Below are 281,077 nucleotides of genomic sequence, written 5' to 3' on the forward strand. Positions count from 1 at the left end.
TTACTAATTGTTATGTCATTGGCCCTTTGATGCCTTAGCCTGTCTCTCTGGTTTTGACCTGTTTTCAGATTTTGTTTATTCACTAGATGCTCCCTTGGCTTTTGATTGTCTTGCTGTGATTTGGACCTCTGCTGGTATTGCAACTCTGAGTTCAGACTGCCCTTGTAGAAATGAAGAACACAACCCTCATGATAGTCAGTGTACCCAAGGTGCCACGAGATTCCAGGCCTTGTGGGCGTCATGGTTCCAACTGTAATTTGCCGTGAGATTCTGGGTTTTCCAGTGAAGCATCCAAGTTAGAGGTATTAAGAGGCTAGGTTTTTGATTAAAGGTCTCTGCATGTTACCAGGGCTTTAGTAAAGCAACCAATTTTATGAGACATAACAAATATTTGAATAGTCAGGTCGTGTTTTGGTGAACAGGCAGATATCAGTTTTGTTTGTTCAGATGCGTCCGCGTTCTCAGTGTCCACTGGGTAAAATTCATTGTGAGCCATAAATGATATTTAAATTGTCAGGTGGTGTTTTGCTGAACAGTCAGCTATCAGTTTTGTTTGTCCAGAAGCGGCTAGGCTGTCGATATATCCACTGGATTACATTTATTGTATGAACCACAACTAATATTTGAATAGTTAAGGGTGCTGTGGTGAACAGTCAGGTATCAGTTCTGTTTTTCCAGATGTGGCCACAGCATCTCCGTGTCCACTAGATATTGTCTATATTTTATTAAGGGGCAACAACTTAATGTCTTAAGTTGTTTATGTCGCAGGTGAGGAGATGAGCCCAGCTGGTGTCCACTGTAAATTGTTTGTATTTTATTAAGGGCAACAACTTAATGTTTTAAGATGTTTATAATGCAAGTGAGGCTGTGAGCCCAGCTGGTGTCCATCGCATATTGCAAGTATATATATATAGATATACACACAAGTATATATATATACACACACACACACATACATTGTGTGTGTGTCTGTGCGTGCGTGTGTGTGTCTGTGTGTGTGTGAGTAGTGGTTAATTGAGCTTGACAGCTATTATTATTATTATTATTATTATTATTATACTATATATTATTATGTTGCCACCATGAAATAGCAATTAGCACATCCAGCGCACTAGACCCATCTGTAGTGGTACTAATTTGCTAAAACTCCCTACAGCTAGCCCCTAGGTCAAACGTTAAAGCCTCCCTTCTCAGTTGAAGCTTACCAAGTCAAGCTTACCAACTAAACGATATGCATAACTAACTGCAGGTAACAACCACAGCAGTATTTAGTCAGGTGCTTCCACTGAGAAAGACCTCTTGGACTGACATAGAGAAGCATCAGCTCATTTAACTCAAGATCTGAAACTGGGCTCCAACATTGTGACATAGCATCACCAATGTCAAATTGTCATGATCAGTTCCTCCCAGGTTCCACGTTTTCCCTGTCGAGTGTTGTTTTTGGTTCCGTTCCATGGTTTCGTTTTCTCCTCCCCTCGTTTGATTTTACACACCTGTCCCTCGTTTCTAGTATGAAGTTCATATATTTAAACCCTGTCTGGATCCCAGTGTTTTGAATGTTAGGCTTGATGGTTGAATGTGTTAATTGAATGGTTGTGTGTTTATTTCGCATGGTTGTGTTGCTTTGTACACCATGTTTCCTAACCTTTGTGTTTCCTAGTCCTGAGTTTTCCCTAGCCTTAGTTATAGCCTGCTTCCCCATTTGCCTTTGTGTCTGTTTATTTTGTTTTCTCATGTATCCCTGTGCTCTCCGTGTTGGCTCTTTGACCCTGGACTGCCTTAACAACTGTGATTCTAGATTTGCCCCTATTAAATCTCGCTCTTCTCTGCACACGCCTCTGCCTCTTTACCGCTCAGCGTTACACTTTACAACCATATTAAACCCACAAGAGTTTTGTCAGGGACTCCAGTACCTGGGCTAGGTCACAAACAGGTTTAGACAATCCAACACACAGTTGTGAATTGCCAGCAGCCAAATAACATGGTTATACCCAATAGACTTGTACTCCAAATTGAGGTCATGCAAAAGAGTGCTATTCTAATTTTTTGGTGGAGGAGAAGTAATCACTTTATTGAACTGCTGAGTTGAGACTGAATTAATAATCATTAACAAATTAATTAAAATAAATTATTTTTTCATGTTAATCAGGGTGGTGCCCCAATCTATCTTATGATTCATGATTGACAATTTCCAAAATTGTTAAAATTACTACAACCGATCTCGGCCGATGTGGTTGCTCCCACCCCCTGACCCCTTCTATTTCTTTAGCTCCTGCCACCTACTTAACTACCCAACCACTTTTCTGACACCCAGGTTCCTTCCACTCCCAGAACAATCAGAAGGCTCTAGGCAGCTGTTGGTGGGACATTCCTACACCAGATGGGTTTTAGACACACTTACCTTCATCAGACTAGGACCTCTATGACCATAGGAATAGATTTATATTGCTTACTTGTTATTATTACTTTTTTTGTTGCTTATTTTGTACTTGTTCTATTGAGGATGAGCTCCCCCTTTGAGTTTTGTTCTTCTCAAGGTTTCTTCTTCATGCTATTAGGAATATTTTCCTTGTCACTGTCACCTCCTTGGGGGCTTGGACTTGGACATCTGTAAAGCTTTGTGACAATAGCTGTTGTAAAAAGTGCTATGCAAATAAATTTGACGTTGACTCTGTTTGTGGTCTTGGGTGGATCCTGACCCAGCAGAACCTGCCTCTTGCCTCTGCGTGCTACACACTTCCAAGAATATGAAGTGAATCATCTCTATGTGCCCTTATAAGGCATGCAAGCAGAAGAGAAGGGCCAGGGGGAACTCTGGCTGCCTCTGAATTAGTGGCCACTGAAGGCTGCATTACGGAAGACTGCATAATCAGCCTTCAAGAACGCCAGGACAAGCTCTGGGCCATCTCTGAGAGGCAGTCGTGTGTGTGTGTTTGTGTGTGTTTTGCGCAAGCTCCACCATGCCTACACATGCTCATTGCAAGAATAATTGCCCCAGCCCTGAGCAGCCCTGAACTGTTGTCTCCATACACATGGGCATAAAAAAAGGCCTGAACTCGGGTATCCCTGTGAGCGATGCCAGCTGCCTATCCAGAATCTGCTTCCGGCATGATATGCACACTACCCCTCCCCGTCCCTGACTCACTGTGATGTCCCTGGTCTAGCAGACATTCCCACACCTGAGAAAAAGGTATCTGTGGCCTGACACCCGCTATATGTATTCAGCCCAGCCAACAGGGGGTAGCAGGATAGATTGTGTGCTTAGCCAGGCATTGGCTGTCATATGTTGGCCTCCCACTATTAATTAGAAAATCGATATTTGCAATATATAAAAGTTAACGTTAATGATCCAGTACTCATCAATCATCAATACTCATCAATTTTAGGTTCCATCAACAATCACCATTTTTGCAAAACACTAGTTCACGGTGCTTCAGTGAGGCTAGACAGGAAGTTGTGTGAAATCGTTTTATGAGTGGGACAATCATAATATAAAAGCCACCAGACCAAAGATCGTCTGTTTATTCTGTTGAATGAAGACATAATGGTTACTCTGGAAAATAATCACAGGTAAGTTGTAACGTGCGGTGGCCCGAGTGCCACAGGGCGAGGGGCAGGACGCACAGACTCTCTTCGACATGGACGAACATTTAATTGAGACAAAGATGACGGCACTCACATGTGTTACAAACAATGAACGCAACACGGTTACCACTGAGCAAACACGATTACATCAATGGCAAGAAAAACATTTAACGTTCACACATTATGCCAACAATAACCGACAACACTGCACACAACGACAAGAGTTTAAATACACAAAACTAACACAATATAGGTGTGTGCAGGTGTGGCTATGAACATAACCCTCCTACTGCACGTGGCTGGCCAAACCACGTGCCTCACGGGAGGCGAGCGTTCCGTGACATAAGTACATTTCCTTGGGTCTATGATTCATTTAATTAATATTTCAACCTTATCCAAATCTTCATTATTTCTGACAGAGTAAAATAAAATAAAAATAGGTAAGCTAAACAAACATTTAAAAATGGTTATTAACAACTGCCAGTAAACCAACTTGGATTCAACACTACAAGCTTACATCAGTTTCTCTGTTTGTTGAAGGTTTTCTCTTTTCTCAGTCAACAGCTAAACTCAAAATCTTAGCAGACCAATAGTCAAACAATTAATAAAGATCATTTAAACATGTGTCTAACATGTCAAAACATCTATAACAACAGACTTAAATCCCTGTTTTAAATCATGCCAGAGGACAGCTCACAACCTTTATCAAGACACTATAGTCCTATAGACCTGTATCAAGACATTATAGTCCAATAGACCTGTAGCATTTTAATACACAATAGCCCATCTGTGTTAGCCACCTTTTAATTCTTTAACAGCGATCAGCTTCTGACCACAGGACTTGACTGCAGGACATTCATCAGTCATGGACTCCACCATGGTAACAGAGATGTGTATAAAGTCCCCAGCTCCTGCCAGACCCATCTCCATACCAGAGTTACTGCTGTCACTCAAATAATATTACAGATGTCCTATAGTCAGAAAGTGACCACTGAAGAATGGCATAAATGACTGACAATGCATGACCTCAGATGGGTTTTAGTCTGTAACTGTCCAGTATAAAATGTGCCTATAAGACCACCTGTAATGTGGCCAGTGACTGCAGGTACACAGTAAAAAGTTCTAATACAATGGATAGTGAGTATAATCATCTACAAATGTTCCCTTTTTATATCAGCATTATTTGGTGTTGGTTTAATACCCCCTATTCAGCTGCAAAACTCATTAGCAAACCCTTTATGAGTTTGATCAGGTGTGTTGCAGAAGGAAACGCCCTAACCTGCAATGGTGTGCCTCCCCAAGGGACTTAATCTGAATTAACAGGACCTCAGGGTACAAATTAGCTCTTTAAAAGAGACAGTTAAGAGTCAGATCATTTGCTGTTATGGTACAGTTGCTATGTATAGTAAAGCATGTTGTCATTAATATGGAGAGGATGTACAGTACATGAGCGTTAAAGGAAGCAAGGGTCTGCAGAAATGGTGATGAACAGCTATCTCCATACTGCATAATGAGCTCCTTCATTTTCTGAAGGAAATCATTCAAATTCATCATCAAGGGCCCTATGGCTTTGTCTTGTTATGGTAATAACTTAACAAGGTTGCTGAGCAAGGACCATGCAGCGACCCCTGTGACCGCCATTCTGTTGTTACAGTTAGGTAAAAGTGTCACCTCCAGCCACACCAGGAGGTTATGTTGCTTACTGGTAAGCAAATACTTTATGAATAGCCTATGTAATTTTAAAACATGTATATTTATTGTAGATTAAGAGGCTTCTGTCATTCCTGAACAGATGGTCAAATTTGGGTTTGCTGATGCCTATATATCATTTTTAAAATGTCTGTGAAATTTGATCAGATTTGACACTGCTTTGCATATATGTCGCCTACAGTTTGTGTTAGCACTGGTTTTAGGATTGTCAAAGGGTAAATCTGCCTTCAACTCAGCTGAAAGAGAAACAACCGACCAGCTCCTCTTAGCTGTTAAAGTCTATTTGTTCTGTCTCACTCCAGCTGATTTCAAAGTCAAACCCAAAGTGTCTCCGTACAGAGCATTCCCTATGGACACAAGCAGGGGCTGACCCCAAGCAGAACCTCCGTCATTCCCGATATGCGCACATGACACAAGCACAGCACCCTGAAATGTCAGTGTCTGTGCCACTCGTCTGCCCTGCATTCTATGTTAATCTTAATGATTTGGTGGGTAATTTATCTTTGGGAGTTTAATTGACCTTAGGGGGTGAAGAGGGGTGCTGCATGCATCCCAGGACAAATCAACGGCAAGTTTAATATGCACTGGGATGCTCAATGGCCCAGTGGCTGAGAACCCTCACAGGACTCTGCTTACCATAGTCCCTACCTGACTGGGGTCTGCCTCACTGGGGTCTGCCTCACTGGGCTTGTCTCATTAGCCTCTCAGACAAGGCCTGTTGTTCTCTTGCTTCCAATGTGTTTGACTTCCACTTGCTTTGGGGGTTATCAGAAGAGAGTCTGAACACAGCTTCGCTCTCTGCTGGTGCTGACATTACCTACAACCTCCCACCACCCCCCTCCCCATTCCCCCCACTCCCACACCCCTTTTGTTTCAGGTTTAATTACACATCAGGCGAACAGAACCTCGTCAGCTCTCTGTTTTGTTGCCGCACTCAGAAACACCATTGTGATTGTGAAGCCCTTCCCCGATTAGCTCCTGAGGCAAGTCGCTAGGCACTGTAATTCTTTACCATTTCTGGGCTGTCTGGGAGCAACAATAACAGTGCTGTGGTGCCTGTTACAACTTCAGGTTTCCGCTCTTTTGTGCTTAGAACTGATGTAGTGATTCCATCCCTCCCCCGCTGACTTTTTCCACTAAGAGCACACCTCAAACATGACAGCTGCCCGAAAAGGGCAAGTCTGTGGATTCAGAGACCCATGTATCATCTTACGCATCCAGGCTCACGAAACTAGGTCAGTGAACAGGACTCCCGAGACGAGAACCACTGGGTGGAGTCCAGAATGCTGTGGGCAAGGTCCTCCAGTCCGAAAATGTCTTTGAGAGCAGTTAGGTCAAGAGATCAGTCATAATAATTTCAGGGGACGCAGAGATTGCGTGTAGGGATGGAAAATTAATGCATAGACAAGGAACAGGAAAGAATGCAAGAAAAAGAAACCATGGACAGATTGCTATTCTAATATAGTTCCATCTCACTCACTCTATATTTCTGCCTCTCTTCTTGCTCTCTGTTAGCACATTGTGCAGAAATAGTGAACCCACAGAGCAGGTTAATAGCATTCAGCAGCAGGTCAATCAAACTGGACTATATCTTTTAACAGAGATTTTATATGGGTTTTTTTTTTCTATCACAAAAGAATGTGGAGAAGATGGTTTAATCATTTCCATCATTTCATGAAAGCAATGCGCTAAAAGCCAACTTCCAATACTAGCACTGTTGCGTGGCATGTCTCACCTGAGAGATATGCATGTGCCCGTGTCTCCATGCCTTTGAGGACTGCAACAGCATCATGTGATCCATCCTCTCTTCGGACTGCTTGTCAAATTAATGAATCATCAGACAACAGGTATCAGGGGTTGTGGCAGCCCCCTGAGTGCCTCTGTTCTCCCTGTTCTGCCCACCTTCCTTCCACCAATATTCTCCCCACCCCATCTGTCAATCAAGCCATCTGGCTCAGACGAGACATCCTGGATAGGAGTGATGACTGGATGAATGTAGGCCTGAATGCTGCATCATGGACATATGTGGTGTTGCAGGGCTGCACAGCTTGTAGTGATATAGTGAAATGCATGTTAGGTTGTGGTGCATGGTGTGGCTTCAGTATAGGTAATTGTTAAGGTATGAGAGATACTGAACCTTGAAAAACAGACCAAAAATGTGAAAAGCTTATGGAGAAGGTCATGGGGTTTTTTTTTCTGTCAGGATGCTAGTGTGTCCAGGGTACCTCTACCACATCCCCTTCTTCTCTTCTCCCCTTCCATAATGCCTGTGGAGAAATGTGAAAAGCATGTCATCACTGACTAACATTTCCAAATATAGCTGAGCTCACACTAGGTGCAGATGCTTTGGGAGTGAGAGACACAGACTGGCAGACAGAGAGACAGAGACAGAGAGACTGAGGCTCAGACTGAGACTGGGACTCTGCTGTAATCTCCCAGCAAACACGAGATTTGGAGTGAAAAGTTCCAGCACGCTGCCTGTGTGTGACCGTCGCTCATTGCGCGGTGACGTCACAGGCTCTCCGTCCATATGGCACCATCCAATAGCTGTGGACACATCTGTAATCATGGTCGCATGACTGTGCGCAAAGTGTAGCAAGATTATTAATAGGCTCGCAATGTATCAGAAATGGTATGACAGAGCTGTGAGTCTGGATATGTGAAGCATGGCTCCTCTGATGTCTCTGTGTATGACTAGTCTGGTCCCATTAGAGCGTTATGTTCTATGTGGTGCAGTCATTTCCAATAGAAATACATATGCGTTAGAAGCACATTTCCAGTGTGTTTTCACTGCTATATATTTTAGTTACTGGATTTTCCCCGCCTGTGTGTTTTTGGTTATGAAACTACCCATGTTATTCTGTCTCATGAGGTCTCAAACGAATGCTACTCATTGTTTGCACAATAACTTCTACAAAATCCTAATAAATTCACAAACCCCCGATTGCACAAATAAATGCAGTATTTGCGCAGTTTCACACATTTACACGAGCCACTGTTTGGACATGTTTGTAATCACAAAAATCAACAACTCCAATTGTTCATTTGAACTGTTGAGAGCCTCTTTAATTTGGTCAGTGCTGGATTTTACTATTTGTAGTATCGGCGTTTTGGTGGATGTCTTTAGAAGAGGCGTGAATTGAATGTTATATGATTAATTTACTGAACGTGGATGCAGGTTGATGCACAGCAGTGTGTGTGTGTGTGTGTGTGTGTGTGTGTGTGTGTGTGTGTGTGAGAGACAGAGTGTGAGAGAAAGAGGGTGAGAGAGACAGAGAGAGAGAGATTGTGTGTGTGTGTGTGTGTGGGTGTGTGAGGGAGAGACAGAGAGAGTGTGTGTGTGTGTGTGTGTGTGTGTGTGTGTGTGTGAGACAGAGTGTGAGAGAAAGAGGGTGAGAGAGACAGAGAGAGAGAGATTGTGTGTGTGTGTGTGTGAGGCAGAGACAGAGAGAGAGAGTGTGTGTGTGTGTGTGTGTGTGTGTGTGTGTGTGTGTGAGGAAGAGACAGAGAGAGAGATTGTGTGTGTGTGTGTGTGTGTGTGTGAGACAAAGTGTGAGAGAAAGAGGGTGAGAGAGACAGAGAGAGAGAGATTGTGTGTGTGTGTGTGTGTGTGTGTGTGTGGGTGTGTGAGGGAGAGACAGAGAGAGAGTGTGTGTGTGTGTGTGTGTGAGACAGAGTGTGAGAGAGACAGAGAGAGAGAGATTGTGTGTGTGTGTGTGTGTGTGTGTGTGTGTGTGTGTGTGTATCAGCCTGATGTTGCAGGACAAATATGGCACCGCTTTTACATTCCATGCCACCAGAACTGCTTACTCCGCGATCTCGCTACAGAGCGGCCCTTGAAAACATGAGCGCGGTAAACGCTCCATTCCTGTTCGTCTTCTCCGGCAATAAACTGTCCCTTTAAAAACGCCGATATAGTGCTTCCTGGTGTAGTGATGAGAGGAAAAAGTGTGATGTTTGGTTATGCTACCTTGCCTGTAGCATTAGAGGTCTGCCTGACAACGGTCTGTATAATGAGTCAGAACAGTAGGGAGAAATACAGTAACCTGTCGTAAGGTGAGAAAGTAAACGTAGAGGCCGATGTTGTGATGCAATTTTTATTAATGGGGCAGATGCCCTGTTCGGTAAATCTAGCCGCAGATGTGTAGATCATCAGAGCCCGACCATTATCATAAATAGCAGCTTTTAAAGTTGGCTTGAATTTACAGCACGAAACGTCTTCCCCCCGAATCGTCTTCGATTTTAATTATCGTGTCCAAAAGTGGTTTACAAGTAGCATTTGGTTTCATGGATGTCTTCGGCGAAAAAGATGTGCAACCCTCTTCCTTTCACTTCCTCATTCTCCTTGCCCTCCTCTCCTTTCTCCTTCTCTCGTCTGGTACGAGCAGCATCAGCCCTGTTAACCCTCTGCTCTGGAGACCCCCCATCACCCCCGGAAGATGATCGACCCCATCCTCGCCCAAGGCCCCGATCTCGCACTAGCTGTGTCCTCATGCCTCATGCCTCTGTCTGAGCACAGTCCACACACACACTCTTGTGCTGCAACACACACACACACAGTCACTCTCCGGTTAGCGTCAGGCCTTGAAATAGATGCGGAGGGGGCATGTCATGGGCCACTGCCTCCCTTTCTCTGTGTTCACTGGTGGACCCGTCGCGGGCACGGGCGGTGACATTTCTTGGATGATTGCGATCAATATGGGCATCCACTGAAAACAAGCCTCCATTGAGTCTCTTAACACCCCATGCCAGTGAGAGAAAATCAAATGGATGAGAAGGTGGGGTTGGGAGGGAGGGGGGGGGGGTTTGGGGAGGGGTATGACGCTGGTTCTTTAATGGATTCAGAATGAGACAAGCCCCACTGGGCCCAGTCCAGTGGAGGAAGTGCATGTGTCAGACAATGATGCATGACTGATAACAAGACACACGGCTTGGCAATTTAAAGGCTGTAAGATCCCCAGTGCACATAGACAGCATGGAACATGCTGGAATATACCAAGGATGTCATCACCGCGCCACTGTTTGCCTGTCACTATAATACCTAAAGGGGAGCCTCATCCTCTGACACCTGACTGAGTCTTTGTTGAGGTGGCAGACATGTTGTGTTTTTAGACAGTATGCAGTAAGTTCTAGAATTATAAATACCTGTTGCCACTGCTGCATGTATGGTATTGAATGCTGTGATTGAAGCAACATCTCACTCTGTTTGCATCAACAGGATATTTCTTCATACATTAGGATAAGGTTTCGCTAGAGCAGGCACTACATGAGGCAGAACACCAGACTGAAACAGAGGCAAGCTCCTGAGGTGTGGCTGTTTGAGGTTTTGCCCTGTGGTCCGGAGATTGCATGTTTAAATACATCATTTATACAGAAGTGAGAAGGTAGTTTTCTCCTGTCTATGTTTTCTTAAACTAAAATAAAAAAATGAAAGAAAGATAGAAAATTGAACTATTTGTAACATCTAAGAGAGACCTAGATATAATTTTTACCTAGATACAATTTCTGATTATGTACAACCTAATGCAAATTTAAAGAGTACAGTTCAGGTAGACCCATAAACTCTACAATGCATCTCACAGTATTAAAGAGTTAAATTAAATTTCTTTAACTTTGACCTCTCATGGTAATGGATACAAAGTGATTTGGTTAGATGAAATAAGCAATATGAAAACTGCAGGAAAATGATTATTGCTCAGGTATAGTCGGGGAAAAAGGACTCAACTTTTAATGAAAGACAAAACTGAAATAATTTGCACTGTTAATGAAAATTACTGTGTAATTATACCGTAAAATAATCTGTAAAACCTTTTTTTTTTTATGGAATTTTTATGGAATGATTTAGAATGTAGAATATCTTAGAGACCCCCCACCCCCCACCTTTTCCCACACACCCCAGGAAAATGTAAGGTGCTCCATGGCACAGAGCAATCACTGTTTGCAATGAATGGTGTTCTGGTGCGTTCTCTTAAATGTGTCCATGTCGCCCAGCCCTCTGTATGGCGGCCAGTGGTGTGGGGGATTGTGCATGCTTCTGGGGTTTAGCCTCTCACTGCTCATGTGGTACAGGCCAAACGGCAGAGCAGGCTAGGCAAGGAGCAGGAGGAGAAAGAGGAAGAAGATGGAGGGAGGGGGAGCGGGAGGGTAGAGGAGGGAGGGGGAGAGGGGGATTCTCTGTGCGCCCCTTTTCCACGTCATCGCCACCTCCTGTGTCTGTTTTCCCCCACCTTCCCCCCCCCCTCTCTCTCATCCTAACACCATCTCTGTGTCACTCAGTATCTCCAGGTGTCTCTATATCTCTCCCACTTTCAGTCTCTCTTCTTTGTATCTGTTTTGCTATCTGTCTCTCTCTCTTTCTGTCTCTCTCCTTCTCTCACTGTGTGTGTCTCGTTGCCTGTCTGTTTCACTCACACGCCTCATTCTTCATGTCCTCCATATTAATTCATTTGTTTAGAGGTGCATCCTTCCAGCTATCTCTTGATTATTTGTGTGTGTGTGTGTGTGTGTGTGTGTATGTGTGAGCAGGATTGAAGTAGTACTGGAACTAGTAAGGCAACCTTAGAATCAACAGCGGAATGCATTGCCTGTTTGCCCAGTGTTAATCACTCCTTTAGCATGCATGTGGGGCATATCTCGGGCTGATCTTACACACAGCAAGAAAGGCAGCGAAGGATGGAGAGAGAGAGACAAAGAGAGAGAGCAAGGGAGAGAGGTGAGTACACAGACTGAAGACAAGGCTGAAGGAGGTGTGGGTAGTATTTGATGGCTACTTCAAATTTAGTGGGTTTTTCTCTTACTCTCCCTTTTTAAATTCTTAAATACAAGCTGTGTGTGCTTTGAAAGTCAGTGCTCTCAGAATTTTAAAATACCTCTTGCTCTATTGTTCTCTCTCTCTCATTGCCTCTCATCCCCCCCCCCCCCCCTTCTTCCCCGGGAGTACCAAATACAAGCTGCAAGCAGTCACGCAGCTGTTTCCATGGCAATATCTATCTGTGAGAGGGATTCGTTAACCCTTTCTTTGAGGTTTTCCTTTCAAACAGCCCACACGGTCTTGCATGCAACCAAAACAAAGCATGACTCCTACTATTTACAGCTAGTGGTCCAGTCTTCAGAAAACACAGGGCCTTACAGGCTCTAACGTGTGCACACATAAATACATGTGTGTGTGTGTGAGGGTGTCAGACTCAAAGGATTTCTTTTGTTGGCTCTGCATTAATGTCAACTGGTGTGGGTTAACCGTGGCTTAATGGTATTCCAGTGTAAGAAGAGGGTGGGGGACAAAGAAACATACAGATAGATAGGGAGAATCACAGCCCAAAAGAGGCTTACACTGGCCCAAATGCGTGGGAGAGCAATCAGATGCCATTAAAGTTGCTTTTAATTCAGCTTGATCAGCCCATTTACAAGCAAACCTTAGTAGGGTGGTATTGTGTTAGGGCCCTATCACGTGAGAACAAGCGAGAAGCAGACAACGTCCAAAAACAAATGGAGGGAAAAAGAGTTTACCAGCAACATTCCCAAGACTATTTCCTCGCTCCTCGCTGAAATTAACTGAATGCTCTGTGAGCCTATGGCAGTTTAGGAAATGGAAAGGCAGACTGTGGAACGGATAAAAATAGATAACTATGTTCATAAGCACACACATGTGCATATGTTTACACCCGCCCACACAGGGATACGTGCCCCTGCCGTCAAGAATACGGCATGCAAGCTGAGACATGAGGCGTGTGATCTGTTTGCACCTTTTATGATCTCTTAAACACAGAGATTTCTTCATAATTGTACAAAGAGACATTGTGGGACCATTGTGGGATATTTGTGGCTTGTTTGCGGAATAACTCATTTATGAGCGTGTGGGTCTGTGTGTGTGTGTGTGTGTTTGTGTGTGTGTGTGTGTGTGTGTGTGTGTGTGTGTGTGTGTGTGTGTGTGTGTGTGTATCTGTGTGTCTGTGTATATGTGTGAATGAGCTATGCAGGTATAAAGGCATGTACTTAGCAAGATAATTAAACCACACAAACCACATCTTACTGGGAACAAAATGGTTCGATAATGTTATTATGTAAATTAACCTGCTTGGTGCTCTGTACAAGCACCTAATTGACCGTGTGTGGTAGATTAATGGACATCATGTGTACCTTACCACAGGTTAACAAACACAGAGTGGGGAGCACACCCTTCTCTTGTCTCTTGTCATGTACTTATTGTTCTTACATCATAATGTCGCATGTCTGGTAAGTGATATTGTAATACCACTATATATGAGAAGTTCCATCGCATTTTGGAGGCATTCAGAGCTGACACAGCTGTATTTTGTAGCCCAGGGTCTCGTGGGTTCACCCCGCTGAAGCGCTCGGCACTCAGCTATAATCCATGACGAGTCCGACTGAGCTCTCTCTTCACCAAGGTGAAAGGAGGCGTGGGGTGGCGGGGCCAACGCATCAGCATGCGCAGGTGGTATCCCTGGAGATATGGCAGCTATTGATCGCCTCACTGATAATTGCGTCCGGGTGTGAAATTCAGTCCAGTGCCGCTACAGTGTGTCAGTTATGGTGACGTGAGTGAGAGAGACAGAGCATGCAGTAACTGGACAGGCAGGCGTTACGAGAAGGCACTAATCAGAAGGCAGGCGGTTGTTATATGATTTCCCAGCTCCACATTCACTGAGAGGATTGTTCTGCTTGTAGAGCCCTTGGAACTCTGACATTAAATTGGTTTATCACTTTTTTCATAGAGTAGTTAAGGTGAGTAAGTCATAACTTTTATTGTTATTTATTTGGCTATTACCTTTATTTATTCATACAACATTTTAATTCTTATTTCAAAATCTTAAAAAATAAGTGCTTTATTTGGGAAACATAAAACAAGGTTTATGATTAAAGTAAGATAACATATTACTACAAATTATGAAATATAGATTAAATTAATACTCACAAATGTAGTATAGGCCTGGAATAATCAACTTTGGTTTGAATCTTACTTTAAAAACATCTATAGCTTGCTTAATTCTCTGGAACAGTATACCAGGAATTTAGAAACCATGGGGAAAACGACTTCGCTCATATGACATCACGCAGTTGTAGGGATTAACAATAGGACTTGGCTAAGGGGAGTAGTTGGTATGAGCTCAAATATCTAAAAAAAAAAAAAAAAAAAGTTTTTAAAAAAAATGTTTATGTTATAATTAGATGTGTACAATATACAATGACTATAACAATGACAGTAAGATCTCATTAAACAGGCTAGCAGATGATACTCCAGTCCTGTAAAAATTCCCGACCCAGAAACTCTGTCCTGCACAGTCACATGTTGCCCAGCAAATTTCTGTTTCATGTTTGCATTTTCTAATAACTGAGTCTTGTGTGCCTTGTAACAGCTATGCCAGGGCCGAAAAAAAAAAAACTTCACACACAACCATGTCTACAGGACTGCCGTTGAGACTAGCTGGCTGGAGATCCATCAGCGTGCACTTGAATATCCACATTATCCCTAGCTGTCACAGTCTCACATCTATCTACCCAAGCAGGAAAGGTGAAGAACAGTGCACTGTCAGAAAGTGCTTCATAAGCAGGCCTGTCCCTTGAGCCTCCCGTGCCTGTGAAGATCAGTGACAGCGCTGGGAATATCTGTCCCACCACTAAAGCCGCCCGTGTGAAGTTCGCAGGGGCACCAGTGGTTACACAGCCAGGGCCTCGAGCGTGACGGCCGGCGCGGTTTTGCCGGCGGGCGGGCAGTGCAGCGCAGCTGTATCCCATTGGGCCCCCGCAAGAGGGACCTGATGACTGAGAGCTGGGCCGAGAGCCGTCGGCGGGACAACGGTGGAGTGAAAGCCCTGGGGCTTTCATCGGTTATACAACCAGTGATTTCCACATCTCATGAGCCTCTCCCACATCACTGGAGCTCAGCAGAAGGCCTGGGAAAGCTGCATGGAAATTGTGGGGGGTTTTTGCCTCATTTTTTTGCCTCATGTCCCTCCAGAGGCACATTCCATGAGGAAGGTGAAAAAACATTCTTCTGGCTTCTGCAGCACTGCAAATATCAAACATGCTGTTCAATTAGAGTAAGATAACACTACTGTGATACCACTGAAGTGACACTAAAGTCAGTGCTATTTTTTATTGTATACCCAAGCACAGTAGACTGATTATCAAAAGATGAATTTGAGCTAAAGCATGTGTCATGACCCTTTGTATATTGTCAAGACCTACTGTCTTCTTACTCTTCTTTTTACATCCAGATTCTCCATTTTGAATAGCCACCAACCTTATAAAGATAGGACAAAAATAAAGAAGCCAAATTTAATTATAACTTATTTTAAGTTAAAAATAAGATAAAAGTTAATACTTGGATCTAAGTACATTTGGTCATCAACAATTTTGATGGGGTGATATCATCTTACCAGGTCCATAATACACAGCCAATCATGAAATCCAGAGCAAAAGGTTTAATACTAACAGGCTGCCATAGGCAAGCAGAGAAAACACAGAGATGAGAAAACACAGCGATAAGAAAGACAGAACACGGATTCTAATATGGGTAAACTGCCTGTTTATATGGTTATGTGTAAGCCAAAAAGGATAATGACACTCAGAGCCTCACACAAAAGACTTTGCAGAGTGCATCCACAAATGGAGATACAGCATATATGGCACCTGAAATGAGCTCATCATGGGGGATGGGTGCAGATGCTATCATAGTGCAGAGCCAGGGGAGGTGTTGGACGCATGGTCAGGGGCGGAGACAAAGACAGCCAATCAGAATGCAGAAAGCCTGGTATAGAGGCTGGTGCTAAGAAAATTACCCTTTCATTGAGAAGGCTTTGCTAGGGTCATTAGCTGTTTGGTTTGTGTTTCTAACTTAAATCTCCTTTTCATCCAGAAACCGATTTGCGTTATATTTCGCCCCCTTCAAGACTTTGGCATTTGTGTTTTGCTCTGTCTATGTACTTAAAAGGCAAATTGAGAACCATTTAACAGGAGGATCTAGTAGAAGAATAATGAATGCACAATATAGCTTCAGTCTATACAAGTCCCGCACACACAGTGCTGTGTTTCTCGTGTGCTTCCGGTCACTCGCCCTGCCTGATGAATAGTGCTGAAATGTGTTTCAAAAGGTCCTCAGTCATTCATCTGGTGATATTTTAAATCTTTGTCACCCATGAACAGTGGGAATAAAAAGGGCAAGCAAGCATCTCCAATAGTGGAAATGACCTAGTAACTCCCATGTCTTTTGCAATGTGTGTGTGTGTGTGTGTGTGTGTGTGTGTGTGTGTGTGTGTGTGTGTGTGTGTGTGTGTGCGCGTGTGTGCGTTGTTGTTGTTGTTGTTTACTTGTACTTGTACAGGAGCTAAGCATACCTACACCTCTAGGGCTTCTCACATCCTCCTCTCAGGACCCTATTAGTACAGGGAGGCTGTGGTTAGGTGACTGTGGGCCAGTGAATTGCAGTGTGCCTGAATGGTCATCTGGTATACTGTGTAACTGAGGGTCTGCTGGGACAGGGCTGAAGGGAAATGTCTGGCACTGTCTCTGTCTATCAGCGAGTCCAGGGAGGGGACCAGTTCAGTCTCCCTGGACTCCCTGCCTATCTCATCCACACCTAGTGCTTGCATCAGTTGATTTGACTAGGCAGGAGTTGGGCTCTTGAAGAGTGGAGCACATCTCTGCAATCATATTTAGCTAGATGATAATGTGCAATCAGTCCAAAGCAAAAAAAGGAAGTATTTTTAATTTGAACATTGAACCATATGCTGTGTGAAACAATACTGCATTATTGCCACAAGTGAAGAGCCAGCATTCCTAAAATCATAAACACCGCTCTTTCTCAGCATGGCATGGTTTCATAATGGCAAGAAATGTGTATCCAAGATGGTTCAAGACACATCACATTCCTACAGATAAAGCAATACATCAAGCCAGAAAACCCAAAGGGAGAGGAGGGAGAGAACCCCTAATTACCATTCATTAGCCTTCCAAAATGAGTGACATATCTAATTAGAGATTTTGCTGGCAACAAATAAGAAAATGGAGTTTAGCACTTTCAAAGCACAAGCTTGGTGTTTGTTTGTTTGTTTATTTTTTTTATACAGGTCAGCATTGGAAAATTGCTGTGGTTACTGTGAGACTCAAATTCCCCTTCTCAGTTGTTTTTCAGGACATTTAGATCGAAACGAGAAGCTCCTTCTCTCTCCTGTTCAATGATGTGGATATTGCAACAGAAAAGCTAAATAACTTATGCTGCTGATGATGAAATGGAGTGTACTATAATATATGATGATCTGATAATTTCTGAGAGCTTATAAGGTGTTAGTAATATAAAATAAAAAATAAAAAAGGTGTTATAAAATAAGCCAGCACAAAAAAAACTTGTTTCTCACCCATTAACCTTCCAAAAACTAAAATAAATGGTTTGAGCAAAAAAGCACTGTAATCTTTATTCGTTTTTCCAGTATGCCTCACTACTATAGCTGTCATGGTAATTCATTAGTGTCTAATAGTAGCTGGACAGCCTAGAGGTCTCAGTAAAGAACTTTCATTTAATAAGAAGACCATAAAGATGCCTCTTATTGTCACTGTGAGGTCACAGCAAATGTCAGGGATAAGACCAATAGTGAGCAGTGTTTCACAGGCCCCTGCCTACATTCCTTCCTCTCATGCACATGAAAGATAAGTCCACCCATATATATTATAAGTTCTCTTATTAAAAAGGCATTATAGCTTACTTCCCCCCTTAAAACCTTTTCCACTGCATCCCATAAAAGTTGGTACTAAAACCAATTCAGCACCACATATTTTCCAAACTGGCTTTACCTGGCAGCTATGGTGGTATGCAGGCAATTTAATATCCGCAAATACAATTATATGAATTACAAAACTGCCTCCATGTGAAACATTTACTGTGACATTCAGGAATTAAATTAACTAATAATGGCTGATAATTCTTCACATATCATAGGGTGAGAATCACAGGTCATATGTAAGTTGGTTATCCAACATTACAGGGAATACGGGTCATGGGTTAGCTGGTTAGCCAACATCATGGATCTACTGATAGTTGGGCATGTCTACTTTTGTATCTTTGTACTAGCTGTGAATGATTTTAGATGTATAGGATTATAATAGCCTTTAGCTATTAACAAATAAGTTTATTGTCATGACCACTTATCAAATAATGATTTCTTCAAAGAAATTAGCCTTTATCTCAAACTATATTTAAGAGAAGTCTTTAAAAATCATGACACTGGAGAAATGTTTTAGATCAAATATAGTTTTCATCCATGGCTAATTGCCTTCATAGGTAACTCAGTGCTAAATTGACATATGATTGCTATGGAAACAATTCCACATACATTCCAACATCTTTTCATCACAGTATAAACACAGCCTTTAAAGTGAGAGTGCTAACAATGACAATTGGCTATTCATCATAATCAGCATGCATATTATACTACACTTATAACCCAATCAGCCATAACTCTAAAGCCATCTGCCTAATATTGTGTATGTCCCAATCTTGCCACCAAAACAGCTCTGACCCATCAGGGCATGGACTCCACAAGACCTCTGAATGTGTCCTGTGGTATATGGCACCAAGACATTAGCAGCAGTTCATCTGTAAGTCCTTTAATTTGTGAGGTAGGGTTTGCATGAATCAGGCTTATTTTGCCAACACATCCCACAAATACTCAGATTGAGATCTGGGGAATTTAGAGGCCAGGTTAACACATTGAACTCTTTGTCATGTTCCTCCAACCATTCCTGAGAAATTTTTGCAGTGTTTCTGCTAAAAGAGGCCACTGCCATTAGGGAATTCCATTGCCATTTAAAGGAAATACTTGGTCTGCAACAATGTTTAGGTAGGTGGTACGTGTCAAAGTAACATCCACATGAATGCCAGGACCCAATATTTCCCAGCAGAACACTGCCCAGGGCACCACACTGCCTCTGCTGGCTTGCTATCTTCCCATAGTGTATCCTGGTGACATCTCTTCCCCAGCTAAGCAACACACATACACCCAGCTGTTCAAATGTAAAAGAAAGCATGATACATCAGATCAGGCCACCTTCTTCCATTGCTTCAGGGGTCCAGTTCTGAGGCTCACATTGTATGCACTTTTGGCAGTGGACAGGGTCATCATGCACAGTTTGATCAGTCTGCAGCTACACATCCACATATGCAGCAAACTGTGATACACTGTGTGTTCTGACACCTTAACTTTTTCAGCAGTTTGTGCTACAGTAGCACTTCTGTGGGATCAGCTCAGATGGGCTAGCCTTTGCTCCCCACATGCATCAATGTGTCTTGGGAGCCACTTGTCAGTTTTGGTAGGTACTAAACACTGCATACTGGGAATACTCCACAAGACCTGCTGTTCTGGAAATGATCTGACCAAGTCATCTAGCCATCCCAATTTGTCTCTTGTCAAAATCGCTCAGGTCCTTACACTTGCCCATTTTTCCTGCTTCTAACACATCAACCTCTAGAAATGACTGTTCACTTGCTGCCTAATATATACCACGTTCTTGACAGGTGCTACTGTAATGACATAATCAATGTTATTCACTTCACCTGTCAGTGGTTGGAATGTTGTGGGTGATTGGTGTACATATGCATGTAACATTATGCTCCTGGTGGGCTGAATGGGTTATGGTGTATTAAGGTCAGAGTGTGCAACTGATTAAGCCTTTAACAAGGTATTGACACTACTGACAACTCTTTGTCATTTGATGCAGACAGCTTGTTTTAATTTCTCTTCTATATTCTTAGTTCATGTTCTCTGCGATGCAGAGAAATCCCAGAGCATTTGTTAGACTTGCCATACATTTATGCCAAGAAACCCAACCTTGGTGTAAGATGTGTTGTGGGAAAGAAAAGGATTCAGTGTGCCAGTTCATCAAGAGAACCTGAGCAGGCTCTTATAGGAGCATCAAGGCAGGCTTTGTGATTAAAACTATACTACCAATGTATGCTTGCTTTTTGTAATGTACAGAACATGACATTGTTGTGTACATGGAATGGCCTTGAGTATCACAGTGTTGTATTCATTATTTTGGATTCTGATCTGCAGGAATCAAAGCAACTAAAGGCTGTTGCATATGTGAGTTTGTGCTATGAGTTTGCTGCTGTCCATGGTCCTGATCAGACATTTGAGTTAAAGTGCCCTGCAAGGTACTGACCACACCTCCAGACTCAGGATTGGGAATAGTGCTCTCCATAGTGCTGAACAAGGAGCTGTGTTTATATTTAGTCAATAGCATGTACTTTCGGTTTATTCAAATAAACACCTCTAAAGTTTTCGCATCACTAATAATAATGATTATTCAATCAAATGTTTTCAGAATTCATGTGCCTTGAAACAAAACTACCAACAGCTTCTCATTTGTACAGTGACTATGATCAAAGTGGCTCACCACTTTATCTAAGTCCAGCAATACTTCACGTCGCATGCTGTGCAGTAAACATATGATGTAGTCAGTGAATGTGGCCATGCTGATATGACTCGTTATGCCTCATTAAACTAATCTTGTAAAGTGCCACTGAACCACTGTAGATAGCACCGATGGCCATCCGTCTCTGTCCCTTGTATCAACATCGCTCATATCCCCTACAGGGACATGTCCAGTGAGCAGGGCGAGAGAGAGCATTGCATTATCCCATTAAAGCAGCTGTGCATTTTTTTTTTTGGTGGGGGGGGGGGCACCATGCATGCAGACATCACCGTTTGCCCTCCTGTACTGCCTTAGCTTCTTTAAATGTGCCATTGCGCGCAGCCCTCCACACACCACTGCTCTGCATCACTGCTCTCAGGGTTGCTTAGCAACTACGCAGCACACAGATCCCTGCAGAAGCCCTCATCTTCTGTGAAAAAAGAGGGGAAAAAAGAAAATTAAAAAAACACTACTTGTCTGTTTGTAGCATGTGCCTGTGGATTTGCAGCTTTTTATTAAATGAATTTCAAAAGCTCAGCACCAAATCTTTCCCATCATAGTCTGGGTGTGTTCTCACCACCTTTAAGTGTAATAGTGTAACTGAGAAACATACTTGTATGTGCTATGAATGCTAAATTCAGAGTGCTTCATATTGACCTTTTTCATATATAGATTCATATATATATATATATATATATATATATATATATATATATATATATATATATATATATATAATCTGTGTGTAAGTGTTTCTCTGTGGCGTGTGTGTGTGTGTGTGTGTGTGTGTGTGTGTGTGTGTGTGTGTGTGTGTGTGTTGAAGTATGTAGCAAAGTGATAGAAATGCATGAAAATGCACCGGAATACACTCAGCGCATTTTAATGGGTTGCAGAGTGAATCGACTAGTACAGACATCATTCCCCGAGCGATACAACGCATGGAAAGACTGCCTTTCCTCTTTGGTTCGCTTTCGCTTTTATTTTTCTAATAAACGTTTACATTTTACTCAGCGCACTGTCAACGACAATGTCGTTGTTTCTTTATTCCAAACCTAAGCATGTAAGCTTGAGTTTTATTTTTCAGTCTTGATTTCCTTTTTACTCTTCATTTCAGTTCCTGGAGGCGTTATTTCAATTGAAGTGTGTCATCATTTGGGCACTGTTTCTTTCTGAACGCGAACGGAACATGCTAGGGTATTCAGTAGACAGATAAGGCACTGAGGACGGCATCGCTTGGGTTTTCCAGTAGGGTAGAATCTTGGACATTACACCGATTTTATTGTGATACATTGCACGCTTTTTGTAAAGGTTGCTTAAAGCTCTGTTTTTTGTTTTTTTTTTTTTTTACTTCATAAAAGGGGGTACCGGTACCATAGACTACACGCTCTGACGTCTGCATGAGATATTCTCCTCTGCATTTTTTAATGTGCATTTTTTTCACCAGAGGCTTTGCGTTCGGCGAAGGAAATCTCGACGATCAACAGCAATTACATGGGGATGCAGACTTCATTTTTTCTTTTTTACCCCCACCGCACCCCATAAGCCCCTATCGTTTACAGCTGAGGGTAAAAAAATCCTTAAAACAACATACTGTGGAACAATCCCCCTATGTAAAGTCATCACTGGAGCTATGGCTCGTCCGCAGCTTTGGACTGGGAATTTGCTACAGCAAGTGTAAAAAGAAGACGTCGCATTTGTTTCATTTTCTTTACTCTTTTAATCTTTTTTGTTCTTCTTAATTTTTCTTCATGGTTTGGCTCGGGAAGACTTTTCGGCACTTTTGAAAAGTCCGTCCGAATTTGAGCAAGATGTCTGATCTTCTGGTGTTGGTTGAGGGGGTCTGTGACCTGCACGGATTTCCATAGCCAAGGAAAACAGCTGGGACCAATTACGTGCTTTTAAAACCCACTTCTCTGTTTTCTTTTTCTTTTTTCTGCCGGGCCATCACACACATGTGTGTATCGGTGGTTTGATTTAAGTAATTGATTTGGCCCGTTTTCCCCCATTCCCGTTCCTTCTGTTGGATTTTTTAATTATCGTTTTGGACCACACGCGGTTGGATTACTGAAAGAGTATAAACGGATTTGTGGAAATGTTGGGTCCTCAAGAAGAAAAATTATGTGGAATTGTTTCTGCTCTGACGGTATTGTCGTCTATCTGCTTTGTACAATGGTAAGAAAATGATTAGTAAGTCATCTTTGAACACGCAGGCTATAGGAAACCTGTCCTGGATTAAACACACCAAGATACTTACTGGTCAGGTCCAAACAGGCAGACATCACTGATGATTCACTGACGGGCTGTGGTGTATTGAACGTTTGTCTATCCAATGGCATACCTTTTTTGGAATAAACACTTGAGGTGTGTGTGTGTGTGTGTGTGTGTGTGTGTGTGTGTGTGTGCGTGCGCGCGTGCCTGCGCGCGCGCATGCATCCGTACAGCCGTTTGTATGTGTGAGAGCTATGAAACATGCGTGCGGCCATTGTGAGACGCATACATTAGTGATATACCATATCTTTTTAGCATTTATCTATACGTTCACGTCTGGTTGGTCTAGAGACGTGACAGTGAGTCTTCCCCATACTGTGTAGACGTGCACTTGGGACCCTTGGATAAATGCAATAGGTACTTTCTGTAATTTCTGTAAAAAGAGTAATGAAAAATACAGGTTCAGTATTTAAGTCAGTCAAACGGTGGAAACATAGGCCTGTTTTGATCAATGCTTTTATCTCAGTCCACCCCCTACCACCATGTCGTGTTATTACAGATTCATCATTGCTCGGTCAATGAAAACGACGACGCCTATCAATAAACGCGCCTATTTCCCCCAAAAAATGTAGGTGCGTTTTTACATTATCAGTTGTGCACAGCAAAGGATTTTTAACCTCATTTGTTAATACGCAGTCTTTGGTCCCTTTCAGTAGGATACCGTGTAGCCTATGTGGGACACCTGTAACCGCGAAGAGAGCATCGATAGCCAATCATACCGTGATTTGGTGACGATCTTCAACCCTTTTGCTTATTTTATATGACGTTTTGCGGAACTGTAACAATGCATATGCCGAGAAGTGGGCCATGGGTTTGTCAATTTAATCAAACGCTACTTGTCATTGGAAAATCTCAGGATATTGAAACGTAGGTGGCTCAAAACCCAGAGTCTTCCATTTTGACATTTCGATATTTCGATTTCATTCCACCACGCACGCACGCCCAGATAAGAGAAAGCTGATGTTAATCCTATCAAACTCGATTTTGAGCTTCATACGCATGAACATGAGCACGATTACTATAGATAAAAGAAAACAAACGATCACTTTTGCTAGACATATGATCAAATGGTTTGCTAGACATATGATCAAACTGCGCTTATCGTAAAATTAACGTTTAGAATAAAGTCTTGCTGTATAAATTACATAATATACTAAATAGGGATTGTAATGTTGTTTGAATCATTATTGGATTGCACAGTAAATAGAAAAGGGCATATTCCATTCTTAAGTAATATCGCCCATATTACTGTAAATATCCAAAGAACAGCATGAGCTCTGTGTGTTTATGAAATATTACTCTTTTAAGGCTCTTTCTTTCTTTCTTTCTTTCTTTCTTTCTTTCTTTCTTTCTTTCTTTTTTCTCTCTCTCTCTCCTAAAGAAGAAAAAGAAAAAAAAGATGTCATTATTTATGTTCAAGCAAGCCTGGTCACTCATTCAATAAGTATATGTGTTATTATTATTCTATAAGGTCTTATGCTTCTTCTTTTTTTTTAAATAACTGAGTGACCTTAACTGTCTGTCCTATAGCACCTCGACTGGAACTGGAATATCTGTGGCCAAGTCGACAGTGGACAAACTGCTGAAGGGGTATGACATCCGTCTCCGTCCGGATTTTGGAGGTACGTTCACCCCTTTGTCACTTGGAGCCTTTCTGCTGTCTGAAGCAACCGCAATGAGTTAGCATGCCATCTATATACACAGACTCTACCACAACCTCTTCAGATTTTACAGTGTAATCTGTGAAACTTATTTCCAAACTGGCTCACGTTTCAGTCAGGTGCTGTAAGGACTGCAGTAACAGAAGGCCAGTACTGCTAGCAGGAGCGATATGAAGATTAGAGTGGAGCAGGGATCAGGACAGTCAGGGTTCCTTTAAACGGAATGTACTCAGGAAAGCTCACAGCCATCACAGACTATGTCCAAGGACAACAAACTCTCAGCGCTCGGTTGCTCTTCCCTCACCTTTCTAAAGATAAACAGGAGCTACCAGTTGAATTCTTGATTACATTAACCTGACACTCATTGCCTTTGCCTTCAGAAAGGGCAGAATCAGTGGAAGGACTTGTAAAGGCTGAGTGTGGCGTTTCAGCTACCCATGCACCATGGCTGTATGCAGGTTCGCAATTTTAAAAGGCCCCTAAGGTGCTTCGACACCCGCAAAAATACAGAATAACTTTGCCTTGTCTGCAGAAATGCGCTGTTTGAAGGACGCAGTGTCCAACCATTCATCACAGGAGTCGGCTTTGCCCCCTGATATTGCAAAGAGGCTGTAAATTTGCTACCAGAGGTGTTTTTTCGATTTAGCCATTCCGCTCACCCTCAGCAAATTAGCCTGTGTTTCACCAAAGAAGCAAATCTATGCTGTGAAGTGCACAGGATGCAGCAGTATTAAACTCACTGGAGGTCTGACCAGGCTGACTACTGACACTCAATCGACAGTCTATCTATCTATCTATCTATCTATCTATCTATCTATCTATCTATCTATCTATCTATCTATCTATCTATCTATCTATCTATCTATCTATCTATCTATCTATCTATCTATCTATCTATCTATCTATCATAAACCATCCATTTATTATTTATTCTTAATTATATAAAGTTGAGCATCTGTCTTTAGATTATGCCAGTGTCTTCCACTCTTTGTATCATCCCCTTTTAGCATATGGCCACTCTGCTATATAATAGTACCAGTTTTACTTGTAAGTATTTGTTAAATTGTTTTTTCTCTAGCTAATTACACTGATGTGAAGGGGGCTGTGTAGAATGGTGCAATGAATGCTTTGCAGTTACCACACTCATTCCAGGCCTGTGGCATGTGTTAGGGGCCCAGTGGCGAGACCTTTCCCACTGTAGTGCATCCTGGTCTGGGTTCGGGTTGGTGTTGCATGATAGGAGACAGCAGCTCACAGGCTGACCTGAACACATAGGAGGAGGGGCAAGGGACCTGCATCTTGACAATTCCACCATCAGTCAGAGCTAAAGCTCTCCTTAAACACAGCCAACCACTGTCAGCTTCTGGGATGATGCATTTTAAATGGACTCTGCCAAGCCAGCCATAAAGATGCAGAGAGCAAGAGAAGGAGTGAAATCAGCAACTGAGAAAGGGATGGGTTAGGCAGACATGGAGCCAAGCAGCCATGAAAACATTAGAGTCCTCTGTTAGGTTTCGGGGAGATACATGTTCCAGCTAAAGTGTGTGTGTGTGTGTGTGTGTGTGTGTGTCTCTGTGTTTGTCTGTGCCTGTGTGAAAGAAGCAGCCTGTGCATGTACTCATGCCTAACATCAAGCCATCCTATTAGCATGAAGGCCAAGGCAAGCCTGTTTTCTCTTACACACGCACACACTCACACACACACACACACATACACACACACACACACACACACACACACACACACACACACACACACACACACACACACACACACACACACTTGTTTGCATATACACTCATACCATCTGCTTTGGAGTGATCTTTTTACCAATGCTGAATTTGACAGGACTCCTTATCACTATCAGACCTCAGCCCCATGTACTGCACACAAGCTCTCAAATATACAGATTGGTTTACAGCAGTGGGATTGCCTTTTCCACTTGCATGGCTGTGCTGAGCTAACTTCTGACCAAACAGGTGCCTTGTTTTGGAGCCCAGAGCTTCCATTTTCTAAGGTGACATTTCTGGCCTTTTCTTTCATTCAGCAGGACAAGTGACCTTGCACCATTTCCCACTGCTTTCCTCGCAGTAGGTCAGCGCCAGTACCTGGACAATCACACTGTAACCTCCCATGGCGGGTTGGTTTGGCAGGGTCGGTTTGATGGTGCTCTGGCAGTTTCCGTGCCTTTTGTTTTTTCCTTGGCAGCCAATGTGGGGCCCGAGCCCGTTCCTTCCTCTTTGCACTCGTCTCCATCGGCAAGGCGCACATGCTGCACCTTGCGGTGCTATGAAAAAAGTGTACAGCTTATCAAAAAAGAGTGAAGCAGTGAAAAGATGAGATGGATTATCAGGTACAACAATTACTGTCCATGAGAAACAAGCTGCTCTAACTTTCTTAGCCTTTGTGCGTTTGTAGGTGTGTGCCTGGAAGTTAGAATACTGGCGGGAGTTAGAGAGAGAAGGAGAGATGGGGGGACAGAGAGAGAGACAGAGAGGGAGAGAGAGAGGGAGAGAGAGTAAGACCTGCCTGAACAGAGCCACAATCCACTGGGGACCTTTGTGCGATTGCAGCGTGCTGAAGATGACACAGAGACGAAAAGCTTACATGGGATGTATTACGATGTATGACGATGGCCCACATCAACACTTCTCATTCCCATCATAATCACTACACCTGCTGATGACATTTTGAGACTTAGAAAGCCTCATTTGAAGACCCTTAGTACTGCATCTCCATAGGAAGCTCTATGCATGTTGTTCGACTGCACAACTAAAACAGACGAAATGTCCATGAGTAGAGTACTAAATTCTCAACTGCTAGTCCTGTGGTGATTTTCTGACAGTCCCTGACAGAAATGGATTTCTTGGTCTGTATATATGAACATATTTATGCTTGGTTGTAAAACATTATGCTGTGGATTCATATCTCAGCACAATTTAAATGCAGCAGTGTACCGATTTATTTGTTTTTCTGGATCATTCCAAGTATTTTAGAAGGATATCATAGTCACAACTTTGGGTGAATGTAAATGTATTAGTGTATTGAGTGGTATTTAAGGAGATTTTAACATGAAAATATTTTCCGTGCCTGTATGATGCATAGTGCATAATTTCTACCAATTCTGGACTTTAAATCACACGTGTATGTTTTCTGAAGGACTAAACCAAATTAACCAAACTGCAGGATTCTGGGATATGTATTGATGGCTCAAATACTTGGGTTGTTAAATTACAGTTTGAATATCCATTCAGTAGGATGGCATTATTTTAGATTTAAAACCACTTATTATTTCCATACCACTGCAGTTTATATGAAGCAAAACTTTGTTTTTTTTGTGCCTAGGCTACAGAAAACAAATGTAGCCACTGATTCTTGATCAGCGCACATTAACTTTGCTTTCATTAAGATGGTTTTGATCTAATCATACCCAAAAGGTTTATGACTTCTAAGGAAGAAAACCGCTATGCTCTTCCCTACCGCATAACTGAAAGTCGAACGTTACCCCCCCCCCCCCCCAAAAAAACCAAAAAACTAAAAATGGCTTTTACCTAACAACGAGGAACCACCATGCCATTTCAGTCCATGTAAATGAAATGGGAGACACGCGAGAGGAAGACACTGAATTAATTACCCCCGCGAGGGCCTTATTTATGACCTCAATAATCGGGTCGGCCTCCGAGGACCTTGATTTTTTACGAGATTGCGGTTTCTCATTTCGAGTCGTCCTTTCCGGAGAGAGACAACTCCGTATGCAGGAGACCTGCCTGAGCGAGCGCGCGTTGGTCATTTATGTTCGGCCCATAAAAAACACGTTGAAACTTTAATTAACGGAATGGAACGGAAAAGCGGTTGCCTGGATACGCAACATGACACACCCGAGGCCATGAATCATCAGGGTTCCTTGAGGCAAGATGTGATTTTTTAATATGGCTTTTGTCTTTTTTCTTGTTTCTTTTTGTTACTGTGTTTGTTTTTATTGTGGTTTGTTTGGGGGTGAGAAAGATGTGTGATTTTTAGCTGTCAGTAATGTGTCATGCTGCAGTTTGTTTTAATTGCTGCATTGTGAGGACATATCATCTCACTGCCACTGCAGGGAGTTTACAGTACTGTGAGCATGTGGTCAGCACTGTGGCCATACACCAGCACACACACATACACACACCCAAACACATGCATACATGCACACATTCGTACACACACACACACACACCACACACACACACACACACACACACACACATACATTAACAAACTCATGCACTCACACTAAATATGATCTAGTCACATGAAATTTCACATGCATATTTGTGTGGAGGGTGCAATGTGTTTAGGTCTTAAAGTCATAATGATAAAAAAAAAGCTTTTCTTTTAATAATAAAAAATATATATTTTAAAAACTAACAGATGTTTCATTTGCTGAGTTAAGTTTAGGGCTAGGTTTACAGTAAGGTTTAGGGTTAGGTTTCGGTATATGAATAGAATTATTTAGCTACAGTAATATGCAAGTTAATGAACATACCCCACAAACACTGTGCAATCCAATGTGTGTGTGTGTGTGTGACTAAATTTCTACTTTTCTTATATGTTGACTCAGACTTGGATTGAGTCAGAATACTGGAGGTAGAATCATACATATCTTACCTCATCTGTAAACTGATTGTGCTTCTAGTGTGAAGGTTTGAATTCACTGGATTCAGAAGATACTATTTTTGTTTCCGAGTGAAAGCCATGACCATAGACTGTGTGTGTGTGTGTGTGTGTGTGTGTGTGTGTGTGTGTATTCATGTTCAAATTTGTGTGTTAAGCTCAGGACTCACATCTCTAATGTTTTATTTACCTCGAGTGCATTGCCCTTTATAGAAAAAATGGAACTTTTCTGTCTCTATATCACTCAGCGCCTACAAATATTTGATGTGCTGGGTTGCAGCTTTAAGCAATGTGATTGTTCCTTTCTGAATTTCTAATGAATTTCACACACAAACACACACACCACCCTACAGGCCTTGTCCATATCCAGACCTGAGAATGTCCCTCAGCTGTCGCTTGCCCTGATCAGTCACTTAAAATGCTAGTTTGCCCCTATCCCACAGAACTCCTTCAGCTTTAAGGTCCTGCTCAGTGTGAACAATGTCACCACCTCAAATGGCGATATAAGAACCTTTCATGTACAGATGGTGCTAAACACAGTGATCCTCCAGTCAGCATGAATATGTGTGAAAACACATACACACACACACACACACACACACACACACAAACACACACAACAAAACTCCACAAAAAATCCACAGCACATCCAAAAGACCCGTAAACTATCCAGACCAGGAACTGCATTCAAGTTGCTCGCTGCAGACCACTTCCTGGACCATGATGCTCTCGTTGCCCGGAGAGCAAGGGTGCTGGCTTGGCTACAGAAGTCACTGGGTGATAGTGCTGCGGTGCTGAAACTGAGGGGGAAAACACGTCCAGAGATTCCGGTGAAATGAAACCGCGAACTGAACATTGTCTAATTGTATTATCTTCAAGGAGCTGGCCATTCCAGCCCTGTTGTAAGTGGCCTCCATGGACTGCAGGAAAATCTCACAAAAAGAACTGGCCTGTAAATTGTGTCAGTAAAGTATTTCCACTTTCGCTCCCCTCCCCATTTTCTGTGTTATCTGCATCTCATTCAACTTTAGTGTATTTGGCAGTACTTTAAATGCTTTGTTAAATGACCAGTGAACAAATGAAACGGGGAAGAGATTTCAGACTGGACCTCAGTTATGTAATAGGCATGCAATAAAATCATGCTGACATGCTTATAAAATGTTTATATATATATATATATGGGCCTTGGACCGATTTGTGCTCTCTGTACTTGGTCTTCACAAGGACTAGAGGACTTCTTTTTTAATCAAAATCACATTACCACCTATTAAATTGAAAACTGCAAAATTGATTTTAGTATAGATTGCGAGGTCAACATTTTGTCAACAGCTGTTAGCTGATGAAACAGGTTTATCCTGTTTAATCTCTAACTGTTTTTTCTCTTCTATTCCATGAGGGCCTCTAGAGGTATCTGAAGGATGGTAGAATTAAACTTGGACAGCCCATGTCTGAGAGGTCATTTACATTGTTGGGAGATAGAGGGGTAGGAATCGGGGGTTGGGGTATGGGAGCATCGGGGAGGGGGTAGGAGTGGGGTTTGGGGTATGGGAGTGGAGAGGGGGTAGGAGTGGGGGTTGGGGTATGGGATTTGGAGGGGGGAAGGGGGGACGACAATATATTCCCCCTTCAGCTGGCAGGTCGCTGAAGAACAGAAGCCTGGAATGGCCAATGGACCAGCCGTCTTGTTAACCGCATGATTTAGTAGCGCCCGCCTGCTTGTGCATGAGTGTGTGTACATGTGAGTGTTTTTTATGTGTGTGAAAGACTGTGTTGTTGATCCATAAAAGAAAACCCCCTAAAGGCAGATGTTTCATCTTCATGCTGTATGCTGTGCATTATATGTTACTGGCATGGTCAAAGAAGCTGGACCAAGTGCTGATTTGACAGGATATGTGCGCCTGAGTGGTGTTCATTGCCAGATCGTGTCACTAGTGTAGCTTGTGCATTTAATTTTGCTCCGCAGAGCCTCACTAGCTCTGCAGACACTAGGAATTGCATCTTGTCCTGTTAGCTGGACGACGGAAGTGCTGCCATTATTAACCGCCTTATTACTGGCTTCTAGAAGCAGTAATACTCTATCTGCTCAAAACAAATGGAAGGGTCAAGGGGTAGCTGGAGTGGTTAGTAGGGGGATAGGGGCAGCGGCAGAGGGGTTTTCCTCAGGCTTCTCTTGGCTCTGCAACGGGAACAAGGATGTGTGTATGGGGGGTGAAAGTGTGCACCCCATCATCAATTTCTGCAGGTGAGTGGGAGCGGTGAGTCACTGGCGAGAAACGGAGCTCCCCAACCCCAGCAAGGGGGCGGGGGTATATAATGATGTCACATGACAAGTTCCAAACAATGTGGGAGAGAGTGAGAGTGGAAGAGAGAGAGGCCACTATGGTAACATAAAACCCCACAAGTCCCTTGCACAGTTCCCTCCTTCTTTGACACCCCAGCCCAGGGACAACACTTTAAATCTAGCTGTCATCACAGCTGGAAACTGGCTTTTTATTGCCTTGCCTTGCAGCCGTTAACCACGCAGCCGCACGTCCATGGGGCTGTGAACACAAGCCTTCCTCAACCCTCTGACTCGCCATGTGGACTGGCTGTATGTGCCAGGGATCTAGTACTGTTAGCCAAAAACATGCACCTATCTGGCCACTAAAATGGGGTGTCCTGGAGGCGAATTCTGATGGGCCTGACATGCAAGCCCATTGCATTTGTTGCTTGCCCTGTGTGAGTGTTTGTAGTCCTATATTACCTGCAACCCACTTTATTTAAACTTTTTTTGGCCACTTTGCAGTGTCTATCCCTTGTGAGTCTGTGTGCCTACATGTATGTGTCTGGAGTCCAGGCATACAGGCCTGCGTGTGTTTTTAGATTTGTCTCTGCCACAGGCCTGCATTTGGTGAAGTGCACCGGGAGTCTCACGTGTGACGTGTATGGCCTGTGATCAGTTAGCAGATGCTCTATGAATGCTGTGTGGAGAGCAAGCTTACGGGATTCTGGATAAGTACAGATGGAATGCAGGGGGGAGGAGGACAGAGAGCTGGAGGGGACGAGAGAGAGGACAGAGACACGAGGAGTGTGAAAGAAATGGAGAGAGGAAGAAAGAAATTGAAAGAGTGTGGGGGGAACAGAGAGGAGCAAAAGAGAAACAGAGAGAGAGAGAGAGAGAGATGGAGTCAGCCTCTGTGATGTGTTCCCCATTACATCATGTTGCTGCAGTCAGTTCACTCCCACCTGAGGTTTAGGTTGTCATGGACACCAGTGCCTTCTCTGAACACCTTCGCCACAGGCTTGGGTGGCTAGCGCGCCATCTTACACACCCGGCCCTCGCGACTCAGGCCCCGCCGGGTCAGGGTGGAGGTGGAATGGCTTGCTATGCTGGGTCTTGTCATGGAGCCTGTCAGGTGGATAGCAGCTGTGCGATTACCTGTCTGTATGCGTTGCTTCGAGTCTTAGCAATGGCTTATTGCAGCTCATGTGAAAAGCGTGTTTGTAGGAAGGCAGGCTATTAGGAAGTGTTTTCTGCAGAGCGTGATACCTTCTGAAACCTTTTTGCTTAATGCAGCAGTGATTCCTGGTTCTGAGCCACCAGCCCGAGACACTGCCTGCCTGTTTTTGTGTTATTTTTTTAATCTAATACGCCCGATTCAACTTGTTAGCTAACTGTCAAGCTCTTTATTTCAACAGGGAGAATTAATACAGGGAAAATGTAAAACTAGGCAAAGCAACAGGATCTGGGATCCCTGCACATTTTAGCCATTGTTTAAGTAACATCACATGTGCAATGGAATATAGCAATAAAACAGACTTATGAACAGGTATGGGAAAGTGATCTATAGCCACAATATAGGCAAAAATTGACTCCAAATAAGATGGGGCAAACACAGTGCGTTGTTGACTGGCCTAGCTCCTGCAGTACATGTTCAGGAAAGGCCCCCCCCAGCCCACTCCCACTAACACCCCCCACCCCCCGACTGGAACTCCCAGCTGCTGATTCCTTCCCTCCCAGGCCACGCAAACGCTCCCCATTAATAACAAACATGTCTGGGCCACCTGCGGGCCTTCTAAATGAAGCTGATGCTTGCCGGTGGGTGGAAGGTGGACCTGCGGTGTGCTCTGCCACCTACAGGGCATAAAGCGCACACGCAGGATGAATGGGGCAAGTGGCGCAAGATAGATCTGTGTCCCCACAGGGGGGAGAAATCCCTCTGATTTACGGCTGGTGGGAAAAGCCCAAGGAGGGTGGAGACGGCCAGCCTTTCCTTAAGGAAGTGGTGTGTGTGTGTGTGTGTGTGTGTGTGTGTGTGCATGTGTGCACATGTGCGAGCAACACATGCCAGCCCAGTTAGCACACTCAAAAATAGGAGAAATCAGGCTGCATCTTTCACACACAAAAGGCACCTATCAGCCCCCTTGTGGAGTCAGAGCACAGCTGGAGAAGGGGAGGGGGGTGCACAGGGGGCACTGATGCTGAATGAAGCCAAAAAACAGGCCCCATAGGGCCTGGACATGCATGTGGGTGAGGTGCCTCCCCGCTAGGAGTGAGACCGCCCTTCCATTTTGCTGCTCTTCAGACGCCCCTTCTCCCCGCGGCGCAGTACCTTGGCGCGCCTGGGGGGTGATTGATGGCCCAACGTGTCCTTGGGAGCCAACAGGGACTAGCCAAGGGCGGGATGGGGACACGCCATCGTCTCAGATAAACAAATATGGGCAGAAGCTTCGTTTATGGCAGCGCCTGAGATTGATGCAGCCTGCCACCACTGCCAGGAGGCATGTTTAAAAGCCCATCTCATTAGTGCACCTCAGAAGGCTGCAAGGGCCCCAAGCACCCAAACGAGGAGCTCTTCGGGGAGAGGAAGGCTTCGTCTTTGAGCTGGACTCCACCTGCTCCAAGGAGCGGCTTCCCTTGGTGCCAAATTATGACTCCAAATGCCGACCTGGACGTATGGGAAATGGCTAAAATGGTCTCAGATCAGTGGAAAAGGTGCTGTGAGTCTCTCCTACTGTACTCACACACACAAACACATGCACAAATACACACAGACACACACACACACACACACACACACTCTCCATCATTCTGCTGTGTCCTATGACTGGTGACACTGGAATAATGATCTGCCTTCATTCTCAAAATATCAGAAGTCTGAGATGGTCCCTTCATTCGCTCCAGAAATGCTAATAACTATATCTTTCACTGGCCCAAAGTTGATGCATTATTCGGCTGCAGTGCTAAGGAAATTCTCTTGACCATTCTCTGTATTGATTGCCAAAAGGATGATAATGACTACATAACAAAAGGCATAGAGAATTTCAATTTAGAATCTGCTATGGAGTCCTGTAAGATATACCGCTCTCAGTAAATGCCCACTAGAAAGGTCAACTCTACGGAGTTAAAATAACAAGCTTTTGGTCAGTGGTTTTCATTCATGTTATAAAAGGAGCCACACATATCATTCAATAAAAAACTGGTAATTGTGCTTGACAGACAGATTGGAGTTGATATCACTAGCTCAGATGTTTGCAAGGTGAATATTTAAGTCTACACATGCATGCTTTATTTTGATAAAATCAGCTGGCCAGGACTAAACAAATTCAGAAAGCAAGCACAGATTATACAAGTTACGGTGAGCAAGAAAACAATTTAGAACTAATTATAGATTTAAAAGTTCTGATGGCACATGGCTTAAATGTAATTTTTGATGCTTTAATACATCAAAATTGTAGGGAGGTTTTTAGATCAAAATAAAGTTTAGGAACAACAACAACAATAATAAAGGAGGTTTTTGAATGGCGATGTGCTGATCATCAGTCTGCTTCATGAGGATAGACAGTGCTCCTGTTAGTGTGGGTGTTCCCATTGACCATTAAAGCATAATGAATAGGCTGTTAGCTCTGACTCATCGCTTCCAGCACCACATTTATAAATGTCAACAATGTGTTAATAACCACAAATGTCAGGTAGAGGAACGTATGCATATTCCTGTGTCAGCCAAGGCCCTTGTCATGAATGTGGCGCGGTTTTAAAGGCACCATGCTTACAGCACAGGCCCCGTAGACACCACATTCCCCCAAGCATACAGTCTCTAATTGTTTGTCAGCGAAAGCAAGGCATCTTGTACAGTGGCCTTATAGAGATCTTCCTTGGTGGAGAGTAAAAAAAACTAACCAAAAACAACAATAAAAAAACGGATAAAATAAATGGACCTATAAGACATAGTGCCAGCATTTGGCCATTGAAGAAGGATTGCAAAAGAGGGAGGCCAATTTGAACACAACATATGAAAAGTACTGCGTCTCCCTTTGCAATGTTAAAGTGACAATGCTGCCCTGTTGCCATGGAACCCCTCTGTTGCTAAGCAATGAGTTGATGATTAGAATTTTGAATCCGGAGGAAGAGTGGGGTTTTCTTTTGCCACTGTGCTTCGTCCACACTTGCCGCTGCTGGGTTTGCTCAGCATGACGGCTTTGATGGCATGCTGGCACAGCCTAACCCTAATCTTCATGGAATTAGCCTAGTCCAGCATACACAGATTATTAAAAGCTATTTATGATGTCAGCAGTATAGCACTGTCTGTGCCAGTATGGATTATGAAGCACGTCAGCATCACCTTGATATCTGATTATCAAAAATAAATGTGGTTAAGCATGATGTTGGTCATGGCTCAGGTTCTGAAGATGACTGATGTTCAGAATAGCTTTTGAGAAATTCAGATATTTTGAGTCCATATGAGGCTTAGCAGTGCTGCTTGAATGCCAGAAGAGGGTGCTCTGTGGCATTTCTGACATCCTCCAAACACAAGGGGCAGAAGTGTGCATTTGTTTAGTGTGGAGTCAGGCATCCTTGTATTGTGCTCCCTGACGCCATGATAGCTCATCAACCCTCTAAACTAATTGGGATAATAAATCCTTGGCAATCCTCCTTTAGGCTAGGGGGCCTGCAGCCATACATCATACAGATGGATGCTAGGCGATCTCCGTGCTAACACTCCTCCCCCTCCCCACAACCAGTAGGCACTCAGATTTCCTCCCAAGGCAAAAAAAAAAAAAGGGTCTGACAAAACCATGAGGTATTACTGTCATCATTACCTGCAGGAAAGAAACATCAGTTCCACAGTGAGGCCATGTTTAGGGAGGAGAACGCTAACCTGCGTTGCCCCACGGCTCCGGTTGACATATGCCCTCACCACTACTTACGCTCTTCCTCCAGCATCTCCTCTTCTTTGTACAGTGACCCCTTCCACCTGTTGCCCCAGCCGCATTCCCACCTGCATTTGCTTGGGCTCTGACACTCGGGCTTGGCTCCCAGTGATTTTCCCGCTGTTTAGGAAAATGGGGGGGCTGGTAGTCTGAACAGCATCAGCACCTCCAGAGATGCCACCTGCCTTACATTTGTCATTTAAATATGTACACAGATGATAGAGCCATCTGGCTGCGAAGGGAGAGAGATATGGGGAAAACGTGCAGGGACGCACAGGGCTCAGAGCAGCACACGGGGACCACGAAGTACTGAGCAAATAGATGCAAAATGTCAGAGTATGCAAAAGGAGAAAAGGCACGGAGAATAATCTGGACATTTGGGGCTCGGTGCATCACAATTTGTCTTAGTCAACTAGCAGAGAACTACTGCGAGTCAGGGAGGAACACGCCAGTGCAAGTTTGCAAGTCGACCGCATTGCCAGTAGATCATTTAGAAGTTTCTACTTGGATTGATTGGGTGGAAGCAAATTTTTGGTTCATTATTTAGATTGTGTTTTGTTTGGCTTGGTCTTGGTTGTTTGGATTTCGTTTTGTTTTTTAGTTTTGGTAGTGCTACAGGGCTCTTGGGTCATACCACAGCAGGAAAGATACCTGATAAGTGTTTTGCTGCCTTGATATATTCTTTGCACATTAAAATAACAGCCTTTGCCCAGTTGTTGTTCCTGCTGTAAAGTCATTATTATTCTTTTGGAGTTTCCTGTTTACTCTAACATTATATTCACAGAGGCCATATTTTCTTAGTCAGAAACAAGAATAATTTAGACCATGTTAATGGCCACAGTTTGGTTGTTTTGCTGAACTAGCATGTTTTGTGTTGCTAGGTTTCAAACATGTAAAGTCGTGCTGTGTCGCAGCATGCTCTGAAAGGCTGAGACAACAGCAGCTTCTGGCGCTGCAGTTTTCAGTGCACCCTTAAAAGCTGATGTAGCGTTAGGGAGGTTTACAGGGAGGAGCCATGCCAGATATAAGACCACTATTTGTCTTTTTGTGTTTCGCTGTCTTACAAGCGTGCATCGTTAGCGAAAAGGAATGCAATGTTATTGATTTGTTAGCATGAAATGGTCATCTCATCCTTGGGGATGCCCTGGCAATATAACCATGCAAATGGCTGGTTACCCTTGAGGCAGCTCTGTTATCACTAAGTCTTACCTTTGTGTGCTAGTACTGTTGTTGAGTGCATTAGCTAGAATCAAAGAGATGGATAGAGGCAGTTCTACTTGCGATTAAGCCCAGTGGTTCCCCCTCATGTCTGGGTTTAGATCAAAACCCCCTCAGAAAATCAGAAGTGCTGGGCAGGGCCTCCTGTACCGTAACGTCTCCCCTGGTGGTGAGGAATGGTCAGGATCCGAAGAAGAGAATGGATGACAATCAAAGATCAATCATCAAGAGATCTTTTTGCAGCATGAAGCTGAACAAGTCGGGACCCTGTCTTCGTTAGTCTGGAAAGGATATGACTATTACACTCCACAGCCTCATACAGCTGTCGGTCTTTCACTTGAAACCGTACCCTAGTACAGCTGTCTGTCATTCACCTGAATCCATACCATAATACAGCTGTTTGTCATTCGAGTAAATAAGAATTCAAGTTACCTAGTTACCAAGGCAAGTGCAATATAACAAACAATATGTGAATATAGGAAATTAAGTTTGCTTGGAAGTATTCTTGTCTTTTTATTATTATTATATTATAAGAAATGTCCTGTTTTGAAAATCTGATATGGAAATTCTTGGTCAAGTGCAAATTTATCAATATAAGTACACAAAACTGACTAAATGTAGCCAATTACTACCCACCTCAGTTTGAGTGTGGGTAAATGTACAGACATAAGCTCAAACAGGCTTTTAGACTAAAAGGCTTCGATGGGAGGAAGTGGTTTTATTTTAAAAGGCAAGATGAGAATCTCCCCCACTGTCTCATGGAAACCTGGCTCGGAATATACGGAAGGCGAGACGGCGAGAAAGCTCTGGGCCCTCCCTGTTTACAACAAGCTGGCCAATGTACTCCGACATCTCCTGGGAACATTGTTTTACTGGTTGCCTTCACTAGAGCACTAGAGTAGGAAAGTGGCCCTACTGTTTTTTAAAATTCATTATTTCATGCCACTTTCTATTCTCCAACACCCACACAACACCCCACCACCCCTCTCGTTCCCACCCATAACCCCTCTCCCCCCTCCCCCAGTCGCCTTCACTTTCTCTCTTGTTTTTAGGTCTGGGAATGAAAGAGGTGTGAGGCAGTTAATGTGACGTATAACAGGTTAAGGAGGATGCGGGGACGAGGCACGTGAAACAGAACATACGTTTTAATCATAAGCACAACTCAACACACATAAACACACTGCATGGGTCAAACACCGACAACCTTGACGATACAACACGAGACTTATATACACTCATGACAATTACACACAACAAGGATCAGGTGCACAACGCAAGAGCGCGTGGCAATACGGACACACACAGACACGCACGCACAGACGCGCACACGCACACGTTTGAGGGGAGAGGGGCCGTACCGTGACAGAGCCCCCCCCCCCCAAGGGCACGACTCCCGGCGCGCCAGCCTACCAGGCTGCAGCCCCGAGACTAACGTCAAAAGGCGACGTCGGAGGACCAGACAACCCGCCACGGGCCAGTGCGAGCAGGGTAGCGGGGGGAAGGACAGGGACCAAGACAATGACAGACACAGGGACGTACACACTAACAGGCATGGGCACAGACATAAAGGGGAACAAAGTGACCGGTACATTTATCGTAATCGGGACAGACACGGTAACAGGGACAGACACATGAACAACACCACACATATTCAATACCACACATATTCCGGGGAAGGGGGAAGGAACTCCAGCCAGTTTCCAGTCATTGGCTGGGTCAAAGACTGACCAGCCTGGCGGAAAGTGTCCCTCGCCAGCCTAGGTAGCGGCGACTGTCCCTGTTCAGGTACTGGTGCCACTGCCTTTTTGCCTGTACATGGCTTCGGCATAGGCGCATACCCTCTAGAGCTCCTCGCCTCAGGCGGGGGAGTGTCCATATTTGACAACAGTGCCTCCCTCCTAGCCGCCCGTGTTAGCCAGCTCACACCTGGGCAGCGCCTTGGGCTCCTTGCTCTCTGAGCTTTTGGCGTCGCCGTGGGATGGAAGATCCCTATGAGGGTACTCTTCTACCTCCATAGGAGCTTCCTCCTCACAATCGGAACCCCTTTCCGACTGCAGGCAGATGTCGCTGCACTCCTCTGTCTCTCCATACTCTGTATTTCCCATATGATCGTCCAGGTAGGGATCGTAGGACCCAGCAGAGTCCATCTCCGAGTACCGGTCCTCCTGGTCCGGCTGCTCTCCGCAGGACTCTGCACCGTCCGATCCCGGACCATACACAGGGCCTCCCCAAAATCGATCAGCTGGTTCCTCCCCTCCGGTAGCTCCATGAAGCGAAGCCAGGATGAGGGAAGGTCTGACCGCTGGAACGTAGGGGTCCACAGTGTCTGACTCCGAGGACTGGTTATACCAGTCCTGGTCGTCCGCCGGGGTTCCATATGACTCCCCTGCTTCCGCATCTGGAGTCAGGAGGGTGCCCAAGAACACGGGAGACTTCGCTGCGCTTGCTGTGGAAGGGCGTTGACTTCCTTTCCTCCCCTTCTTCCTTATGCCTTTCTCAGGCATCCTCGGTCGGTTGGTGTTTCTGTGACGTATAACAGGTTAAGTAGGATGCGGGGACGAGGCACATGAAAAAGAACATACGTTTTAATCATAAGCACAACTCAACACACATAAACACACCACATGGGTCAAACACCGACAACCTTGACGATACGACACGAGACTTATATACACTCATGACAATTACACACAACAAGGATCAGGTGCACAACACAAGAGGGCGTGGCAATACGGATACACACAGACACGCATGCACAGACACGCACACGCACACGTTTGAGGGGAGAGGGGCCGTACCATGACAGTTAAGAGTTGGGAGGCTGCCATGGTAATGTCAACAGTGATTCCGGTGGGGGGTGGCGAATAGAGAGTATGTCATTTCTGAAAAGGGTAAGGAGAGAGGTAGCATGCACTCTGAGTCAAGTTTTTGATTTGTTAATATTTCCAAATTGGTGACAAGACAAGAAACATGGTATTAGTGATGCGAAGGGAGGAAAGGTGATGTGTGGAAGAAATGGCACAGGTTTGGAAATCACACCTCTATGTGGGCCTTGAATCGAAACATGAAGAAAAAACATGAAAATATGAAAAACATGGAAAAAAAAAATCACATTACGATGAGGAGTGAAGGCCAGTGCAGTAGGTTCAGTGTACTGAGATATAGCAACTTACTTCTTTCCCAGGGAAGGAAGGGTACTGGTTGTCAAACTATGCAAAATATTTATTTATTTTGTCTTAGGCACAAAAGTTAAGCTTCTCTCCAATGGGAGAGATGTTTTATTCAGAATCCATATGTTTTCTCATAAAAATATTCCCCTGTTTCACAGGGGTAAACCATGCCTTAAGTTATTAATGCAACAAACAAAATATTGTTGCTGGCTTCAGAAGCCATTACAGAAGCCCTTGAGAAAATGACCTGTCATGTGAATCTTAGCAAAAGTATGATTGAAACACACCTGACTACTTTAGTTTGACCAAGGTAGATGAAACCATGAAGGTCATATAAAATGCATGATAGACCTTGTGAGGTGTGTACTCAAGACTCATAACTGATTTTCAATCAGACAGTTCATTACCTCAATTTTAAGCAGTGAAACTATAATACGACAAGCTACAGCTCCCAATTACAGCTCTAAGATCATTTCAATTTACAGCCTATTCCCCTTTCTAACCCTAAATAACCATAAACCTGCCTACCTTTGAAACATAATTCACTATGGACACTAACTACCCAATACACCCAATATAATCTGGACTTTATCCCCTGAGTTTGCACAGTAGAAATGAGAGGGCCTGGATGAACCGTCTCCATACCATAGAAATGTTCTAACTGAAATAGTTCTGTGCCTCATTGCAATAAACAATGTAGAAGTCAGATATTGCTGGCTAAAACCCCATTATGCCATAGAAAGCAAAATATACCAGAGAAATTGTCCTGGCTGAAACTATGTTCCCATGTCACATTTCTCAGTTTAATGGTTTGGCACATAAAGACAGCTTTCTGCAGTTGAACTGTATTCTAAGAAAAGGTGACGGCAATGATCAGGATGATTCCTTGATTAACATCTCAGTAATGCACTTACTGGAAAATAACCATTTGATCCCATAAGCCCAATTTCCGAAAAGGTAAACGGGTATAAATCAGGACACAAAATAGAAATGTCTTGCAGTGTCTAGTTCTAAATACAACTTTATGCCATTCTAGCCTGCTAACATCTTAAATATATCCAAACCAAAATATCATGTTTAACCAAAAATGGCTTCTAAAGCCTTAGCTGGAGTAGACAACTTCCAGCCACATGACTCATCACCATTTAACTTTATATAACTGAAATACTGAATATTTTTATAGAGCCAGTTTGTGCCTAGAACTAAACGTATGCATTTACAAGTCTCTTTCTTTATTGTTTTATGAGTTGTCATATTTGTTTTGCATGGAACGGGTCCACAACTATTTCTATGTAAGAAATACCTGCCACCCAGATGTACTCCACACACCCGTGGATATGCATACCGTGTATCAACAAAAGCACCCAAAATCTAGGCTTCTTTTCTGGTACATAAACATATAACATGATGCAATGTAATGATCACATTTTGAGCATGACCACTGACCTCATTTGTACACATGTTCACGTATGCTAACCATGATGCAGCATTCCACCACATCATCTCCAGGAACTGATATTGCTTATGGGAGTGAGGGTCCCATGTGATTAATTTCAATATCCCCGATTTTAATGGCCCTTAATGCTCTCCCCAGTGGCAAAGAGCTTGAGCTGTCTCGACTCCTTGCTACCAAGGCAAATGGCAATTTAGCAAATTAGTCACATGGCATACAGGGAAAAGATGTATTTTTAATTAGGGTTTTTGACCTGTTATTGATATAACTGTACTCTGTCAATGTTTCGCTCTTTTTGGAGATCTAATAACCCCATAAAGATAGGAAAGCTTGATTAGCTGGTCCCTATTAGGGAAAATGTTCTTTCATCCAAAAAAGGAAAAGAGTTAAAATATTCCATTTTTGGCTAAGTTTAGAATTAGGTTTGGGTGCACTATTAGGCTACAGTACTACAAAGGTCTGTGAAAATACCCTACAGATAGAACTACAAGAGTGTGTGTGTGTGTGTGTGTGTGTGTGTGCGCATGTGTGTGTGTGTGTGTGTGAGAGAGAGAGAGAGAGTATTTTGGACTCCATCATGAATATCCCTACCACGTCTATAAATTGATTATGCTGCTAGTGTGCAGGTCTTGAATTGAAGTTCACAGGAATCAGACGACATCATCTTGCAATGCTTCTCAGAGAGGAGCACAGCACACAAAAGAGGTTGCAGATGAAATTCTTGCAACTATGCGCATGTTCCATGGAATCAATGCACCACTTTGCAAGAGAGCATGAGCCCCACCATTCGGTCTGTCCCCCGAGGTAATGCGGCCGCTGTGTTCCCCGAGGGCTTCCGGCCATGAAAGCAAAACAAACCATAATACAAAGCAGCTGGGATTCAGTCCGTTTTGTTCTGTCTATACAGCGATATCTATATAACGCATCATTCCGCTGGTTGCCAGCCCCACACTCGAGCCACAAATAGGAAACCCTGCTTCACCCCTCGTGTATCAAAATCCAGCTCTCGCCAGGGATGTGGTTGAACGCTGGCAAAGTGACTCGTAACGAAGCAGAGGGCGGCATATGGAGCGGAGCTGGCGCGAGCGGAGTTCTCGCTCTCTTCCGCATGGGCTGGAGGGGGCCAGGCTGTGCTTCCAGTCACATTATATCCTCTTTCCAGGCCAGCCCTGTGTTTGCACAGACGACAGACCCAAAAGAAGCCTCCTGTGTTTCTGTACAGGCTTCGTGCTGCTTGGGACTCAGGGGTAGATGGAGGCTCTGGGAATGTGATAAATGTGGTCTGTGTGGTTTGCCACTCTTCTAACTGATTAATAATAAAGACAGCTGTTCATCTTTCATGACAATATGGCTACTCATTTGAATCCAACAGCATGACAGTTCATACTCAAGATGACATGTATGCTCATGATGAGCAAAGGTTGTGTTACAGATTTATATATTGCATATTTGAAAAACTAGTCCAACTGGACAAAAGTGTGTTTTTTTTTCTGTGGCCCATTTTGTGATCAAACTAGTGTCTGAATCAGTTGAAAAATTCAGAATGTGCAGTATTGATTGAAACGGACCATTCCCAGATTACTGTCTATAACCGTTGCATGTGCTCCAGGCTCCAGGATAACCTAGAAGACTCCCCAATGTTGGGTGGGTGGATTGCACATGTCACTGTAAATGCTAAATGACCTTTGTTCACAGTTACAGTGGGCCAAATGGCACCAACGGGACCTCATGAGGGAGTGAGCAGAAGTGCTCAGGCTCAGCAACTGATGTCTCTCTCTCTCTCTGTCTATCTATCTCTCTCATGCTCTCTTTCTCTCTGTCTGTCTCTCTTTCTCTCTGTCTGCCTCTCTCTCTCTCTCTCTCTCTCTTGCTCTCTGTCCTCTTCCCCAGGTCCCCCAGTCATCGTAGGAATGAGCATAAACATCGCCAGCATCGACTCCATCTCGGAAGTCAACATGGTGAGTTGCATGGCAGCGTTACCCACTGCTCTCGCAAGTTGCTCTGTCCTCACCCACTCCGACAGCGCCTTCCTTTAGAGGTGGAGCATCTTTGGTTTATGTGTGAGCATGGCAGACCATGGTTGGGTAAGGCATAAGGGAGACGGCGTCGGCATGTTGTTGGCATGAGTTTAAATGTCTTCCTCAAGCTTTTCCTAAGGCCACCCTGGCTGCAGTCCAGGATGATTAGAACCCACACCCTTTTGGCACTTGGATGAGACCATCTTAGATGAGTCCAGTTTAGATGTGACCAGCAGCCCTGCAGGTGCACAGCTGCAAGCTACTGAAACCCCTGCTGCACACAAACCCATGTTGCTGTTAGGTTCCAGGTTAAGGATATGCAAAAACTCATTCCTGTGTAGCTGTACAAACTGCTTGCAAATGGCAACTAATGACCTCCTTATTAAAGTATGTATATCTCCATTTCACCAAGCTTTTTTAAAAGCCGATTTCTGCTTTACCGCATGCTTTGCCGCATCCTTAAAATTCCTGAGCAATGGTCAGGACTGGTTATGTAGCGTTTGTGGACCCTTTTTGGCTTAAGTTAACCACCTTTAAGTTAAGCACCACCCAGGAGCCCTTAAAAAGCAGTTTAAGAGCAGCACTATGCATTTCTGCTGACAGTACACCTTGCCCTCCCACCATGGACACCCCATGCTGGAGTTATTGCATTCATCATTTCCCTGTGCCGAGTCAGGCACCTTTAGATTTTATGAGCCTCAATGTCCAGGGTCTGCATTTATAAAGCACCTGAGAGAGAGAACGGCAGTCGGCTTTGCCTCGGGGTCTGTGGAAAGGCCAGTGCAGGTGAGGCGAACTGGTTTTCAGGCTGGCACTTTCCTGTGATCGCTCACGAATGCAGGCTATGGCTGCTTCTCGAGGAAATGTGTTGGTGCCCCAGCGCTGCGGTGGGGACAGCTGGAGTTACGGTGCCTCCGGGGACTGCGCTTCCCAGAAGCCCCTGAGGCGAGCTGCGACCTCATCATCAGAGAGGACTACAGCGTGCCTCCTGTCCCAGTCATCAGACTGCAGCCGAGACTCTTTGAGACAGCCACCTTCATACAGCTAAAATAAATCCTGCCTAAAGGATGTGCCAAGAAGAAGCTCGGTATACAATAGCCCACATCCGGTTCTTAAGCGGCTCCTTCACTTTACTCCTGACTGCTAAAAAAGGGGAAAAAAAATCCTGACAAAAACAGTTTTTATAGAAAGGCAGTTTGAAGATGAAATCTTGGGGCAGTTAGCGTTACAGCTCTGACATTTCTCACTGTCCAGTTTTGCCTCGGAGGAGATGATGAGGGCAATCAAAATGAAGTTATTGAAAGTGCTCCCCGACTGAACTCGGTGGCCAACACAGAGCGCAGTAACACTTTGCCTATTACGGTTTGCATCTGCAGCAGATTATCTCAAACAGTGAACACACAATAGTCGCGAATGATCACAGAGGGCTTTTTTTCCTGTCGCTTTGATGGTGCCAGACACGGAATTCCATGCACATGCACATGGTCTTGTCTATCGCACACATGCAGCGCTGTCAGAATCAGGCAGGTGCGTGAATCAGTTCTGGCTGCAGCATGGCACGCAGCTGCTGATGTAATACAATATTCTAGGAAACACCCCTGAAACACATCGCTGTTTGATGCGCACTTGATGCAGAACTGCTGCAAGATATTTAAAGACAATGTGCTAAGGGCAATGCAGATGTGTATGTTGCACTGCTGGAGTCTTTCTTACTATAACAATTTAAGTACAGATGAAGAGGTACATGTTTAGTTTTCCAACAAACCAGTACCATGAGCAGGGTTTCATTTTGCTTTAATAAGACATTAAGCTGTCAGTTTAAAACTATTGCCAATCTTGCAGACAAAGTGTTGTGCTCCACCTTGAATTCCTTTTTGAATTTCAGCATCCCTGTTTGCGTAGTCTATGTACTATGCAGCATACCCTGCTGATTCCATCTGGTTTCAGCGAAGGAAATTGCTGCTAACAATTGCAGCCGAACTGTAATGTAGACACACGTGCCATCAAGTAATGCAATAAGAACAATGTGTGTCTGATGACATCATACGTTAATCATGTAAATGTAAACCATGCTCTTTGCTTACAGTAATATGGCAAAAGAGTGAGAGCGAGAGAGAGAGAGATGGAGAGGGAAAAGAAACAAAGAGAGAGCACAGGAGATGGGACGGAAAGAGAAAGTGAGATATGGACAAGGGGAACCGAGAGTGAGATATGGACAAGGGGAACCGAGAGTGAGATATGGACAAGGAGAACCGAGAGCTGGTGAGAAAAGAGCAGAGGGGAGAAAGAATGTGAGAAGAAGAGTGAGAGAACAGCTTTAGGGAGAGGGCGAGATATCCCTCCTGGTTTTGGGTTTAGTGCCACTGGAAGCCGTTTGTCCTGTCGCTGGCTACAGTTTTGATTTTAATTTGTTGGAGGTAGCAACTCAAGTGGAAAGTTCTTTCCTCTGCCTGCTGCCCCTCCTCTCCTCAAAGAGCAAATGTGCCTCTTTGATTTATTCATCATGAAGTTATTGCTGAAATTTCTTTGTGCTTAGGTGTTTTGAAGACACAGCAGTTCTGTCTGATGGTTTATGTTATTTTTGTTTCCCTGGACATTTCAGAGGAATTAAAGGACTGTGCTAAATCAGAAGAACATACGGTTGATCCAGTGTGAGAGAGGGAGGCAGATGTGCAGACTGCATAGCTCTTTGCAGATATAACTGCAGATATAACAGATATAACAGCAGATGTAACGAATAGAACTGCAGATGTAAGAGATTTTTTTGCAGGCTTATCTTTCTTAATCCAATAAATGATCAAAGCTCCAGCATCGCATGAGCCCCTTTGCCTCACCCAGCTTCACTACTACTGGCATGGGCTGTAGTAAATATCCAGTTCTTAGCAGTTCTTGCAGAGTTTCACATAAAGTTTACCACCTTCTAGTAGTTGCCTTTGCAGATGGTGAAAGAACATAAAACAGAGTTTCTTAGATGTTAATATTCTCACAGAGCATACAACTCTGGGAATATAAGTCATTTTAAGAGCAGCTGGGTGACTACAATAGTCTCCTGTGCCATCCACTTAGAGAATGCACATTCTGCCTTACTTGGGTTTTAAAACATAGACGGGAGTTTATTATTTAATATGCGCACTGGCCGATCAGCATCACCTGTCACTAGCTAATAAGCATGGCCAGTATGGCGAATGGTGCAGGACATCAGACAAATTAAAGTACCATTAAATGTCTGTATGCACTGCATCACAGTTACATTTATTCTTTTTCAATCTGATGAACAGTATGTTTCTGCACAAAACATATGGAAAGGCAAAGGCAGTGGTCACAAACCTTTCCCTAGATGCTACATAACATATATTTTCATTTTCCTGGTACATGCGATGATTCTCACTAACATTAGAATAAAGGCCTATAATAAAATCATAGAGCATAAAATCACTGTTATGCATATTCACTTAAAATCACACAACAAAATGCTTTATTGTAGGGTATTTTCACTGATTTCATGTTAATGAACACCTGAATTTATAACCTATTGATTATTGTTGCTCAAAATCATCTGCCAACAAATCACAGCATAATCACATATACACTTCCTTATTAGCTGAAAAAAAGATATAAAAACAGATTTTAAATTGTTCACACCATAACAAGAATGAAAGAATTGGATGCTTAAAAGGATGCTTCTTCCAGTGATGCTGCTCTTATTAATACTGACTGAAAGATGGTATCCTGGTAACAATATGTAAATGAGATCCATTTAAACAGTGTTAATCTAAGTAAGCCAGGTTAGCATTTGGGAGTGGCCTTTATCTGTGCTACTGTCATGGTGGCCTCATACAGAAGGTTTAGGGCAGATCATATCATGCCCTTCAGCAGCCAGGCAGCCCTGGCACCTGGGCGGAGTGCTAGGGCAGGACCTAGCCTCCTCTCTCTATTAGCATTAGCACAGCCTCCCTCCCCCTCCTCCTCTTGTTAAGATCCCAGAAGTATTCTTAAACAATGGAGCGTGGTTTATTACATTAGCCCAGGCAGATTGTGGCACCCTAGCCCCGGCCAATGCCGCACCCTAATGCTGTTTCATAAAATATGCCAATTCGGGTCTCGAGAGTACCTGTGTGGAATGTCAGGCTGTCAGGTATGTCAGGCCGTTGGAAAGTGATAGATGGACTGTGTCTTTTATCCCTTAGATAAAGCACAGTAAATCATTCCAGGGGTATATTTTGGGCCAAGTCCAGTCAAAGTGAGTTATATTCAGTCAAAAAAAAAAGGTGTTGTTTTTATTAGTTGTTTGTGTTCAAAAAACTATTTCATACTTTCTGTGTCTTCAGATTACAATAAAGAAGAAAACTGAGTAGACATGCATAAGGATATGTCTGCATTGTAATAATGCTAGTAGAATAATTTAGTTTCACTTCAATCTTGGTTAAGGTTAAGTGAGATTATTATATCTACTTCGAATGGTCTATCACATGGGGCTTTTCCGGTACATGCAACTGGTAGAGTGGTCCGAGACCATTTTCTCTTCTTCCTCGTTTTGTTCAAATTGATTTAAAGTATTGTCTCAATCAATCTTGATATGAAATAAGGAGAGCCTTAAATTCTTGTCTGACTCATCATTTAATTTATTAAGCAAAGCCGCAGTGGGACATCACTGCACTCCCAAGTGGAGTCTTGTAAACTTTATTAAATAGATTAAATTACATTTGCATTCAAATGAAACAAATATGCAAACACATGTAGAAGTGATTTAATTAAAAAAATCATTGTGTGTGTCTGTTTTTGCAATATAAAGTTGAATTTATAAACATACATGCTTGCTGAGCCACATGCTTGATCAAGGGTTGCAGTAAATACAAGTACTTAAATTAAAGGAGGATTAGAAACCAGTTTGTGATTATAACCTACTGCTTGCTAAGCATCTGGTACCTACAGTATTTTAGCAGCTTGTTGATTCTAACAAGATTCGAACAAGTTTCAGAAAGAACATGCTCTATTCTTGGCCTAATAATAATAAAAAATATTGCTTTACACTAAACAAGGCTTACATAATAAAGTACATTCATATTACTCAAAATCGTGAAATAAAACACCCAGTAAACTACACTATATACAGATCAGGTCAAACTACCCTTTAAAATGACATGGAAAAGCTCTTGCATTTCTGTTCCTCATCTAGACTATAACCCATGATTGTATGTCTGAGGTGTGTCCACTGTCTCACTGTATCAGAGGCTTTAAGGACAAGGCTGCTTGACGATGACACGAATGCACTCTGTTCAGCTGTCTTTGCACCCTTTGTCAACAGGATGCTTGGTGTGTGGTGTTGGGAGAGATCTCAGCATCTCACTCTTCTTTCCCCCCCCCCAGGACTACACCATCACCATGTACTTCCAGCAGAGCTGGCGAGACAAGAGGCTGGCCTACGCTGAGATGGCACTCAACCTGACGCTGGACAACCGTGTGGCCGATCAGCTGTGGCTGCCGGACACCTACTTCCTGAACGACAAGAAGTCCTTCCTGCATGGTGTGACAGTGAAGAACCGCATGATCCGGCTTCACCCGGACGGAACAGTCCTGTACGGTCTGAGGTGAATCTTGGCATGACTGCAGTTGATTTTCCATAGTGTCATGCTGTCATTCAGACTTTTGCAGCTTCCATAATAACAAGTTTGATCGGCTCACCCTTTAAATTCAAATAAATCCAGGGTATGCAACAGTCACTGCAGGTTCAAAGAAATTGTGCAAATGTTCTGGAATGTAGAATTACATAGTAATTTTTACAAGCACAAAATTGAAGATTTTGAGATACCAAACATATTGCACAAAACTGCATTTGGAATGAAGTCTTTCTCACACTGGCTCCCAAAAGCAGGGATCTTATATGACCTTTTATTGCTTCAGATCTGAGCAGGTTCCTTGTGTAACTTCTGGTCACAGGCAGAAACCAAAGGTTCCTTTTCACATGGCAGTTCATTTCAGGGTTAGGTGGTGACATGTTATCATATCTATGGAAGAATTTCTATTTGGTATGTTGAAGACAACTGCCAGACATTCACAGCGCACCCAGTCCTCATCAAAAATGGATGTGATAATGTTTTAGATGGAGAAGTGCTAATGGTTTTAGGTGGAGAAGTGCTATTGATTTTAGGTGGAGAAGTGATAATGGTTTAGGTGGAGCAGTGGTAATTGTATTAAGTGGAGAAGTGATCATGGTATTCGGTGGAGAAGGTGGCAAACTAGATAACCCACCCCAACTTCCTCTGACGATGTCACAAGACAGATATGTCACATGATCTTTAACAAGGTGCATCAGCACAGCTGGGTCTTTACCTCTGAACTTCTAGCTTTCTTTTGTTAGCCTGGGGCTTGTTCTTGGGAAGCACGTTTATTTCGCAGAATGCAGACCTCCATCCTGTTACGCATCCTTTGCCAGTCCTGAAGCCTGTGACATCAGAGGTGCTCTGATGCCAGTTTAGTATGCTGCTGTTCTCTATAGAATACCTAAGCTCCCACCCAGCCCCACCGTCTGACACACAGCACATTTAGGCTCGGGATTCGGTTCTGCTGGGTTTCACTGAAGCCAGAGTCCAGCGACATTTCTCCACACAAACGGAGAAGCAAAAATAAAGAAATAAAAAAAACATTCTGGAGAGCGCCAATCAGTCAGGCTATCAATAATGGAAGATGACAAACTGCTTCTTCCTCCATGGGCTCTGGCCCTGCCATGACAGAGGAGGGTCAATGAGGGCATGGCTTTTACCCCTGTCCTCACTCACCTCCTGATGAAGGCCTGATCAATAGAACATCTGGGGGTGGGTATGTCAACAGTCCACTGCATTATAGACACCAGGATTTTTTTAACTGATATATTATTTATATATATTATATTATTATATGAGCGAACCGACACAGGCCAGCGCGAGCAGGACAGCGGGGGGGAGGGACAGGGACCAGAACACTAACAGACAACAGGGACGGACACACTGACGGGCACTGGCACAGACACAAATGGAGACAAAGTGACAGATACATTAAATGTGACTGGGACTGACACAGTGACCAGGATAGGTACGTGCACATAATTAAATAACGGGTTATGAATAAGTCCGGGGAAGCTGGCAGGAGCCCCAGCCTGTCCCCAGTCGTCGGCTGGCTCGAAGTCCAACTCTGCTTTGGGGGATCGCCCTTCGCTGAGCTGGGTGTCGGTGGCTTCTCTGGCTTTGGGGCACATGCCTTAGGAAGTGCACCAGTGGTTTTGCCTGTCTCTGGGGCGGGCACTGGTGACACCTCCTTTTTGTCTCTTTGAGGCTTGCGCATAGGCACACGAGCCCTGGGGCTGTGTGCCCCAGGTGAGGGAGTGTCTTCAGACAATGACGGCACTACCTCTTTGTGAGTCACGTGGGGCAGCTTACTGATTCGAGTGCAACGTGCCTTGGGCAGAACCTTGGGCGCTTGAGGCTCGTCGCTCTCCGAAACTGCTGACCATGGGTCCATCACAGACAGGGACTTAGCAGGATGGGAAGAGGAGCCGTGATACACACAATGACGTTTATTTAGACACACAGTAGACAACGTAGCTCTAAGGTCATCAGGGAATCAAACACTGACAATACTAACGTTTACACAAAGGACTTTATATGCTCAAATTAACAACATAACGAGGAGCAGGTGTAAAACGCATGGGGGCGTGGCCACACACACACACACACACATGGGTAGACGTCTGGGGGGAGGGGCCGTACCGTGACACTAAAAAATGCCTATTAATATGTAATGGCTTGCCGCTTTGGGGAGGAGACCTTACTGCGGTTGATGCAGGCAGGGCCTGAAGTTTATAACTCATTTTCATACCTTTCATATTAGTATCATATTTCATATTAGTATTTAGTCTTATATAACTGGTATTAGTTACTGTAACTAATCTCCCATTATTTAGTGAAAAATATGCTTTAGGATTAGTAACTAAACAATCTGAGGTTAAGAGGTTAAAGTCCTGGTGCTTTGTTGGTGGAGTGTGTGTGTGTGTGTGTGTGTGTGTGTGTGTGTGTGTGAGTGAGTGTATAACACTGTTAGCATACTGCAACAGTCTGTTTACTTCTCAAAGAAAATCATGGGGAAAAGTACCAAATGAAACACAAGGGAGAAAATATCAAATTAAAATATAAAACGGAGGAAGATAGGTAAAGCAGACTGCCCTTGTCCTGTAATTTGAGTTATATAAAAAATGATGGGCTTTTACTAATGTTATTTGTTCCTTGGTTCCACAGGGCAGTCACAGCTGGAAACGCTTCAGAGCTAAAAACAAACGCAACTCTAAATGTTAATTATAGGACACTCACAGATAAATGCACAGAAGCCACTTTAATGGCTACATTACTATGTTACGCCTATGCTCCATTACCTAATTTAACTCCACAATCGGCAAGTATGGCATTTGCTCCAGCCACACACATTGCTATTGTCTGTAAGGATTAAAAATAGCAGCACATTCTTAAATGCTAGAATATGTTTTCACAAAAGATGATAGACTACAGCTGAATTCCGATGTAACACAAGACAAACATCAATAACGAGATCATGTATTTTATCACAATTTGTGACACCCCCCTCCCCCCAAAAAAGAGCAAAAAAAGGATAAAGTGAACTTTGTAACAGCAATGAGCCAGAAAAACCGCCCTGCAATTCAAAACTCTTTCAAATGGCCCAAGCTTGCACAGTTAGCATTTATATAAAACATTTAGTACACAGCAAACGTTTGCAGGTCTCACCTCGCATTCCAACTCAAAAACTCCAACCATCCATTGTCATGCATTGCAAATCAAGCCTGATCTGAGGTCAGCCTTAAGGGCCAAACATCTGTCATCAAGCACAGCCAGACAAAAGGTCTCAGGAGGGTGTGGACAAGCACTGAGCCAGGGGCTCCATTAATCCGAAATCATGAGCCAGACGTCTGGGACCAGGGAGACATAGACAGAGAGCCTGAGGAGAGTGGGGGTCTCCGACAGCCATATTAATGGGCAAACTTGATGATATCTAGGAGCAAGAAGAGGAATTAATGAAGTGTTAAATGCTTACCTAATATGTCTCCTGACACAGTAGGCCTAGGGTGCTAGCATGAGTTTACCCATTGACAGCTGTCGAGCTTCTAGCTTGCATGGATCTCAGGGAGCCCGGAAGCAGTTGTCAGGAGCGTTAAACACGCGAGTAAGTAGACTCACTTGTCTTGAATGTGTGGTGCATAGTTGCATGGTGAAGCTGATGGTGCAACTCTCAAACACTGCATGCTAAGTTGATCGGCCAGGTTTTGTATACCTTTAGGTAAAAGGCATAATACTTCAAATGGATGACTATCCAATGTCATTGTTGTACTGTATCTTCAGTTATACCAAGAGATATTCAAATCAAACTCCTTGAAATGTATTAATGAATTTCATATGGATTAGATATGCTTAGTGTCAGCCATGATTACAAAATTGTACATGTACAAAAGTAATACAATGTCACATAGCAGGAAAACAAACAGAATGCATTCAGAAGGGAAAGTGAAAAGATGTCCTTGGTGTTCACCAAATATAAGTGGTGAGGAAAAACATGTTTGCCATGAATGCAGCAGGGGCAGCAGGAATAACTTCTGCAGTCCCCTGTCTCCAGCTGTTATAGCGCTGGCTCTTTAGTGGAGCAGCACTCAGGGACCGACCCACTGGAGTGGTGGCACCCAAAAGGGGTGGGGGGTGGGGGGGTGGGGGGTTGGGAGTAGTGGGTGTAGGGTCTTGGGAGACTCCTGTGATGCAGGAGCCAGCCCCTGAGGCAGGAGCACTCCACTCCATTTTGTTCCAACTTCAGTGGCCCACTTCCTCCCTGCACCGAGGTTAATCCCGTACCTCCTGATGCACTGTTCCATCCTTTACGTTGCCTTGTCACATTTGCCTGCAAGAAACACAGAATGACATTATGTCTTTTGTAACTTGGTAACTAAAAACCCCTATTCCACACCATCTTAATGGCTCCAAAGTTTTTATGGGGTTACAGAAAATCCATATCCTCAGTAAAAGAGAACATGGTTAATCTGGGATCAAATAAGGTAAAATAAAATAAAAGAGAAAAGTTAAATCGAGATATTTGTTGTTTTTTTCTTAAAACAAACATTTTCAAATTTTTCTTTCAAAGAACAACACTGCATGTTTAGTCCATCATAAAACATTAGCACATTTCAGACAGTTCTTTGACTAAATTACAGTCAATGGTAACCTTTTATAGTAGGACTAGGTTTGATTTGTCTCTAACTGTTGGCCATTTGTAATTACACACACAATCAAACATTCAAAAATACAATCCCAGTGTATGTTGATCCCACATTACATAGAATGTGCCACAACAGCACACACACGCTCAGCGAAGGTATCGGAAGGCTCACTAAAAATGCATCTATGCATCTGACATAGTGAGGTGATGAGCCGAAACTCAATTACTCCCTCACCCCATTCACGTAAACTGGCGAATCCCTATTTCATTTACACAAAGCGTCCGCAAAAACCAGAGGAGCTGCTATGATTTAACATCGCAAATGTAATTACAAAAATGTGCTGCGGTAGTAAATATCTCCGTGAAGCGCCACTGGCTCCCACACAACTCATTTGTAAGGCGAAACGCTTCCCGGGGATGCTGGATTTATTGAAATTGAACGTTAGGTACACTCTTGCTCGCGCACGCATCACGTGGACATCTGTTATGAAGGGGTCACAATTCACGCCAGCATGCAGTGGAATCCTGGAATGGATGCATTGTGTGTGTTAGCTGTATGACCTTCAACTGACTCTTCATTAGTCAAATACATGCAAACCTTACTCGCCAAAGCAAGAATGACCTGTTGCCATCCAGGTTTAAGCCCATGTAGGCTGATTTGAAGTTCATTGTGGCTGTTAAGAATCATCATTGTTTCTTGAAGGAGACTTGCCTTAGAAAAATGTGACTGTTAATATAGCTGATCATGGTAGCTGTATGTATTATCTATACACTATAGCTCTTGTATTCAAAATGCTCAAATACTCAAAACTTATCTTTGTATTATTCACTAGTAATATATAAATATATTTTGCTCAGTACAAGTCAGCACATGGTAGTGTTTCTTATTCAAAATGATAGTGGCCAGCCTTGGTGCCTGACACAGTGTACTCTAGAAAGAAGTGTGATATAGAACTTGCCCAATGGAAAAGAATTTGCGATGCTCATACAAACAGCCTTAACAGAACACTAAAAAGCATACGATGTTGCAGGTACTGCAGAGACAACGTGTTGCTAAACAAACCAGGTTTACTGCAAGCAGCTGCCCCCCCCCCCCCCATATCTCTCTCTCCTCTCTCTCTCTCTCTCTTTATCTTTATCACTCTCATTCTCTCTCACTCATTCACTTTAATCCATTCAGTCACTCACCCATTCACTCTCACACTCACTTTTTTTCTCTCTCTCCCTATATCTCCCTCTCCAGCCCTCCCTCATTAGAAATGACACCAGGCCCTATACAATACTTGTCTACCATACAGTACTCACTTTTCCCCTTTCCTTTCTCTTGGTGAGTGGTGGCAGCTGCCAAACATTACTCATTTAGAGATTTACATGGCACAGTCAAGGCTAAGCTACGATTTCCTAAAGGTTACCAAGGTAACGGTTTTCTCTTGCATCTCTCTCTCTCACTCCCCATGTCCCCCTCCCCATCTTCCGCATGCTTCTCTATTTCTAGAATAACCACTACGGCTGCATGTATGATGGATCTGAGGAGATACCCCCTGGACGAACAGAACTGCACCCTGGAGATTGAGAGCTGTAAGTTGACCTGAAACTCACACAAACAGATACATACACACACACACACACACACACACACACACACACACACACACACACACACACACACACTCACAGATGCATGAATATCTGCATAGTTCACAATGCATTGCCTCTCCACATGGAATAAGCCTTCAGCATAACGGTCCTGTTCTGGATCATCTTGACCCATCATCCACACACTTGTTATGGACACCTCCCAGTGTATATCCTTTTACTAAGCAACATGCTTGCTGCAGGTTATCATACTTAACAGATGTCATGAGGTCACGGTTAGCCCCTCCCTAGCGACCATGTGACCTTGGTAACCCTGTCTTTTGTCTTTGATTACTTCCTGGTTTCTTTTCTGCATGCGTCCTTGTTTTGGTTCCGATCCTTAGTTTAATTTTCTCTGCCCCTTTTTAGTTTCACCATTTTTTGTTTTCCACACCTTAGAACATATATTTAAACCTGGTGTTTGTTCAGTTTTGTTGCTGGTCATTGTCCTAGCCTTGGTTGGGTCATTATCCTAGCCCATGTCGTGTTATCTCAGTCTGTGTTCCATGTTGTACGTTTCTGTTTAGCCTGTTTAGTTATTTTCCTGGTTTTAGTGTATTACTTTCTGTTTTATCATGTTTCCTGGATCTGTGAATGTTGGTAATGTGTCCCTGGTCCTTTCTACTGACCCTGATTTAGATTAGCCCTTAATAAATATCAGAGCGTTTGTGTCTGCTCCATGATTGCTGAAAATATACAGATTTCAGAAAAGCATAAAGCTATAAACAAACAAATGCAACAGCATTTTAGCTTCACCTTAGCAAATAACAACATAAGTACATAAACAACCTGACAAAGAATCATTAGGGATACCAGTGAATTGGACCAATGAATTTTTAGAAACACTTAAAAATGGGTTTGAGAGCACTCCGCACCCCTAAAATTTATGTCCAGAGCTTGGAGTCCAAGTTAATTACATAGAGAAGCAAACTGATAAGCTCCTAAAGCTCTGCATATTTACATTGTCTATCACCAATGGACTCAAAACCTTTTTTGGCTTGCAGTTCAATCATTGGAAGTGGGGCATCTGAAAGAGGTCATTTTCCAGAATCAGGGAGAAATGTACTTTCAATATAATGTCAACAAAAATAGCTTTCAGCCTCACTTCCAAGCCTTTTAGCCTCCTTCCTGAAAACCAGATGGCAAGTTCAAACACGTCCACTCCATCTCTTTGATGTCACATGGTGGTCTAGAGAGACCTGATGTCAGCAGGCATGATCATTACGCTAATTTACACCAATCACACATGACCGCAGTGTTGCCCACCCAACCAACAGGGGCTGTGTGCTGATAAACACTCGGAGAGGGTTTTCATTCAGGGGCCAAGTGGCAGCATTGATGTACTGAGGTAAGGTTGAACATGCTCACCTGTTTATCACTGAGGTGCCCTGTGCTATTGACCGCCAGTACCCACTGGGTGTGTGCAGCTTGTCCCTCACTAATGTAGCATTGACAAATGGCAAGGGTTGCATCTCAAATGCACTTGTTGACTTGTGGAACTACTAATGGTCAAACTACATAATGATACACTATTGGACAAATAATTTTTAATGTACAAAAACACCTTAGATTCTTGACAGCTATAGGTCAAATCAAGTCTTGGCATCGTGACAAAAAGTTTTTAAAAAATCATTTATGCTCCTTCTGCCCCCAACCCCATTAGTTTGCTTAAGGCAGCTTTGAAACTCAACATAGATAATGTCTTGAATCTACCGACCATACCATTAGGTGGAATATGCTTTGGAGATTCCCAGAAGAAGTCCATTGACAGCAAGGCTCAGCTGCTGGGATGCTCACAAGGGATCTATCCCAACTAGCCACTGAAAAATATGGGTCCAGAAGCATGCAGTCAGGGAAAAGAGTGGTGCTGTAGATCCGCAACCCTGGTGTTAAGGCCAAATGATTAGGAAGCAAAGGGTTCTAATCCAGGAAGAGAAATGATATGACCCTTGACTGACCACTGGCGTGCTTTGGTGGCATAATTAAAATAAGAAATATGGCCTAGGCAGCCCAGAGCCAAGATATCCCCAATTCCTAAGAGCATCAGGGGAAACACATGAATGCTCCAGCGACATATAAATGGACTCGTGCAATTCTGGTGCAAGAAGATGCTTCTTCAAGCCTACATTCTCTACTCAATATACTGTAAGATCAGTTTAATGTGTGACAATATTATTCTGTCAAAATATTTTCAGAATAAAATTTACATAGGTGTTTGTCTACAGCTGAGTTCCCTTATGCAGATAGGATTAACTGTGGTTGAAGTAACACTTCTCCCACAAGCCCTAACGTTGCTTTAATGAGTGATAACTGCTGGCTCTCTAGTATTCATTCATTGTTAGCCTCATCAGCATAGTCTAAAGCTTTAAAATAAGGGTCAGCCTTACTCACACTTTGTATTCTAAGAACAAAGGTCTGATCACAGCAAATTAATACCAGTATATTCCATTACATTGCGCTCACACTGGGTTTCACTGTCTTATTCATCTTTTCTACCTACAGATGGCTACACTACAGATGACATCGTCTTTTTCTGGCAAGGAGGGGACAATGCTGTGACAGGTGTGGACAAACTGGAGCTGCCACAGTTCTCCATTGTGGAGCTTCGTCTTGTGTCGAGAGAAGTGCGGTTCACCACAGGTGAGCGCTGAGCTATTCACTGACCCAGTGTGATGTGTCTAGGACCATATGAAGGTGACAACTCAGGGTTGCTGTAGCAGTATGGGACTATCAAGCGTGTCTGCTCATTGGCAGCTAGTAGTAGCAACTGAAGTTCAGGTTAAAGAGCCAAGCCTCTAGTGGTTGGCATTTCGAGCCACTGTGTTATTGTTTGGAAGCATACTTTTGGAGGTAACAATGCTACCACTATGGTTTCACGTTCGAGGCCGGTATCCCCTTTGGCCATGATGAAGATTTAGGCACATCATTTTGTGATGTTGTGTGTGCCATCAAACAATTTTAAATTCACCAGAAGCCTACAGAATAAGTGTGAATAAGGTATAGGCAGAGGACTATTGATTCATAAGATGCACAGGAAGCCAGATTGTGTCATCTGTCACTATATGTTGCTAACAGTAATTTGCAGTTTAACTTAAGGCTCGATGAAGTCCCCCACACTTTCCCTTTGATAAAACTGTAGTCAAAAGGATCCCAGTGGAATCGGGTATGCATCTGTTATGGTTGGCCATAAACAGCAGAGTAAAGTTGAAGCTGTGGAAAACCACGGGGGATAGGAAAAGACATTACTCTTGCATTAACAACCTGCTGATGCAGTGATTTGAGTAATCAATCATTTCAAAGTGGCAATTAATCTCATGTCAGATTTGTGTCGGGGGCTCAAGGCATCATAAGCTTCATGTCATGGGAACCTGTATAAAAACAGCATCACATATATTTAATGACAAACATACACAGGAAGAGAACTCACTGGACAGTCTCAAAACTGAGGGTTTTGAGGAAAACTAAGTCATTATTTAATTGTATGCTATTAAGGGTCCTCCATGTAGTTCCTTTTTTTCTTTAGTTATAGATTTATAATGCCTAAGAAAGGTTTATAAAATCATTTAATGCTATATGAATTCCAATTTGAGTAGAAATAACTATGATGACTCTTTTCCTTAGTACATATATATGTATTTACTTATTTGTGTGGAACAGTGTTCTTAAATTAAAATTTTTGACACATTTTAAATGTGCTTATTTAATATAAAATGATAATTGCATAAACATATCTGTAAATATTATTTTTCTCACTTTTAAATGTTGCAGTATAAATATACTATATTTCAGCATAGCTTCAGTTTTGATGGATAACAAGCATTGCATGAGGCACACCTACCATCGAAAAGCTCTTAAGTTGTTTTTTTTTCATAAAGAGCACTTGATCTCAATTCTCAATTTTAGGGGACATGTCCATTTTGATGACTTTTTCTTAGATTCCACTTTGGTGATATTTAATAGAAGGGGGAGCACTGCAGCTTTCTGTGACAGTTCTCAGAGGGCCGTGGAATCTGCCGTGCTGGCGCCTTTCAGCCACGTTTAACTGGAATCAAACCTGTCCCCAGGAAGGACTCCATTGCTTCGGGGAAATTAAATGCTTCATCCAAAACAAATGGCGAGCAGGGCCGCCTGCCGTGTAGTGGGAGTGTTGACTGTGAAACGCTGTGCTTTTTCCTGCACGTGCTTCTTAACTGACCCCTTCTCTGGACCCTCTGTCCGTCTCCACCCAGGCTCCTATCCACGGCTGTCGCTGAGTTTCCGCATCAAGAGAAACATCGGCTACTTCATCCTGCAGACCTACATGCCGTCCATCCTGATCACTATCCTGTCCTGGGTCTCCTTCTGGATCAACTATGATGCCTCCGCCGCTCGAGTGGCCCTGGGTAAGGACCCTGGTTATGGAGTGCTGTGATTGTGCAAAAGCAACATATAGCTTTTGATAAGTTTTGTGGTAATTGCCAAAAATGTCAAATTTCCTTGTACCCAAAAACAGTTTAAAATAAAACCAGTAATATAGTAATATAAAAACAGTGGGAAGGAGGAATTAAAGGAGAAATAAATAACAAAGATCGAACAGCTGACATGTAGCTTTACTCCCTCACAGGGGTTACCACGGTGCTCACCATGACAACCATTAACACCCACCTGCGGGAGACCCTCCCCAAGATCCCTTATGTGAAAGCCATTGATGTCTACCTCATGGGCTGCTTTGTCTTTGTGTTCCTGGCCCTGCTCGAATATGCCTTTGTGAACTACGTGTTCTTCGGGAGAGGACCCCAGCAGCAGAAGAAAATCAATGAGAGGCTCAACAAAGCCAACAACGAGCGTCCCCGCTATGAGGACAAGCGTCTGCGCGAGCAGGTGGGAACAGCCATGGCCACCCAACAGCCCCACTTCGCTCTTAATCTGCATCAGGAGACTAAACGTGATCAAATTAAATATTCAAGTGTCATCAAATAGTATTACATATGCACTTTAGGTGATCTTTGTTCTGCAGCATGTGTAAGCATTAGGGCTTAGACACAGTGCCTAGAAATTCACTCAATGGCACCATCTGCAATGCATTCAGAGGCCTCACTGTCCATTGCTTAACTGAAGGCTTCTTTCATACAATCGGAGCTCTTTCTGCATCGTTAAGAGGGGCCTAGCTTGCTCAGAACTTGTGCAAGATGACATTGTCATTACTTTATCAGGTTCTTGCCTGGTCACTGCCGCAGGGTAACCTCAATCTAACTACAGATACATCCAAGCAAGCTTTTCCACATTTAATTTTCAATGGTCAAATTTACTGATTTATCCTTAAATCTCTTGATCACACTAGATATCACTGTAATTGTTTTTAGATGAAAAATTGTTTGTCCATGCAATGACTGCGTTGCATACTCTGAAAGTTTTCAGAATGTCTTTCATGGGCGACAACAGTCAATTGGGTGACCAAACCTATATTTGAGGAACTAACACATGAGGGAGGGACAGATGCCACTACAGTCATACTGAATGAAGCCAAGTCAAGGCGTCTGTGTATGAAAGATAACATGGCACACTTTTATGCAGTTTCCTTGTTGACCCAAACGTTATGCATTTTTTGTATTTTTTGGACAAAAAAATGTTGCTTGATGCTTGACTGTCAAAGTTTTTATGGACATTTTAATGTTCTTTTCATCTTTCCTTTCACATTGCAAGGACTCCATTTCAGCGCCGTTTCAAACCAACACCCTCAGGTCATATACACAGCGGAGAAATCTGTATCTCGAAGAACAAAGAAAAGTGAGGGTACATGCATTTAGAACTCATAATAGCTGCAAGCCTGCAGATTCAGCTCATACAATTCCATTAACAAATGTTTGTGTGTCAGCCATGATGTTCTGAGTGAAGCTCTGTAAAGTTCTGTAGTTTCTTCCAAGTATTGTTCATTGTAAATGTGGCATGGTATCACCATTGCATTTGCATGAGTCACTACACTGTGAGGCAAGTCAGATGTCTCTGAGATACTTTAGGACCACTGTCCCAAGACGCCCCCCCCCCCCGCCAGTGACCGCTGCTTTTTCTCTCTCTCTCTTTCTGTCTCTCTCCCTCGTTCTCTCTCCTCTCTGGTCTCCTCAAGGTGGATGCGTACGGCAACATCCTGCTCACTACGCTGGAGATGAACAACGAGGTCATGCCGTCGGACGTGGGCGGCAGCATGAGTGACTCGCGGAACTCGGTGCTGTCGTTTGACAGCTCTGGCGTGCAGTTCCGCAAGCCAGCCGGTGGCGGCGGCGCGGGTGGTGCTTCCTCGTCGCGCGATGGCTTTGGCCACCACTCGCTGGACCGCAGCGCCATGCGCGCCCGCGCCAACTGCCGCCTGCGGAGGCGGTCATCGAAGCTGAAGCTCAAGATCCCCAACCTGACGGATGTCAGCACCATTGACAAATGGTCCCGGGTGATCTTCCCCATCACATTCGGATTCTTCAACCTTATCTACTGGTTGTACTATGTGAATTGATGCGCATCCTTCTAGGAAACATGGGCCATATTTTGAGAGCACATTGAATTGGCTTTGATACAATTGGAAAATATGTATACACATATAGGAAAAGTTCATACATATGTATATGCATATTTCTATATATTATATTTCTATATACACATGTGTAAAAAATCGAAAGGACTTTTCCAATGTAAAAAAAAAGTATTATATAGACTGACTTGAATGTTTAAGAATAATGCGAGACAAACATTTGAAGCATTTTAATTTCTTTTTCTTCTGAAGCTACAAACAAACATACCAACATAAAAACAAACCTCCCCCCACCCCCCAGAGGGTTTGGAACTAAAGACTGCATGATATTTTTGCTAAAAGAAAGATTGCAAGATACACAAAAGGACATATCAGAGCGTCTCATTGGCTTTTTATTGGTACACACTGAAATCAGCCTTTTCCAACTGCAGCTCATGAAAACAGTGATGGCTTGTATGCTTTTGGCCACTGACTGTGTAGAATACCCTCCCATCCCACTGCCCCAACCCGACCCCCATTCCACTCACTGCTCCCTCTTACCTCCTTGTCTCCCATGAAAGAGACTTACGGAATTGTCCATTTCTACGCTGTACAGCAACATGTTTTGGATTATGTGTCCTACCCTTGATTTTTTGCGAGAGACCGCGTTTCTCTTTCTCGGATATTCTCGGAGCTCTGGTCATTTGGTTTACATTGGACGGCCATCCCGCGACTGAAAACCACCAAGCCCTGCCCAGAGTCTTCTTTTCATTTCTCTCTTCATGAAGTTTTTTGTGAGCGATTCCTATTTTTCATTCTGGTCCTAAGGATTATGACTACTCTGGTTGCTATTATTTTCTCTTGAAAAACCCAGTGTTTTGGGGAGAGCATTACTTAAACATAGAGTTCTAGAGTTAGCGCATTGCTAGATAATGAGCCACAGATATGCATTGTTCATTTGTTGTTTGTTTTGTTTCGAGAAAAGAAAAAAAAGGCATCAAGTGTACATTCACTCAGTATCCTCAGTGACATGGTTAGGTAGTATAATTGCACTCTTACTTTATTCTTGTTCCTAGTGGAATCCATCTGTTTTGTAGATACAGTACTCATGAATATCATATATGGCTTTGTGTTGTGTGAGGACATGAGGGGACCATGGTGAGCTACAGTTGTTTGTCAAAGCTTGGATTTGAAGTTAGTCCATTAACTACATGAAGATGTACAAAAAAAGAAAAAAAAGAAAAAGAAAAGAACATTGTGTATTAAAACAAGAGAGGTGGTCATTGTTTTTAATCTGTTTCATGTTTAAGTTGGGTGACCAGCCCACAGTGTGACCTGAAACTGTACATGGTAACGCACATGTTGTCGTGGCCCATCCAGAAAGCGATTCATGCTGTTGTTTTTGGTTACTCTAAAAATGTGCCTGTCTAAAACCTGAAGGAGGTATCCTCAGTCGATCATTGATGTAAAAGATGGACAAACAGTCCTCAGTCCTTTGACCTTTCACCTTACCGTAACTCCACCCACAGCCCTGATGTTACACATCTTAGGATTTGATCCCAAAGACTGATGACATCAGCACGATCAGGAAAAAAAAGAGCTTCTGAGTCTTTACGGGGCAAAATGAGATGTACGCTAAAAGCCATGAACTGAAGTGACAACCAAAAAGGCCTATAATCCATTCTTATTCCATTCCTATTTATTTTGTCTTATTTCCTCTGCCTCCCTGACCACATCTGTTTAGAGTTCCATGCACCCTGTCATGCAACAAAGCTTCCGGAGGACTTTCAGCAGACCTCTGTCCATCAGTACATGACCACCACAAGTCTGCTCCACATGCTTGTCCTTTTGAGCCCCAGATGCCCGCTGGGGTGCCACCTGTATCTCCATCCAGCCTACATTCAAAGGCCAGACTCCCTCGGCATCTGTGTTTCGGCTGCTCACGATGCATGCACAGGCTGATGGCAGCTAGGTGGCGCCTCTCACAGCAGAGCCAAGTCCATCCATGGTGAAGTATGGCATGCAGGTTGCAGGAGTATGGCTTTGGGATCTAGTGGACCTTCGCCATCACATGACAGGGTGGGTTGAGGGCCCATGACTCTGCTGTTAGTCCCGGTGGAAGATGTCCTGAGCAGGTCTCAGTCCTCAGAGCCCAGCAGAGTCCTCCAGCTCTCAACTCTTCCTCATTGCACCATACCACTCCATGCAACATGGCTCAACTAAGCCTAATAGAGAGAGATAGATCGTCAGACCACTAATATGGTATTCTTGCTTTAGGGAGCAAAGGAAACAAGGACATTATTGTGCAGGGTAAAGGAAATCATTGGTACTAGTCTGTTAAAGGCTGTTGAGTAAAGTTTTTAGGACTTGAGCATGTTGGAGTTAATTATGGCTTTTGCATTAATCCTTCCATGTCCTCCAGGAGCAAAGTGACTGCAGGACTTGGTCGGTACTAAGTGCAAGCTGGAGAATATGTACATCTCAAATGTAGCAAAGCTGCATTTAAACTCAGTAAGTGGATAAATGACAATGGAAACTAGGTACCCTGCAATGGAATTTTGGGAAAGTGAACTATGTAATGAAGGTCTTGGCTTGTTACAGTTTCAAAGTAGAAACACATGAGTAGACATTTAGTTAACTGTCTGAAAGATACATATTGAAAGGCAAAGCCCCAACATTGTCAAAAAAGAGGAGTTTGATGGTATTAAAGGTGATATCACTCATGCATGTGATACGGATAAGTTAGTAAGTTTAACTTGCATTGCTCATTCTGATCCATGTGGACATAACATGGGCTAGTTTGTGAATGCTAAAACAATCATCTGTGATTGCTATGTGAGGAAAGCTGAACTGTCAAATCGTGATAGATGGTTTCTGTGACTTTGGAAAATGGAAAGACAAGGCAGGAAACAGGGTTTTTCTTTGCTTATGAATTCATAGGCCATTGAAAAAGTTGACATTGCTTGAATGCTTGGTAGCATGCACACATGCCAACATGCTCTCATCCCATGTGACTGCCCCTGCCTTTAAATAATGAGACTGCACAAACTGACAAAAAAAGAGGAGAAAAATATATTTTTACATCAAATATAAGTGCACTGTAAATTTATCAATCAGATAGCAACTTATCTAAGGTAGACTATTTCTCTTTTAGTAATTGACCCTAGAACAAAAATTAAACATTTGATAGAATGATAGATTGTCTGTAATCAACAGAAATTTTCTGGAGTAGCTAGAGTAATTTGTTTAAATATGAATATACTCAGATTAAGCCTATTCAATGATTGGGTTTTCAGTAGAGAATTTTCCATTAAGTAAACTATTCTGTAGCTTGGCTTAAGCTATTTAACAAAAGTCCCTCACTTAATGTCTTATGTTCAGGAACAAAATGATTTTCCTACTTTATCGGTCAAATTACTCATCTATTAATACTTATTAATCACCCACCTTATTTGCAGTTTCTATGCACTCTTACTCTGTGATACTCAGTTAAATGTGCCACAAAATCTGAAATGTTATTGGTCAGGATGTATCTGTTCTCAGCCAATCAAAATTGATAAGGGCTGAGCAGTGAACAGAGCAGAGGATTGTTGCATTGCAATGTAGTCACCCTGTGCCATACTGACATGTCATGGCACTTTCTCTAAGGATTACCATGATGATTTCTATGATAACTAAGAACAGAGAGTGGAAGTTTTGGCTTTATGGACTGTCAAGCCAATCAGCGTGTCATCTATAGACATTAGATATTATGTTGAGTATCAACATGTTCTTGTAGCACCAGCACTCGGCGAATTCACAGTGACCAACTGAACCTTGAACTTGGTCAAATTTTAGATAGAATGCTGGTTTGTGGGCACCATTGATTGCCCTGCAAGATTTGCCTTAATTAGATTACGGAAGCATTTTTACACGTATACCAGTATATCAGAGCAATACAATGCAAATACCACACAGCAAGTCAGTTCAAGCCTTAATGGTCATAAGAGTCATTATAATCATGGTAAGTCACTGATTTATCAATTAAGGATCAATTGTAGACTGAGGTAAATCCAAGACAATGTTGGTTGCTGCAAACATGTTTAACAATGATGTTCATTTTAGACTAGTATAAATCTTGATAAATCGCCTAATAGTGAAATGTATATATCATTCTAAATATGCTGCAAAAGTATTTCCCAGAGAAAATAAAACTTGCTATAGTAATGGCCAGCATCAGTTAAGATCCCTTGTTAGCATGTTCATCTGTTTCACTGGATCCATGTTTGAGACTCACACAGTGAAGTACTTTTGTTGACACTGTCAAAATTAGGAGCCATGTGAAATAGAACTCAGTTTAGAGAACAATATTGCTAGTTTACATCTGTAATCACCTAGCTTTTCTAGAAATTAAACAAAAACTATCACAGTTTAAATGCAGTCTAAAGCTGAGAATGTCACTTATGTCAGCGTGTCACTTAGCAAAGTACATTAGCATAAATTGTTTATTTGAAAGTTCACAGTTTCATGTCAACGCTGGAATCAACATCTAAGACCGATATGCTAGTTTACAGTGGTCAGCTGGCCAAATTACTCAGATACATGTAGCAACACCAAACTGGAAAGGAGGTGTATGTTTTGTGGCAGTCCTTGCCTTACAGCTAACCACTATAGTCATGTCCTGCTGCTCATTTTTGTGTTGTTTGCTCAGTAGAAGAATTCTGACATATATTGAAAAGGACACGCCCGCTCATGTGATTACACTCCAAAAAAGGAACTCTTCTAACACGTTTCCTTGGTTTCCTCTCTGTTCAAACTGACATAGCATTATTGTCCTCTATTTGATCAGTTTGGTATGAACAGGTCTTAAAATGAGTAATCACCTTCCCTTTCCGTGTCTAGTGGACAGTTTGAAGTTGACAGTATTGCTCTGTATCTTCAGTGTTCTGAGGAACAAGACAATGATGCTATTTTGCTGACATGGTAGCATCACAAAGGCTGTAATACTCCTAGTATCTGGGAGTTTTGTCATGTTGTGTACCTTTAAAACTGTGAGAAGGAGAGGGAAAAATGACTCTCAATACTAACCTATCCACAATCTTAAATAAAACATGGTCAAACTTTTGAGAACTTTTTTAAATTACAAAGCTTAAGCACTCTTTTGAGAATAAGCATTTCATGTGGCAGATGCAGATATCATTGCATTCGCTGTCACCGTTTCCATCGACAACGATGGACATGCCAAGCTGAAACAGTACCCACGTGAGGAACATTTTACTAAGAGACTTACGAATGACATTATGTCAAGGTAGCACTCTGGTCATTGAGGTGATTGTTGGCCTTTCTTGGAGAATGTGTCATAGTGTTAGACTTGCTTCACTGAATTGTTCTGTGTCTTAATGGTTCTTAATTGTTTAGGAATAACTAAAATTTATTTGATTTTAACTTACTTTTGTGTGTGTGTGTGTGTGTGTGTGTGTATGTGTGTGTGTATGTGTGTGTATATATATATATATATATATATATATATATATATATATATATATATATATATATATATATATATATATATATATATAGTGGGTGTGGGTGTGGGTGTGTGTGTGTGTGAGAGAGAGAGAGAGAGAGCTTTATATGATATCAGGGATGGGGCGGGGCAAAAAAAAAACATTCTGTGACAATGGCGAACGAATAGCAATCTCATCCTCCATTCCATACACATTATTCCACTGACTTTAACAAACCCTCAATATTTCCATTCCATTAACATAAACACTAGATACCATCAAAGAGGTTTTACTTGAGTATATTGTTTTTGTCTTTCACCACAAAACATGAGAAAAGAAAGAAAAAACTGTTGAACTGATTTCAATGTGAATTTTTCTTGCCTCTTGTGTATATGTGTAATTACATGTGAATTGTATTGTAAATATGATATCTTTCACATATATTTCTTAATGCATGAACTAAACAGGGCAGTTGGTAGTATCAGCTAGCCTCACAGTGACAGGCATGGACCGCTTTTGCAGCACCTGCATAACTTCTGCAAACGAAACCTCCGAAAAAGAAAATGGAAAAAAAGACAGAAAAAAGATCCCGGTTTTGTTTTGCATGACTTAAGTTTTCCGAAAGGTTTATTTTCATAATTCTTTTGTATTTTAAACTGGTCATATGTCCATCCTCACATGCAAGTAGAGAAAGGATTTAATGCTGATGTGCTGATGTTTTAGCTGCACTCCTTGTTGGCAGAGATCTAACCTCAAACTGTAAAGTTTTAAACTGGGAAATTAAGAGAGCTGGGGTGCACTGGACAAAATTACTAAGGAAAATAAAAATTAAGGAATGCGCACATCGTCATCCTTTCTTGCTTTTTATGTATCACACACAATTATGAATAGATAGATAGATGCCTAGTAAGCCATTAGATCAAGGTAGAGTGTTCTCCTAGCATCTTCTAGAACTGATAGGATATAACGGATCATCGGTGGCACCAGAACTTAAGCCATGAGAATGCAAGACTGCTATGATAAACCATTATGGATTTTACACCAGTATGGAGTGAAATCTGAGTTGGTAAAAAGGAATGGCTCAGTCATTTCATTTAGCTCGGCAGTAGTTCAGTGGTTCAGCCAAATACTCCAATTGTCGTGAACTTGAAGTAATGAGTAATTTATGAGTGAAATGAGTAATTTAGACAGCAAATCTCCTATTGGAAAATTGGCAAATATGACTTATCTAAGGCAACCAGCCCATCTCTGATTTAGAAATTAAATCATTATTCAGTATTGTTTTGTTTTATTTGTAGTTGCCTGTGTTTGTTGTATTTTTTAAGGAATCGTTAACTCTTATGGTTGTTGTTTTCTCATAAAAAGGAAATATATTTCTACTTTACATCCCTGCCCTGAGAGTAAAATGCCTTTTGTTCTTGTGTTGTACTGGTTCTGTTTACATTAACCTCTTGGTTTTGATTCTGTTAATATATTGAGGTGTTATGATTCATTTTGGGGTATAATTTGTCTTCATGAAATCAACATCTGTAAAGTATGAAGTTGTAATAACTTTTTTTTCTTTTTTTCCCCTTTTTCCAGTGCCAATTAATGTAATGGTGTCACTCAGCTTTTCTAGGTGTTTGAGCAAAATGTGTTTTTTACTAATGCAAAATGTAACAGTATGTGGTACAAAAAAAGGGTTATAATTAACCAACTGACTTTTTACAAATAAAGGCTTATACAGTAAAGAACCACAATGTAGAAGTCTTTTCATTTACCATTTGTGGACTAATGGTTCCATTTGATTTCTTTCAGTTTGATATATTTATTTGTACCAATTAGTCCCCAAATGGTAAATCATTACTTTTTGGAAAACAATGTAAAGACAGGTTCTTTTTGCCATTTTGATTCTAAAAACCTGCTGCAGGTCTTCACCTTGTAATTTTCTTTCTTTTTCTTTTGTTCTTGTAAGGGCTGCTGAGTAGCAAGGAAATACAGGTTAACAGGTTAAAACTAAGAAAAAAAACAAGCATAAATAAGAAAAGACCATAGCAATGTCTTGTATAATCAATCTGAATTTGATTATAATCATGACACATTACTAAGGATATACCCCTCCCCAACCCTTGGTCCTGAATAAAGAACCATCAGAATCCTTGCTGAAAGAGTGTTATCTTTGCCCCATAATGACAGCAAACTTGGACAAGGCTGTTCACTTCAGAGCAAGGTGTAGTGTAATGAAAATGCTGTAGGGAGAAACTGAAACTGAATTTGTGTGCAGCATACACATAGAGGTGCTCAATGAGCTTAGGTCATCAGCAGACTTTCTGTAAATAGTATTATGGATGTATTTGAGTGTGCTTGTACTATTTGCATGATTTGTTAAGCTAATTTGAATATTAGTATCTAGGATGTCTTTGGGCCCTGGTGGTCCATAGCACTGCACAGTTTCGTCTTTTCCCATGTGTAACATGTGCTTGAATTCATGATTATATTTGTGGTAAGTTGGGAAAATGCTAAACTATTTTTCAGTAGAATATTAGTACAGTGCTGTGACCCATCGCTGTATTATACTGAACTGCCCATTAGGAACTGCCAAAATAGTACCACCGCCTGACAAAGGATTATGTGATAAAAAGTATACAACATGTGTTTTGTATGTTTACTTTGGATGGGTTTTGGACACAGATACATGTTGCCTACAATGAAATTACTCACATCTGTCCAGATGATCATTATGATGCCCCTGTACATGGTATGGAAGTTTGAGGTGAGAGGAATCCTGATCACAGTTTGCAGATTCCATTCCATCATCAAATCCCAGAGGACTATTCTGTACTTGTACTCTTGAAAGGAGTGTTTTTGCTACGCAAATTAACTGACCCATGTACGAAATACCAGACTCTTTGAGATGGACGGAGCTGGAAGGACCACCCCCTAAAAGATGCTTATACAAAACACAAGATCAGCATCGCTCTGCATTTCATTCTCTCACAACCTCTCCCTGAGGTTCATGTGTTTCAAGGTGCAACTAGGGGAACTTTGTCAAGGACGTTGAGGAAACAGTTGGAAAAAGGCATCTATGCACCGCCCCTCTTCTTTCTTGCGCCGGGAAACTTAAGCTTATTTTCTACTGTGGGGCCAAACAGCTGCGAAGTCTTTGTCAGGCCATTCGGCACTGTTCTGGACTCCTGAGACATGTTGTGCTGGAAATCGGGACTAGGAAGCATTTTAGGCGGTGATGGATTCTCATCATAATTATGGCACTAAACAGTGTTTTTGATGAGATTGGGAGATTGGCTAATGGCTAATTTTTAGTGGGGTTTTTTTTTTGGTATTTTAACATGTGCAAGACTTATTCAAATCCTGAACGCTGGCAACGAGAGAGAAAGCAACAAGAAGAAGCTTAGCGCCATTTGTGTAGAGCAGAGCCCTACACCCTTAAGCTATCTCACCCATATGGTTGTATGCAGCTCTGAGCTCAGTTAGCTAACCATGCTAAGAAAAGTGTGCTGAGCACCATTTGTAAAGGTTCCATGGGGCTGAACCATGTTCATGTGGAAATGAGACTGGAACAGTTACTGTCCGTACTTCGAACCACTTGGCCCTGCGGTGTAAAAGAGGCTTTTGAAAGCATTCCCAGCGGGGCAGATGCACTTACATGGCTATATTAAGGAGACATGCAGAAGAACCAGAGTAGCAAAATGTGCTTTCCGTTTCCATGTTCTATTGTCAGCGCTCAATATAAAAACATCAAATATTGAAAGGGTGCATTAACATGGGTCCAGAAATTGATGGCTGTTCTGTGGAGGGGGTGAATGGTGGAGTGGGAGGCTGGTTCTAAAACGAAGGAGGAAAAAGTAATGTAAGCTTTTCCGTGTCTTTAATATCCATGTGATCCATATCTCGGGTTTCTCTCTTCCTGAAGAATGGCACCAAAGATGAGGCCCATTGTGATTCTGAAAGTCTACTTGAATTTTTAGTTTCCAGGCTTTCACATGACAAAGTCATAAAATATTAGTGTATCAAATTTACAGACTGAAAATTTGATTTTCAAGAAGTTTTACCTAGAAAAAGTGGGTAAAAGCTCGGATTTTTATGGGGTCACTCATGATGCTCTATAAAAGCTTTCCTTTGCTTGTGTATTTCACCTTGAAGCTCATATTTTGTTCTGCAGGTTCTCCATAACATTGGATTACATATCTGTGGGTTTTCTTCACCTCACATTTTAATCAGTTATAGCACATTTATGTCTTGATACACTTTTTTTCTCCAAGTCAGAATAATGTAGCTTTGCGCTATAGTAAAAAAGTCTTCAGAGTAGTACTTGATAAAAGCCAAGCAGGCAGTCAGATGTCTCGTAGACAGATCTGTGATGGTCTTTCAAGCTATAAATAGACTTGGAAGACTGCTCAAGGGAATGAAATGTCTTGTGAGTGGCCAGACATTTTCAAGGCTTCCAAAGGTCCTTTAATGCTGTTTTGAGCTGAGTTTGGGCAGTTTTGGGGTGAATTAATAGGGGATCCATGTAAATTTAACACAACAAAAACTAAATAACAGCCAACACAATGTTGTTTATAATGGGGCTTAATAAGGAGAAGGGGACTTTGTGTTGCAGAAATCAAAATCACAGATGGTCTACGGGTATAGTGAGGTATCATGCAGGAAGCTTGAAATGTCTCCGCATGACCACCAAGAGCATTGTATGTGAAGTCTAAATATTTCCAGTCAGCATGTCAGTGATGATCTACAACATGTTTGCTTTATGTGTTTTAAGGCAGATCTACAAGTCTGCCTTATGTGTGGTAAAGCAGGTCTTCATGTCTGCCTTATTTGTGGTAAGGCCGGTCTATGACATGTCTGCCTTAAGTGTGGTCAGGCAGGTCTACAACATGTCTGCCTGTTAATATTTAGAGGCATAACAGCACCAGTGTTTTGAGTATTCTGTGATGGCATATTCTGAGTATTCTGTGAAGGGCTAGTCCTGCTGAGACCAAGTTAATTCTCTGCAAACCTGCAAGAGCTAATTCAGCGCTTAGATTCTACCATGTATGCTATATTTCTGTATGGAATGTATAATATTTTGACACACTGCATAACAGTCACTGCTAATGTGACCTCCTTAAGTGAAAATTGCACACAGAATTTAGGATGTGTCTGACTACCCCACCATCATAACATGACAAGCCTCCATTTTGAGATGTTCAGCAGGGGACTATTGGCATTCTGTTCTGTTGCAGTCAATTCCCTAGTGTCCTCTTCAACCCCCGCCCCACTCTCTCTCTCTCTCTCTCTCTCTCTCTCTCTCTCTCTCTCTCTCTCTCTCTCTCTCTCTCTCTCTCTCTCTCTCTCTCTCTCTCTCAGGAATGAAGTGAGCAGAAAAGCAATGCGTCTGATAAAATATTAAGACCTGAGCGTCCTTTTATTCATACCATATGACCACTGCTGCACTAGTGAATCCATTTCTCCCTCACTCTATTACTCTCGATCTCTTTCTCTCTGCTACATCCATTCTTTCCTTTTCAGTCTATCATACAATACGCACTGACCTTCCGAAAACGCCTGCCAAACGCTAAAAATTAAACATTTTGTTCCCAAATGACATTAAGGATTGGCTCTCATACCCAAGTAATTCTCTTTCAATTTGCTCTTTGTTTCAAACAAACACACACTGCCCCTGACTACAGCCGTTTTTATTGAAACTGGGTGGTTCCTTCCCTTGATGGTGCCTTGTTTCCTCTTGTCCAATGTGGCTACCAAACCAGGTGCAAACAGGAATGTCCAGCTCATGTGCTGCGATTTTGAGCCTCGTGTCAGGGTGTGGGACGCACACCTGTGGGGCCCCCACTGTGACAGAAGAGGAGAGAATGGGAGGGAGTGTAATCACGTCTGATGTCTGGCATAGCTTCCCAGGAGGAAGGGAGACGTGAAACATGTCGTCGACTGAGACGCAAGCTTGCCTTTGTTGTCATGACTCGACTTCCAGTGCCCGGTGACTCCGGAACATTAGGGCCGGTTGACTTCCTTTAAACAACAGTGCCCTCTGCTGGCACAAAGGTTGAAGCTAATTTTTTTACATTTCTTTCATAGGGGTGCCTGGGTTAAAATAAACAATAATAACCCTTCGAATCTATTAGCATATGTTTTTCATGTGAATGGAGCAAATGTGTTTTCATCTCATTAGGTAATTTACTGTCCCTATTATTTAATGGACTATAAGGGTAGCTGTAAAATCTTAATTTTTCTGAAGGCATATGAGGAAAAGTATATAATTTTCCTAAACATTGACAGTGGCTGACCAAAATCATTTGAAGAGGCCATAAAAGTCAATGAAGGAGAAGCAAGTTATATGTGACCCTGGTAAATGTACTGGCAGATGATATTCTCACAAGACTTACGGGCAAATTTCCTTACACTTAGTTGATTACGAGGACGCCAAGACGTTTTTGCGGATATGAAACATATTTATTATAACCACTGGTTATTCTATTCGACTTTAATTAGAAAAACAACTGGTCTCTCGTCTTGTGGCTCTCTTGGGGGGGGGGGGGAGAGAGACAGGAAGTCACTGGGGCCTCGGCACATCGCTGCCGACAGCCTATAGAAGGCGCAGCAGCCACGTCACCCTCTGCACCATTCCCAGTTTCAGTTACTTCCTGGTGGGCTTCTGCTACAGGAGCAGTAGCCGGGATCATCCTAAACACCAGCTGGAGAGGGGTAGGGGAGCCATTGCAGCTTGGTCTGATCACTTCCCACATGGGCCGTGGGCAAACAGAGCCACCCTTTACATTTTGTAGCATGAGCTTTCTTATGTGTCCCTTCCCTGAAAAGCAACAAGACAGAGTTAAAGTTGCTAAGACCCTCTAGCAATAGTCAGGCCTGAGCTGCTATATTTGTGCCTGTGTATAGTATCGTGGCATTAGGCATTTTCTGGAGTGGTTTAATTCTGGGCTTTTTGGAGTTCACATTCATGGACCTAACTTCTTTTTATTAATCTGTTCTTATACTACATGGATCTCTGAGGTTGTTCACCTGGCAAGACTTGGGGGATCTGAGCTGTCAGAGGTGCGCCAATCGATCTCTCTGCTTCTCACACAGATGGAGCTGCCTCCTCAGGTATCTCCTATGATGCCTGCGGCAGTGGTGGCAGTGGGGACAGGACACTCCAGACCTAGACGGTGCCATGTTGCCATGAGCAGGCTGGGACAAGGCTAGGTCCTCGGTCCAGCCTCATCTGTTCTGCTGGAATACCTGTCCAGGTTTCTTAAAATCAAAGAGAAGCCTTTTATGGAGTTTGTGAAATCTAGGAAAATCAATCCCATCCTAGAAAGAAGAAAAAAATGTTTTCAGGCTGTTTTGATAAATATCTAATTTCACAAAAATTATTGTTTTTTATACATTAACCTCTTACCATTTTCAAAATGTTTGTTTTCAACCTTCCTCAGGAATAAATTGAAAATTATTTAGCAAGCTTTTTATTGTTGATCAGCCTCAGAAGAATATCTCTGAAAGCGTTCTTTGTGTTTTGAAGTTCTCTAAGGATAACAGTGGAACAGTGGAGAGCATTTCCATGGCAACCCTGAGTTTAGGAACTGTGACAGAAATGTCCACTCCTTTAGATGACATGCCTGGATTCTAGAATGCACTGACATGAAATCATTCAGCTCCAACATCCTCACAGAGCCCTTAGTCTCACTAGTGAAAACTATTTGTACCATGATAAGGCCTCCTAGGTTATACTTGGCATTGTCTGTTATACACACCATCAGTGCATTATGATAGCAAAATAGGTGTACAAATGTATTTCTTTTGCTTATAGAATTCCTGTTCTATTCTTTATAAATTCATACAGTTGATGAAGCACTCTCATATTTGTGCCCCTGATGACTAGTCAATCGCACCTGTAAGTAGCATCTTCAATAGGCATTGGTCCTGCTGTTCCTGTGTCTGGGTTAACCCTCTTGCTATTACAACAGGACTGGTTTCATAATGAAATAAATTCAAACCCTCCCCCTCCTCAAACAGTAAAAGAAATCTTTTCTATGGCACATCACACTCATACTGGTTTACAGGGCTGCATCACAACTTTAGAACACTTAAAACAGTTTAGCCCCCTTCCTATGCAAAGTAAGGCGTTGCTTCTTGACTGAGTACCTTGTCACTTTCACAAAAGATTAAAAATCTGTACCTAGTGAACATGGCCTCAGACGTAACATTTTAGTTTTCAATAGCAAGAAACCACTGGCCAAATGGTTACATCTACGGGTAAAATGACTCCAATTCAGTCGCCCGCGTTAACCATTAACTCATGTATTTAGTCAGACCTGGCTACACAAATATACCAGCATCACAGTATTTGGGTGTGAGCCTTTATACAATTAGATAAGAGGTTTCTATTTCTCAGTAATGCAATAAACCTTTCTGCCATATCTACTTCTGTATTCAAAACTGAAATACATATTTGCGCCCCTTGTTCTTTTTCTTAAACATCTGGGCATTTTCTTTTGATTAACCCAGAATTCTAGACATTTTATAGGTGGAATCATTAGGCTAACTATTAATAATAATAATAATAATAATAATAATAATAATAATAATAATAATAATAACTTAAGACCTTGTCCAACTCCTCAATCTGTTGCTCACTCTTTGCATGATGCTAAATTTCAAAGAGATTTCATATACCCATAATATCACATGACATTTCATCTGTTCTGGATTTCTGAATGAGTACTTTTACTTTGAATAGATGATTAAAGGTCTCAGTTTAGGAAGTAAAGCAGAGAAATAAAGTGTGACTGTGAACCAGACCACATCTGGAACTGTTATAGCTCAAATGGCTGCACAGCCTGAGCTGAATTCTAGTATCAACTAGAACCTCCCCGTCCATCCAGAACAGCATAAGTTGGTCTGTGCATGGATTCTGGATGAAGCTGGATGCATCGTGCTTGGATGCTGTGTCATAACTATAGTCCGCAGAGATGTTCAGATATACTAACAATTTGATCGTTAGATATCTGGGCCCTAAAGCATTTCCCATGCCATCCCACCACCACCGCAGAGCTTGTTGACACCATAAAGGCTCTGAAGATTCATTCTGCCTGCTTCAAATGTTTCTCCAACAATAAGCATTAGGCGAAAGGAACCTGCATTTGTTCAATGAAGCAACCTTCTTCTGCTCCACAACAATGTAGTTTTGATGCTTGTGTTGTCGCTGTAGATCTCACTTCATTGTTCTTCACTCAAAATGGTGACACTCCTCATGGTCGCCAGTGATTTAGAAAAATGAATTGTTCTTCTTGCCGTGCCTATGTACTTGCTTGTCTGTTACTTTAATTAATAGCCATTAAAATAATTAAAGGCTGCATTTTTTTATTACAGATCAGTTGATTCCTGATTATCAAAGGGATGCCATTACAGTGGAGCAGAAATGGGTCAGTCTTGTGTGTATGAGCACTGTGAAATCAAACCACAGCAGAAGCAATGTCAGTTTGATGTCACGTGTCAGTTTGCAACTGGAGTTTCTGAGGGTGTTGACCATTAGGGTTTGGAAAGATAAGCATGGTTTAAGAAATCCCTGTTACTGTGAGTTCACAGCAAGAACTTGTTATCTGGCATCGTGTTTCCTTCATTTTTAAAACATCTAATGCTATTTTAAATCATGTCACTGTTCAGACTTATCGCTGTGTTGAGTCTCATAGGTAAGTAACTTCTCATTGGATGTTATGGAAAAACCTTTAGCGCAGGGAATGTTGTAATAGCCTTATAAAATATTTGAATTCTCTATGAACATGTTAAAATGTTATTGGATAAAATATCATGTATTCATAACTGATGCAATATATTTGCATTTGTGGTAAATAGAAGAGTTTTAGTAGCTAAAAGTAAATGAGTCGCATTATAGAGTCTGGTTCAGGATTACTGTGAATACTGGCACCAGATTTCTGACCAGCGCCTTTGCACTCTGCTTGGACTTCCTCCCTACTGAGTCCCTGAGTAAAACGGATAGTCTCCTATAATTCTATAGCAGCTGCCTAAATTTTAGACATGATTCATCAGCAAGAATGCTGGTTGCCAACTTGTCCAGACAAAGCAGATCTGTAATTTGCAGGCTGCACTCTGTCGATCATGGTAACATCACCACAAAAAGTCGTCAACGTGAGCATTTATGACACTGCGGAGCTTCGGTGTAATTTCTCCACCAATGAACCGACGCAACAGCTTACAGTTGCCTGGACCTTCTATCCCAAGACCTCCCCAACTCCAGAACAGGTAGGTCCTCCAGAACAGGTACGTCCTCTCTAGAAGCATGATTCAGCATGCGCCCCAGCACTTCCCACAGAAGCAGTTTTTGATTCAGAGTCTCTGTTAATGTGACATGTCTCCTGGGGATGAATATAAAAGTCTGATTAGTCTATAATGATTTGTATAGTGTAAATCCCACTATAGTGATTTGTAATGTCATTTTGATTCACTGCTATTCATAAAATCTACTGTAAATGTTTCAAGTAGTCAGATATGGTCACTGTAGATGTGTTGGACTGGCAATTTTTGTTTTGTTTTAACCTGTTTGTAATAGAGTTCAAAAATTTGTGTTGGCACCAACACAATCTTTTGGTCAAGTCTGACCCTTCAGGAAGTGTGTGTATGTAAATGTGGTGTAGACACACCCTTTTACAGAAACAAAGGAGTTTGTTCAACAGAACTTCTGTGCAGCAACAGAAATTAGAAACAGAAGTTAGAAACATAAACATCTACACACATGCACGTGCACACACACACATACATATATAATCCATGGATGGATTGTAGTACTACATTTTGAGTCTTTTGTGTTTCTAAATAGTCCAGAATGTGCAATACAGTGATACACAACATTTAGATCTGATCCTAGGTACAAAGCGGTATTCTGGTGCTACCTAGGAAGGTGTGCCAGACAGCTGCAGTTCCAGAGTGTACCATTTGGGATTTGTCTAAGCGCAGATGGCTGAGATCACCTGTATAGGACAGGAAAGTCCCAGACAAAAGGACACTCTTATGAAACTGATTTCTTGCAATACAACATCTGCAGTTTCTATATAATGTAAGAGTAGGGTTTAATGCTACTAAAATTGCTCTATGTGCCCACACTGCAATGTAGATATTTGAAAATATTAAAGTGTAATTGTTTATTCTTGGATAATTAAAGAGAGATTTGAATTTCAGGGAGTGTCTACAGGCAGCATTCAAGATCCGTATAATTGAAAACATTTTACATACTTCCTAGATATGGTTTATTCTTTCATAATTTCATTTTAGGTGTACTACTACCAGAGTGGAGCTGAAGTGATTGGCCAGAGGTTCAAGGACAGGCTGAAAGTTCTTTATTCCCCTCTGAACACCACCATGAATGCCAGCATCTCCATCAGTGACATGCGCATTGTCGATGCTGGGACCTACATGTGCGAGGTCCACAACTTGCCTGATATCAGCGGAATCGCCACGGCTACAGTCATCGTTCATGTTTTTGGTAAATGTTTCATGCCTTTCTTCAGACCTACATCAACTGAAACTTCTCCTACATCAACTGAAACAATATATATATTGGAGCAGTTTCAGTGCAGTGCTGGGAACTCAAGTCCCTGAAGCTTCCAGGCCTTCGGTAGAGGATCTGTGCATGAAGGAAAAAGACTGTATTGTGTATATATACAATGCAGACTGCATTGTGTATATATACAATATACATATACAATGAACATATACATAACATATGTATGTATATGTTCATTGTATATGTATATATATGATGTGGTTGACAGCTGCATTAGTTATTATGTGATTATAATGCCAGGTGATCACTGTATAAAAGCAGTCCTATTAATTGTTTATCTATATAGTTATTGTACTCCCTATTCATTTTTACCAGAAAGGTTCCTTCTGATCAAGCTTTGGCACAATGACAGTTTTGATGTGTGTTGCAATGGCTGAGCTCCGCATGCACCACTGGAAGCACTCCCTGTGGGCATTACAGATATAAATGTTTGCTAAGAATTATGGAAACTCTAATTATGTGTGAATGTTTGATGTTTCAGATGCTTCAAATGCCACCCAGGTCGTTATTTGAAATTGTAGCAATTGTGCTGTATGATCAAGTCATTCACACTGACCTCTAATGACCACAAACAAGAAAAAAATATTTTAACTGCAGTTTCACTATGGACATCCTCTTTTGAACCATGTTCTATGCACATTGATCCAGATAGTAAACAGTTCTGATAAGTTAGCTTGTAACAAGGCCTGAGGAGTGGATTAACTACCATGCACTACTTCCACTCCTCTACCATGTTTCTAGGACAACCTTGTTGTCCCTGGTAACCATGTTGGTTTCCATGGGAACTACTGCTGAACAGTCTCCTAATTGTCAGTGTGTGTCAGGACTGCTGGGAGGAGGGAATCTTACAGTGTGCTGTGTGCTTTCTGTAGGTCAGGGATATTTCCTTCCTGTAATTTCAGACCAATTATGGCATAATTATAAAATCGTCATTTGGAATGATGAAAGCAAAATAGCATCTCTGATATTGTAACAGTAATGGAGAATGCATATGCTTTTCCGTCACCGACCCAAAATGACTATTGTACTACACTCTATTTCAATTCTTTAAGCATTATGCTCTTGTAAAAGTTTCCTTGCAGATTCTCAGAAAGCATGTAAAACCAGTCATGTCTTTTGAAAATCGCTTACAGTCGGATTAGTACCATAGGTCATAGAGTACTGAGAAATGGCCTGCCCTTGTATGTTTTTGAAGAGAAACCATCATACCCATTCTGTGCTGTCCATGGAGATGTGGCGACAGGTCACTTGGTCACGCTGACCTGCCATTCCAAGAAAGGCAACCCACCTCCCATGTACACCTGGACCAGGACTGACAAGGGGACAACTGGAAACATGTTAATCAGTGCAGGTGAGTGTATCTCTGTGTGTATGTGTGTGTGTGTGTGTGTGTGTGTGTGTGTGTGTGTGTGTGTGTGTGTGTGTGTGTGTGTGTGTGTACATGTGCTAATGCTAGCACATTAATTACAAAAAATACTTATTTGAAACCATTTATTGGAATCACAGATTAAAATAATGTTTTCTTTTTTCTGAACTTTTGCTTTCTTTGTTCTTTTGCTTTGTACTAGATGAGACTGGTGTGCTGTCCTTCAGAAACATCTCTCAGTTTCAGTTTGGAAAGTATCAGTGCAATGCATCTAATACCGTCGGCTTCTCTACTTGCACCATTACTCTAAACTCAGGTAGTTTCCAGTTCTGGGTGTGTGCATGTGGGTGTGTGTGTGTGTGTGTGTGTATGTGTTTATACACATGCAGCTGTTCACACTTTGATATTCTGCATAATCCTCTTTGTTTTACTGAACTGAATTATAATCCATTGCCTTCACATGTTTTAAACATACTCCGTTTAAATGAGCTGAATCACATCATAATCCCAGTATAGCACAAGCATTCCCAATATTTCTGCCCCATGTTCATGTTCCTGACGGGGGAAGAGTGAGCCCTTAGATTTAATGAGATGACCAGTGGTTTAGTGAGATGACCAGATGTGTGGTTGCCCAGAGATGCACGAGGCGACGATCGTGGGCGCGGTGATCGGCGCTCTGCTCGCCGCCGCCTTTGTTGCACTGCTGGCATGGAGCATCAGTCATCACCTGAAGAAAAGAAAACACGAGGCAACCAAGTCTAATGCAGAGTGAGTCTCACCTCCATAAGTCTCCCATTTCAGACCAACAATCAAGCTCTTGAGTTATTCTCTACATCAAATGTGCTAATTAAATACCCCTAAGTGAAAACATAAACAATATAGATGCACTGATGTCTGGGAATGCATAGGAATATAGTTTAGTGTACCAGGAAGAATGCAAGTTGGACTGGATAGAGAAGAGGGTGGAGATGTACTTCCTATTTCACACCATTATAACTACAACATATAATGCCATCTCCATTTCCCCATACCATTCATTGTTTTGTTTTGTTTTTAAAAAAAAAAACATTTTTATTGTAGGATCAAAATAAGTATCATAAGTACCAGTACTTCAGTACAGTCCATAACCACAGCATCTACCTGCTGTATTATGGTTGTTTGAAGAGCAGTATTATTATGGCAGTTGCATCAGACAAGCGACTGAGACAATCCTTATGTTGAATATGTTTTCTTTTGATCAGGACCGCAGCGAACTACAAGGCAGTGCCCCCACAAGAAATGAAGGAGCTCCAGGCATGAGAAACATGCTAGCCTAAACTCTACCCCTCAGACCAACTATATTATAAATGCATATGATAAATTATGGGTACCTTCAACTATTCTTACTGTAAATGTATTGATCGCAAATTATAACTATGCATTTCTGACAATAATGTAACTAAGCTTGGATATTTATAAAGAAAAAATCTTGGTGGTAAAAATTAAAATGTTGCTGCCTTTTGGCCATACAGTTGTTAGCTGATGTGTGGGTTTAATACAAAGCGCACTAAACATGATACTTGAATAAATTCCCCAATTATCATTTTCAGTTTGTATTCAACAACAGCAAAAATCCATTTTTTATGCCAAAATGTTACATAGTGATATGCATGTATGCCAAAAATGTGTGAAAAAATGCAAGAAAAAAAAATGTAATTGAGGGAAAAAATCTGTTTTTTATATTGTTGTCTTTCATGCAGCTTGGCTCTTGTGAATTAAAATCCAGAACAGATCCTCAACAAAGAGCCTGCATTGTACTGGAATCTTAATATGACTTTGGAAAAAAAAAATCATTGTACTTCAGTTCAGACTGACAGACTCTATTTAGAGTGGGAAAGAGGAGAAGGGCCAGTCATGACATACATTAACTCCCACCTCCACACACACATACACAAACAAAGCCACTTAAGAGAGAAATTGCTGGAAAAGCCGATAAGGCCTGGGTACAGGTACAGTGGACCAACTTGAGAGATGTGTCCACATCACCATGCGCTAGCTCCCTCAGAGGTTCTGTGCCCCACCTTCATTAAGCAGCTTCTGTTTCATTGCTGTTCGAAATGAATTGGTAACAGGTGGCAAAAGGATATGACAATGAATGTGGTTGCTTGGTAACACAATCTGCCTCTAAAGAATGAGCCAATATCTTCGTTGCAGGTGGGGTTTTTTTTTTAGTGGAAGGCAAGAATGCCAGTGGCCTCCATTGTGCTCAAGGAGCTGGCGAGGACAGGAAACCTCTTGTGATGTATGTGTTATGTTTGCAGCTAGGCTGCATTTAACTCTTGCCTTGTTTTGAATTTTGGAGGGAACAGGGAGTCAGAAGAGGTGCTATCATATCTGATAAACAGGAAGAAGCAAAGATCCACGAGGAATGTTTGGTTAACTGCCTTTGTATTATTTTGTGTGTTTTTTCAGTTAGTAATATTCCACCACAGGAAAGGTATCCATGGAGGTTTTTGAGTGTCAAAATTAATGAAGGTATTTCAGATACTGGCTTTCGATTCCAGCAATCTCCATTTTTAGTTGTGCTGAGCAAGGTTACCAGGAGGGGGCACCAGAGATACACTGCGGTCACATCGGTTTGTCTGCAGGGCACGGCTTTCATTTTTTCTCTGATAAAACCTCCTCAGTGGGTATGGCACAAATCTCCCTTTACATGATAAGTAAAAATATGTATAACAAATCTGAATACTATGTGGTATCAAAGGTAAAGTTAGTGTAGGATTTGTTTATTTATTTTTGTATGCACTTTTAGGTGGGCCATATAGAGCTTGCTTAAAAAGGATCCACTTCAGCAAATTGTCCATACTGTAAAGGTATTATGAGCATTGAATATTCTGTAAGTTCTAAACAATGAGATGGAGAGATATTATGGCAATTAGATGAACACCTCTACTACCAGCCCCTCCCTGGTGAAATAAATATAAAATGTGATGGATATATTTCTAAAAAAATAAGTTATCCGACTCCCATTGCAACACTTCAATGGGTTTGCCCAAAGATGACATCTAATGTGTATGAGCCCTGCGCTCAATGGCATTTATGAATATTTATTATCTATACATTATCAATCAAGAATTTGAAGATTTATTAGGTTCTCTTTTATTTGATTCAAAGGTGAAGTCCTCACTGAAGGACTACTGATTCAAGAATCCCTGATTTAATCAGTTAATTTGGGTCCCAGCTCACTGTAATAAGACCTTAACCTGGGTTTTTTTTGTTTCTTCAGTGTCACCACCAGGACAAGACTCCAGCTTTCAACATTTCCAATCCTACATTAGAACATCTCAAACTGAGCATAATCCCAAAATATCCCACAAGATAGGGTACTCCACCTGAGGGACTGTCACTGTCTCACACACACACACACACCTCCCAATCACCAGCCCACATGAACAAATTGTCCAATGGTCTGCATTGCTTCTTGTTCCTGCATGCAACAGGCGGTCCAAGTGATACCGCTACTCTGCTGTATCGCTCTGACTCTACTGTTTTTGTTTTGTTTTACATTTACATTTAATGGCATTCAGCTGATGCTTTTATCTAAAGCGACTTACAATTATGACTGAGTACAACTTTGAGCAATTGCGGGTTAAGGGTCTTGCTCAGAGGCCCAATAGTGGCAACTTGGTAACCTTCCAATTACAAATCAAGTACCTTAACCACTGAGCTGCCACTGCCCTACTGCCCTACTGCCCTACTGCTCTACTGCCAGTGCTACTAACTTTTTTCCTTTTTTTCTGCTCGCCGCAGTGCTATGAAGGATAATTGCAATGGAGGATAAAGACACTCCATTCCCTCACTCACGCCTCACTCCGTCCATGCCGACTTGTTATACTTTTGTTAGCATTATGAATTCTTGTGCAAAATAAGTAATTATTTCAAATTGAATTGGTAACACTTCATTATTTATTACTAAGTTAGTAAGCACTTAAACATTAAGGAACCATTCCAATTAGTCACCAAAATAGTTCAAAATTATTTACCAGGCCTTTAACCATCAAACAATATAGTGGAGGAGTTGAATAAAACCCTGCAGATATCAGAAGTTTGTTGGCTGGCTGGTTAGTTTGTTTGAACAATGACGCTATGAAAACTATGAAGTATGGAAAATTATGTTTTTCGTGTTGAACAACTTCTATTTTAGGCTGTCAGTCGCTATATCTGCTGGAATATGAGTTTACTGGTGTTTCAGTAAACACGCATGTTGAGCAAGATTAGACACTACCCTTGCTTTTTTGGTTGTATAAACGTGTCCATGCTGATGTGCCAGTAGTTCAAAGTAGAAAAAACGCTGGTTACTACTTAGTAAAATGGCGAGAGAGAGAGAGAGAGAGAGAGAGAGAGAGAGAGAGAGAGAGAGAGAGAGAGAGAGTGCCCATACATGTGCAAGTACATATATATGTGTGTGAGAGAACGAGAGAGATCTGAGTTGACAGAACACTCTTCTCGTCTTTTAGGTCAAACCACTTCGCGCTCTTTACATCCTTCCGATGACTCATGTGAAAATCAGATAAGTGATACAATCAAACCCAGCACGAAGCTTTCTTTTCAAATCTAAGGCTTGCAAATATCAAGACAAAACCAGAAGGAGCCAAGCAAGGGTGCACAAGCAGGCAGTATAAAAGACACTAACAGCATAAAAAGAACGACATTCGTATTATTAGTAAGTATTATGCAGTTAATTGTAATTATGGAAGATGAGTATATCTGGTTTAAAAAACACATGTTTTTTGGTAAAACATACCTAATATAGGCTACCCAATTTTTAAGTAACTGAATATAATTTAACATATTTTATTTTGTTATTTATCGTCTGAAGGAGAAATGCCAAAGGAGAATTCAGATTAAATTAACATCTGAATAATTACATTCTGCAATTGTCAAACATTTGGTAAATGTCAAACTAGAGCCATTCTGGAGCACTCTAGTAAGTCCCTCCACAGAAAAATGTGTGGATCTGTAACAGCCCTACACAGAACTATGGTAATCCAAAATCATAACCCAGGCATGACAGCTTTGTTTGGAGAACAATAATAGAGAAAAATTCATATCCTTTGACTTTTTTTCCATTACAACTTAACAATCATGCCATTCGAGGATGCACTGATAGTAATCCACTGAAAAGTTGCTCACCTTGCTTTCTGGAATTACCCTTTGGTAATAGTTGTGAGGCTCTTTAAAAATTTCTAATACCTAATTTCATGCCACACAACCTTTTAAACATTTATCTATAAAACATGTTAAACTCTCTAGCTGAGGTTCTTCAAAAACCGCATGCAAGTGCATATGTAAAAAAAAAGTTACATACATTTTTCTGAACTTCCTTGTACAGGCTTACGAAAACAAGTCTGCTTTAAATCTACTTAACTGGAAAAATACAGGAAAATATTATCATGTGAATGTTCACAAAACAAATGAAAACTAATATTTGTTTGATTCTGTTTTTTTATTTTTATATATGTTACAATTTTCCTAAATTATTCAATTATTTACAAATATTACAGCATTTGATGACATCTTACACACATGAAAATAAAGATTGCTTTGCTGAGTAGGGATATTCCCTACCCTGTTGCACATTCAACATTAAACATGAATCATCCAGAATGCTTTCATCACAGTTCATGGCTAACAACCTATAACCTGATGAATTATGAAGAAGAACGCATAACTTACCACAAAAGCATGTTAAAGTCACCATAATGGCACACTGGTGAAAACTCAGTTAATCATAACATAAAAATATCACAACCTTTTCAGGTTGCTGGCAAAGGCTATTTGTTTTCTAACTGAGTAATATACTCTACAACCTGTGAACCAAGTCACTGACAAGTCTAAAATGAATCAAAGAATGGTAAATACAAAGCACCCAAGTCCACAGAGTGTATACACATTAAAATAGCTAGACATAATGAATAAAATTCAGAATACGTTATAGTTTGCGCTTCTCACGTTTCATGAAATTCTTATCATCTGTCGACTTGGAGTGGTTTGTTAATTCCTTGAGCTAGATTTCTGTAATGGAGCGGTTGATGCTGATCCTTCTCCTGTTCAAGTCATACATGTTTTTAAACTTGCCGTTCATGGCACACAGGAGGGTCTTCCTGTACACACTGGAGAGAAAGTAGTAAATAATGGGGTCCAGGCAGCTGTTGAGGGTGGACAGAAGCAGTGTGATCTCGTTCCAGGTGTGTAGCTGCTGCTTGCTCTCCAGCCTTGCAATGCTTTTCATCTGAGCCAGTACGTATGGTACTCGCACTAGATGATAAGGCAGGAAGCACAGGGTGAATATGCCCGGCACCAGGAAAGTCTTCAAGATGATCATCTTCCTGTCATCCTGGTTGTTGGAGTTGCCCTTCCCCATCTGAACAGTCCTGAGCTTCAGCGCAATCTTCACATAGAAGATGACAAAGAGCAAAAACAGACCACCGAAGAGGGCGACTACCATGAGGTTGATGCCACCCGTTAGCTGCCCCTGGTCGTGGAAATGAAAGCAAATTCGATTGCATGGGTTTTCCCATCTGCTGCTCATGAAGAACAGGCAGGTTACTAAGAAAAGGATAGACCAGATGGCATAGCTGGCTCTCCGGCTCCAGCAGACCTTCTGGACACGGAAGACCCACACTGGCTTGGTGATCTTGAGATAGCGGTCCAGGCTGATCAGGCTGAGGAAGGAAATGCTGGCATACATGTTTATGTAGAAGAGGATGCCCACCACTCGACACACAATGAAGGGACCCTGCCTGTTGTGGTAGTGAACCCTCAGCGGCAAGCAAAGAACCAAGAGCATGTCAGCCAGCGAAAGGTGCCGCATGTACACCGCCATGGAAGTGTTGGCATTGCGCTGCAAGAACAAGAGAAAAATGCTGATGCTGTTGTTGAGGAGTCCGATACAGCAGATGATGGAGTAACCGACAGGCAGGAGTGGTGACAGGGAATTGTCCCGGATCTCACAAACACTGCTGTTGTCACTGACGTTGTACCCCAGGGACATTGTGTCAATAGAGCACAGGCCAAACTTTTCAGTGGTTCTTTTCTTTCCACAGTCGTACCACGTATACAGATCCTGCAGTAAAATTACAGGGAATATATGAACCTTCAGTCATATGAACTGACTGGAGTTTTAATATCCTTATCACTTAAAGTAGGTGGAACATGTGAAGGTTCTTTCTCAAGTAAATATCTCCAACTGCAGTAATTTTTAACCTATTAAAAAGGTTTACACAGGTTCAAGCCCCTTTGAGACTATTTAGAAACAAGAGTAAAATAATATCATTAAAAAAAAAATGCTAAAAGATTACCAAAAAGTTATAGGATTACTCTTATGAATATTTTTCAGCATAGACATTATATGGTCTAATTTCCTCAGAGGATGACAAGAGAGAACATTCGCCAGACTTTTTTTCCCATTCAAAACTATGTAGATTAAACCCAGAACTGTGGATAAAGAAAATAACATCAACTCTACCACATCAAAACTTTGAATCACTATAAATCTATTTGTTGAAGATATCTGACACTATTAACAGCTTTAACTAAGTAATAAGTACAAGTAGTAAGCACAAGCTCTTACCTGTGTGACAGTCCTTTTTTGTCCGCCTCGCATGCAAGCACTACTTATGCATCCGCACTTGTGAGGGAAGTTCCTGGTGACGTCTGCACTGGGGGCTGGTTTGCAGCCAAGTGATCGGTTCAGGGAAATGTTAACTGTATTGTTAAAAATAGCACTGTGTCAAGTGTCACAGCTTACTTTGAGGGAGTTACTCAAAATGTGCCATTTATTGTACCCCAAATTCAGCATACACTGTTTTTCCTGTAATAATTTTGCAAAATTATTTTTGCATTCATCCAAAATATTTTATCCAAAACTCTTTCTCCTGTCAAGATGGTATTTTTGCATCAAAACTTTACACACAAATACCAAATGAATAGTTCGATCTACACAACAATTGCACACTGATGTGATAAACAGAAAGCAATACTAGCCTGTGTTTTGTGTGTTTTTAGTGTTAAGGTCACAGAAGTCTGCTGTAAAAGTCTCTCAATATACTCATATTTACATGTATATTCACAAATATACAGGTTATGTATGCATATTCAGTACATATACACAAAATAAACAAATACAAGTTTGAATGTTTATTTTTTTTAAATGAACAGTACTGCAACACATATGCTATATATACTGTAATACATAGATCACAAAGAGCAAAAAAGGATGAAATAGGGTTGTAATTCTGACATTAAAAATTAGGATGCATCTTGTCTCCTATTTTGGTCCAGCCACAAGCTCTTGTTGATATCACAGGTGATGTGCTCTCTGGCTAGACACAAGGGAAGTCTGGAGTGACATATCCAGCCTTGGCATTGTTCCCTCTTCAGTGTCACCACAAGCTTACTCCAACTCCTGGAGAAGTTGTATGTGTTGATGGGGATAGTGTTCATAAACTCTGGTTTCTAAATGTACAAATTAGTAATAAATGTTTTACCTATGAAAACGGGGTTTGGGTAATTGGTAAATGGGTGTGTCATTTGCATGGCAATGTTTTTGTGATGGCCCGAGTGCCGCGGGGCGAGGAGCAGGACGCACAGACTCCATCGGTTTGGACAGATATTTATTGACATACGAAGACAATGGCACTCACATATAAATAACACAAGCGTAGAACTTGAATACGAATACGTTTAACATTGACAATGAGAACAAGCATTTAAACATGAACTTGAACAACGGCAATGACCGACAGCGCTGCACACAATGACAGAGACTGAAATACACAAAGACAAAACACTAACCAGGTGCAGGTGTGTGCAGGCATGGTTACAAATAAACAAACAAGATCCTCCCAATGCATGCGGTGAGCCAAACCATGTAACTCGTGAGAGGCGAGCGTTCCGTGACAGTTTTCCAAAAGAAACACAGGTATTTGTTTTTTTATATCTTAGCAACTGCAAAAATTGTAATTAAACAATGTATATAAAATATGAATATGTATACAATTCATTAACATAGTGAATATGTATCGAATACTGTAACAGAGAATATGTAAACAATACTGTAACAGAGTGAATATGTAAACAATACTGTAACACAGTGAAAAAGCAGAGGGCTCTACCGGAAAGTGAAACATACTTGTACATAAACATATCACATTTCTTTCACATTATCAGAATTCCTTTCAAATGGAACGCAATATATTTGTTTAATACTCATCTTATGTCCTCTCAGTGTGCAATTAATTTTTTTATCTGATTTATCATCTGATTTATCCTGGGATGTCCATATCAATTATTTGCTTTCAAAGACAAGACCAAGGATCCACTATTTTAATGTTGCCAAAATAACTTGTCTGTAATGTTTTAAAACCAATATACCTGACCTTTATTTGTTCAGTCTTTCAGTATGCTAGCCCAGTTTGGGGCAGGCTAATAAAAAAAACCTCTGAGAGGAGTTGGAGAGAGTTCCAAAACACTGCTGCAGGATTATTGGCATCCCATCACGATCTCTTCCACTCCTGAGTGAAAGGGAGGACAAGGCCACCCTGAATATTCAAGCATCCTCAAGAATCGTTAATCTGTTCTGTATGGCCTCCTGCCTGCAGTCTCGACATCTATTTACATGCTTTGTGTGCACCAGGGATATGTAGTACCCATAAGCAGAACCAAAAAGTCATGAATGTTTTTATTGCTCACATTGCTTTTTAAACTAATTACTTATTTTATGGTTTATGTAATTGATTCAGTGTTTTTGTTTATGATGTTACTGTTGTAATGTTTGATGTATCCTGCCTTGTCAAGCTTTTATAAATGTACATGTTTATGCTTCTTTGAGTCTGATGGCTTTATTTGCCAACACCATGCTGATGATTCTTCCTCCTGACTGAAGATACAGTTTCTTCCATGATGTGGTCTTCTGTGAATTCTGCATTAAATTCTGTGTTTACTTACTTTTACTGAGAACAGAGTAAGTAATTGCAGTTAACTGTGTTTACATAATTGATGGCTATGTGGCCCACTGACACTGAATTTTGTTTAGTGACAAAAGTGTTTCTACAAATTACAGAGATGTGTTCACACTGACATCTATGCTTTTGGCTCAGAAGTGTGTGTCAAGTTTTGCACAACAAGTGCACCAGATTTGCAGACTGTGCAGATAAAAGGAGATTGGGGTTTTGGTTGTGGGGAAAGTGTATATGACTCTGTGGTGTTAGCAGAGAAACTTCATTTAATCAGTCTGCATCTGACTACAAAAAACTGCAATTGGGTTTAAGCTGTGATGACTTGGGTTAACAATATTGAATGCCTTTGCTTTCCGAATGAGCACATGGTGCAGCCAGTATTATGTGAAGGAATCTGTGTTTTTCACAAAAGGTTCTACAAATCTGAATCATATGTGACAATAGGTGAATGGTGCTTATAGTTTTGGCAAATGGGGATGTCTTTTGGTAAAGTTGAATTAATAGGCCAAGTTGAGTTAGAGTGTGTAAACAATCAAGAAAAACTAATATTATATTATAATTTTGGTTGGCCATTCTTCCTGATAAGTGAAGTGATGCTAAATGAGCAACACTATGTGGGATTGTAGGTGCTTTTAATGGACAACGAACTGTAAAGTATACAGTAATGGTAAAGACAAAAGTAGAGGGCTAAATACTCTCAAAAAATACTCAAGTAATGCATAATACCATATAACTATAGGTAATACCATTTAAGTATACTACCATGTAAAATACACTCATCGACTGCTTTTTCACCTTGCTAGCACCGGGTTGGACCCCCTCTTGCCTTCATTCTTTGTGGCTTAGATTCAGCAAAGTGCTCAAAACCTTTTGGTACATATTGATATGATAGCATCATGCAGTTGTTGCAGATTTATCAGCTGCACATCCATGATGCGAGTCTCTTATTACACCACATCACAAAAGTGCTTTATTGGATTGAGATCTGGTGTCTGTGGAGGCCATTTGAGTACAGTGAAATTATTGCCACATTCAAGAAACTAGTTGATGATGTAAGCTTTATGACATGGTGCTGGAAGTAACCATTAGAAAATTGGGTACACTATGGTCCTAAAAAGATATGGTCAGCAGCAATACTTAGGGAGGCTATGGTGTTTAAACATTCTTCAGTTCATTTTAAGGGGCCCAAAGTTTGCCAAGAAAATATCCCCCACACCATTACGCCCGAAACACTGATATAAGGCAGGATGGATCCATGCTTTCATGTTGTTTATGCCAAATTCTGTGTTCCGAGATGCTCTGCATGCCTCAGTTATGCCTCAGTTGTAACGAGTGCTTATTTGAGTTAATGTTGCCTTTGTAGCTGCTTGAACCAGACTGGTCATTCTCCTCTGACCTCTGTCATCAACAAGGCATCAACAGAGAACTGCGGCTCACTGGAGACTTTCTCTTTTTTGGACCATTCTCTATAAGCCATAGAGATCCCAGTAGGTCAGCAATTTCTGAAATTCTCAGACCAGCCCATCTAACACCAACAACCATGCCACATTCAAAATCAGTTAAATCACCTTTCATCCCCATGCTGATGCTCAGTTTGAACTTTGTCTACATGCACCTTGACCATGTCTACATGCCTAAATGCTTTGAGTTGCTGCCATGTGATTGGGTGACTGGATATTTGTGTTAACGTGCAATTGAACAGCTGTACCTGATGAAGTGGCTGGTGAGTGTAAGTGCAAAGCCTCAAAGGCATAATACTTTTATTGCTTATAATAATAATAATATATAATCTAACAAATAATATAAATAATAAATAAATAATATATAGCTGCCTAATAACCTAATAAAGTCTAAAAACCATTATGCATAATAACCTTACAACATTGCAAATTTAGGGCATTGTGATATAAGTAACCAGCCTAAATTGTTGACTGGTTAAGCACCTCATTCATAAGAAATGAGAGTGGGCCCACTCTCATTTCTTATTTTTACCCCTACACCTTCTATTCAAGTGTCCCCCTGCCCCTTGAAACTCAGTTACAAGAGGGAGTAGTTGAAATTTTCTCCTATGAAATGGGAAACCCCCTGAAGGACCCAATATGTTATTAGTGGCCTTCAATGACTGTGACAAACAGATTTTACAGCACATTTCCAGTATGTTGTTCTCAGCTGTGCTGATCTCTCTTGTGTGGGCAATAGGCATTCTTTTGCAGCTGTCCGCAGTTGTTGTTCACAACTTCAATTTCACGCATCAATTGGTCACCAAATAAAAAAGAACACTGCTTCATTACCAGGCTACTAGCACCGTTCTGTAGGCAACCTTGCCAGTCTGTATTGATATTGGATAGCAGTAAAGTTCACCAACCTCGTTACAGGACTTTAGTTAAACTTTGGGCATTGTACGCCTTCAAAGGAGGAGAAATAACCTAACCTCTTGGCCACAAAAAGAGACATGTGATACTTCAATTAAATTTATTCCTAGTCACAATCAGGTGGGTTGCTAATTCTTTCAGGGGCTAGCAGCCCTAGCATTATCTCTGTTCCAGTGCAAAAATAAGCAACATGGCTAATGACAGGTCAGGCACCTTTAATCATAACAGATCCAGAAAATAAAGCTGAGCATTTTTAAATCCAAAGAATTTAGTGAGTTTTTGTCCAGTACAGGAAAAACCTCGCCACGGTAACACCAGCAGCAAAGAAAGCAAGGTATTTAGTTTTACTCAGTAATAAATCAATGGCCAGTTTTATCCATCGCCTTAGAAGCATTTTATCTCTCATAATCTGTGAAGCCCAAAACATGACCGTCTTTGCTCTTTCAAAATGACACCCAGTCACCTCGTTGAGAATGAGAAGGTATGCAAAGTAGTGAAAAGCAGTCACATGTCCCCAGTTGCTGCCATCCTCCAACAAATTCATAGCCAAAGTCAGAAATAAAACTTGTGTGTCTTCTCCTTGCAGTTCATGAGATGTTGAATTTCTTCTTGCTGGTCAAAATTAGAAATTTCAGTGAGCAAGGTAACAGCACAATTCACAAGGAAACCATCTCCTTCATTGAGATACCCCCCCAAGACCTCAGCATTAAGCAGTATGTTTGGGTGTTCTCTAGCAATTTGCACCAGTACATAGGTTCTTAATAAGATTGTGCAACAGCTTTGTGTTTCCCATTCTTCAGTGTCTTCTGCCTCAGAGGTGCCTCCTTTATCCATGTTCTTTCTTCAGCCAGAATCTACACCAACACTGAAATCCACTGATTAAAGATACTGGACTGTCTACCCACACTGTCTGCCAAAATGCAACTGTATATAATTCATATAATTCCATGACCAAACAGTGGAACCATAGTTACTTTTTTCAGAACTGACAATAAAATTATGGTCTTAAACAAGTGAAACTGGATAGACAAGATAGACTCTGTGTCATAGTTTATTTCGGCTGTGGGACATATACCAAGATCTTGAATGTATAATACTGATTTGGAATTCACTTATGTATTAAGGAACATCAAAATTTTGTCACCAACATGGTTCAAAATTAGTTACCAAACAATTACTTATCAGTCAATATAGTAGGGAAGATTTTTTTTAAATACTATGCTAATATTGAAAATTTGCTTGTTTGTTTTCAAATCCACCTTACGCGCAAGCCACCTGACCAGGGCTGCCACCCTGCCTCAAGACACACCAGCTGCCTCGTTGCCAAATCAACTAGCCACCTCGTCTCCCGCTTGGTCTGCTTCCCAGTTCCTTGCACAACCACCCATTTTGTTAGTTGTATCACTGCATTTGTTATTCCTGTGACATTGCCCCCTGCTGAGCCTACACCATTTGCTGGTGGCTTTGCATGTGGCTTTTGTTTTTGTTTCCCTTGTGTTACATGTGCCTTTGTTTTCCTTCGTGCCACTGCTCCCTCAGGTGGTGTCTGATACCTCATTCACCACACCATCTGAAGGCTGTTATGTAATTATGTTATGCCTTATTTAAGCCTGTTGTGTTTGTATGTTGGTCATTACTTGTTGCAATTTTATGTTCAGTTTCGTTTTTATTACTTTCATTAAACAGTTCAGTTGGAGACCTGCACCTCTTTCTCCTTTTTTGTCTGCACATTCTTCCCCCATGACAGTACCCAGCCTCCAGGTTTATTTTACTGTCCCTGGTTTGCCTTTTATCCCCATCACCGTGTGTGCGCCCATCTGTGTTAGTATCATCTTTAGAGATGTTTTATGCTGAATAAATGCTGAATAAATGAACTCACTGGCCATGAGGGCTAAATCTTCACTAAGAAGATTTAGTGTTTTCTTGATCAAAGCTAAAAAAACACTCAAATTCAACACATCACTTTTCTCATCTCTGTTCCTGCTCTCGCAGCACCTGCATCAGTGGTCCTCTCCTGCCTCAAGGCCTGGGGACCTTGTCTGATTTGGACATGCTTCAGGAGCCATGCGTTGAAGGAGGGAGACTGTCACAGTTTCCCTTGTCACCAGTCTTCACATGATGCTAAGAGCTATGTGATTTTGAGTTTATTTCTGTTTTGGTTCCCATGATAATGTCTTCATGTAGTTTTGTTTTGATGTCTGTTTCCGCCCTTGTCAGTTCTTCTTCTCAGTTCTTGTCAATTATATACTCTCTCCTTGTGGTTCACACCAGTTCACTCTATGTGAGCCTAAATATACCTCTTGTTCTTCCATATTGATTGTTAGTTCTTTGTTTGTTGTCTGGAAGCTATGTTAGTGTTGTTGTCAGCAATTTTAGTCAAGTTCTTCATGCAAGTTTGCTTTGTGTCTGATTTACATTTTGATACACACTGTTGTTTCTCTTATTTGGTTTTAGTTTCCATTTTGCAGTTTTGTTTAGATAGTGTTATAGCTGTTTTTGAGTTTTAGTTTCTCTTAATGAAAACCTCAGCTTACACTTGTGTCCTTCTTTTGTCAAATCATAACATGTCAAACTGATACACATCCTGTTGCATTCTCACGCCATCTAAAAATGAAAGACACTTTGATACGATTGTGGATGAACAGTTGTCATTCTCATATCATGTCACAAACTTGACTTGGTTATGTAGGTTTCTCCTCTTCAACTGTTAGAGAATTTGTCAATTTCTCTCTGAGAAGGCTACCCAGGAGTTCGTGCAGTCTCGTCATCTCCAGGAACTTTGATGCTTGTCTACAAGCCCAAACATGGGCCTGCTCCCTTCTACATAACATACTTATTATGCAGCTGCACTTAGTTTGGATGCCTGTTTGTTATGACACCCAGCATTGTAACATTATGAAACACCATGAGGATAAAGGCATAATTATTAGCACTGTGTTTAAAACAGATATAAAAACAAAGGGTAATTTCTGTGGGCAACTGTAAGATAAACAGTCCCCATTTTTCCTAATGCTGCTGCAAAAACTCTAATATGTTGCCCACAGAGAAAACAAAGCACTACTATATAAATATATAAATATCAATATCTCATCTGTGACATATAAGTTAGAAGAATGCTGCACAATGCACCAGACATGTATTACAAGTTGGCCTCCTTACCATAATGCACATTGGAAAAGGTCAGAGCTCTCAGCAAATCTTCCACAACCCACACAAGTAGACTCCCTCACAACTCCCTCACCATTCACAATCCAAAGGTTTCTAAGAATGCACCAGAAAAGATCTGAAGTATAGAATGGACCCACATATTTCAAACACAATAAATGTAAGAGATGAGAAAAGGAAGCAGGAATTACTTTATTGCAATGATTGACATTACTTGCCTTTATCTATTTAATGTAATTTTCAGTAATGTTACTATTTAATTACTATGTAACGTAATAATCAATAATAAAACAAACTATAGCTTTTGTGATAAAATTTTAATGTATTCACAGCTGTGAAGATAAATTCTAAATAAAAATCTAATTATATCTATATAATCTAATTATATTTATAAAAATATCTACCCATATGAGAAAGACAAGAATTGTAGAGAATTCTTATTGAAATTACACAAATATTTTGTAATTAGTAAAAACATTGTGCTACAGACCTTCAACTACAAAATGGAGAGACCTCATAATACATTACAAGTCAGACTCATTTAGTACAAAATGCAATGTTAATTTCGTTTTTTTCTATCATCATCTTTATTTTGAAGCTTACCCTTACATAGCAGAAGCTTTTGTGGGTGCACTTGGCATAAAACTTAGAGGTTTCAGCCTTGTTACAGTCAGCCTTATCTTTGTTTCCTGTGGTGAGAGGTTGGAAAAACAGCTGAATAATACGTTTTGGATGCGTCCTTCATAAAATGATATAAATCAGCATATTTCTTAAAGCCTATATATTTCAAGGCATACTCTGAACTCTCTTTTACGTGAGGAGGTATGTGGTTGTAAAGCTGTGGTTTCAACTGAAAAATTATATTAATAATGAGAAAACAAACACAGCAGAAGAAAAAAATCGTTTGTAAGAGCGCGTTTGGTCTTCCAAACAGGGCGCTATAATCAGAACGAAACCAATTTATGTATCAGTACGTGCACTACCAGTGTGTCACCAGCAGATGGCGGTAAATCTTCTCTAAAGATAAGTGTATCCAAATAATAGTACTGTGAGCGGGAACTGTGTCTGGCAGAACGCAGGGTGTCGTTGATGCATATTTTTATTTCAGCAGTTTTATTTTAGCAGCCTTCTGAACGCCCACGGCTCTCATGTATTAGACTTAGTGGGGGCGTCAGACAACAGTACTGTAAATTAGTCAAATTAGCCTAAATTCTAAATGTGTATTATGAACCGTTGTATCGTCATCGTCATGCTAATCGTCATTCTATAGGATGGAGAGTGCTGCCTTTTTACAGAGAAGTCTCTTGGGATTTTATATGTAATTAGCGAGACACTAATAAATCACCCTTTTACAATGAAATATAATATTTATGTTGTGCATCTAAACTACAATCGCTTGTTACACAGGGAACCGAACAACCAGCACCGAAATCGTTAATGGTGTTGACATTTCGACTGCACTCATAGCGCGTAGCTGTAGACCACCGCCCCCGCCCCTTCCTTCGTGTTGTCATCAATACGTAACTACCCATTTTCCAAAGGAAGCTGCAGCAAACCGACCCCCTCCTCATGCAAATGTTTATTTGCTTTGTCAGCTCTGTCTTCGTAGTAACAATTGCCCGAACTTCGGACTTCGAGCAGGAACTTGAACTTAACATACAGTCGAGGGTTCGTTATCGCTCCTTTTTGCTCCTGTAGGGACACCTGACCAGCTTCTTTGGGACCTCGAGCAAAGTCAGCCTGGTCCATCACCTGCTTCTCCCACCCCAACCGGCGGTCAAAAATGACATTAAAATCTAATAAAAACGAATCCGCTGTCATTTCGGAACGGGTCAGCAGCGTTCGCACGGCGCTCTCTGATCTCTATCTGGAACAGCTGCTGCAAAACAAACCCAAGTCAGACAGGGTAAGAAGCTTCCCCTAAACGTCCTTGCTATTCTTTCAGAAGCAACGTACTATTTTCTTTCTTTCTCTCTCTCTCTCTCTCTCTCTCTCTCTCTCTCTCTCTCTCTATTTATCGCAAGTAATCAAGAATGTTGTGATGTTTACTAGCATCAGTGTATTAAAGATTTTTTGGTACGCACAATCCAGGAGCGCTGCTAGTCCATACTGGTGCAGCCCGGTTCGGTAAGGCAGCTTCGCAGTGCCTCACGCGACAACTTTGCTGCACATTCAATAAACGAGCCATCTTAAATTACCAATAGTTGCTAAGAATTTAAGGCCTAAGAATTTAATATACACTCCTTTCGACACACCGTTTTGAATAATTGTTTAATGTTGTGCCTGATAATTCCAAACTGACCGCAATCTTTTTAATGAGTTTGTTAAAGAAACCTTGGCGACAGGTGACTTCTTAATAGCTGTATGTTGGTCTCTTTCCTAGTATTGTTCTTATCTGGTTTATTTCAATAACTCTGTTATTTAATTAACCAGGTATAGCATTGTTGTTATCTTGATGGCAAGCACCTAAGTGTTTGCTGGTGAACACCCGAAGAACACCTAAAGCATTAACCTTATTAGCCCTGTTCTGGCAGGCTTAACATTATATGCCTAATGTATTTTTTCCTCTCATTAACCTAGCACTCTCCTTAGAACTCCCAGATTGAGGTTGCCTTGAGGTTTGATGAGATTGCATTTTTTAAGAAGAAGCTATGCTTAGGTATGGCTGGGGGAAGGGTTAATGAACAAGGCCGTTCTGCTCTCTGTTGTCTCCTGTGGACAATCTTTCAGGCTACTGGCGCCATTGATAGACTTACAATGGCCCTTCCATCCCTGTAAGATAGAACCTGCAGTTTTGAAGCCTATCAAATGGTTTGCTATTAAGTTTGCTGCCAGACTGGTCGGAGAAGTGTAGTGGAGGCTGACACTGGGTTCAGTTGTTTTGCCCACAGCAGTGTTCACGTTCCTAATGTGACTAGGACCTCTAGTACCAAAGAGTGGAATGAAGTATGACTTTTAAAGGCTGATTCAACTGTTTTCAACGTAACATGTGAGCGGGTATTTAACAGATCATTTGAGTGATGCAAGCTATTGTAAAGGAACTGTAGTAAAGAAACTTCAAAATCTTGTTCTCATCGATTTCGAATGTAGAAACATCTACAATTGAGAAAAAAAACTGGTATGAAACTGATATGGTACATTTACCTTGCTTGATGTTTAAAGAACTGATTTTTCGAAGTGCCTACAAAAATGAGGAGACACCACAGTACTAACCAATATGCTTAGTAGGTCAATGTGACAGCATGTTCTTTTTTGACATACAATTAGGAATAAATTAAGTTAAGACAATAGATTTTCTGTCAAGATATTAGACCAGTGTGAAGATGCTGACATAAGGAGCCCTTTCACTCTCTGAGGGAATGTTTGGCCTGGACTGCATCACAACACACTCTTCAGTTCTTTATCTAGAATGTGGGAGAGAGGGGTGAGGACTCCCAAGAAATGCTTCCAAATATTCTTTAATGTTGTCTCACTACACACTACACGCTAAATGTCACTGCACGTCATACTTAATGTTTTTAATGTCTGTCAGAACAGGCATTAAGTACCTTTCACACCAGGACCATCACTTTCCTGAACAAAAGACAACTGAGGCCCATTGAAGATGTGCTGATTAAATTACTTAAAACTCAATGTGAAATCTTAAAATCTTGAAACCCGAACACTACTTGAAATACACTTATGTGAGTTTTTATAACATGCTAGAATTTTCACACGACACTGAGCCCTGTGTGCACTGGTGCAGCGCATATTCACAGTTAACCTATGGCAAGCCAGAATAGTGCGGTATTCCCGAATTTTTACATAATGGAACAATTCAATATGCTTGGGACGAATGCTCACGCCTGCCCATATGTTCATTTCCCGTTGGGCTCCAGTGAATCACTGCTGCGACTGGCAGCAGGCCACTCTTACTCATGTATCGGTGTAGCTTCTCCCATCAGGCTGTGCAGTCCAGGCACACTATAAATAGACATGACTATGTCTGCTTTCCATGGCATGTCTCATCACTGCAGCAGAAGCAGGGAAGTCTGGGAAACTGCATGGAGCTGGTTACATAATGTATACCCTGTATGCTGGCTCATCCTCATGTGAACATTTGTTTTTCATGATTAAGCATATGTGATTGCAATTGCGATGTAAATTCAAATTAAAAGTCCTGTGCTAAAGGAGTCTGAGAAGTCTGTCAGTGACTCTTGTCAAGGGAATTTATTTTCTTTAATATAGTAATGAAGCCAGTGGTTTGAATCTAGTCTGGAAAGTCAAAATTCTGAATTCTGAAAACAAAGTATTATTACAAATGCCACATTAATGTAAATTGTTTCCTGTTTGGTAAAGAAAAGGCCAGCTTCGGTATACAAGCATTGAGTTAGTGGGAATTAACAAGTATGTGGTTTTAGATAACACCCCTAGCTGACAATGCCCATAGCCAATGGATGAAAAGCAAAGCAGTGTTGGTGTAAGAGCCTATGGCTTACCAATTATCATTTTTATGCTGCAGACGGCCTGGCATGAACCTAGCCCATGCTAGTTAAAACCAATTGCTTGGACCTGTCCAAAAAACAAAACCTTACTTAGTACATATGCAGGCATCTTTTAAGTGACTGGCTGTATCATTTGGTTTGAGAGTCTCATCAAACCTAAAACCTGGTCAGTGCGGTGTGAAAGACAACATCATACACAGCTGTGGTTCAGCCTTTCATTCATTGGAAATGCCGCTCCCCGCCCTGCAAAGTGTCTACAGCTCCATGTACCCACAGCATGCCGTTGGCCCCCAGGGCAGTTCTGAAGCATAAAGCACACTCATATATCTCCACGGTACTCAAGGGTATTGTTGAGTTTATGGGTTTGGTTGGGTAAATGCAGGCCTCCCTTGTTTGCTTCAAAATGAAGAAAGTGCTGTTGAGAGACTTAAACAGCTGTTGAGAGACATTCACAGCTGCCCTGTAGAAGAACTAATACCATAGCCTGCCGAAGGGGGGGGGGGGTCATGCTGTTCATTTGTCCGTGGTAAAACTCCTCTGAGATTCACTTATTTAAAATGTCATTCATAATTCCCTTGTAGGTCAAAAGTCAGTCTTTTAATGCTGTGGTCAACCTTACATACAGCAAAGAAATTAGAGGGTCTGGAAGTGTGATGTTGCTGATTCTCCACTGGCATATGTTCACATGACAGATGTGACTTAAGGCAGTGTGCTGAGGGGTGGAAACTGCTCTGTCCTTGTAGGGAGGATTTTAACTTGGCCCATTTCTCAGACATGAGGCAGGTTTTGTAACGTCTCTTTATGCCAATTAAAAGGCCTCCAGCCAAAAATGCTGACAAGGCTAATTGTGGTGAATAAAGGAGTAGGTAGCACAAACTCTTATTTCTGATCCTAATGACTTCAGTTCATTAATTGTAAAGTTGGCACTTAGCAGTGAAATATTCCTTATATAAACATTTTTTAAGATCATGATTTATTGTGATTTATGCTGAGGAAGTCTTCCCCTCCACATGTTCTTCTCTCTCCAGCTTGCCTTCAAACTGACCTTTTTATTCACAGCTGTCATCTTCCCCCATCTTGTTACTTGTTTTTTGTCCTTTTGCATCCCAGGTTGGCTTTTTTGTTGTTTACTGTGATTCTTTTTGGAAAGTGTGCTTGCACTTTAAAAAAAAACCAGCCTATATAAATGCATTATTATTATTGATGATAATAATAATAATAATAATAATAATAATAATAATAATAATAATAATAATAATAGTAGTAGTAGTAGTTGTAATATTATAGACGTAGTTTCTTCTGTTGAGACTAAGAGGCACGGAGAGGTATCTAGTGCCTTATGTACTGTTAATCATTTAGCAAAGCTGACGTAAACGCTTGATAATAACATTTTAATCACACACATTTAATAGCTAGGGAGCTGGCATGTTATCCTAAAGAGCATTATCCAAATACTAGGCCAGAAAGATAATTCTCCTGGTTCAACTGTATAGAAATGCACTGCACAAACTGCATTAGCCTACCGCTAGCAGGAAGCAAAGTAAATCAAACCAGTTTTAAGCAGCCTCTTGACTGACGTCTTGCGCAATGCCGAGTACAGAAGGTAAAACTGCAGATGTCGCTAGGCCTTGACTTCCGTTTTTCATGCTGTCTGCGGTGAGTAAGCTAGCTTTAGCTGACCCACGCTATTTTGCGCTCCTTGGGGATATTGACTAGCCCAGCGATAGCAGCTAACCTTTGGGCGGTTTCCTAAAGGCATGTGACTTCCTTCTGGGCTCCAGGCAGCATGAGTCAGCGGTGTGGAGTGGGTCTTTGGGGAAGTGTTGCCGTGCCTCTGTCAGCTGGCTGACAGAAACGCTTCGACAGCTTCTGGACTCGGCTTGTATTTTAGTCCAAAATCCAAAGCACACGAATATGTTAAATAAACTCGATATGGGTATGAGCAGTCTGTATGTGCCCTTTGGATGGGCAGGTGTAATTATGATTTAATATGACTGTAAAAAATCTGACCTTCATTATCTTCTAGGGAACTGATAAGGTGTTCAGTTTCATCCATTACTGACTGATAGGCTAAGTAAAATTGTGTAGTTTTGTAAATTATTTTCTTCAATCTTTTTTTTTTTTTTTTTTTTTTTGGGTCGTCTGAATTAATTTTTTTTTTTACATTTTATTTAAGGGTAGCATGTATACAGTGTCTTGCAAAACTGACACCGTGATATTTTGTACTGTCATATTTTAAAAGACCCACAAAAATAATTAATTTACAATGATGTGTTTTATGTAAGAAAATATTCTGTGAGAAGCATTACTTTAATTGTCTCTATAGGTATTCAGCCTCTGAGCTGTGGAAGATCCAAGTTTACAGATGAAAGGTGCATTTGTCTTAAAATTCTGACATCTACACCCATGGATTATTAAAGACCAAATACAAGATAATATGAAAGTGCCAAATACAGTGACATAAATACAGTGATAGCTGAGTTTCAATCTTGTTGGTAGAAATTTATTTTTAAATAATAATAAAGGAATATGGCTTAAAAATCTTTTTGTCTTCGGAATGTCATCCATGTGATGTTGATAGTGGACAACAGCTCAAGAAGTTGAACTGTAGGTGATGCAAAATGACAAAAAGATGTATTGTCTTTGGCTGCAGTGATTCAATGTACAGTGGTACCCCCATGCACAAGTAGCCCAAAGATCCCAAAATATCAAAAAAATGGACAAAATGTGTCAACTTTTAAAAGGGCACCTGGGAAAGGATCATCTGCTTAGTGTTATCTGTAGTGCTCAGCTTCTGTCTCTGGCTCAAACATCAATGATTAAATTTCACTGTTATGATATACAGTCACCCCCACTGTCACTGCTGATTCATCAAATATAAAAAATATCTTTGGAATCTGAATAACAGCACTGGAAATTTCGTAGTCCAAGTCAGTCAAAATGGTGTTTGATCACGGTTGTGCACCAGTGACATCACTTGGTAAATTTCTGGAATTTTCCATCAATTTATGTGAATTTGACATTTTTTTTTAGTAGCCAAGATAATGTGAAAACTTCAGGGAGGTCTATTAGGTGGTGCTTAGCCTTTAAAGAACCCCTGTTATTTCAAATACAACTGGTCAGACTCTGAATCTGATTGCAAGGAACTATAGAAATCATTGGCTGGGACTGGAATGAAGGTGATACAGTCAACAATATCAAGAGCTCTCCATACAGTTGGCTTATATTGGGGGATGGATAGAAAAGCATTTCTTGAAGAAAAACCTTTTTACATTTGCATTTACATTTATAGCATTTAGCAAACACCTCTTGCGCAGAGCAGTGTACGATATAAAACTACATCAAAGCATGTCTGAAATTTTCCAGAAACCAACCCAGCTAAAATGTTGGATTAGGTATTGTGGTGTCATTCAGATGAGACTGAAATTTGAGGCTTTTAGCCAAAATTTAAAACACTATGTCTGGCACAAACCTAAAAATGGAAACGCGAGCCCAACAGTGACGTATGGACATGGTAGTATCATGTTGTTTCTCAGCAGGAACTTGTCAAAACTGAAGTTAGGCTGGATGGCAGGGGATGTAAGGACAAGCTGAATTTTGTCCAATGGACAAATCAGAGGTCAAATCCCTGTCCAGTCAAAAAAATAATGGATTTAAAAGTTGTAGTCCACAAGTGTCATCCAAACAGTCTGAACTGCAAAATGCCAGGAAGAATGGGTGAAAATCACTCCCAAACAGTGGCATTTGTCACATTGTTTTTTAAAGATCTTTGCAAATATACTTTAAGATCATGTTGGTTTGCAAGAAAAATACTGCCTGTGCATCATTTGTAATCCTGGTGAATCTGATGTTATTTAATGTTGTAAGAGACAGTAGGAAGACAAAAACAAAAACCCTATAATCTGTCATCTACTTCAGATAACCCTCATGGGCCTGTTCTGATGTGTTCAGATAGCCCTCATGGGCCTGTTCTGATGTGTTCAGATAACATCTACATTCCCATTCAAGTTTCTAAAAAAGTGTAAACAACAAATGAATTGTTAACTCTTTCCCAGTGGTTGATCATTCTGATATGTTTGGCCATGTGCTGTGTGTTTACTGTGATGTATTCATCTTATGTGGTCTGCCCATATTTTACAGAGGTGAGGGGTTGAGGTGATAGCAGTCTCAAACCCAGGTCCTCCAGATTAAAAATGTACTCTGACCACCAGATGAAAGAGCCAGCTACCTCTGGCACAGCTACCCCGGGGCTCTTCCCGCACCCTCCTGTGTGTCTCCGTGTATCTATCTCCTTTCACATCACGTTCTTTGCTGAGGATCCATTAGGTCAACACAGCACTTACAATGATTACATTTCCTTAATGTGATTCCTCTGGCGTGAGGCTCCTCTTGTCGCTATAGCTACATCTCACCATAATGCACTGGAAAAAATCCCCACAATGTCTCTCACTGATATCACAACATCTTTAACAATATTTTTCAATTAAGATGTAGAGCATGCTGACCTGGTGTAACATGTAGACCTAATGGATCCTCTGTCCTTCTTGTTTTAATTAACTGTTTTTCCTATGTTTGTTGCCCATCATTATTAAATACTAAATTATTAAATTAAATTATTAAATGACCTAATTTACTGAATTATCCATCTGAGATCCATGGCACACGGATGAAAGACATCGTGAAGAATGTGTGGTAGCAGTGTGTTGCTAATGCAGGTGATACAGGATCACTGTTAGCAGTTAATGAAGCTCCACCACAGTGCACAGGATGCTGTCATATTATAAATGTTCTTCTGAGCCACTTCTAGTGATTAAAACCAAGTTATATTATAGTTATTCCAACACACTCAACACATTCTATATACAAATTAAGGCAACATGTTATTATGATTGGAAGTTTAAAATAGAAAGAACAGGGGCTTTATGTAGGTGCTGTTATCTAAAAAAAATCTCTAGAATTTGGTTTCTGCCTTTCAGAGAGAGTTACTGATAACTTTGTGTGTGATAATAGATCATCTGCCAGCGGATAACTGTAAGTTACATTGATATTGAAATCAATGCACTATGGCATTATGTGAAGAATGGGAAACGCTTGCCAGATAGCTTGTTCTCATTTCACAAACCCTGGTAAGAGACTTAGAGACTCACGTTTGCAGACACTAATCAGTTTTGTATAATTCTACGTGCTCCGATATAGCAGCAGGTTGAAGCAGCAGCAGGTTCTGTAAAAGAAGCATTTTGAAAGAACTTGGTCAAATTGCAAGAGGAGATGTACTATGCTTGTGCCAACCGATGAAAAATTATATTTATTGCCTGCTATCATGGGTCACTACTCCTACATTGAGAGGGGACACAGAAGTTTATGAGATGGTAAATTGTTCATTTTATTGATTTTTATTATTTTTTAGCCTTCATTTCCCAGCAGTAGTACTGCCTGAACATACCTGAAAATGTAGCATCCAAATTTTCCTGTTTGAAAAGTGAAATCAAGGAAATTCAGAACACGCTGCAAGCCTCCCATGAGCTTGGATGTTATTATGGAGCGCCCATTTCCTGTGCACCCTGAGCCATCATGTGTTCTTTTGGCCTCTGGCACTAAAGGGAAGGAGAAGGGTGTTCAGCACTTTTCCTGAACTCAGCGTTTTCCCACTTAAAAGCCTCAACCTGCGTGTGGCAGCGTCAAGACATCACTGGATTTTTTCTGGGCTGTGTTTGGGAATGGAAAGGGTCATTGGGTCTCATTGATTGTAGGATTGTACAAATTCCATTGTATTTCCTGTGCTTATACTGGTTACACATGGCAGGTAAACCTCAAAATCTGAGCTCTTGGTGCCAGTCATGTTAAGAACTGCTAAGCACCCTGTATTAAAACAAGAAGTAAAACAGCATGTAAATTGGCAAAACTGTGGCGCTGACACCTTCATCAACAATTCCATTCAAGCAATCCACCAGCTTCTGTTCCAGACTGATTAAAAATGTTTGGTGGCATTCTGTTGACTTCAAAAGATAAAGTGCATAAATCCAAGAGACCATTTGCATTGTCAAGAACATATGATGTTTTTTGCCTGCATATTCAGGTATATTTGATTTAGGGTGTCCTATAAGGCCAATGCATGACTGTAACGTTTTCCCAAAAAATCTCCATTCTCCAGAGTGATTCACCACGGTTTGGTCCTTTCTGAGTATTGGTGGTGGTGTTTTGTGAAGTTAATAATCATTATAAGAACAGACCATATACAGAATGCATGTGGCCTTCTGCTCAAGACCCTGTGTCTGCCCAAGCTTGTCAGCCCATCACGCATCACTAGTCTCACAAGGAAGCTTTCGTATGGAGCCTGTAGAGTTCATAGGGTTCTTAAGGCAAACAGTGATGAGAAACGTATGGCCTGGCTATGTGTAGGTAGAGATTATAAACGAGGTGGTACGTGCTCGATAATTCATACCAGGGATACGGCTTCAAGGCTAGGACTCTCTTCAATGGTGGCATGAGTTAAGCCTAGGACTCTTCCAGTATTTGCGTGAATTAAGGAACCGTTTATGAAATGGAACACACCTTCGGCTAATCCATTATTGGCTCGAGGAGCAACTGCGAAATCAGAAGGGGGAAAGGTGTCAAAGTATTTGGGGTGGAAATGCGAGTGTGCAGGAGTGTGCAGGTGCAGGAGGCAGGGAGAGAGAGGGGGATGGGGAAGTGGCAGAGGGTGGAGAACACAGAGAATGTTAGGGAATATATTGGCTAAAAAGAATGAGTTTTAGGAGTGGTTGCTCAGCTGTTTATCCCAGTAAATGAGCTTGTTTTCCCAATTCCTGCCTCCAGACCTTCTTCAAACGTTGGGACTGTCACGCTCCCATTTTGTGAGCAACACCTTTTTGTGTGATTCATCATTCTGTGAATTCTATGCTTTGATGAACTTCAGAGAAATTCGAATCCCATATTCACTGGAAATTTGATTAGTTTGTTAGGTATCAGTGTAGGATCTTGTTATTGAAATTCCTCGCCCTTAGAAGGCACGTCATGTTTTTGCAAGTATCTCTTGCATAATCCCACTCATTGCCTCAGCACACGAGTCCAAAGTTCCAGCCCTGTAATTACAGTCATACAAGAAGCATGGCCTTTAGCCTTCACTATAGTCATGCACGCAGTGGCACACATCAGATTAGCATTCTGGCACCACACGAAAGCCTGAGTCATGGGATGCCAAGTTATGAACTGGGTGTGCTGAATGTGTGGTTATGTTCACCGTTGCCCTTTAGATCCTTCCTGTGTCCCCATCAATGGGCTTCCCAGCTGTGTAAACTATTAGCCCACATTCATCATTCATTAGAGTGAGGGTTTCAGGCCTCGACACGTATATGGCTGGGGGTTTCCAACTCCTGGTCTGGAAGGCACAGTGTACTAAACTATTTTGAGTTTTTACTGCCCTAGATCATTCAGCTCAGGAATGGCTCCATATGTGGAATATTGACTGAGTACGTAAAGCACTGAACACTGTGGGTTTCAACAGCTCTGTGTAGTCTCTGTAATCCAGAAGTTTAGGAAAATGGGTATTTCTGGAAAAACTTGAAGGTCCTCCCAACTTGGACAGAAAATCAGTTAACAAAAGGCCTGGAAGTACAAAATGTGAGGAGCAGTGAGGTAGATGAAGCTGTCTGTTGCCTATTGTATCAGTAAAATCCAAACTGTTGTGTGTTACTTGTGTATGAACCCAACTAGCAGCTGTAGTGGTTGTTGACTGTTAAAATAATACACATCACATTAGAAGCCTCCATAGATCTTCTTGCTATGATGGCAGGAACTTTTGATCTTAATAAACGGCATTGTCAAATAATTCTTCCCGAGTCATTTATTGCTGTGCCTAGATTATGCAACCTACTGCAAGCTTTTGATGCACTGCCACCAAATGAAACAACAAAGGATGGCTTCGGTGATGCGTATCTAGCATCCTCCATTTAAAGAATGTTGTATCAGTTTGACCCAGTAGACTGAACACATAACCATGACAACCATGGTAGCTGTATCATGAAGTTCGCAATCTAATGAGGTGGCGAAAATGTGACTGTTTAATCTTTAACCCAGAGCAAATGTCACAACTCCATATCTGCTGTGAGGCAGCTTTTAACATGGGATGTGGCAGTGTGACATAAGGGTGTAGTGGTATAATAAGCATTATGTAACTGAAGCATTATGCTTGTGTCATGTCTACACATATAATGCAGTTTACCAGTTTACGGTAAGCAGAACTGAAGTCCTCACTGAAAATACAATGGGTTTACATGCTCTAAGGCATTGACATGACTGTGTGTGTATGTGCACTTTCAGGTGGCCATGCAGACGTTGGAAGCAAAGGAGCAGGAGGCATACAGCAATGGCAGTGCTGCCCACATGAACGCCAGCGAAGTTGCCCAGATACGGGAGGTGGCCTTTGAGAAGAACCTGTCTGAGCCACTGGTACTGCCTCGCGTGCACCGCCAGAGGTCACAAAGCACGGTAGTAAAATCCTGTTACAGCACTGTTAGCGCAAACATAACAAGTTCCCGTGTTCTTGTTTTCCGCAGGGTGTAACTCTGAAGATGAATGAAAAGCAGAAGTGTACAGTGGCAAGAATATTACATGGAGGGATGATCCACAGACAAGGTGCTTGGTGCTAATACTCGGACCCACTAACTGGTTATGAGCTAGTATGAAATGAAAGATTTAGGTGTTGTCCAGTGCTCCTCGTTGATGCAGTATTTGCTCTCACATGAGTCTCTTTCATTGACATGGTTTATGCCTGTGTCCTAGGTTCCCTACATGAAGGAGATGAAATCACAGAGATCAATGGCCAAAGTGTGGCTAATCACAGTGTAGACCAGCTGCAAAAGATTCTGGCAAGTGTTTAGACTATTCCCAGCTCTAGAACAAAGACTGCCACCTGTAATCCTGTTTTTGGAAAAAGGAAATTGAAAATGACTTTTGTCCTCATTTTTACAGAAAGACACCAGTGGCATGGTCACTTTGAAAGTCATCCCCAAGCAGCAAAATCGTTCACTGGTTTGTGAGGTACAAAAAAGCTACATTTAGCTTATGTCAAATCAATACCTTTGAATTTTATTTTGGTTCACTAGAATCTAGCCTGTATTGTTTTACATTAAGAATTCCGGTTTGGTATGACTGATGTTGGAATTTATTCATGTATTTGTTTTGTTCCACAAAACTGTCTTCAGTACAAGTAATTTCTGAATTACACACAGTTTGTTCCTTATTAGGTAAATCTTCTAATCCTCTGACTCAGGTGACTATTCAATCACTAGACAGGATAAGTGACTAACCATAGAAAATTACACTTCCCTAAATTAACTAGAAACCTCCTGTATTTTTTTTGTGCCATCTGCTGATCACACCCTGTCCTTACACTCTGTCAACTCATTTAGGAGCTAAAGCGGAATATGAGAAGTTAATGTGTCAGAGAAGTTGTAGTTCACATTGGGCTGTGCAATGGCAGTAGTTTTACTTATCAACAGAACAATTACATAGATGTGGTGGTTTATATTGTGCCCTCATAATATGAACCCAAACCTTTTTGCTGAATAGTGTAAGCCTATTCAACAGCAGTTTTTATTTTTACACTGGATGTTTTGCTTCTGCCATGATAGTATTCCACCAGTAGTCAGACTCGATGAGCACATCTAGCTGTGATGACTAAACTACATTTTTCTTAAGGGTACTAAAAATAGCCTGTAGTGACCTTTGTCGATTATTGATTTATTGAATGGAAAAACATGGATATACACTGCACTGAATAGAGATGTAACTGGCAAATCCTACAAGAACCAGAACACTATGTGGCGTTAGCTAAGCAATTCATCTGAAGAAGCTGAAGACTGAGGCAGAATGACATTTACAGGCTTTTCTTGCACATTATAACAGTAGAAATGCCTGCTGATTCAGACTGGATTAAAAACATAATGAAATCAATAGGTTACATGAATGATTATGAAAATGATTAAGAAAAGCTGTAAACCAATAGGATGTTAATGTCTGGGAAAAATATATCAGTTTAGAAATGTTCCAGTCATGTTTATGGCTACGGTCAGTGAAGTACATCTTTGCCTGTTATCTTTTTCAGGAGACTAAGGTATATGACAGATGTGGTTTGATGAGAATGTGTTTATGCATTCTCACTCATGGAAGAAAGTCAATATTCATATTAAGAAAAATATACACACTGCTTATTATATATTAAATATATTATGATTACAGTCTGAGAGTCTATCATCCATTTATGTTGCACCTATGCTTGATATCATTGTGCTATTGGTTAATTTATACTTTGTCAATTTATTTTGAATGTGAATATGTGAAGAATAGCAATGCAGTTGTTGTCTGTCTCCCCGCAGATGTATGTGAGAGCTCAGTTTGACTACGACCCTGCCAAGGATGACCTCATCCCATGCAAAGAGGCAGGCCTTAAATTCCAAACAGGCGACATCATTCAGATCATTAACAAGCAGGATCCAAACTGGTGGCAGGGTAGGGTGGACAGTTCGGCCAAAGACTTTGCAGGACTCATCCCTTCCCCAGAACTTCAGGAATGGTATAGTCCAACATAACCTTTATTTTGTTTACTTTAATCCATATTTTTATTTTTAAAAATGTACTCAGATAAGGTCGAGTGCAAACTGAGTCATCTCTTGCTAACTTACTGTTCTTGTGTCTGATATACTTATGAAATTTCAAGATTCCTAAATTCACCCCACCCCCTGTCCAACACTCGACAGGCGCGCAGCCAGCAAAAGCAAATCCAGCGAGGCCAGTCAGTCCTGTAGTCCTTTTGGCAAAAAGAAGAAATGCAAAGACAAGTATCTGGCCAAACACAGCTCTAGTGAGGAACATCTCACTCTTTTCACATGAACCTTAGACTTAATCTTAAACCTTATTTTGGCTGAGAAAATCTTTTTTTTTTTGTTAGTTTTTGATCGGCTTGATGTCATTTCTTATGAAGAGGTGGTGCAGCTCCCTGCATTCAGCAGGAAAACCCTTGTACTTATTGGTAAGATGGCTGTGGATAGGGCCTAAAGAGTGTCCATTCAGAGTATGAATTAAGGATTAAAAATTATTGATCTGTTCTCTTTTGCAAATAACATATGCTTTAGATTTTTGGTTACTTTAAAAGTACTGTAAGAGGGCAGGTTTGAAGTTACTCTACCTGTTCTGGTTTATATTTAAGGGGCCCTTCACTTTTATATTCTTTCATTTAGGAGCACCTGGTGTGGGAAGGAGTCACATAAAATGTTCATTGTTGACCAAATACCCTGAAAAGTTTGCGTACCCTGCACCTCGTAAGTTGATCCACATATTTATTGTACAGGTTGTTCCAATTTCAGCCAGTCATTGTTTGTCAGGAGTCTACACAGGTGTAGGAACTACTAGACATTAACAATCATTTAACTAGTCAACAACTGGCCTCATTTGACTGGTTTATAAAACAGAATTGGGTAGTTTTTAATGTTTTTAGGATGCATATTTCATCATATGTGCAGTTCTTTTGTCATTGTAGCTGTGTCTCATACAAGTGTCCAAAGTGATTTTGCATGGGTAGGTAGGAAATACTTTCCAGTCTAATGAAACACTTCTGAATTCAACCAGACACCACTAGACCACCACGGAAAGATGAAGAGAATGGTCAGGAGTATTATTTCATCTCCAACGAGGAGATGACCAAATGCATCATCAAGAATGAGTTCCTGGAATATGGCAGTTTCCAGGGCAGCATGTTTGGCACCAAGATTGAGACCATCCTGAAGATCCATGAGCAGGGCAAGATTGCACTTTTGGATGTGGAACCTCAGGTAATCCAAAGTTTCACTAGTATCTTTTCAGATCGTGAAAGTTATGGAAGACAGAATGCCCAACATGTCCACCTTATTACAGTATCAGAAAACCAAACTACTTCCCCTACACTTGACCTTTACTAATTAAATGTACCATCACTGTAGATGAACCAATTTTGTCAACATGCATTCATGAGGGTCCTTCCTTTTCTTCCAGACTCTGAAGCTCCTCAGAACAGCTGATTTTGCTCCACTTGTTGTGTTCATAGCTCCAACCAATACCGGCAGCCAGGTAGACTCATTTTGAAGTTTCATTTTTGACAACCCAATAAATTATTTTTTTTTATCAGTGAGAGGTGCACAGAAGTTTTCCATCTCAGAAATAAAATCCTTAACAATGATCAATTAGACCAAGTATCAAAGGAGTTCATTTAAAGACATTTGTTCCAAGGCTCCATTTTCTTCACAGACAGAGGCTCTGCAAAACATACAGAAAGAATCGGATGCCATTCTCAGCACGTATCGTCACTTCTTTGACGTGGCACTGGTGAACAACGACATCACTGAGAGCGTGAAGGGCGTGGAGGAGGCCTTGGAGGGCGCCTCCACCAGGCCGCAGTGGGTGCCTGTGTCTTGGGTCTACTAACATCCACACAGCCCTTCACCAACCTCTCCCACGACCGGGGCAGGGGCGGAGGCGACGGACCCTTGCTGTTCTAAAGCAGGTGCAGTGCCACGTCATGAGACTACACCAAGACCAGGCTGTTGTATTCGCATGTGCAGGCAGCTAGCCCTGGCTTCAGTGTTTGCAAGGATGTTTATTTTATTAAAGCAATAAGTTGGATTGGTTTGTCAGATATGACTTGAGTTTTGCCATCGAGATTTACAGAGCGGTGAGCAGGACGCTGTGCTAGTAAACATCAGGCAGGTGTGCTAGTTCATGCAAAAAGGACCACTACTGTGATAAACACCCTTCTGCTCAACAAGGTCTGATCTTTGCTCAACCTTTGCTGTGCTCTTCATGGGCCTTTGCATCATTTTAACAGGAAGTGCCATGGAACTACCAGTTTAAATGTTTACACTTCATACTATAGTAAAAACAGGGAAGTCATGTCACCAGTTAATGCAGATCTAAGATACTTTAGCCACCTTTAAGTGTTTCTCATACTGGATGCTGCTCATTGGGTCTTGCACTTCCAAAATAAACTGAATAAACATCCAACACTGGCTGTCTTGAGCATTGGTATTTGAAGAAAAACAGAAAACATGTAGAAAAAAATCTTGATCAAACTAATTTGATTTAGGATTACAATTAGATCCTGTGTTGTATACAATACAAAATAAAACAGCATCACCCTCCCTCACATGTACACCCTCCCTACCCCCAAACCCAAAAAAAAAAAAAAAAAAAAAAATTCAATGTAAATAAAAGTATGTTTCAGGGAAAAGGGATATTGGATAACCACAGCCAACTTCTTCCATCCATGGAGCTTAAAGGATAGATCAGACACCTCATTTATGCCATGTGAATGTCGATAGAGAACACACAAAACGCACTTCATAAACCCCAAGTACAAATGTGCATTGTCTTGTTTGTTGGACTTGTACGCAGGGCACAAGGGGCGTTATATGAGTTACTACAAACTCCAAGCTGCAGTCTGTTTGTCGATAAGCTGCTTCCAGTATTCAATTACTGTTGCCAAATGTTTCCAAAAGACATTGCCATTGTAAATTACTGAAACGGACTCCATAGAGCCAGACTGAACACCAACAAGGAGCACAGGGATTCAGTTCAAGTGTCAAATCCATCCTAAAACCAGAGGTCAAGGATTACATGCCTGACAGTCATTCTGAAGCTCAAAAGGTGATTGGGTGCTTGAGGGAGAGTGGTGGGAGCAGAATTCCATAGGCGCATCACGGGAGGTCACTTCAGGTACACTCTCCCCACACAGTCCCCCTCGCTTTGCCTGAGGGTTCAAGAGTCCACTGGATGGGTCTTCTGGAGTTCAGTCCGAACCAGCCTCAGCCTCTTTCACCTTCTTTTTCTTCTTCTTCTTCTTGGCACTCTCTGTGACCTTTGGACAATTTAGCACATTAAATATTAGAATATTTTTAGGAATGAAACACGTCTGTAGAAAGATTCACACAGCGAAAGTGTACTGCTTAACAATGTGCAGTAAATCACAACTATACATCCATGCACAGACTTCAAAGGAGATATTTGGTAGCCAGTTAACACTACTAGTAGTGGTGTACTGACACTCGTCTCAAGTACCATACACTGCTTCCAGTCCATCCTGATTAGATGGCTTACCATTTGAATTCAGCACTGCACATGTCACAATCTGAGTGGTGAATGAGGAAAAGCTCTGTTGACAATCATTCTACCATTTGATCCGCTACCATGAAAACCGGACTTTCTTTGTGAAATTAAATAAGCATTTATACTACAAATTACTACACAGCCCTGAAGGATTTGCGGGTGCTGGATTTTTTCAAGTTCCCAGAAAATCCTTAATCTCCGATTTGCTCAATTAAAACTAAATGTTCAAAACGTGATCAAGATTGAACACAGCAGTTGAATGAACGTTCATATCACTTTAGAGATATGCTAACGAAGTTAGATGAGGAAGGATGCATATGCAGTGACAAGCGACATTTATGTAGGGCCAGTCCATTCTTACTGACTTTAAAAATACAGCTGCCTTCAAAACAGCCAAAGTGTCCACTAAAAGCCATTAGCCATATTTTCCAGGGCTGTTCAATATGGCAAACATCCAGTTGAAAGAAATTACTGATGTAATGGCATTTCACATCAGCAAAAAAAAAAAAAAAAAAGTCTTTAATCAATTTTTTCTCCACACACTACTTGCCTGCTATATTGCAGTTTTTTTTTATAAATAGTGCTCATCATAGCCCTCAACATCCACTTTGAGTCAAGGGTCCCACAGTGCTGTAAAAGTTAATGTATTCCTCCTCCCCCTGCCCCAAGTTCAAACTCTGCAACAGTGCTTACCTCAGCCTCTCCTTCCCCCGTCGCCTCCCCTTCCCCCTCGGCCGCTTCCTGTGCCAGCTTCATCTTCTTATCCTTCTTCTTTTTCTTTTTCTCCTTTTTAATCTCATCTACCGCCTTCAGGGGCGTGGGCGTGGCTTCAACCTCGCTTCCACTCGAATCACGTTTCCTCTAAGGGGGGGTGACGACCAGAAGAGAATTAGAATCCCAAAGGTGCAGATGTCATGCACTACTGCAGCGGACCAAAGGAAACCGACAGCGTACCTTCGCTACAGCCTGCTTAGCATTACCATCGATGGCCGCTGCTTCCTGCTTGGGTTTGACGCTGAAAGACAAAGCCCTCTAGTGGTCAGGTCAAGAACAGCAATTGAACAAAATGGATGGGACAAGTGTCAGAAGTTACATCTCACAATTTTAAACATCACAAAAGCACTTTAGGTGCAATTTGATAAGCATGTCTACAGAACCCAAGGGCCTGCCACACACACTGCAGACAGAACTGACCTGAATTCTGAGCACTGATATAGCAGACAGACTCCCTCCAGAGTCACATCAGGCTAAAAAGGGATAACGGTCTGCAGATGTGCCATTCGTTCGAGTTTATTTGTGGGGAAAATCATTACTTCAATATTCAAGGCCGTACTCGCTGCACCACATGGAGTGCTCGTGACACATTTAACTCAACTTAGATTGAGTGAGTGAATGAATGCCTAGGCCTGGGTTATAGCAGTTTAGCACAGGGTACCCGTAGTCCACGTAGCTCTCCTTCCAGTCCACTGGGGTGCTGCCGTTCGGCTTGCCGTGTTTGTCCAGCAGACCCTTCTGGATCATCATTTTCTTCTGGCTGGCCTGTAATGGACAAGCAGCACCAAAAAAGTTTACATACTTTATGGACATTCCGAACTGTAATGAGAGCTTTAAAGAGGAGCATGACAGAGCTTGTTGCAGAACCCCACCTTCGGCCCCAGACCCCATTTGCGGGGGTAGGTGTCTCTTTCCATGATGACCCTTTTGATCTTGGCCACCACCCCATGGTCACAGGTGGAGATGACTGCCGTTGTCATCAGGGCTACAGCTACAAAGCAAGTGAGACACTTTAAAACCAGCCTTCTTCTCTTGAGGAAAGCAAGCCATTAACTACAGCCATCAGCCTTGGGTGATAGATGGGAGGTCATCTTTGCACAGAGTGCTAATGCAATCTAGAAAACATCATGTGGCTTTAAATAATTAAGGCAGCACAAGGCAGGTGATGGGTAGAGGGTCTGCAGTTCACCTGTGCAAATGGCCTCTCCTTTAGTTGTAATGACAACAATGTCCTGGTTCACTTCAATGCCATCCTCATACCGCAACACACCGGGCAACATGATTTTTGCACCATAGCAGATGGCGTTCACCTAAGGAAAGGAAAAAACACACTGCATCAATCATGAACAAGGCCAAACTGTACACAATGTCAAACAGAGGCCATGAGCATCTACTCCTGCTGCCCTCTGTTTACACAAGTCAACCTACATGGCTTTGAACACGCAGAAGAGGAAGAGTACGTACTGCGCTATCTTTCATGACGATCCTCTTATGGGAAACGAGCAGCTTCTCCAGGGGGTAGATGACTCTCCTCAGATAGCACTCGTCCTTGTTGTGGTCAAACTGCCACTGGGCATCCAACACGTCATGCATGGTCACCATGCAGTCCTGTCATGGGACAAATTCAGAGTGATAACAGTCGTAGGTAGATCACAAGTGTTTTGGGAAAGAGATAGATTGTTGGCCAAGGCACAGCAAAGTAGCAAGACAGCCACCATTTCCGCTGCATTCAGCCATGTTCTGTCCCAAAGATTAATTACCAGGACTGGGGAGCAAAGCCCAGAACTGAACTCAACACTTTGGTCAGAGACAACCCCCTGAGTGGAAGCCCAGAGAATGGGCAATGACCGTGAATTACAGAAGGCCTATAAAGAACAAATGCAGCACATGCATAAACTGCACAGCATGAGCAACTAAATGGATCTAAGCCCATAAATTTAGTTTATTTAAAGCTTTTATTTTTCCTCCTGTTCCTTATAAAATAAAAATGTGAACGTACTTGAAGTAGTTTTTTCTTTTTTTCTCTCTTTTTTTTTTTTTTTTTTACTTTGTGTGGCAACAGTGACTGACTTCCTGATGTCCGTTTAGCTTGTTACCCATTTAGCTTGTTCACCATCCTTACAAAATCTAAATATGGCAGTACACATTATGCACAGTATTCAAGTCTTTGCCACAACAGCCACAATAAGCCAGTTCTCAGTCAAGCAAATGCAGTTCAACATGTCAAGATGGTTGTGGGCAAATCGGTGACATACCTTCTCCCCCAGCACCCCGGAGCGGACCCTTCTGAGCTCCTGCATCTGACCACCCACACCCAGCAGCAGACCCAGATGAACACACAGCGTCCTGATGTACGTGCCTGCCTCACAGCTCACCCAGAAGATGCCTGTATCAAAGACCACAGAGGGAGACAGGGTTTTCAACAGCCATGCTTGACAATCCCCAAGGGATCGGTGAAAGTCGGCATGCCAAAGCAGTCAGTCGTGGGTGTTGAAAAGCCTTTGTACACAAACCACCCTCATGCAAAGCACGCTGCAATGGAGCGGCAACGCAAGCAGATGGGATGAACTACAAATGGCATGGGGAACCATGTGGGATGCAAGTTCTCACCAAGTCTTTTCTCTGGGTCATACTCTATGAGCTTGCTCTCGTAGATGGTCCTCACTCGCAGCTGTCGCTTCACAGCAGCTATTAAGGGAGGCCGTTGGAACAGGGCTCCCGTGAGGCACTCCAGGGCCTAAGAGAGCAGCGGTGGGATCAGAGATGAAATTAAACTACATTTCCCAGAATTCCTGCTCAAAACCCTGTAACTCTTGGATATGGCATCAGCACAACAAGTTCTTCTTTGGTGAACCCTGGCCCTCCAAACCTACATGGGCCTCTAGCATCATCTGCATCAGCAGAACGCTGTAGCAGGGACGAGGAGGCTGGCAGTGCTGGTGCTCATGCCCAAAAAATGAGCGAAAGAGCCAGCAAGAAAGGAGGGCCGGGAGACACTCAGAGAATGGATAAACAGATTCATCATTCTACCACACCACATACTGGACTTACAGGATGGACCTTTGGACAATTCCGGTTCAAACTAAGACACAGGTCCACTTACCCTCGCAAGCTGATGCTCGCTCTCTATTGCATTGTGCAGCCGTACTATGCCCACATACTCTTTGCCTGCAACACACGGCACAAGAGTAGTGAGGAGAGGCCACTGGGTTTACTGCGTGAGGTCAGGCTAACAAAACTAGCTTCAAAGTACAGGACAGGTATGGGCTGATCCAAGATCAGTCCTTTATGTAGAAATCATAAAACAGACACAGCTGCTAAAAGTTGAGAGGAACATACCAGCGCTCTGTTGGGATTTAACCAGTCGTGTGGCTCTATCGATGCACACGATCAGACAACCCGTGACCTTTGGATCGAGGGTACCACTGTGACCAGTCTTCTCCACACGCAAGATGCGCTTGATCCAGGCTACCACTTCATGAGAGGAGGGGTTAGCAGGTTTGTCCAGGTTAATAAAGCCAGACCTGGACAGAGAAATACAAAAAAAAGAATGAAACAAGAGCATGCATCAAAATTAAATTTGGGTGCAATGCAGACTGCGATCTCGCAACCATTTTCTGATAGAAGCCATCAGTCTTGGGTGATAGATAGTTGGTCATCTTTGCACAGAGTGCTAATGCAATCTATGTAGCATCATGTGGCTTCTCCAAACATGCCATGTCATTTACAGATCAGTTTACCTGACGTAATCATGAATGCTCCTTTTCAGTGGATTCGAGCCATGAGGCAGGGGTGTGTAATGGGCTGTCCTTATGTTGAGCTTGTCAAAGTTCTAGATGGTAAAGCAAACCATTTAATATTAAAACAATTTAAAAAAAAAAAAGAAAGTCCTTCTTGCATTAATAATGAGTAGATGATTCTCTGAGGCCTATAGCAAAGCATGTAATCAGAAGCGTTTGCTCGTCTTTGCTGGAGCCGGTCCAGTCCCTCTGCAACAGCTGGCTTGAATGCCAAACCTGCTGGCCCGGCAGAACACCGGAGCAGCATAGGCCGCAGAGAGACGTGGCCGGCAGCACTCGGAGAATGGATAAACACAATCATCATGTCACATGCTGGCTCAGCCCAATACCACATCAGAATGGAGGTCTGAATGGAGAAAGCTTACCTTGAGAAGCAAAGGCCATTGTGATGTGTCAAGCTTGGCGACCTTGGATTCAGGCTTGATGAGAAAGTCACCAGTTTCCTGGATTTCCTGTTGGCAAAAAGGTCAGTTCAGTTGTTAAAGGAATTTATAAGGACAAAAAGTGTGTTAAACGTCATTGGTTAAAGAAATCCAAAACAAGCATCCTGAACGGATATCATGTTAATTGAGAATGAGACCGTAAAAAGAGTGAATTACCCCGACTTCTTCATCTGAAATCTTCTTTGCTTTCTTCTTTTTCTCTTTCTTGGCAACTGAAAAAAGTAATACAAAATTAACACGCTGGCAGCTAAGGTTACAATTACACAGTAATTCTCCATCTAATTAGCGAGCTAGCCATGCTACTCACTTTAGAGCCCTGCAGACTTTATTTCAGGGCAGAGGGCTATGTAAACCACATCTTCCGTTAATAGACGTGATAACTGAAGTAGCCAGTCAGTCACTACTGACCAACTATCTAGCTAGGTTTGATTACAGACTATATGACCGTGAGTGCAACCACGTGGCGCATCCAGACAACACGTGGTGTACCAAAATGTTGAACTCTGATCTAGTTCAACGATAATTAGCAACCTTTAATATGCTACTGAAAGACAAGGAATCTTAGAGATTAGTTCGATTTGGGCCCTTCAAAATTAAACGTGTCTGACGAGGCAAGTCTTCATATAAAGTATTCAGTAGCCAACAAGTTATAATCCCAAATCAATTCGGTATACAAAAGCTCAACTTCCTTTCTGAAACGAATGCATGAGAAAATTAAAAATCAAGCCATAACCCGAGCTAACGGAACAGCTAGCTAACTATATTAATAGCATACCTATGCCGCCGCGCAAATTAAAGCTAGCTGGCTAGCGTTCGACAAGCTGGAAAACGTAGGTACAATTTGAGTGACGCTACCTATCTTAGGTATATGTGGTTATTAAAGAAAACATCCGCAAGCCTATAAACTTGCTAAACAACTAGTTATGCTTATACACATCCATGCATAAACTTCAAAGGAAAATGGGTTTTGCGCCTGGCAACTATTTCCAATGCGCCATGCTGCTGCCTAGATCATCAGCACAGAACACAAAAAACACACTTTGAATGTAGTTGTAGCGTTAAAATGCAAAAAATAAAATAAAAATAATAATAATAACATTATCTGCATGCCAAAATAGCAAACTTCCTAAATGGATTATGTTTAACAATGCATGAAATCCTTTCCCTAAACAAACATTTGAAATTTTACCTACTTTCACTGTCCGCCATCTTCGCTCTGTGCGCCTCTGTTAACCACGTGTGAATGCACGCGCATGTCTCTTTCGTGAAACACCGACCACTTTCCAACGTTTTTTTATAATCTCGCGAGGAAACGAAAAATATTTCTTAACATGACAGTGACGTCATCCGGAATTTGTTTTTCATAATTGTAGAGACATTTTCTGAAACAATGGCTAATTTTCTCCAAATTCTACACACAAAAACATAAACGGCAAACACAAAATCTGCTTTAAAAACTATCAAGATGCTATCTATTTTAAACTTGGATTTTGGCATTAAAACACATCCCAACATATTAAAGTTTCATAAGAACCAATTACACGATACAAATACACACAAAAATATTACAATCCTAAATATATTTCTATTGGTCCCAATTTTTCAACCTTGTCTTCATCTACCTTATTTGTGCCATATTATTACTACCAATAATGTTGATGTTTCATGATTCCCAAAACTATGATACAAAGATGGAGAAGGTGAGACAGACTGATGCACATGCTAAAATTTCAGTGTGATAAACACACACAGATCACTATTTGAGCTATTCCAGAATAGCACTTTCCTTGCAGAAAGCACAGTAGTAAGCAAACTGAGGTCAAAGAAAGAAGAATAAGCATATCTCCATAAATAGAAAACAGTGTTGATCACAGTGATATCAATGTGATATGACAGCTGACAGGCTGCGTATCATTGCTTGCAGTGTAAAACCTAATAATACATCTGAATAAAAGAATAAGTTAATATTATTTTTTAAAAGCTGGATATACATAAGGTATTAAATTAATACTAACTAAAAATGATCTGTTCATGTATTTAATAATTTTGAATAACAAGATTCTGCATGAGTAAGAATAACAAGAGCAGGGAGAACTCTCAGGGAAAGACCAATGCAGGAATATGCCTAAATTATAGATAAGTGACTCAGCATGTGAGAAGAGGAGGCAGTATAAGGGAATGGATCAATGAAAAGGAGCAACTACAGGTTGAGATCAAGGCTTCTCAGGATCTTCTACAGCTCAGCAAGCATTACTGGAATCTTTTTAGAGTATCGACAGAGTCCATGAGCTAGGAATTAAGAAACTGGTGGATGTAAATGAAGCAGTTTGCAATCACCCTATAGAGCGATAACAACCCATCTTGCCTCTAACACAGAATAAACATAGTCCTGCCCTGTGGGATATTTTGACTTGAAATGAGATTGAGTTTGAAATAAAGGTGAAAAAAAGTTAAATGTCATCACTGTATTGTATTATTTATTTTGTAGAACTGTATAATTCTAGATTTTATGCCACCTTCATCAGGAGTATTAGATTTTAAAATGCTTGTACTATTAGTACTAAAGTTTCATATGTTCCAGGCACTGCTGTATGCTTTATTTGATACAATCCAGCTATTGTAAGTAGAATAATCTTTGGTAGGCAGTCCAGCCTTCACAACACCTCCAGGACTTTGGTTCCATGTTCATGTCCAGGACCTTTGCTCTAGTTCATCTGCCTCTCTATCTGTAGCTTTATGTAGGTTCATCACATGGCACACTGGCCACCCTCAGAATGAGCTCCACCCTGACTCTTAAATCATGCCCTGATATGAGGCCAACCACATCCTTATACTCACCATCATGTGAGCCACATTACAGTGGAAATGCCACAGAGACTTAGGGTGCAAAGTGGAATGAGAGTTGCTATTGTAGTGTCCGTCGTCATCCAGAGGAGGATGTGCCCTTGCCCACACCCCTACCGACCCCTTGAGGCTTGCTTCCCCTCATGGTTTCTTTCTCAACTCCTACCACTGTTGCCCTCAAAGTGTTCATGGGGGGCTTGGACACGGGCATAGGTAAAGCTGCTTTGTGACCATAAAACATGCCATATAAATACATTTCACTTTGACTTTGAGTCTCTCAACTGGCAATGTTTTAAATAATGCATTGTACTATTAAATCAATTTGGAGATTTGATTTCATGCCCAGAAGGCCCAACTGTCCAGGTTTTGTTAGGGTTAGGGTTAGCAGCAACAGCTTAAACCAGAGGGAAAACAAAAAAGAACCCAGAGAGAAACCAAAATCAAAAGAACTTAAAAGAAGAAATACAGAAAGAAACACCCAGGGTTGCTCCCATAGTTTAAATGCACAGAGAAAGTAATGGAGGTGAAGAAAAATTAGGAAGGTGAACAGATAAAGATCATGCCAAAAGAGAGAAAACCTTGAAACGCTTTAAATGGCTGAAGAGAAAAGGAACACAAGAAGATGATGGAGACTGAGAAAAAGCAGAAGGAAGAATAATAAAGTATGCAAAGGAGAACTAGTACACAACACAGTCTGGTGAAAAAAGATGGAAATTACTCACATTTATTTTCAGACTATAATATCCAAAACTAAAGTAGGCTAGTGCTTGTCTCTTTATCAATAAATCTATTCATAGGGAACAGTATTAAACCCAGAGTCACAGTTAAAATTGAAGGCAAAGGAGACAACAGGCAAGGCAATTATATTAATAATTAACTTTTAAACTTAATATAAAAAATAATTAAAAGCAATTATTATGATCAGTGATTTATTTAGTCATATTTTATTAATATTTTAATTAAAATTTTTTCAAAAAATGAAAAGCCAAGGTAGTGGCTCACCATATGATGATACTATCAATAGTATTATTGTGTACTATTAAGTGTTACTTATACATTCTCCCCTCCATTCCTTTGGTAGTATTTGTGTTGATGGTTAACTGAACTTTGTACACTTGTTGCGTCATGCTGATCACTATAGTTAAAGCTTGAAGGTATGCATATGAACACGAGCTGTCAGTGGAAACACTAGGGAGCCACTCGCCAGGAGAAGCAGAACCATCTGTCATGGTGAACAGGAGACGCCATGGCCCACGTGGCACTCAGACTCAACAGCAGCGCAGACCACCAGCTGTCAAGGTAAATGCGCCTCAAACAAGCGCAAACTTCATAAATAGAGCCTTTTCGAACAAAACAGCTGCATTTTAAAGTTCAGCTAAATAAATATATCTATTTAGATATATAAGTTGTTTAGAGGTTTCTATATTGAGTATCTTTTTAACTTGATACCCAAGTCATGAAAAACTTGCATTACACCAGTGGACACATATAAGGCTACTCTACACACATAAGGCTACCATTCTTACATGTAGTAGACAAGTTCTTCTGTTTTTAATCACCATGATTTCATTTTTAATTTTCTTTTTTTCATTCTTTGATCTGAATAATGCAATGGATACAACAATTTTAGAAATATGAAAAGTGTATTTAGGGTATGAACCATAAAATCTGTAATACTGTCTGCATAGTGAAATGACGGTGGTTATGGATGGACTTTACAGGCTTGTTAGCTCATATTAACCAAAAACATGGTTTTAACCTAAAATGTCAGTATGCTGACATCCCACTATAGAATCACTCAACCCTCATGTCTGTCTTCCATTGGCTGTTCTCAACAGCTGAGAGTTCAAAGACCATTGGCAATGGGACATATCAGTTACATTCTCAGTTCTTATTACATATCTATGGAGTTCTTGTCATCACAGATTTTTATCTATTTCCAGATAGGACATGAATTGCATGAATCAGAATGCTTTTATGTCTAACACATATTGTTTCCTTTACTTTGGGCATGGTGTGAATTAGTAAATTGTGTCTTTGAATTAATGTGGTCATTTAGCAAAAAGGCAAATGATGTATATATAATATATACAATTATTTATATTCCTTGACAAAACAATTGCATGGTGCAATTGGTCATATTTGGCATACATTGAGGATCATGTTTTAAACATTTAAGTAGGCTTTTCAGTGGTGTTTTTTAAACCTTTCATGAAACTTTTATTATATGAGCAATTTTTTTAAAGACACTAAGTTGTCATAGAGGGATTATCTTTATGGTAATAGCCAGATACTAATGGCTTGACAGATGATTATCAAGTTAAACCACCCAGACAAACTGAACCTAGCATAATTCTGACTCTGATGACCAGAGGGTTCTCTCTCTCTCTCTCTCTCTCTCTCTCTCTCTCTCTCTCTCTCTCTCTCTCTCTCTATCTATCTATCTATCTATCTATCTATCTATCTATCTGGAGCATGAACACTTGGAGAAAGTTCAAGTACTCTGGGCTCTATATTTTCTGTTTGGTTCACCATGGGAATACATCCGGGAAATTTACTTAATATCTCTTTGACAGACTTTGAGAGAACCGGCGGTATTTGCTAAAGAGCCAGGCACTGATGTGGACATCCCTCACAATAAGCTCACCTTAGCTCAGGCCCGGCGTGGCACTCCCGGTAAGACACGTCCTCTATTTGTGGTCTATTTGTTGTCCCATAAGCTTTTCTTAGCAGAGATGCACATTGTAGGGACAAAGTGTGAATCAGGGGCTTAAAAAATAGCAAGAGAAAGGCAGAGAGTGAATCTGCAATGTTCCCATCACTTACAGTTCACCGGCCTGTGAGGGTCTATGCTGATGGGATCTTTGACCTCTTCCATTCGGGCCATGCACGAGCTCTTATGCAGGCCAAGAATCTGTTCCCAAACACACACTTGATTGTTGGAGGTGAGCTACAAAAGTCTCAAAGACTTAAATGCCAAAGACTCAGATGGCATTCACTGACACACTGCTCACAAGCCTTCTTATTTCAAAACACATACTGCATCTTTAATAGAGATGTAAAACAACCTGGACTCAGTTGTATCCTTGACCAGAAGCAGACAGGCTGTGTTAAGCAGCCATCCACTTGTTTGTCTAAGTTTGCGGTGACAAGCTGACGCAGAAGTATAAAGGCTACACAGTTATGACAGAGGCAGAGCGTTATGAGGCACTCATACATTGCCGCTACGTAGATGAGGTGGTCCGCGATGCCCCATGGACTCTCACCCCTGAGTTCCTGAAGAAACACAGGGTCAGTAAACCACGACGCAAGCATATCGCAAATCATAGCCATCACTATGGGCTCTGTGGGGCATTACACCACTTTAACATTATGCTTAATCTTAATATTCTTTATTTTTATATTCTATTTAAGATATTTAGCAATTGCTTTATTTAATTAGATTGACTTTGTGGCCCATGATGACATCCCATACTCTTCTGCTGGATCAGAAGATGTTTACAAACATATCAAGGATGCAGGTAGGCACTGAGCATTTTATTTTTTTTGTTTGCTCTATAAATCATGGTTGTCATGGTTGTGTTTTTAGGGAGGTAATGAATGATATGGATTATTCTGACTCTCTGTCATAGGAATGTTTGTAGCCACTCAGAGGACAGAAGGAATCTCGACCTCTGATCTCATAACACGTATAGTCCGAAACTATGACATCTACGTCAGACGTAACCTACAAAGAGGCTACACAGCCCAGGAACTGAACGTTGGTTTCATCAATGTATGATCGCTGAATTAACCTCATCAAATTTTATACATTTTAACATTAAGATTTTAGATAATGCTGTTTTAGGAGCACTTACATATTCTCTTCACCCACTAGTCTGCAAATATCTAGATTTCATGCAAACCACCACTCTGGGAAAACAGCAGTGCAAAACATTTCATTACTTGCCCAGTAATGTTTTGTCTCTTCTAATCTGACTGCTGACAGGAGAATAAGTATCGTCTGCAGAACCAAGTGGATAAGATGAAGGAAACGGTGAGGACAGTGGAGGAGAAGTCCAAACACTTAGTGCACCGCGTTGAGGAGAAGAGCCACGACCTCATCCTCAAATGGGAGGAGAAGTCTCGCGAGTTCATCGGGAACTTCCTGGAGCTGTTTGGCCCTGATGGAGCATGGGTGAGTGTGTGATGGCACCACAGGAAGCGGTGGTCAGGACATCCCCTAGAGCACTGCTCTACGCCTGATTGTTAGGTTGCTCCTCAGTTCTTTAACAGTTCAGTGGAACATAATAGATAGGATTAAGTTTAGGGAGATGGCTCCAAAGAGCTTCTGGTAGCTAGCCTCAGAACAATATCTTGGCATTGTTCATCATTGTATTGTCACTGTTCAACCTGCAGAACATGATCCAAGAGAGGAGTGGCCGTATGCTCCAGGCCCTGTCGCCGTACCAGTCCCCCAGTACCTCTCCCAGCAACAGCCCTACCAGAGGGCGCTCTCCCTCTCCACTTGCCCATGGGATGCCACGCATGCGTTCTTCACCGGCCAGAGGAGCCTCTGACAACAGCAGCAGAAAGAGAAACAAAAAGAAATGAAAACACACATAAAATGCACACTACATGAACACGTCTCAGTCCCCATATTTACACACATACACCCGCGCAGTATACACCCACTACACCTATCACAGCCCATCTGCTGTATTTCATTTTATTCATTGTATTAGAACGTAATGCACTGCATGTGACAGTATATAAATATAACTTGCATTTATTGATTTAGTTTCTATTTATTGATTTTAACTCAGATTTTAAGTAAGACATATCTGTATGATCCACACTTTCAGCATGTCAATTCATGTTTTTACAAACTGGAATCATCCAGAGGTCTTCACTAACAGCTGATTTTTATTTAATTCGGGTACACTTAAAAATATTATTTTAATGCCATTTCTTACATATATAAATTAATTCTACAAATGCGTTTACTGTGCATCCCTATAAAATATCATTTATTTCTCCAGTTGTTTTGGTGGTGCACTGTTTTGAACTGATTTTAATATGCAGAATAATTTTCATTGTAAGATTTGCTTAATCTTCTTTAAATGATTAAGCAAAGCTTAAACAATGAGGTCATCAGCACTGATGAGATATTCTCCCACTTGTCCATCACATGTGCAAACTGAAGAACTTACATTTAAGATACTCTTATTCTGTTCCATTTAAAATGGTGTGACACACAGCTTATGTATCTAATTATGTGCAAGAATACTATTCTGTACATTGTATTACCATGTGCTGAGACAATTGTACTGTAAGCACTATTATGCAAACCCTTTGTTATTCTTGTGTAGCAAATCTCCTAACTATAACAATGACGCAAAAAGAGCAGAGCAATTGAAGATACACCCTCTGTTGACCTGTTTCTGTAGGCAATTTAAAATTTTGCTGCTCACAGTCAATAATGTTTATCACATTCTGCAGCATTACTGAATCTTAACCATCAAGGCATACACATGTATCTGACCTGAACCTGCATTAAATGCTAAAATCATAGATGATTTTGGAATTTAAAGCAGTCACAATTTGTGAAATTCTGCCATGGCTGGGGCATAAAAATCTCTCCAACATAAATAGCTCTCCAACTTACCAAGTACTAGTTTATTAAGTTTGCGTTTTTATACCATGGAAACTGAGGTCACAAAGCATAATAATTCTGTAATATTCTCTTATCTATTCATAAACATACAGACTGGGCCTGTACGCAGAGTATAAAGAAACATGTAGTACTTCCTGCAGGCTGCTCAGACTCCACAGGACTAAATGAAACTCCATGACACGATTCATTAATTAAACATTAATTCATAAGCAGTACTTCTAGTGGTGTAGTACTCTTAGACACTATAGTGTGCCCTCTAATAATGTTCTTTTCAAGTGTAGCCATTAACAGTATGTGACTACATACAGCATGTCAAGACATATTTTAACAGCATGTGACTAGATATAAAAATCATGCTGTAAACATATCACAAATAACTATTTAAGCCATAAAAAATAATTTACCCTGATATTTTAGCAACTAAAAAACAGAACACAGTATTTTTAAAAATCCATGGGTCAACCTATTAAATACCAGACCAAGAGGCAACATTTGAAAAGCTATTTGATTACAACTTGCTTTAGATTCAAGCTTGGTGCACACTAATATGGTTAAACTTGTAAACCCACCTGTTTTTATATGTTTTGCCCATTCATTCATGCTAAAACATCCATCACTGAAAAATATTTTCATATCCAGTCTCCAAAGTGGAGAAAATAAAAATGCAGCTTGGTGTTGGAGTGTGGATAAGAGAATACATGGCTTTTAGAAAACACTGACATAAGGTTGCGACTTCCACAGTTCCAAATGGATGAACCTGTTGTCACTCTTTTTACTGCAGTAAGTATTTTAATTTCATGTTTAGCTATTTGATTTTGTTACTTGACTTTGTGTAGACAAAGAAGCTGTCTGTCTTTTTTCTAGCCATTTTCTCTACATGTTGGCTGCTGTGTGGCACACAACTACAGCATGTAAACAAAGAACCATGGTGGTAATGACAAAGGAGCCATAGGTCACTCACACATGCTCAACATTGCTTTACATTCTAATTGTGGATGGGGAACGTTTAGACGATACACTTAAAATGCAAGTGTAGCCAAAAAAAAAAAAATGCTATTTACTAATTTACCCATGTTAGTGTAGACTAGGCTTCGCACAGGTAGCACCAAGCTGGCAAAAAACATTTGTAGTCCTGTGTTGGTATCGTAGCTACTTGGTCTACATGGCCGGGCTATGTGTTGGCTTTGAATGTAGACACGTCCCGTGGGTCACTGCTGGGGTTGCTCCAGTCATCGGCTTCTGGGCCCAGTTGGTAATGTCTCCATGCTGACATGTTGAACACGGGAAGTCTCTCGAAAGACTCACTGGACAAAGCCTGTAGACAGTTAGAGAGACACTGTCGTATGGAATATTTGCTTGCAGTGGTGTAATCTGTCACAGATTGCCAAAAACAAAAAAAAGTCTGAAAATATTCTGCCACTACTAGATGAATGTAATGTACACATAAAAAGGCAAATATGAGTCTAGCCTCAGCGTTAGACTGAACACTGAAGGTGGTAATTTAACATTGATCATTTTATTGACTGTCTGTGTATGAATGTGTAAACTGAATCATGTTTTAAAAGGTACAATACAGCTTCCACTGCTTTGTGTAAACGGTCTCACCTTCAGATAAATGACTGCATGAGTTCCCACACCCTCCAGAGAATAAAGGTTCAGGTTTCCCTGGAAGTATCGTGCATACAGTCTGGAGATAGGCAAGCCATAACCAAAACCAGCCTGGAGGAAGGTGACAGCGTATAACACACAAACACACACATACACACACATAGCAGTACACTAATGGGTCGGTGGTTACCAGTGGTGCAGCAGCTTGTGAGGGATTCAGTGTTGGAGTGGGAGCAGTGGAGTACATGTAGTTGAAGAGGCGGTCAATCTTTCTCAAGGGGACCCCGCCACCTCGATCACTAATCTATAAAGTTACACAGAATATACAGCACATACACTACAAAAAACAAATAACAACATAATGATGTAACAGCAGTCAGTGGAAACCAAAATTATTAACTCATTGAGGGCTGGATTCAAAATCACACTGAAAATCAAAGAGAAATATTTAAATCACACGCTGATCCAATCTGCATGAATTTCATAACAGCAACTCCTAATGGGACTCAATAGTGTATATGGACCCCACGTGCCAATATGCACTCCTGTTAACATCTGGGCATGCTCCTGTTGAGACAGTGGATGGTGTCCTGGGGGATCTCTTCCCATACCTGGATCAGGACATCGGTGAACTCCTGGACAGTCTGAGGTGTTATTTGGCAGCATCGGATGCAAAGATACATAATGTCCCAGATTCAGGTTTGGGTAAAGTAACAGTCAGGCAACAATGCTTTCATAATCCAGGAGCTGCGTACACACTCTAGCCACAGTAGGCTGGGCATTGTCCCACACAAGATGGCTAAGGCCCACTGCACATAATGTCTGACAATGGGCTCTGCACATAATGTCTGACAATGGGCTCTGAGGACTTCTTCCTGTTGGCTATCATGTAGAGGTTTGTGAGACCCTCCAAGGATATGCTTCCCCAGACCATCACTTACCCACTGCCAAACTGGTCTTGCTGGATGATGTTGCGGGCAGCATAACATTCACCCTGGCACCTCCAGACTCTTTCATGTCTGTCGCATGTGCTCAGTGTGAACCTGCTCTCATTTGCGAAGAGAACGGGGCGCCAATGGCGGACCGGCCAGTTCTGGTGTTCTCTGGTGAATACGAATTGAGCTAATTGGTGCTGGGCTTTGAGCAAAGTCCCACTAGAAGACGTTAGACCCTCTTGCCACCCTCATACAGTCTGTTTCTGACGGTTTGGTCAGAAACATGTCCACCAGTAGCCCACTGTAGGTCATTTTGTAAGGCTGTGGCGGTGCTCCTATCGTTCCTTCTCACACAAAGGAGCAGATACCAGTCCTGCTGCTGGGTTGATGCCCTTCTACAGCCCTGTCTAGCTCTACTCGTGTAATGGCCTGAGTCCTGGTGTCTGCCTCATGATCTTGAGACTGTGCAACGAGACACAGCAAACCTTCTTGCTAACATGTATGGATGTGCCATCCTGGAGGAGCTGAATTACCTGTGCAACCTGAATTGGCTGCAGGTACTGCCTCATGCTAAGAGTAGTGGAGTAAACTATCAAAACACGAAATTACAGTAAAGTTTTGTCTTGCTGTTTCCTCTTCAGTGCACTGGTTGTCATTTTAATTGGCACCAAAACAGGTCAAATTGATTCACAATCACTTATGCTTCCTAACTACACAGAATGATAACCCTGAAGTTAACTGACTTGTTGTTTATACTGTGATAATGAAGAGTTCCCTTAATTTTTTGAGCAGTACTTTATGCATCACAGTTACATTTACAATTGAAAGCAAAGATGTTTTCAAATTTTTTTTTTTTTTTACATAAAACAGTCCTTTTCCACTATCTGGAACTTCACAAAGCTGAGCATTCGGAAGTTTTACTGGTGCTGGCTTCCCTTTTGTGAATGTTTGTAGGTACCTTATGGACAGATCTTCTTTTCCCAGAGTCACAAGTGCTTTCACAGGGGGGAGTCCCTCCCTGCTGTTCTCATGGAGTTCCACCATTGCTCGCATTGAGTTCTACAAATCAAACCTGTATTATGGACCATCAGTACTGTCCCTGGCCAAAACAAGTGTGTGAGAACTCTGACAGCACTTGCCTTGAAGAGCTCAAACAGCATGTGGAACAAATGTGATGGCACATAAACCACCTGGATGGGCCTAGATGGGTTCTTGGCTTGAAGGAATCGAATCACATTGATACACAGTAAGGACTAGTCACATACCCACAGACTTTAAAATAGACTAAATAGTGATGACTTTAGAGAAATCGTACTAGTTTTTGTGTATGAGTAGAGGTTTAAAGATATTGGCTCACATCAGACCATAAGATGTCTGCGTGTAGTATTTTTCAAAGCAGAGCAATGTTACAATAATCAGTGTTTATACAGCAATAAGTCACTCAGCTCACTGTTGAATTCATGAATCTGTAGTTCAGGTGACAACATGTAGTACTGCTCACAGAGAATCTTTGCTGTCTCATAAGCATCTGAAAGACAGAGATAGTCATAACAGTCAGTATTTTAATAGAAAATATAGCAAAGTAACCAGTGTTATACAGTCGAATTACAGCATACACTGAGACATACAAGGCATGTTAATTTAACATTAGTGATTTTGCTGTGCTGCAAATTAATAGTGGCCATGTTAACAGGTTGTTAGGGGTAGTCTCATACCTCTCACCACCTCAACCACATTGCATGTTGGGTCAATACCCCCAATGTGTTTTGGGTGGGCCGGATTGATGCCATCGCCGAAGAGGAGAGCTGTAGAAGGGAACAATTAAGCCCAACACTTAACATCAAAATTTGATTATGTCAAAGTATAAGAACTTTACTAAGCAATTATAATTACAGATAATACTCATGAAGTCACACACTGTGCTGGTTGATCAGCATACGGAAGGAGATGCGGCTGGTGTAGAAGCGATCCAGGAAGTACTGTACATTGCTGCTAATGAAAGGATCGAAGCCAAACTTCTCCTTGTACTCAATCACTCCCTGGGCCATGGTAGGAACTACATCATTGTGTCTGTTCCGAATCTGGATAAGGGTGTCTAGGAAACTGAGCATTAGAACAAGGGAGGAAAGAAGGTCAGAATCACAGAAAAGGCACAATTGTCAAAAACATTTAAGAGAGTGCATTTCAGCAAGGGGTGCTCCAGCTGCTCTACCAGGATATATTTCAGCCAAACTAGATTCCTCAGAGCTACTAATTTCTATTAAAATTGATAGGGCTAACACATTTAAAAGCCAATGTCTAGTGAAATGTAAAAATGTAATGTAAATACACTCTAGTTCATACTAGATATACTTGGGGACATAACTCACTTGTTTAGGGTGCGAGGATCCTCTGGACACTGGTTTTCATACTCTAATAGCTCCGCGAAGCTCTGACTGTACCTGAAAAAGCAAAAGAACCATAATGCCATAAGTTTAACCAGCTATCATTTTTTAAAACTGACTGCTATACTCTATATACTTTTTAATTTTTCTGTTGATTGTAAGTAAACCTGGAGAAAACCTGTGATAGCTCTGGGTTCATGTAGAAGATGTTTCTCTTATATTAAAAAGGAAGAACTTGAGAAGAACCTGATCAAACTACTATGGCCTCATTCTACAAGCTTGGCTGCTCTTTGAGTTTCACCCTCTCACCAGGTCTGGACCAGTTGGACAGACGGCTGACTTAGCAGGTTGCCAGGCAACAGAGTGATTTCTCTCATCGTATTTGCCAGTCGAACTGGCAGTTCTTTCCTCAGAAACATGTAGGAGGTCTTCTCACATGCATTCTCTCTACCTGGACAACAGGGAAAGTACTGGGATAACACACTGCTCAAATTACACTTTGTGAGTGTAAGTAGGTTAGTGTGTGTGCGTGTGTGTGTGTGTGTGTGTGTGTGTGTGTGTGTGTGTGTGTGTGTGTGTGTGTGTGTGTGTGTTTGCTCTGCTGCTGCACCACAAGGCAAAATGCCAGGAAAGTGTCCCATAACTAATATTGATATCACCAAATACATTACTATTTTTAGATGACTAATCTACCAAGACCATACAAATCAGGATAATATGTAATGGGCCCTATGGGGGTGACTGTCACATGCAGTGCTACAAAATACTTCTAATTTTTGAAGTAGGGGTTTTTGTAATTTCTAATCATCTAGCCTTGTGCAATGCAGCTTGGGGGAGAAAATAAATATAAATTAAGATAAATATAAGACAACATTTTATTTTATCAGATGAAACTGCATGTAGATGAGAAGAAGCAAGGGTGCAATTTTTGTGAACATTAACTCACGACAAAAAGAGCACTGAGAACCAGGACTAAACCTAATGCAATCCGTTGTTTTTAGAAAATGCTTTGTAAACAAAGTTGGTCATGGAACAATCATAATCATACTGTAAGGTCACCCTGCATGATATGACTCATATTCAATTACAGGCTACAAATGATTCATACTTTCTCCATCCTTACTGGATGTATAGAAGGATAAGATGTAAACCTCATAGAACTTAAACCTGCTTCCATGACCTAATGCATTTTCAGTGCAAAAAATATATGACACGGATATACTTCTTTTACGATGCAACATTGTGCTTAGCACATTGGTTTACAAGGTATGACTGACTTGTTTTGCTATGAAGGTGGTAATTACATTTATTTACATTTTACATTTACATCCACATCTTCCACTTCACCTAACACAATTATGCACATAGTGTGTGTGGATGGGTCTTTGCACATATAAACAAAAACTACAAAAATCTATTGGATACACATGCTGTTGCATGTGCATGTTCTTGCTACATGTAGCTGCAATTATGTAGTTTGTTGCAAAGCAGATAGGAAACAATATTTCTGTAAATATGTTTTCACTTTCATCCAAACACAGACCTGTCTATGCTGCTATAACATTCTGATAAACTTGATATTCATGATAAACTTTTGTGGTATATTTGGACCTACAGTTACAAAAAGAAACAGGCAATTGACCCATTAATTGTCCATTATTACATTTCCAGTTCTTCAGATATAAAAGGCACTAAAGTCTTCTTTAATAAAGATATTTTCTGTTTCAATTCAAGAGACCCATCTCTCCACACTCATAAGATCCAATCCTTGGTATGTGACACGACACCATGCTCGCAGAATGACGCTACTGGTCAAAGGCAGGAAATCAAATTGAAATTGTCATCAGACAAATGAGTCTCCTAATTTAATTTAAACTCCTAATATTCTAACATTATAATCTTTTACTTATAGCATTTTTAATCATACATTTTATTTTAATAATAACAATTAATTAATGTGAATGTCAGTGTAGTCTACACACATTTAGAAGAGAGCAATGGAAACATTTGAAAATACCACCCAACTCCCCACCAAAAATAGATTATATATTCTCTATATTGCTCTCAAAAAAAGATCAAATAAGCTTGTTTGAAAATATATGACAAATACTAAACTCAAAGTCTCATTACATATAAAATGAATAAGTGAGTTGTTAAGCATAAGCTAAGGAACTAAAACTACTAGTTTTTAGGCCTGCCATAATTGGCTTTTTGACAGTCATTTATTACTGCTGTTAAAACTTGCAATATTGCTTTACAATACCAGTGAAATTATAAATATAAGGTGTGGTCTCTATTGGGGAAACAACTAAAATATATTTACATACTGCACATAACTATTAATGAACAATATGACTATAATCAGCAAGGTGGATTAAACTGCACAGAAGTCTATGGAACCATTGTGGTATTTGACCTTGGAGCCTAAAATCTTATTAATTGGACTGAAAGGCCAGCAGAAGTGTGTATCTGTGCCTTTTATATCTCCGTTTACGTACAACTTTTACTTTATAGCCCTCCAGCGTCTGACATGTTCACATCATTTCATTGTTTTTTGAAAAACAAATAAGCCTGTATTTTCTGCCAATGTGCGTAAAACTGTGTGTTTATGTCCAGAACGGACATAAAGGATTCGCTTGTATTATTTACTTAAATATTAAGGCTATTCTATCTAAGTAAAAGAAACCTTGTGCTGTATTCTCATTACAGTGTGTAGTAATGTCTCTCACTAAGAAGCGAGATGGTTCGTTTATCTAGAAAGACGGATGAGTTGTCAATACTCACCGAAATCCAAAAACTGTTTAATGGACATCGGTGAGGGCGAGAACCTGGAATAATATTCTATCCTCGTTGTGACATCTTTCAGTGAGAAGTTAAACAACTTCATGATTACGAAATGCAGCTAAGGCAAACGCACTGATCACACGCAGAACTCTACACAACGTCCAAAAAATGCATACTCGTGCGCAGTTCATTGAAAAGTGTACACTGAACTAGTCGATGGTTTCCATTTTGCCAACTCTTATATCGTCTAATCCGAGACCCGGTTAGTGTTTAGTCTGCACTGCTACCTCTAAACCGAGAGCGAAGCTCGTGCTGCGCGGCAGTTGTCTACTGTCACGCGACACTGTGGAAGTTTCCGTTTTTAAAATATGGCTGGTAATTTCTTTTTGTGTATGTATATATAAGTACATATATACCCATTTACTTTGCATTCATGTTTATTTGAAAAAGGGGATTTCCAAGCAGTTAGAATAGAATAAAGCTATATTAAACCTGGTGTAATCAGGTTACCCGAGACAGAGCTCAAGATTGACACAGCATACAGAACTCCACTACACCCAGCTGAATCAGGAGTACAATAGTGGTGCCAGAGGTGGTGGACTAAAATGTACAATTTACTGTAACATGGAAGCCTGTTAGGTACAGAAATAGAGTAGGTGTACCTAATAAAGTGACCACTTAATCTAGGAGTAGCCTATCAGTGCTGAAGATGTATGAAATTGACTAAACAGACATTCAATTTATCTTTCACAAGATCTTACAAACAAGGGGGAAAAAAATTCTTATTTGCATAAGAAATGTACACTCCAGCTGTCTTAAGACTGAAAGACTGACAGTCTCTGGCAGTTCTTAGTCATGCTCATTATTTATGACTACTGTCACATTCAATGTCACTTTACAACATCATTCAACCAGTACAACAAATAACATGAAGGAGCAAAGTCCCACAAAAACAAGTATAATAATTAACATGAGCCAAGGAGCACTGACATAATCAACAACTGGAATTAAAGAGGCTTAGCAGTGGAAACTTGTGATCCGTTTGACCAAATGGAAGTTTGTGCATTTTGATAAGAAGAGTGTACCAAATATATATCTCCTGGGTATACTTGGAGTTATGTGAACAGTATAGAATTCTGTTTCTGAATAGACATTTGTCACGATTAGTCCCTCCCAGCTTCCGTGTTCTGTGTTTACCCTGTCTTGTGTATTTTAGTTCCATGCCATAGTTCCGTTTTCTCCGCCCCACATTTGATTTTCCACACCTGTTCCTCGTTTAGTTCACGTATTTAAACCCTGCCTTGTTGCTTTGGTCTCGGCTGTTCATTGTTTACTTTGCTGTGTTTATTTGAATGCGTGTGTTAGGTTCATTATGTTTGGTTTAATTTCTGAATATTTTATCCCCATAAGTTTGTACTCCGTGTGTCCTAGCTTTTGTGTTTCTTAGACCAGAGTTTTCCTCGTATCTGTTATAGCTATGTTTCCCCTGTTTGCATTCGTGTGTTTTGGTTGCTTCTGTATCCCCGTGCTCTCCATGTTGGTAACATGACCCTGGACTACTACAACGACTCAGATTTCGGATTTGCCCTTAATAAATCTCGCTCTTCTCCGCACATGCGCCCGCCTCCTCACCGCTTCCCATTACAACATTAAATGTTGTCTGTCAGTGTGGTAAGAAATAAATCTGAAAAGTGTTGTGCCATTAACACCTGAGAGGCACACATGATGTATTTTATGGAAAACTGTATGCTTAATCAGGACTAAGGTTGAATATGAAGGGCCCTAGAGTCAGAAGAGAGAACAATGTGGCCCTGACAATAACTGTCTCAATGCTGTGGAATGAATGTAATACAAACTGTAAGGTCTTGGAGTATGTCAAAAATATTAGCACTGTAACTAAACTATGATGCAAATTAGGTTTCGTAAATACTGAAGTGAGTACTGCTGTTTTTAGATCTAACAGAACAGAGCCAGAAACCTCTGTTAATGGTCTGGCAAATAAAAAGTTTTGAAATGTGGGAAAACAGACAAGTTGTCATAATCTCTGTTATAGAAGACCATAGAAGGTTTGAAGGCATAATGTTAGAATGAGAGTGAACTGTTTGTGCAGTGCAATGAGAGTATCTAAAATAAAGAAATTTGTAGACAGTGTTAAATGGTTTCTTAAGAATACAAAAAAGCAGACAACACAAATGACAAACATATAACAACAACCAAAGGCTTATAAGGAGATGCTAGTTTAGCTAATTAACCAAAATGTGTTTAATTTTTATGTAACACACACTTTACTAGGGACAGCACTTTTTCAGAAACAGTGTTTAGACTGTTGAATATGTAGTTAAATTGTGCTTCATTGACTGAATGTAAAAACCCAGTGAATCTGAATCTGACAAACCCGTTGCAGCTCAGCACCCAGTACTTTAAGAATGGTCTCCTATCTAAATAATATCTGGTTAGCACCGACACGGTCATCAGAAACTGACCAGTGATGAACAGGATAGAGTATCGGCAACAAATCATGAATGTTATTAGATTGGCTACAGTTGTTTTGTAATTGTACACTGATTAAAAAAAAAAAAAAAAAAGACGTCACAGTATAGAACTACCCGATTTCCACAGCTAATCTCCACTACAGACACATGCTCAGAGATCTTTATCCCCAGTACTGTTTACCTCTATTCTGTTGTGTTCTCATCTAACATGGGTGCCCTTATAAAGGTGACCCACAGGAGGCACTGGAAACAAAAAATGGGGAAAATACAATATTATTTAAAAATATAATAGTATAATAATGTCAAAATGTCATTTAGTTTTTCTCATTTGGATACACACAGTAACTGAATTAATACATCAAGAAATTGATTCCTTATGCTAAAATCCAATATTAATGTCTCATTTTCTTAAACACTGGCATCACCAATCAAAACGCAGTATATCAATGAAGTAAACCATCATCGTACATGGGAAAACACAGTGCAGCATAATTATTTACTCCTAATTGCCTGGGGCACATAAACTCACACACTGATTCAGGAAAAAGTCAAACTTAGCAAAAACAAAAATGGAGCAAGACAGACCACAGAGAGGAAGAGACAGAGAAAGACGAGGACAGGGAAGACAAAGAAATATTTCCAAAGACAATTGAGCAGTTCTTGTGGATAAAGTATTTTTGTTAGTTTTTTTGTGTATTTATGTAAATATATACACGCAGTACTGCTGCACTACTGCATTTCCCCCATATTTATTTCAATATAGCAATTCAGAAGTTTGTTTTGTGAATCATCACATTTTATGTGTCAATTTGTGAACAGTTACATGAATGTAAATACTGTAAATGATGTAATCAGTGGCTGATTTATTTAGGTATTTGTATTTTGTTTTGTGTTTTGCACCACTCAGTATAACTTTATGGTTTGTGTGTATACATACCCACTGTATATGTGTGGCATTCTGTGTGGTGTATTTGTAAATGTAAATGTATTTGGTTTTGAGGAGTGTGTAGAATTTTTCAGTCAAAAGTGAATTTTTCTTTGCAGGTGTAAGGTTTTGAGAATAATTTGTATGGTTACGAGCAGGTTTTACTTTTGAGAAATATGTCTAACGTTTGTAGAAATGTGTATTGGTTAATCAGAAAAAACTGTAAATGCGATGCTTTGTTTTTACATTAGGATGTGTATGCTGTGGTTCTGCACCATGACTGATGTTTCCTGGATCTCTAAACCTAGCAACTAGTAAGACCTGCTTTCACTGTACATATTGTGTATGTGTATAATTAGAATGCAACTAATTAGTTAATTAGTTCAATGCAACTGAATATTAATTAAATATATTAATGTATTACACACCAAAAATGTCTACGACATGTCTGGTTCACCTTTGAACTGCAGTATTTCAGGAAATAACAGCCTCTACACACCCTTGGAGGGGCAAAGTGAGGTAATCAGTCTATAACAGAGTCATGAACGGACAAAAAAAATGATTGTGCACTTTAGGTCCAGACCTTGTGGACAGACATGAGCAGTGATAGCACACTTCTCTTTAAAATACTGACACACAAATCTGCTATTTAAACAACACTGATCAATTTTATATAAGATGCATGAAATGTTTTGACACATTTTATAAATAAACTGTGCAGTCTCCTTTCCCTCTCATGCTACATGCTCCTCCAGTGAGGCTGTGTGCAACTTGACCATCTTGTTCAGCTCATTGTCATTCTCATGGGGATCCAGTGTGATCAGGTCATATGTGCGCCGGTACAGCTTGTGGGTCACCAGGGTGACGATGAACATCTCTATAATCATTAGCTGCTGACTGAACACTATACAGACACAGATTATGATATTAGACAAGTCCCCATCTAATAACAGCATCAAATAAATAAATAATAGTTTAGCAATCATTCTCTGCAATATTTGTTTTAGATATGTCTACTCAGAATTAATAGATTAACTTAACTTAATTTATTTTACTAGGTAAAATGATAACAGAATGATTTTTTTTTTTTTTTTTTTTTTTTAGCAGAAACAACACTACAAAATACCTATGGGTTCACAACTCCACATACTCCACCTTATTATCTTAGGTTATTACATTTCATTAATTGAATTTTTTTTTTCCAATATAAATCCCACAAGAAACTAAAACTGTAGTCAAAGTACATATTTATGACATATTTATTGCACAACATTGTTATAGTAAAAGAATCTGAGCAAATTCAAATGTAAAAGATGCTATGTACAAAAATTTAATAATGAACATAAACTGTAATATGAGTGTACTGATATGTAGTGTTCTACTTTATTTTATAGAATTAATTAATTACACTGTCATCATAGGCACAGAGAGGGAGAAAGACTCACTAGATCCTCGAGCTATGGAAGAAAATGGCGGTGCACAGGCGATGGTGCCATCAAGGGCCAGGATACTGATAATGGCTGATTGCAACTGACTCAGGATGAGGACCAGCTGAAAGCACCCAGAGACAAAAGACTTTTTAAACCTACAAAATCAAGTTACAAAATTTGTCACCAAGTAACTTTAACTTCTGCTGAAGTAGAGGCCTTGTATGAATTTACTGTCCACCAGGTGTCACTCTTGCCACCCTCACATTTTTCACGCTAATTGATTTCACAGGGCGATAGTTTTTTAACAGGCATAGGAACCGCACCAAAATCTTACACTAATCTTCCTGAAGAAAACTAGAAAATAATGTTTTCTGTTATTTCTGACAAAATTATTACACCTGAGTTATCAGTGGGTAACTTGGACACACTGACCTGATACATGGCATATTTGGGGATGATCTTGACTCTGCGCAGTGTGTTGCGTATATTCATGAACATGATGGCTACAGGCCACAGGGAAATGAGAGTCAGGACTCCTATGAATGGGTTTATCCAGATAGCGGCTCCAGTGATTTCAAGCTAGGTATGAATACACAACGGTAAGGGAAGAGAAGAAGGAATTGTGATCACCATAGCCTGCAGTGATCCCTAAACCTGATAACATGCAATTTTATGCAATGCTATTTAGGTAATATTGTGTGTGTGTGTGTGTGTGTGTGTGTGTGTGTGTGTGTGTGTGTGTGTGTGTGTGTGTGTGTGTGTGGCATGTGCATGGTGTATTGTGATGGCATACATCCGAGAGGTCAAAGTTTCCATTTGTCCATAAGACAACAGAGAAGATGGACAGGACGGTTTTCATAATGGCATACTGAAGAGACCCCAGCTTTAGCAGGAACAGCATCTGCCTGAAGATACAAATGCAATTCGTTTTTGAGGAATGTTGTTCTGAGAATTTTGTTTCTGATAAATATTTTTCTGCTTACGATACTATTCTGAGAGTAGTATGACGTGTGGTCATAGTAAAGTTTATTGCAGCCACTCCTCAGATGCTCTCTACCCTATCTATGGTCTCACTCACTGTAGCTCACTTTAATGCTCGATGAAGCATACACGCCTGTACCATGTCGTGTTCTTCTGTGTCTCATACATCTCACAGCAGATAGCCATGACTTATCTTACCACTGAGCCAGGCTCAGTGAGTTCGAAAACAATGAACAGATTATACCGTGTGACGGGCACTCTGGGAAGGCACAGGCAGCAGCAACAGCAGGGTCCCGTGTTGATCCGGAACATCTGGCTCTCTGAGTACCGTAGGAAGGCCTCGTCGCCCCCGCACTCCTCAAGCATGAGAATGAGAACCTTGTAGATTACAACTGCAAAGTACCTTCAGGGAGAACAAGAGGAATATTCAAATTTACATAGCAATTTTCACTTTCTTTACAACATCTCATTGGGCCTTACATGGGAAATATTGCTGTTTTAATAAATATAAGTGGAAATGGCCCAATAGAGTGGAAGTTACTCATTACTTGACATGGACTTGTGCCATTTTTTCTACTCAATCACAATGACTCTAAAAGGTTTCTTACGAGTTGGAGGTCATATCTGTGAACATAGTGGCTCTTGGGATCCACATTCCAAGACAAGACATTGTAGCAATGACCTGCCAGGTACACATAGAACAGAGCTCCTCACACAGAAGGTTAAACCTCCATGGTAAAAGCTGATCTAAGCCAATACTAGCTAACAACTAGAGAGTTTCAGGTTTCTGTGTTTTGTTTTTCTACTGTCTAATTAAGTCGTGCCAGGGCATTATACACATGTAGAGTTTTTATGCAAGGTCATTGCAAAAAATCTTACTGGTGCAGCACCATTGACCCATATGATAGTGGTCTTCTTTGGGGATGGAACGTTTTTGTAGATGTATACACACTCCTCCAAATACAGTAACAGTGACACACTGGCCATGAATGTGAGGATAGAGTACAGAGCAACGCCAAACATATCCAGCTCTGAAAACAGAAAAACAGAGAGAGGGTGGGTTAGTTTGAATCAGTAAATTATTAATCATAATTTACTGAGATAACTTCAAAAAGGCATGGTCAGTCCCTTTCATTCTCCACCTACATTTGTAGCTAATTAACAGTCCCAGTTCCTGAGTCTAAGAACAGGTCACTCCTATATTCCCAGAATCCTATGTCCTCCAAATTTATATAGCATATAATGAGAACATGACAAACGATCCTCAGTTCTTAGGTTCCTATGTTCCCCGATTCTACATAAGTGCTCTCCAAGGATCCTATATTCCCTGGGTCCTAAGCTCTATATAGGTTATAATAGGAACCTGAAAAATGTGTTCCCCAGCTCTGTGTTTGCTCAAAATGACATGGGTTATTGTGGGAACTCATCAAAGAGGTTGCATGTTCTCCAGTAGTATGCTGTATGGCTCTCTATATGATAGGCCTACAATTAGGGTTAGGTTTAGGAAGGATAATACGTGTTAACAGGATATTGAACTGGGGACAAAGGACCCTAGGAGCATGGGACCCTGAGAAAATAGATACGCTCCCCCTGAAAAAACATCAACTGGTTGGCATGTAGGACTGCCCTAATGTAAAGTTGAGAATGCATTTCTTTTGCAGCAAGCAACAGAAATGTATTGCATCAAATAAAAGCACATTTGATAAATACCTGTCCTGGTTAGAGTCATCTGAGGAAAAACAAATTATTTATTCTGCAGTGCATTATAGACTGACCCTCATTATTCCCTATATGTATTACTTCATCAGTATTGCTATTGTCAGAACCTTGTAAGCACCATGGATTTTAGCTAACCTATAGGGTACTTAAATAATTTATGAGCAGAGGGTAGTCTTAATTATCAAGACATGACTACATTATACAATGATACAGGATATAAAATGCCCATTATTACTGATAGAGAGACAGATGTCTTACAATTAGACTAGCTTATTTGTGCTGTTAGTATTAGGTAGGCTTCTAAATTTACTGAAAATTTAACACATACTTCAAATTTTTTAATCTACATTGTAAACCGTGTGAGTTTAATGTAAATCATTAGAGGACATAATTGGTCTACTGGTTATTACGACCTTTATCAATAATTAATCAAAATACAGGTACGGGTAAATATGGGTCACTTACGATGTATGACATCGAGGGCCAATGGAGGCTCGTGTAAACATGAGGGATCAATTGTTTCGTTCAAATAATCCATTTTAAAGAGTGCTGAAAAAAGTTATATGAAAACAAAAGCAAGTGAGCAATGCAAGAGGCAAGGACCAAGCAAGAGAAGTGAAAGTTTTCTGCTGTGAATAAATTGTGTCGACTGTGACTCTGTCAGACCGCTGTCAGAAAAATCCGATCACCTCCTGAGTTAGCTGGTAAGACAAAATCAGAAAATCGACTTCCACGGTGAGCACATATGTCACTGTGTCTTCCCATAAAATCACAGAAGCAATTCAGTTTGTTCTTGGCTCGAAGTTTATAGGAGAGTAAACATCATAAAACAGTGAAGTTTTATAAAAGGCTACAGAAGAAACATTTCACAACACAATGACGTTTGTTAGGCTATTTGGTTTGGTATATATAGGTTCTGTAGACCTTAAGTTAATAGGTTAATAGGCCTATTTCAGTCAGGTGACTCATAACCGTCTAAATAAATGAACTTTGAAAGGGAGGTTCAGTTGGTGAAAAGCCAATGTAAATTAAGTTGTAGCATAGAGGTTACCCATTTGTACTGAACAATTTTTTGTAACAAAATTGACTTTGCTAGTGAAGTAAAACTATGGTGTGCTTTAGGCAAAACGTGTGTTAAGGAAAAATCCATAAAATATCAGCAGTGATCTAGAATGTAATCAACTTGCTGTCCATGTACAAGTTCATGTTAGGTTTACTATGTGTTAAAATGTTCAAACAACATTAAATCCATATAGTATACCTACACAAGTTTTTTCCACTATTAGGTATTGGAAAGATATATGGCCGCTGTTGCAGAGAATCTAAAATAAAGTCTTCGCACAAATTGTTTCAAGTATTTAAGACTTATCAGCAGCTCAGAGCTGAGGTAAAATTATGTCATTTCTTGCCAGGATATGTTACAGTAAGCCCTAGGGCATGTCTTTCCCTTGCGTTAGGTTTTCATCAGCTCTCCTTGACCAGTGAAGTGAATGGATGCCGATTTTAGCCATACACTGATGGACAGTAGAAACACCTTTGACGTTAATAGATTTAGCCAGTCTTAATGCTTACATTAGTTTCAGCCCAAACCAAGTGACAAGAATTTACCAATTTACCAATACCAAAAGAACAATAAAACATCATACATGCAGAAAAGAATCACTTAACACCTATAAAGTATTGTATAACATGGTAAAGCTGCAGTACTTAATAAATAAATGTCTAGGTGACTATATAGTGCTAACTCTACAAATTTAGGTTACCAGCTAACACTATACTCTGTGATCATAAGGTCATTCCCCTTTGACATGCTCTTATTGTTATAACCTTGATTACATCTCAGTGTACCAGGAAATACTGCACTGATGTGGTTTTCTATGATAAACATTGAAGAATGTTACATGGAAAAATTGTTTAATGTGGTGAAAACTTAAGGTCAGAACTTCTCCAGCTATACTTTTGTCAGATTTGCTGCTGATCTGAGACTGGCCTTGTGGTTTAACATTTGGATAGTCTTACCAGCATATTGACTCAATGATTATGATGAACAAACACACTGACTATGAGGACTATAACACACTGACAAATGAAACACTGGCTAGTCAATCACAAATTGTATGTATTGATTTTATTGGACAGTACTTCTTTCCAGAAATGTGAGTGTGCATGGAAAATTCTATGTTGAAAGTAGGAATATGCTGAACTCACCTAATGTTAAACTCCTCAGTTTTTATGGCAGAGTTATTATGGTAGGAAATTACTTTGGACAGAACATCCAAATCCCATTCAGATAGAACATCTTAAACATTTGAAAATAAAACTGCAAAGAACTAGAGTCATTGACATTGAGGTAACTGACCCCAAAATGAATGGCGTGTATTTATATGGCTGTTAATGGTTGCCTAGAATGTCTTTGCCTCTCTGTTTTATTACATCACTTAAAGTTCCACATTGATAAGTCATAACAGGTACATACATACATGGCATTCTCATCTTCTGCCAATGGTGCTAACCATTATAAAGAGAGCAATTCTGGTAGCAACAAAGCTTTTTGAGGACCTAATTCACAGATCATATATACATTTCAATAGAATAATAATTATAATAATTTATATATCACTTGTTAAATAAAGTTTATAAAGTGCGTTACAGAAAAATACAGAAGACATAAAGGTTAATTAAATCCTACCCTGAACAGATGGGTCTTAAATTTCTCTTAAATGTTTCCAGATCATTACAAGCCTTCAGGTCGCTGGGAAGGAAATTCCAAAGGTTATGGCAATAGTAAAAAAAAAAGTGGCACTTCCTTGCCACTTTTTAATCAGGCAATAGATCTGACCAGCATGCTACTATTGGTAGATCTGAGAACTCTGGCGGGAACATGCCTTATTTCACTAAGGTACAATATGGTGAGATTGTGAAGGCATTTGAAGGGCATTAAGAGTATCTTCAAATCTGTTCTGAAACTTCTAGGTTTCTAATGCGGCTGCCTCAGAACAAGTAAAATATACCCCCTCATTTTCCTGCATGTAAAAATATACCCCCTCTAAAAGCTAGAGATGGCGCTCTTTGCTAAACCAGAAAGAAGGGTGTTACAGTAGTTCCAAAAAAGTTTATATAAAAGCATGTTTAAGTTTTTCACTGTCATCTGGTGAGCAGCTGTCATGGATACATAGAATGGAGTTTTTCAAACATTACATAATTCTTTAAAAAGTTGCAGTCAAAGGTTACATCCAGGTTTTGGACAGTTTTTAGCCTTCTAACTATGCCTATGTCTGTTCTCCAGTTTCAATAATAAGAAATTCAGTTTTGTTTTTGCACAGTTGCAGAAAATTTGTGGCACAACCAGGATTTGTTATCCACTAGACAGTAAAACAAGGAGTTCATAGATCTTTGAGGTTCAGTACCTATGGACATATACAGCTGTATGCAATCTACATACAGATTGAAGGAAATGTATTAATTTGTTTAATTTAATTAATGATGTTTATTAATTATTCAGGTTAACAAGATCTGTACTATACTCAGTTAGAACTGATTTCTTTTAAACTGAATTGTTATATACAATTACACCTATATTATACAGTATATAACCTAATATATAATGATATATGATATGTGAAAAAAAGATTTTAGATTTACTAAGATGTTTGTATTACAGAATGATTTTTGCATAGGGACAAATTTCATTTTTGTTAGGTCCTTAAAAAAACAAAACAACTGATTTAACTTTTTCAGATTTTTGTCAGCAGGTGGCACTATATAAATGCAGTGTTCATAGTTTCTGCACTATTCGTGAAACCTGAAAGAGCCTCACTGTTTTTTTTTTTGTTTGTTTTTTTGGGTGGGGGTGGGTGGGTGTGTGTGTGTGTGTGTGTGTGTGTGTGTGTGTGTGTGTGTGTGTGTCTGAGACAATGAACACGCTGTGCATGTTGTATTTGTGAAAATATGCAGAAATATCTCCAGGTGATATTATCTGAAGTGGGACTAACTGCATTCCTTTTTTAACGAATGATGCCATGGTCAGACTCACTGCACTAAGCCACTAAGTTCTACTGGACAATTGTACAGAATCCAGACATAATCAAGGACATCCTGGTCAGGACTAAGTTCCCTACTGCTCCCTACTGCTTACCTTAATTTGTCAGATATTCATATTGATTACGTGTGTATGCGTAATGTTTTACCTTATTCATTACTATTACTTCTTGGCTAATATTCAAAATAGTGAAACATTTTCTAAATTCTTTCTACCCATTAAACATTACAGATTTCAGGGCAAGCTAAAAAAACAAACCCGTTTTGCCTGTTTATCCCACTGATGACACATCACTAGACACGCTTTCGGAAGGTTTAGATACATAGTAGACTACTCATGCATACCATTTCATTCATTTGAATTGAAGATGAAAACAAACAAATGTAGTTCAGCACGCTTTTTTACACATCCAAATATATGTTTATCCTAGATAATAATAATGATAATAATAATAATAATAATAATAATAATAATAATAATAATAATTTGTTTTCATTTGCTGCTATTTGTAAAGGTGAACTCTGCTTGGTTCTCAAAGTCTCCATCCAGTAGGAGGTGGCTATCAGTAACGGAGACGTTATATATATAGCGATTTACAAATCATATGTTGAAAAATTCCTCGGAACATGCTTAAGGTTAGTGAATAAGTGTAACGTCAGTGTTAGCTGAGCGCATCGTAGTTTCTGTTTATCCAGCCCGATCTGGCGTGTTTGGGTTTGCCCCTAGTGGTGGGAGACAGGATTGCAAGCATCGAAAGTGAGGAAGGCTTTGAAAATCACTGCCTGGCCACAGAGAGTATTAACATACTTGCCACGGGTGAAGAACTTTATGGTTAAGGTGACACGATGATCTGTGGATCGTGACAACACTGTTGACATGGTTTAGACGGTTTCAGATAGTTATGATGATGATGTTCGCAAACTAGCCTCAAATTTACTCGTGTTTGTCACAGAGGGGAGGAGGTGAAAACTACTCGCCGCCATCTTTTGGAAGTGCCTGGGAGTGGGGTGTTAGCTTTCAAGCTATAACATTCATTGGCTAGTTTTTGGGCCTCAAGTGGTTGTAATATTGCTTCTGAATCATCACCTACAACATAATCAACATTAACGTTTTCGGATACTCTAGATTAAGCGACTGAACAACGCCACAAGAACTGTCGAAGTCCTGGTGGAATAAACAAGTCCAGATTTGTGTTCAAATCTGTGCTCCACTCTTTTTCAGGGGCCAGTTGGTTGCACCCAGTTCTTCCCAAGATATCTGTTGGCTAAGTAGCTAGATAGCGAGCTAAGTTAGCAGTCTAGCTAGCTAAGGTTTCCTCCCGGAGTCCTGCTTGTCTCAAAACTGGCCTATTGGACAGGTAAGGTTGTTGAAGTAACCAAGCACAATGTATGTTTTTCTTTAAGATTTTGTCAGTAAGTAGAATTATGTTGTCACCATTGGCTTGTTGGACATTGACTGAGTACCAATTAGCCATCTAGCTAACATTAAGACACCTTGATACTTACCTAACGCAAGCTAATTGCAGTAGTAGCTAGCTAATGTTAGATAACAGTAAAGTGGTGGCAAGAATAGCTAGCTAGCTAGCCGTTCGGCAAGTTAGCGCATTAGCTACCCAGTGTTGTCTCAAATGTTTATGGTTTAACATCTTGTAGCTGTCGAGTAAATCTTAAATATTTAAGGTATTCAGGCTAGCAATTTAAAAACGTATGGTTGTAAGCTGAGAACATCTGTTACTTTTACAATCATTCTCCTGATGTAAATGACATTCCTTGTCCATTAAGACAGTTTATGGCTAATGAGACAGTTTTTGATATCTCATTAGCTAGTGTCGTTTAGATAAGTCGAACACTCAAAGTTCTGAAACTTCAGTTATAGATAAACAAGATTCGCTAATTAACTTTGATTAAGATGGTTCACGATTTAATATGCCGTTTAGCTAACTAGATAGTAGGTTACTTTAGCTGGGTTGGCTAAGTAGCTAACTTTAGCTAGATATTTAGTGCGCTTAAAGACGTGCGTGCCCTAGCTGTTTTGAAAGGTTGAACAGAGGCAGATAAGTTGGCTGCGTACCTGGCTAATGAAAACTTCACGTTCGGGTAATAAATTGTTAATTTATTAAACTGTCAGTGATTATTAGTTACCAGTTGTACTGTCACATCTGAACTCCAGATACCAAACTGGTAGCTATTGCTAGCTAGCGTACAAGAATGCTCATCGTCGCATATTGCAACGGCACTCCCTCCTCGTTTCAGTGGACACTTTCACACGCCCGCTGCTGGCAGTGAAACTGTCATTACTAACCAGGTGAACAAAGCAGTTATGTTATAAACGTTCGATTTAATAAACTTCGGTATCGTGTTCAGCAATATTATAAACAAAACACAGTTAACAGAAGGAATCAGGTAACTTCGACCATGTTCCTTTCTTGTCAGCGTCTAAACTGCTTGCAGTGCTCTGACGTGCGCTGCATTCCTCATCCCACTGTGTTGACATTGCGTAACACTCTGAACTGACCATGGATCTTTCTGCCTAGTATTGCTCACTAAATATGCACGTTTTAAATATTTTTTTTCCCTGAGACAACGTCGACAAGATCTCTTATTTAAACTACTTTATTTCTTATGATTGACCTAATGTGATATTTAATTGATTTCATTTGAAACATTTATTTTGTGTAGAACAGCCTAGGTCAAATGTTTCCTAATGGAAAGGTTAATATTTAAAATACATTAGTTATCCCACAGATTACATTAATGTAAGTTTGTCTTGTCAGAGTGCAAAACAGGAATGCTACAATGTTTCAGAATTCTCACACACAGCCTATGCAGTGAAGTAGGGCGAAATATTAAAAATGAAATTTTTGAATCCCACAAAACGCATTGACATGGTTAGCTTTCCTTTGATGTATGAGATATGATTGTGTACAATTGTGGCTATATTTTCCTGTTGAATCATAATATTAATTACTCTGAAGTGTGTCACAGGCTATTGTATCTTCATGTGAAAATCTTAAAGCTGTACTGATAGTACCCACGCAAGATTGGATAATATCTCATGGATGCTTGCTCATGTTGTTGTAATGTTGCAACTTTCCTTTCACTACATGCTTGAGTGCATAAATTGTGTTTATTTCTTTTTGTGACTGTTGACACAATCATTTCACAACTGACCAGCTGGGGTTTGAGCATTTAGACAGTCTACTAGGTTGTGATAATTTATTGAAGTAGCTGTGGCAGTAGTCATAGTAACACAGCAATTTATGAAAGGTTTAGTATGAAGGCAAAAGGCTTGCATACACATTTGTTAGCCATCCTCTAGCTCTTCAAAGATGGTCAGTTTCTGACCACAGGTCCACTGTTGGCTGGATATTTTTGGGTGGCGACTGCTCTTAACGAGCCGCACAGTCAGCCTGGCACATGTAAAAACCCTGGTAGCACTGGTGTGCATGATGAACCTGTTCCAATTCAACACCCACAACCATGCCACTAGTGTGTTATTACGAATGCTGTGTTGGGAATGGTCAACTAAATGATATTTCTTATTATAGCAGTGGTTAGAAACTGACTAGTAATGAGCAGGGTAGAAGACTGCTAACAAATGTGCATGCAAATAGGCAACAGTCTGTAACAGTACACTTATAAAATGCACCTATGATATAATTTGCCTAATAATATTGCCAGTGAGCATAGGTACAAGATGTGTTTTTAATATAGTGATTAGTGAGTATACAACTGTAATGCAGTTGGGCTCTAAGGGGGGTAATGATGTCTGAGCTATGTTCTCTAACAAAAACCTAATATAGCCTAATATACTGTCACATCTCTGCACATAGCTACTATTAGTGGCTATGCTGACTGTCACATCTCAGCATAGACCTATACAACAGTGGCTAGCCACTATACTGATTTAAAATTCAAATTAGTGTTTGTTTTTTACAGAACAATGCATGTACAGAACAAGAAGATGCCAAAATAATGATGATCAAATCCAAGAGATGTTGGAAAAAAGAATTTGTACTCAGTCTTGCTGTTGTAGCTATATAAGGCATATTCTTCTTTGTTATTTAGGTCAGAGCTTGTGTTTGATCAAGCAGTAGGCTGTTGATGTAATGGGCTATTGGTGTAATATTAAGGCAGTTGCTTTTTACATCTGGAGATTGTGAAAATTGTACTTGAAGGGTTATACCTAGAGTGCTTGGAAATGGTTTCAAACAGAACATTAAGTTCATACAAAATGCCAAAACATTGGTTCTCCTTCCGTTGTTTATCAGGTACTTTGTTGCATATAACTTTCTTCCTGGTTTAGCCATGTGCCTCTTGTTTGTAGCTTTATTATCTGTGCCTATGTGTGTGTTATCAGACTGAACAGCAAAGATAGCGTGTTTGACACGCTAATGGGTTGTGAGCCACTGAATCAGAAGATTGCTACATCATTAACTTGATCTCTGTCTTTAGAGCATGGTTGATTATTCAAATAAAACTAAGGTTGTTGACAAGTAGAAGGCAAAGGTCATCAGTTTTGATTACAAGAGTAAGTTATCAGGGGACTTTACATGGGGGAAACTTACTTGTTTTTTGTGATTCCCAAGTCATAAGGAAATGTTCATTTGATTGGTTCTCTTCATGTTCCTCCTTCCTGCACTTAATGATTTATCAGAAATGTTTACCTGTTCACCCTACAACTTGACAGTGGTATGTTCATTCATTCATTCTCGCCACTGGCATTAATTCATAAGGAGGTTATAATGAATTCATTTACACTAGCTGAATGTGTAAGCTGGTAGTTGTTTTGTTTTCAAGACAGTTATCTGGCACTTGCAGCTGCAGGGTGGAATACTGTATTGTGAAAATGGTGGCTCTATGGTGTGTGTGTGTGGGAGAGGATAATGTGTGATCATGTACTTAAGAAGGATGGTTGTGCGATTTCACTATGATCACTTATACCTTGTTAATTTATATTTTGGATAGTAAGCAAACCTTACAAATGGCGTTTGGACATTTTGTATTCATCTCTTATTTAAGGGCTGGCAAGGTCAATGCTCCTGAGCTTTGTAATGAATAAGGGGCACTGGTGAGCCTTGATGTGGGTCTGTTTTTGCATCGCAAGCGAATGTCTTGTCAGGTGTTGTAGTGAATATGAAGGTATTGTTTTATTTTTCTACTTTGTGAAATCTGTGACAGATATAAGCTTCTTGGTGCCAACATCATTTAAACTTTAGCTCTTACTGATTAGTGCAAAGATATTTTGTAGTTTTCACAGCAATAAAACTAACATTTTTCATGGCATTTTGAAATGCAAGCCTATGGTTTTCAAGACGGACTGCTTTGACAGTTCAGTTGACATGGAATGCATCATGTGCCTAGTCTGTAAATGTCAAAATCAGGAGGTTAGATAAGCAAGTGGATGCTCAGAATATTTTCCCCATCAAATCAATGATAGACAGTTGAGGCATATATGATGGAATCTTTGGTAGGAATTACAAGTTTATCTGTTTAAAGGAAGACCGTTCTTAGTGACTTATTTAAAGACGATCTGATAAGTGGACTTTCTTTTACATTGTTAATGCATGTTCCTTGTTATATTGTGAACTACCTATGAATATCACCTATCACACAATACATTTTTAATCAACAGCCTCCACAGTACTGATACTACTGGAGGCAGCAATATCTGAGCTCTCAAACACATCACAGGATTTCTGTGTTGTGAGCATCCTGACCAATCTCAGGCAGTGCAGATGAGCGTTCTCCAGGTGTTCTTGATGAATGACCTCATTCACATGATCCTACAAGTGTAAATGGTTTTGGAAAAAATAATGCAGCCATCAGTAATTATCACATCAGAGGTTCACCCATGTGTTTTAATATAACCTATTAAAAGCATGTAACAATATGTAGTGATATAGTCATATTCTCTGCGTTGTGCAGCCCTAGGACCATAATTTAAAAGACAATTCTTGTATATCTGTAATTTTGTATCCAAATGCAGTCACTTTTGCCTGCCCCTAAAATGTCTTCTGAATTTTGGGTAGGTCTCCAAGTCTCAGCAGGCGGGGCAAAGATAATATTAATCAATAAGGTCGTGTTTTTGCATGGCAATGAAATCCCAATGTATAAGCCTAAGTATGTCATGTTAGAGAAGTAAAATGTGCTTTGATTTCCATTTCTTGCTGCCTTTAAAATCGCTAGGTTCACTGCAAAAGAGAGCTTGAGAAATTGATTTCATTTCTAAAAGGGTCTTATGAAGACCATAGAGCTTTTAAATACCACAAATACCATAATGCTGTACTGCAGGGAGCTCCTCAAAAACCAGACCAATGCCAGAGCCTGCAAAGATCCCTACTCCCAGGCAGCACAGGGTCTACTGCTGAGAGCACCTGTGGCTCAACAAGCAGCCCAGCTCAAGCAGTTTGACATCATGCTTTCTGTAGGGGGGAATTTGTTTTTTGCTATATGTAGGGGTCAGAAATCTGCTACACGATTGTGAGAATTTATGCTTTTCAAAATGTATGGTTAGTAATTTTAGCTTTTGAAATACTTTATAAACTGCAGGTTTCTAAATGTGGGCACACAGTATCAGAGATGTGAAGCGCCATGCTTACATTAGTCCTGGTGCTCTTCCAGTGTTTCAGCTCTTTATGTCATTGTAATGCACCAGAGCCAGCTAGTCTGCCCAGTCACTGTTATCGAATTGAAATTTTGCATGTTAGTAACATACCTATAACATCTGTATTGAGTACTTAACCAGAACATTGGCTAATGTTCCTACCAATCATATTTATAATGTTAACGACAACAACAACAAAAAAAGACTAACACCACATATTTTCCACATGATGACAGGATTTTATGAAGGGGTGGGAGGTGGCAGTTCTAATTTTTGTAAGGGTGGCATAAGCCAACTAGTGGTATCGGACTGTCAGACTTTACCGGCATAAAACAGTATAATAAGTAGCTGTTATGTAAGGCTGATATTTCTGTCTTATCACTGCAAAATAGCCTAGATGAAAAAATGCTTTGATTAAAAAAAACTTATTAGATTGGAGAGGAACTTCATTCAGTTGTTAAAATGCAGTCTCAGTCTGGTTTACATCTGAACCATACAATTGATTCAGAAAGAATCACCCACCCCATCTACCCTATTCGTTGATACGGAGATAGAGAGCATGAAATCAGCATGAAGCGTGATTGAGTTGACCTGTGAGCATGTCAGTGACTTTGGAAGTCAGCGACTGCGGAGGTGCTGTGTTCTCAGCCTGTGCCGGGAAATGTTTTAGAAGTGCAGACCAACTCTGATCTTTATTAACACTATACTCGATTTAACCATACCTAAGAGAAGGCACGCCATTTGACCCTTTCCATTTATTAGTATGTCACCTAGAAATGCAGACTGCAGACCTGCGCATCTAACTCTGCATGTTGTGCTACATGTGCCCCAGGTCCCTGTGCGCACACTGCCTCCCTCTGGCAGATGAGTCATCAGCGGGAGCCTGTGTGTGGCAGTCGCACGGCCAGATAGTCCCCAGCGTGCGCGCCTGCTGCCCGGCCCACACAGCATGCCCTCCACCAGCCGGGCAGGGAGCCTGAAGGACCCCGAGATCGCAGAGCTCTTCTTCAAGGAGGACCCCGAGAAGCTCTTCACCGATCTGCGCGAGATCGGCCATGGCAGCTTCGGAGCTGTGTATTTCGTGAGTGTCTCTCCACAGGCACGCCAGCTTACCTCAACTCGTTACCGTGTATTTACACTGGTTTTCTCTGTGTTGATGGACAATATGAACGGGAACCACCCACAAATTCGGTTTTAATTTCCTCTACATTTTAGATGTTTGGTTTTTTTTGTTTTTTGTTTTTTTTTCTTTCTTTTCTTCTTCAGTGTTTGTACTGCACATATTTAAGTTTTGCTACCATTAGTAGCCCCTTCATTATCATTTTTTTCCTGTGCAGTATTAGCTTGGCCAAACGTAAAGCTGGGAGCATTAAAAATGAAACTAATTCTAGTTCAGTTTCAGGAAGTGTTGCTGAAGTCAGCCTCGATGTTGCAGAGCTAGAATGACAGGACTAAATTCCATTCCCACATCTATGAGTAAATGGAACTGTTGTAAGGTGTAATTAACTTTCTTGGGATGCCGTGTTGTCTGCAGTATCAAACACTGCTCTTCTTACATGTTACTTGCATCAGGTCATGTTTCAAAAGGAAACAATGATTAAAGAGGTTGTAAATGCAATTTGAGCGTAGTAAGACATGTCTGCCTTGTATAGGTTAACGTTGTTGTACTATGTGAATTAGATTTGGTACCACCCAGTATCAGTCAGATACCAGCAAAAAAATAAATAATCGTCTCTCAGAATAAAAAAGTAAATCCCTTGGATTCCTTGTTTAAGCACTTTTGAGCAACAGGGAGGTAGTCACTCATATAAAAAGATCCTAACATTTCAGTTGAGAAGATTATAAATTAGGCTTTATAATAAAATAAGATTATATAAGATCATAAATTAGGCATTTTAAATTAGGCTTTCCCCCCCCAAGCACTTGATTAAAATTTTGTTCACTTCATTTCTACCATCTTCCAGCCCTGTTGATGTTTGCCTTGTTGCACCACTTAGGTTTATAGCAAGAACTTCAAAATGCCCTTGAACTTTTTGCACTGCCTAAGAGCCAGCACATTCAGGACTCACATACCGGCAGCAATACTGCACTCTGCTACCTATGCATATTAGATGTATGTAGCAGGGAATTGTTGGAAGAGGGTAATTCCGGTGGAATTTATTGATGATGAGTGCAAGGAGAACTTTTGAATGTTTTGCATGGTTTGCATGGCAGCTAGACGTGCATTTAAAAAAAGCAAGAGGAATTTGATAAAGCCATTTACTGGCTCAGACTATTGGGCAGAAATCTAGGTATTCTAATCAGATTTTGCTTACTCTAATTGAGTATGTGGATGTTTGCATGACTTTCTACACAGTAATTACCTTAGTTCTACTGTGAGAGTGTACATGTAAATACATTTATTGCTTAGTCTAAGACTAGATCTAGTCATCATTTGAAAACTGTGACCTAAGGCTGGGCAATTTGTTCAATTATATATAATTAGTGTTTTAATGCAATGTGCATATGCTATGATCTGAAACCACTCGTGGATTGGGACCAATTCATGAAAGTAATACACTAAGCACAAGTGGTTGTCCTATACCCAGAACACTTGCTATAGATCAGGTAACTGTATCTGCATCATCTTCAAGTGTTATATATGATGAGAGGGAAAAAAAATTACAGGTGATCCTGTAATAGTCCTCATTTATTCTCATTTAGTGTTTTGCACATTACACTTTTGTGAAGTTGTTGCAATATTCTGATTATTCTTCCGTCAGATTTCTTCCCCCTCAACATTCTAATAAGAAAAAAGTATTATTATTATTTTTTTTTTTTCCAGTTGGATTAGCCAACAACTAGGAAAATCAAATGTCAATTGTGAATCATCCATAAATTTGGGGGGAATGGAGGGTGGGGGCTATCCAGATTTAAGTCTGATTGCTAAATGACACCCAACGTACTGTGTTGCTGTCTTTCCTGCATAAATTGTTCAATATGATTGTGGTCATAATTAAAACAAATTTCATATTTTGACATCAGTAGTTGACTTTATATATATTTTTGGATATTTTGATGATGAAAGTGATGAAGTTTAATGTTTGTCTGGCTGCAGGCCCGTGATGTGCGGACCACTGAGGTGGTGGCCATTAAGAAGATGTCTTACAGTGGAAAACAGTCCAACGAGGTGAGTCAGCTGCTCGCCAGCACTGAGCGTTGGACACCGCCCACGGCAGCTTTGGTCTTCACAATGCAATTAAAGAACAACTTTATAATAACATGTTTTAGCAGTGGTGCTTGCCTGTTCTAGTCATATCGAAACAAGAACACCTGCCTCCCTCAGCTTTCATTTGAGCTATGGGAGAAAGGCTGATACGGTATTTATTATATTGTTTTTATTGATTTGATTTATTTATTATTGCTGTGACAGGGAACATTTTATTTTCATTGTTCGTTTACCCCTGACAGTGTGGACAAGGTTAGACTACATTGCAAGGTTGACAGCCTTGGACTGTTTGGAAGTGTAGACACTATTAGAGAAACTGCTGGACTAGCATTACACATTTTGACTATTTTGACATTATCTTGATCTCACCAAATGACCGTTTTCCTGTCTGTTCTCACTCTTATTACATGTGTTTATTTCCAAGCACCCATTCATAAATTCAGTAGATTTACTGTAGTCTAAGGTGAATTGGGAAATTATTTAAGGCTTTAAGGTATAATACTGTGACCTTCTGGTTCTTTTTACTCAGGGTCAAGACGGAGCTGATGTTTGAGAACAAATTTAACGCATGAACTTAGACTTGACTATGTATTATTGTGACTGTACCACAGCCTTAACAAAATAATGAAACAAAAAATATCGATGCTAAGTGTTTTGATAGTAATATCATGAGGTATTGCATTTATTTATTTTTTTTAATTGTTAAACATCAATGACCCCATGTTCCTTGTTCCTCTTTACACAAGAAATGGCAGGACATCATTAAAGAAGTAAAGTTCCTCCAGAGAATAAAACACCCCAACAGCATAGAGTATAAAGGATGCTATCTACGAGAACATACAGCATGGGTAAGAGCACATCTCCTCTCCTTGTGCACATGCATGTACATACACACTCTCACTCATTCTCAGACTCACTGAGACTTTTACAACATCGCCGTATTACTCGGTTGTACATGGGAGCGAATCTGATCGTCTTTCTCGTCATCTTCAGCTGGTGATGGAGTACTGTTTGGGCTCAGCCTCCGACCTCCTGGAAGGTAAATGAATCCTTTTCAGCAGGAGTATTTGCTAAATAAATTCATAAGCATTATCCTGCATCATGTCCAAGGCACAGGTTCATTCTGGAAAAAGGCATCTCTTTTGGACATATTTCCCTCAGTCATTTCCAACAGCTCCATGCCTTGCAAGATTTGGTTGAAACATGCACTTTCTGTTTTTGACCCAAACTTGAATTTAACTAGTCTGACAACCGATCCAAAGTAAGCATCCGTATTGGATCACCTGTCACAATTAAATGATTCAGTGATGGACAATTATGCAATAAAGTGCGGTGTGTGTGGGTTTAACTTCCTATTATCTTGAGTGATGTAAGAATTATAGCCACAGTTTGTAAAGTTAGGATCTAATGACTTCCAACTCTAAAGATAAGCCTTTCCCATAAAATTGTTTTCATGGCCATTATGTAAGTTATGCTCAGCCCTTGTAATAAATGTATGACCATGTTTAATATTCTACTAATATTAATCAAATAATTTAAACTCTTCAGTTATTTTAAGCTAAACTCTTTGCTTCAGTTTTACCAGTATGATTCACTGCGCTTTCCTTATTCTTTATTCACAGTTCACAAAAAGCCCCTTCAGGAAATGGAGATTGCAGCTATTACCCATGGTGCTTTGCAGGGGCTTGCCTACCTTCATTCTCATAACATGATTCACAGGTAGGTGCATTAGTTTTATTAGTAGGTTTATGTCTTTACACACTTGATTATGAGTATTTACTTGGTATATGAACATTACAGTACATTAGCACATTACATTACAATAGCACGGTACATTACAGTACATTAGCATCAACACATTTCTTGTATTTGGTAAATGGCACTGTTCTCTCTGATGTCACCTACTTCTCCTGTTTCCCAGGGATATTAAAGCTGGGAACATCCTGCTCACCGAGCCTGGACAGGTCAAACTAGCAGACTTTGGTTCTGCGTCCATTGCCTCTCCAGCCAATTCCTTCGTGGGCACACCATATTGGTGAGCATAGGGCTGTCTCTGGCTTTCAGTATACTTTTTCACAGCTTTGTTGTTAGCATTTATACAACACCTCACCTTTTCTTACTCCTCTCTGCTCAGGATGGCCCCAGAAGTGATTCTGGCCATGGATGAGGGACAGTACGATGGAAAGGTAGATGTCTGGTCTCTTGGGATCACCTGTATAGAACTAGGTAAGGTGGCACCAAGCCTGTGTGTGTATTTCAAAGACTTGGAGCGAAAGACACCGTCTCACCTTTTTTTTCTGCACCATCTCACCCTCTGCAGCTGAGAGGAAGCCTCCTCTGTTCAACATGAATGCGATGAGTGCCTTATATCATATTGCGCAGAATGAGAGCCCAACACTGCAGTCTATTGAATGGTGAGTCTACAGTGCACATGGTGCAAAAGTTACAAGATTCTGATATCTATGATGTGCCAACAGGTTACAGAGAGCATCAACTTGTTCAGAATAAGAGCCGGTAATCCTTTGCTTTCTTGTTTCCTAGGACGGATTACTTTAGAAATTTTGTCGACTCATGCCTTCAGAAAATTCCCCAGGACAGACCACACTCAGATGATCTGCTGCAGGTGACTATTAAACCCGCCCCTTTCTTTAACGTTAAATGTTGAAAATGACCACAGAAAAGGTGTGAATGTTTATTTAAAAGTTAGATATTATTAGAACATCTGTTTTGATGTGGTGAATCATCTGTTCAAAGCAAAAAAATTGTTAGTATATTGTACTCAAATATGATAAGTGGCCTGAATAGTAAGTTACCAATAAAAGACTGTACTCCCTAACCACCTCAGAAAATGATTGTTTAACCAAAAAAAATTTTGTTTAACCATTGCCTTTTTCTGAGCAATTCCAGAGCTGTATCCATGTCAATAATATTGTGAAGCTGTTTGTTTACATTGGCTCTGGGGAAAAAAAAAACAGATGTTTTTGCATAGCTGCTAAGTTTGTTGCTGCAAAACTAAACTCCTTTAACCACTTTAGTAACAATTACAAATGTCTGTGGCATAAAATTTAATACAACTCCTCTGCACACAGCATGCCTTTGTCCTGCGAGAGAGGACAGACACAGTTCTGATGGACCTGATCATGCGGACCAAGGATGCGGTCCGAGAGCTGGACAACTTGCAGTACCGCAAAATGAAGAAGATCCTTTTTCAAGAAGCCCACAATGGACCAGCCAGCGAGCCCCAGGAGGGAGATGAGGTCAGGCAGCCATGTTGTTGTACATCTGAAGGTTGTGTTCTGTGGGGTGGTGAGGGTATGCATTTAAAAGTTCTTTCTTAAGTTCAGCGTTCAAAGTTTCTATTTCTTGACATGGATCTGTATCCTGTTTTGACAAGGGAATGTAAACCAATAGTGGTTTGCTGTATTTTTTTTTTTTGTGTGTGTGTGTGTTTAGGAGCCAGAGCAGGGCGCTGGCCGTACGGGCACAGTGAACAGTGTGGGCAGTAACCAGTCCATCCCAAGCATGTCAATCAGTGCCAGCTCTCAGAGCAGCTCCGTCAACAGCCTGCCCGACGCTGCAGACGACAAGAGTGAGCTGGACCTGATGGAAGGAGACCACACTGTCATGTCCAACAGCTCCGTCATACACCTCAAACCTGTACGTTCTTCTGCAGCCACCCTAAGCACTTCATGACCAAGCAGTGAATGGCAATCCGGGGTGTGTCTCTGATTTCAAAATGATTCAGTTCAATTATGGTTCTTTAAGAAACTACTCAAATCTCATCCCATGTTTGGGTACTCATCAGAAGGTTGTATATACAAGATGGTTACCTAGTAAACATGACTTAACTACGTTCAGTTCCTTCTTGGAAGATGCGCCGATTACATGCAAAAAGTATGGAGGTCTTTTAAGATACTAATCCTGATTTTTTTTTTTACGTGAAAACTGAGCAGTTTTCTTCTTGCTCCTTTCAATTTCACGGGAAACAACCAGAGCTGAGACAAATCAGGTATTTTATTCACGATAGGATTCATGGGCAAGTTTGCCATTTTCTCTAGTGGAAAAGATAAAAGGTCAAGGTTTTCATCATACCTCGTAAAACTGTGTATGCCACTTCACATCACAAATGGGACAAATGTTATTTCCTAGTTTCTGACACCACTCGAGCACAGCATCATATTTTACTCATTTGGTACGATTCAGAATATTTTTTGTGTGTGTATAAAAATATTCAAAATTGTAGTACAGTTTTCAGAAAAAAAAGAACATTTCGGACATATATATATAAAATAAAAATAATTGTACACACACACACACACATCTATATCCACATATACGTATATGTGACTGGAGGAACTATTTACCCAGTAGTGGAATATAGAGAATATCTTCAGTTCTTTGAAGATAGTCATTATTATTATAATTAATTTATAACATTCTAAAATGCTACTTTAAAAAATTATTGTAACAAATGGCTGGCATGCTGCAGCATATGACTCTTTTGGTTGTTGCTGTTGACAGGAGGAAGAGGAGGTTTACCGTGATGACCCGGAGGCCCGAAGCCATCCCTCTGAGGCCCAGGCAGCCCCAGCCCAGCCCCCACAACGCAAGCATCACCGTAACCGCGAGCACTTCGCCACCATCCGCACTGTCTCACTGGTGAGTCACTGCCTCCCAGGGGAACAACAGGTGTCACTCCTGAATCACTTCCAGCTGATCCAATTATCAAGCTCCCTTTGTATCTCAGAAGTTGTTTCTTGAGCAAAGGTGGTGGAGTGATATTTGAACACAGTGTTGCTCACTGGGTTTTTGCCCCCTTAACCCTAACCCCCCCCCCCTCCCCCCCAAACAAGGTGACAAGGCAGATGCAGGAGCACGAGCAAGACTCTGAGCTGCGGGAGCAGATGTCCGGCTATAAGCGCATGAGACGGCAGCACCAGAAGCACCTGATGGCCCTGGAGAACAAGCTGAAAGCGGAGATGGACGAGCACAGGCTCCGCCTAGACAAGGAGCTAGAGACGCAGCGGAACAGTTTTGCTGCAGAAATTGAGAAGCTGGTCAAGAAGCACCAGGCAGCCATGGAGAAAGATGTAAGTGTACCATGAGCTAAGCTCTTCATGTTTTTTATGCATGTCATAAAAAAAAAACTGGTTACCATCAACACATCTCCCATATGTTTTATTGGGTTGCAGTGTGAATTTTGCAAACATTCATTATGATTTTAATTACTCTGGAATTCTTGTGAAGGCCAAGTCATTTGCCAATGATGAGAAGAAATTCCAGCAGCACATCCAGGTCCAGCAGAAGAAAGAGCTGAGCAGCTTCCTAGAATCCCAGAAACGAGAGTACAAGCTACGTAAAGAGCAACTAAAAGAGGTTCTGCCTAATACTCTGCCATTTCTGTGTATCTCTAAGAAGCTGAAATGTTCCCATGAGCAATACCAAGAATAATTTAAAAAGAAAATCAATTTAAAAGATCTAAATTTGAATTTTCAGCACCATTTTTATCAACATATCATCTTTTATCACTGGATTCTGACTTCTCTAGCTAATAATAAGCAGAAATGTTGGTGTCTGCGCAACACTTCCTTCATTACATTCCTCCTCACTTGAATGCCACTATGTACTCAGGAGCTGAATGAGAACCAGTCCACGCCCAAGAAGGAGAAGCAGGAGTGGCTGTCTAAGCAGAAGGAGAACTTCCAGCACTTCCAGGCAGAGGAGGAGGCCAACCTGCTCCGCCGGCAGCGCCAGTACCTGGAGCTCGAGTGCCGGCGCTTCAAACGCCGCATCCTCATCGCCAGACACAACGTGGAGCAGGACCTCGTCCGAGAAGTACGTTCCAAGATCCAGCCTCTTCGCCTCTGTGGCATCTAAATTCAGAACACGCCTTCGTATTCAGTCACGACCAAGTGGCGAGTCATAATTCACAGCAGTGAACAGGCCTGTTTGTATGGCCATGAAACATTTTATGCACGATGCATTATAGGCTCTTGAGAATCATTCTTGGGGACTTGATAAAACTCTAGTCTATTTGCCATGTGTGTTCTTTGACTTTGAAGTCTTTTGTGGCCTTGTGCTGTGTGTCTTAAACTCATACCTGCAATTCACCCCAAACCCCCACCCCTGCCAACACAACGCAATGTAGGAGCTGAACAAGCGTCAGACACAGAAGGACCTGGAACATGCCATGCTGCTGCGCCATCATGAGTCCATGCAGGAGCTGGAGGTGCGGCAGTTGGGCACCATCCAGAAGATGCGCACCGAGCTCATACGTCTGCAGCACCAGACTGAGCTCACCAACCAGCTGGAGTACAACAAACGCAGGGAGCGGGAGCTGAGGCGCAAGCACGTGATGGAGGTCCGCCAGCAGCCCAAGAGCCTCAAGGTAGGTGGGTGGGTGTGTCTGGGATCGATTTGCCAGCATCATACCCTTTTTTTTTTTTTTTTTTTTTAAAGGTGCAACTAAACCAGACACAGTGGGAGAGCCTTAACACAACACAAAGGGTTGCAAAGGGCCCCAACTCATGTTCATTTTCCTTCCGATTTCTTTGTCTTGCCACTGTTCTCGCGCTCTCTCTTTCTCTGCACAACCCTCCCCCCCCCGTGTTGTCTTTTTGCCTGCTTGCCTCAGTCCAAGGAGCTGCAGATCAAGAAGCAGTTCCAGGACACATGTAAGATCCAGACTAGGCAGTACAAGGCCCTGCGTAACCACCTGCTGGAAAGCACGCCCAAGGCCGACCACAAAGCTGTGCTGAAGAGGCTCAAGGAGGAGCAGACACGCAAACTGGCCATCCTGGCGGAGCAGTACGACCACTCCATCAACGACATGCTATCCACGCAGGCTGTAAGTCTCTAGAGCCGCAGAAGACATTTTGTCCATGTTGTGCAGTCCTGATTTGATTGGAGGTGTGTATTTTTATGTAATGATTTCCGGCAGAACCCTTCATTCTGATCCTTTCCCCACAATACGGTGCGTAACCCCGCCTTCCGCATTGCTCCTCAGTTGCGATTGGATGAGGCCCAGGAAGCTCAATGTCAGCTGCTGAAGACACAGCTGCAGGAGGAGCTGGAGCTGCTAAATGCATATCAGAGCAAGATCAAGATGCAGACAGACGCGCAGCATGACCGCGAGAGGAAGGAGCTGGAGCAGAGAGTCTCACTGCGCCGAGCCCTCCTGGAGCAGAAAGTGGGTCCAAAACGCAGCAGCTTTCTGTACTAGTGCACCTGCGAGTTTTGTTTCGCATTATTCTGGATTGACCGTAGCGTTTGTTTTTTCCCCGTCTCAGATTGAGGAGGAGATGCTGACCCTGCAGAATGAGCGTTCGGAGCGGATCCGCAGCCTGCTGGAGAGGCAAGCGCGTGAGATTGAGGCCTTCGACTCGGAGAGCATGCGTCTGGGCTTCAACAACATGGTGCTCTCCAACCTGGCCTCGTCCGATGGGCACAGCCACAGCTTCCCTGGGGCGCCTGGCGGCTGGGGCTCCCAGCACGGGGCTAGTTCACAGGGTGCAAACTGGGGAGGTGGGGGTGGAGGCAGCTCAGGGCCCGGAGGGCATCACGGCAGCCAGCATGGCCACCACCATCACCCCCCCAGCCAGAGTGGCTCCATTCAGCAGTCATGGGGCCACGGCCTGCCCACTGCTGCGCCTCTCCCCTGGGGCCACCACGGCTCCGGGGGCAGTCAGCGGTCAAGCAGCAGTGGGGGGGTGCGGAACAGCCCCCATGTGGTGCGGCGGACATCATCGGGGGGGCGCAGTGAGCAGGGGATGAGCAGGAGCACCAGCATCGCCTCTCAGATCTCCAACGGCTCTCACCTGTCCTACACGTAAGACCGCCCACGCTCTGCCCACTAAAACCCACCTCACACTGTTCTGCATTGCCACAGGAGAGGGGGATGGGAGCATGCCAAGGTCAGAGGGGGGACGCCTAGGGAGGTCTGAGCACTCACCGTTGTTTGCTTTCCTCCTCTCTTCCTTTTTTTCGTTTTCAAAATACCCCACACTAAATTCATGCACCTCGAGGACGCACACGTGGAAGACCCTGATTATAAAATAGGAAAGACTCTTGCACATTCAGCTTGGTTATATTTGCAGACTTAATCAGTCCACAGCATATTCTTTGAAGTACAGTGTGTGAAGCACAGTTGCGCATCTTTGGCCATTTTAGCAGTGCATTAAAGTTGAGTTATAAATGGAGGATTGCATGAATACGAATGTGTTGGGGAGAGTGTGGTGTTGCCTCAGTATGTTAAGCATTAATGGTATGCTTATTGAGTTGAGTTCTGTGCAATTCCTCTAACAGGAAGTAAAGGTTTTTGTATGTAAATCTGTCATGGGTTTCATCATCGTCTTGTTTGCAAGTTATTGCTCAAGTTACAGAAACTTGTACAGTCCACATATATTTTCAGGAGAAACATTGAAGTACATATGGTATACACACGGTGAGATGGATGTTTTTAATATTATTGTTTTAATAAAAGTGTCCCAGGAGCCGAAATGTGGACAGAAACAGGAATCATTAAGAATTGTCTTTTTTCAGGACCCAGTTTGATTCAGTCAAGGTTCATCATTTATCTTTAAAACGTATATGATTTTATTCCATTTTCATAAATACTGTTATTAAAATTAACAACTAGATTAGTTTTAAAACTCTAAGAACATTATTCAAAAAGATTGTTTTCTGTATAAATTACCGGGAGGTTTTTTTTTTTTTTAGTTTTTGTTTAGAATACTTTTTTCCCCCCCATTTACAATGCTGTGAGAATCCCAGGGAAATGTGGCAGTGATAATCCTCTTAGAAAGTTAGATGCCAGAGTTGGCAATATCGAAAAAATTATTACCAAAGTTTTTACACAGTGCTTAACATCAGTATAAGCACAATTTAAGGGCAGGTTTGGTCAGATTTCTCCTTGTTGCATTAAAATAGTCTGTGTTGCTAAGTAGTGTGTGTCAGGTTTGTTTATGGGTCTCAATGGCCAAAAGAGGAACTGTAAGTCAGAATGGGGAAAGAGACCACCCTACCCATGTCAAGTGTATTTTCACAGATTGACATTTAATATGGGATAGGCCTGGATTGGGAACAATCACATGGAGGCACAGGACAGAAGGTCAAGAGATGGACCCATGTGCTGATTAGTATAGAGCTAGGTTTGTGTGTCATTTGTTTCGTTATGTCAGAGAAGTGGGGTTTTGTTTTAGGCTGAGGTATTTGAGATATGTCTGTAAGGATGGAATGTTGTAATATTTCCCACAGTGATGACATAGGGAGGGCAATAAAAAAAATTGCCAGATGTCATTCAGATATCGGATTCCTATTCAAAATGGCCAAGTTTATTCTCATCCTAGCTATGCAAGAGGAGGCTTTCAGCATCTGTAATTTGTCCCCTGTTCTCCGTCCTCTCTCTCGTGTTTCTTGGACCTCTGGTGCTCCCTCCTGCCCCTCCCCAGGCTTGGCATCAGCACAGTGTGTGTGGGCTCAGGGGTGGGAAGGTCCGTCTGGGGCAGGCTTGCCACAACTGAATGTGTTTGCTGGGAGAGTGGGTGCCGCTGCTGACGCACCTGCAGCGCCTTTGTCACTTTGACGCCTGTGCCAGACATCCACCGCCCAATATCCACCCCCAACCGAACATTTAGAATGACATGGGGGGGGGGGGGGGGTCATATATAAGTGTGATATGTCAAAGACATATAGAAAGGTGACAGCTTTAAGTGGGATGTATAGGCAAAGTTTGTGTATATTGTACATTTAGAAAATTAAAAAAAAATATATAAAGCTATGAAAGATGAACCCAAGTTTAAACTAGATTTAAAAATTAACTGCTTGAATGTGAAGAACCTTTTTTTTTTTTTTTTTTTTTTTTTTTTTTTTTTTTAAAGAAAAAAAAACAGCTTGGTTTCTAATATTATTTAAAGAAAATTCAGGCAGAATCTCACAGGGGTTGAGCACAGCTAAAACTCCTTGGATTCAATTCCATTACCCCGCCCTTCCACCATTCAGATTTTTTTCCACACTGATAATGTTGTTCTTTCATTATCCCTCTGGGCCTATCCCTCTGCTTTCTCATTCTAGCAGTGGCCATGGAAAAATATGGGAAGGATTACTCAAGGTGTTTCATCTAGATCAGAACGAGATATTTCTATAACTACTACCAGGGCCATCAAATTGTTTTGATGTTTTGATTCACTGCTGAGAATGCTTCAGTGTCCGCTTGATTAGTGAATCAATTAGCTTCGTGTGGCACATGTTCTCGGGTGCATGCATGGCTTCACTGATTACGCAGAGACATCGTTAAGATCAACCTTAATCTAGCCTATATCACAAAGCCAGTTGAGCCATTGCACTTCCAGGCCCCCAAGGACCTGGGCCAAATAATGGAGTAAGGAACCATGGCATTCTGATGCTACATGTCAAATTACTTTAAACACCTACTTGCTCCATTGGGATCAGCTGAGTAGCCTTAAACGTAAGAACCCAGGTTACACAGAAGCTGCTCATTACTTCTGGCTGTTGGCTAAGGGTCCCTAAGGTGAATCCTGCCTGAGTATCAGGCCTGATCAATGCAGTATGTGGAGGTGGAAAGTGGAATTATGCCCTCTTGTGGTAGTGTAATCTGCTGTTATATTGTAGCCCTCATCATTCCCATGTTTTTATGACCCTTTTCAAGTGTGAGAACAAGGGGAATGGGCGATGACAATGCCAGGGGTACGTCTCTGTACAGTGTGTTTACCAGTATTCCTCCAAATGTTTGTTTTTTTCTTGATCATTTTTTCTTTTTTCCTGCTTTAACGTTACCATAACAATCCGTATATAACCTGTATTAAAATGTATAGATTGTGAAAAGCAGAATGTTGCAGAGATTACAGCAAATGTATGGTTATTCACAACAGAAAAGACAAAAATATTCTGAAAACTTTAGGGGGAAAGTGTACCGTTTTGTTTGTAATTACTCCTTTTGTTGGCAGAGGGCTACTGGATAAAGAATCAACTGTAATAAAGTAATTTTAGTATATTTTGGTCCTGACTGATTTCTTTGTGTGACTGAGTATATTCAAACAACTGTATAAGGAAAGTTTAACTGAATGATTAAAATGATTCGAAGAGAGAAGACATCTTGACAGGTTACACTTCATTTGTACATTTATTCGTTTCCCAAAAGTATGGTCTCCCCTAACCTGATACTTGGTCTTTGCACCTCAATATTTGCAGCTCTTTAAATTAAAAATAAAATCTAAAAGAGGCACCAATTGGTGTGATATTACAAACCAGTGTGTTCACTGTAGGTGGAAATTTTTACATTGTGTAATGGATGACATGGCACCTTTATTAAGCTCCATGTCGTTAGGAATGCATCTCAGTGTTTTATTGGCAGCTGTCCTCAAAGTGAGAACATTTCTTTCTCCGGGCTCCTACCATACTTCAGGAATGCAGTGTTTTTTGTTTTCATTTCTTCACTCTTGACAAACAGTTGTGGCCTTTTGTCTTTAAACCGTGCATGGTCATGTCCTATTTTAGTCTTTGAATTCTTGTCTAATTCTTCACATTTGCTCCTCTCCAGTTTGCAGTCACTCAGCAGGTATATGATCTGGTCCAAGTGAATGTTTCATGCTCTTCTTCTTCCTCAAATGTGAACAAGCTGGAATGTGTTGAGATCTGTCTTTGAGGCCCCAAGATGGAGCTCTCTCTCCTGATCGTGACTGCTCTCCTCCTAGCCAGTGTCGTGCCTGTCTTTTGCCTGAGCCCTTGGAGGGCACCTTGCCCAACAAATCCTTCCACATCGCATTTCCTCTCCTCCACCCTGAAGAAATTGGCCACGACTCAGAAGTATTCCAGCCTTGTGGCTCCAGGAACCGACATCTCCAGGTTCCGCTTGCTTAAAGCCCTGCCCTGGGTTGTCAAGGCCAGAAAGAAATGGGGGCTCTTTTGGAAGAGGGCCATGGGTAAGGTGGAGGCAGGAAGCAGAAGAGGGTCATCGCTGCTATACCAGCACAGCACAGGAACCGCTACATCATCTGCATCCCGCAAGGGCTCATTGTGTTCCCAGTAAGCCACCCAGTCAGACTTTGTGGATGATGCTGATCTCTGCTCTTTAGTTTGATCCATGGTGTCCATCTCGGTGTTATACTGCTGCCTTACAGAACAGAACATGAGCTTCTCCATGCCTTGAAGAGAACGACAGCCAAAGATTTTTCCAATATCCATGACTGAGCTTAGAGTAGTAACATGCCTGCGTACAGGGTCCAATGGGCACAGTGCAACCCCATTTTAAGACGCTGTTAAACTGCCTTGAAGTGGTTGTTAAATTATACTTTTATACCCATTTGAATTGTTTATAGTTTGTAAATGTTTTTAGATGGCACTGGTAATTTATGAATAATAACTTGACATTAAAATGTAATACAAGATTCCCCATTCAGAATATTAACTCTTATTGAAAGTATAAATGAAGTTTCCTGCTGAGCTGCAGCTTGCAGGAGAAGAGGGCCAGCTCATGATATATAGCCATGGGAGAGGGGTCTCAGACCACAGTTGTCCATGGAACACAGGGGAAATGCAGGCAGCAGCTAGTAGGTAAGAGGATGAGCCACACTGCCCAAGGTAAGAGAGCAGCAGACCAGATCCAGAGCCTTCATTGATGGCAAGCAGAAAGGAGGACGGATGGTGATTTCGCAAGTATGCTACCGCCTGAATCGGGTCCGAGGGGTCCCCAAACTGTGTGCAGCATGGAGTAGTAAGGGAGCGTCAATGGAAAACCACAGGGTAGAATCCCTGCTGCAGAGCCAGGCAGCACAGGCTGAGCAAATGCTGTATGATTTTCCCCAAAGCATTTGGAATCAGAATGACGATAGGTGGTGTTGTGGCAGCCTAGGACTATTCCTCCTGAAGGATATTCCCTCTTAGTCAGAGCTTTCTCGTCTTTTAGCCCAACAGCCCAGTCCAGGGCTATAATGCCCCCATCTCATAGGAGCAAATGACCCCTTGTGAATTTGACTCCACGCTGTTTTTGCATGTTGTCCTCAGTGGGTCTTATCAAATTTGAGAGAATTTGCATATGGGGGTCTGACATCGGCCCCTTGGTCAAAGGGGCATGTGTTAGTGTCACACTGTTGTATTATATCAAGTTCAAGTTCAAGTTCAAGTTCGGTTTATATAGTCTGCTAAAGCTGTGGGCTTGCAGATCAACTTGACTTCTGATTCCTGGTCCCCACTGGTATACTGAAGAGTGCTATGAGGAAGCTCCAGAGTCCACCAGATCATGATCCATGTACTTCAAGATAGCTGCCTCATTCCCTCCTCCACAACAACATAAACTGGATTCCTGCTGAACAGCATGGCTAGCAGGAACAGTAGCAGTAACCGCAACAGACAAAAGAAAAAGTCCCACATGATTGAAATAACCAGGCTTAAGCTTCAGTCTTAAACAGACGTGTTCGTTCGTTCTCTCTCTCTCTCTCTCTCTCTCTCTCTCTCTCTCCTTTGGGTGTAAGCTTCTGTGGTCTACACACATGGAGAGTACAGATAGGAGATTTCCAAATGACGTGCTCTGTTAACTCTTTCTGGAGTCTTAAATTGACTTGTCCCTCCTCCCAACACATTTGTCTCCTCCTTATTAGGAAATCATTAGCGATAGATAAGCAGTCTCTCCTTTTAGCCGAAGGGAAAGACTCTTGGTGGACATCAGGTTAAACATTATGAGGGTGTTTTCATGCTTGCTTTCTCATTACCTTACCTGCCTACTATAAGAACCGAGCAGAGTTGAAACAAAGGGCGGAATGACCATAACAAATCTCTATATTGACTAGGTGAGAGACCTCAAGGTCATTGCACCTGAACAGCCCTTGCACCTGGATTTGTGTTCAGCTGCTGGGAAAAGCAAGCTATTCTTTACCCTAGTTTGGTGTCAGTTGATAGAAATGAATACATCTCATTTCATTTCAGCAGTCTTCTGGTTAATTTCTTTTATAATTGGTGAGAAATGGGATCTATAGATAATTTGATAATAAATGGGCTTGTTTAATTAAAGGGTTCATTTTTTAAAATACTCAAATTATTGCTGAAAAATAAAAATTCCATAATTCAAATTGTTTTTTGGTATAAAAGAATAGGTTTTTACTCAGTTGATCAGTATTATGTCTGCTCAAGTTCATTTCCTGTGATCTGAAAGAAGAATGTATTCAGCATTGCCCAGATTTCCTGGTCTAGTGACCTCATTAGTGAAATCAGGTGGTGTTTAGTACTGGGACAAATGCAATAGATACCACACTGCTCATTGATGACAGGGCAGGTTCAAGCAGTCTTATAAGTGTGTGTGTGTGTAGCCACTCAATAGCATGAGTATTTCCAAATCCACCCCCCCCCCCCCCAATTCTACTGCTTAGTTAACTGTTCCTATATACATTTACATTCACAAGTAAATGTGTGTTTTATATAAATGTGTTTTATAAAATGTGTTTTGCCATTAGTTTTTTCTCTTTTCTTTTCTAAGGTTAAGATTAGGGTTATATTTAGGATAGGGCTTAGAAATTTGTATTTAGACAGGTAGTTACATTATTTAAAACATATGATCTGAACAACAAACATGGGGGGGGGGGGGGGGGGGGGGGGGTTACATGGGTACATGTGCATGCAGCACCAGATGACTTACATTGTTTTTTACAAAAAAAATGTTTTTATTGATATCCTCTACAGAACACACTCATTTTTTGTCATTGATTTTGATATTTTGCAATCTTTAACATTTTTTTTAAAATAGTATTTACATTTTGAAATGTATAACTGCATGAGACATCTTTCATGTTGGTCAAGAATGAATAGGTAAGGCTGTTTGAGTCTGGGGGCTAGATAGGTTTAAAAAATAAGGTCAAAATTTAATCCAACACTGCTAGAGTCACCATGAGAACACAGACCTGAAGTGTCTCTGCATTCATCACTCAGGGGTTATATGATTATGGCAGAAAACTACATAAAATGGGCCTTAAAGCAAAACTCAACTTTACTTTTTTGTTTTCCAGACCAAAAGCCCCAAATGGAGTGATCCATTTTCTGTGGAAACCAGTTTGCAACTACAACACAGAACGTGACCTGCAAGCAGGGAAACTCTATATATTCTAATTCTGTAGCATTCTTTGACTAGACTTTATGCAGCTTGCAATCAGATGATGAACATACAGGGATTTATGCGATTTTAATATTCAAGTTGGCCCTTAGTTTTCATTTGGATAGTCCGTGTTCAGCAAAAGTACACTATTCTATCTGGCTTCCGGAAAGATTCCGTAAAGCATAAAGGAGAGCATTAGTAAATGTAACTATTGCCCATAGCCTCAATAAAAGAAGCTGTAAATAATTAAAGTACTTTAATAAACTATGCAATAGTAGATGCTATGATGGTAATGTGTACATGTGCGCCTTTAATAAGGGTCAGGTGGGGAGGGGGTGGTGAATTGAATAGAGTGTACAGGAGTGGTTGAGTTTTACTGAATCAGTCACACAGTGCCGTTGGTGTACTTGGAGAGCTTATTCTCTAGTTCACAGATTCGCTTCTCCTGAGAGAGAACTGTGGCCTTCAGACTTTGAATCTCCTCCACAAGCTTCTCCAACAACTGAGGCTAGTGAGTGGACAGGAAACAGGAGAACAAGGGTGGAGCAGAGAGGAAAAGAGGACCAATGCGATAGATAAGCAGGAGGAGCAGAAGCAAAAGGGCAGACAGGTGAGAGCAGAGAATGAAGAGGTACAGGACAGAAGGAAGAAGAAAAAGAACGCAAGTCAGGGACAGGCTAGACGAAGCTTCTGGAAAGATCAACTAGCGCTGAAGGAGGGATGTTCAAGAAGGGTACAGGGAAAGGTATGAAAAGCAGCCAGGGTAATGACAACAAAACAGTGATGGCAGCATACTTACCGGCAAGCTGCTCCCATCCATGGCCGACATGCTCCTGCGAGTTACAGGCCGGGAGTCCAGGACATTCTTCTTGGCCACTTTCAGCTCTCTGCTCTTGGGGGGAACATAGCCATCCCTCATGGAGATCAGGATAGGGTCCTCATCTCGCCCCTCCAGCCACTCCTCAGGTTCCAGGGCCGGCTCTGGACCCGCAGTGTCTGGGTAAAGGTCATCCTGGAACAGGTCCGACTGGCAAGACCAGAAGTAATGCCAGAAACCGTAAAAAGAACCATCAGCATTCTATAAGGACTCTGTGAATACTCAGTGTTTGTTTTTTTGTTTGTTTGTTTTTTTAATTGATTTTCTATTTACTTGCTAAAAACATTCTTTGATTTTGGTGAGTCATGATTGCAAGAAGGTGGTTACCTTTCTAGGGACTGTCATTATGATGGGCTCACATTTCCTCTCATGGAGTTTGTATAACCTGAGCACAGATCAAAAACAGAGAGCTAAATTCCTGGGTGCAGCATTTTTTTTTTTCCAAGACATTCAATAACATTTTGTAATGATTTAATAATGTAATGATTTAATGTGTATTTGCAATCTGCAGGAAAAAAATTACAATCAATATCATAATGGACCCATGTACAAAGATGCAAGACAATATGGGACACACCTGTACCAACATGCCCCAAAACAGCCACCTACCGAAACACCCACTCATATGTAAGCACCCAAATCCGGCTGACCTGGCAATCTCGCACTTGCTGACATCCACTCCTCTCTTGGGCATGAAGCCCATGCCTCGCTGTGGCTCCTTGCTGCTGTAGGTGCTGAGGTAGTGCACATATGGGGGCTCATCTGTGATCTCAAAGTACCGAATGCTGCTGTCTCCCTGAAGACAGGTACAGAGGGTGAGGGCAACTATTCCACAAATGTGCGATACTGGGCAGCAGATTAGAATGATCCTTAGAACACTGTTAAAACACTGATAGGTTAAAATGGTCCTTACAGAATGCTAAAATGCTGGCACATACCTTGCCACACAGATATACCATGCTAGTGTCTGAATCATAAAATGGAAGTAAGACTCCATTACTTGTATCCAGCTCCAAAAGTGCAATGGGCTCCTCGAAATTTGTCTGAAAAAGGAAAAAAAAAAAAAAGAGAGAGAGACTCACGTCATGTGTTCTGAACTTCTTGCTGATGAGGTTTTCATGTGAATGTAGTAAAATACATTAAAACGTGAATAGACTCTGATGTCCATTCAGGTCTTACTGGGTCCCAGAGACCAAGCTCTCTCTGGCTCATCCTGGTGAAGCCCGTGGTGAAGATGTTGCCCTCTCTGGTGAAGATGGCTCTCATTGGCCTAATGCCCTCATGTGGAGCCAGTCGTTCCTGCAGGAGCAGAAGAAAACAAATCTCATAGCCAGACACTGTAAACACATCAACAGTATTCACATCATTCCTTACTCTCAACATCATGCAAAAAACAGTAAACACATCAAACCTGATGGTATATGAAAATAAAACTACTGTTTCTACGGTCGAATCCACATGTCAGAGACTAAAAGTTTCAGCTGCATTATCAGCCAGGGGTGTCCAAATCCAGCCACTGCCCTGTGCAGTTTGGGGGTTCTCACATTCCCACAGGCCTCCACTGACTCAAACTAACACAATGAATTTGTGGATCCCTGATACAGATCAAGCCAAAGGTTGCTGACTCCTCTAATCTTCCTGGCTGTCTGTGCTCACCGCAACCACCTCTCTCTTGCGGGGGTCACAGACACGCAGGCGGCGGTCCTTGCAGGTGGTGCAGAACAGGCTTCCATTGTGGTTCCAGCTGATGTTGTAGATGAGGTCAGGGTGGTCATCCATTGAGATCAAGGGCTCTCCAGTGCCCACATTCCAGATGATGATCAGATTGTCACTGCCTACAGGACACGCACATGCACACACACGAGGGCTGAAACAAATGATGGAACTCACATTCTAAAATCACATGTGTGAGCCAAGGTCTTCTCCCATTCATTGCTAACTTACAGCTGTTGTTTGTGCAGCTTTAATGCAAGTCTCTAGGTACAATATTTACATTCACATCCCAGTGGTAGGCAAATATCCTGCACCTCCAAAATGTTAATAATGAGAAGAAGGCCACAGCAAAGAGGCTAAGGTGGGAAGTGGGTAAATAAAGAATGCACCACACCTGCAGTGAGGAGGAGGTTGCGGGCAGTGGGGTGCCAGGTGACGATGCCCACGCGTTTGGAGTGTCCCTCCAGCACCACAATGGGCTCACTGATGGGGCGGGTTGGTGTGTGGTCAGGGATCTGCCATACCTGGCCAACAGGGAGATCAAACGGAACTGAAACACACGCATAGAGGCCTGCTTAGGATAAAGTCCAAGCTCTGTAATCACAAACCAAACATGAGAGATATTGCTTGCTAAACTGACTAGCTGACTAGTAACTGGCAGCTAGTCTAGCAATTTTATTTAGAGTCTGTGACAAGACAGACAAATAACTTGGCTTTCTCCATATGTGCTGTATTTAGTGTCACAAAAAAAGTCAGTTTTATCAAACTCTAGGTCTTGTCTCATCGGATCTGACCTCTTTACCTGTGGGCTCAAGGGAACAGTGTACTATGAATTCCCCAAGGTCGAAGTAAAGGCTAAATAGGATTTTGGAGCTTACTTGTGTTACATGGCAGTCCTCTTGAACAACACAATACAGTCAACCTACTATACCTACTATAACCTACTATAAATCTCTTGGGGTAACATTACAGACTGCATTATGTTCCCATTAAAGTTACAGGAACATTACAGCATCGGTCCTTAAGTATGAGCACACCCACAATACAGATGACAGCTGCCGTGAGTCTTCAGTTCCAAATCCGCAAGGGTGCATGCCTTTCATGTTTGCAATGTAGTGTAACTTGATAGTATTAACATCGTTCACGTCACGAGATCTTTGCATTGTCCATTGGAGTGCAAATTAATTTCAAAACAAAATTATTTTAATTAGGATACAAATGCATATGCATGATCAGTAATATACTCTCAGTTAAATATATCCAATACAAACAGAACAGCACAAAACATGGTAAAAGGAAATCAGTTAAGTTTGTGCTGCAAAAATTTAGAAAAGTAAGTGTGTGTGTGTGAGTGTGTGTGTGTGGAGGGGGTGTTTATGTCACATTACTCATCTGAACCAACCCCTTCTGCCAGAAGATCCTGTCTGTCACTGGTTCATATGAACACAGTACGCTTGCTGTGAGCATTCTATCAACATTTGTTTCTAAATGCCGGCTCTTGATCAATGCCCCCCTTCGTGCTAGTGGCTCTCCTTCAACTACGTAGCTTTTTACAGTGTGGTAAGTCAAGAGTTCTATGTATTTAGGCATCCTCCTACTTCCTTCATTTTTGGTAATGTAATAGGGATGTATACAAACTTGAGAAACAGCGGGACATGAGTCAGACAAAGGCAGAACAAAGTGCTACCATGGCAGTAGTGTCTTCCGAGCCACTGGCCAGGATGTTGTCATTGTGGGGACACCAGTCAATGTCCAAGACAGGTCCAGAGTGTCCCACCACCAGTGGATAGCTTTTGTCCACACGCCCCACCTGTAATGTACAACACCAAACACAGCAACTTTAAACCCTTTTTTAATTGAACAATCATATTATTTCAAACCTGATTTCTGTAGATTTCATTAGAATGTCATTATACATCATAATCACAATTTCTTTACCAGAGTTTCTATCTTTTTATTATGATTCAGACTCGCATATAGATTTTTTTCCTATTCACCAGATGAAAACATGTAATTTTAATAAGTTTGAGAAGACTTGAACATGTGGACACCTCACTGTGGACCTGACTGTCCACAAAAAAGGCACATGCCATGTGTCCCACATGGCCAAGTGTATTCTCCCCACCACACACAGGACATGGTATTGCTCAGCTTCTATCTTCTCCAAAGGAAAAATTAAAGCACATAACCATATTTCAAAGACTATTATTATCCAGATCAAATCCACCAAGAACCTCTGCTCACTTTTGGTATTATTATTTTGCTACCAGTGCCTCTAAGGCAGAATCTGATTTCTGAGAAAATCTCAAGCACGCAGGTCACCATCAAACAGGTCTGTAAATATTGGGGGATAATCCCCCACCCCGTTCGCCCTAATTCCACCCATTCCTCTTCAGTCAGTGTGAACACGGGTGTGTCCCTTTTCTGGTGCATTGCTCCCCCAGGCCTTCCCCACACTGCCAGTGTGTATTTATAACCCCATGATGAGGTGATGAAAAGGGAGTTTGTCTTTTGACCTGCCAGGGCTATGCATGGGGAAAGAGGCAGGGTGGGTATTTATAGTGGGGTCTATTCAGCCTTGCTGATATATGTCCATGTCTCTCTCATGAGTCTGCATGTTGTATTAAGGGACTCTTAAGATGTATAATAAACTGGTTCTTTTCCCACAAGAAGGGATTCTGTATTTATATTCTGAATGAGAATACCAGGCTATGGAAGATGCAACAAATTATCCAGTCTTTTTATGTGAGACTTCAAAATTATTTTATAAAACACATACTACTTATTTTATTCTATTGAATAGATAAGTTAATAATAAGAAGAAAAAGAATATTTGAAATAATCAAGATACCAGGTATATTTGTCCACAAGGATGTTTTGGTTTCCATTTTACCAATCTCGACCAAATCTAAAATAATATTAATAATAACACACACAAACACACACAAAATAAAAGACTCAAACACTTCTAGATGATAAAAGCAATGTTTTGATGCTGATAATTCAGTTTGTTGTTGGACATTTACAAAAATCAATAGTTTAAATCAGTTTATTCTACTGACAAGAAAGTGTTTGTATCCTGATATGTTATATTTTTCCCTTCTGGTAGAGAATGTGAAGAAAACAAGTTAATTTAGCTGCACATTGTTCTTCATTATATTTTCAGTTTTTTTGTAATTATGCTAAACTAATACAGGAATAAAGGAAGCTGTCTGAGGACAAGAACACTGTGCTCTTCATGCAGGAGACGCTGACGCAATGTGCTGTTTTGTAAAAACAGTTGTTTCACTAAGTATTGGAATGCAAACTACCAACAACTCTTTGGTCAGTGTCTTTGCCAGTTAGGTGTGAGATATGGCTCAGAGTATACGGCATTAACACACCTGATTCAAATCATGATCCAATTTAGAATCAATAGGTTGAATCAGGTTTGTTAGTGCAGTGACAATATTAAACTGCTCCCTGGTGTGAATCTCTGGGACTGAGATAACAACCACTGCTGTAAAATGCTGAACTATCACATCACTCTAAAATTGGCAGTATATTCAGAAGAAAATTGGTGCAATTCAGAAATGCAATGTCAATAACAACACAGTAAATTAGATTTGTGATGTTCCTGCCAAATCTACTATAGATTAACTTAATGCTGAGATACTGAGAGCTATCCTTTGCATTGCATTACTCTATCCATATGGTGGTTTTCCTCAATAAACCTTTTTTTTATCATCTATATTATGAATGTACATTGGTTGAGTATGTTGATATAAACATCTGTAATTGTACATGAAAACCATGAGGGTATTTAAAGGAACCAAAGGCAGGGGTTGTAGAAAAATACAAATACATTACTCTGTGTGAAAAATACACATAATAATGTATACTAGTAATATACCAAACTTTTTATAGTAATTATAGTAGAAGGCTGTCCTTAATATGAGGTGATGGCGTTGACCAGAGCTTATGATTTGGAAAAAAAAGTAACATTCCTGTTAGAGAATGAATATTACTACAAGGTGAATTCTAATGGCACTTTTTAATCAGTGTACTAGCTCAGCATACACTGGCTGCTCCACATCTTACGGTTCAAAATACTTTCTCAACAGCAATGGCTCGTTCAAGTTTTGCACTTGCTTTAAGGTCCATCTCTGGTGGCATGTGAGGTATGCATGATTAACCTAGGAAAAGAAACTCCTCAAGGGTTCTAAAGGACCAAGCACCCCATGCCTAATGTTGCTGCTCATTCGTTTTGAATCGCCTTTGTTTTCCCCCAAAACTGTTAGTTGCTAATTTGATTTTGCTCCTCCAAATTTCTGGATATAATAATTACTGTTTAATTAATGTCGCTTAGTCAGTGTTATTAACAATATACTAATTTTTACTGAAATACTTTGGTTGAGAATTTATATTGCACTAAAATCCATGCCGATTATTTGATGCAGTGTTCGCTTAACTTCTCACCTTTGAGAGAGGAAGAACCAGAAAGGCCCCTCCTCCACTGGACTCCACTATAACAGCCAAGAACTTTGGATTGACTGCACAGAAGGAGCTGTCCCATGTCACCTTGGAAACCCGAATGTCATCATAACTCTGCTCTGCCTTTGCAGCCTGCCCAAAAACATGCCGGAACTTACTCTGGCGCACAATACTGCGACTCATCACTAGAAGAAGAAACAGCAGAAAGGTGTCAGCAAGGTCACAATAAGAAAAGGAAAATTATAAAACATTACATTATTTTTGTGTCTTAGTAATACTTAAACAACTGAGAATAAATGTAATAAATGTCCTGAATTCTTAAAAAGACAAACAATTAAGTATTTGTGCTTTTTTCCCCCTTCAAATTCTTACCCTGGTTTTCCCAGTGTAAGTCGTTTCCAATTCCACCCATTAGCTAACTAATTTTCCCCCATTGTACAATGCCAGCAAGGCAGGTTGGTGAAGGCTAGCACATGCTTCCTCCAACACACTTGCAGCTAGCCACCATATATTTTCAAACTGCCTACAGCATGATGGCACTGAACAGTTCAACACGCTTTATCAAAACCGTGATTTCTTAATAATTAACAAGAAATATGGAAAGGATCCCCTTGCTTTTCAATGAGGTGCAACTGTCATTACATAGCCAGCATGCACTGATACCAAAACAAACTGCCGGTTAATGTTAATGGGTTAATGATGCAAGAAACAGCTAACAAGCAGAAACCTGAAATGTTACAAAGTGAGTGAGTAAGAATTAAATGGCCTAATAAAACAATACTTTCTCCAATAAAGCTGCCAATGTTCTTACAGAGTCCATTATGCTTGCAATTCACGTCTTCACTGATGTTCTGGGGCTAGAACCTAGTCATCTCTTTGCAATGACACAGACACTGAATCCATTTAGAGGGCTCAACCTAACTGAGCTTTTCAAGATGGACTTGCAAAGATTAAACCGGACGTCAGCTCTGGACCCTGAATACAGTTCTGATCCTGGATTTTGTAATCATTGGTAGTTATTTAGATTTTGGATTTGAGGTGCTGAAGGACACTAGATAGTCTGGGAATGAAGCTGATCACTCGTTCATGTTTTTATGTTAATAAGAAAGGTATCTTCTTAATTTGTGTAGAATGACACTTATTTGTGGCAATGACGAATGCATTTACCATTGACCCGTGTAGCTGACAATGAGGACTTTTAAGCAAATATATGTATGTGGTCTGTTCACCGTATGTTAAAATGCATTCCTTGAGACTTTACATTACTCAGAACTCAGCACTGCAGTTTCAGAATATGCCAGTGTTTTGGAGTTGTTTAGCCTTCACCTTACTCTGCTAACATATTGTGATGTTCTGGGAAACTTTCCAAAAGTTAAATTGACAAAAACAAATTGACACACTTACTGCATCACTAACACAATCGGACAAACAGTGTACAATGTTTGGGTGATGAATGATCAAAGTTATTTTGGCAACAGTCTCCTCCTTCTGCCTCATATTTTGTTATAACAAAAAGCGAGACGGAACACAAGTGGAAGTGATGTCCTAAAGGCCACACAGTTAGAGCTTTTCTTCTCCAAGCAGTGACACACTTAAGATCCTCTAATGAATCAAAATCAGGTCTGATGTAGGATAACTTCGCCGTCTGAGCTCCTCAGACCGCTGTAGCGTACATCTGGAGGGACATTAGTAAGAAGACCTCCTTGCGCATGTCCATCGACAGAATGACATGGTCATTTTCCTAATATAGTAATGCTAAACTGCCTCTCACTCTCCTTACTCCCCCACTGGACACGACTAACCTATTAAAGAAAAGATACCCTAATTTTCTCCGCCAAGGAAGAGGACAGATTTTCAGGGCCACAATACCCTCCCTCGCACCCTCTAACACCTGGCCATTAACCACAAATATTCTACTTAAACTTCACGCCCCGCCTCCATACACAACGTGCTCCACACGATACCCAGAAAAGAAGTGCGCAACCACATGCGTTAAAAAATGACGTCCAAATATTAATGAATGCGCACATCGTGACAATGCAGTATTAATAAAGGTCATTATACTAACAACTACGTACCCTGTTCATTTCTCTCAATTATCCTTTCAAATAAAAATAAAATCACTTACCTCTGTACTTTGGGGAATATACAACAGGGGTTGCTTGAAATTCTCCTCTCCCCCTCTTCTTTTATTTTGTTCTGGTCTTCTCACTACTCCCTGGTTAACGGAATATGCGTCTCTAGACTCTTATTCCAGATTACGAACTTGGACGGACTCGCAAAACTATTGCGAGTTCCACCTATGTGCCGTTCCCAAGCACCAGCAAAAGAAAAGAGAGAAACCGATCGGGGGGACTGGAGAGGAGAGGAAAGGAAAGGAGGGGGGGCATGAGCAGGGTCAGGCGGTCCTGTCTATTTTCGAAACGGCTGTCGGTGTCGGGCTATTTCGCCCATGCTGGTGGCACGCTATAGATTGGCGTGGGACCGCGCGACGAGGTCAGGTGGCAGGGAGCTGCAGCGCGCCAGCGCACGATAGTACTTTTCTTTTTCTCGAGTTCACTAAAGCGAGTGCTTTTAATATCAACTATAAATATAAATGTCGTGGATCTTATTCTTCATTCTGGATGGGACAGCTTTGTTACAGCGAACATACCAAAGCTGCAAGATACATATCTTCAGATTCATTTAAACCCCAAATTATTTTTTTCTAAGTGCTATCGCTCAAAATCCCGACGAGGCTAGTTTGATAAAAGTACTGTGAACGTCTTTTATTTATATATTTTAATAGTCACAGTTTAAGCACAGAATTAAAAAATACATTTCCAGTCTTACAATGAACAAAAAATTGCACTGTACATTGAACACATAAGCGAACCCAAATACACACTCAGCAGACATGCTTCCAGAGTACAAACCACAGGTCTAAAAAAAATGTAAAACGTAATTAAAAAAGTAAAGTGCATATTAAAATCTCCCTCCGTATTTGTTTATATTTTACTAAAGAAAAGCTCCAAAGGGAGAAACTGCACTTACGTACTGAACACAGACAGAAAAAGGTGCACACTGAAATTTAAGTATACAGTCATACGCATCCATAAAAAGTAGCCTACACACACACACACACACACACACAGCCCCAAAGATCTACACACCAAGTACCAAACTTGTTCCACTTGCAACTGATCAACATGCACACTTAGACATTCATAACTTTACACTCAATTACATTACACTCACAACAGAATGCATTTTAACATTTCTCTCTCTCTCTCTCTCTCTCTCTCTCTCTCTCTCTCTCTCTCACACACATTCTATGACAGTGGAGAATTCCCTTCTGCTCAGCATAGAGCATTCTTCAGGATGAGATCACAGTCCGACAGGTAATCGCAGGTTTATTACTGCTGTGTGTAATAAGCCAGCTGATGGATACTGTGCAAAGTGTGAATCAGTCATAGTGCCTCCTTGTTTGAGAGAGCAGCTATTCGCTGCTGATGGGTTAAAAACCTGCCAATCAAACCTGCCAGAACGCACCTCAATGCATCTTGATAACTGCAGGGTAGTTCTGTAGCCGTTCTGATTTCCAGTTTCGTAAGGCCCACTGAGGTAAGTGTGGATGAAACTATATTGGAAAACACACATACACACAGGCCTACAGACAGCCTAGGTCACATGGTGTGGTAGGGGACGTTCAAAGCTCGTTTCTTCAGCTTCCTCAAGGGGTGTGTTTTCTCATACTGTTGTCGCGTTACCATGGATATTAAGGCAGACCCAGGAGTGGATGCTGGATCTGGTACCTTTCCTTGCCTCCAGCACTGATTGTATGGTGGGGAGTCTCGCAGTGGTATATGGGCCTGGTCATCATCACTGTTCCCTGCTTCTCCTGTCTGGCAATCCAACCTTTCATCCATGTGCGACCCAGCAGGAGAGAGAGAGGATATGCAGGATGAAGGGAGACAGGGTGTAAGCCTGGGTAGAACCCGCTTCTTTTTTGAGGTATCATCAGTAAAGGAGTGAGGGCGTGGCTTTGTGGTGGGTAGCAACACAGAAGCAGGACTCAGTTCCAGCTCACTCAGATCATTGGCTGACAGTTCCAGGGAGCCTAGCTTAGCCAATGAGGCAGAACGCTTTATCAGTGAGGGTGGAGTCAGGCCAGCTTGACGGACCTTGGCCTCTACCTCTCTGGCCCGCTCCCGAACAGTCCACAGTTTCTTCTGATATTTGTCAGCCCATGGGTGGCTAAGCCACTTTTTTGATTCCCCACACACTTTGCAGAGGAATGCACCCAGCTCTTTCAAGGTCTCCCATGTCTCCCTCATATCCACCGCCAGACGGTCTTCTGAAGGGCTGTCAGTGCTAGTCTCCTTATGTGTGACTCCCTCTAGCCGAAGAGCCACTGTAGGCGATGAGCTGGACGGAGTGGAATGGCTTGGTCTTGAGTGCAAGAGGCTCTCATGCTCCTTTAAAAATCCAGTGTGTCCATGCTGTTCTTCCCTGAGTCTTATTGTGCCCCCCTTTTCCTTCTCTTTGGGAGAAGATTCCTCTTTCTCCATGTTCTCCACAGAGCTTTCAAGGTGATGGTGGTGGGCTGACACAGTGCTTGGATCTGGAGTGAGGTCTGTATGAGGTGAGGTGTCCTCAGTTTTGTCTCTGCTACTGGTGCTTACAGTGGAGAGGTGTGAAGGACACCCAGAAGCACATGATAGCAGCGTGGAAACTTCCCGCTTCATCTTCTGTTCTAGCTGTCTGGTGGCTCGTCGGACTGTACCCTTTGGCCAATCGGTTTGCAGGTCTTCTCCAAGCTCCACCGTCTCCGTTTCAGCTCCGTCTGCTGTGCTTTTGGCCAACTCCTCCTCCTCGAAGCTGCTGGAAACAGGTTGGCTGGTAGGAGGAGGTGGAGGAATTATAGTTTTCCTTATGGACTCTAGTTCTGAAACCAGGTCATAAACTAAGACACTGCAGCTCTCCTAGGGAAGAGAAAATAAATATGGATAACGTGAGGGCCTGAAAACCTGTGTCATGTTAAAAACAAAAAACACAAAAGCTAGCCGACAGCACTTGAACATGACCAACATTATAATGAAGATGGAGAACTCCATGCAACATACATTTTCACCTGAGGGTGGCAGCACATGACGTGTTCAAACTCAAAACGTTGTTACTGTGAGATATGGGATGTCGGTACACTTGATTTTCTAATAGAAATTTAGCACTTACTCTCAGCAACAGCACTTCGTTGCTGCAGAATAATGATAGAGAATTTAGAGATATGTGCTCAAGGGCTTACTGTGCACCTAGTTTATGCAATTGTCTACAAAACTTGACAATTAGAATCTAAATATAACCCCCCAAAAATACAAAACTTTGTTCTTGTGTCATTATAGTGAAACTTTCTTTTAAAAGGTCAAACAAACAGTGACCATTGCTTAGGTTAATCAAAATATAGGCTGTTCAGAACAGATGCATTTGATACTTTTTACTATCAAATAAGCACAATCAACAAGGAAAATTTCAAAGGGCTATTGTGCACATATCTTACCTTCTTTTCCTCCTCCATTTCTTTAAGAGGGTTCTCAGAAAGCAGTAGCCTTGACTCCTGGCTGGGACTTTTGTCTCGAGATGTCTGCTGCACTGCCTGCTCAGAACTCCCTCGGCTTTGCCCCTCTTGAGAGAGGCCAAGAAATTTCTCTCTGGCACTGAAGAAGTTAATGCTATCTGAGCTTAGTGCTGAGGGAAGCAAAGTGGAAAGGCCTGCTTCCTGTAACGTGGCACTGAGGTGGTTTTGGTCATCATCGCTAGTGTGACCTAGCCCTGCACAGTCTACGTCTGTGTCAGGCACTTGCTGGCTGAATTTTTGGCCAAGTTCAGGCACGTGTGTGGACAGCCCTGCAACTGAGGACGAGCCAAGGACTTGTCTGCTTGGCTCAGAAGTCCTACCCCTAACAGGCTCTGTTCTGGTCACCTGTGGACAATACTTCTCCTCAGGCACAAGACAGGGCACCTCAGGCTGCTCACAGGTGATTGGCTTGGCCTCTGCATCTATGGGAAGAGTGGGTGAGGAGGAAACGTGATGAAGAGCAGCAGGTGGATGAGGGTGGCCCATGGAGACCGTCTCCGCCACGGTCACGGATGCCACTTCCTGCCGGGTCTCTGGTACCACTATGGCTGCCCGGGGCCTAGGAAGCACGTCTTCGGCTGCGAGGCTTTCTGCAGAGTCTCCCAAACCGTTGGAGAGGGGGCCCTCTTGCACATTGCACTGCACCTGGCCTGCTGCACTCCCAGCAGGGGCCGAGGCGGGCGTGAGCACCTGGAGCAGGTCCTGGAGCGAGGGAGAGGCCTGGCTGGCGCTCTGGTTGCGGGGGTTGGAGCGGCCTAGTGTTTGAGGAGTGGAGGTCTTGACCAGAGGCTCATGGTGCTCGGACAGGTCGCTGTCAGAATGGGATCGCCACAGCTTGTTGTGCCTCTGTCTGCTGTGAGGTGGAGGAAGATGGTGCAGAGGTTAAGAGCAAGTCCAAAAGAGATGAAAGACCTGCTACACCATGTTTAACTATTTCTTCCTTTGAAATGGTTTATATCTAAAATGGATGCCACATTAATCGGAGCCCCTGAACCACAGCTATGTCGTCCTGCATCCATCCACAGTGACCATGTTTTTCTGAGCAGTCTTGAACAAATATGGCCTTGTGAACAAAGAGATCTATTTTTTTTGCCCCTGCATACTGAACTGAAATCCCTACACCCAGCAGTGACACATCAGCACTTTATGTACATACTTATGAGTCAGGCAGGGTGGCTTAATTTGCACCCTGCCTCTTAACGACCCACCCACCCACACACACCCACCCACACCCACACCCACACCCACACACCACTATTGTCAATAAAACTGTGTGTAGCTTTTATGTTGAGCATGAGCCTGAGGGCAACAAAATTACTATGGAAAATGCAACAGTTTCAAGATGATTGTTGAGTGATCTTGTACAAACAAGCACACGTACACAAAGATATGTTCAACACATGCAAGCACACTCCCTGTGGAGTGAGGAGTAAATAAAAAATAGGAAAACAGCTACTTGAAATCCTGCCATAGGTGGAGACTCCAAGGACAGAATTACTCTTAATCCTGTGCTCGAGTATCACATTAATAAAATAAGAATGGGAATCCTAAAAATATCTGTGTCCAACATGCTTAGGTTGCTTAAATTATCTCTTTGGATCAAACCAACTTAAATAATTAATTAAATCTGTCTTCTACATCGATAGAATATATCCTGACCAGGCAAGCAGCTCTCTGTATTTATATATAGAAATTGCATTTAAAAAAAGAATGTCTGCAAAATTCTAAATTTGTCTGCATTTACTCAGATGTCTTCAAAGCTACCTTACTACTTTGTATGAATGCAAATGAGGTGCATACCTGGCCAACAGGATGCCCTGGTACTCCTCTAGCTGCCGCATGAAGGAGGGGTTGGGCTTGGTGACTGCGCGGCGTTTTTTGACATAGACGAAGGCGCGCTCAAGGTCCCAGCCGTACTCCTTCATGGCATAAGCAATCACGGTAGATGCGGAGCGGCTCACGCCCATCTTACAGTGCACCAGACACTTGGCCCCTGCTTTCCTGCATGCAGAGCAGAACACTTTAATGTGTTATAATGGAGGATGCAGGTGGTGCTTTCCGGCAAAGCACAAAAAAACTTCATTAATAACATTAAAATTAATAAGATAATTGATTATTAACATAATAATTTGAGAACCGTGTTATTATTATTAATAAGTGTTGGAGCATAGTGTGTAAGAGTGTGTACATGTATTTGCATAAGAGAGAGCGCGAGAGCGATCACAAGAGGGAAAAGCATACAGCCACATGAAAGAAAATACCTGTAGTGGGAAAACGTGTCAAATAAATCACCTACAACATTCTGCTACTTCTCACTCCACTTGGCAGAAGCCCGGAGCTGGTGGACTCACTTGGCTCGGGAGATGAACTTGTAGGTGTCATTCCAGCAGGCCAGCAGGTCCGTGGCCTCCTCGTCATACACGCGGATGTTGTGGTACTCGAACAGGCCCGGGAAGAAGTTATCAATCTCCCGCGTCACATTGAGGATGTACTGAACCCTGAGCATAAAAAAAAAAAAAAAAAAAATCAACCTTTTTTTTTTTTTTAAAGGCAGTTCGTTCACAATGTTCATTACGCTTGCTGCTGAATGGACCTCGGGGGAGATAACTAAAGCTAGCAGACTTACCCGCTGTTTTGCAGTTCTTCTAGATTCGATGCATTCCATTCAGAACCCTTTGAAAAGACCCAAACAACGGTCCATGAGGTATTACTACAACCAATATTGTGTGAAACATTGTGAGTGAAACATTAAAACAGTGAAGGAGGATACAAAAATTTGAAGATTTACCAGATACACATGCTCAAAGATCTCCGTGGGGCTGTCCATCTGACCAAGGATGACAATCATCTCGTTATCAATGTACTCTTTAAACTCACGCAGGTTACACCCCATCTGCATCTCCAGCTCCGTGCGGATCTGAGATGAGTGGGAGGGGGTTGGTGAGAAAGGCTTTCATCTAACGTGGTAGTTCACTTCAGACTCTGTATATAACCTGTTTTTTGGTACACATGGACTATGTTCAGGAATATGCGTATGGAGGAGTGTGTGTTTAAGCACACCTCTTTAGAGGTGACGTTCTCCAGGTCTTTCTGCATCATGATCTCTCTCAGACGAGTCTTGATCAGACGCTCCGTTCTCTCGCGTTCGGTTGGCCTGCAAGCGCACAGCATGACAGCACTAAAGACCTTCCCTTACAACCAGCTACGGCACACGACCATAAGCCCCCATTAAGACCTCTGAAGCTCATTCCCAGGTGACCCATGTTCTAGGTACATTTCAACGTGGTGCAGAACCAAACCCGCCACATGGCAACCCGTTAATGGAACTACCTGCTGTGCCTCACTCTGTCTAGCACAGATAATGTGACCACAAACAGGAAGTGCGCACAAGCATATGTCTGTGCAGCAGGGTACTGAGACAAGTACCTGTCTTGCTGCTACCCTAACTGCCCATGATATGTGAAAGTGCAGAAGGAGACGTGCGTCTCACACTCGGTCACACACACTGTATTCTCCATCTCTTTGCGAACATCCTTGGCCTGGGAAGAGCCGCTAGCCAGAAAGTGTCAAAGCATCTTGAGGTACAAAACGGCAGCCAAAGGAGAGTTGGGCATGCTGCTAAGCGGAGGAGTGCACGCACACATCAGAGAAGAGCACGGGTGAATCCGCCCGGTGCGACTGCACATCCTGCATGGTGTTCCACTCGTTGATGTGCGCCTGGTCGGAGGACATGCGGCTCTGGTAGTAGCTGACCCACGTCAGGAACAGGCTGCCCGGGAAGTAGTTGTTGCAGCGCGCCACCTCGCACGCCTTGTGGAGGGACTGCAGGGCGGACCTGAGGAGCAGAGGATGAAGGGTATGGGTGTGGGTAGATGGAGCAGGGTTAGCGAAATGGCGAGAAAGCAAGGTCATGGACAGCTGAATGTCTGGGAGGGTGTTGGATGGTGAAGAAGAGGCAGTTCGAGCAGAGGGGCATACCACATGGCCTGGACGGAGACGGGTTTGAAAACATGGATCCTGTTGTCCGTGGAGACGCTGAAACCCCTGTGAGAAACAGAGAGGGGGTGGGACAGTCAAATGTTGTCAGGCTCTATCGTGGACCTCCATACAGTATTTTTAAAAACAGGAACGCAACATTCTTCACTTACCCATCTCCATCCAAATGGATCAGGGTGTCACTCCACAGAGGCAGCACCAGGCCTATAGAACAAGAACTAGAACATACAGTCAGCATTACATATAAGAAAATAGAAATTGTTGATTTAAATCATATACATTTCAAAAGATCAGTATAACCACACACACCCCCACACATGCACCCACCTGTCTGAGGGGCTAAAGTCCATTCCCAGCACCACGCTCTCCTCTGTGTCTTGACGGCCATTTGTGGAAACTACCACCATGTAGCGTGTGCAGTGAGGGCGCATGCTCTCAAGCTTCACGGCCTGCCAGATGACACAATGTTAATACACCAATTCGGTAAGCAGCGAAACGATTGGCTCAGACCTGACGTGTTTTGCATAGGACAATAATAACGACTGTATGCGCATGCGCGTTTGTGTCATTCACCAAGCGGATGTTGTCCTCTGGCCGCAGTAGCGTGAACATGGTCTGCAGGTGCTGCTGAAGGTCCCCTACACGGGTAGAAACAATTGCATGCTGTTAAGCTGTTCACTCGGCATGCAACCGAGCGGCAAAACTCCGTGGCACTGACAGTATTCACAAGGGAAGTCCTAGCTTTGTGGTAGGGCCCTAGTGAGTTGGGTGGAGCTCTGCTCTCGTACCTGCATGTTTGCTGCGCTGCCCTGTGATACGTGAGGAGCAAGAGGAAGAGGAGGAACCGTTTCCCCTTGGGAGGAAGAGTGCAGCACCTTTTACTGTTAGGAAGCTCTCACTGATGCTGAGAGAGAGAGAAAAAAAGAAGAAAAACAATGCCATCAAATCCTTTTTTCAAAAGGTTCGAGGAAGGAAGTAACAGTATAATATATGTAAAAGCAAACTCTTATTTGATCTCTAATCTGTTTGACATTAGAAACAGGAACATGACATTTGGTATCGACATCAAAGTTCTCAACAGGCTGCTGGCTATAAAAACTACACATCAACATAACATGCTTACATGAGATTATAAGATTAATTTACCCTACAAACACTGCAGAAGACATGACTGAATATAACTAATATTACAGTAATACAGTGCACTGAATGTCAAGGACCATTAGGCTTTTGGAATGCTTTCTGTCCAATTGCTGATTTCTGTCGCTGCCAGAGCATATGACACTCTCTAGAGAGACAGACAGGAGCGCTTTATTTCTGGGGCATTGCCTCAGACCCTCAACACACTATGCAGGACTGAAGTAAGAACAAGCTGTTCTACATCAGCACTGTTTCCTCATCACTCCAACAGCTGGGTGATTAACGAGGGAGGGAGAGCAAGGGAACAAGTGTGTGTGTGTGTGTGTGTGTGTGGTGTACAAGCATGCCTGTGTGCATGTATGCCTGTCCAAAATGTTTTTTTTCCTTCCTGAAGCCAACTGGCATCACCTTAACAAAGAAAACAAACAAAGGACCTGGAAAGGCATGAAAGTGGGAACAAGACTGTGTCTGTGCTGGAATGTTGGAAATAAAAGGGAGGAGTGAGCGTGCGCACGTGTGTGGCATCACATGCATTGGCATGCATTTCAAAGGACAAGTTATATTTGTGCAACTCCTTTCATGTAGCCATTTTGTGATGAAAACCTTACATGAGTTATTGCAGTCATCCATCAGAAATCATTTATATTTCGTTAATTAATTTCAGCAATTAGAAGTGAAAACTTCTGGTCAAATATTTTCCTGTCTACAACATTTCAAGACTATTAACTTACCTCTAGCACAACAGAAATATAGTACTGAATCCTCACTGGTGAGACTGCAAAAATGAACAGCTCGAAAAAGAAAGAAACTCATTGTGCAGTAATGCGAGACAGTGAATTCCAGCTTGGTCTGGCCACAACACATCAAATCCAATGCCAAACTGTTATGCTCTCAATAACCCACAGCACTCTCTCTATAGCCTCCTCCGGTGCTTGCTCACTAGGGTTGCAATTTCGCCTGGTGACTGCCCTGCAATGACAGCAGTGACTGAGAAGTGGAGAATAAGAGCGTACTACAAAATAGTGAACTGATTTTAATTTCTTTATTTTATCAAAATCAAGTCCCTGTATGCCAATTCACCACAGTACCAAGGAAATTACGAATTTGATGCCCTAAATCAGGAATAACCTAGAGGTTTTCTTAGAGACCCAATTCTTCAAATGTTACAGAAAATGTAGAACAGGAAATCATGACAGGATATGGACAAATACAGTCAGTAGTCAAGAATGAGTGTTCCAAAGGCCTATGGTTTATTATGACAGTACTCTACAGCAAATGAAAGTCCTAATAATGTAAGTAGTGTTCGAAAGCACAAAAAAGAATGAAAGTATGACAGTGCTAATCACGGTAATGGGTATACAGGAAGCCAAACTTGTACACAGTACACAGTAAAGGGTTGGAGAATAATAAAAAGGTGTCAAAGCACACTCTGTGTACAATTTCCATGTGACCAGTATATATACACAAGCAGTGGTGAGATCACACTCTTGTACACACACACCTGTTTGCAGGAAAGGCACGATTTACAGTCACAGGAATAGACTCAGACTTTGGACTTAGAATGAGAGAGAGAGAGAGAGAGAGAGAGAGAGAGAGAGAGAGAGAGAGAGAGAGAGAGAGAGAAGGAGGTATATTTTAAACTAAATGTTATGAGGTAAACTCAACATCCAAAAAAAGAACATATCACAATAGTAACCAGACAAATGCGAGAGAGAAACATACAAGACTGAAGGAAGTGACTTTCCAAGCAAGCAGTCATCACAACCACAACACACCATCTCTATTGGTTTGCCATGCTCCTGATGAATCATTAATAAGTGGACATCGGACAGGTGAATGAGTCACACCTACTGTGAAGGGAATCCGAGTATCATTGCATTCTCCCTGTTCCATATACTCACAAAACGTACATTTGCTAGTCTTGACTTAAAATAATAAATAAATCCCAACCCTACAGAAAATGAAAGGAAGTAAACGGGAGAACTGCAATGGTAAATCCGGCACACCTCATAAAGGGGCATTTCTGAGCGGTATTTTCCACCCCAACACCAGACGGGACGGACACATTGAAGCTCCTTATTCATACTTACTTGGAAGAGTTATTTAGGTTAGCAAACACCGTGCAGTCACAAGGTGCGGAAACGGGAGAAGTACATCATGAAGCACAAATACAATTCCTTAACTCATTTTACGTCAAAGGAGAAAAATCTAACTGACTTGTTTCAGCACTTACAGTTGGCTGATCCTGCTCCGAGAGGCCAAATCGCCCCGCACCATCCCTTTGGACCCGCTGGCTGAGCACAAGCAGTTCCCGGAGGGCCGTTGAGCTGCGATCACACCACCCAGTGTCATCAGGCACAGCAAAGCCCGCAGTAACGGCGATCTTTTAAACTCCCTTTTATGTTGTAGCCTACGCTTGGCCCAACACCAGTCAAAAAAAATGCAGACAAACTGACATGGTCAAACGATGGCTTGATTTCGAATCATGTAGAACTTAAAGGGTTGTTAGTCGCTTTCACCACTATGACGATATTTAAATATATGCATTAGTATCAAAAGCAAACGTATTCGTAAGACTAAGACTTTCCCTCCGTTTCATTTTCATGTTGTTTCTAGGAGAGGACGTCACGACAAAATAGTTCCCAGGAAGGAGGAGCCAAGGTACACGTGCTCCGACAGTGCCCGCCTCGGGGAGGAAACCGCTTCTGACGTCAGGCACCACGGCAGCAATCATAACAAAACAATACAGGATTCTTTTTTTTTTTTTTTTTTAATCAGGTGTCCTATAGCATTTACATACTATGACAATAAAAATAATTGTCACGGTATCCTTCGTCATATATGTGCAACTTAAGCAGAAACGTGCATTCAAGTTGCAAACGCGCAAACAAACTCAATATTTATTGAGACAGCGATTTTTTCCTTGATCGGGGAGGGTTGTCAATAATCGAAGCCAATGACACCTCTTTCGAATATAGCTTGTGTCTTATGCCTACACCAACATCCTAATTATTGATAGGTAATCAGCACGTAATAGCCACATATAACACTACTCACTACGAAAGAAAAATGATCACGAACAGTGTTATTCGTGATCTTCATATGGAGTCCAGTTTACCATTTAATCACAACCTCACTATCCTCCATTGTCGTCATCGTGTCAGACTGGGCATGTCTCAAGGTTTGGAGTCAGACTGCAGGCCAAACGAAATTCCAGACAGACCTTACAACAGGACAGCCAGATCTTTCCCCAAGGAGCACACTTGCCTTTGCATATACTTCAGTCTGAACTGGACTGAAGAAATCCAAAACCCAGGGTGAAACCAAAGGCTCTTGTAAACATTTACCTGGCTCTCACATGACAGTGTCATGGTAATGTCAGCACGTTTCAGCTGTGGTGACATAACCTGAAAGAGAAAACCATAAACACCACACACACATACACACACACACACACACACACACACACACACACACACACACACACACACACACACACACACACACACACACACACACACACACACACACACACACACACACACACACCCTGGACCGTCTTTAGCTTTGATTATGGCACACATTCACTGTGCCACAAGCTTCTGCAGTGTCAACATTTATTTCTGTCCAGAGTTGTATAAATGTCCCCCCCACCCCCCCAAGATATTGTATTGATGATGGGAGATTTGGATCACTGTGCAAAGTCTTCTCCAGCACATCCCAAATATTCTCAGTGGGATTCAGGTCTGGACTCTGTGGTGGCCAATCCATGTGTGAAAATGATGTTTCATGCTCCCTGAACCACTCTAACAATTTGAGCCCGATGAATCCTGGCATAGTCATCTTGGAATATGCCCATGCCATCAGGGAAGAAAAAATCCATTGATGGAATAACCTGGTCATTCAGTATATTCAGGTAGTCAGCTGACCTCATTCTTTGGGCACATAATGTTGCTGAACCTAGACCTGACCAACTGCAGCAACCCCAGATCACTAGTCATGTTGGGTGCATCACTTCAGCCGCCTTCAGCCGCCTCTCTTCTTACTCTGATACGCCCATCACTCTGGAACAGGGTAAATCTGGCGTCATCAGACCACATGACCACATGACCTTCTTCCATTGCTCCAGTGTCCAATCTTTATACTCCCTAACAAATTGAAGCCATTTTTGCCGGTTAGCCTCATTGACATGGTTTTCTTAAGGCTACACAGCTGTTTAGTCAAATCCCTTGAGTTCCCTTCGCACTGTGCGTGTGGAAATGCTCCTACTTTCACTATTAAACATATCCCTGAGTTCTACTGTTGTTCTTCTATGATTTGATTTCATCACACGTTTAAGTGATCGCCGATCACGATCATTCAAGATTTTTTTTTCGAACAAATTCTTTCCTCGAAGGTGATGTTTCCCCACTGTCTTTCCACTTTTTAATAATGTGTTGGACAGTTCTTATCCCGATTTTAGTAGCTTCAGCAATCTCCTTAGATGTTTTCTCTGCTTGATGCATGCCAATAATTTGACCCTTCTGAAACAGATTAACATCTTTTCCATGAACACAGGATGTGTCTTTCGACATGGTTGTTTAACAAATGAGAAGCTACTCACTGCATCAGTTAGGGTTAAAGAACTTGTTGCCAGCTGAAACATAATCACCCATGCAGTAATTATCCAATGGGAGGCACTTACCTATTTGCTTAGCTAAATCCAGGTGGTGACCTTTTTTTGGCCAGGCAGTGAATAATATAAATAGATAGATGGATGGATGGATGGATGGATGGATGGATGGATGGATAAAACACACAAACAGTGGTCTTAGAGACCTTGACTCCAGTAAGTGATTTAACATTGGTTGGAGTCAAAACAGGAAAACACAAAAGCAGCAATTCTGCTTGCCAATCTGACCATGGCCAGAATAAGAAAGAGGTGGCCAAAAAAACCTGCTCTAAATGACATAATGCATTACCATGCAGGGTTCAACTCCTTAAAACAACTCCGATTACCACATATATGATATTGACTGTCAGGATGGATCTCCCATCATGTGTGGACTTTGATCAATAGGACCATACACAATAAACTTACTTTCAAGATTCATTAGCTCATATTACATAAATAAAGTATAATAATAATAATAATAATAATAATTATTATTATTATTATTATTACTACTTTAGACAGGTATAGCAAAAGGGTCACACTGAGTACAGGTTAAACAAAAAGGAAAAGGGGGCAAGGCCAAAATAAGCTATAATTGAATTAGTCCCCACTAGTTAGAACACCAACTAATCTGATCAACTCCTGCTTTCAAACAGACTTGGTGTGATTTTGTTTTTTATGGTGAAATCATACATTTTCTCCATCAGGCCTATAACTGAATCCATTAACAAGCATTCCTGAAAAAAATACTTAAAAGGAAGACTCTTGTATGTACTCGGGTGCTTAGGAAAGCATTCTGTCACAGATGGAAAATAAACTCTGTGCCCAGAAACAACCTTGCTAACTATCCAGGAACTGTTAAAAAGACTTTACTGAATTTAAACCAGCCTCTGAATACAAGTGAAAAACACTGTATAAACAATGGGTGCAAAATGTTGAAATTCTAGCATTTCTAGCAAATGTTGTATAATGGCTTGAGTTTGAAGGGCATCTGTCAAAGAATTCCAAATCTCACTTTGAACATACGACACCAATGTTTAAAGGTGCTTATAGGTAAACAGTGGAACTTACTCATACGAGTAAGGCACCTTTTGAATGCATTTTTGAGAGGGAGTTTGTTAAAGACCAGGTAGTAACTGGACCATTTTCAAAAAAGTGTGCATAGCCATGTTGCACTGGAAAGTAATTATATGAGCTTCTTCAGTAATATCATTGGTGGAGTGGAGGAAGAATCAGTGTTCACTATTGTACCTAAATGAGGTCCTGTGACTGCATAAACTCTACTGTAGAAAGAGGAAAAAATGCAGAAAAACCCAGTAGAAAGTACCATGTCCCAAAAAAGATCACTGCTATTGCACCAGATGGAAACCACTAGTGAATTAAAGTCAGTATTGGAAACGTATGCCTAGAGACAGAGGTAAGTAAAAAAAACCTTCAATAAAACCTGTCTTCAAGGTTTTTAAAGATGACTGCAAGTCATCCAAAAATAAATAAATAAATAAATTACAAAAAAAACAAAAAAACAAAACACCACTTCAGCTACACTGTATTAACGTTCTGACAGCCATTCACCATAACTGATGCTCTGATGAGAAAAAAAGCTTCTAAGACCAGCAAATTAAGGTTTCAACATAAGCCAACATAAGCCAGTTACATAACCAATCAGGAAACATTCTCAGTGCTTGTTAATTATTTTGCATGAGCAGAGGCAACACAGTATGTTAGGCTACGTGCTTGCTTGATTTCAGCATGTGAAAAGCCTTTGACTGAGACAATGATAGGAATCTTATGAACGTGATGGCAGAAAAGTCTGACTTTCGATCAAAAGTACTGCTTGTGCTTTCATTGTAACTGTTGACATCATTGATTATTGGCCTAGGAACAGTATATATAAGACATTTGAATGTTACTATTGAAAGTCACCACAAGATCCAATAGGAATATACTTATTATGGAACATAAAGCCCCACAGAGTAAATTTATAGTGAAGACGTACTCTATAGCGAAGCATGGCTTTGCAATACATTCTCTGTTCAGCCTAATCAGTTTTACAAAAGTCATTCATGCTACATGTGCATCTAACATAAGCTCCACTGACCCCTCTTGTGGACAAAATGTCCTGCAGCATGAATTAATATGCATAATAAAATAACAGTCACTGAAACCACAGTGACTTATGGGTCAGCAACAGTAAAATCTACTGGGACATGTCTAAATGATAAACCTCACTAAATGTAACACTTGTGCCTACCACAAGTGAAACAAACCCTATTGCACACTCATGAGATAAAGCTAACTAATATCTACAAGCTTACTAGAGGCTCCACCTCTTAGAGGCTTTTCGCTGACCTTTATTACCCCTCAACGGACTTCTCTGCAAGCACTGCCATGGTCCCACCTTCTCATCACTGCCCACACCTGACAGTCTTTCTGTGTGCTGATTGGTTTGAATATATTTATTGTTTAGCAACTGTGAGAGCTCAATTGTGTTTGTTCCTGTTTTCTTCCATATGTGTCCTATTTCAAATTGTTTCCTAGTCATCTGAGTTCTGTGTATCTAGTTTCTGTATCTCTGTGTACTAAACTACTCTGTATTGAAAAATTGATAGAGTTAACAGGTTGTTATATGGCTAAATGCCCATTCACAAAGATACAGAATAGTCTTGATTAAAAACCCTGACACAAAGTTACTGTATCCAGCGAACCAGTGGTAATCGCTCGATTAAGTGTTCTGATCAAACAAATGCCCAGATAGGTTATAGAGGCTCAGGAAGTAGATCAGTTGCAGACTGTAGGATATTCTCAATTAGCAGCAGTTTGAGGAAACCTGAGTAAGCACTAGACGGGTTTGACTGGTTTGCTTAGTGTAGCCATAAGTCAACACAGGAGGGTAGTACTGCATTGTGGTGTCAAATCCTCCAATATAATATACATGTCAGATAATCCAGCAAGGGTCAGCATAAAAGCCCTACTGAGGCCTTTTGTGACGTCACTGCTTTGAGGAAAATACCTGTGAAGTTATAATTCAATACATGACCCTGATGTGTAATGGCAATTTACATGGCATTATGAACAGACAATAGCTACAATTCAGATTCTCTTCTAACTGAGCAGCAATGGTCTATAGACTTAATAATGCCCCTTTTTGAAAGGAATAACCAATCTAATTGACAGGAGCAAGTTATATACTCAAGTGGAGCCAAGCATGAGTGTTGCATATTTAAATATCCCAATTTTCTATGACAATATTTGAAAATTAGAATTCTTGAGACATATATCTACATATTAATTCAACACAACCATTGCAAAAACAAAAAAGGTCTTTGTAACATCATAAGAAAAGGTTTTGAGACCATCAGAGTTTGCATGCTTTACTGATCTATAATAAAAAGATGGGTGGATTTTTGTGACACTGGTCACATTTCCTCTATTAGAAATCTGAAACAATTGGCCAAGATGGAACAGTTACCTGTTATGGTTTTAGTGCCTCAGAACTATAATCCAAACCACCATAGTTGCTTGTGAAAGCAGAACTATTGCTTGTAAGTAGTTAGATTCTAGGTTCCAACAATGGAAACATGATAACTGGGAACAGTTACAGAAAGGCTGCTATGACAACTTTGTTGCAGAAAGCAGGCTTTCATCATAACTACACCAAAAATGGCCTATGAAATGAGCTTTTTCTACCTTCTGGGCTGAGATCGGCGGTCATCCTCTCCACTGCCAGACTCCTAATGGACAGAAAAAAATTGCAACCAGTTATTTATTTAAGTACAAACTTACAATACTTGCACAAACAGCACACTATGTCTGATCATAAATAGTTGCAGCAAATAATATTTTGGAATTTCAGTTATAACCTGTATATTACTAGCTCCTACTAGACATAGGGCTTACGACATTTCAGCAGAAAGCCACTTCCCATGACAAAGGCTGAGGAAAAGAGAGAGAGTTGTACAGAACATATAATATTCTGTATGTATGACTTCTATGACCTATATTACCTGACTTAAGGCTATTATGTGTTCACATGTACTTAATATTTCATTAAATATTTAGTGAAAATGTCTACTTTTTCCTTTAATATCAATGATTATCATATACATGTTGGTAAAGAATACTAATGCTGCTTTAGAGACTTCCAAACTATTACACACCTTTCAGAGCTCCTTGTAACTAATTTGCATACATAACTTTTGCATAAAATGTTCAAAAGGTGTGTCTCATTAACCTCAAACCTCACTTTTTAATTTAACCTGAATGGGGAAATCACTGGAGGTTTTTTGTTTGTTTTTTGTTTTGAGAATAAACACACACGTACTTGAATGGACACTGGATTATATTGTTAGAAAAGTAGACAAAATACATGCGTGCAAATAGAGAAATATGGTAACATTTCACAATCATTTTTGACTCTGCAGAACTTACAAGTTCATTCTTTGAAAGGAACCTCTGCCTGCAAAGTTTGCTCATATTGCTCATAACTTCTTAAATACACACCTTTAGATGACAGAACTTTTGTGGCTACATATATTCAGGGGTTAAGGACATGACACAAAGACTAATTGACAATGTTCTGTGGGAAGTAGGTATGTTGAAACACAAACATTTTTATTTTTAAAAGATCTTGCTTGTTTAAATATTCTTGTCAATTGCTTTATACAGGCTTGTTTTAGCAGTATAATTTATGTTAGTGAATTAGTTAACATCAAATTATTAAATCTGACATAACAGCACTTTATACTGTATATCACTATGCTATGGCTTATGTAACTTATGTAAAGTTCTTCAAAGTATAAATTCCACATTACAACAAGATGAACTCTGGGAAATAGATAATTACACAGCTGGGACTATGTTTGCATATCTTGAATAAAAACATCAACAGATAGATTTGTCTGCTATTTAAATACACTTACAAATTAATTCAAAAATATCGTGGTTTTTTTAGTTTTAGGTTTTTTTTGTTGTTGTTTTTTTTAAATGGCTGTAAACTTCCGGGCAGGAAAATTTACCTCAGAAGACTAAAACAGTCACAATATGTTAGTTTTCTCATATCTTGGTTTGCATGATTTGAGATATGAGCTGTAAACATTGTTTAATCAACACATGGTTTTATGAAAATGGGAATGAGCGAACCAAATGAATTAATGATCATTTTAAGTCTAGAGAAAGAAAATTTCCTCAAACTGATCAGCCTGTATACCACCATTACTACATTTTGCCTTAGCAATAAAGTGCAGTCAATAAAATGTTGAATACATTAACTATATGTACCTCCCTGCTGAAACAACAAATTGTTGGTATGTATTTGCATGTAGCCCCAAACAATACCATAGTTAAAATACTTATTTGCATTATGAAAATCTGTCAACATGTTGAAACTGCTGTAGTAGATTTATCCTAGTCTGAGAAGCAAAACAAAAAACAAAACACTGACTTCCTAATGCAACTGCTCAGATAAGGATTCATGTTTAGCTAAAATCACTTCAATTTTTATTTTTTTTTTTGGCTGGGTACTGAGAATAAACTAAACATTTTCACACTTTTGTCATGAAGACAAAAAAAGTAACCCAATTGATTCTTTCAAAGGAAACCTGCAAGAGTCCAACAAGATACTTTTAAACTAGACTCTTACTGAATCGCATGACATCTGAAGCAAAAGCAGAATTTAGTTTTGCTTTTTACATGTTATACAGTGTTAACACCAACTGACAATGTATAGAAACTGTAGCTATGGATTCATGCATTTTTCTAGACTATTGTTTTAGATTCAGTTTTTACTTTTAATTCAATTCAGCTCATTCACTTTTAATTAACTGTCATCAACACTGATATCTCACAAACAAATGATACTCTAACAAGAACAACAATACTACAACAAGAATAATTTATTTTATATGTCTTGACGTTTTGTGGTACTGCCAGTCACAGCATTTTATTAACCTACTTTTGATGTCCTGTTCATTTTAAAAATATTATCACATGTGATATCAGCATTCCGTTACATTATGCTAAAACTATACAATTGTAAAGTTTATCATGCAAAATTGATAAACTTGCCAAATAAAGTCAGTGATATTTTAGTGCCTTTTTACAAAATGCACGTAGGCTTGGCCTTATAGGCCTGGACTTTACTAACACCCATATTCTGTTTCATGACAATCACAAGACACATTAACAGTGCTATAAGAGGAACATATTTAAAACCCTCATTCACTCAATAACCGCCTCATAAGATGGAAAAGGCAATCGCTGTAACATGCCCAGTAAACTGCCCACTAACGTAAGCTATTTGTTCCACAGTACAAGGGTGCCGCTGTCACTTTCAACCTGTTCTTAAAATCGGATAGGCCGTTTGGAGGTACTGAATCATATCACAACGTGTACTGAATCCGCTGCGTTCAACATTTTTATTTCATGGGCTTCACTTGGCAACAATGTAATTCCAAGGCAATATTTCGCGCATGCGTGTTGCTGAGGGATAATGGACTATAGGAAAAACAGCGGAAATGAGCCCAAAACTACCGACGCGAGGGAAGGTGTAAGGGCAAAGAATACAGATATGATGATAATTACTCACCGAAACGCAAGGACTGGATGTTGCGCTTGGAGTAGGCGACCTCTGTACTGTTACCAACGCCATTCAGGCTCCGGGAAACGGATACCTGAGCAAAATTGGCAGCAGCGAGGTAGACATAATTGTGTCAAGAGAAATCAGCTGCAAGCGGATTCGGCTCGTCCGTTGCTACTGCTATATCGTTTCCTTTGTACGATTATTCTGCGCATGCGCCAAGCATCCAGCTGTCAATCCTCAGTTGCCTCAAACTATCAACTGTAGGTTATGCGCTAAGCGGGCTTCTTCTTGTGTACGAACAAGTTTAAATATGAAGTTAAAATTTATTTTTGAGTAGTCCCAAAGTAGGCTACACCTTCAGCTGAATTTTAAGCATATTATTATTAGCCAGGCATTAAAAAATTTCTGATCGGTGTTAAGAGGTTCGATTAGTTTTATGTAGCCTATGGTGAAAATGAGTTGAAGATGGCAAACAGACAACCCTCCCACACCAAAAACACATGTTCTCTTGAATGTAGCCACCAGCCACCTCATCTATGTGTTGACAGGAAATAAGAGTGTCGGCTTCCCATATCTTAAACTGCAACACCCACAACACCTTTGAAGGCTATCTACACAATGTAGCTGTAGTAATAGCTATAGTAATATAGCTGTACCTCAAAATCACACTTATCACAGACGTTATCAAGGTTTGCTATATGTAGTCTCATTTCACTCTCGGAATAAACTTTTATTTAGGTGACAAAGGGTACAGAAAATATTCCAGATTTTCTGTCTCCGACAGCATGAATCAAGACTCGGAACATGAGTACTTATGTAACTGTCTATTCATCCTGAGTAGTGTAGAACTCTCTCTGGGTGAGAATAGGAGAGAGAAGATAGGAAAAAAAGATTATGGCAGGGATAACAGTGTTTGGGTTTACCACTGAGTCAACAAAAGCAAATAAATTCCATGTTTATTTGCTTTAAAAAAAGTCAGGAACATGAAAACACATGTAGGCTTAATGCCTGTTAAATCATCACAAATTCCAATGTTTTCTTTTCACCAATTGACAATTCCAAGTCACATAACATTTAGCAGCAGAATGTCAAGACATCTGTTTGTCAATCAAACCCGTGCAATATGTCAGTGGTCCAAAACAGGATTAAATCAACAGCGGTGGATCAAATAGAAAACAATGAAAGCATCCTGATTTCAATTCAATTAAATAATACTATGAGTTAAAGCAATCTGTTCAAACGCAAGGCCAAAAATGAACCAAACATGGTTTTGTATCGGAAGGGAAAGTCCTCTTAACCCTGGTGCAGAACTGGTCAGCAGATAGAGAATGTTTCTCGCGAGATTTGTGTATGCAAATATTCACAGTCTAAAGGCTTTATATTAAGATGGCAGGAACTATGAATTGTATAAGCTACAGAGTATGTTTTTTGTCTTTGATACATGGTGGTAAACAACAAAATTAGTTGGCATCTTGTTAAATTATTTGTTTTAACTCTGTTTCAGTTGGTCTACTGGATTTTGCACATTCAAAGAAACAGGGAAAACGCTTTAATACAGTGATGATTGTTTTTATCAGTTTGTCTGTTCGCTGGTTCATTCTTTTAGATATTCCTTTGTGGAAGGCCGCATACGACTACCAAACGCGAAGCAGCAGTTTGTCTTCGACGCACATGTCGAGGCGTGGTTCGTCACTACGACAGAGAACTGACGCCATCTGGCGGCAATATATTCAATTCAAGGGCAATAGGTTTGCAACCCATTTTTCAAGACTTGCGTATTTTATTTTTACATGCTATAGGTAAACAATGCTACTTGCTCATTGGATTAACAATAAAGCCTTCTAATTATAATGGTGTTAATCTATTATTGCTATTATGTTAACTTCTACTTAACTAGCTATATAGCGTGTGTTTAACACATATATAATGGCTAAACATTGATTCCCATTCGTACTCCATTTCGAAATCATTCGATCACTCGTGGCACTTTGACAACATTTCTTTGCATCGAATTTAGATACAGCTCTTGTAAATATATTTCAACTGTTTATTTTCATTATTGTTTGAATTGTAAAATGTAGAGGTTTCTAAATATATTTAGATGTTATTTAAGCGAATCTCCCATTCAATATTCTCAGATATTCTCGGAGGCAAAATGGCAACCTCCGGCGGTAAACAGTAAGTAGCTAACGTTACCTTCGTAGTAAATTACAGTCAAAGTGGGCAATGTTCTGGCTATACTATCTGAGAACAGTTTGTTTATTTGTGCATTGCTAGTTGCACAGGCACTCTGTTAAGCTAGTTACTAGCTATCTATCAAAAAAAATACCTTACCAACTTGATGTAGCGGTAGCCAAAATTGATAGCAAAGCCTAACCAACCAGTAAACATGGCAGCTGCATATGTGCACTGGCTAGATAGCTAGGTTAGCTAGCCTGCCATACATTTTGGCTTTGCTTCTGGAAGTTTAAAGCGACCACAGTGTCAAGCGATTTAGAAATGTATTTCAATAAATTGGATCTGTTATTCCTTTCGGGAGAATTTCATGATGATAATTAAGAAAATATTTAAATAAAACAGACAATTGGCTGACTTAAAGTATTTGTGAGACTAGCATCGTATACTAGCTAGTTAGGTTAGCAAGTTATAATCAACCCCTAATATTTGAAGTTGTAATTTAGATTTCCTAGCTTGTGAATTTTACGTCACTAAATTTATAATCACTAAATGTACATCTCTGCCATAGCTAGATGGATCGAAAAAACGGTTTCAAAATTACCGACAACCAAAAAAGTATACTAAAGTGTGGACTAGAGTGGCAAAACTGATGTTACATAAAAAAAACATGCTTTTAAAATATGTGGTTTATTCAGTTATTCATAAATGTACCCTATACATCACATTTAGGTATGGGCTCATTTTACCTCATAAAAGCTCTTCAAAATCTGCGTCAATCCCACGACCTTCAGTATTTGCGGATGACTCAGATGATGAGGTAATATTCCTTACTTTCTTCTTGTTTTTGGAAGTCTTCACATGCTATCTGTGCTGATTTTACATTATTTTAAATCACAGACTTCTGTTGGTGAGAGTTTGCAGAAGGAAGCAATCAAAAAGAAGATGATGAAGCAGGTAAGAACATGAATTTGGAGAAGACAAGCCACAATACACATGTCCTGTTTTTAATCCCCCCCCCCAATGTCAGACACGTCTTGAGATGCAGAAGGCACTGGAGGAGGACAGCAGTGTTTATGAGTATGACAGTGTGTATGATGACATCCAGAAACAGAGGCTTGAGAGCAATAAGAAACTACTAGGAGGTGCTGACAGAAAGGTATGTTTGATTTCATTATTGATCTTTTGTAATTTAGATATAGTAGCAAATGTAGTTGTATTTATTTGTACTTATTTATTGTGCTAAACATTCAGAGTATCTAAATATTAATGTTTTATGTATTGTCACAGTCTATCCATAGAAATTGCTTATTCAAATTAATTCTACCAGAAAATAGCTGTTAGTACTAGCATTGTGCTACTTTAATATTGTGTTGAATTGTTTAAGATGAATACAAAGACTGGATTTATTTAATTTTTTTTATTTTTTCTCTCAGCCAAAGTACATAAACCAGCTAATGCATGCTGTGGAAGAAAGGAAGAAGGAGCAAGAGCGGCGTGATGAAAGAAAGATTCAGAAGGAGAGAGAGGCCGAGGGCGAGAAGTTTGCCGATAAAGAAGCATACGTTACTTCAGCTTATAGGCAGAAGCTGAAGGAGAGACAGGAAGAACTAGAGAAAGAAAGGAGAGCTACGGCAATGGAGGGTAAGCTCTTCATAAAGTGTTTTCTTGGAACATCACTGGAATCAGCTTCTGTATTCAAAGGCATTGTTAATGGGGACTTGTCTCGAACACTTCACATGTTTAGACTGCAGTGAATTACAAATGTTTACAGTAAATTCTAAATAAATTCATACCAAACATTTTATAACACCTGCTGAAAGATGTTCTGTGGGTATGGTGGGTAGACTGAATTGGGAGAGAATTGGCTTTTTTCAGCTGCCTTGGATGTGAAGAAGCAAAAGGACTTGAGTGGATTTTACAGACACCTTTTGAATCAGACTGTAGGAGAGGAGCGTGTTCCTGATCGGTGTGCTGAGAGGTGAGATGTAGACAAAGGTCATTGTGAGTCTCAGTATGACTAATTAACCAAAAAACACTGTTGCTTCAATGCTTACATACATTCAAAAGATAATGTGTTTTACTGAAACTGTGTGTGGTTGCTGCATGCTGACTATTTTATGCAAGATACACAAGTAATACAATATTAATGCTCATGTTCTGTGTTTGGCAAGATGCATGTTAAGTTGTACAATACAGTGTAACTATGGTATTTTGTACAACTAAACTTGCAGGCAAGCCGAATCAAAAGATCAAAAACCTACTCTTATGAAACCACAAGCAAATGACAGTGAAGCAGAATCACACAGTGATGATGACCAGAAAGCTTCAAAGTCAGAGTTCAGCAAGACCAACACTAACAGTAACCACTCCAAACGGCACTACCGCCAGAGGTCTCCTTCCTCCGGAAGTGCAGATGAACAAGAGGAGGAGAGGAAACAAGAGAAAGAAAAGAGAGGTCCCAAAGAGAGAGAGAGGGACAGAGAGAGAGAAGACAAGCATGGCCACCAGAAAGAGGAGAGGGACCATAGGAGAGAGAGGGGCCGCCATGGTGAGAGGGAGGAGGACCGAAGACGAGGGAGAAAAGACCGGGAAAGGGACAAAGAGAAGAACAGACATGGGAAGACGAACAGGGGTGACGGCAGCCCAAAAGAGAGGGACCGTGATGGCCAACGACACAGGCGCAAAGACAGAGAACGTGACAAAATGGATGATAAACTGAGAGGCAGGGGTGCAGAAAAGGAGGAGAGGATCCAAGATGATGGGAAGGAGAAAGAGGACACACAGGTGGAAAATGGCACCCAAGCTGAGGCCGTAAAGGAACCTAGCAAATTCGCAAAGCGCAGTAGTGACCAGACTGTGAGTTCTGCCAGGGAGAGGTATCTGGCCCGGCAGATGACCCGTTCAGCTGCAAAGGCTTATATTGAAAAGGAGGATGATTAACAGGTATATGCTAGGCAGGGGATGTCCCTTATCCTTTATACTTGTGGCATGAATGTGGAGGATTAGTAGGAAAAAAAAAAATAGTTGATGTTCAAGATGAGTTGCAAGTTAATTGGCCAAAATGCTTTGCTGTAGGCACTGTTCTCTCTTTATAGTAAACAATGTATGCATCTTGTGTTTAAGTGGTACAGGCTGGTCCAAAAGTTTGATTTAATGAGTTGGAATGATAAAAAAAAAAAAAAAAAAAAACCATCCTTTTCTATTTACTATGTAATTAGTACAGGTCAGCAAATTATTTTTTTTTAAACTCATTTTAGCCATAAATTATGTAAACTCAAAATGGCTGGCCAAAAAGCACCATTTATGTAAGATGGATGCTAAGGGAAAATGTAAAATGACAAGCAATTACCCTTTGAAGAGCCCATAAGTTTAGTCAAAATAAAATGTGCATTTATTTCAGAAAGAGACCATTGGAAAATACAAAACTTTGAATAATCCAGCAATCAAGATTAAAAATAAAGTTAAAAGCAGACAATATGAACACTTGTTTTGACCGATTTCCTGTAGCAGTCACGTTGTTCAAAGCTGGGGCTTCTATATCTTGGTATCTGGTGAATGGAAGAAGTAGAAGAAAAAAAAACTGACTTGCGTCGACCTTTGAACTTTATACTTTATAATATACCTTGATGCTTCCCCGCGTCAGAAAAACCGAGTATCACCACTGAACAATCTGCCGGTAATTCCAGCTGTCGTCACTCAGTTTTGCGTTCATCATGAGTTACAATGACTGGCTGAATCAATTTTAAGTGTTAGCACAGGATTTGTTAGACTTACCTAGGCATGCATGGCGCTCACTAGCAAAACCTGTAAAATATTAAAGGAGGTCAGAAACAGACAAACATTTTAGTACTTGGCTAATGATTCTATCAAGTGTTCAGAAAACCAACGATCACCACTGTACAGTCTGCCGGTAATTCCAGCTAAATTTCAGTTTGGGTTTCATCACAACATTAACCAACCAGACACCCCAACATCAGCCATATCTACTTGCCGTGCTAACACGTGTCCACGAACGGATGATTCAAATACCGGACAGAACGCAATTCCTGCAAAAAAAAACAAACAAACAAACAAACAAACACACATAAAACACTGCACAACTGTGCTAGATTCACGTCTCTCAGAACAGTAGTAAAAAAGTCGTCAGATGTCGCATAAGACGGCACTTCCTATTCGAGGTTTTCATCATAGAGACGTATAACTAATCAAGTTGCCCATCAAAGATTAAGTGCTTAATCTACTGGTGTGCAAAACTAGACGGCTAGCTACCTAGATCTCGTCAGCGGTTTCCTCATAGAAACAGGCACCGTGCTTGCTAAGCATGTTAGCGCGGGCGCTTGCTCATTCCTGTGGAAGACAAAGTAGGACCCAATGAATACAGGATCGCCACAAAAAAACACAACACTTTAGGAACCTAGCTATGACCCAAATGTTGCCATTTCACCTAAACATATTAATAAACTAGATCAATACTAGTTAGCTAACTGGCCACTTGCCTTATTCACATGGTTTTGGGGACCCATTCTGCCACGTGTTTCTTCGCAAATCCTTCGACAGACACCAAATCAGGCTGTGTTCGAAAAAGACCATTGACGGGTGAGAACGCGTCCACTGCACCTCTTTTAACCATCCTTACAATCAACTAATTGATTTATGCATACCGCTATCATCTTAAACCATAAGCTCCCGTTACTACTTAGCAAAGGAAAGCACAAAGAGGTGGCTCACTCCCGTCCTGTGAAATATATCCCGTGTGGTCGATGACGTCTTAAAACTCTGTAGGGTGCAGCTCAACGAAACGCACAATTCTGTTGGCCACGTCATTGCCCCTCCCCCCCCCAAAAAGCGCGGAGATAGCGAATAATGAAAATTATAATTAAATATTTGTAGAATTAACTTCATAAAAGGAAATAAAAATACATGTAAATAATACAAATAGAGAAGCTATAAGTGTGGAATGCAAGTTTTGTTACAGAGATTTGGGATGTTCGGGAATGATCAATTATTTACTATTTACTATTTGTCTTTTGTGCAATTTTTGTGTTATTGTCTTTATGTGGATAATAATGCTTTATGCTGATTGTTCTTGTGTATGTTTGGTAATAAAATAATTCAAAATCTATTAAATATTTTAAGAAAACCTTTTGGAGGATGTTCACCTTTGGAATTACAATATAATCCACATCTGATGTAGACTCACTCTCACTTTAGTCAACACAATCTAATCCAAACTAGTCAATAGTTACACGATGAAAAAACGAAGCATAAAATGGTCTGCATTTTTATCTGATAGTAACTACCACACTAGCTCTGATAAACACGAGGACTATGAGTCCCATTCTTGGAATGAGAAAAAGGAAGTGAAAAATGTTAGAAACGGATGTTCTCTGACATTCACAGAAGTAAAAGTACCTTATCTAAGCAAAGGTTAATACAGGTTTAATGGGAAATTGAATACCTACCACAAACACATAAATTGCACCCACAGCCTGCTAGCAATGCCAACACAAAAGAGGTCATACATATATTTTAACCAAGAGTAATTATGAAAATATATATATATATATTAACAACCATATATGGAAATTGTCAGCAAAGAGATCTGAAACACTAAATCAGTAGGTCTCTCACCTATGAAGAGGGAGGCTGAAACCTAAGCAAGTACCCGAGGAGTCACCCAATACTGGCCACACAAGCAAGATGTGAATACGAGTTTTTTGTTTGTTTGTTTGTTTTTAAAAGAAACCCTGAATCTTTTGACACCTGAAGATTAAAAGGCCTAGACAGAACAAAAGAAAAATGAATAGGACAAAGAATGAAGGCTCTTTAAAAAAAACTATAATTCATTCTATGCAATATATGGACCGACATATTGGTGTATCTTAACACGGTGTCAGCAGATAAGAAATAAAATATGCTATATAAGAAGGAAATAGCCTCCAGATTTTTTAATATCACGTTTGATTTTTGCTATGGCAGTTCTCGAAGTACATACATCCCTAAAGTTTGATTGGCCAGGCAGGTTAGTAAGGAGAATTGTGATTGGATGATATGCGCTACAGCTAAAATATTATGCCAAAAGGAAACGGGTTGATGCAGCCTTGTTGCCTTTTCATGCTTGCAAACATTTTGTGGTATACTGTACTTAAATACTACGTTCCCTATAAACAAAGTATTTCTATGATTTTTCTTTCAGCACCTTACAAGGTCACGATAAATAAATCCCACCCTTGCGAATATTTAGCTACATTTATTTATCAGCATATTACTTACTCCATATTACTTAACTGAAATTGCATTATGTTAATTTACTTCAGTGTCTTCAGTGTTTTGTTATTTGTGTACATGATAAAAATGAAAGCATGAAAAAGGACACAAGCTAGACGTGCGACGAACGTGCTGACGTCCGCTGATGAGTAATGACGAGGGTTGCGTTCAGTTTGGTTTAGTTGCTATCAAGCTTCCCTCCTTCGGCATTATACTGAAGCGTCAAAACAGCTAAATGTCTGAAATCTGCCTTTAACGCTTTACTTTTAGCTAACACGTTGCAGTTAATCTTGTAATACGGTCAACATCTGAAGCCAACTAAAGAGAAATTTGTTGCAGATTGCTGAAACAGTCATCATATACGGTAAGCATTTGGAAAACGTTTATGCCTGAGTCGCATTTCGTACTTTTTATGCTATCGAGCTAAATGGCTAGATAGCATCGCCGTTTGAAATCCAAAGCGCAGCTAGGTTAGCTAGCTAGTTAGTAATTATAGGTTTATGGGCAGTTATGCCCATCAGCATGAGTTAATGTAAGTTTCTATACAGTGACTGTTTACAAATTTGGCATACTTTTATGACTGCGTGTTATTTTTATTGCTGAAGATTGAGCTGTTGTAAATGTGTCATCTTAAAGTTTTGCTAGCTATCGGTTAGCAAAGACAAATGTGTGTGTTCTTGATATCAAGTACGCCTGACTAACGTGTAGGCGGCAATCTAGCAATATGTGTTCGATAGTTTTTTTCAACGTTTTACGTTATTTTGGCAAAAATATCCATTTACCGTTGTATAGCTTACGTCCTGTAGCTAAGTGTAAGTAAACTGAATCATTTCGCTAACGTTACTTGCTAACGCGTTGGTTGGCGGAGGTGTGTGCGCACTAGTTCACTCAGGATAAATCCGGTTACAGGGATGTGGACTAGCTAGCGGTTAGCTATCCATCTAACTAGCGATATCTATACTGGCTACATTTTTGTAAATAAACTGACGTTACCCTCGTAGCTAGTTAGCTAGCATGTATGCGTGTTGGTAAAAAGCGAATAATAGCCAGCTAGCTAGTTAGATAGCTACTTAGCTAGCTTAGCTATCTTGATTAGCTAACCTAGCTAAGTAACGCTAGCGTTAGCAACTATGCCAAACCAGGCAACGCAGGCCGTAAATCAACAGAACGACATTGCTATCTTTGGGCCTGTTTCTGGCGCCCAAGATTTTTAGACAAATTCAGCGACTATGTCATTTGTTGCAATACGTTAGAATGTTGCCTAATAGTTAAGGTCATACACATGGTTACAACTTGAATTTATTTTATTAGTAAACTGCTAACGTCACTTGGATAAGGATGTTCAGGATAAGTAGCTAGCTAAAGGTAGCTAACTTCAAACGTGACCGCATGGTTTTTGTATGTAATGTATTGGCGACTTGTTCCATCTCAGCCAACCTAGCTGGTTGTTGAGTATGTAGGTTTAAATATGCTATTTCAAGAATTATTTGCATTTACCTCTTTAGAACTCAGTCATTCAGTATGTGGGACTAGCATTTTGAACGCATTAGAATCTGTATACAAATAATTCCATTGCGTGTTCGATGTGACATGAAGGGTAGCTACACAGCAATTTAAAAAATATATAAGTATCGACCGTTTATTTTTACTGATAAAATGCTAAAATTGTGTCTTGGGCAGACATATGCAGGCTGTATAGTGGCACATGATGTTCAACAAGTCGTTTGGTGCTCCCTTTGGGGGAGGAACAGGGGGATTTGGGACTTCATCCACGTTCGGACAGCAAAGTAAGTTGGAAGCATGAGTGTCTTCAAAGAGGAATTCTAAACTGAGTGAAATGTCGATGTGCTGAACTTTGTTGTTTTCCTGATCTACAGAGGTGATGTGTGTAAAATAAAAAAATCTAATTTTTTTTTTTATATAATACATAAAATGGTCGCATAACCAAACAAGTCTCCCATGTATAAACAACACATAATATAAAACAAAGACTACTCCTTTTCTGCAGCACAGCAAAAGTATGTTTGACTTATACCAAGTATATTGCAATGTAGTTTGCTTAAAATAAAAGTACACCTTCAAGAATAAAAGTCTGAGTGTAGTGGTAGGTTAAATCTATTGTACTTTAACTTTTCAGACACTGGGTTTGGAACAGGTGGCTTTGGTTCCTCTGCTTTTGGGACTGCAAACAACACAGGCGGGCTTTTTGGAGCAACACAAAACAAACCTGGTATGCTGATTTATGTAAATATTACTGCTGTCTCCAAATTGGTTAAACCTTTATCGAAAGTTTTGAAAAGAATATTCTTGAGCTCCTGTCCATAAAGTTATGCTCTGCACAGGTGGACTCTTTGGTTCCAGCACATTCAATCAGCCTGTCACATCCTCCACCAGCAGTGGGTTTGGGTTTGGTGCCACTAGCGGCACCTCTAACAGCCTTTTTGGAAGCACCAACACTGGAAGTGGAGGGCTCTTCTCCCAGCAGGGCAATGCATTTGGTGCCAACAAACCTGCCTCTTTTGGCAGTAAGTTTAGCTGGACAATTTTTGATTAGTAGTGGATAAATATATTATTTTGGAAAGAAAAAAACATAAGAAAATGAGCTATAGTGCTTGCTTGTTTATTTGTTTATTAAAGCTTTTGGCACCAGTACCAGTAGTGGTGGGCTGTTTGGGACAACCAACACCACCTCCAATCCATTTGGAGGAACTTCGGGGTCCCTGTTTGGTTCATCTAGTTTCACTGCCACACAGCCTGGCACAACCATCAAATTTAATGTAAGTTTACACAAACGGACACATGAGTATGCTTTACTTTGTTCTGCATCAGTGTGACCTATTCAGAATATGAGGTCTTGCATGCTGTTTTAAATATGAGCTACATTTTTTAACAATACAAAATTCTCTTTTAGCCACCAACCGGAAGTGACACAATGGTGAAGAGTGGTGTGACGACTAGCATCAACACCAAACACCAGTGTATTACAGCCATGAAGGAGTATGAAAATAAATCCCTGGAGGTAGGCAGCATTCTTAAAATGTCCTTGCATGCATTTTCATTGTAACATGCTGCCAACAAATTGTGTGTCTAAATCTATACTGGAATGTAATGATATGGTTGGTACGTTGGGTTCAGTGTGTACCTTTCTGATGTTTAGGAGCTGAGGTTAGAGGATTACCAGGCAGGAAGGAAGGGGCCCTCCAATCCCATGGCAGGCAACCCAGGCAGTCTCTTTGGGGCTACAGCAACAGCGACTCCTAGTACTGCCACCGGACTCTTTGGTTCTTCTGGTCCTGCCTTCAGCTTTGGCCATAACAAGACCTCCTTTGGAACCAGTAAGTAAATGTGTCCCTCCACCTCTAACACAGACTAGTGCATGACTTTGTATGCGTCAGTTTAAGCCAAAGTTGAGCCAACATTAGTAAAAATAGTGTATTTGTTGATGTTGAAAGCCAACCATGGCACCATCTCCCCGCTCCCCTCATACCCAAACCATGAGTTTTCCAACTTAAGGCATAGTAAAATAGTATATGAATCTGTCTCTCTGTTTATTGATCATAAATTTGCTACAATCGTGTGACTAAAATGTAATGAAATTACTTAATTGTTCTGTAGGTACAGCTGCTTTTGGTACAACCACAAGCAGTTTATTTGGTCAACCACATCAATCCAACAGTCTCTTTAAGCCTTTTGGCCAGCCCACCACAGCCCCAAACCCTGGATTCTCCTTTGGCAATACCAACACCATGGGCCAGCCCAACACCAGCAGCATGGTTAGTACTGACAAACCACAAAACTTCCTATAAAGTGTAATTTGTGAGTGCTAGATGTCAGAACTCAACACACTATCTTTTGGAATCATCTTGTCATGGATGTTCAATATGATTTTTCACTAATTGTTTCTTTGTGGACAGGGCCTATTTGGGAACACAGCAGCTTCACAGACCCCAGGGCTGTTTGGGAATGCGGCAAACACCAGTACGGCCGCAGGCTTCGGCACGGGCACAGGGCTTTTTGGGCAGCCCAACACCAGCTTTGGGAATGTGGGTACACAGGTGATTAGTGGAAGGCCTCAAAGTTGTATATCAGCAATTGATCTGTCTATCAATAGTTCCATAAATGATGTCATTCTTGTTTTCATGCTACACCATGCTTCATACATCATATTCCATGAGTGACATTGAATGACTTCTGAATTTATGGTTTAGTTCGGTTATGACTCATTGCATGTCAGACTGTATGACTGTTACATTTCTGTTGTTCCAATGGTAAATCAAATTTTGAATTATTTTTTATTAAACAGAATTTGTTTGGTAACAAGCCAACTGGTTTTGGCACCACCACAACCAGTGCTCCCTCCTTTGGCACAGGCACTGGCCTGTTTGGCAACAAGCCCACTCTCACTCTGGGAACCAACACAAACACCTCCAACTTTGGTGAGTCTCACGTTTGTCTCTGAAAATGGGTGTAACATTGAATTGGGGAGCCAAAATGAACCTTTTTTATGGTTTGGTTTAATGTGATGCCAAAATATGTTATAATTGAATGAAATATGTTTTTTAGGGTTTGGTACAAATCCTGCTTCAGGGAGTCTGTTTGGAAACAAAACAGCCACTGGTAGTCTAGGGGCAGGCCTGGGAACAGGTTTTGGAGCAGGTATAAGTCTTTTAGGACCTGAGTGTACATAAGTAAGTAATATTTTATGTCCTTCATATTGGGAATCAGGAACTTCCCATCCTTTCTTTACAGGTGTGGGTACGGGGCAAACATCTCTGTTTGGAAACAACCAGAATAAGATGGGCTCCGCTTTGGGCCCAGTGGGGACATTTGGGGCTACTGGCTTTAACGCAGGAACCAGCACACTGAACTTTGGTGCACCGCAACAACCTGTTGGTCAGTATTTTAAAAGGAAAAATGCCTTTGGCATTACAATTTTGGGTTTATATTTTATGTCTACTCTTGTACTAAAACAAATTATTTGGGCTTTATCAGTGCTTGAGAAAATACTTGGATGTCTAAACTAGTGTGCAGTACTTCGATGCATAAGATGGAATATCTTATGGAAAATGATAAATGAATGTGTTTTTTTTCCCTGCTTACAGCCCTGACCGACCCCAATGCTGCAGCAGCCCAGCAGGCAGTGCTGCAGCAGCAGATCAGCGCCTTAGCTTATGCGCCTTTCGGTGACTCGCCCCTATTCAGAAACCCCCTTTCTGATCCCAAGAAGAAAGAGGAGGTGGGTAACCACAAATGTGCATGCTTTTGTCCACTTTGCTTGTTTGTCTCAAATGTAATCGTGGTACATTGTGTTATTGAGTTGAAATGGACATATATTATTTCAATATGATCATGACATGCCATGTTTTTCCTCTGAATTAGCGCCTAAAACCAACAAATCCAGCCGCTCAGAAAGCTCTCACTACCCCTACACACTACAAGCTGACCCCTCGCCCTGCCACACGTGTGCGACCCAAGGCCCTCTCTTCCTCAGGTTCTGCCAAGTCTCAGCTATTTGATGGGTTGGACGATGATGAACCTTCTCTCACCAATGGAGCCTTCATGCCCAGGTTAAGATCAGCATCGTGCAAAAGCTTCGTGTTTTCAGTAGAAAAGACAGTATTGTTGCCCATAATGGAATAACTGCTTGTGAAACTAAAATTTGCTTGTGGCATTTTAGGAAGAGCATCAAGAAGCTGGTGTTGAAAAACTTGAATGGCAGTAGTATGTACAGTAGCCCACTGAACAGAGAGGCTGAGGACCTGAGCTCTCCTTCAGAGTACCCACAGAATGGCCTCAGGTCAGGTCTCATATGTTACACGTTAACGTTATCTTTTTTTGTTGCATTTCTTCCAGGAAAATGTGGAAACATTTTACTTTATAGTTATACTTGCAGTGCTCTTTCAGTTATATTTACTCATTCTGTCACATTTCGATGTTGATCTGATGGTGTGATACTATAAGAGAAACCTTAGTAAATCGAGGTGTAATCTCATTTCTAGCATGAGAACGGATGTGGAGGACACCCAAGACGGCGAGACAGAGAGGGGGGCAGAAGATGATCTGGAAGTTTCCAAGTTCTACACTAACCCTGTAGCCAAGCCCATCCCACACTCCCAGCCCAGCCCTTTACTTCAGGATACAATCAGTGAGATGAACATGCGCAGAGGTGGGAGTGTCTGCAATGGCCTGGAGCTCAGCAGTGAGGAGATCTCTTTTGGAGAGGAATCTTCTGTCCAGGAGGAGAGAGATGAGGATCTGGAAGCCCAGAAACCTCCCCATCCAGCTGGTGGGTTTTGTTCAGTAGTTTCATTAATGTAATTTAGCTGTTAATCTTTTCATTATTGGTTGATCTTTTTTTAAATGAAGGAAACATTTTATGATCCACTTGTCAATTTGAAGAACCATCATGACTTATTAACTTTTTTTTTTGGTCGTCTTTCCCTACTTTGACTACAGGCATAGTTCTAAGTCGGGTAGGTTACTATACCATCCCGTCAATGGAGGAACTGGGGAAGATGCTGAATGAAAATGGAGAGTGTATCTTGGAGAACTTCACCGTGGGCAGGAAAGGTACTCTTTACAGCACTGGAGATTTAACTGCAGTTTCCCTTTTATTTTTTGAGCAAAAATGAGGATTGGAATCATGATGAATATCTGTAATCTTGCAGGCTATGGGTCAGTTTTCTTTCCTGGTGAGGTGAATATTACAAACATGAACCTCGATGAAATTGTGCACTTCAGACGAAAGGAGGTAATCATCTACCCTGATGACAAAGATAAACCTCCTGAGGGAGAGGGCCTCAACAGGTGAGTGGCACAGTATTTGCATTCTGACTACTAATGGTGACTTTTTTTTTTTTCTTTTTTTTTCTTTCTTTTAAATAATGATTTTTATTTTAAGGGCTTTGAATTGGCTGCAAATAAGACTGATCAGATCAGAATTTCAGTGAAGATGAGATTTGTTGTACAATTTTCAATGTATGTGTCCTCAGGCGAGCAGAAGTGACTCTTGACGGTGTTTGGCCCAATGACAAAACTACGTGCACTCAGATCAAGAGTCCTGAGCGTCTGAGCGAGATGAACTATGAGGGAAGGCTGGAGAATGCTTCCCGCAAACAGGGTGCTCGCTTCCTTGAGTACCGTCCTGAGACTGGATCTTGGGTCTTTGAGGTATGGGCTCATAGTATTTTTAAGGAAGTTTTTCTATTTATTTACTCTTCTTTTAAATGGTTTATTTAGCATGGCATGTTTTTAATGCTCGGTTTCGGCTATGTGTAAGTACTCTACTTGTTGCAGTAACTGAGTGGGAAAGCCAAATTATTTTGTAGGCACGTTGCTGTGTTTTACAGGAACTATCGTTGCAGAGCGGCTATATAATAAGGGTTGTGGTTGTTTCATTGATTTTTGAGGAAAAAAAAGCAAAGTCATAATAGGGTTTAGCACAGATTAGCTGCTGTGTTGCTTCTCCATGACTTGCTTTAGAAATTTGTCATTTGCTTCCCCCCCCCCCCGTTTGCATCCAGTAATGCTTAATTATTAGTTTTTACGAGTAATTCTATTGCCCAGTCTGGTACATGGCAAGGCATTGACAAATATAAACTCCCAGTTGATTTAAACCATTTTAACCTCCACCAGGTGGCCCACTTCTCCAAGTATGGCCTGCAGGACTCTGATGAGGAAGAGGAGGTAGCCCCAGCCAAAACTGACCCGAAGAAGCTGAAGACGGGTGTCCTGCCAGGGACACAGCAAGTTCCATTGACCCAGCAGCAGGTGGCGCCACAGGCTCAGGTAGACTGAGGAACACACTGCGTCTGACACACACTGGGTTCATCCATGCCTGTTGTGCCTCCCAACCTGCATCTACACTGCTGATGGAGATTCTAGTAGTTGGTTTTTCTCCTCTGGTAGCCTTCATAATTAATGTTCTATTTTCACAAACTTAAAACAGCTAATGGTCTGTTAGGATGGCATGGGTGCTCTTTTCAGGTGCGTTGTTTAATCAAAAAGGCTTTCATGTGAAAATCTAATTACATGGGTCAAGGCTTGAGTTTGCTAACTTAGCTTAAACAATAAGTTGTATGGCCTAGGTTTTGTTTTCTTCAAGGAGTATTTTTTTGAGTGTTTCCTGCAAATGATGTAATCTTGTCTTTTACATTGTTTGATGCTATTAAGATGTTGGGCATGTATTTGAAGTATTGGGAGACATAATAAGCCTCACATGTATTGACAGATGTATTTAGAAATGATTTGAGGACATGTTAATTGTTTATAGTAATGCTGTTTCTGGATAACATGCTAAATATACAGATGCAAACATTTGTTTTAAATAAGAACTTCTGGCATGCCTTTTGTAATGCTTCCTGAAGGTTCTGAGCAATTACATAAAGATATTAATTTAAATGAATGAAGTTGAGTTTGTGCATGTGTCCTGTATCACATCAAGAAATAAAATTGCAAAAAACATTTGATTTATGTGTCAGTCAGACTCATGTGTACCTGCAGCCTACAAATATTAAAGTTGACTGAACAGTTTGGGTGTTTGCACTGTTAAATCCCCATTTACGCAGAAGTATGTAGAAAATATTCTTGTATAAGTTTCTCATGTTGATGACTACAAATAGTCTTAAACCCCCCCCCCTTTTTTTTTTTAAACAATTTTTCTTGATTTTTGACATTTTGATTATCCATAAATGTTCGCATGAACAAATGCATGTCGATGTGTTTTTGCACATTTGCATGCAGAATACAACAGTGTTGGAACTCCTCAGCCACGTGCCGGAGCTGGACAGTGACATGGCGGACATTACCCAGGAACCTCCAGAAGGATTGTTGTGCGAGGAGGAGGAGAGCATTCTTGAGGATGACACTAGGATTGGCCTGAGAGCAGACACCCCTGCAGAGCACGAGCCTGTCTCTGCTTCCAGCCAGATTGCCTCCTTGCTGGGAATCAACCCTCACACCCTTCAGGTAGTGCACTCTGTAGCTATTGGGTTTTGCTGGAACTGCAGACCTTAAGACTCACTGATTGGCAACACAGTCTGTGTTTGTCATGGAGTGATTTGTCAGCTTCAAGCAGCTTCAGATGATTTTAAGAGTGATTTTAATATAAGAAATGTATTCTTGTTCTTTTAACCAGATTATGAAGGCATCTTTGTTTGCTGGGGATGATGATGATTGTGACCTGTTCCATGAGCAGCACCCTCAGAAGCTCATAGAGGAGATTGTGTCCCCCCAGGCTTTACTTGGTAAAGCTCAAGGCAGGCTACCAGGTCAGCAAAGACTTAAATTCGGTTCCACAGACTCGGATCAGCATGATGTACATGCTAGAATGAATTCTTCTTGCTGCCTAGACAATAGACTACCAACCAATCACCCTTTGACTATCCTGACTCTTCCTCGACAGTGGGAAGCCTCCTGCAGACTAAGTTCAGCTCACCTGGGGGACTGTTTTCACAGCTGCCGGAGGTGCCTTTTGGAGCGGCCCCTCTGAAACTGAGTAAGCCGCCGGTGGCAGAGGCCCCATGGCCTTCGCTGGTCCCCACCTTCGTCTTGCCACCTCCGGTGCCAGAGGTCACGCTGCGTACTGTTGGGGCCCGCAGGCTTGGGGGCCCCGTGCCTCATGACAGCTCGGTCACTCTGGGGAAGGGGCGGCTGCTAATGGACTCGGCCCTGTTCATGGGCCGCTCCTTCAGGGTGGGCTGGGGGCCTAATTGGGTGCTGGTGCACAGCGGAGAAGCACTCAGCACAGCGCAGGAAGCAAAGGAGCCACGGGCCACAGATGCCATGGGCTTTGGGTTCTTGCCCAAACCAACCAAGATCAGGCAGTGAGTGGAGCAAGTGCAGTGACCTCTGACATAACGAACATCTTATTTTATGTTGTTGGCAGTCCAGTCTTAATTTTGTTTCCCCCAAATTCAGCTGGTGTTTAAGAATTTCAGAAAAGTGTACTGTGAATTTTTCCCAAATTTATGCCCATTAAACAGACAAAGTGCTAAGGAAAATAATACTTATTTCATTGTCATCTGTTTTTGTGGCCATTTTACTTCATTGGGTGGGACCGTTTCTTGTGTGTTCTCCTGATTGTTGCTGCAGGATCACTGAGAGCCCCTATAAAGTGCATGTGGAGCAGGTGCTGGGTGTGGAGTCCAAGGAGCCGTCGGAGAGCCTGGCCCTGTACCACCGGCCACTGGAGATCAGCCTCAGGCATAGCACCATCAGTACAGAGGATGTCTGCCCTTTTATCCAGCCAGAGAAAGGAGTGGATGCCCTACATGAATATGCCGAGTGGATTACAGAGGTCAACAATGAAGCAGGATCAGATGATGGTAGGACGAAGAAACATCCCCACCCCCAGCATAGCATGTTAGTGCAGAGATGTCTCGCAATCAAATTTAAAACTCATTTACGCAAGCCTAAATCTGTGGCTTTTTGGGGTTTGGGGTTGAAAATGGAGACATTAACTCTGCTTTCTGAGCAATATAGCCTCTGTAATATCATGTTTGGTCGCCACCGAAATGGTCCGTCCCTCCTTTCCCCTTCCGTCAGCCGTCCTGGGTCACTGGCAGCAGGTGTGGGCCCTGTGTGCAGCACTGTGGGGTAGGCTTGGTGACCAGGACATGGAGGCCAAGCGCAGCGGGGGCTACCAGGAACAACTGGCCCGCAGACGGAGCTTCTCCCGTTGGTTGGCTGAGAGCGCGGCCCGGCGCATCCAGGAAGAGGTGGGCCAGGCTCAGGCCCGCAGCCACGTGGAAGCCATCTTCTTCTACCTGACGGGCCACTGCATCAGCGAGGCCTGCAGACTGGCCCAGAAGAGTGGTGAGCATGATGGGAGCAAATCCCCCTTCTTGACGCACTGGAATGCAAAATGTATTTTAATTGTTACTGCAAAATTAGCTATAGAAGGCTGCAGAAGGAAAATTAATCCATCCAAAAAAATGTATTGTGCGCATTTTCATAAAGAATGCCATTAACATGATTTTTAAAAAAGGAAAAAATTTTGGTCAAAATAAATGCTAGTCCTCAAAGGACTCTTTTGGCATGGTGTGTGCATATGCTTTTATTTATGTGAAATTTATATCACAATATGTAGCAGCATAATCACAAACTGTTTTTGGCTGTGCTTTGGTTTCCTGTGCAGATCATTGGGTTGCTCAGTGTAGTGATTTGCTACTCCATACTTGTTTCTGTAGGGGACCATCGCCTGTCCTTGCTGCTGTCCCAGTCGGTGGGCTCTCAGCCAAGCAGAGACCTTTTAATCCTACAGCTGGCAGACTGGAACAGAATGGAGACCGACTCCTTCATCCAGGAGGACAGACTACGTGTGTTCACCTTGCTTGCAGGCAAACCTGTAAGTCTAGGTCAAGTCTGCACGTGAGAGAGTTTGCCATGCCACTCTGCATTTTGCTAACACTGAGCTGCTTTGGCTTGGCCTCTCACCTCAGGTGTGGGAGTCGACGGACTGCTGCATAAACGTGTGCTCTGAGCTGGACTGGAAGCGCTGTGTAGCAGTGCACCTGTGGTACATGCTGCCCCCCACTGCCTCTGTAGCACATGCTCTCGCCAAATACGAGGCTGCCTTCCAGGCAAGAGTCTCTCATCATTTTAGTCCCATTTGGTGATTCTAACAGTAACATTGAGGGTTAAAGTGAGAAAGATGATCAAATAAAACTCTTAAGGCTGCCTACTTATAGTTTATAACTTGAATGTGTGCGTGTGTATGTACATTCAAACAAATGGTGCAATTATGATTAAGTCTTAGAGGGCTTTTTGTAGGTTTCAGAAGGGACAATGGCACAAAACCACTGCCTGTCTTTGTCTAAACTAGATTTTAGACATGTAATTTTAGACAATTGTTTAACAACAATTATGAAGCTCATGTTTGGCATATTTACAGGTATGTTTTTATATAAATGTGCATGTGTGTTTGTTTGCATGTGTGGTGGTGGTGTGTGGGGGTTTTTTTTTTTGTGGGGGGTGGGTGGGTGGTTAGGGTTTGGAAGAAGGGAAGAAGTATGCTTGTGCTCCTCTTCCTCCCTATGTGGACGATACAGAGCTGCTGGGATTGAACGAGGAGATGGAGAATATGGAATCTAACAAACCCCTCTACGACATCTGCTTCCACTTACTAAAACTCTATAGTGACAAGTAAGGCGCCTGTATCTTCTTTACACTTTTAGTTCACTATAGCTATATGGCAACAAGCCTTTCAAAGATATCTAGGAGGTGCATGAATGTCTGTTAGAACAAATCTGGCTCAAAAAGATGGAAAAACAAAAGAATTCCATCTGCAAAATACAATTTTACCTGTTAACTGTACAGCCTTCTGCTTTAATAGTGTCCTATATACCTCTCTTAACTTAAGTAGCCATGGAGGAATTCACTGTACCTTCTCTTTATTTCTCATTCACTCGCACTCTCAGGCACTACAGCTTGCAGCAGCTGCTGGACCCTAGCACAGTGACGGCAGAGCGGCTGGACTACAGGCTCAGCTGGCACCTGTGGAATGTGTTACAGGCTCTAAACTACAGTCACCTCGCGCTGCCCTGCCAGGGCCTCCTGCATGCCAGCTATGCTGCCCAGCTTGAGAGCATGGGCCTGTGGGAAATGGCTGCTTTTGTTCTGCTGCACATCCCTGACTCCTCGTGAGTACAACCAGGCCTCAGTATGAGTAGACGATATTTGCCTCGTCCAACTCCTAATGCAGAATGTTTTGAAGAATTGACATTAAAGTGAAGCTTACTTGTAGGTGAATCTTGATAATCTGGAACACCAGCCTATGTTGTGTATATTGAGAGGTTCCTCTTCCAAAACTCAGTTCTTAAAACTCCACAGCCGTGTCATTTCAGGCTATTTAATTTTTAATTCATGTGTGTTGATCGTTGCTATTGTCAATAATTGGGTGTGAAGGCTTCGAGAGCGTGCTGTGAAGGAGATACTGAACCAGCACTGCCCTCTGGAGGAGACTGAGGAGTCTGCAGAGAAGGAGCGCTTCCTCACAGACAAGCTGCTGATCCCTATGCAATGGATCCACGAAGCAAAAGCCACCCGTGCCAGACGGGAAGGAGACAAACACCAGGAGGCGTTGCACCTCTACAAGGCTGGTCACTGGAACCAGTGCCACCGGCTAGTCATACAGGACCTGGCCTCGGGTGGGTACACAAGCATGGAATTTGCCTAAACACATATGCACATACAGCTATGGCAGCTACCTTCAACTTCTGTAACATGAAGTTACCTGTGTTCTTGCGTTCCCGAAGACTGCATAATTAATGATAATCATGACTACCTAATGGAGTTCCTGGAGGGCTTGGCATTGCCTGAGCGCAGTGTTCAGATCCAGGACTGGGACACGTCAGGCCGGGTCTACCAGGACTACATCCACGTCATTCAGACCCTCCGCCACATTCAGCAGGTGCCTCAACAGACGACTGATTTTACTGCCTGGACTTTGTAACATCATTTTCTACTGCCTAGAGTGCTAAGAGAAGAAATGTATTGACACTATACTTAGTTTGAGACTTTTCTGCTTCTAAGATAGTGTTTGTGTTTAGCTGGAGAGTCCAGGATATGAGCTGGAACGGCTACAGACCGATGTCACATCTCTGTGCAGCAGGATTGAACTCCTTCCCTGCTCCAAAGCCAAAGATAGACTTGCTCAATCAGGTCAGAGACTTCAGATTTCCTCCCTTTTGACTTCCATGTGTCTACATGATCTTGGCTACTTGAACTTTTTTGGCTGCTAATGTCTGTGCTTACAGAAATGGCCAAACGTGTCGCCAACATTCTGCGCGTGGTGCTAAGCCTTCAGCAGGGTGGGGAGGGCACCCCGGACCCCCATCACATCCCGCTGTGCCACCTCGCCCCCCAGATCGGACGCTTGCCCATGCCTGAGGACTATGCTCTCGAAGAACTTCGCAGTCTCACCCAGTCTTATCTAAGGGAGTACATTGTTGGTCACTGAGGATCAGGACAGCATGGTGGGGCAAAGAGGGATGTGGGTGGTCAATGTTGAGACTGTTCTAATTTCAGCTCTTGGAATCTTGTGGAATCATAATGGCCCATAAACACAGACAGACACATTTTCTGAATACGTCAATCCTGTGCGTTTTGTGTCTGTGTCTTTCTTTGATCAAGTACATACTGAAGTGTGTTTGGTAAATTGGACTGTTTGTGTATAAGTGCATAATACCCTTTTGAGGGGAGACCTCACCAGCTTTTAGAGTGTAATTTGCAGTTTGAGAATTGCACTATTAGGCTACATAGAAAACACAAAGTGGATCTGTAGTTTTAAATACATTAACATCTGATCTCTGGAGAGTACAACCATGAATATAGACGTTTGGCCGTTTTTCCTTTGAGGATGGATGTGCATATTCACCTGTAATTGAAAGGTTATGTAAGTGTGGGGTGTTTTGTTTTTGTTGCCCCCCCCCCCCCCATATCTCCCTTCAGTCTTTATATATAGTGTGTATGATGAGTGAGTGTTGGTTTAAAAAAAAAAAGACCATCTGTTGAATTTTCTGTCTTGGCACCAAGCAATGGTGTCATGATATAAATGTAAAGTGGTCATGAATATATCTATTTTTGTAGGGTTTTGTACATATATGCCATTTAGCAAAAGGTTTAAGTGTGTAACAACAAAAAATTAATGGACAGAGCTCTGGCAAAACGGGTGGAGTCTAAGATGTACTGACGAGTTTAAAACAATATATGGCTACAACCCCCCCCCCCCCCCCCCCCCTTTTTTTTTTTTTCAGCACGAAACTTGGCAAGAGGTTTACGTGTATTTATAATTACATAGCAGCGTTATTGTAACCACCCGTCTTTACAAACACGTTAAATACTAGTCTACTCAGCTCAGTCCTGCATTAATAATCCTGCCGTTTCCCTTTAATTGCAGGCTTTTAAAGATCTCGAAAAGTGTAAAGTGCGCGATTTGATGCTGCTGACTAAGGTTCTGTTCCTCTGCATCGTCTTAACATTTTTCGCTTTGCATGATTCTACAATGTTTTCCCCCCTTTTCCTTATTTTCTTTTTTTAAAACAGCAAAATTAAAGTTTTTGGAATGCATTTTTAGTGGTTGAATATTTTTAGATAAAAAAATGATTTGGTTTGGTAAGAAGGGGGGCTTCAACAAGTAAAAAAGTGTTTATTTTATTTTATCTGGATTATATGAAATTCTTAACACGGGTTATTTTTATGTTTTCTCAGTCATTCTCTCGTGGCAGTAGAGAACTTTCTGTAGTCCTAACGCCGCCGGGATGTCAATGTGTGTCAAAATCTGATGTTCCAGCATGTAGAGCAACGCATTACTTTGAACGTTGCACTCGTGTCTTTTTCTGCCGCGTCGCACATTAAGGGCTCTCATAGACACTGTTGGATACTCGGGTTTATTATGGGAATACCCGAAGGTTTGCTGCGCTTTCCGTCTGGTAACTGACGGAAACTTTGCTTTGCCCCGCCGAGAAAATGAATCCGTGGTAAAATGAATCGTTACCGTTTCTCCTCGGTTTTAGTATTACTCCCGGTAAGCCGCGTAAAATTTATTTCGAGTTTATCGAGAACTATTTCAACATACCGTTGACATTTTGAGGTGAAGTTTTCAACCTGCACTGTATTAATTTAAAGTAGTAGCACCTCGAAATGTAATGTTTCCGACCATTTGTTATAGCCTACCAATTGTTATACCCTTAGATAAAGTTGAAGTTAATGCTTTTTAATAGAATTCGAGTGTCTAGTGTCTGGACAATTTTATGACCATGCTGTAGGATTTATTTGCCTTAGTAAATTTAGGATTTGAATGTAAATTCCTTTCTGCGGCAAACTGTTTACTGCTCTCTTCACTCATCCCATTGAAACCCGCATTACATGGTATAAACTTCGATAATCTTGAGAAACAATGGCAGTGCAGGAATGCTCATGTGTTATGCAGAATGTTCATATACTGTGTCACTCTTCTGAACAGCAGCATCATGAGCCTCTGCACCAAATTGTAAAATATAAAATGTATCTGCAGAAGATTCCAAGTGGAGTTTAATGTAGTAAAAGGTGTAGAGTTTCTAGAGATAAAAGATATTTCGGTTCTTCATAAACTGTGCAAGCAACGTGCTACACACACACACATTTGATATCAGTTCAAGCTTGAGCATGAATAAACTAATAAATGGAAATTGCTAACTCTTGTCCTGGAGTAGCCTGCTCCTTTACTGCACGTTTTGGTGTTTTCCAGGTGGGAGCTGGGGTACTCTGAGACGTTTATGGATGGATTATATAGGCTGCAGCCTAGGTCTTGTATGAACACAGAAATAAAAAAGCTTTATCTGTGTTTGGCCACACGCTATCTTATAGTGCAAATGACCAGTTCTCTAGCTCCATGGAGACCAATGTGGTGATCCACTATGATGGCCAGGTCACGTGGGATTACGTGGATGTCTTTCATCCCCTTTGACTCTCAGTGTCATCTCACCTTTGGCTCCTGGACCCACAACAGCAACCAAATGGGCCTTCTCAATGCCTTGGATACTGCTGACCTTGTTGACTTTGTGGAGAAAATTGTATTGGAAGTACTAGGAATGCCTGCCAAGAAGAACATTATACTATACAGTTGCTGCTCTGACCCTTATCCAGATATCACTTACATGCTGCACTTGAAGAGGGGTGCTTCCTTCTACATCTTCAATTTACTTATCCCCATCCCATGTATGATCTCTTTTCTGGCTCCCTTGGGTTTCTTCTTACTAGCTGGAGAAAAGGTGTCCGTTGGGGTTACAGTGCTACTGCCCCTTATTGTGTTCCAGTTGTTAGTGGCAGAGAGCATGCCCCCTTCTGAAAATATTCCACTCATTGGTGAGAATTTACATGGTCTTATATCTCTCACTGGATTTACTATTTTGAATATCAATGATCTTGCAGGCCAGATGAATATCTGAAAAATAAATATAAAAATATTATAAAATAAAAATTTTCAAGATTTTAATGTTATACAAAGCAAAAAAGCCACCATCTATAATTACTAGCTGCAGAAGTCACATGGCATGCTTTTGTGCATTGTATTGTGGTGTCTCATCTGTAAAAATAAATATCGTTTTCAAGTATATACATTTAGTTTATTATTATTTGGGAATTGTACTCTGGAATTTTTATACATACAATTAAAAGCCAGTTAATGCTTTGTAAATATGTATCAGCTTTATGTATTCTGCGGCGCATAGGATTTTAATATTGCTGTGCTATGCAATTAAATGAAAGAGCCAAAAGTCACAAGAAATTCAGTTTATAATGGTAATATCTTGGTAGGTAAAAAGTACACTCAGAAGTAAAGCAAAAACGCCTAGGCAATGCCATAGTGGCTTAACAATGTAGTACTTACCATGCATAATGCAGCATGCACCCCTACTGCTGTAATTTTATTTTTCTTAAGGTTTTTTTATTTATATTATTATTGTAGCCTCAGGCTAGCTAATGATGAGTGCTTAAATAATACATTCTAACAGCCCTCTTGAGACCTGATAAGCAATAATCCCATAGCCTCATAGCTGTTATTTTTGATTGTATCTGTTTAGTGTTATCTGCTCTGTAATGCGTGCTGCTGTGAGTGATGAGTCCTGTTGTATTCACAAGCAAATACTACATCGCCACAATGACCATGATCACAGCCTCCACTGCCCTGACTATCTTCATTATGAACATCCACCACTGTCCTGACGCTCGGCCTGTGCCAGAGTGGGCCTGCCGGTTCATTCTGCACTACTTGGCCCGATTTTGTTTTGCTCATGAGGTGGATGAGAGCGGTCTGTCCGACAATACTAAGAAGCCTCTCCACGGAGGGGGCAGATGGACTGTCGGTGGCCAGGTGAGGGAAGAGGACTGTCACTGGCCAGTGTGTGGAGTTGCAGCCAGTGAGGCTAAGGATCCTCAAAGGCCAGTCTATGACTGAGCCCAACCATGTAATCAGAAGCAAACCAAAAACACAGTCTTAGTGTCTGGAAGGACAGGGCATTCATGAGCAATGAGCATGCAGATTTATCAGAAGCAGAACAGGTGGAAAAAGAAAGGATGGAAGTGTTGGTACTGTAGTGGGGAAGGAGTCACTGGAGACAAAGGAGCTGCTGTTTACAGGCGAGTACGTATGCCATCACCAGTCTTTACTGAGGAACATTGACTATATCACTGGCTGTTATTATGACCAAAGGGCCACCCAGAGACTGACTGGTGAGTGGCGTAAAGTTGCAAAGGTCATGGATCATTTCTTCATATGGATCTTCTTCATCATGGTGCTCTTTATGAGTTTGCTTATCTTGGGAAAAGCTATCTAGGATGTCAGAGAATATACAGCTCTGGAAAAAAATGAGACCACTACAAAATGATCAGTTTCTCTAGTTGTACAATTGATGGGTATGTGTTTGACCAGGCTAAGCAGTCTTGTTTTATTCTATAAACTACTGGAAACATTTCTTCCAAATTCCAGAAAAAAAAAATTGTATTTTATAGCATGTTTTTTTTTTTAATGAAAACAACTAATGGTCAAAATAACAAAACAGTTACAGAAATTTCAGACCACAAATAATGCAAAGAAAACAAGCTCATATTAACTTATAAACAACACAGTAGTAATATTTCAACTTAGGATGAGTCAAGAAATCAATGTTTGGGGAATAACCCTGAGTTTTAATCACAGCTTTCATGCATCTTTGCATGCTTTCCACCAGTCTTTCACATTGCTGTTGGATAACTTTATGCCACTCCTGGCACACAAATTCCAGGAGCTCGGCTTTGTTTGATGGCTGGTGACCATGCATCTTCCTCTTGATCACATTCCAGAGGTTTTCAGTGGGGTTCAGGTCTGGAGATTGGGCTGGCCATGATAGGGTCTTGATCTAGTGGACCCTCATCTGCACTTTGATTAACCTGGCTGTGTGACATGGAGCATTGTCCTGTTGAAAAATCATCAGAGTTGGGGAACATTGTCAGAGCAGAAGGAAGCAAGTTTTCTTCCAGCACAGTATTGTAAGTGGCTTGATTCATGCGTCACAAAAACAAATCTGCCCAATGCCGGCCTTGCTGAAAAACCCCAAGATCATCACCGATCCTGCACCAAATTTCACTGTGGGTGCGAGACACTCTGCCTTGTAGGCCTCTCCAGCTCTCCAGGCTGAAATATACACTCATCAGAGAAGATGACCTTACTCCAGTCCTCTACGATCTAAACCTTATGGTCTTTTGCAAACTTCAGTCTGGCTCTTCTTTGCTTCTCATTGATGAAGGGCTTTTTTCTAGCTTTGCACGACTTCAGCCCTGCCCCCAAAAGCCTGTTTCGAACCGTCCTCACTGTGCAATTCACCCCAGTTGCTGCATGCCATTCTTTCTGTGGGTCACTTCACGTCATCTTACGGTTGTTAAGTGACATTCGAATGAGGTGGCGATCATCATGGTCGGTAGAGAATTGTTCTTTTAAACTCTTTTGGCATGGTCTGTAGCTGTATTTTGACTACACTTACTTTTTGGGTAGTCCTAGCACTGCTTTTCCCATCCAGCTGGTTCTATAACAAGAGAATAGTGATGACAGCAGCAGTGGTTTTTATACTGTTGCTCGTTAGAATAGGATTTTGTTACAGTGATTACCTATTCATTAAGTAGAATGAGGTGTGTCTGTGAAGGAATTCAACAAAAGCTTGAATGGTATGTCTGCTATACATGTGGAGATGCTGATTTAAGAAAAAACTGGAATGGTCTAATTTTTTTTTTTTCCAGAGCTGTACATTCCTTGTGATCTATTTGGAGGGTCAGCTGCCTAGATCAATAGCATTTACATACTTCTTATATGTGCATTTGGAAGACAAGTGTCTTTTAGCTAACTAGATAACTAACACTGACTTGCAAGTTACATTGCAGCAGAGTATATCAGCTGTAGAAACAAAAGTTCTGTCTGCCATTTTTAAAAACCTTTATTATAATGGGTTTTTTTTGTTATAATGGTATTATAATGGAATTATCTTTTAGTATAATGGTATTTCTTTTGTGGAAAAGGATTCATGCAGTCCTGCCTTCAGATTTGGCCAAAATAATGTATCCTAACCCCATTAATCAACAATGACAACACCAGAAAATAGCTCCTGCTAGTCTGGGATCTATCCTGCTAGACAAGGCAGATAGCCAGCAGACAGCTATGTCACAGCAAAACCAAAGGAGCTGCCTTTCTGAGTGACTGATGTACTGCTTATTATTACCTATTGTTAGTGAACAAGTGGAATGTCTGTGTTATTGTTGACAGGGGTATTCCCTGACAGGGCTATGGGATAGGATTATTGACAGCTCTGTATCAAATACAGAAATGCATAGTGAGAATAAAAGACAGAAGAAAGCACAGCAGAATGAAGCAAAACAAAATTCCTGCTTTTGTGTCTTGTATTCCTCTGACTATTTTGTTTCAAACTCTGTTTCTTTCTGCATGAGAGCCATAGAACATCTATACCGCTTTACTAGACTTGTTTTGGATGAACAAAAGTACACTGTGTAGTTGTATTGCTGCATTTGAGACAATTCAAATTTTGAGACAATGTACAGTGCCATTAAATATTTAGATGCATTATGCAATTTCAGTGCTTTCACAGTGTTTAGGCACCAAGTAAATAAATTAGTAAATAAACCTTAGTGTCAATGAGGCCTATGTTCTATGTCACGTCTTATGTAGCAGCAAAGGAAGAGGAAACCATTTAAATGGAATGTTGCTGGTACTTGTACTGGCTTCTACTGTGCTGTGTAGCACAATCTATAGTCAAAGCAGTTTCAAATAGTATAGAGCTGCACAAACTGCTGTTAAGGGTTAAAACTCAACTTTGGGCTATGTGGAGTTGTAATGGTAAAGCATCTTCTCTGTGATTTAGCTTGGAAAACGTGAACAGCATTAAACAATTTTGCATGTAACTGTTCTATAGCTTGGCAGAAGCGACATACACTGCCACCTAAAAATATAATGAAACCCATGGCCACACAGCATACGTTCAGAATGTACTGCCAATTACAAATGCAGTGCGGGTACTGGAGTGCAGCCACCCAGACAACACCCCTCATTATTAGTTTCAGCTCTGGTTTGTGATGTCGTCTGTTTATTTACAGTATATATACCCATAGTTTGTCTCTGCAAAGAACTGCTAGTGTTGTTAGCAGTAAGCAGTCTTATTGTATACATTTCCTTGTTTTATCATATACTGTTATTTTCCAGTCTTGACCTGTTAGTTTCTTGGCCTATGACAGGTGTGTCTGTTTACCCTACCTGTCTCTTCTGACTTCATCAGCCTGTTATGAGTATTATTAGCAGGAAAGATGGAATAACTATGCGCCTATCTCCTATTGCCTTTGGCTCCTACTCAGGACTAAAGTGCACCAGCCATGAATATAGAAAGTATGTCTAGGTTCCAAATGGACCTGTTGGCATTATACAACTATGTGGGAACAGAGGTTCTAGGACATAGAGCAGAATATTATTCATAGACAGTGTGATGCTGTTAGAAAGTTATGCCAGAGAACTTCATTGGATCAATATATTGGATGCATTAAAATCGTTGGGTCAATTAGGATTCTGATATGAATGTAATATAAATAAACTACAATGGATTATGTTTATTCTATTGTTTATAATAGCTGATGCGTGATGTGTGCTGTTACGTGCCAGGTGTGCACGTTTGTATTTTGTATTGGTTGCTTTTCCCTGTTACAGGTAAACCAATGAGAAGCCTTGTGGGCCGAGATGGAGGCAGGACTGCAGCGGATCTCCTGTGAAAGTATGCAGCACCGATTCAGGACATGCTTGAGTTATTATTTAGGACATTTTGTGAAAGTATGCAGCGCTGATTCGGGCCATGCTTGACAGTTATTACTTAAGGCATCTCATGACAGTGTATGAATGATACTGTTTAGTTTACTCATGAGATTGCTGTTATGTTTCCCCTATCTGTCAGTGTGGACAAGTCAGGTAACATGGTTACAGGTGACTTCAATGTATAGATGTGGTAGATTAGGGGCGGGTGCCACTTCGTGACATTGTTGATCAGGAAAGGTAATGTGGTAGGCAGGAAAGCTGGTTTATTATTTTCTTTTCTTTGGCACCGTCCACAACGTCCACCCATACTTTATGGTCACTCACTAGAATTGTGCTCTGAACTATGTGCTCTCATGATTTATTTTATTGGTACAAGTAAATTGTTAAATGCAAAGGTTACTGGTGTTGGTCTCATCCTTGGCTATTTTACACATGCCTCACACACACACATACTCCTCTTAGGACTGTTACGGCCCTGTCGGTTTTGCCACTAACCAGGGGCATGTAACGTGCGCATTGAATATTTCTCTAGTGTTGGGTGTTCTCTATGTATTTTGGATGTTGGAGGTTAAATGTCTCCGTGGACACTGTGTTTAACTGGTAGTGCATCATGTTAAGCAATACAACTTCCATGAGGTCTAGTTACAAGCTTAACTGAGTGACACATATGCCCTGTATTAAGGTTAATTAAGCTTTTTTTAAAACCTTTTTTAACCTTCAGTGTTGTGTTTATTTGCTGTCTGTTTACAGCTTGAAGAAGGTGAAAAACCAAAAGCTTGCCAATTTAAAAATATTTTTGTGTGATTTGATTGTTCCACATTTAGTTTCCTATTTGTTAGCTTCAGCACCTCAGCTAAGTTTGTTACTCTGGGAGCGATATCTGCTTTTTTGCTTATGTATGTACCAAAAGTGTAGGAATTTCATGCTTTCATCAAATACCTGCAAGCAAACATTGATCACACTTAAAAAAATTATTTAGTATACTTTAAATACATTAACTATGAAATATACTTTTCGTTAAAATGTCATTTTAGCAAATTCACTTGTTCTCTCAAACACATTTTAGAAAGTGGGCAAAAATTTCTTTGTACTTATACTATAATGAAAATATGAAAAACATACATTTATTTGTGTAATGTGTACTTGTCACTTTTAAGTGAAATTTGTTGAATTTCAAACATACTTTTCTATATGTGTATTAATCAATATGAAGTCTGAAGCAGGTGCCAAATAGTTGCAATTGATTTTGAAAAAAATGGGTACAATAATAATTTAATTAATATTTAAATCAATGATCTTTCATTTAATATTTAATTTCTATTACTGTTGGCCTTGTGCTTTCCAGTAAGTAACATTCTTCTGCCATCTGTCAAACCCATATTTGCACATCAGAATAACATATAATGAAGTGTGATTCTTCACTCCAGAAAACATGTTTACATTACTCCAGGGTTCATTGGCGACGTCCTTTACTCTACTCCAGATGTTGCTTGGCTATGGAAACCCATTTTATGATGCTCATGATGCACACGTTCCTCTGCTTATGTTGCTTCCAGTGACAGTATGAAACTCTGTAGTGAGATGCAACAGAAGATAGGGTTGTTTATGCTGTGTACATTTCTGCTCTTTGGAGGCCCCTTTCTGTCAGTTTGCATGCTCTACCACTTTGTGGTTGAGCTGTTAAGTTACATTTGACAGAGGTAAAGCCTAAACTCAATAATTAAGTGAGTTGACTTTTGGCCATATAGTGTCCATATACTGTATTATGTTTAAAGATCTACATAGGTACACTTAAAATAGTCAAGTTTTAGTATATTTCAATATAGTTAACATGATTAAAGTTGGCTAATTTATTACTTTTGTAAAATCATTGATTAATAAGTACAAAAACATTGTTACATTTTAGTACCCTTTTAAATGCACTGATCATTATTGTTATTGAAAATACACTTTGTGTGCTTTAGCATGCTAAAATTTAGTATACTTCAGTATACGTTTTTAAACCTGAGAGCTTTGGTTTCTTCAGTCTCAGCAGCTCCAGCTCCCAGTCAGCACCTCCAGCCTCATCTGCTGACCCAGCGTCTGCAATCTTCCACCTTTGAACCCATGCAAGTGCCTGCCCCTTTCCCACCCACCCACTGACTCTGTGCCTACTGAGTTACACTTTAGTTCCTGTGAAATCTTTGTTTCCACTCTAGACCCTTTGTTGCCATCCCACTTCACGCCCCTCCCAGTGGCTGAGCTGCAGTCCTCTTGGCTACGAGCTCTTTGGAGTTTGCTCATTTGGTCCCTGTAGTGCTAATCCACCTTCTTGACTATCTGTTGTTGAACTTGCTCATCCTGCCTTTACTGGGCATGACTCTTTTAGCCTCAATATGACAGCATCACCTGATGTCATTAAGGATGTCACTCTGTTGTCTGGGCTCCCTTGCCTCTGTCTGCACTTTGCCTTGGGAGCTGTCCATTAAAACAGGGTTGGTCATGGATCTTCTACCCTGTCTGGAGCTTTAATAGTTTGACATATGTTGTGCTGTTATCCATGTATATGTATATATAGACCAAGTTTGTTTTCTCTATATAAATACTTGCTTCACTTACCAGTGTTCAGATGCATTATTTGTATCCTTGTACCCTAATTTTTCTGTTGTCTTGTGATTTTTTAAAATTTAGTTTTGATCTGCACATTTTTCTCTATAGGTCTTTCCTGTACTTACCACGCTTCTCTGTGTCCTGTGATTATCTGATAATCTCTAATAAATAGACTGCACACCTACAGTCTGTCATACCTGGCTCGTATTTGTGGTATCCGGTGTTCTGTGAGTGATAAGGCAACTCAATATAAATTTACCTAGAATACATGACCCAAAAAACCTACAAAAATATATAAAGGGAGTCAGAGGCTGGGCCTTGAACTCTCCTCTCCTGTGATCTCTCTGTAGTCACCCCACATTTTCACATTGCCTTGGTGATAGGGCTATGAAGGTTGGGACTTTGTTGATGCTGTTGTGCATGGAGTATGCCGTCCTAATACTAAGGGTGCTGGGAGATAAGAATAAAAATTGTTTAAGCATTGAGGGCTGCCATCTCAAGGAGATGGTAAAATACCCTCTGCAAAGCTTCTCTGTGAACAGGAAGATGCTGGCAGATCATTTGGAGATTTTAATACTGAATACATATTCTTGTACAAAAATAAGTTAAAAATCCATGATCCAAACAATTGCAATCTACAGGGAATATCCTAGCTGTACTCAAAGACAACAGGTTGGACGCTAAGAGGCTCGCTATCTCCGTTGCCCCAAGTTTGGGGAAATATAAAAAAATTATTGAAAGTGCTGTTTAAAAAGCAAATATTTCAGGAAGTTTAGTTATAACAATTTAGTTTTAAAAATTTACAGATAGTTCTCCAAGAGAGTTTGAGCCGGTTTGGACCATGTTTTTAACAAAGTGCCAAATATGGGGAAGCTAGCTAACTAGTTAGCATAGTTTTATTAGCATCAGATAGATTTTGATGGACAAACTTTCTGGACTTGTACCAACTGCGCAGATGTCTCCTAATGTGGAACTGCCTTGGTGGATATATATCTAGTTATATATATATTTTTCTTCTGTGAGGTCTCACTCTTCAGAAGAGTCCTGACATTCTATTTTACCAGTTTTAAATAGATCATGTTTTCACTTTAACTGCAGAATGGAATTCACAGTAGGCATGGTAACAAGTCTAGAAGATAGTAGAGTGGGCAGATTTTGACCCACTTTTATATCTTCCATGTGGGGTGAGTAGTGCGCCCCTTAGATAGTGCTAAGAGCAGCTGCCACTCAACCCAGCTGCTGGAGACCATATACCCCATGCCACTGATGTACAGGGGTCTAACTAGAAGCTTCCAGGCCATGTTTCCCAGCTCCTGTCACCAGACACCCCAACACTGCCAGATTTCAACCTGTCCAAATAGTGTACACTGTGGTCAGAGGTGGAGATTTATGCAAGGAAAACATTTTTCCTTACAGGACCAAATGCTACAGGAGGTGCAAAGTCTTCACCATGCTGAGGTAGATCCTGGTGGCAAGGGAAAGAACTCAAGATGTCTGATCCTCCATCATGGCTGCTGGAAGCTGCTGGAATTCCAGTCTGGCAGAAGCCTACCTAATGTGTGTTGCCAAACACATCGCTTTCTCTTAGATTATGCTCCCCTTGCCTTCATCTCAATAGACAGTGCGTGACCATGAAAACCTCTGGGGGCCACTGCAGCTCTGAGATACCCCACCAAAGTTAGACTGGAACTGCCAAAGCATCCAGCTACTGTATATGAGCACAAGGAGGCTTGGCTGGAGTCTAGGCAATGGAGAGGCCATGTACTGCTGGGGGGACAGCTCCCCTGTTCAACACAGGAGCTAGCCGGTGGCAACAGACTGTTAACAAGTGGTTAGCAAGCAGGTAAAAAGAAAGCATGTATCCAGCCTTTAAATACTGCACTACTGTACTAGTCACATCACGTCACCCTGTGAGCTCAACTCAGACACACTGTGTATGCATTGCTCATATGATTTCCTGCAACTACAATAAAGTACAACAACTTGTACAATGTATATACTATTAATAAATTAATAGTTTTACGGTAAAATGTATTTATTTTTTTCCCCCCAGGCCAGTAAATCTCTGATATACAGTGATCACTCAGTGGGAGAAAATTATCACATTGGACACTGCTTCACAAAGACCTGGGGTAGTGATGCAAAACTGTTATTTTTTCAGAACCTGAAAATATGAACATGACATTGTTGAGAGTCACACGCAAGATTTTCGAGTCAGATTTTTCAGTCACTGGGATGCATAAGACACAAAATAGATGAAGAAAGAATATACCTGTTCTTACAGATCAAGAATTCAAAAGAGAAAGATGTGACATGGATGAAGGCTGATATCAGTCAGACATCATGTGTCACATGTCCTTTACTTTGTTGGCTTGAGACCTCAACCTACCTACATTCATGAGATGGGCATCAGTTCAGTAAGTCAGCTGACTTAAAAAGTGATGCCAGCAGTGGTGGATCAGGATTTAAAATTATGATTTTATAAATGTATGACAGCCTACCTGGAACAACTATAGAGTAGCTGTAATTAATTATCACTCAGAAAATGTAGTTCAGTTTAAGGTGTATTCATAAGTGTTTGCATGAACAGTATTCTCAAGAACATTTACATTATAAACGTAGGTCAACAGCATGCAGTTAACACCTGTCCTCTGGTCAAAACCAGGCTACTAATGATAGAGACCAATATCAAATCATATCAAAAATGTATTTATTTAGTGATTTTTACAACAGATGTTGTCACAAAGCAGTTATACAAATGTCCAAGTCCAAGTCCCCAGTGAGCAAGCCAAGGGTGACAGTGGCGAGGAAACACTCCCTAGAGCATGAGGAAGAAACCTTGAGAAGAACCAAGACTCAAAGGGAGGCCCATCCTCCTCTTGCCGACAATGGTCGCCACAATAATAACAATTTTAAGAGAAAAATTAATAAAAATGAAAAAATAAGCACTTAATGTGTAGTCAAACTTTCTAGAGGTCCTAGTCTTGTCCCGATGGTGTGCATGTGTCCTAGACTCGTAAGATAACGTCCATTAAGGGCAACAGAGAAGTAGTTGGTTAGGGTGAGGCTGAGGCAACATATAGTAGTTGTTAACTGACTTCAGAATACAACAGTGGTGCCAATGATGGTTGATTATAATTGATAATTGTCTGCAAAATATACAGCAGCAAGTTAGATACAGCTAGGTGTGCATAAAAAATGCTTACTCAGTATATAATTTGGCTTATTAAGCCATCTTATTAGCCATCTGTTGTCATCACTGATGTCGCTTAATTAGAGGAGTATAAGATGTGAAGTAGTTTCTATTTCTCACAAAGAAAACATGTTAATTAAAACATGATAATAATAAAAAAAATGCTCCCCGAGATAAACTTATGGCTCCATGTCAATGGGAGACCATAAGACCCTTTTGAAGTTGAGGTCAATTTTAACATAAATAATCAAACCTCCCTTTGAAATATTCACATTTCCTCCCATTTGATCACATAGCTCTCTGACCTGTGTGCTGTCTCTGCAGCAGTAAGGTTAATATAACCTTTTCCTTCATAATACACTTCAGGGGGATAGAATGTTTGTGAGAATTTCTGTCACTTCCACAACATGCACAAATCATCCTTCTAGATGATTATTTTCTAACAGCTTTTGCAAAAACTGACCTTGAAAATCCATATACTAACCAGGCTGTTCTCAATTTTATTCAGTTTTATCCTATGTAATTCCTCGCAGAAACCCGGTCTTGCAGACTTCTCCTTTGTAACATACGAAGGATTCAAAATGGTTTGAGCTGGTAAGAAGTTAAACGAGAATCTTTGAAAGCCATGATGCTGAATCTGCTGAAGGCCTACTTTACTGGTCAGCAGGTGTCAGTACACAGTAACGCACAGCACAACCCAATGAACTTTTGGGTCACACATGGACACTCTGTAAGAGATGTACACACAGGTGGCTAACACATAGGAGATACAGGCCACTATCAGATGGGAGCAACAAGCAACAAGAACTTTCAGTCTTTCAGCTGAGCCCATTCTGATGATGGTTTTCCGATACTGTTGTATGATGATAGAATTAGCAGGAAAATACGAATAAGAACAATTAAGGCAAAGATTAGTTCTACTGCACTGTTCATTGTGATGTTGGTCAAGACAGACGCACAAGTGAGCAGGATTCGGCCATTTCTCTCGCAGGAAACTACCCAGGTGCTTGTGCAGTCTCTTGTGATCTCAAAGCTAGATTACTGCAACTCGCTACTTGCTGGTCTTCCTCTAAGAGCCATCAAACGTCTACAATGTGTCCAGAATGCAACAGCATGACTGGTCTTCAATCTTCCGAAGTTTACATGTTACTCCGCTGCTGCGCTCCCTTCATTGGCTCCCAGTAGCTGCACACATCAGATTTAAAACCTTGATGCTTGCCTACAAAGCCAAAAATGGACCAGCCCCTTCATACATGAGATCAATGGTCAAAGCCCGATCTGTACCTGGAATACTTTGAACCTCAAGTACGGCTCATTTTGAAATAACATGCTTCAGGAGTCATGGACGACAGACTATTTTCTGTCACTTGCTGTCCGGACAACAGAGCCCCTTGCAGTCTTCAAACGCAGATTGACTGACTAATTTAGTACTTATTGTAAGGTATTGTTTATGTTGTTTAACAAACTCTAGCACTTATTGTTTATTGCATTTATCATTGTTTAAGATAGACTTTATCTATTTTGTACTTCTAGGTATCAGCATTGATCCCTGTATTCTACAGTATTCTAATTAATTGGTATGTTGGACTCTAACCTACTGTACTGTACTAGGATACATTCTATGAGTAAATGACAAAGCACTTGGTAAGTCACTCTAGATAAGCGCGTGAAATGATGAAAATGTAAATGTAAATGCAAATATACAGCTCTGACCTGAACCCTTTTTGGCTTCTTTCAAAATGTGTTTTCCATAATAATTTGGTCTCATATCATCAAAACAAGTGTGTTGAGACAAAACTGAAAGGTCATATGCTTCTCTATTCTATGCATAAAAAAACACAATCAAATGTAATTTTCCTTGACCCTAAATGCACAGCTTAGGGGTTGATCTCTAAAGGCTGCTTCAGTTTTGCACTGGAGCTTCAAAGCCAATGTAGCTAACAACTAATCTAAGATATTGTACATAATTGTTTGAACCATAAGTCAAAACTATCAAATAGTTAACTTTCTGACATGGTGTCAAACCATGTTGAGTTATTATGTAATCTCAAACAGCTTGCTTATGTGGTTTCTGCCCCTGTACATGTATAAACATGGACAAAAGTGACTAACAATCTAGACTTTAGATGGCTTCTGAAGCCTAGTATTGAAAATCAAGAATCTTTTCCATTAATTTACCTAAACCAAGTTTTCATTACTTTAGGTTATCCTACACATTAGTTTATAAGCTGTTTAAAATTTGTGCAGAAGAAAGTAACTTTTCTTGCAAAACCCGTGATGAACTATCTTGCTTCTGAACACACACACACAAACTTCTGAACCAGACATACAAATTACATCCTTTGCCAATGACTCCATCATTTGAATGAGTAAATGTTTTGGCCATATTACATTTATGTTTATTTACAGTTTATTTGGATAATACAGTTTAATAATTTAATTATTATAAGCATACAATTATCAAAACTGCTTATTTTAAAAAGATGCAGTTCAGATTCAAAACGATGCTACACAGGAAACTTTCATTTACATGGAAATGGAGGCTTGCGCTTTAAATGTGAATACCCTAATTATATAATGATAGAAACAGTAACAGACCTTTCACTTTAACCAGTTAAATTATTGAATGTAATCAAACTTATTACTAGGTGAAAATGTATGTATTAAGAGCTTTAACTCTATAGGGAAATGTAGCTGAACAAGCTACTCCTTGCCACTGATAGTAACAAAGCAATTAAATCCTAAGATTCAAGTTCAAACCACAAAGAGGTAAATAAACTTGTGCAATTATCTTTCTTTAAGTACATGAAAAACAACGTAACTAGAGAAACAAAAAACAGTAAACTTTTAATTGGTTCAAGAGATGCTTTTAATTGGAGTGAATAAAAATAACCCCATGCTCTAGAGAGGTCAGATATCCTTTTGTTTTCATATTTGTATTTAAACCCTCAAACAATCTCTGTTTCTTCATTTGTAATGATGAAATCAAATTGAACACTAATTAAGTCCAGACCTTCACAGGTACAATTCATTGCACAATGTCATGTGTGCAATATAGAAAATTGTTTCATATTGGCTTTTCCACTGATTATTATTATTTTTTTTGGTTTGAATTTACTAACATTTTAATAGGTTTAACTTTAATCACTAATTCAAACTGTGGGACTATCTAAAATATTATTGTATTGCATGAAATGTAATTTCTGCTTTTTTCTTCTCTGTTTTTTTTCTAGTTGCTGGATTCAACTAAAATGAACACGACAGACCCAGTAACAGTTTTCATTATTGATGGTTTGAAAGACAGATATATGATTCTATTTTCTATTTTTCTTACAATATATATTCTTATACTCTGTGGAAACAGTATGATCATGTATGTCATAAGAACAGACTGCAGACTGAATTCACCCATGTATTTGTATCTCCATAATTTATCATTCTCTGACATGGTCTACACATCAGTGACTATTCCAAACATGCTGTCAGGATTTCTAGTTGAAGTTAAGACCATTTCTAAAACAGGATGTTTTGTGCAAATGTATTTTTTTCTCTCTATGGGTATAACAGTACGTGCTTTGCTAACAGTTATGGCTTTTGATAGGTACTTAGCTATCTGTCATCCTTTACGCTACATATCAATTATGACTAGGAAGGTTTGCTTTTTGCTCATATTTTTAGCATGGTTCTTTGGATGGATCATACCTGTCCCTTCCCTGATTTTAGCAGTGCCACTACCATTCTGTGGGCCCAACATAGTTAAACATATCTTGTGTGATCACAGCTCACTTGTGCGTCTGGCCTGCACGGACATCACAAGGAACAGTGCAGTAGCACTAATCTTTGCCTTAATTGCCCTTATTGGTACTTTCCTGCTAATTTTGGCATCATATATCAGCATTGGGAAAACCATCATCAGAATGGGCTCAGCTGAACGACTGAAAGCTCTTGGTACTTGTGGCTCCCACCTGATAGTGGTCTGCATCTCTTATGTGTCAGCCTCCTGTGTGTACATCTCTTACCGAGTGACCATGTTTGACTCAGAAGTACGTTTGGTTTTTGCTGTGCTTTACTCTGTACTGACACCCCTGCTGAATCCCTTCATTTACAGCTTAAGGAATAAAGAACTGCAGGATGCATTTAAAAGAGCCTTCAGCAGATGCAACACAGCCTCACACACAAGTAAGTGTGTCAGGAAAGCTGTGCCCTCTATCTCATGATGCAACAGATCAAACAGTAACACATGCACAAATGTCTTCCTTCCACTACCTTGTTAAAGATGTGTTGGACATATTTCTTTTTTTTCTTTTTTTTGCATTTTCCACAGTAATGGAGAATCATGTCAAAATAAGATGGTGATGTAAAATTTGAACTCTTCCTGTTTCTAACACATCAAATTGCATCAGGTCATATATGCTGTAATAAACTGAGTGCTGGCAAGGAAAAGCATTGAGGACAAAAAAGAAACTTATCTTTTCAACAGGAAAAATCAATTTCCTTTCTTCATCTTTAACAATAAAACTAAAAAATATAAGGTAATTGTAAATGTAAGGTTTGAGACTAAAACCAGCACCGACTAAAGTATATATGTACTGAAGTCCTGTGTTCAGATATTACTACAGTCAAGAGTGAAGAGCAACAATAGAAATACTACAATACTTAAGTACATGTAAAATTATTAATTATTTATTATTGGAGACATAGAAGTTAATAATATATTTGTTGTTCTATATTAATCTTTCAACTTTTACTTTGCATGTATACATAACATGTGCATATTGAAAGTGTCAGGAAATAGTGTCATACATTCACATTCATTTTTATACATTTAGATGTCACTGCTTGATAGAAAAACATGTTTTACTGATTCAAATTAGTGGAGGATTGAAGATATTTTAAATATTAGTTTATGTGGTTCTAGCAAATATAACCATATAACCAGTGCAGAAATCAACCATATGCAGAATTAGCAAGATGCATGTTTTTTTTTTTTTGGTTTTTTTTTGAGGCATTTCTGTGGATAGTGGTTATCAATTGGGATATTTTTTTTTCTTATTATTTTCTTGGATTTTCCTCTTCTCTTAATGTGGATTTTAAAAGTAGTTTTACTTTTTATATCTTTACATTTTAGGTCACTGGTATGTTAAATAACATTCTGTAAGATATGTGTGAATGTGTGAATAACTGCTGTCACTTGTATCCCTGAGTTTTGTTACATAAAGATTTTAAGACAGAGCAGCTTAATGGATATATATGCTCATTCATATGGAAGACAGAATGTAGATCGAATGTGCATTTCTTCTCAAAACATACAAATAAAACAGTTTGAAAAAAAATGCTATTTACCATTGTGCAAGACCCTTATTATATAATAATTATATATTTGAATATTTAACTATAAAGAGTTAACTTCAAGATTAATATTTAGGTGAGGTAATTACTGAAAGCATTAAAGAGTTAAATAAAATACTTAACTGTGACCAGGTTGAACATGTATTTTGAGAAAGGCTGATTTATACTTCTGTGTCTGAGTATCAACAAACATGTGCCATGTCTTACGTAGACGTTTGCATAGATGTCATATACGTGAACGTAACGTGAATGTGTGCACTAGGGGGAAGTATCCAAACCAGACTGTTTAAACAAGCATAGAAGAAAAAAGTCTCGCACTCAGAAGTATCCTTGTACAGAATAAATTGAAGTGAGTACAATACTGGAAAAAATAAAGATTAAATTTTTTTATACTTTAATTGAGGATCACATGTGGCAATATGTTGAGCATGGGTCATGTGAATGTGTGCAATGCCATACCTTTTCTTACAGCCGATTTGCAAATTGCTCCATTTTGTTTTCATACTGGTTCAGGTTCAGTACTGTTTCTTGTGACCAGCCACCAACGCTACCAGATATCCAACCAGCATTTACGTGCCACATAGGAAAACGGGCATATAGATCTGCTAAAGAGTTTATAACTTCAAATCAAACCAATCTGATGTGATTAAAGTACACATTCCAGGCTTTAATTTAAGGATATTTACATACATTTTGGTTTCATGGTTTCAACATTTACATACATGTTGAAATTACAACACTTTTTACTCAGAAGCATTTCAAAGCAACAATATGTTTGGAACATTTGACTTCACAGGTGTTTAGAATTACTCAATTGTGTTTTATTGCTTCATTAATGCAGACATAAGATACCCTATCTAAGTTTGCAAACACCTTGCATCTAAGCGTCCAAACACCTTTGGAGTCTGTAGTTCAACATAAGCACAAGAGCTGTGCCAATGAACATCAAAGAAGCTATTATGAGGCTGAAAAACAAGAATAAAACCATTAGAGACATCGATCAAAGTTTGGTATTACCAAAATCAACTGTGTGGAATGCCATTAAGAAGAAAAACCACACTGGTGAGCTCATATTTTGCAACGGGACTGGCAGGTTAAGGAAGACCTCAACTGCTGTTGGCAGAAGATTTTTCACTACAGTAAAGAAAAATTCTCATTTGTCTGTCCAACAGATCAGAAACAGCATTCAGCTAGCAGGTGCCTAATTTTCAGAGACTACTTTCTGCAGTAGACTTCATAAACAGAAAAACAGAAGCTACATTGCAAGATTCAAACCACCAGTTAGCCACAAAAGCAGAATGACATTGTGCAATGAACTGCAAAAAAAGTACTTAAAAGAGCCTGCAGAACTCTTGGAAAAGGTCTTGCAGACAGATGACACCAAGATTAACCTGTATCAGAGTGCTGGGAAGAGCAAAGTGTGGAGACAAAAAGGAACTGCCCATGATCTGAGCATACCACCTCATCTGTGAAATGTGGCGGGGGTGTCATGGCCTGGGCATGTATGGCTGCCACAGGTACTGGTGCATTTAATTTTACTGATGAAGTATCTGCTGAAGGCAGTAGCACAATGCATTCTGAGGTGTATAGGAATTCTGAGGTGTATGTCTGCTGAAGTTCCAGTAAATGCCTCCAAACTCATTGGGTGGCATGTCATCTTACATCAAGATAATTTTTCCAGTCATACTGCTAAAGCAACACAGGTGTTTTTCAAAAGTAAAAAAAAAAAGGAAAGTTCTTGAATGGCCAAACCAATTACCCAATTTAAGTACAATTGAAAATGCATTTCCTATGCTGAAGAGAAAACTTAATGGGAACAAGGGCCCAAAACAAGCAAGAGCTGAAGATGGCTGCAATAGAGGCTTGGCAAAGCATAACCAGAAAAGATACTCAGCACTTAGTGATATCTATGAATCACAGACCTCAAGCAGACATCATATGCAAGGGATATGCAACAAAGTACTTAATATGTACCTTTGTACTAATGTAATTAAGCTTTAATGTACCTATCATTGGTATGTCCTAAACATTATGGTACCCTGAAATGATGGGGACTCTGTGTAAAAAGGGTCGTAATTTAAATGTGGTGACGCTAAAATCTATGCAACTACCCTTAAAGTAAAGTCTGTAATGTGTATGTTAGTTATGGGTAACTGGTTTGGATCAGAGGGTCATATCAACATAAAATTTGTCTTTGTCCCAAACATTATCTATCTATCTTCTGTCAATGTCTTTATAGGTAGATTTTCCAACTTTGCTATTAGTTTGTTTGTTATTTATTATATTATATTCTCCACTATCTTACCTCTCCCAAACATTAGTTAGCAGGATAGGTTCTAACAACATGAAAACACAATAAGCACTTGCACTCTGACATTCACTCTGTTACTTATGTAGAATAATTAGAAGTTGAAATCATTCAGTGTCAAGGGCTTTCTCACAACATATAACAGATGGCAATCTGTTAATAACTATCATTCTGAATGTGCTATTCAAACCACAAAACTATCAATATATTTTGCTGCCCATTTTGTCAGTTTGCAATGACAAACTTGAATAGTCCCCAAAACCAATGTATTATAAATCCCCTGGGCTTCAAACCATGGCAAGACACTTCTCAGCTACCTGGAAGTTAGAAGCTGGTCCAATAAATTTAAGTAGTATAATTATATGAATAATAGAAACAGTAACAAGCCTTTCATTTATTTTAAACCATTTAGAACATATTGGAAATTGGTTAAAATGTACCTGAAGTGCTTTAACCCATAAGAGACCATGGTGACATATGTGTCACAGACAGTTTAAATGTTCTATAAGGTTCCTTATACAGCTTCATCATTCACTTTAACTCATCATGTCCCAATGTTACATATGCTAAACTTCCTGGATGCAGTCATGTGACAATTTGTGAATTTGGGTATTTGTGACCTCATTTTCAAAATAATGGTGTACTTGGTTAGTGCATGAGACAAAACAAGCAAATTTTTAAAAAGCCAGTTTTTGTTTCTAAAGGTATGTTCCAACCCATTTAACAATTCTAATGATTTAATAACATGTCCTAGATTAGAACCTCTTCTGACCCAATTTCTAGAACAAAATGATCAAATACAAGTTATGAAATGGTTCTTGTGACATATATCTTACATCGGGCTTTTAACCTTCAGATAACTACAAAAGATGTCATGTGACCTCTTTGCCACAATAGGAAAAATGCTAATGAGCTGATCAATTATTTTAACCCATTCAGTTCTTTTGAATCAATTTGTTTTTCTGATGTTCAATTCAAATCATATTTAAACAGACTTAAACATAAAAGTAATGTCAAATCAGTTAACTAATAACATAAAATGTGTTATGAAACAATTTTTGCATATCAGTACTGAAATCGCTTCTTAGTTTTAACAGCAATGCTTTACTTGGTAAATAAAACAAAAACAATAATTTTACTATAGTCATAGAACGCTTGCCTCCCGCGAATCACGTGGTTTGGCCAGCCATGTGTAGTGAAAGGATCTGTTTATGGCCACACCTGCACACCTGCACCTTGTTTGTCTATATGTATTTATATGTATTAAAGGTGTGCAGAGTGTTGGTCATTGTGGATGTAACGTCATAAATGTCTTGATGTAATGTTTCCTTTATTGTTGTTAAAAGTACTCGTGTTTATCGTCCGTGTTTAAATGTTAACCGTTTCATGTTCGTGTTAATGTTTGTAATGTTTGTGAGTGCTGTTGTCATTATATGTGTTAATAAATGTACGTCCTGCCCCTCGCTCTGCGGCACTCAGATCACCTCGCGTTACAACTATCTCATGTTGACCCTATTTCAGTATAATTTTGATTATTCATAGTATGAATACCAAGAACCGATACAATGTCCAGGATGCACTCAATATTATCACTGGAGATGACAATGAGTTTGAGGGATGTCAAGATAGCTCAGATGAAGACCCTGAAGACCCTGATTACACTCCTAGTAGCAAAGACATGGAGAGTGATGAGTCAAGTAGCTCTGATGATTCAGAGAGTAGTGAATCTAATGAGTTGGATGATGTACTGCAATCAGACATCAACCACACAACAAAGTACAAGTATCCAAGGAAAAAAAATTTTTTTTTGGAGAAAGAAACCTTTTGAAGCCCCTGAGTGCACATTCAAAAGACAGATAGTCACGCCTCCAGACAAAGTTCATACTCCACTGGAGTACTTTAGAAAGTTCCTAACAGCAGAAATGCTTCAATTACTGATGGAACAAACACATTTGTACAGTGCACAAAAATCAGGATGTCAGAGCAATGTTAACGCCACTGTTAAAGAACTGGAAATACTGATCGGTCTTTACCTGCACATGGGTCTTTGTGAATTGCCAGGAAATCGTGCATACTGGGAAAATGACACAAGGTGTTCCATGGTGGCTGACAACATGTCATGCAACCATTTTCAGACCCTGCTGTCATGTCTACATTTCACTGACAACACTGATTTGTCAAATAGACAAGAGGACAAGTGTTGGAAGATCCGCCCATGGCTTGGTATGTTTCGCAAACAATGCTTAGATATCATCTCAGAGGAGAACACCTCTATTGATGAAAAAATGAAATGGTGTCCTTCAGCAGGACACACATCCCAATAAGGCAGTATGTGAAGGGCAAGCCCCACCCTTGGGGATTGAAAATTTGGGGTCGCTGCACTTCGTCAGGAATCCTTTGTGATTTTATGGTCTATGAAGGTGGCACTGGGAAGAAAACCTTTCTTAGCATGGGAGGTGATGTTGTGGTCAAACTGTGTGAAACACTCCCATGAAATCAAAACTACAAAGTATTTGCTGAAATTTTTTTTCTTCAGCACTACTGGTGCACAGGCTTCTTCAGCAGCAGATCTACTTTGTAGGAACACTCCGGGGCAACCGCATGTCTGGTTGTCAGTTTGAAGATGAGAAGAGTCTTGCCAAGAAAGGTAGAGGAATCTGTTGATTCCAGGGTGGAGAAAGAAGAAGACATTGTCATTGTCAGATGGTATGACAACAAACCTGTTACCCTGATCTCATCCTACTGTGCAATTGAGCCTCAAGACAAAGTGTGATGCTGGAACAAATCAGACAGAGCATTCATGGAGGTTAACAGGCCACACATTGTGAAGGAATACAACACATTCATGGGGGGAATAGACCTCCTTGTTGCTTGCATTTCAAGGTACAAGTATCACATGTGGTCACGAAGGTGATACTGGTACCTGTTCTGGCAAAAAATCATGTTAGGCCTTGTTAATGCATGGTTGTGCTACCACCATGACTGCAGACTACTTGGTGTCCAAAAGCCACTGAAACAAAGGAGCTTTCAAGCAGAGGTTGCCACTAGCTTGATTCTTGTGCATTCACAAAGGGGTCGCCCATCACTTAACGCCACACCTCCACCATTTCCTCCCAAGAGAGTTCGTGTTGGAGTTCCAGATGATGTTCGCACAGACCAAGTTGCACACTGGCCTGTGAAATGTGACAAGCGTGGTTGTTGCAAAGTCTGCAAAGTCAATGCAACCACCACCCTCTGTGAGAAATGTGATATGTGCCTTTGCTTCATCGAGGAAAGGAACTGTTTCAAATTTCACCATTTGGCTTAGGCTAAATTGTCAAAAATACTTACCAAAGATAACTGTGGTTTGAACATGTTGCTGATCATTCAAATATTTTGTTTGCCTTCAGTGTTTATCACCAATTATTTCATTTTGAGTAGTTTGCAGTTTGCACATAGTTTGTACTATGTACATGTGGTTTTAAGTTCACTACATAAGTCTGTTGCTTGCTTTTGTACAGCTGCAACTGTACTGACAGCTTGTTGAGAAGACCTCCATTATGAGGTAGTTTTATTTTGATAGTTTGCACATTTTTGTGTTGTAAAACAAATCTGAAAAATAATATGTTGTTAGTTTTAACCAGCATTGTTGCAAATTTCAAATAAAAAGGAAAATATTTTATTATTAAGCAAAAAACATCTGATTTATTTTCAAATGAGGCATAAATGTACCATAAATGCCCAATGTAACATATATGTGACATTACAAATCTTTGGTATTAGGAAGTAACATTTCAAAAAATAAATCAGAAATGTGTTCCATGTGGTCTATTTGGTCTGTTTTATATTCCTCATAATTTTCCTTTAAGGTGAACTGAGTCTGGGTTCTTATGGGTTAAAACTATGGGGAAATACAAGCTCCTACATGCCACTGACAGTAACAAGGCAATTAAGGTACAAGATTCAAAATCCACACCCAACAGAGACGATTAACCTTGTATCATTATCCTTTAATGAAAAACAATGTAACCAGAGAAACAAAAAACATTAAACTTTTAATTGGTCTGAGAGAGGCTGTTAATTGATGAATGAAAACAAACACTTGCTCTTGACAACCAATTAGGGTAATGGAACCTCCTTGTTTTTATGTGTATATTTATATGCTCATCCATACATTGTTTCTTGATTTCTAAAGATGAAATCCAATTGAGCATGGATTACATGTCTGCATTTTAGAACAAAATTGCAGTTTCTGTGTTATTAGCTATTTCATATCAACTTTTCATATAAAACTTCCCCATTGGTTTAAATGTAGTCACATTTTAATAATTTAACTTTAAATATTAAATTTAACATTTAACTTTAAAAACAATTTAAACTCTTGGACTAAACTAAAATATTGGTCTACTATATTTAGTGTAGAGTAATTTCTTCTCTCAATTTTTTAATACAGTTGCTGATTTCCACTAAAATGAACACAACCAAGGCAGTAACATATTTTATTATTGAAGGTTTGAAGGACAAATATTTTATTCTGTTTTCTGTCTTCCTAATAATATATCTTCTTGTACTGGGGGGAAACAGTATGATTATGTATCTCGTCAGAACAGACTGCAGACTGAATTCACCTATGTACTATTTCCTGGACAATCTGTCCTTCTGTGACATGATCTACACTACAGTGACTATTCCAAACATGCTGTCAGGATTTCTAGTTGAAGTTAAAACCATTTCTAAAACAGGATGCCTTGTACAAATGTATGTTTTTCTTTCCATGAGTGTAACAGGACGTGCTTTGCTAACAGTTATGGCTTTTGATAGGTACTTAGCTATCTGTCATCCTTTACGCTACACATCAGTTATGACTAGGAAGGTTTGTTTTTTGCTCATATTTTTGGCATGGTTCTTTGGATGGATCCTGCCTCTCCCTTCCCTGATTTTAGCAGTGCCACTGCCATTCTGTGGGCCCAACATAGTTAAACATATTTTCTGTGATCACAGCTCACTTGTTAGCCTGGCTTGTACTAACACTACAAATAACAACTTAATTTCACTAATCTTTGCTTTATATGGCCTTATTGGTACTTTCCTGCTAATTCTGGCATCATACATCAGCATTGGGAAAACCATAATCAGAATGGGCTCAGCTGAACAACTGAAAGCTTTTGGTACTTGTGGCTCCCACCTGATAGTGGTCTGTATCTCTTATGTGTCAGCCTCCTGTGTGTACATCTCTTACCGAGTGACCATGTTTGACTCAGAAGTACGTTTGGTTTTTGTTGTGCTTTACTCTGTACTGACTCCCCTGCTGAACCCCTTCATTTACAGCTTAAGGAATAAAGAGCTGCAGGATGCATTTAAAAGGGCCTTCAGCAGATGCAACACAGTCTCACACACAAGTAATTGTGTCAGGAAAGCTGTGCCCTCTATCTCATGATGAAATGGTAACAGATCTGTATAACTTTTACTTTGGTACTCAAATGTTATGCTTCAGCTTGCTTAGAGTTGAGCTAAAGTTTTAAATGTGATAAAATCAAGGGTGGGAGCACAAGAAAAATGCTCCATTACTTTATTATTTTATATATTATTTTATTTATTTATGAGAGACATGGATTCTGCTCTCCATTAATTACATTTTTGTTATACCTTAGAATTTATACTTGTATAACTTGATACTTGTACATAAAGTGCAAAGTGTCAGTAATCTGTCAGACATTGCCAATGATAATAACAGCAAGTGGGTTGTGATTTGAAAATATTGTTCCTAGCAAATCACAATAACAGCAGAGAAACTGGTGCACATAATTTAATTTCTTGGGGACTATGGCCATCTAATGTGGTCTATTCTATATTTTTAATTTCATATTTTAAGTGTTTTTTTTTGCATATGTTAAATAAAAATCTTTGTGGTGTAATTAATATTACAACGTTTACTCTGCCACTGTCTTTTGTCACATTGAAATTTGAAAATCTGGATAGATACCAAAGCCTGATGAATAGAAATCTGCTGGATGAATATCCTGTTAAAAAAAATCATTAATATTTTCATTTATTGTGTCCCTGCTTGTGAATAAACATTCTCATAATTTAGGGACTTTTCCTGCAACCTACCTACAGGCTACCAAAGCTGTTTTTGACTCAGAAATAATTTCAATATACTGTATGTACTTAATATGTTTTTTATGTATATCCTGAGGACTTCTGCAAAACATTTAAAATTTTATAACAGCTGATTCAAATTCAAGGAATTTCAAAGATATTTTGAAACATGTTTGGTCTGTCTTTGTTTGAAGAGACTTCTCTATAAGAGAAGCTTGTATGCTGATTTCCATAGCACTCATTCATTATGTTCACATGGGAGACAAGAATGGACATATTAGTCAGCCAAACAAAGTGAGGCTAGGAACAATAAGAAAAGTAAGAAGAATGCAAAAAATCCAGAAAGTCCTTCCCCTTATGCTTAACATGCTTACTAATGAGTATTTTCAGATATGATTGTGTGTGTGCGTGTTATCAGTGAATATTCTGTTTTACCAAAATAATACTTTTGTCATCTGACCAGTAGATTCACAACCTGGGAGGTGATGTTTCTGTGTTATTGATACATACAATCGTGCTTGTGACCAGTGACTCAGCCTGGTTGGATGTAAATCCTGGCTTTTTGGCATGCCTTATAATAGGCTTCCAAAAATTCCACAATTTTGGATGGCAATTTTCGTTAACTAGCTAGCAAATGACAAATGCCTGTTCAGCAATAAAAAAGCTGATTGAGCATCACTTCTGAATCCTTTCAAGCCAAACCAATGTTTATTCTTGACTTAGGTAGAGCTGTGTCAATCTCCTTTTTAGCTCACTGGTTCTCTAAGTTCTACATTTCTTTTCCTTGACAACTGGATATGCTGTTCCAATCTCTCTCTCTCTCTCTCTCTCTCTCTCTCTCTCTCTCTCTCTCTCTCTCTCTATATATATATATATATATATATATATATATATATATATATATATATATATATATATATAATGGGGAAAAATAATAGCTAGAAACCAAACATAAGTAGACAAGGGCCTGAGACCATGCACAAAAAGAAAGGAGAACAGAGAGTGATGCTTAAATCTACTTCCTAGTGATGATGGGAAATTAGTGATACAAGTATTAGTAATGAGGAGAAGCAGAGTGCTGAGGATGTACAGGTGTAGAGGCACTCATAACAGAAGGTTCCCCCTCTAAGGGTGGTTGGACAGGAGGCCAGTGAGTGACAGTGGGAGTACGGTCCCAGCTGGTTGGGCCTCCACAGAATGGGATCCAGCAAATCCTTGTCAGGCATCCAGGACCTCTCCTCTAGGTCTTGTTCCAGACTATTGGGTGTTAGAGCTGTCCCTAACATTGCAAGTAGAGCTCTCAAAGCAAGTAGTCAAGTAGTGCTCTCAAAGCATTTGTAGGCCTTGATGGGCCAGGGGTGGTATTTCCAGTGCATTATTCTCCTGCAGGACCCTGTACAACAGGCCTGAGGAGAGATTCATGCAAAGAAGGAGAAAGGAATAGGTGAGCTGGGGGTGAAGGCCTTAAATTACCTGGTTTGTCTACTTAAGGACCTTGACAAGCTCAGTGTATTATGCTCTCTTTTCCTTACACTGATGTCCAAGAGGCAGGTTCTGGGTGGACAATCATACTCTCTGCCCAAGCTGGCATGTGTGCGCCTCCCTACAGTGGTGATCTGCTTGCATTCCATTCAGATGGATGGTCCTCTCTAGCTAGAAATGTATGGATGTTCACACCTCCTTATTGCTGTTGAGGTATTTGTTGAATTCTGAAACGTCATGCTTCTTGGGTGACCAAGGAGGCAGCCGGAAGCTGAGGTAGCACTGGAAGGGCGTCAGTAGGGCATCAGTCTGGAGGAGGTGGCTGGATGAGCATGTAAGAGAAATCAGACAAAAGGTTTTAGAGTAAAGATCGATCACTACTAGAATGGTAGTATCACCTTCAGTTAGTCACAAAGTCCACAGTGAGGTGTGACCTAGGGTGCTGAGGGACAAGCAGAGGCTAGAGCATCCCTGTAGGCAGCTGATGGGGTCTTTTGGACCAGAGGCACATCACATAACATTGCACATCAGCAAAGAGGCCAACAGTAGCAGCTGGCTAGAAACGGTGTGATTTAAAATGAAACCATTTGAGGAAAGTTCAGAAACATCTTAGATAGAAGTCTGAAGAAGGTCAAAAGACAAAGAGACAGTAGGATTCTCAAGCAGTTTAGGTGTGGGAGTCCCAAGATTACATACCATAAGATCATCAGTAAACCAAGAACAGAACCCGCAACATTTTTTTTAAACCAGTGAAGTAAAGAAAATCTGGTTTAATAATACATTGTCATATGTCTTGCTCCTTCTCTCTCTTATGGTGTTCCTCCTCATCTGTTTGTTTGTTTATTATTTTTAGCCATGTCCTTCTGTTTTTTCACTGTGCTCCTGCTACTGGACCTCACTCCCAGGCAAAAGATTACTTGCTCACCTGTCTCCAGTCATGCACATTAGCATCTAGATGTGGATAATTGTTGTGTCTTTGCCTGCATCTGCAGTATTTATGTTTTCATTAAATGTCTTTATTTTGGATTCTATGCTTATTTATTGCCTGTTTCTGCCACATGCCACACAGTGTTACAAAAGGCATCTAAATGGATGAATAAAAACAAGCTATATGCTGTTTTTCAAAACATTACATGGACTTAATTATATAAACTTTGCTCCCTGTCCTATCACAGCTGCCATAAGGTTAATTAGACCATGCCTTAAAACAAAAGATTATGGTATTATTGTTTCTGTAGGAATGTTCAACTCTAGCACTCATTATACATATGAACAGAGCATATCCTTCCAGCTGCTTCTTTTGTTGATCACAGTTTTACTCAAGCTGTAGATAAGAGGCATCACCTTGAAGTCTATCGTAAATGATTTTGCTGAGGGCAAGCCACATCGTATGAACTGCACAAGAGTGACTGCATGCCTTAAGAGCATTGACTTATTTGAGTCATACAAATAGCAAGTAAATAAGAAAAGACATATTTTTTATTTATTATATATACCTTATATGTCCTAATTACACCACTGACTTAAGTAATCAGCAAAATATTTGTGAAGTATACATTCTAAAAAGAGATAAATATATATTTACATTCAAAATAGATATACTCATAAAATACTCTAAGATTAGTGCTTTCTAATAAAAATGAATGGTCTATTTTAAGGTCAATAAGGTAATTTTGGATTAAAAAAAATATGATAAATAAAATTAAATTAAATAGGTTCATCCCTAAGCAGATGATGGGTGAGTAGTTGGTCAGTAGGACAAATAATAATTATAGTCACATGTATTTTAGAACTGTTTTTGAGGTTATATAACCATGTCAATATTAACCCACATAAATTAATGATGTAACTGACTGTATACCCAATATGAAGCTTAAAAAACAATAGTTTGGGAAACAGTTGTCAGGAAATAAAGTTAAACAAGGTACTCCCTGCCATTGTAACAAAGCAATTAAGATCCTGCATTCAAATCCAGGAGGGGTGATAAAGCTTGTGTAGTTATCCTTTAAGTACATGAAGTCAGAATTGACTCAAAATTGCATTCACCCATGTACTTTTTTTTGAGAATATGTCCTTCTTTGATATGGTATTTACAAGAGTGACTATTCCAAAAATAATTTAAGCTGGAGTTAAGAGTTTCTTCTTTTGAATGCTTTGTGCAAAGGTACATACTCTCTATGGCTGTAACAGGATGTACTTTACTTAGAGTGATGGGTATCAACAGGAACCTAGCTATTTGTCTTCCATTATATTACGAATCAATTATGACCAGGAGGGTTTGTTTTTTTCTCAAAGTTTTAGACTGGGTCTGTGGATGGGCCATTCCTCTTCCTGCCCTGTTTTAGCAGTGCCACTGCCCTTCTGTGGGCCAAAGTTAAACATATCCTGGGTGATCATTTACATTTACATTTTACATTTACAGCATTTAGCAGGCGCTCTTATCCAGAGTAACTTACAAAAGTGCTTTGTCATTTACTCATAGGATACATACTAGCCAGTATGTAGGTTAGAGTCCAGTTTACAAATTATCTAGAATACTGTAGAAATTAAGGACAGCAAGTGGGAGTTTATTCCACCATCTTGGAGCCAAGACAGAAAATAGTCTCGATGCTTGTCTTTCATGAGACCTGAAGCATAGTATTTCTTGGCCATTGATCTCATGTATGAAGGGACTGGTCCATTTTTGGCTTTGTAGGCAAGCAACAAGGTTTTAAATCTGATGCGTGCAGCTACTGGAAGCCAATGAAGGGAGTGCAGCAGTGGAGTAACGAACTTCACAAGATAGAAGACCAGTCGTGCTGCTGCATTTTGGACAAGTTGCAGAGGTTTGATGGCTCTTAGAGGAAGACCAGCAAGTAGCGAGTTGCAATAGTCTAGCTTTGAGATCACTAGAGACTGCACAAACACCTGGGTAGCTTCCTGCGAGAGAAAGGGCTGAATCCTGCTCACTTGTGCATCTGTCTTGACCAACATCACAAGGAACAGTGTAGTAGCACTAATCTTTGCCTTAATTGTCCTTATTCGTATTTTCCTGCTAATTCTATCATCATACAACAGTATCGGAAAACCATCATCAGAATGGGTTCAGCTGAAAGACTGAAAGTTTTTGTTGCTTGTTGCTCCCATCCGATAGTGGTCTGTATCTCCTATGTGTTAGCCACCTGTGTGTACATCTCATACAGAGTGTCCATGTGTGACCCAGAAGTTCATTGGGTTGTGCTGTGCATTACTGTGTACTGACACCTGCTGACCAGTAAAGTAGGCCTTCAGCAGGTGCAGCATCACGGCTTTCAAAGATTCTCGTCTTACTTCTTACCAGCTCAAACCATTTTGACCTTCCCATCCTAATAGCACATTTGGTTGGAGCAGTCTGTTACTACTTATATATAGAAATTCACTTTATATGTGATAGCACTGTTTTGCTCACAAATATACCACAGACTACACCACCACAACAATTCAGTTTGAAGTAATAAATTGAATTTCCCAGAGTAATGCCTTGACTCCTCTTAGTAAGTCATCCTTTGGTAATATTTCAAACTTGAGGCTGACTAGTCCTGTCAGTCAAATTACTGGACATTAATTTTGTCCTATTCAGTCAAATTACTAGACTTGTATCACTCATGTGGACATGAAAGTCAGAGGCCAAGACTATCATTAAAGCCTTTCTTATTGAAGGATTTAACTGAATCAATCAAATTCAGTTCATTCAACTACAACAGTGTCATGTCTACAAGCAACCCTAATCCCCAGGATTGACAGTCAATCATCATCATGATCAGCCTCCTATTAACTAAGCATACTAACTAAGCATCTTCCCTTAATAAATTTACTATATCAGCACTGGTTTTCCTCTCACTATTTGTGAAGGACTATTGTTTGCCTTGTGCCTACGTACCAAGTGGGTTTCCTTGTAGCCCTTTTTTTTGACCTATTTCTTCTTTGAGTGTTGGATTACATTTTTGTACTTCGACTTTACTGATTTTGATCCTAGCCTTTCTGATTTTCACCTTCAGATTGTGTAGTAACCCTTGTAACCCTCTTGATTAAATTACTGCCTTGCATTTTTCCAGACCATGACAATCTATGATGTACATGGTACACATGAGATTAAAAATAATTTAAGTTTATTAATTTTGTTTTTGACTTTACATCCTTTCTCATTTTTTCTCATGTTTTTATAATTTGATGCATGGCTATTTTTCTGTGATGGGCTTGTTAATGAAACTACTTTAAATACAATAGTACTCCACTAAGAGTAAAAGCAAGTCTCAAAATATGTTAAAATTAATCTACAATAATGGGTAAGGCATTGATTTTAGTCATTTCATCTATGCATGTATCTATGACATTTCTCAGCTCTGTTTTTTGCATCCTGCAGTTCTTTATTGTTTAAGGTACTGTTATGCTTGTACCTGTGATTCAGGAGGATCACCACCAGAGGTCATCATCCCCAAAGTTCTGTCTCTCCGAAACATTCTCACCTGCAAGTCATCACCTCATTACTATCCATTAAAAAAGACTATCACTGATACAACCAATCTTAGTTACAAGAGCAACAACAATTTAGTTAGAAGGGCCTCTTGAAAGAGTTGGTGTTAGTTGTATAGCTGAGAATGTCCCTCGAAAATAAATAAAATACTGACATTTTAGGTAGGTAGATATCTGTGGACTGGTGACGAATAGCCAAAGACTCATCTATGGAAATGGTCTGTGTTATGCCTTTATTTTATGACCCATGGGAAGGTCATAAATAATTCTGATAGTCAAATTTTGGTATGTTTAATCTCAGTTTTGCCATGTTATTATGTTATAAACATAAATTATGTTTCTACTCTTCCTTGTCTGTATTATCTCCTTAATCTCACAAGGAAAACTTAGGACTATTTATACTGAATTTGTTTACAGTGCTCATGTAAGTATCCAGAACTGTTATTCTGTTCATGTTTAAAGTCTTGTATTCAGTGACATTATAGACAATTTCAGTATAAACAGTTCTAAGATCTCCTCATGAGCTTAAGAAGAGAATACAGACAAGGATGACAGAATTTTTTAACTTAATAAAAGGAAATATTAAATATGAAATGCTTAAAAATAAAAATAATTAATTGTAAACAAATCTATATAATTGTAAATAATAAAATAATATGCATTGCAAGAACTTTTAATTAATTACAATTATAATTACTATTTAATTCTAATTAATTCTAATTATAGCTTCAGAATTATTAATCATTTTTACTGGCTCTTTGGCATGTAAATGAATCAATAGGACACTGATAAAAGAAAGAAAAGTAAGACAAATAAATGATAATGATGGGCTTAAAGGATTAACATATTAACAGTTAAATGTTCAAATTACCCCAATACACAATAAAAATAAAAACTGCAAACCCACCTAATTTCTCAAAACACTTCATGAGGAAGGAGTGAATAAAGAAAAAAAACACAATGACACACCTTGAAATGGCTGATAATTCCTTTCAAAACCTCAGCGGTCAAGGATTACTTTTTAAACCTCAACAGTTGACCTATGTATGTGATTTTACAAGGGGAAACAGGATGTGTGTGTAAGAAGGTCAGAAGGGTGAAAGGAAAAGTTGGTTGGGAACAGTTGGTCCAACTGCTTCTGGTGATCATGAGCACTGCATGAGAACAGATTAGAGAGTGCTAAAATCACAAGAATAGAGACAGTGGGCAGTCCATGTCTAAAGAACATGATATTCTTCATACTAGACTAACATAATTGATTTTATTCTAAGGAGAAGAATTTGATTCTTACACTAAATATTATGAATTAAACAATATAAATTACACTGTAACAACTTTCAACATATCAATGCTAAGAAACGACTTAGGATTCTGTTTAGAGTCCTGTGTGCCCAACAGAGAATAGCAGCCTATTGAACCTTTCCAGCTGTAGGTTGCCTTGAGGGTGATATGGTTTTTGCTGCACTTGCATATCTCCAACATCAGCAGGAAGTGACGGATCAGTTTGGACTCAAAGTCATGCTCCTAATCAGAGTGTATCCACGTAAGGAGCCCATAATGTACAAAATATTTCTCCATCAAAACCTTGGCATATTGTGAAACTGTGATGGTTGACCTTATACTGTGTGTAATTAAAATTGGCCTCTCAGAGTGAAGTGCCTTTAAAACTGACACCAGCAATATCCAAATTTTACTACACACACTTCCACTTTTATTATTATTATTATTATTATTATTATTATTATTATTATTAGTTGCATTTATATAGTGCCTTTCTCAAACTCAAGGTCGCTTTTACAAATATCTTTATTTATTTATTTATTTATTTATTTTTAGCAGACTTCCACAACCTGGCTTCAACCATCATAATCTGGTTTGATGCTTGATCTCCTCAGGCCATGGGGAAAATCTAATCATCTGAGATCACGAGATCCATCCATGAATGGTATAAGTTCAAGATATGGACAAGTGCACACAAAATCTCTGCCATTCCTACCAGTATGGTCATCATTTATTTTAAAGACAAACAGAGAAAATGACTCTGTGCACTCTTTAAAATCAGCAGCTTTGTCCTTTGTTCAGTAGCTTTTTGAACAGGAACCTTGATTCGTAATGCACATTTTATGAGCTTTTATGACTGTTTTACCCACCTTGTTTTTATTCCAGCACACTGTAGCATTCTGTACTTCTTTGTACATATACAAATGTCATTTTCCAACATGCACACACTGCTACAGGCAGTCCATGCTGACTGCTGTATCAGTTAAAAACATATTCCTGCACTATTCACACATAATAGGAAATATTGTTGTAAAGAACTGTATGTTGAACTATTGACATTAATTGTGCTATATTTTGTCTGACTCTTTATCCTTTTTCTGTAAATATATCATACAGTTGTCTGTATTTATTGGTTTGATTTCTAATTTTATATTCTGCGTTATATTTTCTAAGTACAAGTTTCACCAAGACAAATTTCTCTTAAGTGTTATTGTACATAACCAACAAAGTATTTCTGCTTTGAGTATTATGATAGCACATTTATTAACAATGAAAGAAACTATTTAATGTTTACAGGCTACAGAGCTACTTTCTTAATTTATATTCTGCTTGTAAGCACTACTTTGACCAAGACAAATTTCCCTTAAGTCTGATTGAAATATTGAAATGGTGCATTTATTAAAAACAAACAAACAAAGAAAACCACCTAATGTTTACAGGCTACAGAGGTGTATGTTCATAGTATGTTTAAATGATGTCATGCAATTACAAAAAATATGCAAAATTAATTTCCATAAATGTATATATTTTAAATATACATTTTATAAAACATTCAATTTAAGACTTAATGAATTAGCTAACCACATGATAATGAACAGATTTAAACTGTTAAACAGATTTAAATTTTAACATACAGTTTACTATTATAAGAGCATGGTATGGCATATACAGAACAGTTACATTTACTTTGACATTGTACATTTTTATCAAAATCTGATTAGAAATATTTTTTTTTATGATAAATGATGGTTTCATCAAGATTTATACTTCACTGTTTATGTTCATATACATAAGCTCTTATTGTTTTATTAAACTTTTACGTGTGACCAGGCCATACATATATTTATGTACATTTATATAATTAAAAAATAATACTCCATCTCATTTTGTGACAAGATAAAAGATAAAATTTTAAATATTAAAACAAAAATCAATATTAAAGATAATGCTAGCCAAAGGCATCCAGCAGTATTCTGACAAATGAAATAGAGTATGTATTTTGTAAATATTAAAGAAATGACCAAGGATATTGTTTTTTTCTTTGTTTGATTAACATTTTGTCCCCGGTAGCTATGTATTGTGTTCTTCATGGTCTTTACCTGTAATAATAATATAATAATAATATTTAATAATCTTGCCACAAATGCCAAACTAATGACACCAAATACAAAATACAGTTGTCAACACAATCTCTTTTAAAGTAATTTAAAAATTAACTGTCCTCTGAAATGCATCCTGCTTCTCTGGACACATCATAGGTGATGTTTTCTGGAGTCACAGGATATTTCAGGTATTTCATCAATCAGACACCCTACCTCACATGATCTAGGCAGGGCTGATCAAGCATGTCTGGCATGTCTAAACCCCTGCAAGATGTCAACAATTTGAAAACTTGGCAACCAGTTTAACAAAGTATAATCATTCTGAAATCACTTTCCTTTTCTGTAGTATCTGCTCAAAACACTGCCTGATTTCTTTGGTTTGAAATCCATATATAATAGGGTTAAGACTGGTGGGAATAACATAGAACAAGACACTAGCCAGTTTTTCATGTTCCAAATATTGTGGGAATCGATGCAGAATAATTACGGTTAATCCACATCCAAGGACAATTAGGTACACGATCAAATGTGCACTGCATGTTTTCATAGCCTTGCTCTTCAGTGCACTGTTTCTATTTTTTATGCAGACAATTGCAATTTTTAGGTAAGTGAAACTGATGCATGATATCGAGATGATCCAGAACAAAGAAGAGGATGATAATCCAATGACCTGATTAATTAATAGATTCTCACAAGAAAGTTTAAACAGAGAAGGATTATCACAGTATGGATTTGAAATAGTTGAACTACAGTGTGACAGCTTAATAGTAAGAGCCAATATAGCACCAACTGGGACAATTGCTACTGTCCAAGCTAATGCAGATAGTTTAACAACCATTTTGTTGGTCATTATTGTGTTGTATTGTAGAGGGTTGCATATGGCCACATACCTGTCAAAAGCCATGATCATCAGTATAGTGTGTGCTGTTGTACTAAATGCGTGAACACCATATGCCTGAATTACACATGCAACATAGCTGATATATCTCTCAGAATCATCTTTAAAGATGTCTTTGAGCAAACCAGGCATAACAGTAGAAGCACCAAGTACATCATTAAGGGGAAGGTTAAGAAAGAGAAGGTACATTGGTTTGTGAAGAGCTTTCTCCATTGATATCAGGACCATAAGTCCAAGATTGGATATCATAATGAAAAGATAGACTAAGAAAAGAAGAATAAACACTGGATAAGCAGACTGATGTGTGACCCTCAATCCTTCGATTATAAGAATTTGATTTCTGTATGTTCCGTTTTCCATCACCTCGCCTGCAATGCTGTGGAAGTAAAGAAAATGATCACATTAATAGTCTGAATTTGTTCATTTTTGAAAACAAGATGTGTATGATTAATAATCAGCTTTAAACACACAGTCTATCCACATAGACAATTAAAATACACAGACAGGGCTTCATTTTCGTAAAAAAAACAAAAACAAAACATTTATATAAAACATTAAAATGTGTCTTTATGTTTAATATTGTTCAAAAATGCTTCTTTCTTTTAATATTATTTGAAAATAATATTTAAAAGTTTAAACAGACATTTATATTGCCCTAATAAGAAATTAAGTTAATTTGCCATGACAAATTTGTAAATATATTTTAAACAAATGAAAGTATACTTGTAACATACCATTGAAACAGTGTGCAGGATTAAGCTTTCTGCAGCTCACCAATGACCATGTATCACCAGTGAGGTGGTCTGTGCCAAATTTGTTATAACATCTTCTGTACTATGATGGTCTGATATGAGCACATATGGGTACAAAAGCAATTTATTAACAGTGTCCTTTACACCTGAAAATGTCCTTAGGGAATTAATAAAAAACAAGTCTAAAATCAGTGGTAGGTAGGTACCTGTGGAGTAATGATACACAGGTAAAGCATTATCTAAAATAATTATTATAGATTTATTTTAAATATTAAGCTACAAGCTAGATTTCACCTCCATCTAGTAACTATGGAATATAATCAGTTAGTGAGAGGTTATCTGTTGTATCTGCTTTAACATTTTATGAGATGGAAATGAAAGTGGGTTTTGTTCAGTGATTAAATATAATCATGAACTGAGGAAGGATGCAAACGTTGAGAAGTGTGATGTTTATTAAGGTAAAAATCAATGTGTTGACACTAAAAATAAATAATAATAAAATATAGGTTACAGTTGCTTTCATAGTAAGCCTACCTCCTGCTTCAATCTGATGACACAAAAGGAGACATATTTGTTGGTGTCCTATTACGCTGGACATCTAAAACAACTACATATGTCATCTCTCTTCTGGTTAGGATTTAGAGTATTATTCGGGCATTTTTCTCGCTCGCTCTCTTTCTTCTTCACATGCTTTGGTCCACGCTATTTTGAAACATGTATCCTCTGGAAGATGTGTCGCAGGCATGTTTCTTGCTCTTTGTCTGCTCACTGACCAAACCAATCCAAGTCAGAAGACTGGTGGCTAAAGAAAGCATCAGCTGCAAATTTACTTTATTAAAGTATTTGTTGTACATTTCTAATTGTTTCCCAATATCATATTTAATATTGCCTTAATTCTAACAGAATTTAATTTGAACAACATTGCTGTAAAAATTATTGTCTTAAGTTCTGTAAAAACTCATTCATAGTTGATAATGAAGAGGCTTTCATATTTTTATGCTGTTTTAGTGTTGTTTAACCTGTGAGAGTGACTATCTGGGCAGAGACTACTTATCAAACCAAACAATAATAATATATATATATATATATATATATATATTTTTTTTTTAAATAAACAAGACTCATATTGAACCAAGCAGAACTAACTACAAATAAAAGAAAGATCACAAAACAAAGATGATTGGGAGGAACAACCTACACGTGAAACTAAATAAGTCTCAACAAGCTACTAAACAGTCAGGAGGAAAGAATTAACTGATCAAATCCTCACTGACACATGGGAAATGCATGTACAGACTTTACTCTGTGATCAATTGAACAGATCGGAACCGGAAGCTCTATCAACACGATAGCGCTTTCGGTTCCAGTCTGTTCAATTCATCAGGTAGTTCACAGGCCTGCATGCACAACAAAGAATTGATAGACAGTGAGTGACAGTGAGTTTTCCTTGATCTGCCGGACTTGGTACCTGAAGCTGGTTTGATGAGTCTGACTGTGTTAGCCATCTGGCAGAGTCCCGGGTCCCCTTTACGTTGTTGATTCACAAACTTATGCATGCAACATTGGTCTTTTGCTAGATTTTCATTGACAGTGATTCTAAGAGCCATTCTTGTTCTGCTGATGATTTGGGGACTGGTCAATCACCAGCCAAACAACACATCTTCAGTATTTCAGGGCAAAATAAAAAGGTTTTGCTTAATCAAAAGTGTAAATCGCAAGAAAAAGGAAGAATGAGTGTCTGTGATGATTGAATTAAGATGAACATGCACTAAAGGAAAAGAACATTTTAAATAAAATGATAAAATGAGTCATTTTAGTTTGCTTAGCAAGATGCTGTTGGATTGATTTCTTTAAAGGATTACATTTCATAGTTCTTCATGCACAAGTGGGTTAGACTTTGGCAAAAAACATTTCACATCTGCATTCTTTTGCCCTCCTCCTCAATGCTCTCCTAGACAGGGATATCGAACCTTTATCAGGTACACAACAAACAAAGTGGATGCCTTGTTTTATACATATTAAATAGCCTTTGTTTTCATGATAAGGGAAGGAATAAGCATTCTTTTAAGGCATTCCAATTGGGTTTACCACAAATGGATCAAACAAAATAAAACAATCTGTGGATTCTACGTCTGCCTGATTTGACACTCATTATGGCTGCAGAGGCGGAACTTATGCTTTAAAGCCATTTAGTGAAAACTAACAAGGGCATTCCTTTTTGCTCCACTGAGGTTTTTTTTTTGTTTGTTTGTTTGTTTGGTTTTTTTTGGAGAGGAGAGGAGTGGTCCCCAGTGTGCACACTGAGAGCTCATCAGAGGAAAGTGCTGCTTTACCATCATGGGGAGAGATGTGAGAAAATGGATTGGGAGTGAACTCTTGGGAGTGAACACCAGTAAAGTAGCAGGACCAGATGGGATCTGCTATTGTTTTCTCAAAGCCTGTGCAGTCCAGCTGGCTCCAGTATTTACAGACATTTTTAATCTCTTACTGATGCTGGGCATCATTTCAGCATGCTTCAAACAATCCACCACCACAACCGCTTCACTGACAATGCTATCACTCATTTGTTCCACACAACACTGACTCATCTGGACATTAGGAAGTATAATTATGTTAAAATGCTGTTTGCTGACAACAGCTCAGCATTTAACACCATTATCCCCTCCAATTTCATAACCAAGCTGGAAGATTTGGCACTTGATCTCCAGCTTCCTGACAGACCACAAGCAATGCAAGTAGGCAAATGTGTCTCATCCACACTCTGCACCAGAGCCTCGTGAGGCTGCGTCTTGAGCCCTCTGCTGTACTCACGTTACACTTATGACTGTGTAGCCACTTCCAGCTCTACCACCATCCTCAAGTTTGCTGATGACACTGTGGTAATAGGCCTGAACTCTGATGAGAGAAGATGAAGGCCTATGTAGATTGCCGTCCATGCTACATTCACTTAAATCACCTGAGATCCTGGTCAATTATTACACTGACACTATCTCAATAGCACTTAATAGCACATTCTCCTCTTCAAACATGAGTTGTGACTTTCTGTCACCCCCTCTGTGGTTAACTTGTGAACTTAGGTTAATGAAAGCAATAGGCTGGTAACTGGAGCACCTTAGTAAGAAAACTAAACTGACAGCTCATGCAGTTGCTTATAAGGAACACATTCTGTCCTGTAAAACTGCCATGCATAAGGCCAAGGCTGACTTTCAGGCCACCAATATTACCAACTGCTGCGGTAATCCAAGAGTCCTCTTTTTTACAATTAATAAATTGCTGCAGCCTGCTTGCAGTTTCCCTTTAATCCCTTAAACTGCCCTCTGGAATGACCTTTTGGCTTTCTTCATTGAGAAGCTTAGGAACATTTACATTTGCCCCCCAGTTGTTAACCACCTTTAAACTTTTCACCAGATCAATGAGAGTTTTGTATCCAGCCTCATCAACTGCTCTAAAGCAACTACTTGTATTTTAGACCCTCTGGCTTCCCCATCTGATTAAAGCTTGCCAGCCTTCACTTTGCCCACTCATCACCTCAGTCATAAATGCTTCACTTAGCTCAGGCTATGTTCCTCACAATTTAAAAGTAGCTGCTATTACCCCAGTCCTGAAGAAGTCAGCCCTTGACCCCCATAATATTCACTTCCTTATCTCAGTAAGATACTGGAATGCATAGTGTTGGCTCAATTTAAGGATAATCTTACCTCCAACAACCTTTCTGAGCAGTTTCAGTCTAGATTCAGAGTAAATTACAGCACAGAAACTGCTCTGGAAAGGGTCATGAATGATCTGTTATTGGCAGCTAATGTTGGTATAGTGAATATAATTGTCCTCCTAGATCTTACAGCAGTATTTGATACAGTCTTACATCACACATTGTTGCATAGGCTAGAGACCTGGACCAGTGTCACTGACACACGCAATTGCTTGGTTTAGGTCATATCTCACCAACAGGCAACAGTTCATCATTCTTGGCATCTTTAGGTCAGGTACTTCTGCTCTCACTCATGATGTCCCCCAGGGTTCAGTTCTTGGCCCCCTTCTGTTTATAATCTACTTGCTCCCATTTGGTAATATTATCTGATGGCACGGTCTTCAGTTTCACTGTTATGTAGATGATGCTCAAGTTCACATCTGCACCAAGCCCTCTGATATACTGCCCCCTGACTCACTGACCAGCTACCTGGTTGACATTAAAAACCGTATGGCTTTGAACCTAATTGTAGTACACAGGCTTCTGGTCCATTATCGCATACAGTATAATATCTTACTCCTGGTTTTTAAATCTTTACATGGTCTAGCTCCTGATTACCTCTTTGCTCTGTTGTCCAGACACAGTCCCTCACAGTTGCTCCAGTCTGCAGATGCTCATTTGCTCTGTGTTCCTCCTGCCAAATTACACACTTATGCTGATAGCGCTTTTAGTGTTGCTGTCTGCAACGTGATGTGACAAGGAAGTGGGATCCCAAGGCAAGTCTCCATAAAAAAGAATTTATTTATTATCAACACAAACAAAACCAAAACACAAAGAACAGAGCAAAACACACTAAACCACAACAACTTAGTGAACAGCAAACTTGTAAACACTGGTGTTTACAAGTTACATGTTTTACACATTAGTTAGGAGTGGAATACATGGGGTCAAACACCATCAACAAAAAACAGTAAAATAGCTTCCCATGTGCCAACAAGGAACCTAACTACAGACATGTGTGACAGGATCAACAAACAAGGTAGAGGCATGCGCTAGACACACACACAAACATGGGGAAGAGTATAGGAGGGGGCTATGCCGTGACAAGTCCAAAGCTGTGGAACTCCATCCCCTTGCACCTACGTCTCTGCCCATCACTATCCACCTTCAAAAAGCATTTAAAAACTTTTCTTTCAGACTGATTTCCCCCAACTTTTCTTACTGCCTCACTGCTTTATTTTATCATAGTTTTGTCCTGCCTTTTTCTTACTGTAACTCTCTCCACCTCTCTAATTTTATTTTCATTTACCCACTGTGTCATTTTATTATTCTTGTGTTTTCCCCCAATTTGTAACGGTGAGCGGTAAGGAGGCGGACGCATGTGTGGAGAAGAGCGAGATTTATTAAGAGCAAATCCAGAGTCGTAGTCGTTATAGCAGTCCAGAGTCATAGAGCCAATACGGAGATTACGAGAATACATGACAAAACAAAACAAAAACACGGGAAGACAAACAGGGGAATCAGGATATAACAAAATACGCTAGGAAAACTCGAGGCTAAGAAACACTAAGGCTAGGATACACGGAGCACAAACCAATAGGAATGGGACGTTCAATACCGAAGCTTCGACGCTCGTGTCACTTTTCCAACACTTGCTGATTCGACACCGTGTACCGGAGCTTATATTGTGTCAATAACCCTCACGTGACTATGACGTTTGAAGCTTCGAAAACGACAATGAACTACCGGAAATGGACGGGACTGGTTCAAGGTTTTGGCGCTATCCCATATCTTAATGATTATTTAAGGGACAGGAAAATCCTGAGCGCCTTTTCTGTGGCAGAGCCATTAAAAAATGGAAACTTCTACATCAAATACGTGTTCCAGTGCATGGGGAAAATTTGATAAAATATCTAGAAATAGGGTAAGTACCAAACATATCATAATGTATCTTTATGGTTTATGTAAAATAACGAGTTTTATTCTAATCAAATGTATTTTTAAATAACAATGCTGAGACACCTTCGTGCTAAACATGAGAGCACATCAGCACTACATACTGGTGAAATCGTGAACCAGAGAAGAAACAGACTTAAACCCAACACTACAGAGAAAAATGTATTCTTAAATAATTGAGCATAACTGTTTGTTTGGGCTCAGTTTATTGAACTGAACACTAACTGCTCTTCTGTATTGTGTTCTGTTCCCAGTTAACCACAAGCACAATCAATTAAATTTCAGTCACTATACCCCAGCAGTTTCTTCAAATCATATTTTCAAATTTTGTAAACAATCTTTTATATTCTCTATATACCCCTCATATTCCCTATAAAATCATTGTTATGATTCACAGAAGGTTACTTTGTTGCTAATATATGAATGATTTATTTTCCGTAGGCCTTATACATTCTACATTTACGGCATTTAGCAGATGCTCTTATCCAGAGCGACTTACAAAAGTACTGTCATTTACTCATAGAATATATCCAGGTACAGTATAGTAGGTTAGAATTAAACATACCAATGAACTAGAATACAGGGATGAATGCTGATACCTAGAAGTACAAAACATATAAGGTCCATCGTAAACAATGATAAGTGCTATAAACAATAAGTGCTAGATTTTGTTAAACAACAAACAATACCTTACAATAAGTACCAAATTAGTCAGTCAATATAAGAGCAGCGTCAGTTGTCCTTTAAATATTCTGCAAATAGATGGGTCTTCAGTCTGCAAGGGACTCTGCTGTCCTGACAGCAATTGGGAGTTTATTCCACCATCTTGAAGCCAGGACAGAAAATAGTCTCGATGCTTGTTGTCCATTAGACCTGAAGGAAGGTATTTCAAGCCCAGCTGTACTTGAGGTTCGAAGTACTCGAGGTACAGATTGGGCTTTCACCATTGACCTCATGTATGAAGGGGCTGGTCCATTTTTGGATTTGTAGGCAAGTATCAAGGTTTTAAAATTGATGCGAGCAGCTACAGGAAGCCAATGAAGGGAGCGCAGCAGCGAAGTAATGTGTGAACTTCAGAAGATAGAAGACCAGTCGTGCTGCTGCATTCTGGACAAGTTGTAGAGGTTTGATGGCTCTTAGAGGAAGACCAGCAAGTAGCAAGTTGCAGTAGTCTAGCTTTGAGATCACAAGAGACTGCACAAGCACCCGTGTCGCTTCCTGCGAAAGAAAGGGTCGAATCCTTTGTATGTTACAAAGGAGGAATCTGCAAGACCGGGTTAGATTAGAAACATGAGCTGAGAACGACAACTGGTTGTCCAATGTTACGCCCAAGCTACGGGCAGCTTCGGATGATGATACCAGGGAGTTCTCAAAAGAAACAGTGAGGTCATGGTAAGGGTTGGGAGTACCTGGGATGAACAGAAGCTCAGTTTTACTGGGGTTGAGCTTCAAGTGGTGGGTTGTCATCCATGACGTGATGTCAGTCAAGCATGCCCTGATACATCTGGAGACCTGTGTGTCAGAGGGTGGAAAAGAAAGAAGTCATTGAGTGTCATCAGCATAGCAGTGGTAGGAGAAACCATGAGAAGATATTACATCAACAAGAGAATGAGTATACAAAGAGAAGAGTGTAGAAATGAAAGTATTTGTAACTGTATCCAAAGAGAGAGAGGATAGAGAGTCAGGGCGAGGAAGGGTATACAAAATAGTAGAAGTAAGGGAAGAGGGAGTTATGGAGTGCAGATGGCAAGGGAGGAAGGAGGAACATGTTGGAGAGGACTGGATGGAAAGAGAAGGAAGGGAGAGAGAGAGAAGGATAGAAAGTGATGGTCCAAGAGGTGGAGGGGGGTGACTGCGATGTCCGATGTTGCGGTGGTATGGGTGAAGATCAGGTCCAGAACATTGCCCGCTTTGTGAGTCAGAGAAGAGTGGTTGAGGGTGAGATCAAATGCTGTCAACAGCAGAAGGCTGCAGGAGGAATGCAGCTTGTCTGATGGAAGGTTCAAGTCACCAAGGAGAATGAGTGGATTTCCTTCAATGGGGAAATGATTCAGAAGGATGTTGAGCTCATCAATGAAATGATCTAGGGAACCTGGAGGGCAATAGATGACAATGATAAGAAGTTTGGTGGGGAAAATCACTGTAATGGCATGAAATTCAAAAGAGGAGATGGAAAGTGGAGTGAAACACCACTTTTGGGACATTAGTAAACCTGTGCCACCACCCCTGCCAAGACGCCTCGGAGAATGAGTAAATGAAAAGGCAGAGGACAGGGCAGCCGGAGTCGCCAAGTTCTCAGGGGTGATCCATGTTTCTGTCAGAGCCAGGAAGTGTAGGAAGTGGAGGGATGCTAATGCTGAGATGAAGCCTTCTGGACAGCAGTTTGGCAGTTCCAGAGCCCTCCTGCCACCATAATATGTGATGGTGCGAAGTGTTGTGAGTCAGTGAGGTTGCTGAGATTGCGACACCTATGATTGTGTCGAGGAGATCTGAGGGATATGTGGACAGGAATTGTGAAGCACATTTCAGATGCTTGATTTGTTGATGTATGAGATAAAGGATTGAGATAATATGAGAAGATACTTAGCTGAGTTTGTGAAGTCCTGTAGATGAGATGTAGATGAACTTGAGAACACCACCAAACCTCCTCTAGATGTTGATTACCGCTACAGACACGTGTCTGTGGCGGAGTCGTCCTAATTTAAGTCATTTCAATAAGTGCTGAGCCCGCCCCTCAATTCACACCTAAGCTCAGGGCGAAACAACCAATAGTGACAACATTCAAGCATTTAAATAATTAAACATGATTTTCAGCGGATCTGAACAGACACGAGTTGAAATGTAAGACCACACAGCATTAACACGCTTAAGCAGTTGATCTGCAGGCTGCAATATTTTTTCTGGCCAACAGATGTCACTCTTCTCTGACGTCGAATTTCAATGTTCCAACGCATCGAATCTTTTTCGTCACAATGAGGAAGAAGCGCCTAAAGCTTCATCCGCTCATCACTACAAATCAACACTAAATACAACCAAGCACAATGAACCTAACAACCACAATCAACACATAAAGGCAATGAAGTAAACAATGAACAGCCAAAAACACAGGGCACATGACAGCGTTTCAATACATTAACCTTAACAAGCCTAGAAACGAGGGACAGGTGTGGAAAATCAAACGAGTGGCGGAGAAAACGAAACTACGGCATGGAGCTAAAATACACACGCCTGGGAAAACATGGAACACGGAAGATGGGGGGGATTAATCGTGACACTATTCTCTTCTTAAAACTCTTTATCATGTTTTCATTGGCTCTTATACTGCAAAGTGTCCTTGGGTATCCTGAAAGGGACTTCTAAATAAAATTAATAATAATAATAATAATATTATTATTATTATTACTATTTTTTATAGAATGGATCCTAGCCAGTACAGTAGGTTAGAGCCCAAAATACTATTGAAATACAGGGATCCATGTTGATGCATAGAAGTGCAAAACACATAAGCTCTATAACAGACAACAATAAGTGCAATAAACAAAACTCTACAATAAGTACTAGAGTTTCAGTTAGTCAACATAGTAGCAGGATCAGTTGTTGTTTAAATATTCCACAAATAGATGGGTCTTCAGTCTGCATTTGAAAATTTGACCAATATTTGAGCTGCAACAACTTAATCACCTTGGAACAGTTTAGGAACATTTGTGCTCCAGATTTGGCTGCCCTCTTTTGAATAACTCTGCCCAGTGGACCTGCTAATATTTAATCTCCACTTCTTCAATTGCATGGATAAAACAGTTGTTTTACTTTTAAATATTTTAGAACATGCATTATGACTACTGAGCAAAACATCTCCTACTGACAACAAGAAAAATCCAGAAGAATTGTTTTAGATAGGTATGCAACACATTCTGTTGATTTTATTTTAGTAGTAGTATTTTGCTTATTCATTCCTTCCAAAAACCCACCTGTCACTGTGTACATGCTACCACAGTGTGCTTTTTCTTTACTGTTTAAGGTCATTGTATTTGTGTTTGTTGAGTGGTTCTAAATTATTAGGCTTTTTGTTTTATTTATTTACTTGTTAATTTTTGTTAACAATGCACTAATTTCTCCTCCCTATGTCTGTTTGTGTGTGTCACAGCCCTCCCTTGTTAATCAGTTGCGTGTTACACCTGTCCCTTGTTAGTCATTATTTAATGTGTATATTTAAGTCCTTGTATAATAGTCAGTCCTTGTCAGTGTTTAACCTAATATGTGTGGTTACTAGCAACGTCTGTAGTGTTTGCAAAATTTTGTCTCAGTTACATGTTTGTACTTTGCTTTCTGTTTTATGTGTTTTAATAATTGTCTATGTGTGCGACACAGTTGGTCTGTGCAGCCTGCCTCCCTTCTCTGATGTTGTGTGTGTGTGTTTTCTTTATTTCAGTTAAGGTATGAGGTCATCATTCTGGAATCACTTTAATGACTCTAAAAAGTGGGTCATTAAAGTGAGTTTTTCCATTTTTTCTGCTATTATAATATTGTTTGAAAATAGTTTAAGCAACATTGTTCATCTTGTTATTTTTGCAAAACAGGTCATAAGAATAAATAATGATTAAATAACTACCTACTGTAAAAGATCAAACATATTTATCTTGCTGAAGCTCAGGAAGAGCATGCATCAAAACTGAACTGATCTGCGACAAATTTATGCAGCAACATTTTTCTCTGTCCTGATGCTGTGATGCTCAGACCACATTCTGTGGTACAAGACTAACAGCAATTTATTATCAGCATCCCTTGATAGACTTGCTGTTATTAATATGGTTGAAAAAATCAGCAGAGGGGTGTGGTGGAAAAAATGAGAGCACATCAAACACAGACAGCTTTATGCGTTGAGTAGTAAAAAGGTTTATTGAGTTCTGTCCCCTGTATAACAGAGAAAGAGAACTGAACCTGCAGTACAGTCCCCCTCCCCTTATACACAGACAGTGGCAGTGACGCCAAAAGCGAATAGAAAAGAAGAAAAAAACGACTCCTACAGTATATCTGCTAATGATGCTTTGGTTAGTCTGAGCATTCAAGGATTCCTCTATGTCTATGGTTAGAACAGTGTGTGCACCTGCTGGGTCAGCACAAGAAGAACGCATGTGAGCTGCTGATGTCCCTGGCTCGCACACCTATCTGCAGAATGTTATGCTGTGACTATAGAAACAAAAAGCAAAGTAAATTTCCACAACAGCGGTAAACAACAACTCTGACATTAGTAGGATGTACATATTCTCAGAGCAGTAATGGGCAGGCAAACCCTGATCTATGGAAGATGTTGGGCTAAATTTTTTTTATCCTTTTGAATGGAGTGTTGTATAAATTATATTACTATTTTTCTCTAAATGTGACAAAACAGGTGCATTGATTTTTCCTATTTTTAAATTTAACTTTTTGCCTGATTTTCCATAGCCTAGTAGAGACTTTTACCTGCTGATCACACTATTTTTAGTGAAGACAGAATGAAAGGCAAGTAGGCCACGTGGAAAACATTTACAAAATTGGCTCCTCCTATGAAAGATTTAAGAAGGATAAGGGACATGATGATATAATGGCTGCAACCTGTTTCATAATTTTGAGCAGTGAATGGCAGTGAGTGCCAGGTATTGGGTTCACCTATCTAGTAGCATGTTAGGCCTTCAATACAGCATGAATTGATGGACTGACCTAAGATTTCCTGGATACACTATGCAGAAATTTTGTACCATGCAGAAAAATGACTGGGTTGCACAGTTTCTGTAGACTGAAGAGCTGCACCATGTTGTAGAGATCAGCTCCACCTCAGTTCAAATCTTTGATATCCAGGAGGTGTACAAGTAGTGTGAAGTAATGAAAACTCACCGCAATTTTCCTGGGACCTTTTGGTGACAATGCATGCCTTTTGAATCGTTGACTCATCATGCATGAAATGTTTATTTTAATGTGGATAAACAGTGAGTATATGAAAGAATGAACTTGATCAGCAACTTCAGATATACCAATCATATGTTCCTTTGTTGATACTGCAGACCATAATGTCTGGCAGTTAACATTACTAACACAGTCATATTTCAACCACCAACCAGTGATCAGTGACCAAGACACCAAACAGGATGTCCCCTTTGATTCATGTGGCTGGCACTAAATTCTGATCTTTTAATAAACATGTCAGGAAAAGAACTTGGATTTATTCAACCATATCACATTCTGCAGTCATGTGACACATGACTTATTGGAGTGTAAAACAGGCGCAGTGCTGAGCTGGCTAAATGAAGCAACAAAACTAAAGGGACAAAGTACTCTTTCTTTATTCATACACACTGAAGACTGTGGGCCTGCTCATGGGAAATTAGTGTGATGAAAATGTCCTGTGTATGTACTAGAATGTCCTGAAAAGCTGTCTCAGGTCCAGAAATTGATGGCTGTTCTGTGGAGGGGGTGAATGGTGGAGTGCGAGGCTGGTTCTAAAATGAAGAAGGAAAAAGTAATGTAAGCTTTTCCGTATCTTTAATATGCATGTGATCCATATCTTGAGTTCTCTCTCTTCCTGAAGAGTCTGGAAGTTTATCGAATTTTTATTTTCCAACCTTTAACATGAAGGAGTCATAAAATATTAGTGTATCAAATTTACAGGTTTTTCAAGAAGCTTTTCCTTGAGAAAATGGGTAAAAAGCTTGTATTTTTTAAAAAGAGGTGACTCATCATGCTCTATAAAAGCTTTTCTTTGCTTGTGTATTTCACCTTGAAGCTCATATTTTGTTTTGCAGGTTCTCCATAACATTGGTTTACATATCTGTGGATTTTCTTCACCTCACATTTTAATCAGTTATAGCACATTTCTTATGTCTTGATATACTTTTTTTCTCCAAGGCAGAACAATGTAGTTTTGCGCTATAGTAAAAACGTCTTCACAGTAATACATGATAAAAGCCAAGCAGGCAGTCAGATGTCTCAGACAGATCTGTAATGGTCTTTCAAGTTATTAATAGACTTGGAAGACTGCTCAAGGGAATTAAATGTATTGTTAGTGTTCCGAAATTTTCAAGGCTTCCAAAAGTCCTGCAATGTTGTTTTCAGCTGAGTTTGGGCAGTTTTGAGGTGAATTAATAGCAGATCCATGTAAATAACACAACAAAAGCTAAAGAACAGCCAACACAATTCTGTTTATAATGGGGCTTAATAAGGATACAGGGAATTCTTTATGTGTTGCAGAAATGAATATCACAGATGGTCTACAGGTCTAGTGAGGTATCATGCAGGAAGCCTGAAATGTCTCCGCATGACCACCAAAAACATTGTAAAGTCTATATATTTCCAGCCAACGTGAGTGATGGTCTACAACATGTCTGCCTTATGTGTGGTATAAGGCAGGTCTACATGTTTGCCTTTTGTGTGGTAAGGCAGGTCTACAACACGTCTACCTTATGCATGGTAAGGCAGGTCTACGACATGTCTGCCTTTTGTAACACTCACTGTGTTATTTGGAGGCATAAAACCACCAGTGTTTGGGGTATTCTGTGATGGCATATCACAAGGGCTAATCCTGCTGAGACCAGGTTAATTCTCTGCAAACCTGTGAGAGCTAATTCTGCGCTTAGATTCTACCATGTGTGCTGTATTTCTGTATGGAAAGTATAAGATGTTTACACACTGCATAACAGTCACTACTAATGTGACCTCCTTAAGTGAAAATTTCACACAGAATTTAGGACAATGTGTCTGACTACCCCACCATCATAACATGACAAGCCTCCATTTTGAGATGTTCAGCAGGGGACTATTGGAATTCTATTCTGTTGCAGTCAATTCCCTAGTGTCCTCTTCAACCCCCGCCCCACTCTGCCTTCTCCCTCTCTGGAATGAAGTGAGTAGAAAAGAAATGCATCTGATAAAAATATTAAGATCTGAGCATAATTTTATTCATACCATATGACCACTGCTGCACATCCCTTTGAATCTATTATCATATGTTATTCATGTGAATGGGGCAAATGTGTTTTTATCTCATTAGGTAATTTACTATCCCCATTAATTAATGTACTATAAGAGTACCTGTGAAATTGAATTTTTCTGAAGGAATATGAGGAATAGTGTATCATTTTCTAAAACATTGACAGTGGCTGGCCAAAATCACTTGAAGAAACCATAAAAGTCAATGAAGGAGAAGAGAGTTATATGTGAGCCTGATAAGATTAAACTTGGTTGATTATGAGGGCACGAAGATGTTTTTGCAGATATGAAACAATTATTAGATTTTCTGGTCATTCTATTAGACTTTAATTAGAAAACTAACTGGTCTATCAGTCTTGTGACACTTTCCAGCGTTTCTTAGGGGGAAGACAGGAAGTCACCTATAGAGCAGCCTATAGAGGGCGCAGCAGCCACATCACCCTCTATACTGTTCCCAGTGTCAATTACTTCCTGGTGGGCTTCTGCTACAGGAGCAGTAGCCGGATCATCCTAAACACCAGCCGGAGAGGGGCAGGGGAGCCATTGCAGCTTGGTCTGATCACTTCCCACATGGGCCGTGAATTCAAATTCATGGACCTAACTTCTTTTTATCGCCCTGTTCTTATACTTGGATCTCTGAGGTTGTTCACCTGGCAAGACTTGGGGGATCTGAGCTGTCAGCGGTGCACCAATCAATCTCTCTGCTTCTCACGCAGACAGAGCTGCCTCCTCAGGTATCTCCTACAATGCCTGCAGCAGTGGGGACAGGACAGTCCAGACCTAGACAGTGCCATGTTGCCATGAGCAGGCTGATACAAGGCTAGGTCCTTGGTCCAGCCTCATCTGTTCTACTGGAATACCTGTCCAGGTTTCTCAAAATTGAAGAGAAGCCTTTTACAGAGTTTGTGAAATCTAGGAAAATCCATCCCATCCTAGAAGGAAGCATAAATGTTTTCAGGCTGTTTTGTTAAATATTTAATTTCACATGAGCACCAAAAAGTTGTATATACATTAACCTCTTACCATTTTCAAAAAGTTGTTTTCAACCTTCCAGAGGAATAAATTGAAAATTATTTAGCAAGCTTTTGATCAGCCTCAGAAGAATATCTCTGAAAGTGTTAGTGTTATGAAGTTCTCTTAGGATAACAGTGCAAAAGAGCATTTCCATGGCAACCCTGAGTCTAGGAACTGTGACAGAAATGTCCACTCCTTTAGATAACATGCATGGATTCTAGAATGCATTGACATGAAATCATTCAACACCAACATGCTCACAGAGCCCTTAGTCTCACTATAAAAAACCTATTTGTACCATGAGGCGGCTTCCCAGGTTATACTTGGTATTGTCTATTGTGAATACACACCATCAGTGCATTATGATAGCAAATTAGGTGTACAAATGTAATTATTTTATTCATAGAATTCTGTTCTAGATAAATTCATACAGTTGATGAAGCACTCTCATTTGTGCCCCTGATGACTAGTCAATCGCACCTGTAAGTAGTATCTTCAATAGGCATTGGTCCTGTTTCTGTGACTGGGTTAACCCTCTTGCTATGACAACAGGACTGGTTTCATATTGAAATAAACTCAAGCCCTCCCCCTCCTCAAAGGGCACCCATACTGGTTTACAGGGCTCATCTAAAAAGAGACCACAGAAAAAAAGGAACTCGGCTGTGCCAGGTATCTTGACCAAAACCATTTTGAATGTATTTACTGTTTCTCCTGGAGATAAGGCCCCAAGTACGGGAACTATCTTAGAAAACCAAAATATTCCCTGCTCCAAGAAAAACATTGACCAGGCTTCAATCTCTGTTTCAACTGGCCATCAGCCTGACATGGAAAATACCAATGCAAAACTAGTCTACTCCTTACCCAACAGAGGTGGGCATGTAGCCTAACACAGGAGCAAAGCCCTCTTGCAATGTAATTCAAAAGGCATGGAGGAATTGCTTTAGTGAATATAGAAAGAGCTTGATATTGACCTACCTACCTGAAACCACCAACAGGCTTCAGTAGATATTGATACTGCTTCCATGGGAATTATGAGGGTTAGTAGCAGCCAAGTTCTGCTAATCAAATGGCCTTGGTTAATTGATTATAAGCAAGCATGACAACCTCTATATAAGCAGAGGATTTGGCAGATTGCTGGTATGTTATCACAATGCCAAAGATTTCAGCAATTATCTTAGAGAAGATCATCTATCAGGGAATGGCTCTAAAGCCATTTCCAAACAATATGAAGTCCATTATTTTACAGTGAGAAAGAATATTCACAAGTGGAAAACATTCCAGAGAATTGCCAATCTTTGGACAGATGTGACCAAAGGGGAATTGTTTTACCATAATTCACAGCACAGCGTTTGGTGAAAACCAAGCACATCATATCAGTGCAAACACCTCATAACAGCTGCCAAGCACAGTGGTTGAGGGGTGATGATTTGGGCTTTTGCAGCCACAGGTCTTGGGCACTTTGCAGTCACTTTGCAGTCAACCATGAACCCCTCCGTAACATATTCTAGAGTCAAATGCGAGAGCATCTATCCAACAGCTAAAGCTTTGCTGAAATTGGATGATGCAACAGGACAATCATCCCAAGCAAATCTACAACAAAATGGCTAAAAAAGAAAGGAATTAAGAAGTTGCAGTGGTCCAAACCTCAATGCAATCAAAATATTGTGGCAGGACCATAAGAGAGCTGTGCATAAATGAATGCCTATAAACCCCAATGAACTGAAGCAACATTGTAAATAAGAGTGGGCCAAAATCCCTCCAGTTATGAGAGGCTGGTAAATTCATACAGAAAGTGATTACTTCAAGTTATTGCTGCTAAAAGTGGTTTTACAAGCTGTTGATTCATAGGGTGTACTTAATTTTTCATACCTGGCTTTTTGGCTCCTTGATCAGAATCCTGGGAGTTCGAGGGACCTACGTGAATTTCATTGCAGTTTAACAAGAAGGAAATTATTGCTTTTGCAAGCTTGCTTGAAGTAATTTGGTGAATTTATTGCAGTGATAATGTTGATCAGATGTTAGTTTTGATTTCACCGTTACTTGGATGAATGAAATTCAGGTGTTTGCTCTTATCTATCCATGTGGTGCTGAGTGAAGAAAGAACCTGAAAGAGAGAGAGAGAGAGAGAGAGAGTGCCTCTCTTTTAGGTTTAACCTTGTTGCAGGAACAACCAGGGAGAGAAAGATTACCGAGCTCCTTCTTTTAGGTTTAACCTTGTTGGAGGAACAACCAGAGAGAGAACAAAGTTCTGTTGAGTTACGTATGCTTTTAGACATGCCCTCTTCCTTCCGTTTGATGCAAGCTTGCTCTATGCATTGCTGATAGTGCTGCCACCGGTGGGATTGGCAAGGAAGAGAGAGGAAGAGAAGTCAGCTGACTTCTCAGGACTTACCTCAGGTAATTGGCTATTTGGATGCAGCTGCTTTCCTTCCTTCCTTAATGATTCCCATTTGCCTGTGGGATTCCAAGATACGTATAGCTGCCTTTAACATCTGTTATGTTACCTTCTGGTCATATTATCCTCTCTGTTCTAGCTATCTTCCCTCTTCTTGTAATTCTGTAGCCAGTGTCCATAGTCACTCCTTGTAACCATCCAACCACACTTATCCAGTCCAAATCACATTCCGATGTTGTTGCTGTATATCTTGGTGAGATGGATTACTGCATCTATCATGTTCACTTCTGGCATACAGCTTGATGCCATCCATGTAAAGGAGGTGTCTGATTGTTGCTCTGGCCCATAGTTGGTATCCATATTATGGTAATAATTTGGCTGAGGGGTCCTGGTGATATACAGCTTTAAGCATCCCAGGAACCATGTGTGGTGCATTGAATTATAGGCTTTCTTGTAGTCAATCCAGGTGGTGCATGGGTTGGTCTATCTGGTCTTACAGTCTCAAGTGACTTTTAGGTTTTTTTGGTTTTGTTTTTTTTTCCATTGATAAGGAGACACCATTGAACTTTGTTTTAATTTAGTGCTTAAACAAAGTCATTTACTTGCTTTGCTGCTAAATCTGTAAGTGTATGTTGGGAAATTGATAGTCCTTCAACTTTCTACAGCTGCTTTTTTATGTTCCCTATGTTCACTAGCAGAGAGTCATAACAGATCCCCAGGCACCTTACTGTGAAAACATTCACATACCAAATCCTTTATACCTTTCAAAGTTTTCTCATAAGTAGTCTATCCTTTGTAGGTTTCACTGAATTTAGATATGAATTATGTAACACCACTCGGTAGCACCACTAAGAAGTTAAAGTGACTGGATAGCTTTGTTTTAATGAGAATACATCCAATTTATTTTTAGTACGATAATTGTAACTTCACTGTTGTGCGTGGGGTTGTATGTGGTAGTAGAAATCTCAGTGTCCAAGGCAAATTTCTCAATGGAACTATAGTGTAATGTGATTTAATGTAATCTAATTTCCATGCTGCAATATAACTTTTACACATTAAACCACTGAACACACCTATTTCTATATTTGGTTATAGGTAAATGGAGTCAGGGTAAGTAAATATAGTAATAAAAACCATACACAATACATCCTTGCAAATGAATAATGAACAGTCAATTTGTGGCCACACTGGCTTTGCTAATGACCTTTGTGACTTATTCACACCACCAAC

General features: G+C 40.5%; 18 protein-coding genes, 2 long non-coding RNA genes and 6 other non-coding genes across 32 annotated transcripts; 11 read left to right on the plus strand and 15 right to left on the minus strand.

The window, feature by feature from the left end:
* The first annotated feature begins 21,746 nt into the window (after positions 1-21,746).
* On the plus strand, positions 21,747-68,167 carry gabrb4 (gamma-aminobutyric acid type A receptor subunit beta4). Of its 2 annotated transcripts, none has more exons than XM_027019457.2 (10): positions 21,747-22,893; positions 24,520-24,611; positions 44,223-44,290; positions 49,718-49,938; positions 56,088-56,170; positions 58,730-58,867; positions 60,457-60,609; positions 60,831-61,087; positions 61,910-61,999; positions 62,331-68,167. In XM_027019457.2, exons 1-10 carry the CDS (start codon positions 22,814-22,816, stop codon positions 62,709-62,711), a joined length of 1,563 nt encoding a protein of 520 aa, XP_026875258.2. In that variant the 5' UTR covers positions 21,747-22,813; the 3' UTR covers positions 62,712-68,167. The 2 variants fall into 2 exon arrangements, with proteins under 2 accessions (XP_026875258.2, XP_035383445.1); XM_035527552.1 differs by having other exon boundaries at positions 61,910-61,993.
* Positions 68,168-78,301: 10,134 nt separating this feature from the next.
* Positions 78,302-82,595, plus strand: LOC113582286 (V-set and immunoglobulin domain-containing protein 1-like). Its single transcript, XM_035526903.1, has 6 exons — positions 78,302-78,445; positions 79,472-79,682; positions 80,959-81,114; positions 81,332-81,445; positions 81,765-81,897; positions 82,371-82,595. Exons 1-6 carry the CDS (start codon positions 78,302-78,304, stop codon positions 82,426-82,428), a joined length of 816 nt encoding a protein of 271 aa, XP_035382796.1. The 3' UTR covers positions 82,429-82,595.
* A 4,084-nt stretch (positions 82,596-86,679) lies between these two features.
* gpr34l (G protein-coupled receptor 34 like) lies at positions 86,680-88,798 on the minus strand. The gene is made up of 2 exons (XM_027019087.2): positions 88,742-88,798; positions 86,680-88,234 (listed from the first exon to the last, which is right to left on the minus strand). Exons 1-2 carry the CDS (start codon positions 88,772-88,774, stop codon positions 87,176-87,178), a joined length of 1,092 nt encoding a protein of 363 aa, XP_026874888.2. The 5' UTR covers positions 88,775-88,798; the 3' UTR covers positions 86,680-87,175.
* Positions 88,799-98,185: 9,387 nt separating this feature from the next.
* Positions 98,186-114,185, plus strand: mpp1 (membrane protein, palmitoylated 1). Its single transcript, XM_027018359.2, has 12 exons — positions 98,186-98,570; positions 109,468-109,596; positions 109,704-109,782; positions 109,930-110,015; positions 110,119-110,187; positions 111,525-111,721; positions 111,906-112,009; positions 112,097-112,177; positions 112,386-112,466; positions 112,774-112,976; positions 113,176-113,250; positions 113,428-114,185. Exons 1-12 carry the CDS (start codon positions 98,448-98,450, stop codon positions 113,602-113,604), a joined length of 1,404 nt encoding a protein of 467 aa, XP_026874160.1. The 5' UTR covers positions 98,186-98,447; the 3' UTR covers positions 113,605-114,185.
* Positions 114,186-114,364: 179 nt separating this feature from the next.
* On the minus strand, positions 114,365-121,507 carry dkc1 (dyskeratosis congenita 1, dyskerin). Its single transcript, XM_027018346.2, has 15 exons — positions 121,492-121,507; positions 120,455-120,510; positions 120,221-120,307; positions 119,796-119,887; positions 119,395-119,579; positions 119,159-119,223; positions 118,666-118,792; positions 118,311-118,441; positions 117,520-117,663; positions 117,245-117,365; positions 116,928-117,046; positions 116,717-116,820; positions 116,236-116,296; positions 115,975-116,142; positions 114,365-115,033 (listed from the first exon to the last, which is right to left on the minus strand). The coding sequence occupies exons 1-15, from the start codon at positions 121,505-121,507 to the stop codon at positions 114,965-114,967; spliced, it is 1,545 nt and encodes a 514-aa protein (XP_026874147.2). The 3' UTR covers positions 114,365-114,964.
* LOC113583312 lies at positions 117,113-117,189 on the minus strand. Its single transcript, XR_003411264.1, has one exon. It is a non-coding gene; the product is annotated as a small nucleolar RNA SNORD83 (small nucleolar RNA).
* On the minus strand, positions 117,731-117,860 carry LOC113583340. The gene has a single exon (XR_003411276.1). It is a non-coding gene; the product is annotated as a small nucleolar RNA SNORA36 family (small nucleolar RNA).
* Positions 119,681-119,757, minus strand: LOC113583329. Its single transcript, XR_003411267.1, has one exon. It is a non-coding gene; the product is annotated as a small nucleolar RNA SNORD83 (small nucleolar RNA).
* Positions 121,508-124,343: 2,836 nt separating the features above from the next.
* On the plus strand, positions 124,344-128,160 carry pcyt1bb (phosphate cytidylyltransferase 1, choline, beta b). Its single transcript, XM_027018386.2, has 8 exons — positions 124,344-124,441; positions 125,719-125,818; positions 125,971-126,087; positions 126,282-126,433; positions 126,585-126,663; positions 126,775-126,917; positions 127,131-127,319; positions 127,541-128,160. Exons 1-8 carry the CDS (start codon positions 124,370-124,372, stop codon positions 127,733-127,735), a joined length of 1,047 nt encoding a protein of 348 aa, XP_026874187.1. The 5' UTR covers positions 124,344-124,369; the 3' UTR covers positions 127,736-128,160.
* pdk3b (pyruvate dehydrogenase kinase, isozyme 3b) lies at positions 127,611-136,839 on the minus strand. Of its 2 annotated transcripts, XR_004776173.1 has the most exons (12): positions 136,510-136,839; positions 134,035-134,176; positions 133,711-133,782; positions 133,260-133,444; positions 133,057-133,146; positions 132,792-132,869; positions 132,481-132,557; positions 132,301-132,400; positions 130,597-130,712; positions 130,404-130,517; positions 129,868-130,113; positions 127,611-127,697 (listed from the first exon to the last, which is right to left on the minus strand). XR_004776173.1 is itself a non-coding variant. In XM_035527171.1 (11 exons), the coding sequence occupies exons 1-11, from the start codon at positions 136,610-136,612 to the stop codon at positions 129,970-129,972; spliced, it is 1,221 nt and encodes a 406-aa protein (XP_035383064.1). In that variant the 5' UTR covers positions 136,613-136,839; the 3' UTR covers positions 129,072-129,969. The 2 variants fall into 2 exon arrangements, 1 of the variants encoding a protein (XP_035383064.1); XM_035527171.1 differs by lacking the exon at positions 127,611-127,697 and having other exon boundaries at positions 129,072-130,113.
* Positions 136,840-140,660: 3,821 nt separating this feature from the next.
* Positions 140,661-144,594, minus strand: LOC113583209 (organic solute transporter subunit alpha-like). Its single transcript, XM_027019409.2, has 8 exons — positions 144,522-144,594; positions 143,217-143,368; positions 142,946-143,019; positions 142,582-142,740; positions 142,150-142,261; positions 141,789-141,935; positions 141,372-141,477; positions 140,661-140,830 (listed from the first exon to the last, which is right to left on the minus strand). Exons 1-8 carry the CDS (start codon positions 144,592-144,594, stop codon positions 140,661-140,663), a joined length of 993 nt encoding a protein of 330 aa, XP_026875210.1.
* Positions 144,595-148,839: 4,245 nt separating this feature from the next.
* Positions 148,840-168,920, plus strand: taok1b (TAO kinase 1b). The gene is made up of 21 exons (XM_027019007.2): positions 148,840-148,932; positions 149,317-149,452; positions 155,534-155,782; positions 157,799-157,870; positions 158,656-158,757; positions 158,903-158,948; positions 159,532-159,628; positions 159,831-159,944; positions 160,044-160,135; positions 160,230-160,323; positions 160,451-160,532; positions 160,999-161,166; positions 161,363-161,566; positions 162,431-162,568; positions 162,763-162,999; positions 163,157-163,285; positions 163,541-163,744; positions 164,058-164,297; positions 164,544-164,756; positions 164,916-165,098; positions 165,199-168,920. The coding sequence occupies exons 3-21, from the start codon at positions 155,651-155,653 to the stop codon at positions 165,739-165,741; spliced, it is 3,090 nt and encodes a 1,029-aa protein (XP_026874808.2). The 5' UTR covers positions 148,840-148,932; positions 149,317-149,452; positions 155,534-155,650; the 3' UTR covers positions 165,742-168,920.
* Positions 158,687-182,435, minus strand: coro6 (coronin 6). 2 transcript variants are annotated; one of them, XM_027019028.2, is made up of 11 exons: positions 182,198-182,435; positions 180,055-180,254; positions 177,284-177,406; positions 175,991-176,120; positions 175,540-175,718; positions 175,063-175,182; positions 174,822-174,926; positions 174,534-174,679; positions 174,211-174,268; positions 173,806-174,033; positions 158,687-158,941 (listed from the first exon to the last, which is right to left on the minus strand). In XM_027019028.2, the coding sequence occupies exons 2-11, from the start codon at positions 180,250-180,252 to the stop codon at positions 158,927-158,929; spliced, it is 1,302 nt and encodes a 433-aa protein (XP_026874829.1). In that variant the 5' UTR covers positions 180,253-180,254; positions 182,198-182,435; the 3' UTR covers positions 158,687-158,926. The 2 variants fall into 2 exon arrangements, with proteins under 2 accessions (XP_026874829.1, XP_026874821.1); XM_027019020.2 differs by lacking the exon at positions 158,687-158,941 and adding an exon at positions 172,558-173,514 and having other exon boundaries at positions 182,198-182,434.
* On the minus strand, positions 169,089-171,295 carry LOC113582982 (protein ABHD15). Its single transcript, XM_035527564.1, is given in 7 exon segments — positions 169,089-169,742; positions 169,744-169,792; positions 169,795-170,135; positions 170,335-170,405; positions 170,408-170,765; positions 170,767-171,013; positions 171,046-171,295. Coding segments are annotated over 7 exon segments (1,581 nt in total). The 3' UTR covers positions 169,089-169,477.
* Positions 182,436-182,851: 416 nt separating the features above from the next.
* Positions 182,852-202,221, minus strand: ssh2b (slingshot protein phosphatase 2b). 2 transcript variants are annotated; one of them, XM_027018735.2, is made up of 15 exons: positions 202,057-202,221; positions 199,161-199,204; positions 190,468-190,583; positions 190,253-190,317; positions 190,007-190,128; positions 189,832-189,897; positions 189,662-189,727; positions 189,324-189,518; positions 188,744-188,837; positions 188,472-188,600; positions 188,310-188,356; positions 188,035-188,181; positions 187,484-187,684; positions 185,606-186,536; positions 182,852-185,033 (listed from the first exon to the last, which is right to left on the minus strand). In XM_027018735.2, exons 1-15 carry the CDS (start codon positions 202,117-202,119, stop codon positions 183,735-183,737), a joined length of 3,585 nt encoding a protein of 1,194 aa, XP_026874536.2. In that variant the 5' UTR covers positions 202,120-202,221; the 3' UTR covers positions 182,852-183,734. The 2 variants fall into 2 exon arrangements, with proteins under 2 accessions (XP_026874536.2, XP_026874528.2); XM_027018727.2 differs by lacking the exons at positions 199,161-199,204; positions 202,057-202,221 and adding an exon at positions 193,053-193,437.
* A 1,967-nt stretch (positions 202,222-204,188) lies between these two features.
* nsrp1 (nuclear speckle splicing regulatory protein 1) lies at positions 204,189-207,417 on the plus strand. Its single transcript, XM_027019424.2, has 7 exons — positions 204,189-204,228; positions 204,958-205,045; positions 205,126-205,182; positions 205,256-205,384; positions 205,662-205,869; positions 206,104-206,206; positions 206,460-207,417. Exons 1-7 carry the CDS (start codon positions 204,206-204,208, stop codon positions 207,166-207,168), a joined length of 1,317 nt encoding a protein of 438 aa, XP_026875225.2. The 5' UTR covers positions 204,189-204,205; the 3' UTR covers positions 207,169-207,417.
* Positions 207,418-207,596: 179 nt separating this feature from the next.
* On the minus strand, positions 207,597-208,036 carry LOC113583219. The gene is made up of 2 exons (XR_003411243.2): positions 208,003-208,036; positions 207,597-207,776 (listed from the first exon to the last, which is right to left on the minus strand). It is a non-coding gene; the product is annotated as an uncharacterized LOC113583219 (long non-coding RNA).
* On the minus strand, positions 207,866-207,945 carry LOC113583322. The gene has a single exon (XR_003411266.2). It is a non-coding gene; the product is annotated as a small nucleolar RNA SNORD65 (small nucleolar RNA).
* Positions 208,037-208,100: 64 nt separating the features above from the next.
* LOC113583317 lies at positions 208,101-208,176 on the minus strand. Its single transcript, XR_003411265.1, has one exon. It is a non-coding gene; the product is annotated as a small nucleolar RNA SNORD65 (small nucleolar RNA).
* Positions 208,177-208,346: 170 nt separating this feature from the next.
* Positions 208,347-208,421, minus strand: LOC113583336. The gene has a single exon (XR_003411275.1). It is a non-coding gene; the product is annotated as a small nucleolar RNA SNORD49 (small nucleolar RNA).
* A 2,228-nt stretch (positions 208,422-210,649) lies between these two features.
* nup98 (nucleoporin 98 and 96 precursor) lies at positions 210,650-225,564 on the plus strand. Of its 2 annotated transcripts, none has more exons than XM_027018265.2 (33): positions 210,650-210,859; positions 212,176-212,282; positions 212,633-212,725; positions 212,838-213,020; positions 213,133-213,272; positions 213,407-213,514; positions 213,653-213,830; positions 214,111-214,268; positions 214,410-214,550; positions 214,799-214,931; positions 215,059-215,151; positions 215,245-215,388; positions 215,598-215,731; positions 215,875-216,062; positions 216,173-216,292; positions 216,495-216,781; positions 216,952-217,065; positions 217,164-217,302; positions 217,488-217,665; positions 218,131-218,283; positions 219,238-219,462; positions 219,632-219,764; positions 219,899-220,319; positions 220,588-220,820; positions 221,041-221,310; positions 221,685-221,842; positions 221,937-222,077; positions 222,485-222,639; positions 222,915-223,136; positions 223,402-223,643; positions 223,752-223,906; positions 224,046-224,157; positions 224,253-225,564. In XM_027018265.2, exons 2-33 carry the CDS (start codon positions 212,201-212,203, stop codon positions 224,453-224,455), a joined length of 5,436 nt encoding a protein of 1,811 aa, XP_026874066.2. In that variant the 5' UTR covers positions 210,650-210,859; positions 212,176-212,200; the 3' UTR covers positions 224,456-225,564. The 2 variants fall into 2 exon arrangements, with proteins under 2 accessions (XP_026874066.2, XP_026874073.2); XM_027018272.2 differs by having other exon boundaries at positions 214,410-214,538.
* Positions 225,565-226,790: 1,226 nt separating this feature from the next.
* Positions 226,791-228,809, plus strand: LOC113582478 (neuronal acetylcholine receptor subunit alpha-10). Its single transcript, XM_027018255.2, is given in 5 exon segments — positions 226,791-226,923; positions 226,925-227,340; positions 228,114-228,425; positions 228,428-228,526; positions 228,529-228,809. Coding segments are annotated over 5 exon segments (1,164 nt in total). The 5' UTR covers positions 226,791-226,867.
* A 12,536-nt stretch (positions 228,810-241,345) lies between these two features.
* On the plus strand, positions 241,346-242,311 carry or101-1 (odorant receptor, family B, subfamily 101, member 1). The gene has a single exon (XM_027017966.2). The coding sequence runs from the start codon at positions 241,346-241,348 to the stop codon at positions 242,309-242,311; it is 966 nt and encodes a 321-aa protein (XP_026873767.1).
* A 7,890-nt stretch (positions 242,312-250,201) lies between these two features.
* Positions 250,202-251,167, plus strand: LOC113582270 (olfactory receptor 6N1-like). Its single transcript, XM_027017954.2, has one exon. The coding sequence runs from the start codon at positions 250,202-250,204 to the stop codon at positions 251,165-251,167; it is 966 nt and encodes a 321-aa protein (XP_026873755.2).
* Positions 251,168-261,501: 10,334 nt separating this feature from the next.
* LOC113582848 (olfactory receptor 4E1-like) lies at positions 261,502-262,443 on the minus strand. Its single transcript, XM_027018865.1, has one exon. It carries the CDS (start codon positions 262,441-262,443, stop codon positions 261,502-261,504), a length of 942 nt encoding a protein of 313 aa, XP_026874666.1.
* A 12,394-nt stretch (positions 262,444-274,837) lies between these two features.
* On the plus strand, positions 274,838-277,237 carry LOC118241584. Of its 2 annotated transcripts, XR_004776216.1 has the most exons (4): positions 274,838-274,977; positions 275,701-275,919; positions 276,291-276,352; positions 276,930-277,237. It is a non-coding gene; the product is annotated as an uncharacterized LOC118241584 (long non-coding RNA). The 2 variants fall into 2 exon arrangements; XR_004776215.1 differs by lacking the exon at positions 276,930-277,237 and having other exon boundaries at positions 276,291-276,747.
* Positions 277,238-281,077: the final 3,840 nt, after the last annotated feature.

Source organism: Electrophorus electricus, chromosome 6 (assembly GCF_013358815.1).
Source record: "Electrophorus electricus isolate fEleEle1 chromosome 6, fEleEle1.pri, whole genome shotgun sequence".
NCBI lineage: Eukaryota > Metazoa > Chordata > Actinopteri > Gymnotiformes > Gymnotidae > Electrophorus > Electrophorus electricus.

Coding starts and splice junctions, on each gene's coding strand:
- LOC113583209 (XM_027019409.2), bottom strand. CDS start 144,594: ATGGATTATTTGAACGAAACAATTGATCCCTCATGTTTACACGAGCCT. Junction 143,020..143,216: donor GGGTCAATGGTGCTGCACCA/GTAAGATTTTTT, acceptor TGTACCTGGCAG/GTCATTGCTACAATGTCTTG. Junction 142,262..142,581: donor CCCAGAGTGCCCGTCACACG/GTATAATCTGTT, acceptor TTGTATCTTCAG/GCAGATGCTGTTCCTGCTAA.
- dkc1 (XM_027018346.2), bottom strand. Junction 119,580..119,795: donor AGCATTCATGATTACGTCAG/GTAAACTGATCT, acceptor TTCTCTGTCCAG/GTCTGGCTTTATTAACCTGG. Junction 117,664..118,310: donor CCGGGGTGCTGGGGGAGAAG/GTATGTCACCGA, acceptor GTCCCATGACAG/GACTGCATGGTGACCATGCA.
- LOC113582848 (XM_027018865.1), bottom strand. CDS start 262,443: ATGGAAAACGGAACATACAGAAATCAAATTCTTATAATCGAAGGATTG.
- gabrb4 (XM_027019457.2), top strand. CDS start 22,814: ATGTTGGGTCCTCAAGAAGAAAAATTATGTGGAATTGTTTCTGCTCTG. Junction 44,291..49,717: donor CCATCTCGGAAGTCAACATG/GTGAGTTGCATG, acceptor CCCCCCCCCCAG/GACTACACCATCACCATGTA. Junction 62,000..62,330: donor AAGAACAAAGAAAAGTGAGG/GTACATGCATTT, acceptor GGTCTCCTCAAG/GTGGATGCGTACGGCAACAT.
- ssh2b (XM_027018727.2), bottom strand. CDS start 193,171: ATGACACTGGGTGGTGTGATCGCAGCTCAACGGCCCTCCGGGAACTGC. Junction 188,601..188,743: donor AGAACGTCACCTCTAAAGAG/GTGTGCTTAAAC, acceptor CACTCATCTCAG/ATCCGCACGGAGCTGGAGAT. Junction 188,182..188,309: donor GAAGAACTGCAAAACAGCGG/GTAAGTCTGCTA, acceptor TTTTATGCTCAG/GGTTCAGTACATCCTCAATG.
- pcyt1bb (XM_027018386.2), top strand. CDS start 124,370: ATGGTGAACAGGAGACGCCATGGCCCACGTGGCACTCAGACTCAACAG. Junction 124,442..125,718: donor GCAGACCACCAGCTGTCAAG/GTAAATGCGCCT, acceptor TCTCTTTGACAG/ACTTTGAGAGAACCGGCGGT. Junction 126,664..126,774: donor CAAACATATCAAGGATGCAG/GTAGGCACTGAG, acceptor TCTCTGTCATAG/GAATGTTTGTAGCCACTCAG.
- LOC113582270 (XM_027017954.2), top strand. CDS start 250,202: ATGAACACAACCAAGGCAGTAACATATTTTATTATTGAAGGTTTGAAG.
- LOC113582286 (XM_035526903.1), top strand. CDS start 78,302: ATGGTAACATCACCACAAAAAGTCGTCAACGTGAGCATTTATGACACT. Junction 81,115..81,331: donor AAACATGTTAATCAGTGCAG/GTGAGTGTATCT, acceptor GCTTTGTACTAG/ATGAGACTGGTGTGCTGTCC. Junction 81,898..82,370: donor GCAACCAAGTCTAATGCAGA/GTGAGTCTCACC, acceptor TCTTTTGATCAG/GACCGCAGCGAACTACAAGG.
- or101-1 (XM_027017966.2), top strand. CDS start 241,346: ATGAACACGACAGACCCAGTAACAGTTTTCATTATTGATGGTTTGAAA.
- mpp1 (XM_027018359.2), top strand. CDS start 98,448: ATGACATTAAAATCTAATAAAAACGAATCCGCTGTCATTTCGGAACGG. Junction 112,010..112,096: donor TCTGGCCAAACACAGCTCTA/GTGAGGAACATC, acceptor TTTTTTTGTTAG/TTTTTGATCGGCTTGATGTC. Junction 112,977..113,175: donor TTTTGGATGTGGAACCTCAG/GTAATCCAAAGT, acceptor CTTTTCTTCCAG/ACTCTGAAGCTCCTCAGAAC.
- coro6 (XM_027019020.2), bottom strand. CDS start 180,252: ATGAGTCGCAGTATTGTGCGCCAGAGTAAGTTCCGGCATGTTTTTGGG. Junction 174,269..174,533: donor AGCAAGTGCGAGATTGCCAG/GTCAGCCGGATT, acceptor ATCTGTGCTCAG/GTTATACAAACTCCATGAGA. Junction 173,515..173,805: donor TGGATGGGAGCAGCTTGCCG/GTAAGTATGCTG, acceptor TCCACTCACTAG/CCTCAGTTGTTGGAGAAGCT.
- gpr34l (XM_027019087.2), bottom strand. CDS start 88,774: ATGCGAGGCGGACAAAAAAGGACTGTCACACAG. Junction 88,235..88,741: donor AAAAAAGGACTGTCACACAG/GTAAGAGCTTGT, acceptor ATTTTACTGCAG/GATCTGTATACGTGGTACGA.
- pdk3b (XM_035527171.1), bottom strand. CDS start 136,612: ATGAAGTTGTTTAACTTCTCACTGAAAGATGTCACAACGAGGATAGAA. Junction 132,870..133,056: donor TGTGGTTGAGGTGGTGAGAG/GTATGAGACTAC, acceptor TCTGTCTTTCAG/ATGCTTATGAGACAGCAAAG. Junction 132,401..132,480: donor TGCTGTTTGAGCTCTTCAAG/GCAAGTGCTGTC, acceptor TTTGATTTGTAG/AACTCAATGCGAGCAATGGT.
- nsrp1 (XM_027019424.2), top strand. CDS start 204,206: ATGGCAACCTCCGGCGGTAAACA. Junction 204,229..204,957: donor GCAACCTCCGGCGGTAAACA/GTAAGTAGCTAA, acceptor CATCACATTTAG/GTATGGGCTCATTTTACCTC. Junction 205,183..205,255: donor AAAAGAAGATGATGAAGCAG/GTAAGAACATGA, acceptor CCCCAATGTCAG/ACACGTCTTGAGATGCAGAA.
- nup98 (XM_027018265.2), top strand. CDS start 212,201: ATGATGTTCAACAAGTCGTTTGGTGCTCCCTTTGGGGGAGGAACAGGG. Junction 221,843..221,936: donor CCTTGCTTGCAGGCAAACCT/GTAAGTCTAGGT, acceptor CTCTCACCTCAG/GTGTGGGAGTCGACGGACTG. Junction 223,644..223,751: donor CATACAGGACCTGGCCTCGG/GTGGGTACACAA, acceptor GCGTTCCCGAAG/ACTGCATAATTAATGATAAT.
- taok1b (XM_027019007.2), top strand. CDS start 155,651: ATGCCCTCCACCAGCCGGGCAGGGAGCCTGAAGGACCCCGAGATCGCA. Junction 155,783..157,798: donor GCTTCGGAGCTGTGTATTTC/GTGAGTGTCTCT, acceptor GTCTGGCTGCAG/GCCCGTGATGTGCGGACCAC. Junction 158,949..159,531: donor AGCCTCCGACCTCCTGGAAG/GTAAATGAATCC, acceptor CTTTATTCACAG/TTCACAAAAAGCCCCTTCAG.